Raw genomic sequence first — 243,793 nt, 5'->3', positions numbered from 1 at the left:
CGATTGTCCTAATATTGCCTTAACAATGTCAATTTTCTGATCATTGCCCCTGTGGGATACTTTGTGGTAATGGTGCCCCATAAATGTGACATACGGAAGACAGCAGTTGCATTGAGATGCCTGTGCAGTGCAGAGGAGCTCTGATAATGAAGGCACTTTGCTGCCACCCTCCCCCTCTCTCTCCCTCTGTCTCATTTCAATGGGAGACACCAGCTGCAACCTACCTTGAATGTGGCCCCATAAGCCCCGCCCACACCTTCTCACCCATCCCCGGCGTCTGATTGGCCGGAGGGGGTGTCGATCACCATCGGCAGTCACTTCCGGCGGGCGGGCAGGTTTGGTTGGAGGCGCAAAGGCGGGGCGGGGCTCGGCTTGGTCCCGCCCCCCCGCAAGCCGCGGACATGGCTGTTCATCTCAGTCAGGCGGCGGCGCCTCGAAGGAGCTTCGGTGATGGCGGTTAAAAAAAAATAATGTAAATATCCATCGGCGATCACTTCAATCGACGGGATTTGTTAATTCATGAAGTAAAGTGTTGTGCATTTTAGCCGCTTGCGGTAATTTTCCGGCCGGAAAAAAAATCAAAAGGCGGTGTCGCCATGAAAATTTTACCTCAAAAAGTCTTTTAATTTATTGGGGGGAGGGCTTATAGAGGAGGGGGGAGTATTTCCCTCCCTCTCTTTCTCAGCCGCCGGTGATATTTAATTCAGGATTTTGCCTGTTTTGATTTGTCTGACTTGTGTGGGGGGCTTTAAGGAGTATTCACAGCAAGATCCCACTCACGAATTAACCGCCCCCCGCCGCCCCTTCTTTTTATTTTGCAGATGAAGCGGTGTAAGTCTGATGAACTGCCCCTGGATGAGGAGCTGGGGCTGAAGGCGGGTGCTGATGCTGCACTCAGGCAGCAAGGTGATGCTGCTCCAACAGATGCTGCTTGCCCATCTCTCTCACAGCCTCCATCATCCCGCAATAACAAAACTCCGGACCTGAAGGTACCAAAAAAAAGATAGACCTCCCTCTTTCCTTCTAGTAATGATTATTCCCCCCCCCCCCCTCTGAAAGGACCCTATCTCTTGGGTGGACCTTACTTGTCTCTTGTGTGGTTGCAAATTTTGTTTAGCAACCCTCCTCTGAAGCACCTTGGGGTGATTCATAACGTCAGAGGTGTTAGATGAAGTCCAAAGATGCACCTTGGGGTGCTTTATAATGTCAAAGGTGTGACGTAAAGTCCACAGATGTGCAGGTGTGGGTTACAGTGGCACAGTGGTTAGCACTGCTGCTTCACGGTGCCAGGGACCTGGGTTGGATTCCCAGCCTTGGGTCAGTGTGTGTGTGTGTGGAGTTCACAGCGTCAGGGATCTGGGTTCAATTCCAGCCTCTAGGAGTTGGCACATTCTTCCTCTATCTGTATGGAGTTCCTCCGGGTGCTCCGGTTTCCTCCCACAATCCAAAGATGTGCAGCACCTTGGGGTGTTTTAGACTGTCAGAGGTGCTATACAAAGTCCAAAGATGTGCAGGTCACAGTGGCACACTTGTTAGAGCACTGCTGCTTCACAGCGTCAGGGAACTGGATTCAATTCCAGCCTCTAAGAGTTGGCACATTCTCCCTGTGTCTGCACGGAGTTCCTCTGGGTGCTCAGGTTTCCTCCCACAGTCCAAAATGTGTGGGTTAGGTGGATTGACCATGTTGAATTGCCTCTTAGTGTCAGAGGGTTAGTAGGGTAAATCGGTACAGTTATGGGGATAGGGCCTGAGTGGGATTGTCAGTGCAGACTTGATGGGCCAAGTGGCACCCTTCTGCACTGCAGGGATTCTCATAAGATTTCCCCCTCAGCTGACATTATTGCTTCCTGCTTTCACCAGTCTTCATTTCCTCTTAGAGGAGAGAGGTTTGGGTCAAGGTTGATTGGGCTCTTTGCCTTCATCTGGTTGTCACAAACTGTGATTCTTCTGATTTCAAAATTAACCTTCGTTTCAATAAGATATTGTGAACTGGTCTGTTGTGTTACACCCAAGGGTGGTTCGCAGGCCACTGAAGGACTCTTATCTACTTGCAGTCTGTAGTTTGGATGCTGTGTAATTGAAATGATTATTGGCTGCACTTAATTTCAATGTGCACATTTGGAATGGAAATCTAAGGTTGAGTAATTGTGCAGGGAGGAATTGTTACTCCAGCTAGTGTGTTCGGGTCGCACGTTAAAATCCTGATGAAAGGTATTGAAATTAAATTTCATTTGCGCATTCTGTAAAAAGTGGTGTTCCTTGAATCTGCTGATTTGTGCTCTTAGAGCTGGACAATGATCTATCTGGGTGGGGCAAATCTGCCACTGCCTCTGGCAATGGAGTGCAAAATCAGCCCACTCCTAATCACTAGTCTGTAAATCCTATTGACAAGTGGGTGTGGATGCGTTGGTTGAAGACAATATCGGACTGAACTACGATCTGCTGCACAGTCTTACAGCCTGCATAGACTTGCTGCTTCAATTTGCACGTGAGGACTGACCATCAAAGCTAAGCATTGAATTGAAGTTGTAGCCCAGGCCAAGAGCTTTCGGCGGAGGAAGGTAGAACATCAAATAAATCAAGTCACCATTGGTAATATCTGTTCATTAAAAAAAATTACAGATTCGCTGTCTCTGTGAAGACAGTAAGTGGTTGACAGAGAACTTAAAACCCTAATCTAATCTTGCACTTGAGAGTAAATTGGTCACGTTTCAATTTTATGATTCATGACATTGTCTGAACCTCTCAGTTTTATTACTGTTTTGTAATTCACCAATGGCCATTCACCACAATCCAGTTATTGCCCCCTGGTGCTCCCATTGCTGATTAATAGAAGCATGTACTGCAGTGTATTTTTATAAATAGAGGCTAGTACAGCCCATGACATTGAACAGAATGCTCTTATTTCCATGAGGAAGAAAGATTAATAACTCGGTGATATAGTGGAACGAATAGCCGATCATTTTGAACCATGTTTTTAATTTACTATGAATAATAGATAAAGGTATTGTATTGCTGTGTTCCAAATGCAAAGGAAAGCAAAAATAAAACTTTCAAAGCTGATGTACCTTGAATTAAAAATAATTTCTCCCTTGCAAATTAATATTCTTGGAGGATGTCAGCTGACATGGACAATTGTGAATAGCCGAGAATAAACCAATCAGTGTAAGCTTCACATAGTAATGTGTTTCAGTATTTTTGCTGCTTGTCACCTACTATATTTCCATGTGCTGTGTACTTTGTGTTGAAGAGGGATTATTGATCTGATTCAGCCCTTTTGGTCTCTGTCGAGGTGCCTCTTGTTGGTTTAATTTCTTCCTCACCCTGCCATGCCCCTCAACAGTTTCAAGGTTAAATTGAAAATTTGTAATGCGAGTGATTTGTCACCTCCATCACTGCACCTTCTAATGTTTTATAACAGTGGGATTGGTTCACTTAATCGTCTTTTGTTTGAGAACAAATCTTATGTTTGAAGGAGGTGCAATATGGTCAAAGGAAAGCCTTGTTTAGTCCAATAATATTTCATATGTGGTAAGTTGGTGCCAAAAAAGCATTTTATTCTATACGTGATCAGGTCACAGTTAACTTCATATGCTTTTCTGTCCAAATTTGGGAGATTTTTCTCTCCCCAAACATGTTCGTCTGATATTTCCAGTTAGACATGATCATGGGATTAGAGCAGGAGCAGTCCATATGATCCATCAAGCCTGCCATTCAATATAATCATGGCTGAACTTGTACTTTCCCAGCTGCTCCCATGTTCTTGATTTCCTGTGAGACCAAAGTTATATCTGCTCCAACTTTTAATTATAGTTCATTTTGGAGCATCCACAACCCTCTGATCAAGAATTCTAAACATTGGGAATTCTTTGAAGAAATTTCTCATTATCTCAGTGCTCAATAATCAACCCCTTATCCTGAGATTGTTCCCATGTTTTGGATTTGTCAGCCAGGGAAAACTTCTTTTCAGTGTCTAACTTGCTAAGCCCATTCAGAATCTTGTATGATTCAATGAGAATTCAGACCCTGTTTACTCAGCCTCTCATCACAGGACAAACCTCAGTCTAGGGGAACTGAATTCTGGGGAATAGAGTCTAGTGAACCATAGCTGAATAGCCTCCAGGATAAGTATATCCTTCCTTAAGTATAGAACCAAAAGCTGCACGCACTATTCTGGGTGTACTCTCACCAAAACCTGCCATAGTGAGTCTTTATTATTCCTGTACTCCGATTTTCTTGCAATGAAGACCAACATGCCATTCGCCTCCCGTAATTGCTGGCTGCATATACGCATGCTAATTTTGTGCTCCTGCAATTACACTCAAGATGAGAGGTAGACTATAGATTTCCAGCATTACAATCATGTGAAAAATATGTTGAAGTATTTGGAAGTAAGTCATGTCTCATTGTTCCCTTTCCTCCTCTGCTCTGTGCTTTCCCTTTGGGGAAACAGCCCTCTTTTTTTGTCTCTTTTGGAAATGAATTGTCCAGTTTCTATAACTTATAATTGTAGGCATGAATTTCAGAACTTTGCAGAATATATTTTCAACTATCCTTTCTCTTGCAGCGAAACTAGATGCACATGCATACACACACACATATACATACCCATATAAACCAGGGCAAGTGACTGCACTTCCAAGTGAGTGCCATTTGGCACATCTGGATTATGTGCCTCCTGATTTGTAATGCTGTGAATTTGTTCTGTGGCTGGCTTTGCTTTGTGATGCATTTCTTCTAAATAGCCTTCCTCCCTCCTTTCCTGAATTCATTCATTCTGATCCAGTCTTACTTCAACCCAGACTAGCCTCAGTCATTTTGAGAGGCGTTTTGATTTTCCCCTTGCCTCTGCACCTTGATGCTTAGCTACTTCAAGTTTAATTTGGGGGAGGAAAAATACCCGAAGCTCCCTTCTTTGCCATGTGAAATTAAAAATTACTATTAGATCTCTCAATGGCCTGGTGACTGAAGGTACAAAGTCTGGTGTGCCAGAAGCATAGCTGCACTCGAAGTTGTGGGAATACTGGAATCAGCTTTGGATAAGGTGGAAAGGGGAAGGATAGCAAAATACATGGGCGGCCTGCCGCCTCTTTATCCTAGCTCAGTAGTTATGCTGATATGGTACTGATACATAGCTCAAAGGGTCTTAAGTAAATTTCCTGTCTGTTGATTTACCTCGTGTGTATTAGGAGCTAAGTCAGTGTGTGCATTTGATCTTTGTGCTCCAGACAGGGAGGGGAGAAAATCAGCCAGGAATCTGCCTATTGGAATTTGAATTCACTGTTGAAATGATTGTCCGTAGATATTTGTGGTGAATGTTTCTTGGTTAAAGTACTGATGAATGTGAAACTGCATGTAACTACTGAGCTATTTCTTTGAGGTGTGGTAGATGAAGGAACAGACCCATGAAGCAATAATGACAGTTGAAGTAAATAAAATAAATGATGTGGAGCAGCTTTGGCATTGGCTCTGAAACAATCTGTAGCAAATCTCTCAATTCACTGTGTCCAGTTTATTTCATAGAGTCATTGAGGTTTACAGCATGGAAACAGGGCCTTCAGAGGGTTAGTAGGGTAAATAGGTACACCCTTTTGTTTAAAACTCCTAAGCTAATCCCAATTGCCTGCATTTGGCCCATATCCCTCTATACCAATTGTATCCATGTAACTATCTGAATGCTTTTTAAAAGACAAAATTGTGCCCGCCTGTACTACTGCCACCCCTGACGGCTTGTTCCAGACACTCAGCACCCTCTGTGGAAAAAATTGCCCTTCTGGACATTTTTGTATCTCTCTCCTCTCACCTTAAACCTATGCCCTCTAGTTTTAGACTCCCCTACCTTTGGGAAAAGATATTGACTATTTTAATATCTATATTATTATATACTATTGACTATTAATTCGGATGGCCACCTGTCAAAAATCAGCCTTGCCATTGGGAGACCAAAGCCTGTGGGTAGGGGGGGACCATGTGGTGATCTTAGTGTTGTGCCCCACTGGGCTCCAAAAAGGCTTTGATTATATCTCCAATGCATGAGCCCACACGGATGTTTGCTTCAAGGAGCTCTGAACCGTTGTTGCACAAGTGGGTGGTGCAGGTCTTTTGAACGATTGATGAGATAATTACAAACCCACTCGTAGGAACACTCATCGTGTAGCAACTTATTGGGTAAAGTGCAGCTCTCCATTTTGATTGGATTAAAATATCTGAAAAGGATCAGATTTGGGTTGTATATATTTTAAAATTGTCTTTCCATTGTGCTTGAAATGTAAGATGAAGAGGCTGACAGTTGAGCAAAATCTTCCTGCTTTGTCATTGACTTGTGAAATAGACTCATACTTAGTGCAGTGGACTTTGCCTCAGCAGGAGCTTTCAAAGGTTGAATTTCATCAATCTGTGATTTAGCAAAGGAATTTATGGATTTTATATTGATGGAAAATGATTGAATGAAGCTGGTCAGATAACAGCATCTATCTGTTCCTTAGTTCTCATGCTCAAAGGAATTGAAAGTTTAAGTTATTTTCTTTCAGTGAGATTACAGAACTACCATAGTGATCATTGAATGAATTAGACAGCTGCAGATTATTGGTCTTCAGTCCAGACATGAATTGGATCAAGACAGTCTGTTGGGTCCATAACTCAACTGTTTCATTTCAGTTACCGGCATGTTTGACAGAGCTGCTGTTTGCAAGATGACTAGATTGGTTGAATTGCAGTTCTTGATGGAAGACTGTCATCTTCATTTCAAGTAATGATCTTCATGCCACCTTCTACTTTGAGAGGTAGAGTTGGAGTCCAGGTTATGGTGTACTCTAGTTCTGGAGCTGTGTTGCAACTTTTGAGTTCTCAACACTGGTAAGCTGGTAACACTGTTTGGTACACAATGCATGCACTCGTTCTGTTTTTCCTGTCAAAATGTACCATAGGAAAATTAGGGACTTATCTTTTATAGTTTGCATCGAAATTTTATACTTAACGGATTCAGAAATAGTAAACTGGTTGTATCTTCTGACTTAATTGCAGAGCAAAACTTTGTCAGAAAACACGAGCTGAACAAATCTAGAATTTGGAATTATGTGATTGGAATTGTAATAACAAACACGGCAACTTGTATTTATATGACGTCTTCAATGTAATAAAATGTCTAGTGCGCCACAGAAGAACTTTAAAGCAAAGTATGATGAGCCACATCGAGAGATATTACGTCAGATGGCCAAAAGGCTGGTTGTTGGGGTAGGTTTTAAGGAGTGTCTTAAAGGAGGGAGCAATCAATAGCTATTGGATTGGTATTGCAGAGTTGGGGCACTACTACCAGTGGTTAAGCAATGAAAAGAGAGTTCATGAGCCCCAAATTTGAGAAGTGCCAAGATCTCTGAGAATTCTGAGGCTAGAGAAGATAACCAAGGTAGGGAGGAGCAAAGCCATTGTGGTATTTGGAAACAAGAATGAGAATTTTAAAATCCATGTTGCTTGACTGGGAGCTACTATCAGTCAACAAGCACAGGGGTTGTTAACCTGAGGAGCAGAGCTTTGGATTGCCTCAAGTTTATAAAGGGTGAAATATGGAAGAGCAGCCAGGAATCCATTGTAATGACAAGTCCAGAGTCAACAAAAGTGGACATCAAAGTTTCAGTAGTAGATCAACTGAGGTGATGTTCAAGTTGAGCATTGTTACAGAGGTGGTGATGGTCATTTTGGTGATAGCATGAGTATAGGGTTGCAAGCTGTTCTTGGGTTCAAATGTAATGGGAACGTTGAGACAGACTGGCTTAATCTCAGACTGTTGCCATGGAGAGTGATAGAGTGAATATTTAGAGAACTGAATTTGGAAAATGGTAAGACTGAAGCCATTAATGTTTATTTGAAGGAAGATTCTGCTTATCCGAAGTTGAATGTCAGATAAGCTGCCTGATAACTTGGGAACAGTACTACACTTGAGAGAAGTGGTGGTGAGGCAGAGCTTTGTCTTGTCAGTGTACATGCGAAACTAGTGCACTGTTCCTTCGGATGCCATTGCTGAGGGACAGCATGTAGATGAGAAATATGAGGGGGTTACACCCTTGGGTTTGAGGGTGTGTGGGGTCGGGGTGGGAAGGGCATCGTCGGTAGGAATGTGGGATCGGGAAACAAAGCCTTGTAAGTGAATCTCTGCCAGTGATTCGCGAGGTAAAAATGGAACCAGGTGACAGCAGTCCAATCGGTTGGATGCCAATGGAGACGCATTGGAGAAAGATGGTGTGGTCAAACATCTCTGGCTGCTAACAGGTCAGGAAGGATGAGGAAGGACAGTTTACTTTGGTCACAAGCATTTGTGACTTTGATAAGAGCTGTTTTGGCTCTGTGGCATGAGCAAAAACCTGCTTGGTATGATCTAAGCATGGAGCTCTATCAAGGATGGAAGCGAATTTGGGATCTGACAGCATGTTGAAAAAGTTTGGAGAGGGGGTATTTGCAGGATGGTGGGGTCAGTGATTATTCCTCTCCTCAGAAAAAACAATGATGGTAGATCATCACTTGGTGCATTAGCATGGCCAGTGCACTGAACCAGCGTGTCTTTTGGACTGTGGGAGGAACCGGAGCACCTGGAGGAAACCCACGTAGACATGGGGAGAACGTTGAGACTCTGCACAGAGACCCAAGCCGGAAATTGAACCCAGTTCCCTGGCACTGTGAGGCAGCAGTGCTAACCGCTTTGGCATCATACTACCCCATCTGTAATGGGAGTGATTTTAATTTTAATCCTATTAATTTTCAGCAATTTTATGTAGTGCTCTTCTCCTTCCAAGTTGGCTATTTTAATTGGATTCCTTTACCTATCAAATCAACTTATTTGCCTTCAGTCTGAGTTGCAGAGTACTGCTATATATAAATCATTAGATACTCCAGTTAATTTAGTCATTGATTTGTCTTTATTTCTATTTTATTCTCCTGGGTGAGAGCAATATTGCTGAGTGAGATATTTTTCACATTTAGCAGTAAAAAGCAAAGGTACTGCTTTTTTTTTCTGGCTTTTGTTACATTTGGTGTAACAGGCGGGCCATGCTGGTGTGCAGTAAAATATATCAGGAGAATTGGCTGAAGGCCCCTGTATCATTAGTTTATCTTAGCACAGAGTCAATCATCTTATCATACCGTAAACAATGGATTTGGTTGAGTAACTTTGTTTATATTACACTACAAGTGGTTAAAAGGAATTGAATGATTTGAGCAGGATAAGTTTTTTTGTTCAACTTTTAATAGCTATGCTGCAGAAGTGAACTTGGGTGTTTTTCAGTATCTCTGGTATAATAATTGTTAGAGAAATGGTCATGAACATTTTGAAAGCGCAAGTCACACAGGCAGTGAAGTACCAAACTTGTGATTTTCTGCAAAAGGTAATTTTTCAATGTTTTTTCAATTTTGCCATAAAATCATAGAGATTTACAACATGGAAACAGGCCCTTTGGACCGACTTGTCCATGCTGCACAGTTTTTAGCAGTAAGCTTGTGCCAATTGTCCGTATTTGGCCCATATCCCCCATACCCATCTTACCCATGTAACTGTCTAAATGCTGTTGAAAAGACAAAATTGCACCCACCTCTTCTGGTGCCTCTGGCAGCTTGTTCCAGACAATCGCCATCCTCTGTGGAAAAAATTGCTCCTCTGGAACCTTTTGTATCTCTCTACTTTTAGCTTAAACCAATGCCCTCTAGTTTAATATTCCCCTTCCTTTGGGAAAAGATATTGACTATTCACTGATCTATGCCCCTCATTATTTTATAGACCTCTTATAAGATCACCCCTAAGCCTCCTTGGCTCCAGGGAAAAAAGCCCCAGTCTATCCAGCCTCTCCTTATAACTCAAACCATCAAGTCCCTGTAGCATTCTAGTAAATCTTTTCTGCACTCTCTCGTTTAATAATGTCCTTAAAATAGGATGACCAGAACTGTTCACACTATTCCAAGTATGGCTTTTCTACTGTCTTGTCCCACTTCAAGGTGTCGCAATTCCTATATTCCATGTTCTGACCAATGCCGCCTTCACCACCCTGTCCACCTGTGATACCACTTTCAAGGAACTATGTGTCTGTCTGTACCCTAGATCTTTTTGTTCTATAACTCTCCCCAATGACCTGCCATTAACTGAGGAGGCCCTACCCTGATTTGATCTATCAAAATGCATCATCACATATTTAAACTTAAATCAGACTCCACCTGCTAGTCATTGCCCCACTGGCCCAATTGATCAAGATCCTGTTGCAATCTTGAATAACCTTCCTCAGTGTCCACAATGCCACCAATCTTGGTGTCATCTGCAAACTTACTAACCATGCTCCATAAATTCTCATCCAAATCCTTAATGTAAATAGTAAATTACAGTGGACCCAGTACTGATCCCTGAGGCACACCACTGGTCTCAGGTCTCCAGTTTGAAAAACAACCCTCTACAACTACCCTTGGCTTCAGTGGTCAAGATGTGGAGTGATGGGGTTGGACTGGGGTAAAAACAGAAAGAAGTCTCTCAAACCAGCTTAAATAAACTTTAAGCTGGTGTAATGAGACTTCTCACTGTTGCAGTCGTCAAGCCAATTTTGTATCCATGTGGCTACCTCAGCCTGGATCCTGTGAAATTTAGCTTTGTGCAACAACCTACCATGAAGTACCTTGTCAAAGGCCTTGTTAAGTCCATGTAGACAACGTTAGCTGCACTGCCGTCATCGACCTTGTTGGTTATCCCTTCAAAAATCTCAATCAAATTTGTGGGCTGTGCTTTTCCAGTTATAAAGCCATGCTGAATCAGCCCTTGCCTCTCTAAATGCCTGTGGATCCTCTCTGTCTCAGAATCATTTCTAACAACTTACCTAATACAGATATTAGGCTCACCGGTCTGTAGTTCCCAGGCCTTTTCCCTGAAGTCCTCCTTAAACAAAGGCACAACATTTGCTATCCTTCAGTTTTCAGGCACCTCACCTGTGGCTATCAATGATTCAAATATCTCTGCAAGGGGACCCACAATTACGTCCCGAGCCCCCCCACAATGTCCTGGGGATTTATCTCTCTTGATGTGCTTCACGACTTCCAGCACCACCACCTTTATTACATGTATACTCCTGTAGATGTTTATTTCCCCAAGTGTCCTAACATCCATGCCTTTCTCAACAGTCAAAACCGATAAGAAATATTCATTTAGGATCTCACCATCTCTTGTGGATCCGCACATAGATGACCTTGTTGATCCGTAAGAGGCCCTGCTCACTCCCTAGTTAGTCTCATGCCCTATGTATTTATAAAAGCTCTTTGGACTCTGCCTTATCTGCTAAAGCGCACTCATGTTCCCTTTTTGCCCTCCTGATTTCTCTCAACTCTACTCTGACAACCTTAATACTCTTCAAGGGATCCACTTGATCCTAGCTGCTGATGCATGTTGTTGGCATGTACTGGGATCAAGTATGTATGCTTCCTCCTTATTTTTGACTGGGGCCTTAATATCCTGAGTCATCCAAGGGTCTCTACTTCTACCAGCCTAACCCTTCACTCTAAGAGGAACTTGATTACCCTGAACCCTGGTTTACACACTTTTGAAAACCTCACACTTAGCAGGGTCCTTTTACATGCCAATAGACTCCTTCAATGAACTTTTGAAAGTTCCTGTCCAACACCATCACATTGTCCTTGCCCCAATTTAGAAATTTAACTTTCGGGCCAGACTGACCATTCTCTACAGCTATCTTAAAACTAATGGAATTATGGTCACTGGTTTCGAATTGATCCCTCACTAAAACTTGTTACCCGCCCTTCCTTATTTCCCAAAAGGAGGTCAGGTTTTGTCCCCTCTCTAATCAGGCCATCAGGATGAATGAGAAATTCATCGTGAGTACAGTCAACAAATTTCTGTCCATCCAAAATCCTGATACAATGGCTATCCCAGTCAATGTTGGGAAAGTTTAAGCTCCCGACTGTTATCATCCTATTTTTATTAGAGCTATCTATATTCTCTTTAGATATTTGCTTCTCAGTTTCCCATAGACTGTTGGGAACCTATAGTACAAACCTATCAGTGTGATCTCACCCTTCTTATTTCTCAGTTGTACCCATATAGACCAAGTGGGTGAACCCTTAGATATATTCCCTCAGTACTGCCGTGATGTTTTCCCTAATCAAAAATGCAAGTTCTCTTACCTCCTGTTTGATTTTTTCTACAGCATCTGTACCTTGCCCCTCTCTTAGCCACGTTTCAGTAATAGCTATAATATCCCAGTCCCACGTACGCATCCATGCCCTGAGTTCATCTGCCTTGCCTGTCAGGCCTCTTGCATTGAAATAAATGCAGTTTAATCTAGACCTAATCTGCTGTCTACCCTGCTTTCTCAGACCATCTGCCCTGTCATATTTTGCGTACTCTTACCTGTGTTTCATTTTTCTTCGCCTTACTGGACCAATTCACTGAGTTCTCCACAGTCTCCGTACTGTGGTCCTTTTTGATTTTTGTCTTTGGTTTCTCTGTCTTTCAGTTTTCCCCTTACTACTACTTGTTTGTGTCCCCATTTTAATTCTTCCCTGACTTCTTGCATCGGTTCCCATCTCCTTGCCACATTAATTTAAATCCTCCCCAACAGCACTAGCAAACACTCACCCATGGACATTAGTTCTAGTTCTGCCAGGTGGTCTGATTTGTACTAGTCCCACCAGCCCCAGAACCTGTTCCAATGTCCGAGGAATTTGAATCCCTCCCTCTTGCACCATTCCTCAAGCCATGTATTCATCTTAGCTATCCTGACTTTCCTTCTCTGGCACTAGTAGCAATCCTGAGATTATTACTTTTTCAGATTCTACTTTTTAGTTTAACTCCTAACTCCCTAGATCAGCCTGTAGCACCTTACCCTATGTCGTTGGTGCCTAAAAGCAGCACAACAGCTGGCTGTTCACCTTCCCCGCCAGAATGTCCTGCAGACGCTCTGAGGCATTCTTGACCCTTGCACCAGGGAGGCAAGGTACCACCCTGGAGTCTCTTCTGTGTCTCCAGAAATGCCTGTCTGTCCCCCTGACAATTGAGTTTCTTATCACCATAGCTCTACCACTGTTTTGCTGCCCTCCTGCGCAACAGAGCCAGGCACTGTGCGATAAACCTGGCTGCTGCCACCTTCCCCGGTGGGCTATCTCCCCCAACAGTATTCAAAACGGTATATCTGATTTGCTGGGGAGATGATGACACTGCCTTCTGAGTCTTACTCTGTCTGGTGGTCACCAATTGCCTATTTCCCTCATTACTTCTGTGGTGTGCCCAACTCACTGAACATGCTATCCACGACTTCATCAGCATTGCTGATGCTCCAAACTGAATCCATCTGTAGCCCATGAGTTGTCTAACAGGAGCTGCAGTTGGACAGACCTCTTGCTTGTGAAGGAGCCACGGACACAGGAAGAATCCCTGAATTCCCACGTTGTGCAAGATGAGCATGACGTGGGTCTGGGATCTCCTGTCATGACTTAGGCCTTAAGTTAACTTATAACAATGCCAAGAGCAAAATGAAAGGAAAAATTTCTTGCCAAACACTTACCTGCTGGCTGTGTGATGGCATGGTTCAGTTTCTTTCTACCTCTCACTTGCCTCTCCGCACTTCCCGACAAAGAGGACTCAGCTCAGCTCCAAATTTCCGATAACCTCTCTCCCGCTGAATCTCTGTCCTACTGGCTTGCACAAGCTCAGTCTTTCATGACTGAAAATAAAGTCATGTTGCGTTCTGTTTATGCAACAGTTAAACCCCAATTTAAAATTGGGTTTCAGAAGTGCCATACAGTTAAATTCTCATTGTTTTCAATATTTTGGGGTGGCATAACAAAGAACAACGCAGCACAGGAAACACACCCTTCAGCCTACAATCCCACGCCGCCCATTTTAACACTCAGTAAGTGCCTCATTCCAATCCTCCTCCTACCTATGACTTTTGTCTATATCTCTTGGACTCCACAATAAAGGGGTGCAAATTTAGAGAATTATATGTGCGCCAGATTAAGGGAGATCCAATTTCGGGACAATTTATTAACACCAATCAGCCTAAAAGCACATTTTTGGGGTGTGGGAGGAAACTGGAGCACCCGGAGAAAACCCACGCAAGCACGGGGAGAAGGTGCAAACTCCCACAGATGCCGACCCAAGCCGGCGATCCGACCCGGGTCGCTGTAACTGCAAAGCAAACAATGATAGTCACTGAGCTGTCGTGTTGCCCGTCAGTTCATCCAGTTTAAGCGTACGCAAATGACGTGAAGCACAAGGCAACTCTGGATGCAAAATCCAAGAGCAGCCCTCGCACGACCCACCGCGTGTATGCCCCTTGTTGGCCAACAAGGTGGACCGAATCGCCTGTGGATGTAAAAAAGAGACATCAATAAACATACAACAGCCTCTACAGACATTAATGGAAGATGGCAGAGTGCTGCTTTGTTGCGCCAGGAACCTGGGTTCGATTCCTGGCTTGAATCACTGTGCAGAGTCTGCAAGTTCTCCCCATGTCTGCATGGGTTTCGTCCTACAGTTTGAAAGACGTGCTAATTATGTGCATCGACCATGCTACGTCCTTGCTCAGTATACCCAAAAATGCGCCAGAGTGTGGTGACTAGGGGGTTTCACAGTGACTTCATTCCAGTCTTAATGTAAGCCTACTTGTAACACTACTAAAAAAAAAACTTTAAACTTTAAAACTTAAAGCTTTAAACTTTTTAAGAACTTATTTTTTGTTTTAATTACAGTCAGATCTAGCAGCATCTGTGGGGAGTGAAACAGTTAACGTGTCCGGTCAATGACCGTTGATCAGAACTGAAAATTCTCATTGTTATTCTAAGACCACAAATAGCATGTTCTCTTGGTTTGCTTGTGGTTTAATTCTCTTACTGGCCTCCCCATCTAAAAGTAATCTATGACTGATTTGCTGGGAACATGGTTGAAGGCGCTACACTCATAGCTTAGTTTCCATGGTGTTGCCCCACATCATCGATACCAACTTTAAAGTTGCAGAAGCTAAGTGAATTATCCCACCTATTGTAATCATGCTCAGCACAGACGGAATGGAAGTGAAACCTCACCAAGTGTGAAATTATTTTACTTGAATAGTCTTCATTTGTATATTACTAAATTACTAAACTGGCACACATCCAGTTCCACTATCAATGATCTGAAACAGAAGTTATTCAAAGCAGTCTATTTATTTATGACTAGGCTGCTTGCTGAAAGTCTGAGTTTAATACCAAGCCAAGTTTTACAATAATCAGATAACAGGGCATATTTAGACCTTACCAATATTTATAAATAGATTTTAACTTCTACACAAATTATGAATGAGACATTGACTGTAATCAGATCATATCTGTAGCAATTATGCTTTCACCCCCATGCCAATGTAATGCAGTTGCGAACCTCACATTGTTGGGACACCTGTACAATTTGTAGATACTTGGAAGCATTAGAAAGTTAATATGTTTTAGTGCTTGCCACTGTGAGGAAAAATAAATTCATTGACAACAAATATGGATCTCAGCCAAGCCAGTAGGTCAGACAGTTGGCCTCAGTACACTTAGGCCAGCAAGCGGGTTAGAAAACAAAATAGGCCTGAGTTACTGCTTCTGGTTATTATCTGGTGACTGTTGCTGAAAAATATGAGTGGCCGATAAGTGAGGGCTTGGTTGCTCTGCTCCTTGTTGTTGAACAGTTTGATGCAGTTGTTGTTCTTTGCCTAAACTTGCACTTTGGAGTGAGGGGAGTCATTTAAGCATGACCCTAAAAGGCTGTTATGGAACTGTGCTCCTGTGTGAGGAATCTTCTGGTGAAGGTTTTTAGAAAAAAAGGTGCAGTGTGGCTTTCTAATACAATGTATCTTGATGTAGTGTAGTAGTTTATATGTTCTTTTCAAATTTTATTCCCTTTCCCATATCATGACTTGTTTCCAGGTTTCTACGACCCACACCTTTTTTCTGCAGGGAAGTACCTGTACCTCTGTTCAGCAACTGCTCATTGACAACATAGTCTCCATTGAAGACTGCATTGTGGCAAATTGCGCGCTTGGTGCAAATGTCCCAGCATAACATAGGTTCAGGAGGAGATTGGCAATGGAAAAAATTGTTGACAGCAGAACCTGATGTGTACTATTGTTACTTGAGTATTTTATTTGATTTAATGTTATTTTTATGAACAAAATGTGAGTCAGTTCAGAATGGGCAGAAGTCTGGAAGCAAAACTGTCCTTTGGCCACTGTTGAATGAGAAAACCATATCTCCAAGGGTGGGAACAAGATCTAATATGTTTATTCTCTTTTTTTCAAAGAAAATCCAGCAGCTATCTGAAGGAGGTTCAGGTGGTATGTTTGGACATGGTCTCAAGCAACTTTTCCATCATCGAAAGCGGTCTCGGGAACGCGAACAGAGTATGCAAGATTCATCTCAACTTCACCACCTTCCTCATGGACACTCTGATCACGACTCTGCAGATGAAAAGGAACGATCTCCTGAGATGCACCGTGTGTCCTACGCCATGTCACTTCATGATCTTCCAGCTCGTCCCACGGCCTTCAACAGGGTGTTACAGCAGATTCGGTCGAGGCCATCCATCAAGAGAGGAGCCAGCCTCCACAGCAGCAGCAGGAGGTCAAAAAGTGGACCAAGTGAAACCCAGAAAGGGAGTCCTCATCTCATGCGGAAGGCACCTCAGGACAGTTCGCTGACTGCAATCCTGCAGCAGCATCAATACAGGCCCAGGTCATCTTCCACCACAGACACATCACTTGCTGCTGGAGAGATTAGCATCATCCACCTAACAGGAGATGAGTCAGAAAGAACCACTGATAAGGTACAGTCTTTCTTACTACCTACAATATCAAGCCTTGAGAATTGCTCAAATTGAGTAATATGCTCTAGATGTTGCCAAGGATTAGTTAATTTTACAGATGTTCACTCATCTTTTAGGTGGGGTCAGATGTGAGTCGAGAGTGGGTAATGTGACCACCAAAGACTGCAGTGAAGATGTACAATTGTCGAGATTTTGCAGGAGCTAAAAATGGAATTATCTTAATTTTTTAAAAATAAATTTGTGCTCAGTTATTTGAAGGCTCTCTTCTAATTTCTTGAGAATCTATGACCTGCTTGGTGGCACATGGGTTAGCACTAGTGCCTCGCAGTGTCGGGGACCCAGATTCGATTCCTGGCTTGGGTGACTCTGTGGTTTGCTTGGTCTCCTCGTGTGTGGGTTTCCTCTGATAGTCCAAAGATGTCTAGTTGAGGTGGGTTACCCATGGTAAGTATGTGGTGATATGGGGTTAGGTGGGGAGTTGATCCTGGGTAAGATATACTTTCAGAGAGTTGGTGCAGACGTGATGGGTTGAATGGTCACCTCTCGCGTTGTAGTGATTCTGTGGAACAATTTGCAAAGTTGATGATCACTTTGCTAAATTGGTTAAAGACAAAATGTATGGTGTCTTAATTCTTGCTTGGGGAAAGATTTTTAAAAAATAGATTGGCAGTTTTGATCTAAGTGTAATTTTTTAACTTCATCTTTTGTATTCATGAAGGTGACATGCTGATGAATGCACGTTTTTTTTTACACTTTGGTCACCCAAAGTCATTTTCAAGCACTCACTCGCCAGATACAGCAGAGGTTCATATCGAACTAAGCCTTGTGGACTCTGAGATTTTGTGCTGTAATTGTCTGTTAGTCCCCCAAAATGGATCATTTGATATATCACTTGCCACTTAAAAAAAAAAAGCAGCTTGCATTTATACAGCACCATTAACATGGTAAAACATAACAAGGTAAATCCCTAGAGCATAATCAGACATAAAGTGACACTGCATAAATCAAGCTAACGTTAGGTGACCGGAAGTTTAGTTGAAGAGATGGGTTTTAAGGAGATTATTCAAAGGAAGACAGAATGCAGAGAGGTTTATGGGAGGACATTGCAGAATTTCAAGTCCAGGTGATAGAAGATGCAAGTCCCAAAAATGGGGCCAGGAAAGGTTGCAAAATGCTGCAATTCATAGGATCTGTACAGTGCAGGAGGAGGGATTGGAAGAATGCAGAGTACTCGTGGGGAATAGGCCTGATGGATGTTGCAGGGACAATGGAATGGAGCCCTAAGGTGGTGTTGGACCATTAGCTAATGAGTGAGCACTAGTGTGCTGGGTGAATAGGACAGTGCAAGTTTGGTTACAAGTAGAATACTTTGGATCAAGTCAAGTTTATTAAGGGTGAAATGTGGAAGACAGACGATGAGAGCAATAGAATGATTTGTTTGGACCATCCTGCTTGTTGCTTATTTGCTTTCATTTTCTCTTTTTCAAGCAACTGTTTAATTATCGATACCCTGCTTATTAAGAATTGCGTTGAAACTGTCAAAATCAGTTTTACATCAGGCCTTTTTCATTCTGATGAGGGAGGATTTCAGTCTTAGAATGGTGAAATTGGAATGTTCCACTGATGAAGGGCAGTATACTAATTTTTGGTGGAGTATCACAATTATATGTTACATCCTGTAGTTGCAAAGAACCCACCACGATAAGGTAAACGTATGGAAAATATGGGTGAAATTGGGCATTATAGCCCAGCCAAGTTCATCGAATCAGATTATTTCTACAGGATTCTTCTTCACACCCCCCGCTTCCCCTCCAATTTGAGCATTAAATTGTTTTATAAGCATTGAGGTTGCTGCATGACTTGGAAATTCATCTTGTGGTTTGATTACTGATTGCATGAAGAAAAGCCCCCTGACATCATTTGTAAATTTGTCTTTTTCTTGGCTTTATTGATTTTCTTTTTGAGGCTTTAAAGTTGGAGTTTCTTTAGTTTGTCTTGAGTCACAAGACATTGATATTAGGAACCAGCCTATTCCCGAAAAAGCCTCCAGTATTTGAGCACCTTCTTTGTGTCTTAGTGAACAGAAATAGGCACGGTATGTAAGGCGAGGTCTGACCACAGGACGATGTGATCTCAGACCACTTCGTGTACGTAAGTCTTATGTTTGCATTGCATAGTTTAAATTGTAAAATAGCCTTAATAAATGGACACATAACAGAGGATAGGTTCAGAAATGAAATAACATCATAACACAAAATAAAAACCTGGATTTAATGTCTTCAAATATTTTTATTACAATAAAGGCACTTATGAGATATATCAAACAGGATTTGACTGAGCTCCATGGAGTTATTAGGACAGATGACAAAAGATGACTTAAAGGAGAAGAGGGAGATAGCGAGGTTACAAGAAATTGTCATGTTGGAGAGTTAAACTTGAATGAGCTTTCCTAAAAAGTCATTAGCAGGCACCTTGTTTTTGAAAACTTTATCCAAGTCTCACTGGGAGAAAAAAAATACTATATTAATGACTCTACTTCTGAAACATGAATTTCTGCCAATCTTTAGGAAACAGAAAATGCAGAATAGAATTTGCTGCACTGGGTGATAACCTTGGACGTTGCTGTGGTTCTTTCTCTATTCACAATTTGCTTATCTTATTTTGAAATTGTCTCTGTGGTCCGTGTTGCCGATTGAATTCAAAAACTTTCACTGATACCTTAACTGAGGTTTTTAAAAATCTGAATTCTGTCTTCTCTTGTTCTTCAATTTTTAAGAAGACTTTGTTGCCGTTTTACAAAGAACTTCGATCATGACCATGCAAAAATAGTAAAATTTGAAACACAAATCAACAACCACAGTCTGAACTGCAGAGCCTCAATAACATAGATGTCACCTTGTAGGATTGACAATGCATCTGCCATTTCTTTTGAGCATTATTGAGAGTTTTTGTAGGAACCATGCATTTGGAACAATTCTGTTTCTGTTTCGTCACATTTTTGTGCGCAGCAAAAACCTGCATTTGTGTCAGGATAAAAAGGAGAGTGGTCGGTATAATGCCACGATTTTTCTTGAGTTGAGGCCAAGTGACAGTTGATGCCTCGAGCATTTTGCTGCATCACACTGCACTTTGAACTTCAACCTCTGGGTAAATAAATTTCAGTGTAGACGTTTGGTTGTATTTTGGGCTACTTTGATTAACTGATTTCTTTTGCGCTCAGTGCATTAGGTTATGGTGATTTATTTACCACTAAATTGTTGGTGACTGTCCTGGCCAATAAGTTAAAAGATGCTGTTTGCTTTAGCTTGGTGGCATTGACAAATCCTGATAACCAGCCACTTAGCTAATCAATTAATTTTGTTGGTAGTAAGCATTATAAGTCAAATTGAAATTCTGATTATCGCTAAAATGTTCAAGCCGCCTGAAATATATTGACCATTAGAGAGGTCATAGTTTGGCCATGCAGAGTTATTCAAAGTGGCGCTAGCATTTGAGTGTGGATGACTGAGTCTTATTGGTACGTTGACAAAATCTAGCTGACTGAAAATTTTTCATGTCATGAGGTACATTTTTACTGCTTTGAGTATATTTGATCTGCCTTGAGTGGAGCTGCCTTTCAAAAGGTGTAAGTCATATGGAGATGCCGGGGGTGGACTGAGGTGGGCACATTAAGAAGTCTCTGAGCACCAGGTTAAAGTCCAACAAGTTGGTTTGGTGTCACGAGCTTTCAGAGCACTGCTCCTTCATCAGGTGACCTGATGAAGGAGGAGCACTCTGAAAGCCTTTCTTCTTTGTATCGAAGCTGCCAGCCCTGCTGAATTTTTCTAACATTTTCTGATTTTAATTCAGGTGTGCAGCATCTGCTGTATTTTGCTTTTAAGTTTACTCTAGGGCTGCTTTCAGCTCCATAACATGCTCAAGAGGAGCTAGTGATGCACCTCCGCCCCTGCTGTCCCCCCGCCACCTCCCCATCTGAAAAGCTCAATAGAGAAGCATTTTATTCCGCAAGTGTTGCCTGATTGTGGAGTCACGTTGAATGTTGGACACTTGAGTATTGCAAGCACGGTCTGGGTATGGTCTGTTCTTTAACTGTTGCAAATAACTGAAGGCCCATGCTGGCCTAGAAATTGAAATGCTCTGTAAATAAGGTTTGTTAGGATCAAACCTGTATTTGTACTAACGTACATTTCACACATTGATTGTCATGCTTTTTGAAATCCAAGTGATAACACTGTCCATCCAAGGTGTAATCCCTTATAAATAATGTATGCCCTTCTGTACCATGTACATCATCTGTTTTAAAATACTTTGTCTTGTCAAGTCATGTAGTATTGATAGTGGGATTACTGTTTACCAGTGATGTTAGCTGTCTTTTTATTTGATTAAGACTATGTTTTGTGAGAATTTCAGTTGAGCAGTATTTCAGCTTCTGAACAAACAAAATATGCTGTCATTTTTGTTCTGCAAAAATCCTACATGAAGATAGTAGAATGTTTTGCTGAACTCTGCCCACACCAACTGAAAATGCACTGCTATAGTTGGAGCTGTCCCATGTCCAGATATATTAGAAACAAAAAATAGCAAAATCATAGTTCTGAACATCTTGTCTAAAGAGTGCTGACATTAAATTGCATAAAACTAACTTGTACAAGATAAAAATAACTGAGCTACAGAGGTTCCTCTGATCTCTTGTAAATTGTTTGAAAGTTGATACAAAATTCCTTTCATTTAAAGTATAAAATGTACCACTATTGTCTGGGTAAAATTTGACTGCATTGTATTTCAGTATTTTGCATCTAAATATAACTAAATTTGGTACATAAATTTCTTGCATCAACAGTTTTAATAACCTGTGGACCAGAGGGTGTTGCTTCTGCTCCAGCACGCAACCATTTTGGCATTCAGCTCCCTGATAAGATGTTAATGCTAATTTCTTCTCCCCTTACTCTTATCGTGCTATGTTTTTTCCTCCTCGTGATTTATGCAGGGGTACACTTCCACAACCGTGACATCCCTTTCTGTTCCTTGGCCAGATGGCTATTATTGTCAAGGTAGACAATGACTGTCAGCAGGTCTTTAATAGGGTAAGCTGTCACAGCATAGCCGTTATTCACAGTATAGTGTTATCCAAAAACGATCGCTTGACAGTTAGCTGGAGCATGTCCTGGGACAGTTTTAACTTTGTCTGGTCCAGTGACATTGAAGGCATAAGACAACTGCTGTCCATCTGGCAACCAGCTCAGCACAGGTTGCTGTCAAACTTGATCAGCCTATAGGGTAACTTAATTTGTTTCACCAGTGGCTGCTTACTTCTCTTGGGGGTCAACTAATCCAAAGAAGTCCAAACCATTAGGAATTGCACATAGAAACGTGTGTGCAATGGATTTCAGTGACCTCGTGAATTCTTAATTTGGCTTTGAGGCCAGAACATCAAGAAAGTTTTTATCATCCTCTTAACAGGGAGCTAGATCGGGCTCCTGTTAAATAACTGATTTGAAAGGTGGCACCCCTGACGATGACTTCTCCTGATTAGTTGCACTTAAGCAATCACCTAGAACAATTATAAAGATCTATCTTCAAAGCACCACATTCAGGAAGAGTGGATTGCTGCCTGAAAATAGCAGACAGCACATTTATTCCACTGTACCTTGCCCAGTAAACTGCAATTACAGCCATGGAGGTTTTGTGTTGCTATCATGTAGGGCATCTAATTCAAGCAATTGCATACGGGCTTAGTTACTAGCAGGGAGTGAAGACAGACCAATCAGCTGAAAGATAGAATCCTTCAGTTTTGTGCACTGGCCTTTGCTTCCTGCTGTGGCACATGTGCTAATTGCATGCATCGTGCGTCATACCTAAAGAAGCATAAAGAAAGGGTTACTTTGAAGAAGCTGGACATGTTTGTATGTTTTGAAAATTGCTTGAGAAGATGTAGATTGTGCAGAGTTGTCTGCCTGTGTTCGAAGCTTGTTAAAATGTTGATTTCATTTATGCAAACCCAAATTCAGAAACTTACATTCCCCACTTGTTTGTCTGAATAAAGAATTGAACAGCAGGGTATATTTTAATTGGCCAGTGTCCAGAGATATGCCCTGCTTACTTTCTTCACTTCCGATAAACGCTTTTTGACATTGTACTTTAACTTCTTCCATGCTGTCAAATGTGATTTCCTAATCCATTAGTATTTTCTCAGAGCATTTTTGTTTTCTTTCTTTTCTGTATGTTCCATCCTTGGTTTCATTATGCTTGCTTTGTAAGAATGCAATTCTGGTGATCTTGTACACTACCTCTGCAACCCACTCAGATTCTCCAAGATATATGTTGTAGATTCAAGTCAACTTGCTCTTTATTAAGATCATGCAACTTAACTGTCCTGATTGATGATTCAAAGAATATTAATCATATTTCTGTTCTACCCTTCTCTAGCTTTTTTGTTCAGAAACACAATGTAAAAGCAAAAACACAATAAGAATGGTGCATAAAGCTGAAAGGTGAAGTATATTTTATAGCTTTTTGCACACCCCCACCCCACCCGTCCTAACCCTGGGTTGTTTCTTCAATAATTCCTTTAATATTTTCTTCCGTCTTTTTATCTGAAAGCTAATTCGGAAGGTTGATTACCCTTTGCGTGAAGGAAACGGGGGACAATGTCAATCCTAGCACAGGGTAAGATGGTTTTGGTTGTTGGAGATCGATCATCTCAGTCCTCAGATGTCACTATCGGAGTTTTTCAGGGTCCTGTCCAAGGCCTAACCATCTTTAACTGCTTCATCAAGGACCTTCCCTCCATCATCTACAAGGCACAAGTCAGTAATGTAATGGCATGCTCTCTACTTGTTGGTGGGTGCAGCTTCAACAAGAGAAGTTCATTGCCATCCTGGACAAAACAGTCCATTTGATTGGCACCCCATGTGGCATTGGCCACACCCATTACCACTGACATTGTGTTAGCAGTGTGCATCATCCACCAGATGCACTGCAACAATTCACCAAGGCTCCCTCAGCAGCATTTTGCAAACTCATGAACTCTACCATCTGAAGGACAAGGGCAGCAGATGCATGAGGGACCCACTATGTGCAAGTTCCTCTCCAAGCTACTCCGTGTCCTGCCTTGCCTTTTGTACTGATGTGCTGGATTTCTCCATCATTGTGTATTTGGATATTTGTGAAGCCTCCTCCTCCTGTGTAGTTGTTTAATTACCAACACTATTCATGATTGGGTGTGGCAGGGCTGCAGAGTTGAAATCTAATTTAGCTATGGGATTGCTTAGCTATTCTGCTTTTGCTGTTTGATGTGCAAACTAGTCCTCTCTTTTGCCTGGTGCTGCTTCTGGCATGCCCTCCTGCATCTTTCATGCTGAGGGGAATGTAAAAACAGGAGTAGGCCAGGTATCCTCCCAATCCTGATCTGCTACTGAGGATTATGGCAGAACTGTGACCTCACTCCAGATATACCCATTTGCCCCCAAAGCTCTCTAACACCATTGATATATAGAAATCTATCTATCTTAGATTCAAAATTTACATTTGATCGAGCATCAGCTGCCCCTTGCAAAAGAGCATCCCAAAATTCTCCCACCATCACTAGCAGAAATGTTTCCTCATCTCAAAGGTCTGGCTCTGATCTTGAGACTGTGTCACTTGGACCAAGTTTGTCAAACTTGCAGAAGTAGTTTCTCTATAGGTTCTATCATCGATCCTGAAGAAGGCCTGGTCTTAAAAGTGTTAGGCTGTAAAGCAGCATTGGCAGAGATCTGAAGCATGTTTAATATCCAGCTGTTGTTGTGGCCGTTTGCTTGTTGGGGAGAGAGGAAGAGAGACCATTGAAGCAGAAAAATAACTTAGATATCTTCAGCTCTAATAGTTCAGCAAATTTAATCCATCAACACTGTATAGTTAAGGTATTACAACAGTTACCCATTTTGTTGACGGACAAAATGAGATATAGACAATAGCAATGTAATAAATCTTTTATGGGCTTCACTACAGTACAAGTATCATAGCATGAAAAGAAAACTAACCAATATTTTCTAGCAAGTCTACCCCTCATACAAATATTTCATTCCTTGTGGTATTAACGAATAGGGACCAGATAGCCCACATTTAATCCGAAATGCATGCTGACCAGCTGGGTGAAGCAATTGTAGAATAACATTTAGTCAAGGTTTCTGCTTGTGGTGACTAACCAATGACTACCACTAAAAAGTTCATCTTTGTGCTTAAGTGTTGGTTAAAGACAGCCTTGAGCTTGGCTGTGATGGCTGACAGTCGTAGAATATTGTGAATAGTTTTTGTCCCCTTCATCTAAGGAAAGACAGAGGCATTGGAGGTAGCTCAGAAAAGGTTCACGAGGATGATCCTGGGTATGGAGGGATTTTCATACGAGGAGGTTGAGTAAGTGGGGCCTGTACTCGCTGGAGTTTACAAGAATAAAATGTGACCTTATTGAGAGGTTGAGGCAGGATAGTAGTTCGTATTGCGATCTCATAGCACCAGGGACCCAGGTTCAATTCCTGGCTTGGGTCACTGTCTATGTGGAGTTTGCACTTTGTCCCCATCTCTGCATGGGTTTCCTCCAGGTGCTCTGGTTTCCTCTCTCGTCCAGAGATGTGCAGGTTTGGTGGATGGCCGTGCTAATTTGCCCCTTCGTGTCAGGGGGACCAGCTAGGATATTTGCGTGGGATTATAGCAAAGGGACTGGGTGAGACTATGGTTGGTGCAGACTTGATGGGCCAAATGGCCTCCTTCTGCACTGTAGGAGTCTATGTGTATACAATTCTTGGAGTTTGATAGTTCTGAGGCTGAGAGACTGTTTCCCCTCATGGGCATAATCTCTAAATAAGAGGTTGTGCATTTAGAAGAGAGGTGAGGAACAACTTCTGCTCCGAGGAGAGCAGAATTCTTTATACCAGAGGGATGTAGAGGCTGGATCATTACATCTGTTCAAGGCTGAGATACAGTTTTAATAATTAAGGGTATTGGGTTATGGAGGCCAGGCAGAAAGTGTTAAGCATTATCATGGCTAGGTATTATCTCTAGCAGCATTTCAATTTGGCCAATTTATTAATCTTCCTGGAGCACCCTCCTTTCGTGCCTCACCCAAGCGAACATCAGCGGGTGTCAACAGGAAGAAGAGCGTTGCTTGGCCTCTGGTGCACTCATTGTGGCTAGGTAAATCGGGAGGTTCTGCAGATGCCTCAGAATAGGCATCCTGCCCCTCAGTCTTGGCACAATCAGGACTATTTAGCAGATGTATGTAAAATCATTAGCGTTTTTCCTTCGTGAGTTTATAAATCTATCATTTGTGTATTTGTATTGCTGGCACTCAGTGCCAGTGACTTAAGAACATAAGAAATAGGAGCAGGAGTAGGCCATCCAGCCCTTCGAGCCTGCCCCGCCATTCAATAAGATCATGGCTGATCTGTCGCTGCTCAGTTCCACTTTCCCGCCCTCTCCCCATAACCCTTAATCCCCTCTCCTATCAAAAACCCATCAACCCGCGTCTTAAAAATATTTAGCGAGGCAGCCTCCACCACTTCAACGGGCAGAGAATTCCAGAGATTCACCACCCTTTGAGTGAAGAAGACCTGGGGTTTAATTCCAGCCTTGGGTGACTGTGCAAGCTTCACGGACATTCTGTTTGTGTCTGTGTGCGTTTCCTCCAGATACTGCAGTTTCCCCTCTCAGTCCAAAGGTGAGGTGGATGGGCCATGCTAAGTGTGTATGGTTACACAGATAGGGTGGGTGAATGGGCCTGGCTAAGATACTCTGTCAGAGAGTCAGTACAGACCCAATGGTCTGAATGGCCTCTAACGCACTGTAGGGATTCTGAGTCTTTCTTGCATAAGCTCTTTACAAGGCTAGCCATGAAATATTTATATGAATTAGAACTGAACCTTTAATCCACAGTTGTGCGGTGCAATGCTGATGTCACTTATTTCCAGAAATTCTGCAGTTCATGGAGCTCAGGTCAAGGCTGGTGAAAATGGCAATGAGGTGGAACACCATCCTGTGTAAAACACTTTTGGTATTGTAATTTGATGTGATGTGTAGAGTTAGGTTTCTGCGGAACAGAAACGTGGATTCAAATTTAGCCAGATTAATTGGATGGATATTTTTCACAGCCAGAGAATCACTTGCAATAGATTCTTTTCCAACCCATTAACTCCAGAACTGCCCTTTTTCCACCTTCAGATGATTCTCTGGCTACAACTAGATAGTAGAATTATTTGCATCCCAAGCCAAGCTGTTCCAGTACATCAGCAGTGGCTATACCCAGCAGTGTTGAAAGCTGCTCAGTTATGCCACATACATTAAAAGGACAAAGCCTGGGCAATTAAGCCCCATCAGTTATTTTCGATTCAGTTGAAGTGATGAAGGGTCGTCAACAGTGCTGGAGATACTTAGCATTAACTTGCTGTCAGTTACTTGTTTTGATTTCTGTTATGTGGAGATGCCGGATTGGACTGGGGTAAGCACCATAAGAAATCTGAGAACACCAGGTTAAAGTCCAACAGGTTTATTTGGTAGTATAAGCCGTAAGCTTTCGGAGCACTGTCCCTTCATCAGGTGAGTGAGAGTTCTGTTCACACACAAACTCAATTGACAAGATAATGGTTGGAGTGCAAGCGTTTACAGGTAATCAAGACTTCTGACCTCATTACATCCTTGGTTCAAACATGGATGCATGAGCTGAACTCCAGATGTTAGGGGAGAGTGATGGGCCTTGATAATGCTGTATTGTCTGAGTGTGGCATCAAGGAGCTCCAGCAAAAGGAGGCAGTGTGGATTGGGGTAGGGAAAAGAAATCCTCCACTGGCAGGGAGATGATACCTATCACAAAGCATAATTGTGGAGAAACAATCATCTCAGTCCAGAACATCACTGCAGGAATTCGTCAAGGTAGTATCCGGGCCAAACCATTTTTAACTGCTTCATTGATGACCTGACTTCTATCATAACGCCAAAAGTGGGGATGTTCGCTGACTGTGCAGTGTTCATCAGCGTTTGTGATTCTTCTGCAGCAGCACCGATGCTGCTCAAAATACAGGGTGCTCTATTCCTGAGTATCAACAGCCCTAAGTTTAAATAGGCAAATATTTCACCATTCCGTTTGTCAGGTAAATGTCTACATTGCTGATGCATAACTTTTAAGTTATTTGTTTTCTTGTGAAATGTTGTGCTCTTTAAAAGAAAATTGAGTCAATTAAACCAATTGTTCAACACGATAAGTAGAATAAGTTGAAGGTAATTGCTGCCTGTTTAGTATATTTACAACCTGACCATGGAGGAACGCTGATATTTGTCATGGCATATGGTATTTCAACTCAACAGTGTCCAAGAAACAATGATTACATTATTGAGTGATGAGAGCATATACTCAGTCAGTTTAAAAAAAAGACGTGGTTATGGGTTGCTACCTTATCAGTTTTACTACCAGTAATATATAAAATTTTGAAGATTGTCTTGTGTATCATGTGCTTTAAAAAAAATGAATGATTGTTGCTGGTAAGCTCATGCCTGGGAGCTGGGTTGAATTGCAGGTTGAACTGTGCACAGTTGTAGTTGTTGAAATCTTAAATTTGAAAGGACAGAGAATGCTGTTTGGAAAAGAAGATATGGAATGATTTAAAAGGATCAAAATTGTAGTTTTTCATCAGTGATTTGATGTTCCAAATTAGCATTAGTAATTTATTTGAAGTGTAGGGTTTTGATCATTGGCATCCACAGACTAGGTAAAAATATGCACTTCCATAAAAATACGTTTCTGCATCTCTACACGCACAGCTTGATGTACTGAAGAGTCAAGTTTATTGCCTGTAATAACTTCTCTTTCAGCCTTTGACTAATACATTCAGTTAAGGATGAGAGAAATGTGGGTAGGATTGCAAGGAACAGCTGTGCTCAAATCTTACGGAATTTGAACAATGTCGGCAATTGTAGGGGGAGAAAAGAAATACAAGGGGTTAACCAACTTCAATTACTTGGCTGTATTATTTTTCTGTCTGCTTCCGGGAAAATAAAAGATTTCTTCGATGAGCAATGGAGAAGATGTATCATTAAAAGCACGAACATAACATTAATTCAGATGAGGATCGGCAAGAGCTGCTGTTTGCAGTTATCTGCTTAGTTAAATTAAAAGCTCTGCTTTTCTTGAGAATCAATGCTGCAATTTAGAAGCTTGTATGAGCAGTGCTTTCTGAAGAAGCCTGCTTTATCATGTTTTGTTTGACCAATAATTTTGTTTGAGAACATCTGAAATTCAGTGAACTATTTTGTTCTTTATAAGCATGTAGCCATCATTTATAAGTCGGGTGTGATATGCTTACGAAATTTACTTCTCCTCGGAGTTGGATTTTTTTTACAAGGATGTAGAAAAGTTTATTAATTCAGTTCGACATGCAAAAAAAATGAAGTGAATATTTTAAAAGTCACTGTGATTTCACATCACCGTGGAATGAAAAGCCTGACATGCTCAAAAACTGTAAGCAGATTTTAATGACTTTTGGTTTCAGAGTTAAAAGGAATAAAAGTTTGAATTGAATCCTTTAATTTCTGGGACCTGGATTCAAATCTGGTCAGTACATTCGGATTGCACTACTCGCTTTTCGTGTGTAATGTGTTTCGAATGGTAAACTCAACTGTTTTTTGTATTTGAGCTCCACTATGTTAATTTGGCAGCCTCTTCAGGAAGTTTCTCCTACTACTTCTACTTGCCAAAAAAAAAATTGTAACCCATTGCAGTAGTGTCCAATTCCAAGGTTTGCATTTAAAGCCCAGGAGTATCTGTTGTTCAAGCCAGTGCAGCTAAACCTCACTCTGCTGCTAAACAAATGGTCTCACATTTCAACTTTGAGCTATCTTGGTTTTTATTCTGTTTTAAACCTGTTGAGAGTTTTTTCCAAAAATTAAATAGACAAAATAATGTTGAGAGGTATGATATTAAATCCTCAAAAATCCAGAAACACCATTTAATAAAAATGGACTTAGACCTGTTCTCTGTCTTAATGTTATCCCTTACTTAGCAATAACAGCCCTGTTGTGGTGTAGCAATATGTCATAAAACCACGATACATCTGTCAGTAATTGTAAACAAATGAATCCGAATGGAAGTGACCCAGTTTTGTTGATTTGGTGGATTTAATTTAACTGCAGCTACTTGCGTTTGAAGATCAAAATAAGTTTTGAATGGTTTAATAACCGAAGCAAGGTTAGAATTCTGTACTTGCTGGCATGCTCTTTATTGTTGTTCGCAAACTCAAATTCCATTTCTGCTTTGCCCAGGGAACTGCTTGCTATTATTAGTAGGAATTGTTAAGTCTGGCAAAAAAAAATCCCATCTGGTTTGTACACTGAAGAGTCAAATCCTGGTGCAAAAGTGTTCCTGTAGAGTAGCTACTGGAATGAGGAATCCCTCAAGGGAGAAAGGAACTCTGTCCCCATTGCTTGAAGAACTTACTGGTTTAAGAAATGTCTCTCATTTTTTCACATGCTCTGCGTGCAATCGTTGTGGCTAGATTAGTTTGCCACTACTCTTTAATATTACGGTTAGTGGTCAAAAGCACTGTCTGCCCCACCCAACAATTTTTGTTTAATTTTAACTCTTCTGATGTCTGGAGAATCTATTTTGCTTTCATTTTAGTCTCATTTCACATCCTAGCTGATTTGACTTCTTCATGTCCATTTGTGTTAATGTAATCCACTTGGCCCATGATGTTAACAAGACTTGCTTTGTGAAAAGGCCACCTCTTGTTTCTCCTGCTCTCAAAACAGCAAATTGGAAGCTTCCAAGAATTTTAACATGAATTATGATTTGCATTTAGAAAGGGACTCCCATGGCCATATCCTTGCTGATCTGCACTGAAAAGAAATGATCCCAAATCTTGTACCTTCCTTTACCGGTGGAAGGCACCGCCAGATACTAGCAACTTGACTGTTACAACACCATTAATGTGAAAAAAATTCCAAGGGTATTTACAAATATTAAAAGACCAACCAGGAGTTTGGGCCGAAAAAAATTAAGGATGGTTGCAGGTACCGGTGAAGATTGGGTGTTGAATTGAAATGGAGGCAGTTCAGAGGAGGTTCACTAGATGAATTCTGGGGATTAAGTGTTGATGTATGAAGAGAAATTAAATGGTTTGTGCTTGTACTCGCTGGAGTTTAGAAGGATGAGAGGGGATTGGATGGAGGTATATAAAAGTTTTTAAAGGGGATTCATGAAGTAAACATGGACCAAATGTTTCCTCGTGTGGGGCAACTTAGAACAAGAGGTCGCAGGTATATGTTGAGAAACAGCAGATTTAAAACTGAGATGAAGGGGAACATTCACTCGCAGAGGGTGGTGAACTTTGTGCCCCATAGCGTGGTGGAGTCTGTAACATTGAATGGTTTCAAGGTGGAGGTAGACGTATTCTAATTGAAAAAAGGGAACGATGGATGTGGGAAACAGGTGGGGAGGTTGATTTGAGACCAGGGAAAGATTAGCCATGATCTGATTGAATAGTGGAGCAGGACTGAAGGTGCTTACTTTGGCTCCTAATTTCTATGTTGGCAAGCGTGACCCATGACCTTGCGTCACAGGAGGTCACTGCCAGTGGTTTTTTTTACTTCACTCTGGCAGATGTGCTGCCTGTCATCTTAATGTGCTTCTTTCAGGGCGCTCTGGACGAGGACACCGGTTGTTCCAGCTCTCTGCCAATGGCCACTGCATCTGATGATGCCATAACAACTGAGGAATGCCGAGCCGTGGGCCTGAACATATCCTCCCAGGCAGAGCCTACTGATGTTCTTGGGGCTCGAGGATGACTGTCAAGGTCACCATGGCCACCAGAACAGCAAAGTCAGTGAGCTGCTGCTAATGCTGCTGTTAGTCATAGTGGTGGTGGTAGTGGGGAGGGTTAACACAGCACCCACAGAAATAAGTTGAAGATTCCTTGAACACAAAAGGGATGCATTACAGATGACATTATTTGCACTTGTTATTTTGAAATTTGTATTCTGGGTGACACCTTTGTAGATTCTTTTTCTGTTCATATGAAGTAACGTAAACTTTTTTTTAACTTTAATGGGCTGAGTTAACTGGATAGTTTAAACATAGAGTCATAGAAAATAGTAGTAGGAGTTGGCCATTTTGCCTTTTCTGCTATCCATTTTGACTATGGCTGATCATCAAATTCACTATCCTAATTTGCCTTCCCCATATCTCTTGACCCTTTTAGCCCCAAGAGATCTAATTTCTTCTTGAAATCGCGTAACATTTTGGCGTCAACTATTTTCTGTGGTAGTGAATTCCGCAGATTCACCCCTCTCTGGGTGAAGAAATTCCTCCTCACTTCAGTCTTAAAAGATTTATCCCTTAACCCTGAAATTATAACCCCCTAGTTCTGGATGCCCCCACTGTGGGAACATTCTTTCTGAATTTACTGTCTAACCTTGTTAGAATTTTATAAGTTTTTATGAGATTCCCTGTCACTCTTCTAAACTTCAATGAATGCAATCATAACTGACTTAGTCTCTCCTCATATGACTGACCTGCCATCCCAGAAATCAGCCTGATAAACCTTTGCTGGATTGCCTCTATAGCAAAGATGGCTTTCTTCAGATAAGGACACCAAAATTGCATGCAATACTTGAGGTTTAGCTTCACTAACGCCCTGTATAATTGCAATAAAACCTCCTTATTATACTAAAATCCTTCCTCGACTGCCTGCTATACCTGCGTGGTTACTTTCAACAACTGATGCATGAGGACACCGAGGTCTCGCTGAGTATCCAGCTCTCTCAATTTACACCCGTTCAAATAATAATCTGCCTTCCTATTATAGCTACTGAAGTGGATATTCATTTATCCACATTATACTGCATCTGCCATGCATATGCCCACTCACACAACTTGTTCAAATCATGCTGAAGCATCTGTGCATCCTGCTCACAATTCACCCTCCAAATGTTCTATTCTCTGAAAACTTGGAGATAACACATTCAGTTCCCTCATTGAAATCATTAATATATAATGTGTATACTTAAGGCCAGAGGTAGTGGTAGAGGCGGGTACAATTTTGTCTTTTAAAGTGTTGAGACAGTTACATGAGAAAAAGACCCATTTATGCCAACTCTTTCAAATCTACCCAGCTTTTTACCCAACTCAAGACAATACCAATCATTCCATGTGCTTTAACTTTCGATAGTCTTCTGCTATGTGAGACCTTGTTGAAAGCCTTCTGAAAGTCTAAAAAATACCACATCCATCAGTTCTCCTTGGTCAGCTCTACTAGTTACATCCTCAAAGAATTCCAGTAGATTTGTCAAGCATGATTTCCCCATTATAAATTCATACTAGTGTTGTCTGATTATACCACTTATTTCCAAACGCTGAACCATGAAATCCTTGATAATGGACTCCAGGAAGTACTGACATTAGGCTCACTGATCTATAGTTCCCTGTTTTCTCTTCAGCTACCTTTCTACAATCCGTGTAGGAAACAGACTAGAGTCCAATGAATTTTGGAAAATGACCACCAAAGGATCTCCTATTTCCAGGGCCACTTCCTTAAGTACTTTGGGATGAAGATTTCCTTCAGCTCCTTAGTAAAACTTTATTCTTTCAGAACTTCTGGTACTTTAGATTTACCAAGATGTTACCAGGACTTGATGCTTTGAGTTATAAGGAGATACTGGATAGACTTGGACTTTTGTTTCTGGAGCATAGGAGGCTGAGGGGTGACCTTATAGCGGTCTATAAAATAATGAGGGGCATAGATCAGATAGACAGTCAATATCTTTTCCCAAAGGCGGGGGAGTCTAAAACTAGAGGGCATAGGTTTAAGATGAGAGGGGTGATGTATAAAAAGGTCCAGAGAGAGGCAATTTTTTCACACAAGGGTGGTAAGTATCTGAAAAGAGCTGCCAGAGGTAGGAGTAGAGGCAGGTATAATTTTGTCTTTTAAAATGCATTTAGACAGTTACATGAGTAAGATGGCTATCGAAGGATATGGGCCAAATGCTGGCAATTGGGACTAGCTTCGTCGTTTAAAAAAAAGGGTGGCATGGACAAGTTGGGCTGAAGGGCCTGTTTCTGTGCAGTAAACCTCTATGGCGCTATGACATTATTCCAGCAGCTTCGCTTTTTAATTTTCCATCCCACTACCCTTCTGACTCCCTTGTTCTCTACATCAGATCAAGTTGAAACAAGGTTCTGCCAGCTTCCTTTGAATTATGCTTCATTTTTCCATTTTGGCACTTTTCTGGATTCCGTAGGCCGTCGTTGATGATGATTTTGCTGTTGTCATTTATAGATCTGTTCTTTCTTTCTTGCCCCATTGGTAAAAGGATGGTGCCATTCTCTACGTTAACTGTTGCCCAGATTGCTTTTGAGTAGACTTGACGTCTTTGGGCAATTGATCCAGCACAGAACTGTCTAAGGGATCTGTGGCCTCTGAGCAGGGCAAGAAACAGTGGGACTGTAAAGTTGGTTGAAAAATTGACACTGAGCCATGCAGGGAAGTATATATCAAGTATGAAATGGATTTAAATCATGCACAGAAAGCAAAAAGAAGATTAGGAAATAAAGGCAGCGTCAAGAGAGAAACTGTTTGAAAAATTTTTCATTTTTAAATCTGCAACACTATTTAAATTCTGAAGGAAATGGTGCTCCACACTTAAACTTTCTGGCTCTGACAATTTAATTTTTTATTTGCAAATAATTACTAAAATTCAGTTACACCTGAATGTGACGTGTTTAGCTTTTCCGCTGTATTTTGTGGTAAACAAATAGCTAAGAAATGCTACCTCACACACTCTTCTTTCAGTGCTGAGTCTACTGGCAGGGTATTGTTATGGAGGAACAGGATAACTTGGACAATAACTTCTGGCACTCAGTTTTATCTGTGTGTGTTCCCTGGAAGTCATTGTCTTATTTGTGCCATACTTAACGTTGAGCACTGTTAACCTCATTCTAATTCTTAATGCAATATTTGGGCATATGCATTTCTATCTACCGTGGATCGTGGCACATGTTGAATTTTGAAGCTTTGAAAAATCCTTCCAAAAAATAGTTATCTCGTATGTGGAGTTTAAAATGTAAGCTGTTGTTTTTTGACGTAGAAGGACCAATTTTTCTGATCAGTCGTCATTATGGTCCGCTCTGTGTGTATGTCTTTTAAACCCCTGCACCAAGGCCTCTATTACCTGCTTGATTGCATATGCCGACTTCTAAATGGGTATAATCCAATGCACGCATCTCTCAGCTGAAAAAGTGAGACCAACTCCTCAAATATAGGCTTAATCACGTATTTATAAGCTGAAAGATGGGAGCTTGACTTGTGCTCTGGGATAGGCTTAAATATGCATTTTGGTTCTGAAAAATTGTATGTTCGGTGGATTTGTATGCCATGATGCATGGCGATCAGGAATTGCGACTGAACAAGGTGTACTAAAAACATTCAGGCTGCTGAAGCCATTATAATTTTTCAACTGCAATCCAGTTTGAGATCAGCAAACGCCATCAGTCTTTTGTTGCTCTGCATGGCTTAGCACGATACCAAACATTTATCTGCCCTTTCAAATGGTTTATTGTTTTAATTCAGTTGCTTTAGGGCTGACTGCAGGTGTTCTAATTTTATCATTAAGGTAATGCAGGGAGTTGGTTTAGAGATGGGTGCTTTTCTATTGGAAAAAGAAGCACCAAGTGTTATTCCCTGTTGCCAATTAATGCATCCAGCTTTCTTCCTGCTCTGCTTCCATGATTGTTAATAGGAGCTCGCACGCGAAATGTTATGTTTTACAATTACAATCGTCCTTTTGTATGCTCTTTAGCCAGTGTTGGAAAGCAAGTACTTTGCTAAAAGATCAATCCTCAGAGTTTCACACTGTTTTGGTTTGAGTCATGTGTTCAATCAACCATGGTAGCTGAACACTAAGTGACCAATCTGATCTGTGACTGCCTCAAAAGGATTTTTTTAAACCCAGTCTTTTATTTTTACCCTTTGTTCTGCCAGCACCCCAAAATCAATATAAATACAAACAATGTTTTTTCCCTTTATCAGTAAACTGCCTTTGATTGTAGCTTCTGTTGGAGGGTTAGTAGAAAGACAAGGTTACATGTGATCTTCAACAATACCAGCTTGCGTTTATACAGCTCTGCTTTCTCAACTTTCAAATGGCCAGCATTCCAGGGAAGGACAAAGAAAATGCTTCATCTCCTTGAAGTGCGGCAGCATTGACAAAGATGACTTGGGACTAATTGTTTGAAATCATAACAAATTGTCCATCAAGTTGCATCATACTTTTGAGTCACAATGCCCTCATGATGAGGCAGTGTCAGGGAGAGAAGAAAGCAAATCCTGTACTCAGGATTCCACTGGAATATCCTGTCCTGTGTGCTCAAAGATCTGTGGGTTGAGAATCAGCCAATTTGCTTACATGAAGACCCATGGCAGAAACTTAGAAACCTAAATAGATACCGCCCTTCAATTAAGAGACAGTTATGATGCAGCTCCATTAACGTAATAAAATATCTCCAGGCTCCCTCAATGTGATTAAATGTCCCAAGGCACTTCACAAGGGAGTACTTTGGACAGATAATGGAAAGCTTGGGAAAAGAGGTCAGCTTTAAGGAGCATCTTAAGGGAGATATAGAGCTACAGATGTGGAGAAATTGAGAGGGGGATTTCTAGAGCTTGGATCCAGGCAACTGAATGCATGGGCACCACAATTGAATTTAATTCTCATATGCTGCAAGATGCTTTTGATGGCAGCAGTGTCACAGCGTACGGTGAACATCAAAGTGGAAGTGGATTTTAATGTGTTTCAGTAAATTGTCTTTGACCTTTGGATTATGGTTTGTGCAATTACTTTAAAGCACTTTAAACTTGGTTCTGAGTGAACGTGCACGCGTTGTGAACTGTTTGGCACAAAATTGGCAAGTTGTGTGGGAGTCAAAGTTTAGTTTTCATTTAATTATCAGTCACAAGTAGGCTTACATTAACAGTGCAATGAAGTTACTGTGAAAATTGCCTAGTCACCACTCTCTGCCACCTGTTCGGGTACACTGAAGGGGAATTTAGCAAGGCCTAACCGGCACATCTTTGAGACTGTGGGAGGAAACTGGAATACCTGGAGGAAACCTATGCAGAAGCAGGGAGAATGTGCAGACACTGTACAGACAGTGCCCCAAGCCAGGAATGGAAGCTGGGTCCCTGGCACTGAGGCAGCAGTGCAAACCACTGTGCTGCCCAATATATCTTTATTTCTGAGCCAGTGGGGTGAGGGGTGTGTGTGTGTGTGTGTGTGTGTGTGTGTGTGTGTGTGTGTGTGTGTGTGTGTGTGTGTGTGTGTGTGTGTGTGTGTGTCAGTGGTAGTAGTGGTGCCGCTTGTGGTCTGGCATTGGAGTGTGGCGACTCGGGGGATTTTCACGGTAACTTCATTGCAATGTTAGCATAAGCCTACTTAGAAGTTAGAATCCCTACTGTGCAGAAAGAGGCCATTTGGTCCATCGAGTCTGCACTGACCACAGTCCCACCCAGGCCCTACCCCCATATCCCTACATATTTACCCACTAATCCCTCTAACCTATGTGTCTCAGGACACTAAGAGCAATTTTAGCATGGCCAATCAATCTAACCCGCACATCTTTGGACTGTGGCAGGAAACCCATGCAGGCACGAAGAGAATGTGCAAACTCTACATAGACAGTGACCCAAGCCTGGAATTGAACCCAGGTCCCTGGAGCTGTGAAGCAGCAGTGCTAACCACTGTGCTACCGTGCCGCCCAGTTACTTGTGACACTAAAATAAAGTTAAACTTAAAGTTAAACTACTAAGACAGTTTGCCTGTGCGCAGGGTTGCCAGATTCTACTGATTGCCATCCACGTACTTTAATTGCTACCTGTATGACCAAAATGATATTTATGGCAAGTGAAGTGAGGTGCATGTTGATTGCAGATAGCATTGGATGCGGGGGGTGGGGAGCGTGTGGCCTTCAGCCCAAGTGTAAGTATGTCTTTTGCTTTCACCATTTGAAGTTGATCGCTCTATTAATACATAAATAATTAAGCATTTGTCTAACTTGTTATGAAATATTCAGCATGTATTAAAGGTATTTAAGCTTATTCATGGAGTCATGGTTAGTAGACTAGCCTGATTTTAATCTTGCGCTCTGTTAAGATGGAGGACGTTACTCATGACTTGGTTCTTCTCATCACAGTCCTGTAACAAGGATCCCTCACTTTGAAACTTTGATCTCTAGTTCTATACTCCCCAGTCAATTAAATCATCTTTTTCAGCAACTACCCTGTTGAGCTCCTTTAAAAATGTGCATGTTTCAATGAGATTACATCTCTCTCTATTCAGTAGCTTAGCTTCTTTCCCTAGGGTGATTTTCTCCCTCCCCCCACACCACAAATCAGCCTAGTGAACCTTAGTTGCACTTTTTTCCAAGACAAGTATGTTATGGCTAGCGTAAAATTAACTTTCCTAATTGCACCTCCGTGTTAACTTCCAATGAATCATGTAAAAAGACATCCAATGTTTCCTTGTCTATTTCAGTTCTTAACATACTCTGCTTTTCTATTTTCCCCACCATAATGTTGCATTTCATCACATATTCCAATTGCCATCCTTGCTCAATCTCTTAACCTGTCTCTATCCCTTTGCAGCCTCCATGTACCCTCCTCACAACTTATTTTTTCCCTTATCGTTTTGTGTCATCAGCAAAATTGAATATAGACTTGGTTCTCTCATGTAAGTCGGATATGTAGATTCTGCTTTACAGCCAGTGAAATACTTTTCAAGTGTAATCATTGTTGTAATGTAGAAATGCTACAATATGATGGATGGCTTTCTGGACTGGAGAGGGGGTAAAATCACTAAGGACCTAGTTGTGATTTTATATGCTGAAGGAATAATTACATGGAAATTGGATGAAGATAGGAATGGGCTGAATTGTGGTCACCTTCCGCAATGAATGGTCTGGCCTATAAGCAACCTAATAATCAAAGCCGATGTGTGAAGAGTATTTGGTTATTGAGGTCACTGGTGCATAGAATCAGAGAAGCTTCTCAGTGCAGAAAGCCTGCACAAATAGTCCCATCCAAGCCCTATTTCTGCAATCCCACATTTACCCTGCTAATTTCCCTGAATCTAAGGGGCGATCTAGCATGACCAGTCAATCTGTACATGTTTGTACTATGGGAGAAAATCCACACAAACATGTGGTTAATGTGCAAATTCCACACAGCCACCCAAGACCAGAATTAAACCTGGTGCTGTGAGGCAGCAGTGCTATTTATTTTTTATTAGTGTCACAAGTAAGCTTGTATTAACACTGCCGTGAAGTTAATTTGAAAATCCCTGAGTCACCACACTTCGCTATCTATTCGGGTACACTGAGGGAGAATTTAGCATGGCCAATGCACCCAACGAGCCGGTCTTTCAGATTGCGGGAGGAAACCAGAGCATCCAGAGGAAACCCACGTGGACACAGGGAGAATGTGCAAACTCCACACAGTGACCCAAGCTGGGAATCGAACCTTGGTTAGTGCCACTGTGCCGACACGTCAAGTTGGTTTGCTGCATTACAGTGATGCTCTTTTGGACTGCTAACCACTGTGACACTGTGCTGCCCATTGTAGAATTGTACCTCAAAACATGTCAGTACCTGCAAGAAAGGGTAAAAAAGAACACTCGTTGCAGTGTAATAACCTGTGTTCCCAGGTGTTGAGATCACTTGTGCAAACTCTTAAGCTGCAGTAGAGGTTATGGCCTGGTAATAGAATCCTTGGTATCATTTATCATGCATGTTTGCTGCAATGGAATGAAATGCTATTTTCGACAACATGGATAATGAATTCCTGATTCTGTATTCTTTGTCACTGCATTGCAAGTAACTATTTGGCAATATGTTGGACTTAGTAATTCTTGCATTCATTAGACAATTCTAGTCCCCTAGGATTGCTGATAAACATCTTTGACTGCCAGAATAGCTTGAGCTATTTTTATACATACTGCGTATCCTTTATTTTTTTAAACTCTGTTGCAAGCATCTATTGCATTAACACGATGAATGTGTTGCTCAGCTGTTTTTCCGTAGCCGTGTTTTTCGGAGGTGCCTTTTGTTGGTTTATTGTGTTGCTCTTTATGTTGGATGTCCATTTTGATGGACCGAAGACATAGCATCTATTTTTAATAACGTGCATTGTTCATTCATCTTTCACAGTACAATGCTAGCCTTTTTTTTTGATACTCTTTTGTTTACAATTTTGATGCTCCTGTTTTCGTGCTGTGGTCCCCAGGATGCACCTTTTGTACAGAACAAAATTAATCCAGCTTCAATGGAGTGTTTGTTTAATTGCCAACTTTTTCTCGAAACCATGACCTTAATCTAACTGCAGATTCTATTTTCTCTGGCAAATTGTTGCATGGAAGTATTCCTTGCTCTTGTTTCTGCTCGATTCCTTACTTTCTCTGTGCTTTGCCTCCTTTTGTTTTTAAATGCCTTCGTGTTGCCTCTCCTCCCTTCCCCTCTCCTCCCTCTCCAAAAGTTTGCAGGTTTTTCTGTGTTCCTGTCCCACAGGTCCCAGCAGCCTTCTGCTTGGTTCAAGTTGCCATGAGTTGCAGTATAGTCCAATTTTTCAATATCTTCATTTCGGGTCCATTCCAAGGTGCTGAAGTCAGGGGCTTGTGTTGCGAGGTAGATATCATTGTCATATATGAATTTTTGGGAGGTTTTTTTGGGAAGATCATTTGTGTACAAGTGGAACACGGGTGGAGCCTTGGAGTCCATTGGTTTGTCTTTCCTGTGTACTTTTTGCCTGACCAAGGTGAACTCTGAACCTTTGTTGAACAGTGTTCCGTTGCTTTTACTTGCCTGTGTGGGGAGGGCCTATGACAACTTCAGGAGGAGGCCAGTGTGCCAGCCAGTTTGGTAGGCAGCTGTGAGGTAGTGAAATACAGCACCCGTCGTCAAGATTTTCTGCAAGTAATTTTCAGTATGTGGTTAGGATCTGTACCTATTCCCCTGTGATGCTTGCGCAAACTGGCTTGGTTGACACTAAGGACTTCTTCCCTGATGGGAAATGTGTGCTTAGGATATGGCGTTCAAGGATTTTGTATGGGACTAACAGGATGGCAGTTAGCTGCAACTATAGGGTCTTTTCTGGGTTTTGGAATGATCATGACTTCTGCTGTCCGCTACTCGTTTACAATGGCGTTGGAATTTATGACCACAGTGTAAAACAGGGTCAGCCAGCACAAACTCAGGGCCCCAGGTGTTTCATAAATACTGGTGCAATATTGTTAGATCCTGTTGCCTTGCCACACTAACGCCTGGAGGACCTCCTTTTAGTTTTGCAAACTCAAAAGGGGCAGGACTGATATCTTCTCTGTGTTGGTGATGGTGTTATCTGAGTTCACCCCTTGTCGCTGATGGATTGTCTGAGTTCACCCCAGGTGTTTTAGTCCAGGAGTGCCTGAGCTATGGCTTGGCTGGGAAGAGCTGAGGGGTGGTTTTGAGTGGCTTCTGGTCCTCTCCAAGCTGACGGATTAGGCACTTTGTGCTAGAGTGTGAGAAGTTTAGTTCTGCCGTGAATCCTCCCACTTGTGCTGGGTGCAGTATTTAGAGACTTGATGTGATCTCCTATATCTGGATCCCCTGATACTTCGAATGGCTTTAGAAGACAGCACTCCCCCCATCTAAGCATGGGATATAGCTGGATTGGTAGCCTCGGGGAATTGCTACGCAGGCTGCTTGGTAGATGGCACCAAATGCTTTGTCAGCAGTCATGTTTTGTAGTGGGATTGTTGAGATGCCAAGTTCCAAGTTTTCACTGTATTTTGACCAGCCGGCTTTCTGGAAATTGAATCTTCTTGGGACTGTTGACTACAGACTTATGTTGACCTGTGTAAACGAGCAGAAGACGGTGACTGTGCGGGAAACTATCTAAGACAGCTCTGCAGGGTGGGGAATCCCACTAAGACAAGTGCGAGATACAACATAGAACATTACAGTGCAGTACAGGCCCTTCGGCCCTTGATGTTGCGCTGACCAGTGGAATCAATCTAATGACCCTCGAACCTAAACTATTCCAAAATGTTATCCATATGCCTATCCACTGACCATTTGAATGCCCTTAAAGTTGGCGAGTCCACAACTGCTGCAGGCAGGGCATTCCATGCCCTTACTACCCTCTGAGTAAAGAACCTACCTCTGACATCCATCCGAGAACTACCACCCCTTAATTTAAAGCTATGTCCCCTCATGTTAGCCATCACCATCCGAGGAAAAAGGCTCTCACTGTCCACCCTATCCAATCCTCTGATCATATTGTATGCCTCAATTAGGTCACCTCGTAACCTTCTCTCTAATGAAAATAACCTCCAGTCCCTCAGCCTTTCCTCATAAGACCTTCCCACCATACCAGGCAATAGATGGAATAGTAGCAGCATGCTTTTTCTGTTCTGATGTGGGTTTCCTGCAGACAAATGATATCAATGGAGTGTTGAGCAGCAAGGACTTGGGTGAGACTTTGCTTGGCTGCTGACAGGCCCTGAAAGTTGAATTGAAAGATCTTGGGGGAGTTTTTCATTCTTCCTTGGGACTTGGACTCAGATTCCTTGTGTGGACTCTTCTCTGAAAGCTTCCTTTTGAATTTAATCTGTTGGTAGGATCATGAGCTTCCCCAGGCAAACCTGGGTACTGGCTTGGTGCACAGCATAAACTCTGATCGATTGCTTCCCTTTAGTATCTAGCAAACTCTCCATTTTTCCTTCAATATGTTTGGGCTTCACAGCCTTCTGTGGTATAGTATTCCACCCTGTGTGAAGACATTCGTCTTCAGCTCAGTTCTCGATGGCCTATCCTGTAGCCTGAGACTGTGACCTTGACCTCTCGAACACACAGCCAGAGGAAACATCATCCTTGTACGTTTCACCGTATTCTTGTAAACTCCCAGTTGATCCAAACCCTTCATAAGACAATCCTGCCATCCCAGGAAACAATCTGGTAAACCTTAGCTGCACTCCCTCTATGGCAAGTATATCCTTTCTTTGGGTAAGGAGACGAAAACAGCACATAGCATTCAAGTTGTTGTCTCACCATGACGCTGTACAGCTGCAGAAAGACATCCTTGCGTCTGGTCTTGAGTCCTCTTGCAATGAAAGCCAATTTGCCATTTGCCTTCCTAACTGCTTGCTGTACCTGCACGCTTATTTTCAGTGACTGGTGTACAAGGACACCCAGGTGTCCTGTTAATGCTTTGCCATTCTGTTTTTCCAACCACAGTGGATAATTTCGCACATAGTGATGTTGTAGTCTATAGGCCATGTATTTGCCCACTCAAAGTTGTCTAAATCACCTAGAAGCGTTTTTACATCCTCCTCACCACACTCAATTCCATCTTGCCTTGTATTGTCAACAAACTTGGAAATGTTACATTTGGTCTCTTCATTCAAATCATTTGATATATGTTCTGAATAGCTGGGATCCAAGCACTGATCCCTGTAATATGCCATTAGTCCCTGACTCTTTTTCATGTCTGCTATCAAATTCTCAAACCTCCTCCTCTCCCTCTCTCTCTCTCTCTCTCTCTCTCTCCCTCTCTCTCCCTCTCTCTCCCTCTCTCTCTTTACCCCCCCCCCCCTGAAAATCCAACATCCACATCACTGGTTCTCCTATATCCTACGAGTTAAATCCTGAAAAACCTCCAGTAGGTTTGTCAGACATAAGTTCCCTTCATAAATCTATGTTGACTTTGTCTAATCCCATTGATATTTTGTAAATGTTCCATCACTCCTCTTGTGCTGGCTCCTGGTTCTGCTTGATTAACTTGTGTTTTCCCTGTGAAATCACCCCATTTATGCAGCTTTCCAACTCTTGGTCTCCTGGAGGCTGAAGAAGACAAAGACAGGAAAAGAAAAGAGCATCTCCCACTGCTGGCACTCCCAACCTCAACTGAGGGCCCTTGCAGTGATTCCACTCTGTTCTTTCAGAACAATCTGAAATGTAGTTTTGCCCATCATAACTGATGCACAGGTTTTGGAACCTGGTAGATCGGCACTGTCAGCTGAATCCACTGAATTGTTATCTAATGGGAAGGTTCATGTACCAAATTCATTAGCAGCTGGCCATCAAAATCAAGATATAGTTAAGTTTGATTTTTTTAACTAACTGGTGTATTTCAGTGGAAAACGATTTCCATGAATGTAAAAATGGCCACTAATCCTCATCTTTTCAGAGTCCATCTGTGACTATTGAATTAAAAAAAGCTGAGAAATTCCTTTGTCTTGAACTGAAGCCCCGATTACCCGGACTCAGCACTAGGTAGAGATATCAAGTCTCAGTGCCGATCTGTGCATTTATTACTTGATGTGAATAAAATTTCAGAGTGTAGGATGCTGATAGCTTTGCTAGCACTGGGATGAAATACAATTAATGTACCTTAGCTGCCTGAGGTCAATGATGATTGGGTGGTTGCAGCCAATCGCAGATGGATTGAGGCTGCTTGAACAGGGGTTTGGGAGAATTAATTAGTGTTAATCTACTTTGAAGAAAGGCTTTGTTGCAAGGCAGCTCAGCACATTCAAAATCAGCACATCTGCAGGATGGCAAGTAAATGAATGTGGAAGAATTAAAAAAAATTAGTAACAACTTTAATCAAAATGTTTTGTGACATATTAAAGATTAGAATTAGTCTTTTGTAAAACACTGAGCAAGGAGAGTGTTCTCATTTCTATTGTTCAAATATTCTGAGTTATAAGGTGCCAATTTTTGGAATTCTTTTCAGTTCCCGCTACTAGTTCTATCAGCTCCGGCAATACTTAAGAACGGTACAAGTGGCCGTTTGTTCGGACTGAGCTTAGTGTGTGATTGCCAACAGGCTGGTTGACTTTTTGCGGAGGCATCACAATGCAGTGCAAACATGCCCTTATTTGATGCCATTGAGTCTTTTTTCCAGCTTGATGATTAGAGATGGGAGCCCTCAATGCTGCCCACCCACCCTAGTTCCCATCAACCATAATAGTACTGCTAGAATTTGACTGAAAATCAAACCAAGAAACCTCTGTCATGGTATTTTCATTGAGATGTTTTTATACTTTTTTTTTCAGCTGGGTTCCCAGAGAATTGTAGGAAGTAGGCTGCTACCTCGGGTCCAGAGTACGAAAGATATTTTTATATTAACTGAGCTATTAGAGAAGTATTACAGAGGGTCTTGATGCCTTGCATACATCCACACATGCATACACATTAGAGTCGGAGCTTGCCAGTTGGCCCTTTGAACCTGTTCCACTATTGAAGTAGATTGTGGCTGATCCTGAGTGTAACCTCACCCCCACGTTTGTGCCTAACCCTAACAACTTTTCACCCCTTATCAAGAATCTGTCCACCTCTGCCCTAAAGTATTGAAAGACTGCTTTAACCCTCTTTTGAGGAAGAGTTCATAGCCTTCTGACCATGAGAATTTCATCTTAGTGAACCAATACTTTTAAACAGTTCTAGATCTCCGATAGGAGGAAACGTTCCTGTCCACATCTCCTCCTGTCAATCTGGATCTTAAATGTTTTGATCAGCTCATCTCATAACAGTTTTAAATTCTAGTGCATACAAGCCTAAACTGTCCAACATTTCCTTCTAAGACAGCCTGCCCATTCCTGGTATTAGTCTAGTAAACATTAACCGAATTCTAACGTATTTACATATTTCCTTGAATAAGGCGATGAGTGCTGTACACAATATTCCAGATGTGGTCTCTCCAATTCCCAGTACCCTGATTCAATTCTGGCCTCGGGTCACTGCCTGTGTGGAGTTTGCACATTCTCCTTGTGTCCGGATGGGCTCTTTCTGGTTTTCTCCCACTGTCTAAAGATGTGCGGGTTAGGTGGATTGGCCAGGCTAAATTGCCCCTTCGTATCAGAGGGATGAACAGGTAAATATGTGGGGTTACGGGGATGGGTAGGATTGTTGTCAGTGCAGACTTGATGGGCCTTGTGCAGTGTAGAGATTCTATGATTCTGTAGAATTGATGCATAACCTCTGTGATACGTACACCAGGACTCCCAGATCTCACTGCAATCACTCACCATTGAAAAAATTAACTTTCTTATTCTTCCTGATAAAACAGACAATTTCACATTTGCCCACATTATCCTTCATTTGCTAAATCTTTGGCTGTTCGTTTGACCTATGTATGTACCTTGTTGTCTCCTTGCATACTCTTCACAATTTACGCGGCTACTTATTTTTCTGTTGTCAGCAAGTTAGCAATAATATCTTCAGAGCCTTCATCCAAGTCATTTACATAAATTGTAAAAAGTTGAGGTCCGAGCACAAATCCTGTGGCAAATGACATGTCACATTCTGTCAACCAAAAAAGAGTAAAAAGTCTGACAACATCAGGTTTCAGCCCAACCGATTTATTTGATAGTAAATTCACTAGCTTTCGGGTTAGCCCTTTCGTCAGGTGAATGGAGAGTTCTGGCCTCAGACAGAGCATATAAAGCACAGACGGTTTACAGATTACTGATTAGAATGCGAATCTTTACACCTAACCTGCTGTTCAAGTCTTAAAGTGGCTAACAATGTGTGTGGAAGGAGCACTGATCACAAGTTAAAGAGATGTGTATTGTCTCCAGACAGTACAATGAGTGAGGTTTTGCAAACCCAGGCAAGTCACGGGGGTTACAGATAGTGCGACATGAACCCAAGATCCCTGTTGACACTGTCCTCGTGTGCGGAACTTGGTTGGACTGAAATCTAAGCTAGTGAATTTACTATCAAATAAATCAGTTGGACTGAAACCTGGTGTTTCAGACATTTTTTACTGTGTTTACCCCAGTCCAACGCCGGCATATCCACATCATAACCAAAAAAGACCCATTCGTGCCGGTGCTCCTGTTTCTTGAAAGCTAGCCAATCTTCAATCCCTAACAATATGTTACCCCAAATGCTGAGCTTTTATTTTCTGCACTAATCTTTGATGTAGTGCCTTCTGGAAGTATTAGGTACAGTCCACCCACTGTTTCCCCTTTATCCACAGCACATATGGATAAGAGCTCCAATAAATTGGTTGAACATGATTTCCCTTTCACAAATTCATGTTCGCAGTGCTTGATTATTTTCTTTCCCCTGCTGCAGTCAGAACTACCAGTAATTGGATGAGGTTACGTTTTCGAATGAACAGAAAATGAGAGTTTGAGTTGATTTTCACTCTTCTTGGAATCTAAACAACCTCTGAGTTTGATCTGGTTGAAATAATAAACCGGAAACATACATATTTGAAATGCGGAATGATGAGGACAAGAGTTTATTTTGCTTAAAGGTCCTATTTAAGTGTAAATAGTTTTCATTGTATCATTATGTCAAAACATTGTCTCAATGCTGCTTTGTGGTTTGGATGTTGGCCTTTTACCTCTGGTGCCTGGATTTAAAGCCGGCCAATCCTGCTGTTTGTCTGTACCAACTCTCCATGAAATGAGTTTCAGTCGTCATTGTGTATTGGGCCCCAAAACACACAACTGCTTAATTTAGCACACGTGACCCTTGGCTCAGCAATGACAGGTTCAACTATAAGAAACTATCATGGATACAAGTTCCATTGTAGAGACCTTAGTTCTAGTCCAAGCTAATATTCCAGTAAAGTACTGAGTGAATGCCAAACTGAGACTTCTCCCTCGAGATCCCATGGAATATTTGAAGAGCAAGAGTTTACTCTTGTCCTGGTCAATTTATATCTCTCCATTAACAATGAAACACACTGACTGATCATTATTTCAATGCTGTTTCTGGGAATTTGCTATGCTTAAAATAACAGTGATTACATGTCAGTTGTAATGAACAGTCTGGACAACAATAAAGGTGCTAGGGAAATGCAAATTTTATTTTCTAATTAATACTAAGTTGTCATTCTCACTGAGACTCCAGCATGATTGTTGCAGGAAGTGACAAAATGCCGCAGTAATAGTTGCAGCTATGCTGCTGAGGTGAGGATGTGACATTTTGCTGTAGTTTAATAAAGGGAGCCTTAGTTTGCATCTAAATATGGTCTGCTTGACCTTGGTGTGCTCAGTGTGGATACTCAGTAAAAGTGTCTGATTATCCTGTTGTAATTTGCCTTTAAAATAAAAGAGAATTGGGAAAAATAAGATTCTGAATACATTTTCAGATTGGTTGCAACTGCAAGGTAACATTGTGTGTTGTCACACTCTTTGAACTGAAAATTCTAACTAGCATTTGCTAAAGACCATCACATAAGTATTGATTATTATAAGGAGTTTGAAGATCTTTGATGGCAATAACAAGTATCAAGAAAGTGGGTTTTTACTCCTGCTTTCTTGATAGTCCTTGGAGTGCGCTGAAGATGTCAATGAAAATTCACTGTAGTTTAAACATTTCCATATACTATGCTTGGAAACTTCAGAAGAATTAGACCAAACATTGAGTTTATCCCGTGTCCAGACTGTTGAACTGGCCTCGAAGCAAAAGATCCATGTTTTTGAAAGCTTCAAAATATTTTTATTTTAAGCCATTATCGCTTTTCTGAGATATTTTTGTAGTTGTGTTGTGCATTGCATACTTCGATTTTTGCCTTCATTCTAAACCAAGTCACTGCATGAATGCTCTTTGGAATTCACTAATCATATTGGAAGCAGCATGTGCAAAGGGGATAAGTAGTTCTTTATCTTTTCCTCAAGAAACTTTAAAAAAAGTCCAACTAGAGAACCAAAATGGCTGAGAGATGATGGTTATAATCGCCAGCTCACCCAATATCGCTATCTGCGTATTTCACAGAATAATGCTCAGAATTATATATTGTCTCTTTATCCATGCATACTTTGGTTAATTATGCCCGAGCTGGTATCACAGAGACCAGGGATCAAGCTGGGCATATTGTAGTAATACTATGATGCAGTATAGAATTTTACTTTTTTACCTGCTGAGCCATGAGAAGAATTAGAAACACAATTCAAATATTTTTGATGCCTTGAGCATGGTTTTTGTAAATTCAAATTTACTATTGTCCATTTTAGTGGCATTTTTCTTGCACAGTATATTTGAAAATTGTGCTGAAAGTCTGTTATTTTTGACTGTATCTTCCATGAGGTCCCTTGAACATAAAACATCAGATATTAGTGATTTTGTTTTAAATTTAGATTTGACTAACTTCTGTGGTGCTCTTTACATTGCAATCTCAATTAATTATTTTACCCTTGTTGGTTCACAATATCAGTATTTGTAAGTTTGTGAAAATTGAGTCTAAGCACTTATTAATGTCTGTTATTCCCTCACTTTGAGGTGAAGATTGCCTAAGAGCCATAGAAGTTTATGGCATGGAAACAAGCCCTTCAGCCCAACTTGTCCATGCCGCCCTTTTTCCATAAAACACTTAAGCTAATCCCAATTGCATTTGGTCTGCATCCCTCTATACCCATCGTACCCAAGTAACTATCTAAATGCTTTTTAAAAGATAAAATTGTACCTGCCTCTCTTACTACCTCTGGCAGCTTGTTCCAGACATTCACCACCCTCTGTGTGAAAAAATTGCCCCTCTGGACACTTTTGTATCTCTCCCCTCTCACCTTAAAGCTATGCCCTCTAATTTTAGACTCCCCTACCTTTCGGAAAAGATATTGACTATCTCTCTTGTCTATGCCCCTCATTATTTTATAGACCTCTATAAGGCCACCCCTCAGGTTCCTAACGCTCCAGAGAGAAAAGTCCCAGTCTGTTCAGCCTCTCCTTTTAACTCAATCCATCAAGTGCTAGTAGCATCCTGGTAAATCTTTTCTGCACTTTTTCTAGTTTAATATCCTTTCTACAATAGGGTGACCAGAATTGCACTGTGTTCCAAGTGTGGCCTTACCAATGTCTTGTACAACTTCAACAAGATGTCCCAACTCCTGTGTTCAGTGTTCTGACCGATGAAACCAAGCGTGCTGAATGCCTTCTTCAGTACTCTGTCCACCTGTGACTCCACTTTCAAGGAGCTATGAACATGTATCCCTCGATCTCTTTGTCCTGTAACTCTCCCCAATGCCCTACCATTAACTGACTAAGTCCCGCCCTGGTTCAGTCGACCAAAATGCATCACTTCACATTTGTATAAATTAAACTCCATCTGCCATTTGTCAGCCTGGTGAGATTTAACTTTATGCAACAACCTATTTGCCATACCTTGTCAAGGGCCTTGCTTGCTGAAGTCCATGTAGACAACGTCAACTGCACTGTCTGCATCTATCTTCTTGGTTACCCCTTCAAAAAACTTTTGATAGCTTTGTGATAACTTCTTGATAGCATTGTGGCCCTATCCTTCCATCACAAGAATGCTGGCCCCAGCAATCTCCAGTGCAACTGAGTGCTGTTTCAGACAAGTCCCAATGCCCCAGGAATTGAAAACCTTACCTTCTCCCAAGGAACAGGAGTAGGTAATTTGGCCCCTTGAGCCTGCTGCACCGTTTAATAAGATCATGGCTGATCTGATATAAGCTTACATCTGCAGTCCACTTCCCCCCAATAACTGATCATCACCTTGCTTACCAAGAATCTATTGTCCGCCTTAGAAATATTCACGATTTTGCTGCTGCCACCTTTTCAGGAAGAGTGTTCCAAACAACTCCTGAGGGAAAAGATTTCGACTCATTTCCATTGTAAATGGTGACCCTTTATTTTTAAACTGTCACCCCTCGCTTTAGATTCTCCAACAAGGGGAAACATCCTCTCCACATCCACCTTGTCAAGACCCCTTAGGACCTTAAATTTCAATTATGTTATCTCTCACTTTTTTAAACTCCAGCGGATACAAGACTGGTCTGCCATTCCAGGTGTTAGACCGATAAGCCTTCCCTGAACGCTTCCAGCGCACTTGTCTCCTTCCTTAAATAAGATGACTCTTAAATAAGAGTGCAGAGTACCCCAGATGTGGTCTCACTCGTACTCTGTATAACTGAAGCATAACCTTACTACTTTTGTATTCAGCTCCCCTCACAAGAAATGGTAATAGTCGATTAACTTCCTTAATTACTTCCCCTCCTAAATACTTGCGTTTTGAGACATATGCACTAAGACCCTCAGATCCCTCTATATCAGAGTTCTGCAATCTCTCTCTCGCCTTTGAGACAACTGTTTTATTAGTCCTGTCAGAATGTGTAAATTCGCATTTGACTACATGAAGCTGCACTTGCCAGATCTTTGTTCACTCATTTAACCTATTGATGTCTTTTTTGTAGCCTCCTGATATGCTATTCATAACTAATTGCCTCCCTATCTTGTCTCATCAGTAAATTTGGCAGCCATCCTATCCAATTCTTCATCTAAGTCATTTATATGTACAGTACATGCCTCTGGTTCCCCTTCAAAGCATTTGATTAAATGTAATTGGCCCTTTCATAAAGTCAGGTTGTCTCTGACTGAATATCTGCTATATATTATGTTCAATAACTTCTAATGTTTTTCATATGACCGATGTTCGGCTCACTGGCCTTCAGTTTCCCACCTTCTGTGTTCTCTTCATTTCCGAATGATTGAGCTACTTTTGCTATCTTCCAAGCAAATAGGACCTTCCATAAATTTAGCGAGTTTGGAAGATTAAAACCAATGCATTAATCGTCTGACTGGACACTTAGTTTAAGTCCATCAGGATATGGAACAATTGACAGCCCGCGTCTCCAACACTTCACTCTTCACCACTTTTCTGGTGTTTGTAGTTTTCCAAAGTCCCCTCTCCCTTCCATTTCTTGATTTACAGATGCTTCTGCAATGTTGATGTGTCCTCTATAGTGAAGACTGATGCAAAATACTTGTTCAATTCATCTGCCATTGGATCGTTTTCCGTGAACAATTCTCCAGTCTTAATTTGTATAGGACCAATACTCAATTTGTTAACTCGAATCTTTTAAAAAATATTTATCAAAACACTTTTTATATTTCTGCTAGTTTTTCTCTTTATTTAATATTTTCCTCCTTATTGATTTTTAGTCATCCTTTTGTGGTCCTTATATTCTGTTGAATCTTGTGACCTACCACGCATCTTTGCTTAATTATATGCTTTTTCTTTCAGTGTGATGCCATCTCCAACCTTTCTATTTAACTGCTGATGATGCGCCCGTATCTTGGATTTATTCTTACTTGCACAATACCCCTAGCTACACAGTTACCAAACTAATCTGGCTGACATGTGGCACAAGTGGTAATCTGGCACTACGAATCCTATGACTACCTTCTCAAAGGGCCAGAGCAGCAGATGCATGGGAACGAGGTCACCTGCATATCATCTCCAAAGCGCTCCCCATCCTGACTCGGAACTCTCCAAAGCGCTCCCCATCCTGACTCGGAACTCTCCAAAGCGCTCCCCATCCTGACTCGGAACTCTCCAAAGCGCTCCCCATCCTGACTCGGAACTCTCCAAAGCGCTCCCCATCCTGACTCGGAACTCTCCAAAGCGCTCCCCATCCTGACTCGGAACTCTCCAAAGCGCTCCCCATCCTGACTCGGAACTCTCCAAAGCGCTCCCCATCCTGACTCGGAACTCTCCCAAGCGCTCCCCATCCTGACTCGGAACTCTCCAAAGCGCTCCCCATCCTGACTCGGAACTCTCCAAAGCGCTCCCCATCCTGACTCGGAACTCTCCAAAGCGCTCCCCATCCTGACTCGGAACTCTCCAAAGCGCTCCCCATCCTGACTCGGAACTCTCCAAAGCGCTCCCCATCCTGACTCGGAACTCTCCAAAGCGCTCCTTCACTGTCACTGTGTCCAAAATGTGGGACTCCTTTCTTTACAGAATTGTGGGTATACGTTCTTGAGAAGCACTGCAATGCTTCATGAAGATGGATCACCACCACTTTCTCAAAGACAAATTAGGAAGGCCGATAAATGTTAGTCTAGCCAATGACACCCACGTCCCTTGAACAAGTCAATTTTTAAAAAATCTGAAGTGATAACTAGTTGTGTTCCAGCTCCCTACATACTTGATTATTTAAAAAAAAATCTGAAAGATATCATAATTAATAATGTGAGAAAGATATGTCTTGCAACTTGTAGCTGGCCACATTCCTTCTCAGAGCTCTAGCACTCCATTATGTCCTTAACTTGCCACCTGGGAAAATAAATACAATTCAAAACTCAAACACAAGGTTTTAGAAGGAACTGTATACTGTAAAGTTTTCCTTTGATAACATCAGAGATCATGACTACGTTTGCATCAAGTTTCCTAGAATATCTTATTCTAATCCTCTTGTCAAAGAGAAACACGCAGTCCTGAGCAACAGATTTCATTGAAAATAAATGGGACGAGGCGAGTCCCCAAGACTGTCCTTTTTGCAAGCTTAATACCGTTGCAACATGAGCAATGGTGCTTCATCCACGTGACTACATTTACAATCAATACTGATCTTTCTGTATTTGTTACCTTTTTATGGCTATCCAGGTGATTTATTCATTTAAAAATTAATATTTTGTCAACTAACCAGAAGATGGCACAAGTTAGCACTGTACCTGTAAAACCTGTACCTGTAAAAACAATGCAAAAGTCATCAAAATGTCATTGCTAAAAAAGATGACCATATCTTTTACTTTCTGATGTCAGTTTAGAATCAGAGAATCCCTACAGAGCAGGAGGAGGCCATTCAGCCTGTTGAGCCTGCACTGACCACAATCCCACCCAGGCCCTAGTCGCGTAACTCCACATGTTGATCCTGCTAATCTCCTGACACTAGGGCCAACTTAAATTGGCCAACCTAACTCACATATCTTTGGACTGTGGGAGGAAACCAAAGTACCTGGAGGAAACCCACGCAGACACAGGGAGAATGTGCAAACTGCATACCTGAGGCTGGAATTGAACTCAGGTCTATGGCGCTGTGAGGCAGCAGTGCTAACCACTGTGCCACTCTAGTGCCAATTTAATCAGAACAAATGTCAGAGTGAGAACTGTGCCATTTCCTGTTTTATTGTCATTGTTAGTGTAACTAGAATAAAAAACTATTTGTGTGGGGCATTGCCCAATGTTTGCAGATATTTTAGGAATCATACCCCACCCCATTTTGTCATAAGTTCAAGCCCGTGATAACGGGACTCTGTCAGAGGTTAAGATAAAAGGCTTTCAACAATGACTGGCTAATGGGAAAATGGATATTGGTACTTGACCTCCATGCTGGTAGACTTGCATGTTGCAGAGTGAAACTCAATTGCCTTCCTCAAAATAAAGGTCTTTAGCATGAATGTGTTCGATTGCGAACAATTGAAATTGCACATGTGGCTGGTAGACAGGGAACTGGACGTCTCAGAGCTGAAGCAAACTTTGTTACCAGTTCAATATCTGAGAAGCATCCCATTGCTATTTTTATCAGTTGTTCTTTTTGCTTTTGTATGTAAATTGACCCACAACCAATTCCCAGCATTTATGTAATCTCCAGATTTACCAACTCTGTCTGTGTGGGGAGGGGGAGTGGTGCTGTTATGTGTTAAGTACAACTGAGGTTTGATGATGAGTCCTGAATTGTAATAAATTATTGGCTGCAACTGAGATGGCCAGCGTGTTCTTTGTCACCTAACATGGTGGAAATTACCATACTTCTTGACTAGTAGTTCTCAATGTGGTGTAGTGGTCCACAAGAGCCCTCCAGGTGGTTGGTTCGCTTGTTCAAAACGCACACTACTGATGCATAATTCCACGGCTGGTGGTATAACAGAGAAGGCAAGAATCCTCATTGCCACTAGTTGATGTACCTTTATGCTGCCATCTGGCTCCTACGCATTTGGCACAAGTTGTCCTCCGTGGGGACAGTACCATATGGTTTCAGAAGCAAGATTTGTGTTACTGTTACAAGGCATTATTGTGCGATTGGATTTTCACCACTTTAGGGCTGAAAACAGAGGTGGAACAGACTGAACGTGAAACCCAGCTTGGAATGGGACATCACCACATTGGTGTTTCATCAAAAGTAGTATCATTATTACGATTCATTTAATTTTTCTGTGGTGGTAAGCGGAAGCAGATGGAATTGGTGGCCTGTGGGGACTTCTGCTCCTTGTAAGTGGTCAGCAGACGGACGAGTTTGAGACCCACTGCTCCACTTCCAAACATATATTGGCATCGTTTTCAAGATGAATGAAATACCCCAAAGAAATTCGTTCCATGTCATGCCAAGCAGTAATGGTGCAGAAATTTGAAGTGGGAGCTAAGAGAGCTACCTGAAGAAATAAACGAGTATTTTAGAAGACATGTAGGAACATGGAAGATTGTAGATAAAAGGGTTTCAGAGAGTGGGGGGATGAGATGGCTGAAGGTTGTCATCATTTATCGGCTGGAGGAGAGCATTGTGTCAACTGGTCCTTGCTAACTTTGGTATCGAAAGTTTGCTGGAAGAAAGGAAGACGTTGGGAGACCCTGCATCATGAGCAAGGGATAATCTGGCAAGCCTTCATTTCATGGAGAGGATTGCAAAGAACAGGAAGGATGAAAAGTGTGTCAGATTTTGATTTACCTTTTATCCCAGCACCAAATCCTTGCCAACAGTCTTTAGGAGGCCAGGTATTTCCTGCTGAAAATCAGAGGTTTGCGTGTACTTTGTTTTCTCATTATTGGTGACAGAGCAACCTTTGCAAAGAATGGGAAGTAGGTTGCTTGATCATCTTGTTAGCCATTTGAATTCATGGGTTTTTGAAACTGAAAGGAAATACAAGTGGTCATAGAAATCCTACTGTGCAAAAGGAGGCCATTTGGCCCATTGAGTCTGCAGCAGCAACAATCCCACCCAGACCCTATTCCTGTAACCCTACTTAGTTATCCTGCAAAATTCCTCTGATACTTGGTTCAATTTAGCATGGCCAATTGACCTAACTTGCCACCTTTGGACTGTGGGAGGAAACTGGAGTACTCAGACATGGAGAATGTGCAAACGTCACACAGGCAGTGACCCAAGTCAGGAATTGAACCCAGGTCTCTGGAGCTATGAGGCAGCAGTGCTAACCACTGTGCTACCCCCCTTTGGTTTGTCAACATTATGCCACTGAATTGCAGATTAAATCTGGGGCTTTTGTCATGTATCTCCAAATAGATGCTTGGGGAAGTTTTGTCCATTCAGACTCCCAAGCCTGATTTTCAGCATGAAGTATTAGTTCGAAGAAGTTAACATTGGCACAAAAGTGGTGATCATCCTTGAAGCCATCAGCATGCTTTATATTATTGTGTGTGCTGGTGACACCTAAGAGTTAGCAATATTTATTTAATAATATTTCATCCAAATATCTCCAAGTACTTCAGTCAGTGGATTACTTTGGGTTGCCATTATTGCTATTGTGACAATTTTGCAGCAGCAGACCACATGGAAGGATGCACTTGATGAATGGTATTGAGGTACAAAGGGACAAATTGCCTGGATATAAAAGGTTCTTAAAAATTTGTATTTCAAGTTCAAGCATAAATTGCAAATCGCTGGGACACTGCTTTTGAAGTTTAACGTTTGAATTCTTCAGCTTGCTTTGCCTTTCAATCCTGCTTGCATCAGAAATGGTATGGATGTTTAGTGTTGAAGTAGCAATTTTGTGCTCTGTCATACAGAGGCATTTGGTGCCAAGCTTGACTATAGTTTCTAGATAGAGATGACCCTATCCTTTTAATAATAATGTACTTCTGTGCATGATTGCAAACTAAGTGTTTCCTTTTTATTTGGAATGCTGCAGAGATCATGTCGGCTGGCTTGTGGCAGTCTCTTTCTGGCACAGCTCAGCTTGAGAAGGAGTTGTTGATTAGTGCAAGTGAATCCTGCTTGTTAAAAGGATGTAATGTCAGAACTGTGTGCTTGGAGTAGTAAACCTAACCGGGTCGAACCATCATGTAAGCGTTGTTCAATCAGCCAGTTAAAACAATGTGCTTCTTTGCAGAGGTTTGCGAAGATCTTATCAGTTGAAGTTGGTGGTAAATAAGTATATATCTACTGAAATATCATTTCAATCCAGGCAAACTATCCTCGAATTCAACATTGTTCAAAATATAAAACATTGTGAATCTAAATGTGAAGTTTCTTGATTATCTATTTTGTTTCTGCTATTCCTTGTGCCCAGCTTAACCTTTTTTCCCCCATCTCCACAAAATTTTCTGCTTGCCTCTTAGTTCATGGAACTCTGTTCCATAGATTTTGGCAGCCTTCTGAATCTCTGCCTAGGTGTTTAAGTTTATGTATTAGTATCAGAAGTAGGCTTACATTAACATGGCAATGGAGTTACTGGGAAAATCCCTTTGTGGGTACAAGTGAATGGATGTTGATTGGCTATTCAGCTTTTGGTTAACTACTTCACAGATGAGCCTAATCATCATCTTGGTGCATACATCCAAATTTTCAAGCCAAGTTTGCTGGATGGAAAATGCATATGGTTTTTTTCTCTGCAACTTGATCCGAGTTGGAGAGAAAAACTTTGCCCACTCTCAATGAGATCAGCAATTTCAGCAAGGGTCAGAATCAAATCTGGGTACCTGGCTGCATGTGGCTCAGTTCACCAGCTACAAGTCGTGTTTTCAAGTGGAGTGTATACACATGCCCTGATCAGTTAGGGCCACTGACATCCTGAGAGTCTAAATAAATTTCTTTTAAAATAGAAAATAGCATCAGGTTTATACTTTCTGTTGTTGCTTCCATTTACAGGCCAATGCTGATGCTCAGACTTCTCAAATGCTTGCATCATAACTGTTACTTTGTTGTAATGTCATTTGCTCCCAAGAGAAAGCAATTTTTGGTCATTTCAACATGTCAATTAGCTATACTTAACTATTACAGTTTTAATTAACAAAAGTTAATCTTGCTGAAGAAAAAATTGCAAGTATTTCTAGTGCTTAGCATAAATTATTACATGCTCTGGATACTTGGGAGCAGAGGCATTATTTAAATATTATTGATGGATCAGAATTCAAGTTTTTGTGAAAATTCAAGGTGTTGACTTCTCCAGTCTTTGCATGGATTCTGCAAGTTAAATCTAGAACAGTATAGAATATAGATGAGGATTTTGGTGTCTTGCTGAGAGAAACCCAAAGTTCTGTTGTTCAAAACTGAGATATATTTGAAAAGAGCATCTCTGAGCTGTATAACACTGGCAAAATACTCATTCCTTTGCTTCCCTTGGCCCTCACATTAACAGTTCTTGGGTTGTTTTCTGAGTACGAACCTGACACTTTGGCCCTGATGCAATTGAGAAGAGCGTACATGATGCATGTTTAACTGTACTTGGAAATTGGGAGCTAATTCGTCATGTACATCATGAGAGTACTATTTGCATGTTACAGATGACCTCCATTTGAAACAGGTTGGCTTTCCAACTGCCCATCACTGAACCTAACTTTGACATCCCACCATGGTTTGAGTGCTTATTGATCAGATACCATTTTAAAACTGCTTTTGCCCCCCAAGGCTCAGAGGAAAGGATGTTAAAATCAACTTTTATATTGCTAATGTAAATATTTGGAAAATTTTATGATAGCTTTGGCTTCACAAATCTCCAGCACCCATTTGTTTGTTCTGTTGTTTCAATTCCATCTTGCATTCGGAAGTGTAACAGCTAACCAAGGTGTAAAGGAGATGGTGAGTGTCAATAACAGTAAAATTTGTTAAGTTATCCTTGCATTCCAAAAGCACGTGAGGTATTTGCTGGACTGTTCTTGTAGGAAAAACCATCTTTGCAGTAAGTAGGTTTTTGTCACATGCCTCAAAAGCAATTCAGTACTGAATACATTATGCTGAAATACTGTAATTTGTGTAAGTAAACCTGTCAGCTGCTTTACTCAAAGCAAGATTCCACAAACAGTACAAGGAGTGTTCATTTCAGTTTTGGGGTGTCATGTGAGTGTACCTTTAAGAAAGTCTTTTTAGAAAAAAAACATGCAGTTTACAGCTGTGACAGTCAGGTGATAGTGCTTTCAGTTTCGTTTGTAGCAGTTGGGGGTTTTTCCTTTGGGCTTTTTGTTACGTTTTTGAGTTTTTTTTTAAAGCAGTTTAGCCGCAGGCTAAGAAGCAGTCTGTCTCCCCCTGTTCTTTTGGTTCTGAAACCATTTTCAGTTTGCTGTAGGAGAGGCTTATTGCCATACTGCCTTAAAGAAGCTATCTTTTGGGGAAACGGATTTGACTACAACCTTGCCTGAGTTTCTTCATAAGGAGATTGTCAGCATTCAACACAGGAGGCGGGATACCTGTAATAAGTGGGCATTAACCTATGTGATATTGTGCTTATTTGCAGGGTTTTGTGTATTGGATATTGGCTTTGGTTGGAACACGTTAGAGATATTAAGAGTTGCATATTATTGTGATTTTGTGCTTGTTTGTAATTGTTAAACGTTCCTGCTCCTGGTCTCACTGTACACATCAACAGTATTCTTAATTGAACTTTGTTTTTGATGAAAGCTCCTCATGGGTCAGTTGAATCACACCTGGAGTGAAACCTCTCAGGCTCATCGTAGCCAAATTCAATGTAAAAGGCCAGGTGAGCTTCATAGAACACTTAGAGGTATCCACCCTGACTTGTAACAGGTGTTAGCCATTTGTGGGGGGGAATATTGACCTTGAACCAGGAGAGACCCATAGTCTTGAATAGGATTCTGGGATCTTAAATATCAATGTGAATAGGCAGACAGACTTTGATTAAAAGATCAATTCAGGTGACAACAACTTTGAATGTGAAGCACAGCATTGGATTGCTATTTTAGTTTGTGAGCTTAAACTCCTCTTGTAGGTCTGTTATTGCATAAAAATGCTAAGTGTCCGGAAACCTGAAACAAGCTGTCACAACAGTTAGCAATACGTATATTACAAGGAGCTATCGAAAGTTGAGCTAAGTTACTTGTGATGATTTTAAACAGTAAATGTAAACATTTATTAAGCTAAAGAAAACACAAGTGTACCTTTGCGCAGTTAACATACTTTACAGCCATCTCCTGAAAGCTAATGGAATACATAAAAAGCTGAAACTCCATTTTAATGACAACAGTCATTATGGATTTCTGACGAGAGGAATTCCAGCAACATTATCACACAATATCCTGCTGCTCTTCACACAGACTTCCCCTCCAAGGGTCAAGGGTGGCACAAATTGGAGTTTGCAGATATGATTTCAGCACATACCATTTTGGCCTGGATTCACAGCCATCCCACAAAATCTTTGTCTCTCTTTGTGTTTAGTTCCCTTGTTTTGCAATCCGTCAGAAGTTCCTCCTTCCAGAATTGATCAATATTTTTGTTATTACATTTATAAAGCAAACATTGTATTTAACCCCACACATTCATGATCTTCCAATTGTATGTATTTCTTTTGAAATCGAACAGTCAAATTTAGAATCACTTCTCATCTGCATCATGTAAATTTTTGGTCATACTGCTTGCCTGGACCCCTGTTCGTTATCATTTCAACCACTTGCCTTTGCACCTCTATTGCTATTTTGATTGTTGCAGTCTAACTGTCTACAGTTTAATCAAACCAACCACACCCATATGTTCTTACATAGGTTGTTTCCCAGTATATAACAATAAGCTAATGATATGGCAAAAAAACTCTCAATTTCCTCATATGCCTCAAATTACAATGTTCTGATTCAGAAACAAGATTGTTGCATAGATTGCTGAATCTCTGCTGATGTGTAGTTTATTAAAATCGGAGCATTAAAATTCTCCAAACTGCTTTTGTGAACAGAAGCAAACAGCATCTTTGGAGCAGTCAGTCTCCTCCAAGGGTAATATGTCCTGAAGGTAATCATTACAGTCACAAAAAGAGAGGCTGGAAAAGGTGTTCTGTATCCGGCACCCAAGTCACTGACAGCACTGTCCTGTCTGGAGACAATACACAGCTCTTTAAACTGTGCTTAACACTCTCTCCACTCATGTTGTCTGTACCTTTAAGACTTGATTACCTGTAAAGACTTGCATTCCGATCATTATTTTGTAATTTGAGTTTGTGTCTTCATGTTCTTTGTTTGTGAATAGAACTCCCACTCACCTGATGAAGGGGCAGCAAGTGCTCCGAAAGCTCATGGCTTTTGCTACCAAATAAACTGTTGGACTTTAACCTGGTGTTGTGAGACTTCTTACTGTGTTTACCCCAGTCCAACACCGACATCTCCATGTCAGCACTGACTTGGACAGAGTTGTTACTTGGAATGAGGGGTGTAAGAGAGATTGGATAAGTCGGTGATTGCCTGAAACGAGAGCCTTTGCTTCAAATGAGAATTAGTATTTTATTTGGAGTGGATGGTTCCCTTCTGTGCCATAATTGACCCTGATTCCACTGACTCGTTGTTTGGTGTGATCATTGATGAAGCTATAAATCCATGCTGCTTGTGCAAGGAAAACTGTTCTGATTTTTATCAGTCAACATGAACATCTTCTTGCCTGTTCAGCCCCTATTTTTTCTCAAGAAATGTTGTCCCTCGTTTGACTTGGTGATATGCGATCTATCAAGAATCTGATATGACTCTTCTACATGACAGCAGTACAAACTCATGTATTGGGTCGTGCCACCAAGTATAAATTTTCCTTCAGTTGACAAACACACACGTTCTGGGTAATGTGTATGTTGGCTTCCATTGGTACATAAGGCACAGAATTATATATAAGCACAGGGTAACGATGTTAATAAACTTGTTGAGCCATGCTCACTCAATTGGTATGTGTTAATGTCTTCGGAATGTTTTTGGAATATGGATATTAGAAAAGCAGGCTCACTCTCCGCTCTGCCGATAAAAAAGCTTTACAGCCAAGTTTGACAGTGAATGAGGCATTACTGTGCTTCAAATGAAAATGTATCCCCTTCTCCTTTATGTTGCATCTGTTGTTGAAAAGGTTATTGCAGGGCATTTGTCCCTCCTTTGCTTTAGCCTGCTGAGCTTATTAAGCTTCTGTGTTTTCAGATATGTAGGTTTAACAATAAGCACTCTGTTCTGGGAATTACAGGGTAGTACAGAATGGATTCCTGTTTCTGAACGCAGAAGAGATTGTTTGCACGTCGTCCGATGTTACATAGCGTATGCTGAGGTGGTCTGTGTGCCGATATGCTTTTTAGAAATGTTGGTGAAACGTTATGTGATTGGGGTTCAAAATTCAAAATGGAATTTAAGGCAAGTTCAGCAGCTTATCGGTGCGAAGTGTAACAATGCTTCTGAATTTATATTTTGTCATGTCTGATGTTCTCATTTTCTAATATCTTCTTGCAAATGGTCCTTGCATATTGTGTGAACATAAGGCTGAGTTAGAAACTTGTATCATTACTAGTCAAGTGCTCTGATTGGAAATGTAAATATGGAGGAAATGGGTATTGAAATGTAGGTCATTTTTGATAGAATCCTGCCAAAAGGCTGATGTATTTGTTGGCTTGTATGAAGTGCATTAACCATATGAATTGGATTTAGCAGACATCTGGAATGTCCATAACAATCTCAATTCTACTTAGCGAGGCAGAAATGGAGTCTTTAACTTCCTGCTAAGTTGAAAATGATTTTGAAGGATTAGATTGGGAAATTTGGAATAGTTATTTTCATTGATGTCGAAATCTAACTCCTCGTTCACCCTGAGTTAACAGACTTTAGCAGGTGTAATGCAAAGGGCACTATGTTTGTACTTAGGCAATGAAGGTGAAGTTGCCCAGACTTTAGATCCAGACTATTTACTGGTAGATGACTGGAGGTTGAGGATTTTGGGTGGGGTTGACGTTGTGCTTGATTGTGAGAGGTTTTGCTAATGAACAGCTTGCTGAGACTGCAATGATGATCGGTTGAACTTGCTGGTGCTTAAGGAATTGTGTGGTAGCAAAAACCTATGCAAAGACATAATACTTGCATGGTTGAGTTAGAGAAATATTTGAATTTACTTGACAAAAAATGACATCTGCTATTTAGCCCACTACTGTTTGCTGCCCTGTTACGAGTCACCCAAGTTTCCCTGCTATTTTGATTTGTTGCAACAACATATGGACATATGAAATAGGAATGGAAGTCGGCCATTTGGCCTGTTGAACCTGCTGCATCATTCAATAAGATCATGACTGATTTGCTTGTTTCCAGAGCCACATTCCCATCTACCCCCAATAATCTTTGGATTCCCTTGCCTGAAAAGAACCTACCTACTTCCAACTCAAAAATATTCAATGACTGATGTTCCACTGCCTGTTAAGGCAGAGTGTTGCACAACCTTCTTGGAGAAGACTTTTTTTCTGATCTCTGCCCTAAAAGAGTGACCCCTTTAAAACAATGCTTCTGGGTTCTGAACTTCCCACAAGAAGAAACATCCTTTCCCCATGCAGCTGAGCAAGACCACTTAAGATCTTTGTTCTTCAACCAAGCCATCCCCTCACTCTCCAAAGTCCAGTGGAAAAAAGCCCAGCCTGTCCAACTTATCTTTGTAAAACAAGTATGCTTAAATCGCCTGCTGTTTTCTCCAAGTAAATAGTGAGCAAGACCATGAAATTCACTGGTTTAGCACTGAAGATGTTACAAATGTAGCTCTTGATTTTTTTTTGCCAGTGGTATCTGCTGGATAATGTCTACACATGCATAGACGAACACATACCAATGAATGAATGAATTCTACATCAACCTTAGATGCAATTTGGCTCCCATGATTAAATAGTCTTGTGGTACTCCCTGCCTTAGCTTACTGATGGTGAACAGTCACTTGGCTGAAAGTACATGAGGCCTGTCAGTGAACAGAAGTGTGTGCACAAATTGACAGACTTATACAGCGGAGCAACCTGATCTCTTGTACACTTGTGGTCATCAGAAGTTTGCAGACTTGACCTTGGGTATATTGTGGTTCCTCCCCAGATTCTGGATGCTGCCCATTATCACAATATCATACTTGGTGTCACTCTAAGCATGTAAAAGTATAATGAAAATGCCTGCTTCTGTTACTTGCAGCAGATACCTTCTATTCATTCTTCATGTTTAACACTTATTTCCTCTCCAATGAGACAAAGAAAGGGAATGTTGTGTGGCGCTAGTCAAAATCCAAAGTACATTTGAAAAGTCCAAGAGATTTTTCAGTTGTGTAGTGTACATAGAGGTATCCCTGCCTCTCACTTTCTTTTATTTGTGAAATAATTAAGGAAATCAAATATGTGGATGTTTGGACATGTTTGTGATCTGAAGTGACCTAAGTTAAACTTGTCTTCTGGAATCATGTTTAGCATCTGTTGAGCAAGAGTGTAGCGTCACGTGGCTTGGTTGACGCATCTGTGTTTCGTAGTGTAGAATATGGGTCTCAAAAAAGCAGAAAAGATGTAGAATGTTTCGCACAGACCCTAAATCAGCAGCACAATGTTTATACATATGATAGAACTGATTTGCTAAATGTCTGAACCTATGTTACTTCAATTTGTACGGCAAAGCCTACATTTGGCCACCAGAGGGAGAGTTGTCAATGCCTAGATCATGAATGACCTCTTGTGGTAAACATTGCATTTCATCTCGAAGTTCAAAAATGTCTAAGTGTAAAGTTGCTGTGGTTAAAATAAGATCACAATTTATATTTTAATGTTTGTGCCTTTTGAAAACTTTGTTTCAATCACTCAGGTTTTATAGCTTTTGATTTGGTTTATTATTGTCACATGTATAAGTATACAGTGAAAAGTATTGGTTCTTGCATGCTGTACTGACAAAGCGTACTGTTTATGGAGAAGACAAGGAGAGGGTGCAGAATGTAGTGTTGCAGTCATAGCTAGGGTGCAGAGAAAGATCAACTTAATGCAAGTTAAGTCCATTCAAAAGTCTGATGGCAGCAGGGAAGAAACTGCTCTTGAGTGGTTGGTACCTAACCTCAGACTTTTGTATCGTTTTCCTGATGGAAGAAGGTGGAAGAGAGAATGTCCAGGCGTGAGGGCCTTAATTATGCTGGCTGCTTTTCTGTGGCAGCAGGAAGTGTAGACAGTCAGTGGATGGGAGGCTGGTTTGCGTAATGGATTGGGCTATATTCACAACTTCTGGTTACTTTTTGTGATTCTGTAGCTTCCATAATGACAGATAATATTTGTATTGCATGGTACAGTGCTGGGCCATAGGAACCATCCAAGTTTCAGGTTCCATCCTTGCCTGCACTAACTAGGATAAAAAAAAGAAATTTCATTTATAAAGAATCTTTCTCATCCTTGCAAAGCCTTTCACAGTTATTGAATGGTGTGTGTTCTAATACAGTCAAACAAAATCAATTTGCCCACTCAATCCATGAGCAAAGGTTAAATAAGGAACCATAAATTCATCATAGTTTTAATTAGCCAAGGCAATAAAAAATGTGTTTTTTACCTAAATAGTGATGTGGGATTTTGCGCACACGTTTTAACAGGGAGATGTGACCTCAATTTGATCTCCTCCAAGATAACAGTTCTGACAATCTACCACTCCATTATCGTTGTACTGAGCTGGTAATCTTAATTTATTTGCTCAAGTTCTGAAAGTGAGAGTAATGACCTCAAAGCTGCAGCAATCGAAGGCTATCATTTGTCTCGTTACATCTGGCTTGGGGAGGGGAAAATAGCCAAAGATAAAATTCACACCTTATCATCCATCAACCAATGGATTCACTGAAAGATTTGTACAATCCTTGCAACATTATTTACAAGCTTCAAATGAGTAGCGTTTGATATCGCGTTGTATGAATAGCTTTTTGGCATGTTGTAGAAACACTACTCATGTGACTACCCAAAGTTCATCTGCACTTTATTCTTAGAAAGTTGAGAACTTCATTTGATTTGTTACTACATTCAAAAACTTCAGAGATGGAGTACCAGTAATAATCACAAATTGCTGGTCGAGAAGTGAGGGTAAAACAACATACATTTCAATAAGGAGATAATATAGGCATGTAGTTATGACATGAGTGAGAAATGGCTACTAGCCATCGTTTTAGCAAAAACAGCTTTTAGCAATTTCTTACTTGGTTCAACTGAAGATGAACGTGTTTGGCAATGCCATCCCAACCAATTGTTGCCATCTTAATGATTTCTCTGAATCATCTCTTTAGCCCCTCATGTTGTGAATACGTCTTTGGAAGTGTTAGTTGAATCTGAGTTTACCAGTTGAGTGGTAAAATGGTTGGCCGAAATGCAGTGAGTGTACCTTGATTGTTGAGCGTTTACTTTCTCAGAGACTGAATAATGGGATAAATTTCAGTAAGTTAAGGTATTTTCTGCTGAAATGATGACATGTGGCTCAATTGATGTCATATAATCATATTTGGGGACTTGTCAGCAACAACTCTAATTTAAACCACTAACATGGATTGAAGAACTGGAAGCAAATTTCTTAAATTTGTAGAGCATATAAAAATAAATCCCTCTGCCCCTACGCAATCTCCCCAGTTCTTAGAAGTTTATGACAGTTTGTTCAAGTGAGTCAAAGGAAGATAATGCAGAGAATAACAATGAGGTTGATTTTTCCAAACTCAAATCTCTGAAATGAGGGAAAATTGGAAAACTCCTGCGATCTTCAAAGAGGATTTTGCAGAGATCATCATGGGATATTTGATCATCTGATCGATCATATGATGTTTAATAGCACGGAAAAAAGAAAGTCAGAAACAAACTTTAAAGTAAAGGAGATTTTGGCTCTAATGAGGAAATGGCATTTTAGAACCAAGATCAGGCTGGTCCTTTGCAATGAGGATGTTTCTAAAACACAAGTTCAGTTATAAGAAATTAGATGCAGCAGTGATAGTACTGAATGGCCTTTTTCAATAGCTGAATTAGGATGGTTCAGATAGCCTTTCACAACAGTAAAGATCTTGTGAAGTAATGAAAGAGTTAAGTAAAATTGTGACAATGGGGGCAATATGCTCCAGTCGACATGAAGGAAAATGAGTTGGTTATTGGAGGTCAATGATTAAATCCCAGGACATGGCTACCAGAGGTCCATGAGATAGCTTCCCAGGCCGTGGCCTTTTTTTTTTGCTTCATTGATGATTTCTTCCATCATAAGATCAGAAGGAGGGATGTTTGACAATAAAGCAGCCCTTGGCAGCATGTAGCAAAATCTGGACAGCATCTGATGTCTTGACTAATGCATGGCAAGTAAGATTGTGCCTGGGAATGAAGATCTCCTTCAAAAGCAAGCCGAATCATTCCTGTTAACATTCAGTTACAGCAATTTGTATTATTGGTGCTACAAAAATATCACAAAAGCTTAATAGTAGCCTCACAAGAACAATACAAAAGAAAGTATGATATCAGGCTGCATGATGATTTTAGGTCAGATGACTAAAATCGTTATCAGAGATTCAATTAATTAAGTTAATTAAAACCTATTAAGTTAACATTACTGAATTCCCCATGAGCAACATCCTGCATGTCGATCGTGACCAGAAACTGAACTGGAGCATGGTTAGTTATCAATGGTTCTTGCCTTGAGGTGGTTTTTGAGATTGCTATTGCCTGCATTGCAGGATATCAATAAAGGTCAGAAAGATGCTACTCGGCACTCCAGTTACATAAATATATTGGGCATCATCTGAGGCTACCACCTAACTGGCTGTGGGGCATGGCTGTGTACCATGACCAACCTGTCATGGCCACATGGGGTCTAGATTGTGACGGTTTGACCAAGTGTTGTAGACATTACAATCGCAGCACCTTTTCCTTCAATGCTTATCATTCCACAAGGACACCTCTCACATTGGTTGGGCTGTAAGAGGGCCTCAGCAGGAATTATTCCGAGAGCTCGAGACAACAGTTGCTGCGCTCATGAAAGCAAACCCTGTCTTGGTACGTTTGACAGGCTGAGGAATGCAGCATAGCAATGTGTGACATCGGATACATTTCTCTAGTAGATGTAGTACTGCCCATTTCGTCAGGCCTGTTGGACTGTAGATGTAGGGGATGCGCAGGATGTGCTCAAATTCCCATGTGTGGGAAGTTCTGAAACTCTCTAGACCTGGCGAGTGTTGTTCGTCATTATTCTGTGAGGGATATCTTGTGTGACGAAGTGACTCTGTTAATCTTCATGTCTGTCAGGTGGTCGAGTACAAACTACCCAGAATAAGAGTTGAGGATAAAACAAAGACATACATCATGTTCTTGTGTTGTATGACCCCAAACCAGGATGTCATTGATGATTGATTTTGCAGGGTTGGCTTGCAAAGTGTTGCTCCATGCATGATTGGAAAAGCTTGCTGCCAGTGCCCCATAAGTATCCCATAGGGCATGTGAAGAAAATAGTATTTGCCGACTGCAGACGTGAATGTAGTCCAGACTTCAAGTGGAATTTGCCAGAATCTGCATTTCGCAACCAAGCTGTTGACCTTTCTTTTGGGTGTGTTAGCAACCATCTTCCAAGGGTGCTGAGGGCTGTGCAGTGCCTTGTTTAAGTGCACTGGGCAGGCAAACATCGACCATGCCATATTTGTAACATTGCTGAAACCATTTTGTGGCCATGTCTATGGGAGTAATGATACCCAGTGTAATCGTCTGATACAGTTTGTTGACAACTTTCTGCTTCACAGCCAAAGGTATTCTTTTTGGAGCACAGACTATTAATGACACTGAGTCATCTCGCCTCGTGGTACGTTACAAGTAGCTTACCGATCGTACCACAGTTTAAAAAGTTCCTGAGGTCTGGTGCTGCAGAGCATGTACCTCTAGACCAAGGTGGATGAGCCCCAAAGAGATGCTGTACCAAAGACCTAACAGTGGCCTTGCAGTCTGTGTAACTTGAAGCTGTCCTGTATGCTGATTGTTTATCCATCATCGACCATGAGATCCACCTTGGTATTGGGGTCTGGTGCTAAATGTAGATCTTGTTCCCACAGCGTTTACCAGGACGGTACTTGTCAATGTTTGCCTTAGCCTTGCGTTGATGCAAGCCATCTCACCCTTCTTGATAACAGTGTTGACACTATCACAGGCTCAGTGGTTTGGTTGTTCTGACTTAACTCCAGCTCATGTACCTTGCTCAGGCTCCGAACCCTTGAGGAATGGCTGGCTGCAATGTGGCTGCTGGCATCAGAAAGCTGCTATGATTTAGGTCTGCAGCATTTTGCAGAATTATTCCATTTGCTGTATTTGTTACAGTGTTGACCAAACACACTTCTGTTCTGAAGGTGATGGTCACCACAGCTGAGGCAGAGCCTGCCCCGTACCACAAAAATTTCTGCTTCCTCCTAACTCATGGCTGTTTTTTTTTCCTGACTATTGAACATGAATGTGCTGATGGTTAATTGCAATGTTAAACTCCTTTCCTGAAGGAGCTACTTGCAGACAAGATGGCTATGGGCCCCACAGCCTATGCAATCTCTGATTAACTCATCAGTTTTCTTCTTAAAATATTTAAAGTTGCAGTAGCAATTCATCAAATCGTTGGTTGATAGTGTAGAGTGCACTCCTGTTGTGTGGCTTTCTTCACTGGCAAGCAAATGTTCTCAAACATTTTTAATAGTACCTTCGCTCCTCCTCCTCCTCCTCCTCCTCCTCATCCTCCAGTTGAAGCTTGAAAGATCAAACTTCAGTGTATGCCTGTGCCTTTTTTGATTTTTCCAATAAACTAGTGCAGCAGTCGATGCAGCACTCTTTTTCAAACTTTCCCCGGTCGTCTGCAGTGTTTTAGCTGCAGGCCAATGTGGCCTATTGACATGTCCTGACCCCATGCAGAAGTGCTGAGTTCTGAAGCCTGGCAACCAAGAACTTAATAGTTCATTCAACTCCTGTGAGCAGCTGTTGCATTTTTCCACTCTGCCTGCATTCTGGGGAGAACTTCCACACTTCCAACAACCCCTCCCAACAGTACTGTTACAGTAACTTCAGCACTTGAATGCAGCAGTTCAAGCAAGCTTGCCATTATCTTGCAGGTGCTCAGTGATGGACAATAAATGTGGGTCCTGCCAGTGATGCTCACACTCTGCAAATGAACAAATTTAAAGTCGCAGTGCGCGGTGCACCATATTTTGCTGTGCTTCACCAGAACATAAAGGCAACTTTTAATTCTAAAGCTATTGAATGTTTTAAAATTCACTTCTGATAAAGAAAGAAAAAGCGGAAACCCTATCATTTGTGGTTATCTTGTAACCAATGTTCCTTATCAGCTGCACAGCAATTTGAAAGTTCCAGCACAGGTCAAGTATACGTCAGCCCACTTAGGTTTCTGTGCAGCTGCACAAAAACATTAAAAGGTCATGCCCGCTTGCATTAATTGGTTGCGCACGCCTTTGATTCTTTAGAACTTAATTTTTCTGCTCTTCATTGTTAGTTTGGATCACCTGTCAGTTGCATCTTATTTTAGCTTATCATTTAGCTCGTCTGTAACTGTCCCTAAGATTGACTTTCTGGCTTTACAATACCTAATGCACTGATATTCTGCCTTATTGAACCAACCAATTTCTAACTACTTTTTGATAGCAGCTTGTAGTGACATAAATTTTCAAAGCATAATCATAAGGGGATTTACTAACACCATGCATTGGCACTTGAATATTTCACTTCTGAATAATGTGGTTGAATGTATCCCAAGTTTGAAATCTCTCAGCAGCAGTTTCATTGGTTGAATTTACCACCAGATAATTGTGGCTCTGAGGTCGAGGTTCATTTGCAACTTGCAAACGTCCACCACCCCTACCCCTATTTGACCCTGTTATCTGATTGCCATGCAAGCACAGCAGTCAGGTGTAAGAGGAATTCTGCTGCTTGGCTTAACTAGTTTGCTGCTGCTTGTGGCTGTTTTACCAGGTTTTTGCTCCACAAAAAGTGTATAAAAAGCACTTGGAGCTGCTGTGACTGGCTTTGTGGTAAATATGTATTGGTTTACTGATCAGGAATGGGAACCGAGTATTTTCCTTCCACCGTCCGCACATTTAGCCAGCATGATTCGGCATGAGATGAGCTAGTTTACCCAGGGATTGGATTAGGGACTTCCTTCTGTGTCTCACTGTCTGAGATGTGGAGATGTTTGCATTGGATTGGGGTAAACACAATAAGAAGTCTCTCAACACCAGGTTAAAGTCCAACCAGTTTATTTGATAGTAAACCCACAAGCTTTTGGAAACGCTGTTCCTTTGTCAGGTGTGTGGAAAGTTGTGATCAGAGAAGGGTGTGCCTTTATATGCTCTTCTCTGATCAGAACTTTCCATAGACCTGACAAAGGAACAGCGTTTCCGAAAGCTTGTGGGTTTACTATCAAATAAACTGGTTGGACTTCAACCTGGTGTTGAGACTTCTTACTTTGCTGACTGTCCTAGGACAGTGAATTTATCCATGAAAGCTGGGGAGGAAGCCTTGTTAAACATGTTTTATTAGCTATTCTAAAATATAACATTTTTGCAATTCTTAGTTCAATTTCTAAATTTGTTTGCAATGTTATAAATAATTTATTTACACCCTTGTTTCTCACATTAGTTTAAAAACATCTTCACAGTTCTACTGTATCTGATCTTCAAACAGTGATATCTCTCACATTCCAGTGAAGTGTAAATGGTGGGCGTATGAATTCTTTGTGCTGCTATACTGGTGGCATTTGTTTCCTTGCTAGGATTCCAGCAAAGCAGGTGTTTGATATTCTTGAGCTGTGGGAAAACACCCAGCAGTCCTGTTCCTGGTTTTGGTCATCAAAACTTGAAATCTGTTTGAGAGAGTCACGTGAAAAGAATATTTTGTTTTTTCTAACTGTTGAGTGAAGTGCTGATGGTCTCTGATCTGTTACTTGATGAAAGTGATGAATTAAGGTTCTTGCAGAAGTAAATCTTTCAACCTTGTTACACAGTGTACACATGGATCTGGGTGGAGGACAGAAGAAGGTAAATTAAGTTTATTTCTTTTTGTCACAAGTGTGTTTAGATTAACACTGAAGTTAATGTGAAAATCCCCTAGTCTCCACACGGGCACCCGTTTAAATATTTTGAGGGAGAATTTAGCATGGCCAGTGCACTTAACCAGCACATCTTTTGGACTGTTGGAGAAAACTGGAGCACCTGGAGGAAACCCAAGTAGATATGAGAAGAATGTGCCAACTCGCACAGACAGTAACCCAGGCCGGGAATTGAACCCGGGTCCACGGCATTATGAAACAGCAGTGCTAACCACGGCCATCGTACTGCCCGTTAGTGTGAGGAGGCTGTAGTCAAGTGTAAATACGAGCCCAATTGATTTAAATGGTCTGTTCCTGTCCTGCAGTTTCTATTTAATTTGAAGCAATTTATATATAATGGGATCAGTGAGGTGAATAATAAGGATGGTAATATTCAAGCATTGTTTAGCACTCTCTCTTCTTGGCCCTAATGTGTCTGTTGAGTAACTATTATCTAGTGTTATCAGCTGCATGGTTGAATATAACATGAAGATGACCAGAACTGAAATGGAGCTGAGCTGACTGCCCTACAGCTTCTTTTTATACTTGTACCAATGACATCTCAGCCACTCTTGCCCTTCAGAGGTTCTAGGGTAATCCTTCACAAAGGGAATCCATTTGTATTACTGTTTTTACAGACACAAGCCACAGCTGCTTTGCCACAATTTTCTTTGACTCCCCTGACTGTACCAATGGGTTTTCAATTCACCTTCCCCTATCACCCCAGTCAGCTCATCCAACTGTAAGTGTGATCTTTTCCTGTGCTTTAGAATCCCGATGTGGAGATGCCAGTGTTGGACTGGGGAAAAAAAATGTCAGAAGTCTCAACACCAGGCTAAAATCCAACAAGTTAATTTGATAGTAAGCCTAGTTAGTGTTGAGGGGGTTGAACTATGAGGAGAGGCTGAATAAACTAGGTTTGTACTCGTTAGAGTTTAGAAGAATGAGGGGAGATCTCATTGAGACATATAAGATGATGAATGGGATGGATAGGATAGAGGTGGAGAGGCTCTTCCCGCTCAGAAAGGACAGTAGGACTAGAGGGCACAGCCTCAAGATAAAGGGGGGGTGGTTTAGAACGGAGTTGAGGAGGAACTTCTTCACTCAAAGGGTGGTGAATCTCTGGAATTCTCTGCCCGTTGAAGTGGTGGAGGCTGCCTTGCTCAATATTTTTAAGACGGGGGTCGATAGGTTTTTGATAGGCAAGGGGATTAAGGGTTATGGGGAGAGGGCGGGAAAGTGGAACTGAGCCACGACAGATCAGCCATGATCTTACTGAATGGCGGGGCAGGCTCGAGGGGCTAGATGGCCTACTCCTCCTATTTCTTATGTTCTTAGTGGGTTTACGATCAAATAAATCTGTTGGACTTTAACCTGGTTTTATGAGACCTCTTACTGTCTCTAGAATCCCTACAGTTAACAAAGAGACCGTCCGGCCTGTTGAGTCTGCACTGACTCTCTGAAAGAGCACCCTACCCAGGCATCCTCTTCACCTATCCCCATAACCCCATGTACTTAGCATGGCTAATCAACCTAACCTACACATCTTTGGACAAATGGGTAATTGAGCATGACCAGTGCACCAAACCTGCTCCTCTTTGGACTGTGGGAGGAAACCAGAGCACCCGAAGGATATCCACGCACACAGGGAGAATGTGCAAATTCCCCAGTCACCCAAGACTTTCTTGAACCCAGGTCACGGGCGCTGTCAGGCAGCAGTACTAACCATTAACCTTTATCTCTTAAGCTCAAATTCTCTGGTGCCTTCTGTGCTTGGTTTCTTAAGCTTCACTGTAGGTGAACCCCATTCAAAACTCAGCTACGTTTATCACATCTTCCAGTCACTCATCACTTCTATCTTTGTTGATTTCTATTGGCTCCAAGTGTCCAAGGCATTGAGTTTAAATCATTGTCTGCCATTGTGTTTTACAGTAATAATGCTGCAGTCTTTCAGTCTTGTTTCTATGTCCATTCAATCCTATGACTTTTGCTTCTCTCCACACTGCTATTTGTGTGAGGCCTTAATTTTCCTGACCATATTCTCTCAGCGAGCCTCACTAACTTGCTAATACCCACCTTCCCTTAAATTATCTTCTCAAAACCCATATTTGTAATCGGATTTTTAAACCAACTCCACTTGTATTGCACGGTTTGTATTTTTCCTCTCAAGGTACATTTGATCACTGCACTACTAAACTAGGAAAAGAGGAATTCTACACTTGATTGCCATCCAATGAACTGCCACATTGAAACTTGTTGGCAGATGCTTTAATACTTGTGCAGTATCATCTCCTCCTGACTCCCAAGCCTTGCATAATTATTATACTATCAAGTATAAATCTCTTGGTCTGTGCTTAATTCCGTAGAATTTATCGTACAGAAATAGGCCATTCAGATCAGCTGGTCTATGCCAGTGTCTATATTCCACACACATTTCCTCCCAGTTTAATTTAACTCTTATCAACATGTTGTTCTAATCCTTTCCCCTCCATGTATTTGTGTAGCTTCCATTTAAATGCATATATGTTATATGCCACAGGGAGAACAATTGACTGATGGAGCTTTGTCCAAACCTATCAATATTTTACCAGTGTTCAGCTGTGTGCTGCATTTACAGCCAGCTGTGCTTGTTTAGTATGTCACTGTGTCTATGTCATGACTGAAATATGCTTATTCCCAGGCTGGACTCAGCATCACATTTTGAGACAGGTATTTTTACACACATGTCCTGAAAAAGCTCAGTGAGCTGGCAAAAGAAGCCTGGACATATGTGACAAAGCGTATTTTCATTTGGAAACTCGTACTACACAAAGGCCACCTATGCTTTTACTCTATAAATGGATAGAGTGCTGCCCATAGGCTGCTCTTCCAAACCTCACATCTTGAGAACGTAAATTCCTCATTGTACATTTGGAAGGAGAGGATTTCATTAACAATATGGTTTTCACTCATTTTATATTTTCCTATGCATTCTAATAATGCTTTAAGTGGATTGTATTAACATTTTGTCATCGTTCCTATATCCAACAACAGTTAACAGTTATAGTCGGAGCCTGTAATTTGTTGAAATTAGGGGGTACAATCAGAATCCAAACAATAATTCTCCTTGCGCTCTTGATGTCAAGAAATAATATACATTGGGCTCTTCACATTTGTGGATTAACTATTCAAACCTTGAATTTGTTTTGTTTTCAGTTGGCTGATCTTGCTATTTTCTGGTGTTAATTTGAGTTTTTGTATTAAAAGTTTTTACTTAAACCTAAAGTTATTTGTGTCCTGTGCTGACTTTTGCGCTAAATTAATGTAGCTCAGTGGAGTGTGCCGTTGTAATTAATACATCACCGGCTACCTTCAATTCTCACTTATGAGAACGGAATAACTTGAAGCTTTGGGCTAATAGGTACCCATCTGTACTTTCTAGTAATTTCAGAGCTGCGTAATATTCTGAGACATTTTGCCATGCAGTTTGATTTGAATGCTGCAAACTAATTTTCTTCTTGCTGAATCAAGGTCTAAGTGGTAACATGTTTGCTGTGATTCAAGTGTCAGTTCACCTATGAATATTTGTAGGTGTTAAGTATCCAAGCCAGTCGTGTCAGGACTGCGTAATTTTAGCAGATTGATTGCAACAAATGTGCAGAGTGTTTTGTAAACACTTTTTTGGAGGAGGAGGGAGGGAGGAGGCATGGGAGGAATTGCCTTTGCTTCCCTTTATGGCCTTGCATGATTTTGGAAATTCTTTCTCAATCAATTCTTGTCGCTTTGGCAGACGAAACAAACTTGAAACAGCTGTAGTTAGAGGATGGCTGATCAGCACTGTTTCCTGCCAGCGTAAATATATCTAACTGGTTGCATTCTGGCAGTTTTGGTAATGAAATGTGTGCTGCAGGTTTTTTCTGCTTGAATTTGGAGGCTGACTTCAGCTCGTGGTTTGTGAGTGACAGTCACTTTTGGCCTGAATGGATCACGTTGCAGGTTGTCTGGTTTGTGAATTACCAATAGGGTTTGTACGACAGGGCATTAGAAGCCTCGACTTCAGAGCTCAAGTAGTGCATGCAGCGTGAAACATGGTCTGGAAATCTCGGATTGCAGTGTGGCAAAGTCGGGTTGTACACGAAAGAGAAAGAAAAATAGTGGGGAAAATACCTTTTATTTCCTGAATGTTGAACTACAGATGTTAATTGAATTTTACAGTTCTCGCTCAGCGTAAGCGAAAGGCACAGTTGTAAAGTATCCTTTTGTATTGAGTGTAATGCTGTTCTGCATGTTTTAACAATATGTTGATGAGGATTACATAGCCTACAACAAGATATTGAACTATTGATAAAGTAACACCGACAAAACTCAGCTTCTTCCAAGAATATGCTAAACATTTGGCAGACCCAATGTAACATTTTCACATTTAAATCATTGCTTATGCTCTTTGTATAGTGCCCATGATAAATTGATGTGTTTTTTTAACAGAGTTCAACTGTCTCTATTTGAAGTAGTATTGATATCAAAGATGGATTAAGTATTGTGAAATAGTGAACACGTCACAGTTTATAAAATACATTTTATTCCTACACCAGTGGTCTTTTTAAACTTCGCAACCAATATAACAATACTAATTGTTATTGGATTTGTATAGCATGCTACAGAAATACATGTTGGACTGAGGTGGCCTCGAGGAAGGGATAGGCATTTCATAGCTTTGTGGCCAGCAGCTGATCTGTCATGCTGCCACATCTTGCATTGATAAGCACCCAGTGTCAGTTTACAATGATGCAGCTATGGAAGATCAGTAGCAGCTTTTGTGCTCATTGCAATTTAATTTGCTATTTCATTCTTCAGAGTAGTTACTATAGAGTCAAGGCAACTGTGGAAAATGGAAAAACTGCACACATAGCAAGGGCTGTCAGCTGCCTTCAGGCTGCTGAAGACCTATTGAAGCAAAGAATAATGGAACCGGAAACATGCTGGGTTTTAATGTTTGCAGTTTGTATTTTTTACATACCTACATGTTGGATCATTATACATCACTTCTTTGTGTGTTGTATGTATGATACCCATGCACACTTGCTTTATTCCAGATTGACAATGGGTTGGTCAAAATTTGTATCACAGTCATGATTAGTTGGGAGTTTCCTCACAATGTACTGGCACTTGTTCCTAATATCATTTCATTTTTTCCCCTACAGTCCTTTTCATAAATAAAATGAAGCTGTGTAGAACCACATTGCATTTCTGTGCTCTGAGTATAATTTTTGCAGAGGTATTGCGTTATGGAAATGCTGGTGAATGATCTTAGATTAAGGGAATAAATAGAATGTTACCTTAAACTGTGCATCGTGCACACGTTGCCATTTGTGCGTTTAGTGTGAGAGATGCTACAGTTAAAGACTTGGTCTATGTAATTCATCAAGCATTGCAAGATGATTCTATTTAAACCAGCAGGAACCGGTTTCTATCGGCGCTTGTGCTGCAGCATTTGGGAAGAGCAGCCTCTTTATTTTCCTTAACTACTGCTGACAGAAGGGATTCCTTGTGTTGAGGGCTTTCTACTCGAGCAGTGATGAGGATCACACACCGGATATTTAATTGATCGATTTTGTGCTTTGTGACACGGGATATGCAGATAGATCATTCCTCTGCGGGTGGAAGAATTTTTCTGCTTAATTCATTGCTGGGAACATTTGTGAGTACTACATGTTTTATTGGCATGCATGGGTTTAAACAAAAGGTTTGTAATTTGGCATCTCCATGTAGCAGTGATGCTGATCTGAGCAATGAATATTGACTGTCAGTCTTCAGATAATGATTTAACGTCACACCATTGGAAATTTCCACCACATTGGTTGCTTGAAATAAGATCAGCGGTGAAATATGTTTAATGTCCAGTGCATTCTGTCATCAGGTCAATACCATTAACATGATTCCAGTCCACTAATTATAGCTTTGTATATTTTATAGGGGATTCTGATACTGTAGAACTTTAGGAATAAACTTTCTATTGATATTGCTATATTGTCAGAATTTTTTAAACAGTATCTCTATGTTGGTATATCTCTTACCAGTCTTTTCTCCTGGTCTTGCTGCTTCTAGCCATGCTGCCATGTTCAGTGCATGTAGTTCCTTTGTTTAAAAATAACAAAATATCCGAAGAATTGAAAATTAAATCTGGATGTTCTGCATTTGGAAATTACTTCATCAGTTGAATTCCATCCTTGTTATTATTTCTAATATGTTTTCGCTGCACTTAATGCTATTTGCCCCCTCATTAGAATCTAAAAGAAAATCAAATGTTAGTCCACTGTATGTTGAAGGTGCTGACATTACTGCTTAAAGCTTTTTAAGAGATTTTGACATATGCTTGTTTTTGTGCAAATTGGCTGCTTGGATGGATGGAAGTGTGGGTTACCGATTCTGACTCATATAATCATAGAACTCGACAGTGCAGAAAGAGGCCCTTTGGCCCATCGAGTCTGCACCGACCACAATCCCACCCAGGCCCTACCCCATATCCCTACATATTTAACCCGCTAATCCCTCTAACCTACGCATCCCAGGACACTAAGGGGCAATTTTCGCATGACCAATTAACCTAACCCACACATCTTTGGACTGTGGGAGGAAACTGGAGCACCTGGAGGAAACCCACGCAGACACGATGAGAATGTGCAAACTTCACACAGACAGTGACCCGAGCTGGGAATCAAACCCAGGTCCCTGTAGCTGTGAAGCAGCAGTGTTAACTACTGTGTTATCATGCCTTTGTTAATTCTACTAAAATACTTTTCGCTCATGGTTCTCGATATCACAATTTAAAATTAACCGTTGTCTGCCAGAATGGCATCTCAATACTTTGCAACAGGTCAATGATGTTGTGAACCATTTTAATCAGTGATTCATTGACTAAAATGGTACTCTCACGTGTTTGTCTACATGTTTTTAAAAAATGCCGCAAAAAATGTTATTAATTATCAAATTAATGAATCTACAGTCTTATGCTAGTTGTTATTCTATTGACGTCACAGGCTTATTTCAGTGGAACATGACAGTGTAGTGACTATACAATAATAATCCAGATGTTGCGTTCAATTCTACCATGCCAAAATGGTGCAATTGAATTTATTAAATTGCCTGACATCTGAAAAGGTGTTCAAGTTAGTATAGTATAACCAGAAAGGGTTGATATGCTATCTTAACTTAAAATGTGGGACATCCAGAGCAGGCTTACCCAAGTCCTGGCCCACGGGCCACATGCGGCCCATCAAATTGTTATTGTGTTGACAACTGTCCAACTCCAAAACGTCCCTGACAGAATTCTTACATTTGCTCAGGGATTGTGGATATCCACGAGTGAGCTTGCCAGCATAAATTCCATGGAGAAAGCAGCCTGTGATTGGACAAGTTGTATGTTTTAAGCTGCAGGTTAAATATTTTCATATTGTGGCTCTTGTCTGCAGGAGTCGAGTAGACAGGTGAGCTCAGTGGGGTGCAGGCAGTTCGGGTCTGGCGGACTGCAGAGGGCTGGTGAGTGTGGGCAATCAGGCTGAAGGAGGACACCAGCGTTTGCGGGTGGGGCTTACTCAAGAGCAAGTGGGTAGGGGTAGTGCAGCACTGTCTCAGATCTGGCCTGGCCTTGGCGGATCCCTGGGGAGGGTGTGCTGTGGATGGGGACCTGGGGAGGGTGCCATAAGACATCGGAGCAGAATTAGGCCACTTGGCCCATTGGGTCAGCTCTGCCACTCAATCATGGCTGATATTTTTCTCATCCCCATTCTCCTGTCTTTTCCCCATAACCCCTGATCCCCTTATTAAAGCGTGCAGGCAGGGCACTGGGGGGAGCGCAGCCTGGGCATTTTTATTCGTTAGTCTTTTAAGCTTCAATTGATAATCTATTCTGTTGTGGAGTTGGATCAATACTTTAATCATCCACTAGTTTACTAGTGTTGTGAAGAAAAAGCTATTTTAGCACAGTATTGCAGTGGGTGATGGGCAATAGCTGCTGGCCTTTCGAGTGGTGATCATGTTCCAAGAACAAATGTTTAAAAATGCATGTCTGCACTTCAAGCAAACCTGGATTCTTAACTTCGCTATTCCAATTGAAACCAATAAAAGCATTTTATTTGACAAATGTCCACATATTGCTGACCTCCATGCATTTTGTGTTGCATTTTCTTTGAACCTAACTTAGTTGCTGAAGAATATACTTTCAAAAAGGAAAAAAAATTTGCTGTGCCACCTGTGGCTTAGTTGCTTATACATGTGCCTCAATCAGGTTATGGATTCAAACCTCAATCCTGGACCTGAGCATAGATTATGGCTCCAAGTGCAATCCTGAGGAAGTGCAACACGTTGGTGTGGGACTTTAAACTGAGGTCCTGTCTGACCCCTCAGGTGAATGTCAAAGATTCCATGACATTATGTCAAAAGGAGCAGGGGAGCTAACTCAGTGTCCTGGCTAGCAGGTATTCCTCCATTAACATCATACTTCATTCTATTGGAATTTGCTATGCATGTATAGTCTGTTTACAATTCAAATGTACTTCGATCAGCTTTAAAAGAAAGCCCATAAAAGTGAAAGATTCATTATAAATGCAAAACTTTTTTATAGCGGCTTTCCTGACACAACATCCCAAGGTGCTTCACAGCCACTTAAATACTAATAAAATGTAGTCAGTTCTGTAAGTATTTGTGAGGGGGTGGCATAGTGAAATTCAGATATTTTTTTAAATGATCTAATCCAAAATAGCTATTCGTACAATGTTGACTATGTGTAAAGATCTTTCAATCCTGCACAAGTAAGCTAGGAAAGTGAAAAGAACTTGCACTCTACCCCAATGATACAATTTAATCACAGTCCAAGAAGCATGCTTTGGTCTCAAGTTTCAGTTTGCCATCTCAGACATAGTTGTACCTTACGTGAGAGGTTGTCAATTATGTAGACATTTGCATCTATTTTCTTCCCCAAATGCAATTTATTACTTTGTCGTCCAGAAAGCAAGTGAGCCTGCTATTTCAAGCCTGCCTAGACCATTGTGTTTATTTGTACTTTCTAAGAATAGTAGTTGGTAATTTGGACTCTACTTTTCGGTGGGGAAACATTTTGGATTCTGTTCCCCATCTTTGTCTTGCAAAGATCTTTGATCTGAGAGATCTTTGCACAGCTGCATAAATGTGGTGTGACGCTCGTGTCCCTGCATCAATGTCAAGTATGCCACTGGCCACAGACGTGTTAAAATGTAATGAATAAATAGAATCAGATGAGAAGTGTGGATTCAGATTTGGCGAGGCTGTGACAATGGTGTCATGTGACATGGTTGAACGATGAACACCAAGTTCACACTTGCAAATTAATCCCTTACCAAGCAAGATGCTGTGTGTCCTGAGGGTCACTTGCTCCACTGACACTGAGAATTCCTCTTCCTGTGTGCTACTCAAATTTTATTAAAATTTGAGCCTTTATATTCTTAGAGGCATAGTGATATGCTGTGACGCATCTGCTGATTTATTTTGAAGTGTTCTATTTTAAGTAGCATTAGGTTTTATGAGAAAACCGACAATTCTAGTCATTTATACACATTGAGTCCAACTGAAAAGCAGAATTTGAACCAGTTACAAGATCAGCTTCTCTTGACAAATAAGAACGCTGTTTGTGCATAATTAGTTAAGATCTAAATTATTTAAGTTTTTTGTTTTATGAAATGTATTTTCTAGAAAGAACGAAACTCAAGTTGTCACCAATCAGATTTGCCTCGTCTACTAGGGATCTGCATAATAATGACTTCTCGCTGATTTTTTTTTACTTGAATACGTAAAGCTGCTGTGACAAAGGTGAAATAATGCTTTGTGTGTGAATGTGTTTGAAGTTTGTTGTGTCACTGTATCATCTACAAAACTGACCAAACTGAGGTTACTTAACTCACCACAAACTGAGGATTTAAACCCAAGAACTCACGACAGCATGAAGTTCAGCTGCTTATGTGGTTAAACCCATTGAATTCATTAGATTCTTTTTAAAAACATGTTCAAAATGAAAGCTAGTTGATTAAAATTTTGACCAAGTGTGACATCAAGAAATCCTAGCAAAACTGGAGTCCATGGGAATTGGGGAAAACTCTCTGCCAGTTTAAGTCAAAGGAAGATGGTTGTAGTGGATGGAGGTCAATCATCTCATTTCCAGGGCATCACCTCAGGATAATGTCCTCGGCGGAACGATTTTCAGCTACTTAATCTTCACTTTCCTTTAATCACAATGTCAGAAGTGCAGACGTTCACTGATTACATAACTTTGTGACTTCTCAGATACTGAAGCAGCCCATGTTCAAATACATCAAGACCTGGATAATATCCAGGTTTGGACTGATGAGTGGCAACTAATGTTTGCGTCACAAGTGGCAGACAACGACCATCTCCAAAAAGAGAATCTGATAATTTCCCTATGACATGTAATGAAATCATCATCACTGAATCCCCATTATCAACATCCTAAGGATTACCATTGACCAGGAACTGAACTGGACGAGCCGTATAAATACTTAATCTGCAAAAACACATCACAGCCTAGGAATCCTGCAGCAAATAACTCACCACCTGACTCCCAAAAGCCTATCTGCCATCTATGAGGCACAAGTGAGGGATATGATGAAATATTCCTCACTTGCCTGGATGAGTGCAGTTACAAAAACACTCGAAGCTTGACACCATCCAAGGCAAAGCAGTAATGTTGTTATTCAAACTGTTCCACTAAAGCATTGACCGAACATGTCCTTCATGATAAGGGGACAGAGCTTGTTATTTTTGTTCTGCCAAAATTTTAAGCTTTCATAACATATTAAAGTTTTCTTCTTGCTGCATGTCTCATTAGATTTGGACAATATGTCCATTGAACAAAAGTTATTCATGTGAAAATAGAAGAACTTAATATCTAATTTACTGGCTCAATTCACGATATCCAGAAGGCTCAGATGTACTTACAAAAGAAACTTACATTGCAAAATACTCTGATGTGCTTTCAGAGAGACTTGGTTGAATGTGAAACACACTTGGATGGCATATATTTTGAAAGGCATTATATAAATGCTCATCTTTTTCAAATAGTTAAATAGAAGCACGACCTCGCAAGTCAGGCACCTGGAATGGCACTCACCTCTCATAAGTTTGTCTGTTGAGTTTCTTCTTTATGATGCATGTTCCCACACTGTATTTAAGTGTGGCTGTCTCTCTAACAGGATTCTGGTGATGTCCTCCCAACTCTGGAGTGAAGGACTTCAGATGGTATCCCCTTCATTTTGCTCCATTGTTATGCCACATACAATTTTTGTGGTCATTATAGACAAAAATGCCTAATGCTCCAGTAGTTAAATGGTTTAATATACTTTTGATAAGTATAATTTGTTGCTGGTAATAATGCAGTCATGTTTTACAAAGTGAAGATGAGGTAAAAGTGCCCTGTTTGTTGTGTTAATCAGATGTTTTGTGTTGATTAATCATGGGACAGGACTGAATCAAAGGGCAGGTTTTAGCTCAGAGCTGCAGTGCAGAGGAACGCAATAGCATTTGAGCAGTACCTGAAACATGAAAGAATAACATTTGCATCAGTTGATAAATGTGAGCAAATAAAGCAGAAATGTTTATCATACAGGGAGATGTGGGAAATGCAAAGGAGATGCTTTTGTCTTGATGGCTGAATGCAGATGAGAGTAATAGAAACACGAGAGTAAGTGAGGTTTTGATATCTTAAACTTTGCTCAACTATCTAAAAATGTGCGAAGAGTCAGAATTGTTATTGATTAATTGGAAAATGGACCAGAAGCCATCAAGATTAAAGAAAGAAAATGTATTTATATGGTGTCTTGTATGGAGTCGGGGATATCAAGAGGGCTTCGTAGTCAATGAATAACCTTTTGAAGTTTAGTCACTGTCATTAAGTCTGATGTGGAGGTTGGTATTTGGAGGATAATGTGGTTCTGCATCTCAGTTAAATGTTCCATGAAGATATAGCAGAGAGAGGGTCTGTGGTTCTTCTACATGCTCCATCGTACTATAATACTTTATTTTTAATAGAAAATCAAACTTTTTATATGTAGGACCAGCTCTGAAATTCCCAGTCCCATGCATCACCATGAATTTGTAAGGGGGATTTGTAATTCAACTTGTAATATCTTTCTATTAACAACCATGCTATTGGGATTTGGATCAGTGATAACTAGAATTCCTCAGCTCACTCAATTCTGGCGCTGCAGGAATTTTGGTCCTGTGGTTTCTGCAGGATTGTTGGAGAGTCACCTCTTGGCATATACAATCCACTTGATGCTAACTGGCCTGCTTACTGATCTTAAAAAAAAAAGCTTCTCTTTCCTCCTCTTGTATTTAGCAGTGCTTTGTCTGTATTCCTGCTGCTCTTATTCTTCAGTGATTGAGTGCATCGCTCCTCTCTGCTTAGCTCTTAATCAAAGATGTCCATATTTTGAGGATTCACATACTCTGATTCAACTTTGTGTGACAGAAAGAAGGTTAGATATTTCGTAAAACTAAAAATGAAAACATCTTCATCATTAGTGTATCTTTGAAATAAACATGTGGCCAGGAGACTGAGTGCATGAGAGAAATTACTTCAATAGTATAAGCATTGTATCTTGTACTTCAGCATGGATAGCTGAAGGCTGCCTGAGGCTGAGATGTAGAACCACTTTGTTATACCATAGCCTTTTTAAAGAAGACAGCATCAGCAGCATTTCAATAAGAGGTATGTAGAATATCTTAATGGGGCAAAAATAAATTTATCAGCTCTCAAAGTCCTGTAACCAGATATTTCTCTTCCATGATCCTTTAGACATTAGAAGATGAAGGCTGAACCTCCAAAACCAAAAATGAAAAGGTTTTTTTTTATGGCATTTCCAAATGTTAAAAAAGTTTTGGGCAACAAATAAGAACAAAGCAAAACAATGAACAATCTATTCCAATACTTAAAACTTTTATGAACTAAAACTTTGGAACTCAGGCCTTAGCTAGAGTATTTTTCAGAGTCACAGAATTGTTACAGCGCAGAAGGAGGCCATTTGGCTGATTTGTGTCTGTGCCTGATGCCATTCTCCTGCCTTTTCTCTGCATCCTTGCACATTGTTTCTATTCAGATAATCATCTAATTCCACCTTGAATTCCTGGCTTGAAACTGCTACCACCCATGCTTCCAGACAGTGCATTCCAGACCCAAATCATGCGCTGAGAATTTTTTCTCTCACATCACATTTGTTTCCCTTGTAATTCAGATCTGTGCAGTTTAGTTCTTAATCCTTTCATGAGCGCTAAGTTTCCCCCTTTCTACTCTGCCCACCTCCCTCATAATTTTGAACACCTCTGTTAAATCTCTTCACCATCATCTTTCCAATGAAAACAGTCCCAACCTCTCCAATGTCTACATTCTTGTAAACCTCTCCTGCACACTCGTCACTGTGTTCACTTCCTTCCTATAGTATTGTATTTGGAATCTGGAGTAGAAAAGGATTTACAAGAATGATGACAGAAATGATTGACTTGAGATGTGTGTGGAGAGTGAAGAAGCTGGAATGTTTTTGTTTGAGCAGAGAAGGTTCAGGCGAAATTAGAACTGTTCAAAATTGAGGGCTTCTGAGAGAGTAAGTGAAGAGAAACTGTCTCTCTTGGCAGGTAATTCTGTAACCAGAGGAAACAAATTTGGATATTTGACAAAAGAACTAAATGGGAGATGGGCGTTTCAGTATGTTTACAACATCGGAAATATACAGATAGTCGCATACGCAGCAGTAATTTTTATAAAGGAATTGGATAGATAATTGATAAGACGAGAATTGCGGGGCTCAGAGGAAAAAGCGGAAGAGAGACTTCTTGGTAGCTTTTTCAAAGGAGCAACACAAGTCAGAAGAGCTAAAAGGCCTCCTGTGCTGTTAAATTCTACAATCGATGCAGAATTTTATTTTTGTATCATAAAGTGAGAAAGTCTTGGGAACAGGACCAGCATAGAATTAATAAAATTAATGTCTTAAAGTTAGATGAGAGCAATTTCAATTCCAGTGTCTTAAAAATATACTGCATTAAAATTTTTGTTTCTGCTTAGCCCACTTCACTGCTCAAATCAGTAGTAATGCCTTCAATTTCATGTTAAGTATAAAATTGTGATTTTCCGCTGCTTTAGTTGTAGGTTTGCTATGAATATTATAAAGCTTAATGCTGTGATTGCTATGCCAGATTAAAAAATCTATTCTTCATCAATATTACATTTTTCAAAGTCTTGTCATCAGCTCCCAGTTAAACTGATCTAAGACAGATTGGTTGGTTGAGTTTTAGCTGATGGAAGTGTTTAACACCACTGTTGGAAGGTACTGTGATATGGCACCTGTCATTTTGCTGATACTTGGTATTAGGAGCTGGCAGCTTCTAAGCTATAAATGGAGTGATTGAAAGGTGAAAGGCATTAGGGAACCATCATAGTCTAAATAAAGGTGCTTACAAAGCAACCTTCAGTTGCTAAGGTGGGTTATAAACCAGTACCAAAATAAACTGTTGTGGGTAAATTTAAATTGCTAGATAATATGTAGCTCAGAGAATGCAAGCATTTGGGCAATCGGAAATGAGAACAAAGGTGCAGTCAGCATCTAGAGCCAACATCTCAGATTAATGGCCTGAAGAAAGGCCGTTGGTCTAAACCGTTAACTTGCTTCTCACTCTACAGATGCTGTCAGATCCACTTGAGTATTTTCAGCATTTTCTGTTGTTATTTCTGATTTCCAGCCTCTGGGATATTTTGTTTTTGATTTGTCAGTCAGACTTTATGGAAAAACAACAAGCTGGCATATGGCAAAACTGTTTCACGCTTATTGTTAGCCTGCCTATTCCTTTACAAATGGACTTGTGCATTTTCATCATTCTTATTATTTTTATTTTGGTTTGCTATATTTTTCTTACCCAATCAAATAATGCCTACGTTGATATCCTAATGTAGATGATCCACAATTTAGGTTTGTGCTTGGTGTAATCTGCATTTTACTTTGGCAACACAGGAAATGAGTTAATCTCTGCTTTAATTTACATGCCCCCTCCATTGAAAGCACATCTGCTGGGGGCATGTTAATTTCAGTCCCAATTGCTATCCAGTGTCAATTATGGGAAGCATTCATTTCTGAGTGTTGAGTCAGCCTTGGGCTTGACTGAATGTAACAGTGGCATTGCAGTGAATGATCAGCCATTTAATTGAATGGACCAGGCTTGAAAGACGAAGTGGCCTAAGAAACACATGACTCGTGGTTGCTTGGACAAGGGAGAGATGTGTTGCTCTAGCCTGTGAAGCTACACTGCAGGAATTACTGCCTTCAGGAGGAGAGTGCAAATATGTATGCTGTTTAGCTTTAACACCTGTACTGAAATACTGAAGGAGCGCTTGTGGAGGATGATTATGTTTCAATCTTTTGTCACAAAATTTCTTAAATCTTGTTTTATGAGTGTGAATGGAATTGTTGCAGTTTTTGTTTATATCTGTCTCGTGACAATCCAATAAATGTAGAAGTCGGCAATTGTTAGATTCTCATTAGCAGAATTGTCTTGTTTCCAAGCTGTATTTAAGTAACTCTGCTATTGTTGAGGATCTGTTTTCTAAAGTATGTCTTCAGTTGCTGTATTGTCAGTTTAGAGGTTAATTGTATAAATTTAAGTTTGTGTTTACAGGCTGATGAGAGACACTCAGTGTATAATCGGGGAGGCGACAGCTAGACGGTTAATCCAGAAACTTAGCTCGTGTTCTGGGGATCCGGGTTCAAATCCCACCATGGCAGATGTGGAATTTGAATTCAATAAAAAAAATCTTGAATTAAGAATCTACTGATGACCATGAAACCATTGTTGATTGTTGGAAAAACCCACCTGGTTCACTCATGCTTAATAAGGAAGGAAATCTGCTGCCCTTCATTGGTCTGGCCACAACCATGTGGTTGACTCTCAACAGCCCTCTGGCAACTAAGAATGGGCAATAAATGCTGGCCAGCCAGCAATGCCTATGCCTCACGATTGAATTAAAAAAATGCACATTTCAAGAAACATGCCCTTTTAGTTTCACAGCCCCTACAAGAAAGACATTGGGACCATGAATTGGATTCACTAGTTCCAGTTGAACAGTGTGCAGACGCAGCATTGTGGAATCCTGTGCAAGGCATTAACTTTATGGTGAAATTCCCCATATGTTCAGTTGCCAATATCTTCCACCATGTTGCCTCGGCAATGTGTAAAGCTTCTCCGTTAAATGGGAGTTGCGAAAAGATGGCACTGATCTTTGCATCATTTTCAGGTAATCTTAGTAAACTGTGTATATGCATAAGTACAGTGACAATAGGATTGAGTTCAAGTGATGGCCTCTGCACTTCACTTGCTTGGCAGCACTTGTCTACAAAGTTCACAGAAGAATGGATGCTCAGGCAAGCAGCTGATGTTCATTTGCTCATCAGAGGTTCTGAAGGCAAGACCGTTTGTGAATCAAGTGTGATGATGAGGATTGTGTAGAGTGATATCGTTTCAATGTAGTTCGTAACAATTAAAAAAAAGTTAGCTGAGCTCAGCCTGAGTTAATACAACAAACATATCCAAACAAGAAACATCCATCGGTTTAACCCACGTGCTTCATTAATCAAAGCCTGATCTTTTGATCATTTTGCTACCTGATAATCCATATCCCTCAATGATTTTTATAACATCATAAAATGACCCAGTTTTCTTTTGAATATTGCAATTGAGCCAATATTTAGTGTATGTTGGAATACTGTATTTCCCAAGTCAACTTTGCCTGTGTCTTAATTATACTTCTCCTTTTGCCTTGGGTAGAATTTGTCTGTTTTATTATTGTCTGTGAGCTCAACTTTGCATGAGGTCAGTGTATTTTGTTTACTACAAGTTTATTTGTCCCCATTTGAATTGTTTCAGCAGCAAACTCCTGAGTGCGAAAATAAAGACAGTTATTTATCACAAAGTTGCCCAGAGGTTAAAACCATGACGTGTTTCTCACAAATGTAGATGAAGAAAAAACTAGGTTTATAGTCTAGAATTATTTCAGTTTTTGGCAGCAGACCTATGGTTTCTGGGATTAATTGTTTGGATTAAAGCATCAATTAATCAGTTGGATTAATTGATGCTTTAGCTGGTGTCGAAATCTTGTAAAAGCAGACTGTTCTCTCTAAGTTGCGAGGCTTCTTGTATTTGGATTCCCAGGAGGTCAGTGTCCATTTGAACTCGGAAGCTGAGATGAGCGTTGAAGTTTACTTATTAGTTACAAGTAGACTTAGTAACTTCACTGCAGTATTAATCTATGAAAATTCCCTGGTTACCACACTCTTTACAGCTGTGAGGGTACATTTATGGAGAGTTTAGCATGGCCAATGCATTTAACCAATACATTTTTTGGGGAAACGGGAGCACTTGGAAGAACCCATGGAGAGAACGTGCAGACTCCACACATGCAGCAACCCAAGCTGGGGAATCTAACCTGGCTCCCTGGAGCTGTGAGGCAGCAGTGCTAAACCACTGTGTCACCATGCTGCCCAGTGGTGGTGCTTTGGCAATGCCCCTAGACTGATAATCCAGAGGCCTAGGCTAATGGTCTGGCGACAAGACTTAAATCCCACCATGACTGTTTGTAGAATTTAGATTCAATTAATAAATCTGGAATTGAAAGCTAATCACAGTAACGGGGTGGTACAGTGATAGTACTGCTGCCTTTCAGTGCCACAAACCTGGGTTTGGTTGCAGAATATCAGCATGGAGTTTACACATTTTCTTGGCTGCGTGTGTTTCCTTCAGATGCACAAGTTTCTTTCTAAAGTCCGAAGGTGTGCAGGTTGTGGGGGATTGGCCATATTAAATGTGTGGGGTTACAGGATTGGGCGGGGGTGATAGATCTGGGTAAAATGGTCTTCCTTTTAAGGCATTGAGACCAATTCAGATATTTTCATTTGCTCCCCTGTTGGGATATTCTACAGTTGCGTTCTGTGCTAATAACCTCACCTTAGCTGTGACATGAAATAGCAAATATATTACATGGAAAAGAGATTAATGGAAGGAAACGGTTAAGGCTTTCGTTTGTTACTTGTTTGAGGAGGCTCGATCCGATTTCAGAAAGCAGTTGTCTCCGTTTTGAGCAGGAGCCTGAGTCAGGCTGAGTACAGTAAGTTGTTCAAAAAAAAGCTTAAATCCAAATTTATCAGATGGTACTTATCCCATCATGTGGAAGAAACTAGAAGGGAAATTTGACTATCGTTGAGGGACTTTCTGAATGTTTCTAAGTTTCCAGTAGATTTGAAACAGGCTAATGTGGTGCTCAAATTCAGAAAGGATGACACAACTGACAGCAAATCTAGGCCCATAAATCTATCTTCAGTTCTGTGTAAATAATGGAACTGACTAAATACAGCAATTTTAGGTAAGTTGTACAATGGCATATCAGTAAACAACAATCAAACAGCTTCCGAACGTACTCCTGCCTGACCGTCTTTCTTGCAAGTGACATTTGCATGTCCTATGGTAAAACCTTTTGCTACTGTACTTAAACTTTCCAAAATACATTTTAAAAAGTTCCATGTAAAAAGACTACTAATTAAGCTTAAAACCATTGGAATTCTGGTTGAAACCCGTGAATGCTGAAGAAATTGAGAGAAGGATGTAAAACAAAGAAGAGCAGCCATATCAATGTTGATGGAGGCAGGGTGTCTTGGTGTTGGAATATTACTGTATTTAATTGACAGTAATGACTTTGACTTGGAGGTCTTATAGCTCAGTGGTAGCCATTACATGCCCTTGACATCACCATCCCTCAGGCTTGGATGGGGATAATGCGGCCCAAAAGTAGGCTAAATAAATATGTATTGATGATGGCAAATCACCCAATGACATCTTCATGCAAAGGTGTATATTTATATTCCAATTCCCAGTGCAAACAAAATGCAAAAATATACCATGAAAAAGGGAAAAAATAAGATTATTTACATTCTACCACAGGTATATTGATGGACCTAATTGACAATTAACCAAACACAGTATGGCTTTACAAATATGAACTCCTAACTGCCCCTCGTCCAAAACACACAAGTGCAATAAATGCTTCAAATCACATACATCGTTATGATCGTGTGCAAGCTAACGATCTGGATTTTGATGCACAAAAAGACAGAATAAATCTAAACATGACTATAATGGCATCATAACTTAATAAAGTACTTTGGGAAATACCCACGACCATGGAATTTCCCAAGCACTAATATCTGAGCGTGTGTGACTTCGGGACGGACACAATATCGCTAGCCCTAGTTGCCTTCAGTTGGCTTGGGTCCTCGCACAAGAAACTTGTAAGTAACGGACAGCGCAACGGTGAACAAGACAAACAAGCTAAGTAAAATAAAAAATGTCAATTGTGAGCTTTTAATCCATCCAAAGGCTGGTGACAGGGTTCTCTGTCACAGACTGAATATGGCAACAAGGAGCCCAAGCAAAAGTGAAGTCAGTGGGAATAAGGGGAGCGTGAATCTCCCCGTAGGTTCAAGTCATACCTAACATAGAAGAAGATGCTGGTTGTTGGAGGTCAAACATCTCAGTACCAGGACATCACTGTAGGAATTTCCTCAAAGTAGTATCCTATTCCCAACCATCTTCAGCTGTTTCATCAATGACCTTACTTCCACCTTATGGTCAGAAGTGGGTATCTTTGCTGTTCAGCACCGTTCAGGACTCCTCAGATACTGAAACAGTCGGTGCTCATATTCAGCAAGACGTGGACAACATTCAGCTTGCACTGATAAGTGTCGGTAATGTTCGCTCTACTTTGGTAATGACCATCTTCAAAAGAGAGGATCTGGCCATCTCCCCATAATATTTAGTGGCATTACCATTGCTAAATTCTCCATTCTCAATATCCTAGGGTTGTCACTGACCAGAAACTGAACTGAAACCAGCCATATCAATACTGTGGATATAAGAACAGGGAATTCTGCAGCCTGTAACTCATAGAATCATAAAATCCCTAATGTGCAGAAGGAGGCCATTTGGCCCAACTGTTCTGTACAGATTTTGACATCTTATCCAGGCCTTTTCCCCATAACACCACACATTTACCATCTAACCTGCACATTTTAGGACATGAAGGAGCAACTTACCATGGCCAATCCACCTAAACTGCATGTCTTTGGACTTGCCTCCCAACTCCCCAAAACCTGTACGTCATCTCCAAGGTGTGAATGAATATAGCTCCAATGACACGCGAAACTCAATATCAGCCAGACAAAGCAGCGCCCTTCATTGGCACCCCATCCACCATCTTCAACGCTTCACCGCTAATGCACAGTGGTAGTAGTGTGTACCATCGACATGATGTACTGCAGCAATTCACCATGGCCTCTTTGACAGCACCTTCCAAATCCATGACTATCACCACCTGGAATGGCCGCAGATGCATGGGAACAACACCATCTGCAAGTTCCCCTTCAAACCATACACCATCCTGACTTGACTATATTGCCATTCCTTCAGTATCATTAGGTCAGAATCCTGGAATTCTCTTCCCAACAGCACTGTGGACTGCAAAGGCTCAAAAAGCCAGCTGTCAGGGCAGTAAAGAACAAAGAACAAAAACAGCCTGGGAAACAGGCCCCTTCGGCCCAATGAGCCCGCGCCACCATTTTAACATTACCAGTCCCCCCCTCCATCCATGACCCTTGTCTATTGTTTTATGGCAATCCACATTGAGGGAAACTAATTTATTACTTCCAATCAGCCTAATAGCACATCTTTGGGGTGTGGGAGGAAACCGGAGCACCCGGAGAATGCGCAAACTCCAACAGACACTGGCCCAAATCCATGTGTCTGCACAGCAAACAGTGATAGTCACTGAGCTGTCGTGTTGCCCAGCACCTGGTCCAGTTTAAGCACACACTAACGACATGAAGCACTAGGCCACACTCGAACATTCAAGAGCAGCCCACGTATGACCCATCGTGTGTATGCCCCTCGTTGGACAACAAGGCGGACAGACTTAAAACCTGTTCGGGGTGGGTAATAGATGCTGGTCTAGCTGGTGATGTCCACACCCTTTGAAAGAATTTTAAAAAACTCTCTGCGTTGCCCTGATTCGAATTCCACTTAGTTTTTGATGGCCAAACAGGTTGGTGATCAACTAAAATCCTTCTTATCTGCTTATGGGAGGCAGTAAGAGTGGGAGAGTCTTCTGATCAGGAACTGCAGAAGGTAATGGCAAATCATGATGCGCCAAAACAGGGAAATCCTTTGCCACCAATGTTTCTGAGGGCATGGTACCTAAAGAGAGAGCAATTAAGAGACTTGGACTTTGAAATTTAATGCAAATTGAAAAAAGAAATGTAGCGTGCCCCATGAAGTATTAAATTTCAATGCAGCTGTTTTCTTCTGCTGGGATTTGATATCATTGATGAGCAATGCTGAATGAATCCAAGATGATTTTGTAAATTTGGATATGTTTGGATTTTGGGGGTGAAGATTTAATGCAAAAAAAAATCTAGTGTCAAAGATTTAGTGACATTCTCACATTCCATGAAAGAACAAAAGAAAGGACAGAGTATAATAACTCATTAATTCCATTTTCAGGAGGAATAAAACATGTTTGTTGATGGGTTTTTTTTAGTTTAAATATTTGACAGCAGAATGGAATTTTTCTGTTAGATATTTTAAATCAGAGCAGACAGAAGACATTAAAAAAAGTCCCTTAAGCAGTAAACTAAATATGAATTTAAATGATTGAAATATCTGACCAAAACATAAAATCACTTTTCCCTTTGATTTCAAGTCTACTGAATGCTTCTTTTAAATTCTGCACTGACATACAAACCTCATACCATCCTTATTTTGTAATGTTAAAATATGTGCTGTAGCTATTTCTGTCAGCAGCCTTTGCATCCATCTGCACAGAAGTCTAAGTAGTGCAGCTCCCGAGAGAGATGTTCCATACTGCAGGCTCTTGGTCTGAACCACTAAAGTGAAGCTGAATTTGACAGGGGAGTAGAACACAGGAGGAAGCTCAGAGAAATGTAGATGTTCAACTCAGAGCATTAATCATTACAAAGCACTGCTGCTGTTGCCTTTAATGATGTGCAGGTTTTATAAAACAAATCAAATGCATTAAACATCAACCTTCATATTCATTTGAAGTTACAAGCCAACCCTTGAAGATAATAGATAAATCAAGTTCAAAGCAGCTCCTAGTTCTATTTCATGCTAAGTGATATGACTAAAGAATAGCATAAGATGCTTTCATGGGCAGCAAGAAGAGCAGTACACTGGCTTCCTGAAGTTGATCTGCTTATCTCTGCAAAGAACCCTCCTTAGGAGGTAGAAAAAGGACAAAAACAGGAAGTGAAAAGTGGCTTTTCAGTCAATAAGCCATGCCAGGCGATGAAGTGGTATCACCAACAACAGATCAATTTCACCTGGATGCAGTCAATGTTCTTGCTTTTCACAGCAATACGGTAAAACCAGATTTCATGTGTATATTTTTAAACTTGTAGTTATTGCTATAAATCTTGAAGAAGGAAAGTATATGTTGAGTGGTTGAATGAAACATTGAGAATTCAACTTGATTTTTTATTTTGTGGTCCTCATGGCCATTTTCCCCATGCTAGTTTACACTGCCCGTAGGGTTGTAAAATGGAAAGGTATTTTTGACAAGCAGGCGTACAGAGCTTTACTATTTCCCTGCATGAGCAGTGGACATGAAATGATGGTGCAGGTTCTCTCAGGCTGATCAAGGGCTTAAAACAAAATCCAGGTCTTAAGTGCACATCGAAGGGTGTTGGCATAAACAAGAATCCGGGTAACCCATCAAAAAGAGCCAGGATAATCCATCAAAAAGCTTCTTCACTGAACCTGTTTGCTATCCGTTCCTAGCCCAAGCAGTGTGATTGTGATATTTGTCAAAGAATTATCTTTGAAACACTCTGTACGTGAATTTCAAATTTGTAGGATCTTTTACGTTAGTACGATTGAAAATTCCACATTCCAGTGCTCTGAAAATAATTGCAAAACTGGATTTTTCTTTTTGGCGAAGAGGTGCAGGAAAGCTGCTGACCTGGCATTTAATCCTCTTCTACTTTCACATTTTCTGAAGGCTGTTCTTTTATCTGAAACGTTTTAGTTTTGTGCAGAGGGAAGGGATTGTTCACGTTAGGACTTGTCTTGGAAAATTTCTTCATGGTTGGAAATAGAAGCTCTTGAACAGCAGAGACCGAGAGTAGAAATTACACGGTGATTATCTTTTATTGTGTGTGGATTTTCAAGGCTTCTGTGAATGATGGATGTACTTAAGGAAATGGATAAATATTGTAACTGCTATATAAAATCCAAATATTAATTAAATATTTAATATGTAATCAATATTAAATTAACACTGAATTTAATATTGATTACATATTAAATCAATATTAATTAATATATGGATATTAATAATACTGAATTTAGTATTGAAATTGAATTAGAATGAAGACCATTTATGTTCTGATAATAAGACTGCATCTGAAACATGGTACGTTATTTGCGATATAAACTATATTTCACTTGTCAACGGAATGATGGGGGCTCAAGTATTCTAAAACATGGTGTTCCATCAGAATTATTCTGACAAAAGGTTAAGCTGCTTCTTTTATCTTAGATTTGAGGCCTCTGGTGTGTTTCCAGCACTTATTATTCCTTAGTAAGGTTGCCAGGTTTTCAGCTTCTCTTGTTAATTAGTTCCTAATATTGTATTTACTGTATGTGAAACAGTTATCACTCTGCCTCAATCCTTTAAAAACAGGAACTAATGTACAGTCTACGCAAATGATTAATTGCTGTTTAATGTGTCAGTTATAAAATGTTTTTCTTGGCAATAATTTGTGCTTAACTGTGCAATATGACACTGAAATTTGCAGAAGCCCATGTTTCACTTCTGTGATCAGCTATTCCTGGTCAGAAAATGTTGACTGCCCATCAACTATTCACGAAATTGAAACTGAAACATAATTAACTGAAAAATATCAATAAGGCTTCCATGCATTTTTGCTAAGTGATCTTTTGTTTTTTTTTTAAATGAACTATTACATGTCACCACAAAGCTAGAGTAGCTGAGGAATACAGAAAGGGACCAGATTTAACTCTTGGTGTATTTTGAAGCCACTTTTGGAGGGACACAATTGAACTAATTTGATTGTAGGTTATAACGGGTGAGCACATAATCCATGGTTCCTATCCTAGGGCTGTATCCAGTAAGTCTTGCTACCTATGATGCTTTCTGTAATTGCATAAGTAGTTGATACTTAGGTTTAGGCTCACAGTCAATGGTTGGCCATTTGGGCAAGATATCATGCTGGTGCAAATGCCTACTGCGTTAACGCTCAGCAAGGAATAAATAACTTCAGAAATGGGGAAAAGCTGTTCATTGTTTGTTTATCTATATTACGTTCATTGTATAATTAGAAGCTGTCTTAACGAGCAAAGAGCTGTAATAATTATCCAATGAACGAAGCCAGTAAATAATCTGGGCAGCTGGAGGCATTTAACCAGTCATACCCATCATGCGCTTTCTATTTAGCGGTTTCAGAAATGTATATTTTTTTTCTCTGTCTATTCTTTCCCCTCGGTGTTCACACAATTCTCACATTAAAGGTTCAAGCAGTTCATTTTATGGGAATGTGGAATTTGAAACACAGAGCAGCCTTAACTGTATTGAATGGTTGAGCAGGCTGGAGGGGCCAAATGGCCTACTTCTGCACCTATTTTGTATATTTGTATGTGTTACTGGTGCGTCATGTTGGAGGAAAACCATTTATGCAGTATTTTATGACATTTCTCCAACATTGCAGAGCATTTAATTAACAGTAAATTAGTTTGGAGTGCACTGATTATTAATTGAACAAATGAGGAAACTCTTTTACACAAAGAAAAATCTCTCAAACAACTTATGAATGAATGTCTGTTTTTAGGAGTAGCAGGCGAGCAAAGACAATCCTCCTGTTGCTCTTTCAGTAGTGTTTTGGAATTTTTAAGATCCACTTGAACAGGCAAGCAAAACCTCAGTTTAACACTGGCTAAAAGCAAATTACTGCGGACGCTGGAATCTGAAACCTAATGAGAAAAGACTAGAACATCTCAGCAGGTCTGGCAGCATTTGTAAGGAGAGAAAAGAGCTGTCGTTTCGAGTCCAGATGATCCTTTGTCAAAGCTCCTCCGTTTAACATCTCCATGGAAGTGATACTTTGAACAATTTTATCACTGCCTCGGTACTGCACTGCTGAACAAGCTCAGGTTATAAGTTCAAACTCTAGGCAGGGTTTGAACCCACAAGCTTCTGAACTGGAGGCATGAGTGGGATAATCTGTGTTTAGCACTCTCAAATAATACTCAATGGCAGTAATGAAGCTGTCAGCAATCCAGCTTGAAGTTTGAGCTTGAAGTCCTGGTGTTTCGTCCCTGGAAGGTTAGGGGGTTTTAGTTCAGTTGGGCAATGTGTTCAGTGCAGTCTTGGGTGGCCAAACGGCCTTTCCTGTGCTATAATTTTGTGTTCATTCTCAATCTTTTGGCTCAAAACACACTTCGTAAAAATATTTTTAAAAATTCCGTAACAAACTATACAAAATTTTCTGCAAATAACAAGGCTTTTGTGTTTTGCTTATGTTAGAGTGTGAGGCCTCAATGAAAGAGAAGGGCATGGTCTAGAAGGGATTTAAATGCAAGGATGAAGGTTTTAAATTTAAGACATTGTGAGTCCAGGAATATTTATAGGTAGCAAGACGAATTGGCTTGAGTGTGGGATAAGATACGTTAACAAAGATTTGGGTGAGCTGAAATTTTTCAAGGGTTAAGAATGGGTGGATGACCAGAAGCAAGTCAAAATGGCCCAATTTGGGGCAGGGATGAGGGTTTCAGAGTAGGCGGACGAGCAAAGGGTAAATGCGGATAATGTTACAAAGGTGTAAGTAGCTGCAACTTTGTATGGTGGAGAAAAGTTTGGGTCAGATGCTTAGTCCCAGGATGAATGGGATGCAAAAGTTGCCATCAGTCTGGTTCAGCCTGAGAAAATGGCTCGGGAGGGTGAGGGTGCAGAGTTGATCACTGTGCTGAAGATAATGGCTGATATCTTGATATTTAGCTGAAAAAAGTGAAGCCTGACCCAAAAATGGGTATTAGAAACAAATTTTAAAAAAGTATTACTACTGACTTATTCCAAGGCCTCTGGAAGGGGACGGAGCTGGGTATCATTATTACCTCTGTGAAAGCTTAAAGAGGTCAGTATTGCATATTTTTGTGCACAACCTTTTTAAAAAAAATTAGAAACATAGTGCCTGCTCAACAATATGGTAAATTGCTCTTGCTCACCGTCAACATGCTCGGATCTACCTCTGACCAGCAACTCAGAGTCATCGAGGTTGACAGCATGGAAACAGACCCTTCGGCCCAACTTGTCCATGCTGCCCTTTTTTAATCCCTAAGATAATCCCAATTTCCCACATTTGGCCCATGAAACTCTACTACCACCTTTGGCAGCTTGTTCCAGACACCACCCTCTGTGTGGAAAAAGTTGCTTCTCTGGACACTTTTGTATCTCTCGCCTCTCACCTTAAACCTATGCCCTCTAGTTTTAGACTCCCCTACCTTTGGGAAACAATATTGACTATCTAGCTGATATGTGCCACTGATTATTTTACAGACCTCTATAAGATCACCCCTTAAGCCTTCTGCACTCCAGGGGAAAAATGTTCCAGTCTATCCAGCCTCCCCATATAACTCAAACCATCAAGTCCCAGCAGCATCCTAGTAAATCTCTATTGTACTCTTTCTAGTTTAATAATATCCTTTCTATAATAGGGTGACCAGAACTATGTACGGTATTCCAAATGTGGCCTTACCAATGTCTTGTACAACTTCAAGAACTTGACTGGATGAGAAGAATATTCTTTAGCCACAGCACTTATATCATATTTTGTGAATTCTGCAGGAAATAACTTGCCTTCTGACTCCCCAAAGCCCCTCCAACTACAAGGCACAAATCATGAGTGTCAAGAAATCCTCTGCATTTGCTTGGATGAGCCAATAGTCCAGAAGCTCAACACCATCTTGGGCCAAGGTGTCTACTTGATCAGGACTTTAAACATTTACTGCCTCACAACCAGTACACTGTACTATGTAAAAGATGTTCTGCAGAAGCTGATTAAGCTTCCATCGATAGCACTGTCCAAATCTGCAACCTGTACCATCCAGAAAAACAGGGCAGCAGACACATGGGAACACCACCACCTGCAAACTGCACACAATCCTGACTTGGAGCAATGATGCATGTTCCCCCACTCTTGCTGAGTCAAAATCCTGGTACTCCCTTCCTAGAAATGCTGTAGGTGTACATATGTCAGGCGTACTAAAGCGATTCAAGAAGGTGGCTCACCACGACATGAACAAATGAGAAGAATGCTGTCCTAAAGGTCTTGGACTTGGGTATACCATGGATGTATTCAGCATCATTTAAGCAATTGAATATATTACACTATTAAAGCACCTTCAAGACTCCCAGTTAACTATACTACGGACAATAGGAGAGTATCAGAGATATCGTCTTGTTCACAGAAATTTGCAATGATTGCATCAGCCTCCTCATGGTGCAACATTTCTACGTGAGAACACAGACGAATCCTCAGTATCCTGTCACAATCACAATAAGCAAAAGAAAAACATCCTTTTAAAGCACAGCATCAGTGTAAAGCGATACAGTAACATGAACCTTTTTGAAGCCTTACCTTAGAGCTTGCATTAAAAAAAACTGTCTGTGCTGACAATAAACTTGGTGATGCTTCAAGTTGTATGGGCCATTTGAAGTTTCATTACTTCATTTGCATAAAGTGGCACACGTTATGAAAACAGTTGAAAGTCAGCAAAATAGAAGAGGAAACCACTTCTGATGCAACCACTTTTTGCATTTAACATGAATCATTTATCGAACTTGTGATCTGGATATTAGGAAGTTCAACTAATTTCAGCTGTTTTTGTACAGCGTTCAGTGTGGTTTCCACCTCCTGCATTTTCACATCAATTATTCAATTTCTCCTGTTTATGTACGAGAGAAAAGATCTATACACTGTGGTTAAATAATTAGGTATGAGAAAGAAGCCATTCTGACTTGAAGGGTGGATCTTAGTCTGTAATCAGTGATGCAGCTGTGCTGCATACTCTATTAATGATAGGCATGCTGTGTCTTGAGCCATACTGACCAGTTCACCACCACTCCCCGCTGATCTTAAGAGTATGTACACCACCAACTTTCTCTGATCATGAGGAAAAAGAAATTTCACGGCAAGAAACTGAAGGTACAGTAACTCTTGGTGCTGAATTCTCTGGACGATGTAGGAACTGCCTGAGGATTACAGCAGCCTCTGCTGTTTCAGGAAACACTTGTGCTAAAAGAATGCTCTCTTGGCATCTACGTTTCTACAACATTGCTACTTTTGTTAGTTACATTTCGAAATTTCTGCAAATTTTTAGGGCCTCTTTCAGTGCCTAGAAATTTCAACTGTTAATTTTGCAAAATGTTTTTAAAGCACCCATTAAATCATGTAAGAGAATTTACGTTCAATTGTGGAGATACTGAAGTGAAAATTAATTAGTTGATCTCAATGCAAGCATGTTGTAGTGTTTTTGAATGGAAAACAAAATATGGTACTTGAGCGAAGTGCTGAAGAATTCTTATTTTTCGTCTTTTTTTTGGTCTTTGATATTTCATTCACATTATCAGTTTTAAATTACATAAACTTCCTGGTTGGTAGATTTGTATTCAATTAGTCAATGAAGATATAATTGGTTTTGATTGTGACATCTACAGTAAAACATTGCCTTGCCTGAAGCAGCAACCTGTTGTTGAAATGAAAGCAAATTACTGCAATGCTGGAATCTGAAACCAAAAGAGAAAATGCTGGAAAATCTCAGCAGGTCTGGCAGTATCTGTAAGAAGCGAAAAGTGCTGACGTTTTGAGTCCAGATGACAAGGTGTTTTTATTCTGCCATGTTTCCAGCATATTGGGTTCACTCTGCTGGGATCATAACCAAAGGGAAACTTATCCATGATTTGTAATTTTCACGCTTTGTGATCCAATTTTCTGGATTTGTCCATTCCATTTGTCACTGGTTTCCAGAACTCCTGAGACCTATTGATCAGATTTGTGGTGTCTATGCCCATGATATCAAGGCATGAATCTTTGGACTGTATGAATGTCAAATAGTGAACATTTACTGATGACGAGTCAACAGTAGTGCCACAGCTGTTTGCTCCAGTGCAGACCTGAGTCCACATAAAGACCAATTCTAATTTTGCAGAGACCAGAGAGTGATGCACTTTTCTCATACTTGCACTCCCATCTGTCATGGGCATCAACTATGATTGTTAGTACTGTACTTGCCCCTTTGAGTCACAGGATTGAATGAGTTCAAGTCCATTTCTGAATTCTGAGACTTAAGAAAATCAGGACTAGCACTCAGTGCAGCATTTCTACCGTAATGTACCAGTCAACAGGTGCTGACAGATTAGTCATTGATCTGAGACCCCACTTGTTCCCTCAGGCAGATGTAAAAGATCCCATTGGTTTATTTTGAAGAGAAGCAGGGAGTTGTCCCTGGTGTCCAAGCTAATATTTATCCCTTGGTCAACATCACTGAAACAGATCATTGCTGTTTTGCTAGAGCTTGTTGTGTGCAAATAGGTTGCCATGTTTCCTACGTAATGACATTTTTCATTGGCTGTAAAATGCTTTCAGAGGTCCAGTAGTTGTGAAAGGTACTGTATGAGTTCAAGTTTTATTGTTTTTACCATATTTCATCCAGTCAAATGTTTTGTACAGTTAGCTGCATTTTTGTTATCATTTTTTTCCCATTGGCTTAGACAAAAAAATGTTTTGCTGTCAAGTCAGTTGAGAGGTCAGCAATGATATTTTTTCCCTCATGAAACGAACTGCTGTGCAATTGCTCACATAAAAATATATATTACTCCTGTTATTTTCAAATGAGTAAAGTTGCCAGGGTGTGGTTCAAGTTTTTTTCTCCCTCTTGCTGGTCACTGTTTCTGAAGCATCATTCCATGCCATTGGTAATTTCTGGCACTTTGCCCAAATGATCATTCTGTATTCTCATGGTGAGGCCACAATTGATCACAAGCATTTCAAGAGACTTGTCGTATCCACTGGTGTATTTTCTAAGAGGAGTCACTGGGCAGTGACCATCAGTGGAAATGCTGGGTTCCCCTCACTGTCCAATTGTCCCCATTGCTAATGTATGTGAGATTTGGCAACTGGATGTATTGTTGGTGGAGAACAGAATCCTGGGATATGTAAAGAAGAGGTTAATAAAGTTGAAGTGATGCAAAAATAGCTTTTGAGCTGACTGGCCTTTTCCTGTTCCAAAGTGCTTTTTTTTCTGTTTTATTTTAAGTTTTTGAGGGCTAACATTCTTTTTGAAAATATAATTTAGATTTGTTTTTCTTAAACGAAAAACAAATGCCTGTTTATGACTCAACAATGTTGCGTACATTTCCTAGCCTGATTTTAATAAAAACGCTTGATTTGTACCATCAAAATCAGGTACTTGGTTGTTCAGCTGCTGTTGGGACCTTTGTGTAAACTGGCTGTGCATTCGTCTGCCTTTTAAAGCTTATCTATTGGTTGTGCTGTGATAAGGGAGCCTTGAGGGCACAATAGTAAGTTTCAATATAAATGGAAGTTACTTCTGTCTTTAGACATTGTAACTTAGGCCCTGTTACTTACCTTGAATTTGCCTCATCTGAAAGCCACAGTCGTAATTTTAAGAGCACATGGCTTATTCTTCTCTAAGGGAAAAATACTGGCATTCTTGCTTAGTAGCAATATAAAAGGAACAGCAATATAAAAGGTAGGCTTTTATATAGGCTTAGTAGCAATATAAAAGGATGCTGAGCTTAATTTGCCACTGACTCTATAGCCCACCACTGGATGAGTAGCCCAACACTTTGAAGCTTTCAGATCAGAATTTGAATAGTGCAGGATTATCATGAGGAAATGTTATAAAAACTTTAGCTGTCCAATTTTGCATGCAATCGAATGAGAAGGGGTCTCTAGAGGATATATAAACAGAGACAAGGAGGAAGAGGAACTGTTGATGTCGAGCACTATTTGGAGTTAAACTGTTGACTGCAAGATATAATGATGTGCAAATTGGTAAAAAGTCATGATCAGGACTGATGTTAGGGAACAACTCTTTACACAGAATTAAATAAAATCTAAAGCATAGAAAGGTGCTATTCAGCTCAGCTCGTCAATGTTGGTGTTTATACTTCATAAGAACATAAGAAATAGGAGCAGGAGTAGGCCATCTAGCCCCTCGAGCCTGCCCCACCATTCAATAAGATCATGGCTGATCTGCCGCGTTTCAGTTCCACATTCCCGCCCTCTCCCCATAACCCTTAATCCCCATCAACCCGCGTCTTAAAAATATTTAGCGAGGCAGCCTCCACCACTTCAACGGGCAGAGAATTCTGGAGATTCACCACCCTTTGAGTGAAGAAGTTCCTCCTCAACTCCGTTCTAAACCCCCCCCCCCCCTTATCTTGAGGCTGTGCCCTCTAGTCCTACTGTTCACACAAGTATCCTCCCACCAAACTTTGTCTAACTCCAACAGCATACATTTTGATTCCTTTAACAGTTGCTAATCTAACTTCCTCTTCAGTGCCTCAGTGCTATTCACCTGAACCATTCCATGTGGTAACTACTTCTACATTCTTGCTGTTCTCTGGGCAAAGAAATTTCCCCTGAATTCCATACTTGATTTATCAATGACTGGGGTGTTGGTAGTGGAGGTTGGAAGGGGGGAAGAAGGGAAAAAGAAACGCATGGTTCGACTGTCATGTAATCACAGTTCGTAAGTGAAGTGGCAGCAAAAAAAAATAGACTGGTATGAGCTGTAGGTTTCCTTCACAGGTTGATGTCGCAGCATGCTTGTGCATAACTTGGAAATTCTGCAAGTCCATGAATGCCAAGCTTGGCAAACCATTTGTGAGGGGTTTTTCTAAGGTTTGTTAATCAGGTTGAAACATTTCGGTTTGTGTGAACTATGGGGATAAGAATACAGAGAGAAATGTAGGCCTAAATGCCGGCTTCTTGAGCCTGATCCTCCTCCCATCAATGAGATCATGATTGACCTGTGACCTAATTGCAAAGCCCAATCCTTATACCTTAATAGCTTTAGATGATAAAAGTCTATCAATTTCAGATTTTGAAATGAGCAGAGGCCCAGCATCAGCTGCCATTTGTGGAAGATTTCTAAACTTGTTCTGATCTTTTGCATGTAGCAGCGTTTCCTAACATTGCTGAAAGGCCTGAATTTTCGGCTGTGTCTCAGTTTTAGAACCTCCAATCAGCTGAAATAATTTATCTCTAATCACCCTATCAGTTCATGTCACTATCTTGAAAACTTTGATTGAAGTCTTATTACTGTTGTAATTCCGAAGGAATACAACCGTAGTTTGTATATTCTTTCCTTGCACTTCAAACCTTGGAGTCTGGCTATCATTCTGATCAATCTATATTGCACTCCTCCCAAGGTCAGTTAATTCTTTCTCAGGTATGGTGCCCGGAATTGAACATGATAACAGAAGTAGTCAAAACAGGAGTAGGGTAATTCAGCCTCTCATGCCTGCTCTGTCATTGAATAGGATCATGGATGATTTTGTCTTGGCCTCAACTTCGCTATTCTCCAGAACCCTTCAACTCATTATTAGTTAAAAATCGTTACTTGCTCAAATTTACTCAATGCTCCGGCATTCTCCACACTCTGGAGTAGTGAATTCCATAGATTTACGACCCTTTGAGAGAAGTAGTTTCTCCTCATCTCTGATTTAAATCTGCTACCTCTTAGCCTAAGACTGTGATCTCTTGTTCAAGATTGCCCACAAGAAGCAGCATGTGTTCTGTGCCTACTTTGACAACTCCTTTTTTCATCATGTACATTTCAATTAGTTCTCCTCTTATTTTTCTAAACTCCAAAAAGCATAGGCCTAACCTGTTCAATTTCTTCATAAGACAAACCCTTCATTTCTGGAATCAACCTAGTGAATCTCCTTTGAACTGCTTCTAGTGCTACTACATTCTTCCTTAAATAAGGAGACCAAAACTAGGAGACCATAGTACTCCAGGTGCGGTCTTAGCAATGGCTTGTGTAGTTGCAGCAACACATCCTGACTTTTATACTCCTTATACCTTCAGCTATAAATGCCAAGTTCCATTTGCTTTGCTTATTACCTACTGTACCTGCAGACCAGTTTTGTGTGACTCATGCACAAGGACACCCAGATCCTTTTGCTTCAAAGCACCCTGAAGTCTCTTTCCATTTAGATAAATTGCCTTACCATTTTTTTAAACCAAAATGGATAAGCTCACTTATCCACGTTTTGGCCCACTCACCTAACTTATCTCTGTCCGTTTATAAATTTCATATGTACTTAGGGGAGGATGCTAAATTGGGGGACGGCTAGATACAGCCGGATTAGGCAGGAGCTTAGGGATACAGACTGGGATAGGCTGTTGGAAGACAAGACCACGTTAGGCATGTGGGAGTCTTTTGAGGGAAAACTGCAAAGAGCGCAGGAAAGGCACGTGCCGGTTAGGAGAAAGGATGGGAAAGGTAGGATTAGGGAACCGTGGATTACTAGAGGTATAGAAGACCTGGTTAGGAGGAAACGAGAGGCATATGTCAGGTCTAAGCAGCTGGGAACGGAGAGAGTATTGGAGGAATACAGAGAGAGTAGGAGGGATCTCAAACGGGGAGTTAGGAGAGCAAAGAGGGGGCATGAGATGGCTTTGGCAGGTAGGGTTAAGGAGAATCCAAAGGCGTTTTACTCCTATCTTAAGAACAAAAGGGTGGCTAGGGGTAAAATCGGCCCTCTCAGGGACAGACGTGGGGAATTGTGCTTAGAGGCAGAGGGAATGGGGGAGATCCTGAATGAATACTTTGCGTCGGTATTCACGAAGGAGAGGGGCTTGATGTCTGGTACGGTCATTGAGGGAGCGGTAGACCAATTGAAAGATCTATCGATTACGAGGGAAGAAGTGTTAGGGCTTTTAGATGGCATTAAAACTGATAAATCTCCAGGGCCCGATTGCATTTATCCTAGACTGCTTAGAGAGGCAAGGGATGAGATTGCTGGGCCTCTGACGAAATCTTTGTCTCTTCTTTGGACACAGGTGAGGTCCCAGAGGACTGGAGGATAGCGAACGTGGTACCGTTGTTTAAAAAGCGTAGGAGGGATAGCCCAGGTAACTATAGGCCGGTGAGCTTAACGTCAGTGGTAGGTAAGTTGATGGAGAGGATCCTTAGGGATAGGATTTATGCGCACTTAGAGCGTTGCGATCTGATTAAGGATACGCAGCATGGCTTTGTAAAGGGGAAGTCTTGCCTTACGAATCTGATAGAATTCTTTGAGGAGGTGACAAAAACGGTCGACGAAGGACGGGCCGTTGAAGTCGTCAATATGGATTTCAGTAAGGCGTTTGACAAAGTCCCTCATGGTAGGTTGGTACAGAAGATTAAAGCTCATGGGATATGTGGTCAGGTATCTAGATGCGTAGAGAACTGGCTTGCGAAGAGGAGTCAGAGAGTTGTAGTGGAGGGGTCTTTTTCTAGCTGGTGGTCTGTCACTAGTGGTGTGCCGCAGGGCTCAGTACTGGGACCTCTTCTCTTTGTAGTGTATATAAGTGATTTGGAAGAGGGAGTAGGTGGTGTGATCAGCAGATTTGCTGATCACACCAAGATGGCTGGATTGGCGGGCAGTGAGGAGCAGTGTCGGGCAATACAGCGGGATATTGATAGGCTGGTTGATTGGGCAGATACATGGCAAATGGAGTTTAATCCGGATAAATGTGAGGTGATGCATTTTGGCCGGAATAATGTAGGGGGGAGTTATATGGTAAAGGGTAAGCCCGTAAGGAGTGTAGAATCGCAGCGAGACCTGGGGGTGCAAGTGCACAAGTCTTTGAAGGTGGCAGTGCCAGTGGAGAGTGTGGTGAAGAAAGCCTATGGTATGTTAGCCTTTATAGGAAGGGGTGTAGAATATAAGAGCTGGAGTCTAAAGTTGCAGTTGTACAGAACGTTGGTTAGGCTGCATTTGGAGTACTGCGTCCAGTTCTGGTCGCCTTACTAACGGAAGGACGTGGAGACTCTGGAGAGAGTAGAGAGGAGGTTTACCAGGATGTTGCCTGGTATGGAAGGACTGGGGTATGAGGAAAGATTTCAGAAATTGGGGCTCTTTTCCCTTGAAAGACGCCGACTGAGGGGGGAATCTCATCGAGGTATATAAGATTATGAAGGGTATAGATAGAGTAAACAGAGGTAAGCTATTTCCTATGATAGAGACACGTAGGACAAGGGGCCACGGACTTAAGGTGAGGGGGGAGAGGTACAACACAGATATTAGAGGGAGGTTTTTCACATGGAGGGTAGTGGGGGTTTGGAATGCTGTGCCAAGTAAGGTGGTGGAGGCAAACAGGCTAGAGTCATTTAAGAGTAACTTAGACAGGCACATGACTGGAATGGAGATGGGCGGATATAGGAGATTGTTTTAAATAAGGGTCATTAGCATTGGGGCATCCCTGGTAATGTAAATGGATATGGTATGATAATAATGTTTTTTCTCTTTTCATTCACAGGTTTTAAGTCGGTCCACCTCGTGTCCAACGAGGGGCATACACGCGATGGGTCGTACTGGGGCTGCTCTTGGTTGTTCGAGATTGGCCTAGTGCTTCATGTCGTTAGTGTGCCTAAACTGGACCAGATACTGGGCAAGACGACAGCTCAGTGACTATCGCTGATTGCTGTGCAGACACGTGGATTTGGGCCGGTGTCTGTGGGAGTTTGCGCATTCTCCCTGTGCTTGCGTGGGTTTTCTCTGGGTGCTCCGGTTTCCTCCCACACCCCAAAGATGTGCTGTTAGGCTGATTGGCAGGAATAAGTTGTCCTTAAATCAGATTCCCTCAGTCTGGATGGCCATAAAACATTAGACAGGGGTCGTGGGTGGAGTAGGGGGACTGGTGGTGTTGAGATGGCGGCGCGGGCTCGTTGGGCCAAAGGGCCTGTTTCACGGGCTGATTATTGTTCTTTGTTCTCATTGGAACTTACTTCACACCTATGTTCGTGTTATCTGCAAATTTGGCAATAATACCTTCTATTCCTCAATATAGGTTGTAAATCGTTGGGCCCAAGGACTGAACCCTGTGGCACCCCATTAGGTATACCTTGCCAACCAGAAAAAGACCCATTTATCTTGAGTCTCCACTTTCTATCAGTTAGCGAGTCTTCTGTCCAAGATGTGATCTAAATCTAGGCTACATATTGATGTAGCAGGACCTTGTATTCTAACCCATTCCATTAGTGCTTTAGATTTTTTAACCTCTTTTTAACATTTCAGTCATCCATGTCCTCTTTGGAGCGTCACTGTTTCTAGCTTTTCGTCATTTACCCTGCTCCATCCTTTCGAAGACCACAATGGATAACCTCACACTTACGAACATTGCAATCTATTGTCTGCTTTGTTCACTCAATCTATTAGTATTTCTTCAGTTTTATGTTTCTGTATATACTAGCATTCACTTTTGCCTTTTGTTATCACAGAAGTCACAGGGTCAGTCCTTAATTTGTGCTAGAACAGCAGTGAGGGGATATTGCAGTCGACTTAGTGGGGGTGAAATTGATGTTCGTTAGTGATGTATGACAGTTTCATAGTGAATTGACTTCCTACTCTACACTTTAAACAATAAAAAAAATTGAATATGGTGTAAATGAAAACTCTACCAAATTACTGACAGTCCATTTTGTGCTACTGGCAGAGATCAGTTTCAGCACAATCATTTATGGGGACCAAAAGCAGTCTGGATTCCTGCCCTTGATTGCAGTTCAGTGACCCCTGCTGGAAAATGTTTGTATGGACACTCAACATGCAACAAGCATCAGACTTGCCCCTGATGTTCACTTCCCTGCTGATACTCAGTGTAATAAGCTCACAATTGAATGGCAGTGGTAGCTGGCTAAGCCGCAGGAGCCTGAGGAGTTGTACTCTGCCATGAGTCAGCACTTTCAAGAGAAGACTAGAGGAATTTGTAAGAGGAAAAGAATGTTTATGTTAAAAGTTGCATTAACAAAGTTTACTTTCTCTACATCTTTCAGCTTGAAAAGGGAGATGTGAGTACACTTAGTTTGCCAGCGAACACCAGCCATGGGGGCTCAGACTCCAACATCAGCCTTGATGTGCCTGATGGGACCCCAGATCCTCATAAGACGAAAGCCGCCATAGACCACCTTCACCAGAAGATCTTGAAAATCACAGAGCAAATAAAAATTGAGCAAACTGCACGGGATGATAATGTAGCAGAATATTTGAAGCTGGCTAACAATGCAGATAAACAGCAAGCCTCCCGTATCAAGCAGGTCTTTGAGAAGAAAAATCAGAAATCGGCACAAACAATCGCACAGCTGCACAAGAAGCTAGAACACTACCACAGAAAACTGAAAGGTAACATTGAGAACTAGAATTGTCAGTAATGGTGATATATTCTGCTAAGAGCCATTATGTGGGGGTGGGATAGGTGCAAGGGTTAATCTTGGTAACTGTTCACTTAAAGATGGGCATGTTGTTGATTTTTAAACTAAATAGGAAACTTTGTTATAATTAGTTTGTTTACGTTTTTGCCCTACCAATTCTCTCACTTGCTATTCTGAAAATGTGATTCACATTTACAATATTGTTGTCCCAGTGCTCACTGAAATAGTAATTCTTCATCTGTGGGCCCAAGCAGTAGATGTCAGCAGGCTTTCCCTGATGTCTGGGACAATACTGATTAGCCAAATCATTCCTTTCCCTAAGTTTGCATGCATGGATTTGCCAGAATGAGCCACTGATCAATGTAGAGGACATGACAAGTCTACCATAGCTTGTTTAGTTTGACTTTTAACACAGAAGGATAATTGAGAGAGAAATATTTTTAATTTGGGTGGCAATGGTGGGACATTAATTCAGCAGTTCTGTATCGCAGACTGCCCAGACTGATGACCTCACTATCTTAGTAAGTACCTGGGAAATTGGGTCAAGGAGCAAGTATGAGTAAGAACACTAGCTCCAGTTTGCTCAGCAACTCCCACACTGAATACTGGGTTCTGATTTACTTGCAGTTGTAAATGTTTTTCTGAAGATAATTGATGGTGGAAATGGATCATTCAGACTTTTCTGGCTAATCTCAGTTCAGGATTCTAGGAGGTTTTATCAAGAAAGATCAATCTATTCTGGACCATCTTTGAACCACCTGCATCTGAGTAAAGACATTAGCAAAACACGATTGGTTTTGGAAATTAGAGCTAACAACTCAAAGTGCTGAAACTTGCTATGTGCTGTTCCAGAATTTTCTGTCTGTTACATCTGAATAACACTGCTTTATAATTTTTTTCTTCCTTTTTCATCTTGAATAAAGATGCTAACTCAAACTGGGGTATTTTTGTGTCTTGCTGATTTCCGATGTCTTGCTCAAATGGCAACTCTTCATGTTGGCCTTTGCAGTGAGTATTGGCTATCTGTTTGAACATGGGGGACTGTGAACTGAGTTTAAAGTAGTCCTCGCTCCATGTTTGTACAGGTAGACATTCCTCAAAGGGTCACGTTAGCAAGTCGGAATGGGAACCTGAGCTGATTTAATTGCCATTCACCTCTCGGATACCAAAGCTGTTGCGCCTAATGTACACTGGGCAAGATCACCTAACTCAGCATAGACCAGAAATCCAAGTGAGGGCATTCTGATTTCAAGGGCTTTATTGGACCAGCTGGTTTCTATGAAGGTCCGATTGCCTGTGCGATTATTCTCATCTGTCGGGTACAAACAACTGATGCAGCTGCATGCAATTCTTTGTTTGCAGTCTTTTTATGTGCTGTGCTGAGGACATGGTGACAAGAAAACATATCCTTGCAACCCAGAAGGCTACTTGATACAAGAACTGGTGTTCAGATTAATAGGATGGACCAGTTCTGCTCAAAATCATTTTCAGCCATGTTTTGTTTTCGTCACACTAATTTCTTTCGATTTCTATTTCCACAAAGTTGTGGGTGTTGATAAATTCCCCCACCCAAAATAGAAAATGAAATGGAGAAATGGAAACTGGGGTTAGGAATTTATTGGAATTGGACAGTTTTAAATTTTCTGAAAATTTTCCATTTAGAGTAGATAGAAAAAAAAGTTTCTTTTTGGACTAACAGTCCCAACAATACTACATTTCAAAAAGGTTAGATAGTTAATTGCTTCAGAAATGTAACTCAAAATTAGAGTAATAAATATTTTTGATGTCGTTTGGAAGAACAAATGGTTCCCACCCCTGCTGGAAAAAGAATGAGCAGCATGATAACTACAGAGATCAGTGGAAGAGATTTGAATAGTCTAAATGCAAGAGTCAAATTTCAGATATGTGGCATGATTATTTTTGGAGATCGAGAAGAGCTTATCCTGAAATGTTCCTCTGGGCATAGGTGGAGTCTCTCACCTGGCTAGGTCACTGTCTGTGCAGAGTATGCATGTTCTCCCTGTGTCCACGTAGGTTTTCGCCAGGTGCTCCGGTTTCCTCCCACAGTCTGAAAGATGTGCTGGTTAGGTGCATTGGTCATGCTAAATTCTCCCTCAGTGTACCTGAACAGGCACCAGAATGTGGTGCCACGGGGGTTTTCACAGTAACTTCAATGCAGTATTAATGTAAACCGACTTGTGACGAAGAAATAAACTTAAATTTAAATTGTCTGATCTCTGGAAGGAAAGCATTCAATGGGGCCCATTAACTTTGATTTGCAGAGCTCTGGCTGTACTGATTGAGTTTGACAGAAAAATACTTTTGCCCCTGGCATGTTCACCATTAATATTTAAGGTTTAAGTCATTTGAAATCTAATGGCCACTTAAATTTAAGTAAGTACTGTTGAAGGTGGGAGGCATTAAGTTTGAAAACCTGAAATTCATTTGAACAATTTTGTTGATGAGAAACAAGATGTATGTTATTCATGTAATCTGCAGTCTAAGGTGTATGAACCTTCTGCTCTGGAAACTGAAGGGATAAATCCGACTTTAGTCTCATGGGAGAATGGCACAAGGCACAGAAGATTTGAGTTTTAATCCTCGGTCTATTTTGAGTTAGGGTTCGAGCTGCAGCTGGGGCATCACTATTTGCATCGGAGCTAAGATTGCTAGCATCATTTGAAGGCAGGGGATTCTGTTCCCAGTTGAACGCATTGATCCTTATGGCAGAGACCCTATATGCAATTGTCAGTTGAGAGCAACAAAATAGTTTTACAATCTAATCTTGTACACGAAATGGCCAATTGAACAAGTCGTTAGCTGTATGCTGAGCGCCGCCTGTCAGCCCTCTGTGGAATTGCAACTAGGCATCAGCCACAGAATTAAAATGATTTGGGAGATAAAGAAAAGTTAAAACTAAGTGAACGGATAACTTTTTGGCCTCATATGTGCCAAGTTCCTTTTGTGTTATTTGTCTCATTTAAAATGGAATGCTACCTGTGGTTTTGTTTACTGTGATTCTGGATTACCTTTGATTTGATTTATTATTTCACATGTATTAGTACACAGTGAAAAGTATTGTTTTTTGTGCTAAACAGCCAAAGCATACTGTTCATAGAGAAGGAAAGGAGAGTGTGCAGAATGTAGTGTCATTGTCATAGCTATGGTGTAGAGAAAGATCAAGTTAATGCACGTAGGTCCATTCAAAAGTCTGGCAGCAGGGAAGAATGATTTTCAGCTATGATTCTGATGTCTAATGAGAGAGGCTTGTTGCGGTTGTGGAAAATTACAAAGCTGCGTTAGATGGTACCGATAGATGCAGGCAGTATGAGATTATTGAATGTCAGGGAGCAGGTGTATGTCTCTTCACTTGTAGTAGAATATGTGAGGATCTAAATGAGGACAAGGGAGCATACATGAGTCATTGTGTATTTAAAAAATTGAAAAGGCTAGATTGTACAATCATTGTTTCATTCATAATTTTTTGATGAACTTTTACAGAGATTGAACAAAATGGTCTTTCGAGACAGCCAAAGGATGTTCTACGGGACATGCAGCAAGGTCTGAAGGATGTGGGTGCCAATGTCCGAGCTGGCATCAGTGGATTTGGTGGAGGTGTGGTGGAAGGTGTGAAGGGAGGCCTGTCTGGTCTCTCTCAAGTCACTCACACAGCAGTAGTCTCCAAACCACGGGAGTTTGCCAGTCTGATACGAAACAAGTTTGGCAGTGCTGACAACATCGCTCACTTGAAAGACACGCTGGATGAGTCACATCAGGAAGAGACCACCAGGACTCTGAGCGGGAGTGCTACACTAGTGTCAAGCCCCAAGTATGGAAGTGAGGATGAATGCTCCAGTGCAACATCTGGTTCTGCAGGTGGGAGTAACTCTGGGGCGGGGGCTGGAGGCATGGGGAGCCCTAAATCGAATACACTGGACAGCCATCATAACAATTTCGATACTATCCTGGATGAACTTCGTGAAATTAAGGAAAGCCAATCACATCTGGAGGACGCAATGGAAGACTTGAAAGGGCAGCTACAAAGAGACTATGCCTACATGACGCAGTGTTTGCAAGAAGAACGATACAGGTATCTAGCTTCTTAAAGTTGATGTATTTTGGCTTGACAAACAAGGAAATGGGTGTCTGCTAGTCATGAATTTCAAATGCCCCAGCAAACTTTCTTCTCCTCTCCCCTTTTATTTATCCCAGTTCCCACAGCATGCATGTTGCATTTAGGAGAAAAGTGGTTTACATGTTATGGTAGCCATGTCAACATATTTGATCTCATTCCTAAGACAACAGCATTGGTGCATTCAGGCTTCACTGATAGCTGTGAAATGTGATAGGCCATGATGAATGATTCTGTTTCGCCTCAAAGGTCAGTAAGCACCCTTTCCCAGGGCAATTTTTGTCCAGTTGCAGTTTAGATGATATCTGACTTTCAGCTATTGTGGTTGCTTTACTGTGTTGTCAACGTGTATGTTCACCAATTTGAAGAAAAAGCCCCTTTCGCTCCATGATGAGTGAGTCACAACAGGCTCTTCGGTCAAATTCCTTTAAAGATATACCAGGTCTCTCTGGGGGTACATCTCAGCTGCACATGGTATGCACTAGATTTGAAATAGCACTAAGCTTGAGAGAGGGGAATTATAACTTGGACATCTCTTCCTAATCATTCTCTAGTGATCCCTGCAAAATTGTGCATGTGGGTGGAAGTCAGCTGTCGACAAGATTGAGTGACAATTCCCGCATTGCTCACATAGTCATATAGAGAAGTCATCTCTATTATTATTGGCATCTGACAGTCACCCTGCATAAATGAGAGCCTTCTGGAGGAAGAAGGGAGACAAGTTGGGCTGAAGTTTATTTGGGATTCAGCAGTCTGATGATTTGATGTACGCATATTTAGTCAGGTTAGATTACTAATGTTATAGCGTGGTATAGTAGCACAGTTCCTGAGCTGACAAGTACACCGACATCACCAGCTGGGTTTGTGTGGAAGGAAACCAATTTGAGTATAAACTGGACTTGATCTAAACTGCTGCCACCACCCATAACCTAACAAAGGAATGACACTGGTCCTTCAAAATGTTAAAACGGGGCAAACTGTACAAATGCTCACTATGGCGGCACGGTGACACAGTAGTTCGCACTGCTGCCTCACAGCACCAGGGACCCAAGTTCAATTCCCTGCTTGGATCACAATCTGTGAATTTGCATGTTCTTCCTGTGTCTGTGTGGGTTTCCTCTGGGTGCTCCAGTTTCCATCTACAATCTGAACGACATTTTGGTTATGTGCATTGACCTGAACAGGCACCAGACTGTGGTGACTAGGGGAATTTCATAATACTTCATTGCAGTATTAGTGTAAACTTTACTTGTGACTAATAGATAAACTTTTACTTTGTGTACATATTAGAACTAAATAACTGTGACCTGGACTAATATTAGCTCTGTTCGGTTGAATTTTAACACAGTTTGGCAGAGACCAAGTTCCAGAATCATATTACATGTTACCTGCTGAGAAATAATGTCCAAATTAGTGAGCAGATTTGAAACAAATGTGCTTTGAACAGTTACGTCGTTTCCCCATTAGAAATTAGGGACAAGAGCAGAGGATGAGAAAACAAAACAGTAAACTTGAAACGACAAAGAAGCCTCAACTTCACAGGACCAACTGATGGTCAGCTGAGGGCTGACTGTGGTTGTCCACAGAGCAGGGTGTGTCCATCAGGCTTGGTTGAGAAGCTTGCTATAAAAGGCTTGGATGTGTTGGATTAAGGGTTGCAGAGGGTTCATGAGAAAAGAATGTGAAGAATGCAAAGGGGAGCAGTAATTGATTTAATCACCAGTGTTGTAGTACCTTGGAATGTCTGGTGGTGGTGCTGCCTACCAAAGGCTTCCACAAGTGCCTTGGCTCCACCCAACCATTTCAATGTTGTGCACTTGCTGGCAATGTACGTCAGAAATGCACAATATCTTTGTTTCACATTTGTTTGTAGTGGTGCTCTCATAAAGCAAGTTGTAACCTTTGTGAGGAAAAGTAACACTGATGCAGTCAACCATTTTTGGTTTCAAAGGAGAAGCACATCCACTTAGCTTTGCCTTTTATGAGCTTCTCTTTGTTTAAGCATCTGCCATATTGAAACTTTTCAGCCAAGTATATTGGCACTAATGAAAATTAAGTTAACAATCTAAAAATTCCAGTTAGTATGTTACTAAACTTTACCTGCCATGTCCCTCCACACACTTACTATTATTCCCTCCTACCCTATAGTCATAGAGTCATAAAGGTTTACAGAATGGAAACAGGCCCTTTGGCCCAACTAGCCCATGCCGCTCGTTCTTTTTTTAAAACCCCTAAGCTAATCCCAATTGGCCCATATCCCTCTATACACATCGTACCTATGTGACTATCTAAATGCTTTTAAAAGACAAAATTGCACCCACCTCGATTGGCAGCTTGTTCCAGACACTCACATCTTCTGTGAAAAAAATTGTCCCTCTGGACAATTTTGTATCTCTACCCTCTCGCCTTCAACCTATGCTGTCTAGTTTTCAACTCCCCTACCTATGGGAAAAGATATTGACCATCTGGTTGATCTATGCCTCTCATTATTTTATAGACCTTTATAAGATCAACCCTCAGCCTCCTATGCGCCAGAGAAAAATCCCAGTCAACCCAACCTCTCCTTATAACTCAAACCATCAAGTCTGGGTAGCTTCCTAGTAAATCTTTTCTGCACTCTTTCTAGTTTAGTAATATCCTTTCTATAATAGGGTGATGAGAATTGCACACAGTATTCCAAGTGTGGCCTTACTAACGTCTTGTACAACTTCAAAACATTTCAACTCGTGTATTCGATGTTCTGACCGATGAAACCAAGCATGCCGAATGCCGCCTTCACCACTCTGTCCACCTGTGACCCCACTTTCAAGGAGCTATGAACACATACTCCTAGATGTCTTCTGTAACTCTCCCCAGTGCCCTGCCATTAATTGAGTAAGTCCTGCCCTGGTTCAGTCTAGCAAAATGCATCACCTCGCATTTATCTAAATTAAACTCCATCTGCCAGTTGTCAGCTCACTGGCCCAACTGATCAAGATCCCGTTGTAATTGCAGATAACTTGCTTCACTGTCCACCATGCCACCAACCTTGGTGTCATCTGCAAACTTACTAACCATGCCTCCTATATTCTCATCCAAATCATTAATGTAAATGATTTTTGGTTTCAAAGGGGATTAGATTAGTGCTGAAATATGGATTCAAGGAAGCCTAGATCCAGTCATAGAATCCCTATAGTGCAGAAAGAGGCCATTCGGCCCATCGAGTCTGCACCAACCACAAACACGCCCAGGCCCTATTCCTGTAACTCCATGCATTTACCCTACTGGTCCCCCTGATACTAAAGGTCAATTTAGCATAGCAAATCGACCTCTGCTAACTTCTGCCCTAATCAAAAGTTAGAAAATTGCAGCACACTTGCTCCGGCTGTGGTCAACTAACATCATTTAAATGGAAACAAGATTATGTGGATACTGGAAAATCAAACTTCTGGAAGTGCTGTGCAGGTCTGGCAATCCTGTGGAGAAGAAAAACAGCACTAGCATTTCAGATCAATGATCTTTTATCAGAATTGCAAGATATAAAGAGACAAACGGCAAGCACAAGAGACAGGAAAAAAATGGGTCATGAAGATGAGGTGTAAATGGAACCAATTGATTCTGGGGCTTTTCAGCCCACCTGCATTCTCGTGCTGTGCAAACCATCTTCTCTTTGTTAGATTATTTATGCTTATCCCCCTTCTTCACTATTCTGCTATAATTATTGATGCCTCCAGACCGATCTTCCATCTCTCTAACCCAGCTTCTGTTTCTGTACTTGTCCTTTTCCTTATGCCCACATCAATTTACTCTTGCCGTTCACTCAAACTTCTCTCATCTGTTCTTTTCTGTACCCATTTAGGCTTTCCCCCTCCTGTAAGACATGGGAGCAGAAGTAGGCCATTCAGCTCATCGAGTCTGCCTCATCATTCAGTGAGATCATGACTGTTCTGCTGTGGTAATGCTCAACTCCTGCCTTATCCCCATAATCCTTGATTCCCTTACTGATTTAAAAATCTGTCTATCTCAACCTTGAACATACTTAACACCTGGCCTCTCCAGCTCTCTATAGTGAAGAATTCCACAGACTCATTACCCTTGAGGGAAGAAATTCATCCTCTGTCTTGAATGGGCGACCCCTTTCTTTGAAGTTATGCCTTCTGGTCCTTGACTCTCAAGGGGAAACAACCTCTCAGCTTCTATCCTGTTAAGTCGCTTGATAATCCTATGTCCCAATAAGGTCACCTCTCATTCTTCTAAACTCCAATGAGTACAGGCCAAACCTATCCCCATTTTAAAAAAAATCTTCCAAACCCAGGATCAACCTAGTGAACCTCCTTTGAGCTGCCCCCAAAGTATTCCTTTCCTCAGATAAGGGGACTAAAATTGTTTGTGATACTCCACATGAGGCTTAACTAGTGCCAAGTATAGTTATAGTAAGACTTCCCTATTTTATATTCCATTTCCTTTGAAACAAAGACCAACATTACATTTATCTTTCCAATTATCTGTTGAACTTGCAAGCTGGCATTTTGTGATTTATGCAGGACCCAAAATCCTTCTGTGCTGCTGTTTTCTGCAGTCTTTCTCCATTTAAATAATATTCAACTCTGTTATTCTTCCTACTGTAAGAAGTCCAACAGGTTTATTTGGTAGCAAAAGCCATTAGCTTTCGGAGCACTGCCCCTTCATCAGGTGAGTGGGAGAATAGAACTCCCACTCACCTGATCCGAAAGCTAGTAGCTTTTGCTACCAAATAAACCCGTTGGACTTCAACCTGGTGTTGTGAGACTTCTTACTGTGTTTACCCCAGTCCAATGCCGGCACCTCCACAGCATTCTTCCTATCAACTTGCATAATTTCACTTTTTCTTAAATTATAAGACACTATCTCCAACACCATGGGCTCTTATCTAATTAAGTAATCTTTTATGTGGTACATTATCTAGCACTTTTCAATATACTTGGAAATCCAAGTATGTTGCAAAAGGATACGTTGGCCTTGGAGGGAGCACAGAAGGTTCACCAGGCTGATACGGGATGAGGGGGTTAGTTTATGAGGCGAGATTAAATAGACTGGGCCTGTACTCGTTGGAGTTTAGAAGGCTGAGCGGGGATCTTATGGAGACTTACAAGGTAATGAAGGGGCTAAATAGGGTAGAGGTAGAGAGATCCTTTCCATTTAGAAAGGAAACCAGAACTAGAGTGCACAGCCACAAAATAAGTAGGGGGGCGCAGTTTAGGATAGAGTTGAGGAGGAACTTCTTCTCTGAGGGTAGTGAATCTCTGGAATTCTCTGCCCATTGAAGTGGTGCAGGCTACCTCGTTGAATATGTTTAAGTCATGGGTAGAACTGATCCACTTCAGATCAGCCATGATCTTATTGAATGGTGGGGCAGGCTCAAAGGGCTAGATGGCCTACTCCTGCTCCTATTTCTTATGTTCTTATATTCCATCTGCCAAGTGTTTGCCCACTCACTTAACCTCTCTATATCCCTTTGTTGACCCCATGTCACCCTTGCCATGTTCCTTCCCACCTATTTTTGTGTCATCCGCAAACTTGGCAAACTTCCCTCATCCAAGTCATTTAACACATTGTAAATTGCGGCCTCGGCATTTATCCCTTTGGCACTCCTAGTTAGAGATTGCCACCTGAAAATGCCCATCTTATCCCAACTCTGTCTTCTATCAGTTACCCAATCCTCTATCTGTGCTAAGACACTACCCCCAACACCATGGGCTCTTATCTAATTAAGTATTATAAGAGGGATGTGGAAGCATTGGAAAGGGTGCAGAGGCGGTTGACCAGGATGTTACCTGGTATGGTGGGAAGATCTTATGAGGAAAGGCTGAGGAACTTGAGGTTATTTTCATTAGAGAGAAGAAGGTTAAGAGGTGACCAAATTGAGGCATACAAGATGATCAGAGGGTTAGATAGGGTGAATAGTGAGAGCCTTTTTCCTCAGATGGTGATGGCTAACATGAGGGGACATAGCTTTAAATTAAGGGGCAGTAATTATAGGACGGATGTCAGAGGTAGGTTCTTTACTCAGAGGGTAGTAAGGGCATGGAATGCCCTGCCTGCAGCAGTTGTGGACTTGCCAACTTTAAGAGCGTTCAAATGGTGAGTGGATAGGCATATGGATAACATTGGAATAATTTGGGTTCAAGGGTCATTAGATTGGTTCCGCTGGTCGGTGCAACATCAAGGGCCGAAGGGCCTGTACTGCGCGGTAATGTTCTATAAGTAACCTTTTATGTGGTACATTATCTAGCACATTTCAATACACTTGGAAATCCAAGTATGTTACTTCAACTGATTCCCCTGTATCTATCCTGCTGGTTATCATCTCAAAGAATTCTCAGGTTTGTCAAGATTTCCCCTTATCCTGACTCTGCTTGATTTTATGTTCTGTATTTCTAAATAATTACGTCCAAGCATTTACCCAATTCCATGTTAAGCTAACTGACCTATAGTTGCCTGTTTTGTCTCCCTCCCTTTCTGAATAAGGAGGTTACATTGGCAGTTTTCCAATCCTCTGGAACTTGTCCAAGATTCTTGGAAGATTATTCCTATGCATTCACTATCTCTCTAGCTTCTCAGATTGCATCGGATAATAAAACTATCAGGTCTCGGGGACTTAATGGCCTTTAGCCCCATTAGTTTCTCTCGTACTTTTTCTTTATGATGGTTATTGTATTTATTTCCTCTTCTCTTTCTCTCCCACCACCCCCCACTTTTGCCCCTTAATTATTTAGTGTTTTTTGTCATGTTATTAGTGCCTTCCCTCTGAAGACTGATGCGAAGTACTTATTAAACTCCTTTGCCGTTTTCTGCTTCCCCATTATTATTTCTTCAGTCTCATCCTCTAAGGTATCAGTGTTCATGTCGGTGCCTCTTTTTTTATCCTTTTGCTATCCATTATTATATCTCTTGCTGGTTTACCATCCTAGCTTATTGTCATCCTCTTAATTTTGCTCATCTTTTGTTGGTTTTTAAAACTTTCCCAATCCTCTGGCTTACTGGTAATCTTTGCCACACTTTTTTGTTTCTTTTTTGATTAATGCTATCCTTGACTTGTGTGGTTAACCATGGTTGATTTATCTCCTTCTTGGAGTGTTTGTTCCTCACTGGGTTATATTTGTTCTGAGTCATGAACTATTTTCGTCAAATGTCTGCCATTGCTGATCAGTAGTCCTTTCTGCTAAACTCCTTTCCCAGTCCACTCCAGCCAGCTGCCCTTCCTTTGTACTTTTATTTAAGTTTAGCACAGTTGATTCTGACCCATCCCATTTCTGATGTCTTCCAGTTCTAGTGAAAGATCATTGTTCTGAAATGTTCACTCGTGTTTCTGTCTACATAGATGCTGCTGGCCTGCTGATTTATATTGAGTATTTTCTGTAACTATATTTTAATCCCCTTGCATTTCTTCCATATAATGCACCCATCCATTAATGCAGTACAGTTTCTTGTCTGATGCAGCATCAAACCTGCCCGTCACACTTCATTTCAGACAAATGTGTTATTCAGACAAAATACCTTCCAGCTTATTAGCTTGCTTAAATTCTAAATGTTCATAAAAGACCACAATAAGCAATGTTATGTATGGTTTCATACTCTTAAAAAATGTCTTGGGCATTAACCCAATCAGTTCTTCTGTTACTTTACCCCCAGGCCTCACTCAACCCCTTCTCTATTTTCTAGATTTCCTGTCTTCTCTTTCATCCAAATTTGATGATCCACCTGCCCACCACCCAGACTTCAACCTCTCCTTTGTTCAGTCTGTCACATCCACTCCTGAACCTAATCTTTCCTGCCTGTCACACCCAACTCCAAGCTTCCCACATTCCAGCTCCAAATCCTCTTCTGCCCAGCTTCATTGAGTGCCCAGTAATGGGGAAAACCACGTCAGCTAAAAATTCCCAAAACCAATGTGCTACATACTTTCTCCTTGAGTACCTCACTTGCAATTAAATGGGATGCTGAGATTCGCCAAAGACTGAAAATCAAGCACACTATAGCTCCTATAATTTATTAAATATAATTGGACTGGGGATGAATTTTGCAGCAAATTGGCAATGTGTCAGGCTGAAATCGGTGCGTTTGTCCACAGAAACGGTCAGCTTTTCCTCACCAGATCTTATATTTTGGAAGCATTGTTTATACTGTCATTTTAGTGGATAGTGTCTGGTAGAACCAGTAATTCTGGCTTCACGGAGATTGAGACGCCATTTTTAAAGGGCAGCCCAATCTCAAAGTAAAGTTAAAGGCCTCCCCATGGATATCAGGACCTCCCACTGGCGGACAAGGGGAACACCGAATTCCCAGTTTCAGAGGGACAATCTCCTCCTCTCATCATTTAGTGATCCAGGCATCCCACAGAGGCATTAGGGTGACCTGACCCACTTCCCCACTTTCCCCAAATGGGGCTCCTCAGAGGGCCAGCCCCCAGCAGTGTCAGCGGTTGGCGTTGCTAGATTGGGACGTGCCAAGCCATGCCCCTCGCCACCATCTGTTTCACTGATATCCTTTTGGGAAGGAAATCTGCCATCCTTACCTGGTCTGCCGATGCTGTGGCTCTGGAGTCACAATGTGGTTGACTCTCAACAGCCCCCCAAGAACAACTAGGGATCACCAATAAATGCTGGCCAGCCAGTGATGCCTATGTCCCACGAATGAATAAAAGAAAAAGACAGGTAGCTATACTTACCTTTTGCACCACTGGCATGGCCATCATGACTGGATTTTATTTTCAAACAGCAAATTAATAGAATTAAAAATGCTTCAGTCCTACCCCAGCAGCAAATAATCCGATCACTGTAAAAACTGTCATGGGCAATTTGGGGTATCTGTACCATACATCCATTATATTCTAGCTCTCATACCTCTTCAGGTTGACAACCATTTTTGTTTTAATTCAAGGAGAATATTGGACCTGGGCTGGCCATCCCAGCTGGGCTTGGACCTATTGCACCATTCGGTTTAGATGAAGCTTGATCTGTATCTCAACTCCATTTTGCTGCTTTTTGTGGTATTAACCTGGAGGCTGAAATTAATCTTCTAATCTGCGATTCAATCTAACATCATGTTTCTATTTGCTCATAATTAGACTTTGTAGCATTAAACAGTGAAATGGCCCAGATTAATTCATGGACTGGAGTGGCGTATCTTCCAACGTTAATGGAATTGCATTAATTTTCAAAATGTAGGCAGGGTAACCTGTTCTTGGCAATTAATGAAATTTTAATTACTTTGTGAATAAATACTTCCTGAAATCGGTCTTGAACTCACCTTATCCCAGTTATTTCTTTGGACTTCTTTTCCAGCAGTTTAATGTACTGCTCAAGGTCAACTTTTTTTCTATCCCAGTTCATAATGTAGCTCATCTCTGCTTAATCTCCTTCCAAGGCTGAAGAATCCAATTTTTTGTCGCATTTCCTCAGCCCTCTTGCCACTAAGGATGCCATCTTTACTTGATTTTCAAAGCTAACAGTATCTGCATAGCAATGTCCCTTTTTGAGTTCATTGATTTATGTGGGTGTTGGCTACAGACAGTGCAGGTGACAAATGCATAAACTTGGGAGTTTACACTTGGGTATTGTGCATTGTCTGTACAAGTCCAACATTTGAGTACGCAAGAATCAGGCGCTGAAACCACTGTAAGCTGAATTCCTCTTCCACTCCTTGTATAATTCAGCCAACGTTGAGAGACAGGTAGGTGCAATTCAAGAATGTAAGATCCAAATATTACAGAAACAGAATCTGCTAGCAACGTTCAGTTGGTCTGGAGGCATCTGCAGGGAGAGAAATTGCCTTTTACGTCAGTTAATTTCTGACATGTAAATTGAGGTTCTCTTTCCACAGATGCTGCTTAACTATTGAGTATTTTCAGCATTGTCTGATTTTTATACCAACTTAAGAAAGCTGCCTGTTGCTATCAGCAGGAAGCACTGTTAATTGTTTTAATGGTAGTTTTGTGATTCTCTCTACATAGGTACGAACGCCTGGAGGAGCAGCTGAATGATCTCACGGAGCTTCATCAAAATGAAATGTCTAACTTGAAGCAGGAGCTTGCCAGCATGGAGGAAAAAGTGGCATACCAGTCAGATGAGAGGGCCAGAGATATCCAGGTAAACAGTCCATTAAGTAAACTGATTTGGTTGGTGAACATGCCTGCCCATTTCCAAGGTGTACGTTTCAACTGTGCTTCCAAGGGAATGAGGTACCTTCCTGATGGGAGTGAAGTTCGCACCATTCAATGCATAGTCCTAGACTGCTCTGGTTCCTTCCCACAGTCCAAAGATTAGCAGATTGGGTTGATTGGCCATGCTCAATTGTCCCTTAGTGTCAGGGAGATTATCAGGGTAAATAATGGAATTATGGGGAAAAGGCCTGGGTGGGATTGTTATCGATGCAGGCTTGATGGGCCAAATGGCTTCTTTCTGCACTGTTGGGATTCTAGATTCTTCACAATCTCGCTCAAATAACCAACCGTTCAGTATTTATTGAGTTCACTTTGGGATATGGATGTCACTGCCGGTGCCATTAACTATTGCCCATCTTTAATTGCTCTTGAAATGGTGGTGGTGAACAACCTTGAACTGCTGCAGTCTATCTGCTGTTTATAGTTATACCTACACTGCTGTTGGGGAGCAAGTTCCAGGATTTTGACCCAGCAGCAGAGAAAGAACAGCAATATATTTCCAGGTCAAGATGTTTTATGACTTGTAGGGGGTCTTGTGGATGATGGGCATTTCAATATGCTGGCTGCCCTTATTCTAAGTGATGTCAGCCATTTTTTTTGCAAGGTGATTTCAAAGCATAATGGATGTTATCAAGCTGTTTGATCATTGGAGCATCACATTTGCATCTAATCCCAATGTCACTCATGTATCGAGGTGTGCTGTCTGGTACAAGTCACAGAATAATGATTATAAGCAGAGATGTGACTATTTTTTGCCTTACTGTTGCCTTGGCTGAGATTTAATCTGCACAGATCAGGAGCTGAATCTGGAAATAATTAACACATATCTGGAGGTAAAAAGGTTAAATTATGATGACAGGTTACACAGACTAGGCCTGTATTCCCTTTAGTAAAGAAGATTGAGGAGTGATCTAATTGAGATATTTAAAATGATTTAAGGAGTTGATAAAGTACTTTAGGAAAAACCAGTCCCTTCGGTGGGAGAGCCTAGAACAACGGTGAGTGACCTGAAAATTAGAGCTGGAATGTTCAGTAGTGATACCGGGCAGATTTCTTCACCCAAAGAATAATGGCAATGGAATGCGTCCAAAGCACTACTGAGGCCAGGTCAGTTGAAAATGTCTGAACTCACATTGACATTTTCAATCTATCCAAGCTGGTCATAATCTTGAAACCTCTATCAGCTCCCCCCTCATCCTCCGACACTCCAGTGAAAACAATCCAAGTTTGTCCAACCTTTTGTCATAGCTCGTATCTTCCAAACCAGGCAACATCTTGGTAAATCTCTTCTGCACTCTTTCCAATGCATCAACATCCTTCCAATAGTGTGGTGACCTATTGTGCTGTGGACTCTGAAGATGCAGATTCCCATTCATTCCCTCAGTGGTAAATTCTTGATGGTAGTTATGCCTGTTGCAAAAGAGAAAAGTGCAAGAATAATTGCTCGTCCGTTATGTACTTTGCATTGCAACTTGCAGCTTGTCATTGACAGGGAAATGCAAACAAAGGATGATCTTGATCAGGATGTGGTATGTGTGGCAATTCAGCATGAAAAAATAGGCCAAAAGAAACACGTTCTTGGAGCTGAGGAATGCATGTGGTTTCTAAATGTGGGGGTGTCTGGGAGGTTCATGATGCTCTCCCTATTAATCTTTGCTTTGATACGGTACATCCAAGATAATCTCTCACTATTGAATGTATTGTTCAGAGAAGGATATTACTGATAAGTGCAAGAGTGCCTGAGCAGAGACATTCCTGAACTGTCTGATCCTGTTCTGACTCATTTGCAGCCACTCTGACCACACAACACTCCAGCTGCAATGCCATTTGTTCTGTGATGCTTAACCTTTAAAGGGACTGATGGTCTTTTTGTCTAATCCCACATGTGTAACAGCTGTAAAAGTAATTTTCCCCTTTTTTTTTTGCTTTCCCCACTCTTCGGTATCCGTTTTCATCTCTGCTTAATCCCTAGTTTGGGTTTACTGTCAGTTTCTCCCGAAATACACGCATCACAGTTTTTCATTGCAAATTTCCTATCAGTTAGTGTCTTCATATTTTTGTAGCCTTTGAGAAATGAAATCAAAATAACATTAATCTGAATAAACTGTAAAAATTTGTCACAGTAATCTGCCTGTTTGGCTTCCAGCTACATGAATATTATAAAGCTTTTTTTAAAAAATATTTTCAAGAAATGATTATTATTGGAACTTTCTAAAGTTGGGGATCAAAAGATGATGTTTGTAAGTTAGGGAAGAGAACATCTAATGTTCTTATTAATACTCTTAAAGTTAAGGGACTGTTTAAGTTTTTCCAAGTCATGAAGGTTTTATTTTAGAGTACATGGGAAGAAACTGTTTCTACTTGCAGAAGGAGCAGTTGTCTGTGTAGCGCACAAGAAACAGTACTTTTCACTATATACCAATACGTGTGACAATAAATCAGATAAAAAAAAATTAAAGGACACACTGAACGTAAATTGACAAATGAAACAGAGGGAAGATGGAGATTTTTTTTTTCAGTTGGTGAATTATGATGATCTGGAATGCACTTCCTGATAAGGCAAAGGAAACAAATTTAGTTGCAACTTTCCAGAGAATTGGAATATCTCAGGACTGTGAAGAAGGAGCAGAGCAGTGAGAATATTTACATGGCACTTTTCAAGAGTTTGTGGGTGCTGAATGGGTGCCTGCTGTCCTGTATAAATTGTATGTAAGCATACTGTGTAATGATGCATTCTGTATGATTCTATATAATCATGAATGGAGAGTGTTGGGTGGGTTGATTGGCGTTGTTTTTTTTATTTTGTCTTATTTCCTTGATATAACAGCTCAGTAGAGTTGGGTTGTACTTCTTCAACAACTTAACCAGGGTTAATTGTTGGGTCAAAATGTCTCCAAGGGATGTGAGAAGGATCTGTCAGTGCAGGTGGTCACATGGTTGTCAGCAACGTATTGTCACCCTGGCAGGACTACAGCATATATGTTAATGAGCAAAAACCTGCATACCACACCACCACTTCTCTCTCTCTCTCTCTCTCCCCCCCAGTCTTCATCCACAGTCTCCAAGATAATTTTTTTTGCCGTTTGAGGGATGGTCAGTGCTTAAGATAAAATGCTTTCATTCAGCGTTCTCAAGACAAGTACAGCATAGTTGTGTGCTTGTCCTATCTGCCCTGGTGGTTAGGTTAGATGTACTGATCCAAACAGGTGCCGGAGTGTGGCGACTCAGGGAATTTCACAGTAACTTCATTGCAGTGTTAATGTAAGCCTGACTTGTGACTAATAAATAAACATTTCTTTGGTGATCTACCTTGGGTCCAATTTTAGAATGCCCCGTAGAGCAACCATCATCTCCTGACTGGGCTTGCTCGTCCAGGGTCTGTTACCGACTGACTGTTTTATCAAATAGTCAGCCTGACACTAACCTTGCGTTGGCTTTGAGGACCAATATGTTGTAAGGAATTTTTTGCCTCTCTCATTGGTCCCTCTTTTTTGTTCACTCCTTACAGGAAGCACTGGAATCATGTCTCACCCGGATTACCAAACTGGAGCTTCAGCAGCAACAACAGCAGGTGGTGCAACTGGAGGGGGTGGAGAATGCTAATGCAAGGGCGCTGCTGGGCAAATTCATCAATGTTATCTTGGCACTCATGGCTGTCATACTGGTCTTTGTCTCCACCATAGCCAACTTCATCACTCCTCTCATGAAGACACGGTTCCGGGTGCTCAGCACACTGCTGCTGGTGCTGTTCCTGGTCTCCCTCTGGAAGCAATGGGAAAATATTATGTACTTCTCAGAACAGATCCAGTTACCCAGCTGATCTGGACATTTTTGATAGCTGACAGATCGGCGTGCTTTTATAAAACAAAAACAAGGATTCCTAACCTATTGTTTTTTTCTCCTCTCTCACCCCACCACCTCACTTCGATATCAGTGACATTGTTGATTTGGCGGCTGCGTACAGCAATATGACTCACGATGCGATGAGGCCCGATTAGAAGGAAGAACTGATGGAACTATGTTGCTGTTTTAAAAGATCTTAACTGAACAGTCTGTGAGAAACTTGTTGCATGCCGACTGAAGCAAGCAATGAAAGAAGGCATTTTGAGGAAGACACTTCATAATGAATTGTACCATTTCAGTATTTTTTTTTGTTTTCTTGTTAACTTATAACAAATATTTAAGAGTTTTTGTGGGGGTCAGGGAGAGAATCGATATTATTTGTGTGACTGCTTATATATTTATTTATAACTAATATACATTCGATATAGCACAAATGGTTTGCAAGATCCCCTAAGCTTAATCTCATTGCACATTCCGATTTATGTGAATACAGTTCTTGCAAGAAGTAGGGGTTAATTCTCTCAAGGCACTGGGAGGAGTTGAAGATATTTCTGTTGGACTGCTTGAGCAGGCGGTGAAGGAAATTTTGCTTTGCCCAGTGGGAATATTTACAGTTGAAGAAATGGGTGGAGCATTGGAAGGAAAATTGCAGATGGTTTTAGTGAAGGAAGGTTGCCGCCACACTGGACCATATTTTTAGAAGAACTTTATTTTAATTTTCCCAATCTTGCATCTTTCGCACTGGCTTGATTCGCCTCTGTAGCTGCCAGCATCAGTAAATGAGCAAACTGTTGCGGTCATGTGTTGGCTAGCGACCGCAGGCAGTGAAATGGCGAGAGATGTGTTGGTCACTGAGATAATGCTGGATTGTGTCATACAACCTGTAGTGGGGTTGGAGGGGAAAAGTACTTTGAGTCGTAGTAGGATCCCTTAGTGCAGTAGAAAATAAGAGACGTTACCTGTTCAAAAATTCAGTCAACGAATTTGTTAGGAGTTAAGACCATCATGATATGTGTTACTAAGTCGGTTTTCTATAGTTTTTTTAATGTAGTTAAGCACTTCGGGTTATTCTGCTTTGCTCTTCCCTCCATACTTCGCAATCACTTGACCTGCTAACCAGGCAATGGACACATCTCTGATGGGGAAAGAGTGTTTTGGGTCTACATGTTGGGTTTGGTGTGAAGGTTTTAAAAGCTGTTTAAAATTAGATGAGTTCATTTTCCCCAGCTGATGTGGCAGGGTATGTATCAGCTTTGTGTGGATATGTAATGATTGAAATAAGTTTGCCTCATCAGAATGCAGTAGCTTTTTGTGGTGCATTTCTTGAATTTTTTTTACAATTATAATTTTTATTTATAAGGACTATTTGGTGAAAAAATATTTTTCATCCAGGTGCCAGGTAAACAACACTTGGTAGATCAGAAGGTTAGGTGCACGTTTCCCCTTTTGCTTTCTCCCCTCTTCTTTCACCTGCAGCACCCCTCTCATATTCAGTTCCAAGGAATTATGAGCTAATGGAGAGTTCATTCTTATTGGAAAGAGCAAATTGGATGTTTAACCATCAGCAGATGTGAAGTAAGCAATGTAGTGCAATAGCAGAGAGATTGTGACGATAGCCCAAACTGCTAGCAGAGTTCACAATGTGCTTAAGATGTGAAGGCATGAAATGGTCCCCACACACCAAGCAATTGTATAATCTGCTGAAAAGATGTTTCCTGTAAAGTCAAAATTCCCACCCGTGCCATGGATTCAGATGAGGAAAGCCTTTCAACCTATTTGAACTTGTCTATCCAGACCATGCCAACAATGTGTATGTCCCACTTCTAAACACTATTTTTGCCTTATTTCATTTCCTGCATTAACTATCTGGGGGCAATGTGTGCTTTCATTGTTTCTTATATTTACTGTAGGCTGGAGTAAATTTGCATTTCCAATTCGGTCCAAGCGAATACAGATTATGTTCTGAATTCTGAGGGGTGGAAGTTGTAGCAATAAAAAGTACCGTCAAACAGAAGTATTTCAGATAGAACACAAGAGACTTGGAGTAGAGAGAATACCAGTGAGACATTCCCAAAGAGAACAATATGTTCAATGTTTTTTTTTCCTGTTTTCCTGTTTGTTCTACAAACTTGCTTTGTAGACTTGTCTACAAAAGTACTCCTGTCCTGCCAGTGGTTGCACTGCTATGTCTCCACCAGTGAGTGGGTACAGTTGTAAGGTGGCAGGTTTACAGTTGGCGTGTCTTAGTGCCCAATATTTTTGGAAACATTTAGCACCTTGGAAGTATTGTTAGACTGATGAGTAGTGGTTTGACAAATCTGTGTGCAATTAAATGGGTTCAGAGTTTGTGATGCCTATGCTTAGAAGAAAACTTTCCCATCAGTGGCCTGAAAACAGCTTGCAGTTTTATGGAGTTTTGCTAGGACCATGATTTATAATTGACTTGATGAGTGAATGCATCAAATAGTGAGCCAGATCGACCGGAAGGTTTCAGGTTTGCACTGAAGTTGTAGGCTTGTGCACCTAAGAGTAATTGCTTGAATATAGAGAGAAACTGTACCGCAGGTCTTTGGAAAAGGGAGGGGGAGCCATTAGAAAAGGAGAAACATAATAGATTATACTATGGTTACTCAAGTTAGTTGAGAGTTAAATAATCCAAGTCCAGTTGTACTGCGAAAGCCTAGACACAGGACATGTGGGGCTAATGCAATATCATGCAAGGATGTGGTGTCAGTGGGGCCATTCTAACACATCAATAATAAGTTCGTGTGTATGTAACAGGAAGGGCGATAATGCAAGGTAACATGCTGTTAACGCAATGGAAATTCTCGCCATTTAGGAAGGGATGTGCTTTCCTGTATAGGTGCAGCATGAGGAAAAAGGAGTGTACAGTTTGAAGGTCAGTTTGTAATCTTCAGTTTAACAGAATTTTATATAAAGCACTTTTGGTTAACTCTTATTTTCTTAAGTATTTTTTCCTCTGTTTCGAAAACTTGAACCATAGCCTTTGTAGCAAACTTCCTTGGATAGTCAGAATTATAAATCTAGAGCTTTATAAAGATTGATGACGGAGCATTACTGTCCTGATCTATTTGATACAGGAATTTAATATTTTAAAAGTCAAAAATCTGTGTGTGCTTCCTATTTTAGTTTTCCAATATAAATTCAAGTCCAAATTTATAACAAACTTGCTTTGTAGACTGGTCTGCAAAGATACTCCTGTCCTACCAGTGATGGCACTGCTCTGTCTCTACCGGTGAATGGGTACAATTGTAAGGTGGCAGTTTTACATTGATGTTTCTATTGATGAAATGGATGTAGGAATTTGAAGTGGAAATGCAAGATGAATTTAAAAATGAGGATTGAATTAGGTTTGCATACCTGGTACACTTATCCCCACCTTCTACTCTGGTTTCACTGATTTTGACCCTGTATAATATCTATGTGTTCGATAAGCTATTCAAAATAATGGAATTTGGACAATTTCAGAAGAGGTAATTGAATGTGTACAGTGCTGACCACTGTTCCACTTGATCCAGTGATATCAGTGATTACTAATTCCTATAGGTCTTAGCAATCAGTTCCTAGCCCAAATACTTAGGGGCGGCACAGTGGTTAGGGACCCAGGTTCGATTTCAGGCTTGGGCCACTATCTGTGTTGAGTTTGCACATTTTCCCCATGTCTGCGTGGGTTTCCTCCGAGTGCTCTAGTTTCCTCCCATAGTTCGAAGATGTGCGGGATAGGTTGATTAGGTTGATTGGCCATGCTAAATTGACAGCATTGTACACAGATATTCAATTACCTCTTCTGAAATTGTCCAAATTCTAGGAATCCTTAGAACATTATTTTGAATAGCTTGTCAAACACACAGGGTGATTAGCAGGGTAAACATATGCTGTTACAGGGATAGGGCCCTGGATGGAATTATTGTCGGTGCATGCTGGATGAGCCGAATGGTCTTTTGCTGCACTGTTGGGATTCTTTGATCCTACCTATGACTTGCTGGATTTTGTTAGTTCGAATTGTATAACATGTCTTTTTTCCTACTGGTTCCAATATTTCTTTATCTGTAGCCCGCCACATGGCATCCTTTATGATTGCACTTGCATCAGTCAGTGAATTGTGTGGGTGATAACTGAATTTGAGATGCTGAAAGTCTAAAACAGGAATAGCAAGAATCAGAGCAGGCCAGGCAACATCTGTGATGGGAATGGAAAAAGTAAAAGATGAGCAGGCATATTAATACAATCAGAAAAAGGCAAAGGAAAAACAAAACATGCAGGAAAATCTAAGAATTCATGATTGGGATGGTGAAACATTTGTTTTATCATTTAGTCATGATTTCTGTGTGGGCACTTGTATGTCCTTCCCTTTCTCTGAATGCATTTCCATGCCAGTATGCTGCTTGCATTTCAGTTTAGAAGATCTACATCCCAAATATGAACTTGGCTGTTCCTTCCATAAATACTGATTAGCTGCTGTGTATTTTAGGCATTTTTTGATTTTGATTCAGCTCGTTGTATGATTTGGATTTCGTTCTCGATTCCTGGTTAAGCCTCAGGCAGACGGATTTGTGTTTTTTTTTAAAACAGGCAGCAATGAATCTGGTGAATTCCACCACCACCACCACCACCCCCCCCCCCACACACACACACACACACACACACACACACACACACACACACCATGATTTGCTGCCTGGGTGCATTTGTTTTGCACAAAAAAGGCCAGTTCCTGAACATCTACATTAAAGCAAGTCATTAACCACAACAAATTTGTTTGCCTGAGTTATGGCCATGTCAGTATCTGACAGGAGTGCAAGAGACATAAAAAAGCATGTTGCAAACCATACAAATTTAACAAGCTGTCATTTGGATCTTATTTTCACAACTTTCGATTTATCACTTTGACACAAACATAATTTCACAGATATTGAGTCATACGACAGTGAAGTTGATTGAACACTAAATAAAGACCAAATGAAGTTTTCATACAGGGATTATCCAATATTGGGAAAACTGCTCTCCACGGTAAAATCAAAGAATATTTATTGCATAATTTGACCATTTCATTGCAAGTAATTGGATTCATTCCTCGTGTGTCAGCTAAACAGTTGAATTGATATTTTCCTTTTCCAATTTAACAGTATTGTACTTTGAAGATTTACTGCCACTTCCCAGTCGGAGCTCTCCCTGGGGATTTTGCAGTGCTTGCAGCATCGAGCACTTTATGTGGGCACAATAGACCTTTACAGTGAGGCAGTCAAAAGGCACATTTATCTTCATGCTTAAGTACAAGAGGTATCAGATCCTGTTCTGGAGTGTTATCATGCTGTGCTGAACTGTATTACTTTAGGTGCACGTGACATTGCTGTGAGAAATAGGGGCTGACAGAATGAGTTCACAGGGCCTTGTGTTTCCCCCATTTGCTTTACTAAAACAGGCAGTCTTAATTTGGTGGCAGATTTGTGGACCCACAGTTTTGGGAAGGGGGTCCATGGTGCTGTTGGTTCCCTGACGGTCACATTACTTGTATCCAAGATCGTCACTGACAGCAGAAGTGCAGCGTGTTTGCCATTGGCTATATTGTTGTATATTAAAATAAACTAATATATGTAATATACATATATATACATGTATGTATAGAGTAAGCCATGAAGAGCAATAAGGTGTGGGAAGCATTTAAATATCCAATTTATCCAATTAGTGCAAAGACCTGAAACACTCCAGTGATGTTTGAGTGTTTGAAGAACATTCAAAGAACTGACAAGGATGCCTCCCTATTTAACGTATTTTCCAAGTCTTACTTGACTACTACATGATGCCTACTATCATGTGGTGTGAACTAGTTGTTTCCCTTTTCCTCCCAACATGGCGAACTGCTACTGCAAAAGTCCTTGTAAGTGGCATTAAAGGGCAAGTTCAGTTTGGTTGCTGGGGTGAGAATGGATGTCCCATTTTCTATTTAAAAATGGGTTTATTTTGTGGGGAAGTATGACAGGCTAGTTCTCAATCCCCACCAAGGTGCTGTACACTGAGATTGGACTGTGCCTGATAAATTGTTTGGTCTAATTAAATAGAGATACTGTCAAATATATCTATCATGAGGAGCAAGATCTGTTCAACACCTCTGTAGCCAAAAAAGTTAATGTCCAAAGTTTTAAAAATCTTCAATCCATGTGTTTTGGTCACCATCTCCCTCCTCAATTTACCTTCTGCTGTAAGTGCTTAACTTGTGTTTTCAAACTCTTACATTGGTTTACCAAATGGGGGAAGGCAACAGTATGAAAATTGATTCCATGCAGAGTATGTATTTTTATTTTGAAAATAGTATCCTGTCTGCATAGATTTCTACAATGTGGCCCTTTCCATTCCGGTTCATAAAACTGGGCACTGTTGCTCTAAAGTGCTTTGAATCAGCAGATTGCGACTGTAATTTATCGTTTCACCTCCTCCACGCTACGTGAAATATTTTCCTGGTTTTGGATTCTTGAGGGCTTAAAGATGCAAAAGAAGTTAGAGCTAGTGGGCATTCAAAAGAACACAGCAATTGAGTCAAGCATGCAACATGATCCGATAGCCTGTGCCAGGCTAGCTGTAATGTTGTTTCAGTAATCATCTCTGGTTATGTTCTCTTCTTTAATAGAAAACATGTGTAAAACACTCCTTTAATAGCACATACTGTATGGAGCCCAAAGACAACCTTATTGATTCGAGAGACTGACCTATTGTGATACAGTAGAGAATGTAAAATCCCCTGCATTACAGATTCTCAGCTCATCTGCACCATAAGTCCTCCAATTGCTGTTAAGAATGTAAACTACTGCAATCCTTTTTTACATGCAAGGTCCAAAGTTTCTTTTATCAAGTTATTTAAAGAGATACCTGAAGTTAAGTTATGATATGTTTTTATTATTGACTGAATTATTTAAGTTGCTATTGTTGCAGACACTCCAATAACATGCCTTCCTGATTCCGATGCCCTTTTCTCTCTATACGTGGACATCAGGTCAGTTGTATTGCTGCACCAACTCCTGGGGAATAACTTTGTACAATTCATGGGCTGTTCCTGTAGCAGTCCTAGGCAGTGTGAATGTTTGTTATTTGCAGTTTCATTATTTCAAAATTGTTCATGTTTTAATTTTTCTTTATTTTTGCCTTCATGTTGCAATATATTTATTATCCGAGAGCAATTAGCTTTTACAAATTTCTTCCACAAGTACTATAATGAAGGGCATCTATTTGCAGTTGGAAAATATATTTATTGCTTTTTTTTAAAAAAGAAAAAAGCATTCCTGTCCTGCAAGATCTGATTGAAAGAAAGTTGTGCTTGTATTTAAATGTGCACTTCTGTTCCAGGATGCCTACAAGATGGGAATGGCCATTTGCTTCATTGGAAGTCCATTCCACATTCTTGTGTGAAGAAAATGTTTCTGTTCTCAGCCCTGAAATTACCCTATAATTGTTGAACCTGTCACTAATTGGTTGTGTCCAACCTATGATGTATTAGACTATGTTAAGATATCGGGAAATTAACAACCCCCTACCTCAGCATTTCAAAGTCTGTTTCCCCAATGAATCAGATTGGTTAATGCACTTCCATTCCAGTGCGTTCACTAACAGGCTACTTGCCTGTGCTTTTAAGAGTTGAGCATTACTTGGGATTGCATTTGGGGCACCGTACTTGGGGAGGGACAATTAGGTTAAGTTCCCACTTCTAAACTGCTCTTCATTGCCGATGGGAAGTGTACATGTGTGTGGCTGTCGGGCACAAGTGTGACTGTAATAGCGAATGGAAGGGGGACTGCTGACTCCCTTGGCACTATCACAAAAGGAGTCTGTAATTAGAAACAATGTTAGGGGAGGGTTGGGATGGCTGGTGAGGGAGAAAAAAAAACCTCACTCTGGCAAGTTCTGCTAATATTTGGATTCCACTGGGAACTTGGCAAGCTACGTAGTTGGTTTGTTCAAATCTCAAATATCAATGTCTGTTTCTTTGGCCCTTGAGGTGCTTAATTAACTGTGTGGCCAAACTCCTTTGCCATGCAGAGCGCACCACCATGCCAAAGAACTTGATACTGCATCTGTGTCGTTGAAATGTTTATTCAGGTTGACAAAGAATCATGGAAGGAGTTATAAATTATTTGGGTGGGGCAGGGGGGAATAAATTATTTGGCAACGTTACCAGATTAACATTGTCCTGTATAAAAGGCAAGGATGAGAAGTTACGTGCTTACTTTTAGCCACTAAACCCTTGGGGAACTTCACCTGCCAGTGTTCCTCGTTATCTGCGTGTGCTCAGCATAAAGATCTGAGTGCAAGAGCTTTGAAGGATACACTTTATATCGGAATCTCCCGTCATCCCTTCATGGTGTTTTATTTTCTAGACGAATAAATGTTCGAGATAAATGTACACTTCTGCATACAACTGAAACAAAAATCTGAAATAAAATTGTCGAAAAAATAAACCGATTTTTCAATAAATTTATTCAACAGTTTTAAGTTTTTTTGATTCCTACAGGATGCTGCAGGCCCTTTGGTTTACTTGGCTGCAGTTTGACTCATCAATCCTGATGTCCCCTTGATTCTATCATTTCATTGGTCCCAGTCTGTTCAAGAGGTTCTTGAGATGGAAATCCTAAAATGATCATTTGGTGATGTGGGCTTTTTGTCCATTCTTTTCACTGACTGCTGATAAACTTTATTGATCATCCACTCGGCGTTACTTTGTGTGAAGTAAACAGATGTGCTGATCCATTATTAACCGTTTAAATTCACCCCCAACCCCCTCCCACGACCACACATGCATGTTCTCCAGAATGGTCACTGGATAGCGACAGCAGTTTGCATTGATATGATGCCTTTAACATATTAAACTGTTCCAAGATGTTTCGTGGAAACACTACCAAAGATGAGCACTGACCACCATAGTGGGGGTCAGATCTCAAGCAATGATGAGTCAGAGTACCGGACTGAGATAGAGAATCTGGTGAATTGGTGCGGCAGCAATGATCTCTCCCTTGACATCAACATAATGAAAGAGATTTTCATTGACTTCAGGAAGTGTAAAGGAGAACATGCCTCTGTCTACATCAGTGGGGACGAAGTAGAAAACGTCAAGAACTTCCAAGTTTTTAGATGTCCAGACCACCACCAACCTGTCTTTTTTTAACCCCTATACTGACGCTATAACTAAGAAAACCCACCAGCACCTTTACTTTCTCAGAAGGCTAAGGAAATTTGGCATGTCGGCTATGACTCTCACCAACTTTTACAGATGCACCATAGAAAGCATTCTTTCTGATTGTATCACAGCTTGGTATGTCTTCTGCTGTGACTGCAAGGAACCACAAAAGATCGCGAATGTTGCCAGTGCATCATGCAAACCATCCTTCCATTCATTGACTCTGTCTTCATTTCCTCGTGCCTTAGAAAAGCAGCCAGCATAATTAAGGACTCCACGCACCCTGTCATTCTCACTTTGACCTTCTTCCTTTGGGAAAAAGATAGAAAAGTCTGAAGTCGTATACCAACCGACTCAAGAACACCTACTGTGCAGCTGACAGACTTTTGAATGGACTTCCCTTGCATTAAGTTGATCTTTCTCTGGATCCTAGCCAAAACTAACACTGCATTCTGCACTCTCTTTGCTTCTCTATGAACGGTATGTTTTGTTTGTATAACATGCAAGAGACAATTTTCTTCACTATGTTAATACATCTGACAATAATAAATCAAATCAAAATGTGAGATATTAGGACAGGTGACCAAAAGCTTGGTCAGTGGTAAGTTTTGAGGTGTTTTAAAGGGAGGCAGAGGTTTAGAGATGAAATTCCAGACCTTCGGGCTGAGGCATGCCCACTAATGAAGCAAAAAGATCAGGGATGCACAAGAGCCGCAATCAACATAGAAATCTGTGACGTTTGTAGGCTGGAGAAGGTTGCAGACATGTATGATTGGGGTTGTGCATCCTTTGACGCATTTGAAAACGAGGATGAAGTTCTTAACATCAGAAGGGAGAAGCCTGGCTGTTTTGTGCACATCACCTCTTCCCAAGCTCAGTGGCAATGAAACTCCTTCCTGTTGCTATTTCGGAAATAGGGGATTTGACCAATCCCTCTTCAGCCAGTAGAAATCAGACTGTGTTAATGACGGTGTCTGCCGAGCAAGCCAGGAATACGCCCAGGCTACAGGAAGTCACAGATACTTTGGGGGATATGGAACAAGTGCAGGCCTTTGCTTTAGCTGTGCTGTGCAGAGGCCACATTTTGCAAACAGTCCAGGGTGGGTCTTCTCCATTTCCCACAGTTTCCAAGGGTCACAGCTGCAGAATTTTATTTTCGCAAATCAAGTTTCCATGACACACAACATTTTGATTGCAGCTGTACTGCAGACTGCTTAGAGCATAATTTATAATTTGTTCTAAAGGATTTTAGCCAAGAATTTACTGGATCTAGCTACCAGCTGTTAGTACTCCTAACACAGTAACCAAGAAACAGTGACATCAGTACTAATAGTCCTTAAGTAGAGACTCCTAACACAGTAACTGCGATATGGTGCCACAGATATTAATAGACCTTCGGTATCTTGCACACAACCATTTTTATGTTGCAGCGCATATGGTTCAGATTAGGTGCTGAAATGGAGTGCTTCAGATTTCTAGGTGTTCAGATGATCTACAATCTGGTCCCTCTGTGCTGACGCTATAGTTAAGAAAGCCCACCAACGCCCCTATTTTCTCTGAAGGTTAAGGAAATTTGGTGTGTCCTCTACAACATTCTCCAATCTTTTTACAGATGCACTATAGAAAGCATCCTATCTGGATGTGGCGTGGCTTGGTATAGCTCCTGCTCTGACCAAAACTGCAGGAAACTAAAGAGTTGGGAACATAGCCCAGTCCACCGCACAAACCAGCCTCCCATCCATTGACTCCATCTACACTTCCCGCTGTTTCAGGAAAGCAGCCAACATAATCAAGGACCCTGCGCACCCTAGATTTACTCTCTCCTTTTTGCATCAGGGAAAAGATACAGAAGTCTGAAAACACATACCAACCAACTGAAGTACAGCATCTTCTCTGCTGTTATCATACTTTAGAATGGTCCTATCATATCTTAAGCTGATCTTTCTCTTCACCCTATCTGTAACCGCAACACTATATTCTGTACCCTTTCCTGCTCCTGCCCCTGCCCAGCCCCCTCCCCCGCTTCCCCCCCAGTACATTATGAGCGGTATGTTTTGTCCATGTAGCATGCAAGAAGCAATACTTTTCCCTATATCCTAGTACGTGTGTCAAGTAAATGAAATATTGGAATTCCCTTGTCATAGCAGAAGAATTATAGATCCTAGTTTGTTTTGGGTCTGTAATTCTACTACTAAGGTGAATAGGCATTGCGGGAACCTTAATTAAACAAATGGCAATGTAGCATGGTGACCAAACGTTGTGGAAGGCATTCAAGATAATCTACTTCAGATTCTGTGGAAGTAGACACTTCAAATTATTGTTGGAAATGCTAGTTCTCAATTTTAAGTATCTTGGTTCTTTGCCTCATATCTCAACTTCCTCTAGCCTTAGGTCTCCTTTCACAGCAATCTGAATCTCTAATTCTCATCTAATTTTAAGGTTGGGTTTGTTTGTTCTCAGGTTCCAATGTCAGAGGCAATAATTTATTTAAATCTTTAACGTTTTAAACACCTCAATCAAAACATTTGTCAATCTCCGATCCTCTAGCATAGGACAAGCAAAGTAAAAACAAAATAGAAATGTGGAATGCCCATAGCATGCGCAAATCTAATTTTGGGATTCAAGTAAAATATTTACCATTTCATGGGGAGATGTTTTTTGCAAAGGCACAGCAGGAGGTTATTTGGTCCATTGCATGTGTGCCAGTGGAAAAATTACATCCTGTCTAATCCCACTTTCCAATTTCTCTGTTGCCAAAACATTCATAATTCTTCCAGTCTTCCCTCACAATGGAATCCCTTATTCCAAGGAACATCCTTGTAAACCTCCCCTCTATTTTATCTCGGCCTTTAGATCTATCCTGCAGTGCAGAGTCCAGCATTGCCCGAATACTACAGTTAAAGCTTAAGCGGTGGTTTATAAAATTCCAGCATAATCTCAGCAAAGAAAATCAATCCCTCAAATCCTATACAGTAATTCCCTATGATTCCATTTTCCCCTCTTCCTTTTCCTTCATCCATCCTTTCCATTTTTCTTTTCCTTCCCCCTCTACAATCACGTTAGCATTCCTGTGGTTTGATTTTGATTTGATTCATTATTGTCACGTGTCAACAAAGGACCAAAGGTGAGTCAGAGAACTAATAAATTACCCCAGCGATAGCACAAATTTTGTCTGTCTATTGATAGGCAATGGATTTCCCGAAGATTCTGTTTCTTTGGTTTAGCACAGTGGTTAGCATTGCTGCCTCACGGTGCCAGGGACCTGGGTTCAATTCCAGCTTTGGTCACTGTGTGAAGTTTGCATGTTCTCCCCATGCCTGTGTGGGTTTCCTGCTGGTGCTCTGGTTTCCTCCCACAATCCAAAAACATGTGTGTTAGGTTGATTGGCCATGGTAAAATTACTCCTTAGTGTTGGGGGATGTCAGGGGCGTTAGTAGAGTACATACCATAGAAAGTATTCTTTCTGGTTGTATCACAGCTTGGTAAGGCTCCTGCTCTGCCCAAGACCACAAGGAACTACAAAAGGTTTGAATGTTGCCCAATCCATGACGCAAACCAGTCTCCTATCTATTGACTCTATCTGCACTTTCCGCTGCCTCGGCAAAGCAGCCAGATAATTAAGGACCCCAAGCACCCTGGACATGCTCTCTTCCACCTTCCTCCAAGAAAAAGATACAAAAATCTAAGGTTACGCACCAACCGACTCAAGAACAGCTTCTTCTGTGCTGCTGTCAGACTTTTGAATGGGACTTACCTTGCATTACGCTGATCTTTCTCTATACCCTAGCTACAACTGTAACACTACATTCTGCACTCATTTCCTTCTGTATGAATGGCATATTTTGTCTGTACAGCATGCAAGGAACAATACTTTTCACTGCATGTTAATACATGTGACAATAATAAATCAAATCAAATATGTGTGTTATGGGGATAGAGCCTGGATAGGATTGTTGTTGGTGCAAACTTGATGGGCTGAATTACCTCCTTCTGCACTGTAGGTATTCTATGATTCTGGATACTTTCAGAAAGATGTGAAGAATTTTGGAGAGTAGAGAGGTGGGATTTACTCAAAACAACTCCAAGGATGAGGAATTATGATTACATGGATAAATTTGAGACACTATTTTGGCTAAAATCGTGAAGTTTTGGCATCCTGCACTTGGCTGAAGTCATGAGGTTACACTGAGGCTTCACTTGAAGCAACTTTTTAAGGCAGCATCTAGGCCTTTTGGCTAAGATGCAAATAAGATCAAGCCATAGAGAAGGTGCAATGCCTGCTCCAAACAGCTTGGATCATGTAGATCAAACCTAGGACAGGAAGTGAGATGTCTGTCTTGTCAGCTTGGATCTAGAAGTCTCACTTATGGAGACTTTAAACTGGACTTTGATTGGATTGAATTGGATTTGAAAAGAAATTTGAGAGTACTGTACTCCTGCAGATCAAAGTAAGTTGACATGAGTTTTTCACGATTGAAGGGTTTTGATACAGCCCAGAGGGCAAAATTTTTTCCATGGGAGATTTAGCAATCAGAAAGCACAGATTTAAGATAATTGACAAATGAACCAGGAGAGAGATAGACTTTCTTTGAATGTAGCAAGTTATGATCCTGAATTCACTGCATGAAATGGTGATGTAAATAGTCTCACATGAGGTTAAAGTCCAACACATTTATTTGGTAACACGAGCTTTCGGAGTGTTACTCCTTCATCAAGTACTTGCTGTGCCTACTCCAGTCCAATGCTGGCAACTCCACAACATGAAATGGTGATGACAGCAGATTCAGCAGTACCCTTCAAAAAGATAAACTGGACTTATCTATGGAGAAATGGAAATTTGAAGGGGCCTGGAGGGCCCTAATTGAATAGCTCTTTCAAAGAATCAGCACAGGCACAATGAATCAAATGGCCTCCTTTTTTTACTATATAAAAACTGAGACCCAGAACTTTCAATCTGGGCTGGCACCCTGTCAGACAAAAAGTTACCCCCTCCTTATCTACCTATGATTTCTTGGGCTCGTCTTCTGTTGGAGGATCCTTCAAAACTCTTATCAGTGCAGCAACCTCTGCAGGAAGCAGTGGAGTGCATCACACAAGAAGCCGCACTGTTTATTTTATGGCGCTAGCTGCTATATTCTGGTAAGAGTTTAAATGTTCCCCGAAGCCACTTTGAGAAGTAATCAAAAGACAAAATGCTGGAAAATCTTAGCAGGTCTGGTAGCATCAGTAAGAAGTGAAAAGAGATGATGTTTCAAGTCCAGATGACCCTTTGTCAAAGCTCTGCAGGTAAGTAAGTCAGAACCACCCAAAGTCTTCAATTCCAGCTCAGTTAGAGACATAATCAGAGGGTTCTGGATGGAGGAGAATTGCCCATCTGATGTAAAAAAAAACCTCCAGGGCAATTCCCATTCAGTCAGTACATCAAAACTTCTGAGGAATCTGGTAGCACGACTTGGTAGTAACTCTGAGCTGGAGAACCTAACTTCTGATCCTAAAATGGAAGTTCCTTAGCACAACTATGGATTAATCAGATAGGTGATGCTGACAATAACTCCACTCAATTTGATTCCCTCAGCCAGAGCAACAACTGGGGAACTGAAGTTGGTCTTACCCTGAGGCATGGACAGGGAATATAAACCAAGAGGTCTAATCTGAGCTGCTGTTTAGTGGTCCTTAGATAACATTAAACTGAACCTTCACACCCAACTCATAAGAGACAATTAATCAAATAATAAATAGCACAAATAAACACAATTTCCCAGGCTAATATTTTCTGTGGTCCACCAGTGAAAATGTTTTTTAATTATTTGTTCATGGGATATCGCTGTTAAGCCCAACATATATTGCCCATTCCCATTTGCTCTTGAGATAGAGGTGCTGAGCCACAGTCTTGAATCGTTGCAGTCCTTTGGGTGTGGTTGCACCAAAAATCATGTTCAGGAGGGAGTTTTAAAGTTTGTTTATTAGTGTCACAAGTAGGCTTACAATTAACATTGCAATGAAGTTACTGTCCTAGCAGCCACACTGTTTGGGTACACTGAGGGAGTTTTTAGCATGCTTAATCCACCAAACCAGCATGCCTTTCAGACTGTTGGAGGAAACCCACGCAGGTATGCGGAGAATGTGCAAACTCCACATAGACAGTGACCCAAGCTGGGAATTGACCTCAGATCCCTGGTGCTCTGAGGCAGCAGTGCTAACCACTGTGCTGCCTGTGCCAAGATTTTGAGCCATTGCTGCTGGAGGAATGGTGATATAGTTTGATTTGACTTATTATTATCACATGTATTCGCATGCAGTGAAAAATATTGTTTCTTGTGTGCTATACAGAGCATACTGTATGTAGACGAATAGGGGAGAAGGAAAGGATAGGGTACAGAATATAATGTTCTAAATACAGATAGGGTGAAGAGAAAGATCAGTTTAATATATGATAGGGCATTCAAAAGTCTGATGACAACAGGGAAGAAGCTGTTCTTGAGTCGGTTGGTACGTGTTTTCAGACCTTGTATCTTTTTCTCGGTGGAAGAGGGAATGTCCTAGGTGCGTGGGGTCTTTAATTATGCTGGCTGCTTTTCTGAGGCAGCAGGAAATATAGACAGAGTCAATGAATGGGAGGCTGGTTTGCGTGATGGACTGGGCTATGTTCATGACCCTTCATAATTTCTTGCAGTCTTGAACAGCGCAAGAGCCATATTAAGCTGTAATACAGCTGGAAAGGTTGCTTTCTATGGTGCATCTGTAAAAATTGGTGAGAGTTGTACTGGCCATGCCAAATTTCCTTGGCCTTCTGAGAAAGTAGAGGCATTAATGGGTTCTGTTAACTATAGAGTTGGCATGGGGGGACAAAAGCAGCTTGTTGGTGATCTGAATACCTAGAAACTTGAAGTTCTTGACCATTTCCACTTCATCACCATTGATGTAGACAGGGGCACGTTCTCTGCTATGCATCCTGAAGTCGATGACTATTTCTTTAGTTTTACTGACATTGAGGGAGAGATTATTGTCGTCACACCAGTTCACTAGATACTCTATCTCTTTCCTGTACTCCATTTCATCATTGTTTGAGATCTGACCAACTAGTGGTGTTATCAACAAACTTGAAAGTGGAGTTGGAGTGGAATCTGGCCACACAGTCATAAGTGTGTAGTTTCAAGTTTATTTATTAGTGTCACAGGTTGGCTTACATTAACACAGCAAGATATTACTGTGAAAATCCCCTAGTCGCCACACTTCAGCATCTGTTCAGGTTCACTGAGGGAGAATTTAGCATAGCTAATGCATCTAACCACGTCTTTCAGATTGTGGGAGGAAACTGGAGCACGTGGAGGAAACCCACGGGGTGAACATGCAGACTCTGCACAGATAGTGACCCAAGCCAGGAGTCAAACCCGAGTCCCTGGCACTGTAAGGCAGCAGTGCTAACCACAGTACCACCGTAAGGACACAGCCTTGCAGGACACCGGTGTTGAGGATGATTGTGGAGGTGATGTTGTTACCTGTCCTTATTAATTGCAATCTGTGGGTTAGGAAGTCTAAGATCCAGCTGCAGAGGGAGCTGAGGCTTAGGCCATGGAGTTTGGGGATGAGTTTTGTTGTGGTAATAGTGTTGAAGGCTGAGCTATAGTCCATAATTAGGAGTCTGCATAAATGTCCTTGTTATCCAGGTCTATGCCATTGAACTATATCTGTAGTGCCGTGTCTAGATGCTGTGTGGCTTGGAACTTGTAGTGATGCTGTTCCCGTGCAGTTGCTGCCCTTGTCTTGCTAATGGGTTTAAGCCACATGTTTGGAATCTGCTGTTGAAGTAATTCTGGTAAGTTGATGCAGCTGTTCTAGTATATGGCATACGCTATTGCAACTATAGGGTGGTGAGCGTGCACTGTACGTGGTACTGCATATTCTCAAAAATCACCTATGGAAGCCATGCATTCTTGTAAATTATCTCCCTTTATGTAGCTGTGAATTTTAACCCTTTATGGTTGAAGCCTTAGAGCTGTGATTGAAATGAATAATTGTAAGTGTTTGAGTAATCTCAGTGATTGTGCAACAATAATGCAAAATCATCAAGCTATAACTATCCAAATCACAGACATTTCAAACTATTTCGGTGATGCAATTTTTCCAAGTAAGGTTCTCCTGGAACATAGGGCAAGTTACCCAACATCAATATTCTGACACGGAATGTGTGGTCTGGCCTTCAACACTATGTGCTCCATGCTGCAAGAATTTTAAACAAAGTTTTTGTCCGATGATTTTCCTTTCTTTACCGTGTTACGGGAATGTGCTGTCAACCATGGGTCAGTGGGTGGCATTCCTGCCTGAGCTGGAAAGATTGAGAGTTCAAACCCCATCCAAGTTTGAGCACGGAAACCCAGGCTGAGTGTCTCCATGCTGTACTGAGGGAGGACTGCTCTGTTGGCCAGTGCTACCCTTCAGATGGGACATTAGACCTACATTGATGGATGTGCTCAAGATCATATCCGTGGCACCACTAGCGGAAGGGCAGAGGCGATTTGTCTTCGTGAGGTCTTGCTCAATATCTATCCCTTAACCAATATGTAAAATGGATTGCAAAATGCTGGAACTCTGAATAACAACAGAACTCCGAATGAAAGGTCATAGACCTGCTTGTTTCTCCTGGTGCTCCCTTTGCAAACACGGTCTGACCTGAGAGTGCATTTACTGTTTCCATCACCTGAAACAAACGATTGAGTCATTGCCTCCCATGAACAGTAATGAGACAATGGTCGAGTGGCATTACCCCTAGACCATTATTCTAGAAACTCAGCTCGTGTGCTGGGGATCCGGGTTTGAATCCCGCCACGGCAGCTGGTGGAGTTTGAATTCAATAAAAAATATGTAATTAAGAATCTACTGATGTCCGTGAAATCATTATTGAAGTTGGAAAAACCCATCTGGTTCACTGATGTCCATTGGGGAAGGAAATCTGTCATCCTTTTTTGGTCTGGCCTATATGTGACTCCAGATCCACAGCACTTAACTGCCCTCCAAGGGCAACTAGGGATGGGCAATAAATGCTGGCCAGCCAGCGATGCGCACGTCCCACAAATAAATTTTTAAAAACGGCCCCTGATTTTACCGGCACTCCCGTCCTGAAATCAGGACAGGCAAGGCTCGCAGGATGGCATTCTCCATTAGTCTTGGGTGTGTGCGCCAGTAAAATTCCAGCCCATTTGTGCAAATTGGCTGCCTGATTTCCCACAACAGTAGCTTTATTTTGTTGATTGTAAAGTACTTTGGAATGCTTTGAGTTTGTGAAAGGTGCTATATAAATGCTGGTTTATTCTTTCTTGCTGCTCAATCGTCCTGTTGCAGAAAACAGTTCAACTCCATCAATCAAAGAAACTATCCTCAGCTCTGTATCGAAACAAAGTGTTAAGGTTAACTTGCATTTGCATGGAGTCTTCTGCAACCCCAGTGTGTCCTACCTACAAGACGCAAGACAGGCGTGTAATGGAATAGACCCTACACATCCTGGATGGGTGAAGTTCCATCAACAACACTCAACCGCCATGCCAAACAAAACATTTCCTTGACCAGAATCCCTCCACCACCGTTGCAGCATGGCTTGTAATGGTGTCAGAGTCATAGAGCAATACAGCAGGGAAACAGGCCCTTTGGCCCAACCGCTCCATGCTGACCATGGTACCCTCCCAGCTGGTCCCAATTGCCCACGTTTGGTGCATGTCCCTCTAATCCTTTCCCATCCATCTACTTATCCAAATGCTTTCTCAATGTTGCCATTGAACTGTCTCAACCATTTTTTCTGGCAGCTCATTCCATACACACACCACCCTCTGCGTGAAGAAATTGCCCCCCCAGGCCCCTTTGAAATCTTTCTCCTCTCACCTATATATATAAAATCATATAACTCAGCTCAGTGCCTTTTCTTACATATCCTCCTTCCCTCCCATCTCCCATTTCATTGTCACTCGCACCTCTTTGAACTCCACTGTTCCAAGATATTAAAATTGTCTATTTTTGACTATAATGGCTACCTCCCACTTTGGGTCAAACAAGGTTTACTAAGTTCCCCTCATTGCTGATGAGACATTTCGAAGTTATAAGAATCTTTTTTTCTCCTTCCCCCTCATGCATGGTACGGTGGCACAGTGGTTAGCACTGCTGTCTCATAGAGTCATAGAGGTTTACAGCATGGAAACAGGCACTTTGGCCCAACTTGTCCATGCCACCCTTTTTTTTAAACCCCTAAGCTAGTCCCAATCACTCGCATTTGGCCCATATCCCTCTATACCCACCTCACCCATGTGACAGTCCAAATGCTTTTAAAAAGACAAAATTGTACCCACCTCTACTATTGCCTCTGACAGCTTGTTCCAGACACTCGGCACCCTCTGTGTGGAAAAAATTGCCCCTCTGGACACTTTTGTATCTCTGCCCTCTCACCTTAAACCTATGCCCTCTAGTTTTAGACTCCCCTACTTCTGGGAAAAGATTTATGTATATCTGCAAATCGACAATAAGTTCTCTGCACTGGGGAAATCAATCCCAGCGTCTGTTTGCACACCCTGACCCATTTTTAATTAATGCCTTCTGCAACTTTTCCCAAGCCTTAACATCCTTCTATGAGACTGATTTCCAAACTTGTCCACGATATTTCTGCAGCTGACTTAACTGTGACCGTGACTCTAAGCCTGCATAGCTCTCCAATACCACTAGGAGTCACTGTCTGCAGACTTTAAAAAGCACACTTGTGTCCACAGAAGGTACAATTTAACTCAAACTCAGGAATGTTTATTCTCTCTGTAAAATTAACGGCCTAGTAATAAAGTTGCTTCGAGACTGTTACTTTGAAGTCGTGCATTCTTGTCATTCTGCGAGTGGGTTAATTATAGAAGAAAACCTCCTGCTTTTCGTTAACAAGCGGAATTTTGTGACCCTAATTGTTGAAAATGTTTCAAGACCAAGTCATAATCGTTTGTTAGGAACAGTTCCCGAACGGAAAGTCGCATTGCGTGTATGACATTGGCAATCCTGGACAGAAACTTCTCAAAGGAATGTTGAATGGAACTCAGCCTCGAACCTGGACTATGAGCTGTAGTAAAGAGGATCATCGGGAGGAAACTATTCCACCCCTGCTTCATGTTGCTTCATACTTTTACCCAACAAAAATCTATCAATCTTGAACTCCAATTGCCCCCAGCATCCAAGCCTTTTGGATAGAAAGAGCTCCACGTTTTCTCTACCCTGTGGGTGAGGGAGTGCTCCGTGATTTCCTTCCTAAATTTTTGATTTAGTATTGTCACGTGTATTAGTACACAGTGAAAAGTATATTTTCTTGCACGCTAATAGAGCCAAAGTATGTCCTCAGCCCCCTTACTCTACTTCTTATCCTCTTATGACTTTGTGACCAAATTCTGCTCCAACTTGATTTTCAAATTTTGCCGATGACACCACCGGAGTCGGTTGGATCTCGAGCAATGATAAAACGGAATACAGGAAAGAGATAGAGAATCGGGTGAACTGGTGTGACGACAGTAATCTCTCCCTCAATGTCAGTAAAACAAAAGAGATAGTCATCAACTTCAGGAAGTGCAGCGGAGAACATTTCCCTGTCTACATCAGTGAGGATGAAGTGGAAATGGTCAATAGCTTCAGGTTTCTAGGTGTCCAGATCATTAACAACCCGTCCTGGTCCCTCGATGCGGACACTATAATTAAGAAAGCCCACCTATGCCTCTAATTTCTCAGGAGGCAAAGGAAATTTGGCATGTCCACTACGACTCTCTCCAATTTTTATAGATGCACCATAGAAAGCATCCTTTCTGGATGTGTCACAGCTTGGTATGGGCTCCTGCTCTGCCCAAGACCACAAGAAACTACAACGGGGTGAGATCTAATTTTAAGGTTATGTTCTTAAACTATTTCCTTTGGTGGAGGATTTATCTCAATCTACCCCGTTGGGGTGTTTCAATCAGATCAATCCCCTGTACTCAGTGAAATACAAATCAGAGTATATTTAAGAAATTGCTGAAGATTTTGAAAAGGTAACAGAGAGGGTTATGAGGGCAATGCCGTTGATGTGGCATACATAGACTTCTGAAAGGCATTTGAGATGGAACCACAAAACAGACTTGTGCACAAAGTTATAACTGGTGGAATAAGAGTGCAGCATGATATTAATGAGTAACAGAAAACAATGGTTAAGAGGGGATGTGAGAAAAACCTTTTTCACCCAGAGCATGGTGAGAATCTGGACTTCACTGCCTGTAAGAGTGCTGGAGGCAGAGACCCTCATACCATTTAAGAATTATTTAGGTGTGGACTTGCAATGCCAAGGTACACAAGGCTATGGAACATTTGGGTTCTATAGCCTAGTGTGTCTTGGCATTGCAGAGTGCTGGAAAATGGGATTAGAATACTTGGATGATTTGTTTTTGGTAATGACTCAATGGGCTGAAGGGCCGTTCTCTGTGCTGTAGCTATTTATAACTCTCTGATAATGGATGCTTTTCAGACTGGAGGAAGGTCTGCAGCGGAGTTGCACAAGGGTCAATGTTGGGACCTGTGCTTTTCCTGATATATGTTAATAATCCCAACCTTGGTGTACAGGGCACAAATTCAAAGTTTGCAGATGATATGAAATTTGGAAGCATCATGAACTGTGAGGAGGTTGGGAAAGAATTCCAAAAGGGCATTGACAAGGTGATAAAACGCGCAGCCATGTGGCAGATGCAGTTTAGTGCAGACAAAGGTGAAGTGATGAATTTTGGTATAAATAACATGGAGAGACAAACAGGAGCAAAGGGATATGATTAGATGTGTGCATAAATCATTGGAAACGGACAGGGTGACATTGGCTAATCAAGCATAAATTATTATGCGATTAAGGTATGGAATGATGTAGTGGAGGCAGGTTCAATCGAAACATTCAAAAGAGAATCATAGAATCTATGCAATGCAGAAGGAGGTCATTTGGCCCATTGACTCTGCACCGAATACAATCCCACCCAAACTCTATTCCCACAACTCCTCATATTTACCCTGCTAATCAACCTGACACTAAGGTCAATTTAGCATGGCCAATTAACCTATCCCTCACATGTTTGGACTGTGGGAGAAAACCAGAGGAGACCCACACAGACATGGGGAGAACATGCATACTCCACACAATGATCCAAGGCCAGAATTGAACCCAGGTTCATGCTAACCACTGACTGTTATCTGAAAAAGAAGAATGTGCAAAGTAACGGGGAGGGGGCAGGGGAGTGGCGCTAATAAATTGCTCATTCAGAGAGCCAGTGCAGACACAATGGACTGAATGGCCTCCTGCTTCATTGTAACAATTCTATGATTCTGAATCTCACCCTGAGTGCTAAATCTGATTTATAAATTTGGGCCACAGTGGCTCATTCAACATATTTTCTTGTCACTCGCTGAAGAGCATGTACGCAAGAGTACAAGGAACCCTCTGCATGCATCACGTAAAGGATCAGGCAACCAGCTTGCCAGTGAGGTGGTTTGTACTGACCTCTGCTATTATAAACTGCATGTAGTGTGCAGTGTTATTCAGAGGTATTGTGCTGAGTTGCTGGATTTGAAATGGCATCTTCCTGCATTCTAAGGGGCAGAGGATTCAGTCACCTGTCCACAGAGACGTTGCAACAGGTATGAGGGCTGCAGTTCCAGCTTCTGGGTCTATGACAGGACAGGTAGCTGGAGCAATTTTGCAGAGAGGGGAATCTCTGCTTGGTGCCCTTTGCCAAGTTATAGATGGATTCCTCCATGCTCCTTAACAGTGACTGCAGGAAGTCTCACACCACCAGCTTAGCGGCCTACCACAGCTGGTGTTGTGAGACCTCTTACTGCGCCCCCACCCCAGTCCAACGCCGGCAACTCCACATCTTAGCAGTGACCACCAGCTGTCTGGTGGGCCTGCCACTATACCCAGTATTCAATGTGCTCCCTCATCAGCATTCTCCTGTGTACTCATTGAAGTCCTCATCTCAATCCTTTGTCACAGATCTCACCCCCTTGGGAACTGGTACACAAACAAGACCATAGAACACAAGAATTAGGAGTAGAACAAAGAACAGTATAACAGAGGAACAGGCCCTTTGGCCTACCCAACCTATGCTGACACAGGTGCTTCCCTAATCTAATATTTTCTTGCATCTACATAGTCCATATCCCTCTATTCCCTGCCTTTTCGTGTATCTCTCCAGATGTCGCTTGAACGTTGTTCTAGAATCTGCTTCTTCCACCACTTCTTCCATCACTTGAGCAGCGCGTTCCAGGCATTCACCACCCCTCTGTGTGGAAAAACTTGCCCCTTACATTTTTTTAAAACTTCCCCCCTCTCACTTTCTACCAATGCCCTTGACTAATGGACCCTTCGACCCTGGGAAAAAGACTCTTGACTATCCACTCTATCCAAGCCTGTCATAATCTTGTAAACCCCTATCAGGTCCCCTGTCATCCTCAGGTACTCTAATGAAAACAATCCAAGTTAGCTCAGCCTTTCTTCAGAGTCCATATCCTCCAAACTACCTTGGTGAATCTCCTCTGTGTACTGTTCCTGCGCCTGCCACACTGTCTGTTTTAACCGTTTATACGGTGAACGAAGAATTGCGAGTTGACCTCTTACTAATGCAACAATGTTTATTTACACACAATTAATAATCACCCACCCAACCAACAATAAGATATCTTATAGAATCTCGAAGTTCAAGTCCAGTAATAGACCTTGACTGAACTTTTGCATGACTGACAAGTACCCAGGCAGATATTGGCCTTTATCTGTGTGCTGGTCTCTATAGTCCTCTCAGGATTTCGACCATTTTTGCACAATATGCAGCCTTTCCAATGACATGGCAAAGTTAAAATCAAAGGCCAACAAGATATTATGGCTGTTGAAGAGGTGAATGGTGAAGTGAAGTACTCCTCAAACTTACCACAGCCCAATGGTCTTAGCAACCTAATGGTAAAACCACTGGAGTCATGGCTACAAATGATGCTGAAATGGGATCCAAAACTGCGAGGTGGCATTCAAAAATTAATGTTCTAAAGCTCCAGCGGTCTACAGTGACTGTATAAGGTTGTGACTCAAATAGCTCTGGAGCCAGGTATTGCAATGTCCCTACAAAAGATGTGCAAAGACTTCCTTTGGTCTGGTCTGATACTCTGGCTCTGGTTTTCCTTCCTTCTTGGGTGTGGTGGCTCTCCTCATGCCGGTGGTGGTCACTGTTGTTGTTGTTCGTTGGGGAAGAGAGAGGGAGAGATTCTCCCGTTACACAGCACCCTGAACTGCCTCCAATGCAATTATATCCTTCATTAAATAAGGAGACCAAACTTGCACACACTATTCGAGATGCAGCCTCACCAATGTCCTGAATAACTGAAGCATAACATCCTTACTTACTTGGGGAAACTCTAACTACTGATAGATACAGATAATGTAGGTACAGATAGTCATCAACTTCAGGGGAAGTGTAGTGGAGAACATGCCCCCATCTACATCAATGGGGATGAAATAGAACGTAGAACATAGAGCATTACAGCGCAGTACAGGCCCTTCGGCCCTCAATGTTGCGCTGACCTGTGAAACCAATCTAAAGCCCATCTAACCGACACTATTCCAATATCATGTTTATCCAATGACCATTTAAATGCCTTTAATGTTGGCAAGTCCACTACTGTTGCAGCCAGGGCATTCCACGCCCTTAATACTCTCTGAGTAAAGAACCTATCACTGACATCTGTCCTATATCTATCACCCTTCAATTTATGCTGGTCATCTCCATCCGAGGAAAAAGGCTCTCATTGTCAATCTATCTAATCCTCTGATCATCTTATATGCCTCTATTAAGTCACCTCTTAACCTTTTTCTCTCTAACAAAAACAGCCTCAAGTCCCTCAGCCTATCCTCATAAGACCTTCCCACCTTACCAGGCAACATCCTGGTAAATCTCCTCTGCACCCTCTCCAACGCTTCCACATCCTTTCTATAATGCGGCAACCAGAACGTGCGGCCGCACCAGAGTTTTGTGCAGCTGCAACATGACCTCATGGCTCCGAAATCCAATCCCTCTCCCAATAAAAGCTAACATACCATATGCCTTCTTAACAATCCTATCAACCTGGGTGCCAACTTTCAGGGATCTATGCACATGGATCAAGGATGGTCAAGAGCTTCACATTTTTAAGTGTCCAGATCACCAACAACCTGTATTGGCCCCCCCATGCTGACACTATAGTTATGAAAGCCCACCACCTCTACTTTCTCGGAAGACTAAGGAAATTTGACATGTCAACTATGACTCGCAATAACTTTAACATTTGCACAATAGAAAGCATTCTTTCTGATCGTATCACATTTTGGTATGGCTCCTGCTTTGCACAAGACCGCAAGAAAAAGGTCATGAATGCAGCCCAATCCATCACGCAAACCAGCCTCCTGTCCATAAACTCTGTATACACTTCCAGCTGTCTTGGAAAATTAAGGACCCCACGCACCCCGGACATTCTCTCTTCCATCTTCTTCCATTGGGAAAAAGATGCAAAAGTCTGAGGTTGTGTACCAACCGACTTAAGAACAGCTTCTTCCCTGCTGCTATCAGACTTTTGAATGGACCTACCTTGCACTAAGCTGATTTTTCTCTACACCCTAACTATGACTGTAACATTAAAAACTAAGGTTTATATATTAGTCACAGCAAGGCTTACATTAACACTGCGATGAAGTTACTGTGAAATTCCCCCAGTGGCCACACTCTGGCACTTGTTTGGGTCAATGCACCTAACCAGCATGTCTTTCAGATTGTGGGAAGAAGCCAGAGGACCCAGAGGAAACCCACGCAGACACGGGGAGAACATGCAGACACTGCCACACAGGCAGTGGCCCAAGCTGGGAATCGAACCTGGGTCCCTGGCACTGTGAGGCAGCAGTGCTAACCACTGTGCCACCCTATATTCTGCATTCTTTCCTTCTCTATGAATGGTATGCTTTGTCTGTATAGCATGAAAGAAACAATACTTTTCACTGTCTCCCAATATACGTGACACTCATAAATCAAATCAAATTAGATAATGTACTGCAGTTATTCAGCTTTGAGCTTTGAAATTCCCTCCCTAAACTTTGACCTGCTGGCCCTAGGTGCTTTGCGACACATCCACTCCGCACTACCTCCCCCCCCCCCCCCCCCCAACCCCCAACCCCAGTGCCCGCGGAAGTGCTTCAGTTGTACAGAGCTTTGGTCCGAACCCATCTGTGATATTGCCTTCAGTTTTAGAAAGATGTATAGACCTAGAAAGATGTACAGATTCACCAAAATTATGCCAGGGCATCGAGGGTTAAATGATGCAGATATTTTGCACTAACTTTGCTTGTATTCCATTGAGTTTAGACTATTGAATGAGGGTGATCTAATCAAGGTATTTAAATGAGTATTGAATTTGATAAATTAGATACAGGAATTTGCTCTGGTGGGGATACTTGGAACAAGTCAGCACAATCTTAAAACTGGAATTAGGTCAGCTCAGACTGAAAACATAAGAATTATTTCACATGAAGAGTTCTTTCACGGGGGTGGCATGGGGGTGGCACAGTGGCCAGCACTGCTGCATCGCAGTGCTGGGGATTCCAGGGTTCGATTCCCGGCTTGGGTCACTGTCTCTGTGGAGTTTGCACGTTCTCCCCGTGTCTGCGTGGGTTTCCTCCAAATGCTCCGGTTTCCTCCCACAGTCTGAAAATTGTTAGGTGCATTGACCCGAACAGGTGCAGAGTGTGGTGACTAGGGGAATTTCACAGTAACTTCATTGCAGTGTTAATGTAAGCCTTCCTTGTGACTAATAAATAAACTTTAACTTGAAGCGTAATGAAAATTTGAAATTCTCTCCCTCAAAATGCAGTGGAAACGGGAGATTAATTGAGATTTCCAAGACTGAGATTTTGATGGGTAAGGGTATTAAATGGTGAAAAACAAAAACAAAGCAATAGTTTGGCCAGAAACTGAACTGAACTAACCATAATAATGCCATGACAAAAGAGCAGGTCAGAGGCTGGGAATCCTACAGCGAGTAACTCACCTCCTGTCTCCCCAAAGCCTGTCCACCATCTACAAGGCTACAGATCTAATGGAAGGATCTGACAGGCTGAGGAGACAATTAGCCCCCCCTTATTCCTATGCAGTGCGTTCAAGAGACAGAATGGCCCCTTCCTGCTCCTAGTGTTTTTATTGCTTTTGGGGAAACCCTACTACTCACAGGATGCCAATAACTCACTGAAGTCATTCAAATACATTAGCTTTAAGCTCTGGAACTCCCTCCTCATTTCCTAAACATTGGCCTGTTGCACTTTGCAACACACCCTCTTTGCACTACCGAGACTGAAACCCCCGGTGTCTGTTGGGGGTTCAGTATCTGAGGAGTCACAAATGGTGCTGAACATTGTGCAATCATCGGCGAGCATCCCCATTTCTGACCTTACGATGGAGCGAAGGTCATTGATGTAGGTGCTGAAGATTGTTGGGCCTAGGACTAGACTCTCCTGCAGAGATGTCCTGGGTTGACGTCCAACAACCATAACCATCTTCCTTCAGATACCACTCTAACTAGCACAGAGAATTCCATCTGATTCCCGTTGGCTCCAGTTTTGCTAGGACTCCTTGATGCCACACTTTGTCATATGCGGCCTCAGTGTCAGGGACAGTCACTCACACCTCACCTCTGGCATTCAGCTCTTTTTGTCCATGTTTGAACTAAGCCCCCCTCTACCATTACCACCCCTGGCTTGGTGGTAATGGTAGAGGGGGGTGTGGGTATACCGGGCCATGTGGTTACAGACTGTGAGTATAATTTTGCTGCTGACGGCCCACAGTATCTCATTGTCGCCCAGTCTTGAGTTGCTATATCTCTCCTATTTTGCATGGTGCTGGTGCCACATGACATGATGGAGAGTTTCCTCAGTGTGCAGGCAGGAATTCACCTCCACAAGGACTGTGCGATGACCACTCCTCCCAATACTGTCTTGCACAGATGCATCTGCAGCAGGCTGGTTGGGGAGGATGAGGATGAGGTCATGTATTTTCCCTCCCCCTTTGTGTTGGTTCCCTCACACCTGCTGCAGTCCCAGTCTAGCAGCGGTGTCCTTTAGCATCCAACCAACACAGTCTGTACTGGTGCTCCCAAGACACTCTTGGTGATGGGACATTGAAGTTCCCCACATAAGTAAATTCTACGCCCTTGCCACCCTCAGTGCTTCCTCCAGGTGGTGTTCAACATGGAGGATTCATCAGCTGCCAGGGGGTGGAGGGTGTGCAGAGGGTGGGGGGAGGGGGATGATTGCCATACATGGTAATCAATAGACGGTTTCCTTGCTCATGTTTGACCTGATACCATGAGACTTCACGGGGTCAGGAGTCGATGTTGAGGGCTCCCAGGGCAACTCCCTCCCAGCTATGTACCACTGAGCCACCATGTCTGCTGGGTTCTTCATGTTTGGTACAGGGCATGACCAGGTTTAGTGATGACGGTGGCTGGCCTGCAATCATAATCACCAAACCATATCTTACAGACAATGTGAAGGTTGCTGAGTCTATGGGACAGCTCTCCTAATTTTGTCATTCGCCAAAAATAAGGAGGACTTTCCTCAGCCATTGATTTTTTGGTGGCTCGGTCGAATTTGGGTGATCCGTCCAGTTTCATTCCTTTGAGGTTTGGGTTGGCGTAAGTGAATGGCTGGGCTATTTCAGAGGGTAGTCATGTGGGCCTGGAGTCACATATAAGTCAGACTCGGTAAGTACAGTAAATTAGTGAACTAGCTGGGTTTTCATGAAGATGGTTTCGTGGTCATCCTTCTAATTCCGTCTGCCATGGTGGGATTTGGGTTTCCAGCATATTACCCCAGGGTCTGTCTGGTGACAATCCTGTACACCACCTCCCCACATTAGCTGTGAAGCATCTTCAGATGGCCTGAGATTCTGAAAGGCACTAAATGCAAATTCGTCCTTTAATTTAGAAGTGTTCACCATTCACTGTGTACAATGAATGGTGAACATCGATATCACCAAGCTGACTTCAACAGTACATCACAGTGATTGGTGTTCAGACATGGTTAGCACTGGGTGGCATGGTGGCACAGTGGTTAGCACTGTTGCCTCACAGCGCCAGGGACCCGGGTTCAATACCAGCCTTGAGTCACTGTCTGTGTGGAATTTGCACATTCTCCTTGTGTCTGCATGGGTTTCCTCTGGGTGCTCCGGTTTCCTTGCACAATCCAAAGATGTGCAGGTTAGGTGGATTGGCCATGCTAATTGCCCCTTAGTGTCCAAAGATGTGTAAATTAGGGGGGATTGGCCATGCCAAGTTGCTCCTTAGTGTCCAAAGATGTGTAAATTAGGGGGATTGGCTCTGCTAAATTGTCCTTTAGTGTCCAAAGATATGTAAGTTAGGGGGAATTAGTAGGGATGGGGTGGGCCTAGTTGTCTGCCGAAGAGATGGTGTAGACCCGATGGACCAAATGGCCTCTTTTTGTATTGTGAAGGAATCCTAGAGTAGCTAAATAAGGCACGGTTTCTGGGTTTTGTGATGCCCTCCGGGGTTGAATAGCCTGCCAATGGCCAACATCCAGATTTTCAGGTGGAAAATGGCCAGTTGGTTGCGTCAAGTGGCAGCCATCACTGCCAAGGGAGGTGCAGCCCAGTATCATTCAGAGCCAATGGGAGAATAAAAGATCTAGTTGGGAATAAAAGTATCTGAAGATTGTGAATGAGGGACCTTTGATGGGTTGGGGGTATCGAGTTGATGCAGATGAAGGGAGTTGAGTACAGATCAGGCATAACCCGACTGAATGGTGGGGTAGGCTTGAGGAGCTGAATGGCCAATATTGCGAAGGTGGAATGTGGGTGAGATGTTTGTCTTTGGAAAATAAGGCTCATCTGAAAGATTTTTCCAATTGTGTATAAATAGTTCCAACAGTCAGAGAGTTGGTGGAAAAGAATTTTAAATATTCAAATAAACAATAAGCTGTAAAGGCCAATGTGGATTCCGCTACCTGATTTTGGAACAGAGAGGAAGTGATGCACTCGGGAAGAAAGTATTTTTGAAGGGCAAAAACACCGACATTTTTCAATAAAGAATTGGCCACATTGCTGAATTCCCCTGCAATTAATGCTCAGCAGGAAGCCAGAACAGCCAACGGGACAGACTGTCCTAGATAATGTGAGAGGCTGTATTGCAATAATTCATTGCCATGTTCTGGAAGCTAAATATGGCCATGCTTAAAATATACATGCTCAGGGCATCCTGCAGAGAAACAGTGTGTATTAATGGATTGTGACAGGTTTATCAGCCCCATCTCTTCCAAAGGAGATGGTGTGTGAGCGTCCGGCTTTCAAAGCACATTCTTGCTCAGGCAAAAAACGGCAACTTGCCTTCATAAAGTGTTTGTAACACAGTAGAACATCCCTAGGCGCCTGGGTCTATACTCGATGGAGCTTAGAAGGATGGGGGAGGGGGTGGGGGGGAGTCTCATTGAAACTCACAGAAGAGTGAGAGGCCTGAGAGGTAGGGTGGATGTGGCGAGGATGTGAGAGAGACGAGAACGTGAGGGCACAACCTCAGAGTGAAGGGGTGCTCCTTTAAAACGGAGATGAGGAGGAATTTCTTCAGCCAGAGAGTGGTGAATCTGTGGAACTCTTTGCCGCAGAAGAAGGTCATTGAGTGTCTTTAAGACATGAGATAGATAGGTTCTTGATCAATAAGGGGATCAAGGGTTACGGGGAAAAGGCTGGAGAGTGGGGATAAGAATCATATCAGCCATGATCAAATGGTGGAGTAGACTCGATGGGCTGAATGGCCTAATTCTGCTCCTATATCTTATGGTCTTAACAGGACTATTATTGAATACAGTTTGACTGCAATGCAATGAGCAGGATATTAATGCAGGTGACTGCTCACAGATGTAGCTGAAAATCAAGATCAAGCCCTTCTGCTCCAAGGAGATTTCTATCCTTCTGACCTCACCTTAAGACACCCGTGTTACAGTGTGTCGGCATACCGCCCCAGTCAAAATCCCCACCTGCCACTGACGGCAGAATTGGGGCAGCAAGGTGGCATAGTGGTTTGCACAGCGTCAGGGGTCTGGGTTCGATTCCCCACTCGGGCCACTGTCTGTGCAGAGTTTGCACATTCTCCTCGTGTCTGCGTGGGTTTCCTCCGGGTGTTCCAGTTCTCCCCCACATTCCAAAGATGTGCGGGCTATGTGGATTGGGCATGCTAAATTGCCCCTTAGTGTCAGGGGGATTAGCTAGCATAAATGCATGGTGTTATAGGGATAGGGCCTGGGTCAGTACAGGATCAGTGGGCCAAATGGCCTCATTCTGCACTGTAGGGATTCTATGATTCTAAGTAGCTGTTGAGAAGCATCTCAAGAGGTGATGGTGGTGTAGTGGTATTGCCACTCATCCAGTAATCCAGAGGGCCAGGATATTGCTCTGGCAACATGGGTTCAAATCCCACCCTGGTGGCTGGTGAAATTTAGATTCAATTAATAAAATCCCTGGAATTAAAAGCCTGGACAAATTATTAAAAGCAATGGGCTCATGAATGCCCCTCAGGGAAGGAAATCTTCTGTCCTTACCTGGTCTGGTCTGCATGTGATCCCCAGACCCGCAGCAATGTAGTTGGCTTTTGACTGTTCTCAGTTCAAGGGCAATTGGGCATGGACAAGAAATGCTGAGCTAGCTGGTGATGCCCACATCCCATGAAAGAAATTTTAAAGGAGGACTGGGGATGCAGGGAGGTTTCGGGAGGGAATTGGGAGTTGGGAATGCAAGTAGCAGGAGGTCTGATCATCCACGATGGAGTGATGGAAAACAGGAGTCAGGACTGGAGGAAGACTGAGATCTGGGAGGGCTGCAAGGCTGGGGGAGGTTACAGAGATAGGGAAGAGTGAGGCAACATAAAGAAACAAACAGGAATCATGGCATCGCCAGATAGGGACTAGGGTAGGTCAGCGAGCACCATCAGAGCTGATGATTGAGTGGGGAGAATAGGTTGTCCTCTCCGGTAGTTAAATTGGGATTGCTTGATGCTGAGCCAGATATTGGGAAAATATCCTATCCCTGACCAAAACAGTTACCAACTATTGCACCTTCTTAGATCATAGAATCCCTATAGTGCAGAAGGGGACCATTCAGCCCATCGAGTCTGCACTGACACAATCCCAGCCAGGCCATAACCCCATGCATTTACCCTAGCTAGCCCCCCTGACACTAAGGGGCAATTTAGCATGGTCAATCCAGCTGATCCGCACATCTTTGGATTGTGGGAGAAAACAGGAGCATCCGTTGGAAACCCACACAGACGTAAGAACATAAGAAATAGGCGCAGGAGTAGGCCATCTAGCCCTTCGAGCCTGCCCCGCCATTCAATAAGATCATGGCTGATCTGAAATGAATCAGTTCCATTTTCCTGCTTTCTCCCCAAAACCCTTAATTCCCCTGTCTATCAGAAATCTATCTACCCGTGACTTAAATATATTCAGACACGGGGAGAACGTGCAAACTTCACGCAGACAGTGACCCAAGGCTGGGAACTGAACCCGGGTGCCTGGTGCTGTGAGGCAGCAGTGCTAACCACTGTGCCACCGTGCTGCCACCTGCCACCCACTCACTAACAAGTAACCATTTCTCTCCTGGTATTGGCTAATAATTGGCAACGTGAGTTTATCACAATGCACCCATGAAACACGGAGGAAATATTTTGGTGCAATCACAAATTAACACTGACACATGAAAATTTTCCAATGGAATGCCTAAGTATGAAACATAGTTCACCAGAAGCTTCTGTGGAAATCTATTCCAGTAAGAGATAGTAATGAATCAGAGCAGTGATGTACTGACCAAGAGAATCACTGCCTCCACTTCATTATGAAGTGCATGTATTTATTTGGGATAAAATTCGTTTCATATTTTTAATGACGGATCTCTTCAAGTGTTAACGGGACTCAAATAAACATCTATTTCAATTGCAAATCAATGTACAAGATTTGCATTTATATAGCACCTCAGGACATTCCAAAGTGCTTTCCATCCAGCTTTGAGGTATAACTAATGTTATCATGTAGGAGCAGGCAGTTTTTTGCACAGTGAGATCCCACAGACAGGAATATTGTATCTCCCAGCCCATTTACTGGCAATGCTTGAAGGATAAATACTGAGTTAGTGCTGCATCATCATATGCACTATCTTTCAGAGGCTCCACCCCTTCTTTCAGGTGGCTCACCAACGTCCTTTAGGGAAGGAAATCTGCCATCCTTACCTGATCTGGCCTATATGACACTCCATACCCTTGGTAACGTGGTTGACTCTTAAATGTCTTCAGGGATGGGCAATGAATGCTGGCTCAGCCAGCGACGCCCACATTCCGTGAACAAATATAAAAAAAAACCCCATTAAAATACCAAAGCAGTATCCACATGGGAGGTAAAACGTTCTCTCTGATAACCCAGCCAACAACACCCTGAAACCCAGTATCTAAAATAAACAATGCAGTCACCTATTTTACTGTTGTCTGCGGGAGTTTCTCTCTCTGCCCTGTGAGGATTCCTTGTTGTCTGAAGATTGTGGATCATGCCATAAGATCACTAGCGGGCAACATGAAAAGGCAGTCTCCCAGAACTACCGCAACCATTTTGGAGATGAATGGGCCCTTTGGTGTTCCGCACTCTGGGAGTCAGGACTGATGATTGCTGCAGTGATTGCCAAGACGCAAGCTGAGAATGAAGCCAATTCATCCTAGAATCCCTACAGTGTAGAAAGAGGCCGTTCAGCCCATTGAGTCTGCATTGCCTCTCCAAGAGAGCATCTTACCTAAGCCAACCCGCCTGCCTTATCCCTGTAACCCCACACGTTTACCATGGTTAATCCCCAAACCTACACATTTTGGGACACTAAGGGGCAATTTAGCATGGCCAATCCACCTAACCAAAGCATTTTTCGACACTAAGGGGCAATTTAGCATAGCCAATCCACCAAACCTGCACATCTTTGTTCATCCTCCAGAGTAATCACTGAACACTCACATGTTTCAATGCCTCAATCAATCTGTGGCTGTTCTGGATTGTAATCCTATAATTCATGGGAGTCACTGGCTGGCCAGCATTTATTGCCCATCTCTGGTTGCCCTTGAGAAGATGGTGATGAGCTGCCTGTTTCAGTCGCTACAGTCCATGTGCTGTGGGATGACCCACAATGCTGTTAGGGAGGGAATGTTGGGGTCAGTGATAATTGATTAGAATCGATTAGAATCCTGGTGATATACCTGCCGTACCTTGTGTTACAGGCTCGGAACTCTGGGAGTAACTCCACTCCTCCTCTTCAAAATAGCAGCAGTGGGATCTTTTACATTCACCGGGGAGGCTCTTGGTCAAATGCATCATCTGAAAGATGGCACCTCTGACAGTACAGCACTCCCTCAGTACTGGCACCCAGAATGTCAGCTTATGTCAGGGCCGGCACAGTGGCACAGTGGTTAGCACTGCTGCCTCACAGCGCCAGGGACCCGAGTTCAATTCCCATCTTGGGTCACTGTCTGTGTGGAACTTGTACATTCTCCCTGTGTCTGTGTGGGTTTCCTCCACGCGCTCCGGTTTCTGCCCACAGTCTGAAAGATGTGCGGGTTAGGTTGATTGGCCATGCTAAAATTGCCCCTTAGTGTCAGGGGGACTAGCTAGGGTAAATGCACGGGGTTACGGGGATAGGGCCTGGGTGGGACTGTGGTTGGTGCAGATTTGATGGGCCGAATGGCCTCCTTCTGCACTGCAGGGATTCTATGATTCTAAGAAAAATGTTACATTTCTGATGACTATGTGACTACCTTAGTCTTCATACCAAAAAGCTCAGTGGAGTATGTTATCCAGCCAGTAAATCTATACCAATTAACTCAATGCAAATTTTTCCACGAATATTTGTCTTGATGATGTTCCCTGTGAGTGATGGGTAACCTTAGAATCATTCAGAGAGTTTGCAACATGGAAACAGACCTTTGGCTCAATTTGTTCATGCCGCCCTTTTTTTTAAACCACTAAATTAGTCCCAATTGCTCACGTTTGGTCCATATCCCTCTATACCCATCTTACCCATGTAACTGTCTAAATACTTTTGAAAAGACAAAATTGTACCTGCCTCTACTACTACCTCTGGCAGCTTGTTCCAGACACTCATCACCCCCTGTGTGAAAACATTGCCCCTCTGGACCCTCTTGTAACTCTCCCCTCTCATGTTAAACCTACGCCCTCTAGTTTTAGACCCCCCTATCTTAGGGAAAAAATGTTGACAACCTTATCTATGCCCCTCATTATTTCATAGACCTCTTTAAAATCATCCCTAAGCCTCTTACACTCTAGGTCCCAGTCTATCCAATCTCTCCTTATAACTCAAACCATCAAGTGCCGGTGGCATCATAGTAAATCTTTCTGCTGTTTCCCTTCCTTCTGGTTCAGATGAAAACAGTTTGCAAAGTAACTCCTCAAATATTCACTGCCTGCCTCAGAAAATCTTTACCAGCCTTTAGTGGGAGGAGCCTTCCAGGAAACTGTTTATCAGTGTCTGTCCAATGCACTATTCTTGACACTTCCTCTTGTTAGAATTGCATTCGCTCTCTGTGAGGTTAACAAATCTTCCAAAGGCATGTAGCACGAGCCAAGTCTTCCTTAAAGGGTAAAACATGCTTTGTGTGTGAGAGGGAAAGAGACGAGAGAAATGAATGAGCCAGATGACTTTTTATGATGGTGAAGGTGAATACTATAATGAAACAGTTAAACATCACAAAGCTGCTTCAAGCTCCCAGCACAAACCCACCCCGCCAGATCATAATATTCATGCGTTTTTTTACAACCCTTCATCTCTGAAGCACGGCGCAGTGTGGGGCGGCATGGTGGCACAGTGGTTAGCACTGCTGCCTCACAGCGCCAGGGACCTGAGCTCAATTCCCGGCTTGGGTCACTGCCTCTGTGGAGGCTGCACATTCTCCCCGTATCTGTGTGGGTTTCCTCCCACGGTCTGAAAGATCAAGTGGATTGGCCATGCTAAATTGCCCCTTAGTGTCAGGGCAACTAGCTAGGGTAAATGCTTGGAGTTGTGGGGATAGGGCCTGGATGAGTGGTCAGTGCAGACTCGATGGGCTGAATGGCCTCCCTCTGCACTGTAGGGATTCTGTGATGCTAAGCAAAATGTTGCAATGATTCACTAATACAGACGATTGAAGGTGAGAAATCTGCCCTATCCCTGGCATTGCTGAGACTGGTTACTGACGCTGGGGGTCTGTTCTTTCCTCCACTTGTCCCCAGTCTCCATCTTTAAGGGCAGACAGTAAGCAATGGAAGACTATCCCACTTGAAATAGCGTTGTATCAATCATTCTGCCAAATAAGGATCCCTCCGTTCAATTATGCAGAATGTGACTTGTGGGGTGACTGTCTCATTTCCACTCACGTTATCAGCCAGTGGCGTGAGTCATCAACTCATCAGCAGAATAGCAAAGCTGTGTAACTGCGTGTGATTGGTTACTGAGTCTCTTTCCTGTGGGATTGAGACATGAACGCGGGTCCTACTTTCTGTTTTTCAATGCTCGACTCAAACTCCTTTGTAAAAAGACTGCCCTGAGCGGAAGCTCATTTTATATCCACTGCCCAGCTCTTAATTCCTGACCCAGGAATTCTTATACGGAGGTTTCCTGCCAACCTGGTGGGATTGTATTTGCCTAATCGTTGGATTACAGACAGGAAATGGGTTTACATTCAATGTGTGAGTCCAAGGAGGACTATGTTGCACTCCTCTCACAGCAGAGTCAGCCATGACTCATAGAGTTTCTACAATGCAGAAGGAGGCCATTCAGCCCATCGAATCTGCACCATCAACAATCCCAACCTATCCCTGTAATCCATATATTTACCCTGCTAATCCCCCTGACACTAGGTTCAATTTAGCATGGCCAATCAACTTAACCTGCACGTCTTTGGACTGTGGAGGAAACTGGAGCACCCGGAGGAAACCCAGGCAGACACGGGGAGGAGTTACAGACTCCGCACAGACAGTGAGCCAAGCTGGGAATCGAACCCAGGCCTCTGGCGCTGTGTGGCAGCAGCGCTAACCACTGTGCCACCATGCCGACCATCTAACCAAATAGAGATCCTTTGAAACAGAGACTCCCCCCACACATATGGGGGAGCCCCCCCCCAACTATAGACATCCCCAAAGAGAGCCCCACCACCACAGGGGAGGCGATAGCCTAGTAAGATTATCACTAAACTAATCCAGAAACTCAACTAATGTTCTGGGGATCTGGGTTTGAATTCCACTACGGCAGATGGTGGAATTTGAATTCAATAAAAAAAATCTGGAATTAAGAATCCACTGATGACCATGAAACCATTGTCGACTGTTAGAAAAATCCACCTGGTTCATTGATGTTCTTTAGGGAAGGAAATCTGCCGTCCTTACCCAGTCTGGCCTACATGTGACTCCAGAGCCACAGCAATGAGGCTGACTCTCAACTGCCCTCTGATGTGGCCTTGCAAACCATTTGGTTAAAGGGAAATTAGGGATGGGTAATAAATGCTGGCCCAGCCAACGATGCCAACACCCCATGAACAAATTTAAAAAAAAAGCACTTCCCACAGTACCAGGATATTGCCAGGGTACTACCCAAGATGTCTCTCTTGCCCCTGGAAGCTGTAGTTATGTACCCCCAATTCTCTTTGCCACCTTCACATTGCTCCAGACCTGTTGTAAACCTCGCCAATGAACAAAGAACAGTACCCCACAGGAACAGGCCCTTCAGCCCACCAACTCTGTAGCGACACAGGTGCCTCTCTTACCTAATATTTTCTTGCCTCTACATTGTCCATATCCCTTTATTCCCTGCATATTCATCCATCTCTCCAGATGTCTCTTGAACGTTGTTATAAAATCTGCTTCCACCACCTCCTCCGGCAACGCGTTCCAGGCATTCACCACCCTCTGTGTGAAAAACTTGCTCCTTACATCTCTTTCAAACTTCCCCCTCTGACAATCCTCCTCACTATCTGCTACACCCCCAATTTTTCCATCATCTGCAAATTTACAAATCAGACCACCTACATTTTCCCCCCACATACAGTACACACTGTTTAGAAAGTTTGCTGGAGCAATAGAATGGCTGGAAAGAAATCAGCCAGAGATCCAAGAAACATTCCCGGGAATTATTTGTGCGTGAGTGTTGGGTGTGGGGAATACTGGGGCTGTAGGTCACTGGAGGTCTTGTCATGCTGTGTGTAGACTTCCTATTTCTGAGCCGGAAGATCCAGGTTCAATTCCCACCACCAGGAACTAATGGGCAAGGAAGGTTTATTCATATCACAGTCAAACAGGTTGAATATCTCCCTGCAAATCCTTCTAATATACGCCAATGTTCAGTGTGGGAGACATTCCTGGTCAGCTATGTGTTGGAAAGAAGTTAGAGTCTCTACCATCACTTTAGAATATTGTGTATAGTTCTTGTTGCCACACTACCAGAAGGATGTGGAAGATTTGGAGAGATTACAGAAGTGGTTTACCAGGATATTGCCTGGTTTGGAGGGTATTAGTTATGAGAAGAGATTGGATAAACTCGGTTTGTTCTCACTAGAACGATGGAGGTTGAGGGGTGAACTGATTGAGGTCGACAAGATTATGAGTGACATGGACGCAGTGGATAGTCAGATGGACACAGTGAAAAGTCAAGTACTAGGGGACACAGGTTTAAGGTGGGTGGGGAAAAGTTTAGAGGAGATGTGCGAGGCAAGGTTTTCAACATAGAGGTTGGTGAACGTCTGGAACGTGCTGCCGGGAAATGGCGGGAGCAGGTTTGATAGGGGCATTTAAGGGACAACTAAACAAATACATGAATAGGATGGGAATGAAAGGATACGGACTCCGTTAGTGCGTATGGTTTTATTTTAGATAGGCATCATGATTGATGCAGGCTTGGAGGGCCGAACGGCCTGTTCCTGTGCTGCACTGTTCTTTGTTCTTTGTCCTTTGTATCCATAGCTCCAACATTTATGTAGGAGACCATGTTGCCACAGTGCCTGGTCTCTCTGAGTGCTCTGTAACCCACCTCCGGGTATGGTGGCTGCTTGACTCTCTGCCTTCAGGTGGGAGCTGGACTGTTTCCTGACTGGAGCAGAGATGGCATCGTAAGGTTGGTGTCTTTATAGACAAACCTGGCTCATGTGATCTCATGGATCAGTTGCGATCACCAGAGGGGGTTGTCGAGGAACCAGGGTTTTCTTACTGTTTTTTCCATTTCCAAAGTTGTGATTGGGGGGCTGGGGTTGGAGGTGAGTTGGGGAATGGGTGGAATCTATCCAGTCCTGATGCTCATGTTGCCATAGTAAGGGCCAGTGATCTAATCTCACCCCTCAATTTGGTCTTTAATTAATCACCTCATTTGACATGGTTCCTGAGCCCAGGAACAGAAATAGGCTACTCGGTTCCTTGAGCCTGTACTGTCATTCAATAAGATCGAGCCATAGAGTCATAGGGGTTTACAGCATGGAAACAGGCCCTTCAGCCCAACTTGTCCATGCTGCCCCTTTTTTTTACCATTAAGCTAATTCCAGTTGCCCATTCTTGGCCCATATCCCTTTATACCCATATTGCCCACGTAACTGTCTAAATGCTTTTTAAAAGACAAAATTGTACCTGGCTCTACTACCACCTCTGGCAGCTTGTTCCAGACACTCACCACCCTCTGTGTGAAAAAAACTGTCCCTCTGGATCCTTTTGTATCTCTCCCCTCTCACCTTAAACCTGTACCCTCTAGTTTTAGACTCCCCTACCTTTGGGAAAAGATGTTGACTATCTACCTTACCTAGGCCCCTCATTATTTTATAGACCTCTATAAGGTCACCTCTCAGCCTCCTATGCTCCAGAGAAAAGAATCCCAGTCTATCCAACCTCTCCTTATAACTTAAACCATCAAGTCCAGGTAGCATCCTAGTAAACCATTTCTGCACCCTTTTTAGTTTAATAATATCCTTTCTATAATCAGGTGACCAGAACTGTACACAGTATTCCAAGATCATAGCTGAATTTTTACCTCAACTCTGCACAAGAAGGACCACTGGACACATTTTGTCTGCCCCTCCCAATTAATGTGAAACCTTGAACATCATTCTTTCATCGCCAAAGGGAAAAGTCCTTGGCCAATTCAGGAAAAATTCCCAAGGAAACTTCCTTCCCACAACTTGCATTTTTATGGCTCTTTTCACAATGTTGAGATGTTCTGAAACTCTTTGCAGCTAATGAAATACATTTGCATTGTGGTCAATATTGCAATGTAGAAAATGCGGCAAACCAATTTGCGCACAGCAAGCTCCCACAAACAGCAATGTGATAATGACTAGATAGCTGGCTCCTGTGGCATTGATTAGGGAATAAATATTGGTCAGGACCCCAGAGATAAATCTCCTCAACCCAATGTCAAGCAAACTTTCACATCCACCTGAGAAGCTGGGTGGAGTCTCAGTCTAAACTCTCATTCTAACGGCAACATCTCCAACAAAGCAGCATTCTCTCAGCGCTTCAATGGCAGTGTTAGCTTTCACATTTTGATTTGATTTGATTTGATTTATTGTTGTCACATGTATTAACATACAGTGAAAAGTATTGTTTCTCGCGCGCTAAACAGACGAAGCATACAGAGAAGGAATCGAGAGAGTCCAGATTGTAGTATTACAGTCATAGCTAGGGTGTAGAGAAAGATTAACTTAATGTGAGGTAAGTCCATTCAAAAATCTGGTGGCAGCAACAAAGAAGGAAGAAGTGGAAGGGAGAATGTCCGGGATACGTGGGGTCTTTAATTATGCTGGCTGCTTTGCCAAGGCTGCAGGAAGTATAGACGGAGTCAATGGATGGGAGGCTGGTTTGCGTGATGGATTGGGCTACATCCATGACCCTTTGTAGTTCCTTCGGTCTTGAGCAGAGCAGGAGACATACCAAACTGTGATACAACCAGAAAGAATGTTTTCTATGGTGCGTCTGTAAAAGTTGGTGAGAGTCATGGCTGACATGCCAAATTTCCTTAGTGTCCTGAGAAAGTAGCTGCATTCTTAACTATAGTGTTGGCGTGAGGGTCCAGGACAGGTTGTTGGTGATCTGGATACCTAAAAACTTGAAGCCCTCGACCCTTTCTATTTCATCACCATTGATGTAGATAGGGGCGTATCTGTGCTCAAATCTTACATCGGAATTTGAAGGTGCAACCTTGCGACTCCAAAATAAGTGTTCCACTGAGCCACAGCTAACCCATCCTCCAAAACCATCGTCACTAACTCACTCCTACTCTCAGCAATTGGCAATGTCCTTGTCTTTCTTTCCTTACCCATAGACAGACTTTAATGTGATTGTGTGAAATTTCTATCTATAGAGACTCTATTTCATAGAATCCTTATTGTGAAGAAGGAGGCCATTTGGCCCATCAAGCCAGCACCCACAACAATCCGACCCAAGCCCTATCCCCGTAACCCCATATATTTACCCTGTTGATCCCCTTGATATTAAGGGGCAATTTAGCATGGCCAATCCACCTCACCCACACATCCTTGGAGTGTGGGAGGAAGCCAGAGCACCTGGAGAGAACCACACCGACATGGAAAGTGCAAAGTCCATACTAACAGAGACCTGAGGCTGGAATTGAACCCGGGTCCCTGGCGCTGTGAAGCAGCAGCGCTAACCACTGTGCCACCGTGCTGCCCCAGCTCATTCAGTGGCAGCATTCTCCCTGTTTGAGTTCAATGGGTTAATACCTGTCCTGAAACAGCAACGGGAAGAACTTCAGATGGATATGTTGGGCTCTGGACCGTGCGCATTCCACAACTTTATCCCCGGACCTTGGAATCTTTAGTTAATGACACACAAGGCAGAGGGTGAGGGAGATTCCGTGTGCTCCAGAGTTGCGGTTTTCAGGCTACATAATAGACCAGGTGCAGCAGTAACCTCTCCCTAATCTCCTGCAGCAGCACACAGTCCGCTTCACCCCCGACTTCAGAGCATTCTCTTCAGCGCACAGGCATCCCAGATCCATTTAGCACAATCTGCAAATTGGGTTCACTTGTGGCCAAGGACACACCTGCTGGGAATGGTGCACTGCCCCAGACTCCATGAGGTCGTGGGGAGGTCCCTAATCACCTGAGCGCACAGCAAGACTCCATTTCGTCAGCCTGACCTCGGCTGAACCCAGGCCTCCGAGTGGAAGGGATACTGATACCATCGCCCAGGCCTCTGCTAGTCAGTAATTACCAACCATTTTCTGTTGTAAAGTGGATAATGTCAAAATAGCTCATTTCCTGTTGCAGCTAATGATAGCTTTTCACAAAGTAAACACTGTGTGATTATAATATCATTGCCTTGGGCTCCAGTAAAATATTTCCAGAAACTATATTTTAGTTAGGAATGTGCTGTTAAGCTCCAGCTTAGAAGCATTCCAATACTGTTAAACTGCACTAAAATGGTGATAGATTCTTTTCTCTTGGGTTGCCAGCTGTGATTAAATATATTCCTGGAAATTACATGACTGGCCTCCACGCTGTAGCTATTAATCAGCCGACTCCTGACCATCCTTCTGACACACTTGCGTCCTGCACCAATCGGGAAGCAAAAAGATTCATTACCAAAGGGACGTCATTGACTGTCCACCAAAGAGGCAGTTTCAAATCCTCACAGCTCCCCCTCCAACTTTGCAGCATGTTCAACGATTTTATATCCGGCAAAGAGAACTGTTCAAGGAGAATTAAAAGAAACTCCCGATGGTTTTTCTCCAGGCTGGCACACAGCAGTTTCCAGGATCTTCAGCTGCTGGACATTCCAGGCTGATCCCCTCAATCTGAGAAATCACCCCCCTCAATCCATGAAATCACCCACTCAATTCAAAAAATCACCCCCTCAATTTGAGAAATCATCCCCTCAATTTGAGAAATCACCCCCTCAATCCATGAAATCACCCCCTCAATCCATGAAATCACCCACTCAATTCAAGAAATCACCCCCTGAATTTGAGAAATCACTCCCTCAATTTGAGAAATCACCCCCCTCAATCCATGAAATCACCCCCTCAATCTATGAAATCACCCACTCAATTCAAGAAATCACCCCCTCAATTTGAGAAATCACTCCCCCAATCTGAGAAATCACTCCCTCAATCTGAGAAATCACTCCCTCAATCCATGAAATCACACTCTCAATCCATGAAATCACAGCGTCAATCTGAGATATCATCATCTCAACCTGAGAAATCACTTCCTCAATCCATGAAATTGCTCCCTCAATTTGGGAAATCACCACCTCAATCTTAGAAATCAATCCCTCAATCTGAGAAACACCACCTTAACCTGAGAAGTCATCCTCTCAAACTGAGGAATTATTTCCTCAATCTGAGCAGTCTCTCCCTCAATTCAAGAAATCATTCACTGAATCCAAAATATTACCCCCTGAATCTGAGAAATCACTCCCTGAATCTGAGAAATCACCCTCTGAATCTGAGAAATCACCCCTCAATGTGGAAAATCACCTCCTCAATCTCAGAAATTACTCCCTCAATCTGAAAACCACCCCTCAATTCGAGAAATCACCATCTCAATCTGAGAAATCACCCCCTCAATTTGAGAAATCACCCCCCAATCTGAGAAATCACTCCCTCAATTTGAGAAATCACACTCTCAATATGAGAAATCACCCTTCAATCTGAGAAATCACCCCATCAATCTGAGAAATCACCCCTCCTGTCTGAAAAATCACTCCCTTAAACTGAAATATCACCTCCTCAATCTGAAATCATTCAACTGGAAAATCACTCACTCCACAATCAAGATGGCACCAGAGCGAGGTGAACTCTTGTGATCAGACCCCCAGCATACTTTCTAATTCCATCTTTTATTCTTGTCCTGTGCCCTTAAAACTTAACTCTAACTCCTCCAAACTTTCTATATTCTGCACCCTCTCCTTTCCTGCTCCCCTATGTACTCTATGAATTGTCGGCATTGTCTGTATGGTGCACAAGAAACAATACTTTTCACTGCATGTTAATACATGTGACAGTAATAAATCAAAATCAAATCAATCCTCGTCAGTGTGCTGGTAATGAGAGGGCAGAAAGTCACGGTGATTAAGTGATGGCGACGTCTTTTTCCTCAGGTGGGACTTGCTGACAATCTGTCTTGAGAAAATGTTGTACTATCAGAGAATTAAAGATATTTACATTAGGGTGGTGAGTGTCTGGAATGAGCTGTAAGAGGCAGGAGTAGAGGCGGGTACAATTTTGTCTTTTAAAAAGCATCTTGACAGTTACATGAATAAGATGGGTATGGAAGGATATGGGCCAAATGCGGGCAATTGGGACTAGCTTAGTGGCTAAAAAAGGGACAAGTTGGGCTGAAGGACCTGTTTCCATGCTGTAAATCTCTGTGACTCTAGTGAAGGCCATTTGGCCAATTGTGTCTCCCTGGAAAGAAGGATCCAGCTTAATCCTACTTTGCATCTCTTGGGTCCGTAGTCTTCTGGGTTACAGGACACCGGTTGCATGTCCAGGTACTTTTTAAAATGTGATGTGGGTTTTTGCCCTGACCAACCTTTCAGAAAGTAAGTTCCAGACCCTCACCACCCTCTGGGTGAAAAAGATTCCCTTTAACATCTCCCCAATCTTTATATCAATTGCTTTAAATCTGTATGCCATGTTTATTGACCTCTCTGCTGATCGAGACAGGTCCTTCCTTTCCACTTTATTAAGCCCTTATTCATAATTTAATACACCTCAATTAAATCTCCCCTTAGCTCCCTCTGGTCTTGTAGCTCAGTGGGTAGTGTCTCTGCCTCTGAGCCAGAAGCTCCAGATTCGAGTCCCTACCCCAGGACGTGCCGGCTGAGGAAGGTGTGTTCATAACGCGGCCAGATAGGTTGAGTGCCAACCTGTAAACCCTTCCAAATATGCCAATGGCTGTCAGTAAGAACAGGAGAGACTCCTGGTGAGCCATGCTTGATGTGGAATGACGCCCCTCAAGCTACAAAGCTCCCGCGACAGACTAGTGACCTGTTCGAGGTATTATTGTCAATGGAGAAGGACGAAAGTCTGTCTTAGTGTGTCACTGGGTGCGGGAAAAGAATTGGAATTGGAATTCGCTTCCTCTCTTCCAATGAAAGCAACATCCAGTCCATCCAATCACTCTTCATAATTAAACCTTTCAAGTCTTGGCATCATTCTCTTTAATCTCCTTTGCACTCTCTCCACCGAGATCACTCCCTTCCTGTAATACAGTGACCAGAACTGTTTGCAGTGTTCTCACTGCACATCTTTGACTTTTTTTAACATTTATTCAGGAGCTGGTGCCGTCACTGGCTAGGCCGGCATTCATTGCCCCTCTCTAATTGCCCTTGATTTGATTTGATTTATTATTGTCACACAGCACAGTGGTTAGCACTCACAGCGTCAGGGGCCCGGGTTCGATCCCTGGCTTGGGTCATTGTCTGTGTGGAGTCTGCATGTTTTTTCCCGGGTCTGAGTGGGTTTCCTCCGGATGCTCCGGTTTCCTCCCTCACTCTGAAAGATGTGCCAGTTAGATGCATTGCCCATGTTAAATTTTCCCAGGGTAGAAATGTCAATTTCTGGGGGGGCACTGGTTCAAGGCGAAAGGTGGAAAGTTTAAAGGAGATGTAAGAGGCATGTTTTTATACAGAGTGTGGTACGTGCCTGGTACTTGCTGCCAGAGAGGTGGGGGAAGCAGGTTAGTAACAATGTTTAAGAAGCATCTTGATAGATACATGAATAGACAGTGAATAGAGGGATATGGACGGTGTAGAGGCAAAAGGTCTTTAATTTAGAAAAACATCATGTGTTGGCACAGGCTTAGTGGGCCGAAGGGCCTGTACTGTTCTTTGTTCTTTGCTCATTAAAAGCATGATGGGCGAACGGGGTTTTTCCACATTGTTTCATTTCAAAGATTTAACAGTCTATGACAAGGTCTCTTTTCTCCCCTGAAGCTCTAACATTGAATGGAGTTACCATCAACAATTGCAGAAGATTCCAGAAGCTTCAGGCAGAATGAACAGCTCATTGGGAGATGGTTTAGGCGCACGGCCTGCGATTTTCCAATCACCAGCGCAATGCGTGTATAGTAGCTGGTCCCAGCGTGCAAGCACCTGGAGCCTCAGGAGTCCCTAACCAGTATCGACTAATATTCTTCAATGGCTTCGGAACCAGGCGCCATTCACCCATCACCCCCTGCTGGGCTCCATCAGTTTAAAAATCCCAGTCTTCTTTTCCAATCCCTTATCTGTCTCGCTCCTCCCTATATCCATGATCACTTTCTGCTCTGAAACTCTGAGAGATCGCCACACTTCTCCAATTCCGGTTTCTTGTGCATATCTGAGTTTAATCTCTCCGCCATTGACAGCTGTGCCTTTGACTGCCTTGGCTCCGGAATTCCATCCCTGAATCTCCCCATTTCCCCTCCTTTAAAACCCTCCTTAAACTCTACTTCTGACCAAGCTTTCATTCCCTTTGTTCTAACTACCAGAAGGATGTGGCAGCTTTGGAGAGGGTACAGAAAATATTTAGCAGGATGTTGCCGGGTATGGAGGGCATTAGCTATGAGGAGAGGCTGGAGAAACTTGGTTTGTTCCCACTGGAACAACGGAAGTTGAGGGGCGACCTGATAGAAGTCTACAGAATTATGAAGGGCATGGGCAGAAGCTTTCTCCCAGGGTGGAAGAATCAATTACCAGGGGGTATAGGTTTCAGGTACGAGGCGCAAGGTTTAAAGGAGATGTACAAGGCAAACTTTTTTACACAGAGGGTGGTGGATGCCTGGAACTTGTTGCCAGGAGAGGTAGTGGAAGCGGATATGATAGTGACTTTTAAGGGGTGTCTTGACAAATATATCTATAGGATGGGAATAAAGGGATATGGTCCCCGGAAGTGTAGAGGGTTTTAGTTCAGGTGGGCAGCACGGTCGGTGCAGGTTCACTAATGTTGTTTAGAGAAGGAAATCTGCTGTCCTTACTCGGTCTGGCCTACATGTGACTCCAGGGCTACAGCAATGTTGTTGACTCTCAACTGCTCTCAGGCAACTAGGGATGGGCAATAAATGCTGGCCAACCAGCGACGCCCGTGTCCCATGGATGAATAATTAATAGTGGGCTGATGGGCCGGTCCCTGTGCCGTAATTTCCCTTGCTCTTTGTTCGAACAACTCATATTGGGTCTGCCTTCCAAACTGGGATCTGAGACTACTCCTGTGAAGCACTTTGGGATGTTTTGCCGACGTTAAAAGTGCTATATAAATGCAAGTTGTTGTTATTTGTGGGCAAGGGAAAGGGGGGGGTGGTGGTGGGGGAAGGTGGGGGGGGGGGGTGCATTAAGCTTAGAGCAGCATAAAAGAAGAGTTAGCAGCTGTGATTCTAGTCCCGGGAAAGGTACTCAGCCGCACAAGACATCAAATATTGAAGGAGATGCTTCGCCTCAGTAATGTTGTGAAGGAAATTTCTTTATTCTGCTAATAATGCTGAGATGGTGAATATTTATACAGAAATGTTACTGTCTGACGTGCCAGCCAACAGCAATAGAATGACTCCAACCAGCCTAACTTGCCCAGAAGTGGCAGCCGTGAGTTTTAATCATAATCCCAAAACGGGATCCGATTTCGGGAATATCAGCCCAGAGAGAGAGAGAGAGAGAGAGAGAGACAAGCTGAGCGAAATGATGACGTTGAGTCACAGCCAGTCTTTTCCCACCTTGAGGAATCTCTCAGCCCCGTGCCGCGAGCCTTTATCTGCAGGCACGGAGACACTGTCAGCCCCGGCCTCATTTGGTCCCTTTGAAAGGAATTTGATCATAATTTTCTGGTATTTTAGCCTTTATAGTCTCACCCTTGACCTCTCCTTCCCTTTCCCCTTTCTTTGCTGCGTTCTTCCCATGTGTATTAATTACAAGAATTGCCTCCAGGCAGCCTTTGTGCCAGTTAGACATGGCCTGATGAGTGTGGGAATGTGGACAATTGCCTTTCTCATTCACCTTTAAAGCAGGTAGGAGCTGTTTGTCTCAGAGAGGCTTTACATTGCTATAATGCAGTGGACTGGAGAGGTGTACGGCTCCCATCATCAACTGTACCCTTCAGTACTCTACACATCTAAAACTCTACAGCCCACCCCAAGGAACTACCAAAGGCTGTGAATGTGGCCCGGTCCATCAGACAGACCAGTCTCCCATCCATTGACTCTGTTTACACTTCTCGCTGCCTCGGTAAAACAGCCAGCGTAATTAAACCCCACAGACCCTGGACATTCTCCCTTTCACCTTCTTCTGTCGGGAAAGAAATACAAAAGGTCACGGACCAACCGACTCAAGAACAGCTTCTTCCCTGCTGCCGTCAGACTTTTGAATGGACCTACCTTGCATTTAGTTGATCTTTCTCTACACCCTAGCTATGACTGTAACACTACATTCTGCACTCTCTCCTTTCCTTCTCTACGAATGGTATGCTTTGTATAATGCGCAAGAAACAATACTTTTTACTGTACGTTAATACAAGTGACAGTAATAAATCAAATCAAACCAAATCACCACTAAATTTGCTCTCCTATAATAAAAAGCAAGGCTCTGAAAATGCTGGAAAATCTCTGCAGGTCTGGCAGCGACTATGGAGAGAGAAAAACAGAATTAACATTATGAGTTGAACTTCTTCCAAATTGGAGTTCCCTTTTCCCTTGTCTGGTCAATGAGGTGCTGTCCTTTGACTGAAAAGAGATCCTATATCCCTCTCAGGTGGATATACAAGAACTCCTGTCCATTCTTTTGCAGATGAGAGCACAGTTTTCCCTGCTGACCTGGTTGATCTTTATCCCTCACACAACACTTAAGTGGATGGTGCAGTTTGATTTGATTTATTATTGTCACACGTACTGGGATACAGTGAGAAGTATTGCTTCTAGCGCACTATACAGACAAAACATACAGTTCAGAGAATACACAGGGGGGAAAGAAACGAGAGAGTGCAGAACGTAGTGTTACGATCAGAGCTAGGGTGTAGAGAAAGGGGTGTAGCTTAATGCAAAGTAAGTCCATTCAAAAGTCTGACAGCAGCAGGGAAGAAGCTGTCCTTGAGTTGGTTGGTACATGACCTCAGATGGTGGCACAGTGGTCAGCACTGCTGCCTCACAGCACCAGCGACCCTAGTTCAATTCCTAGCTTGGGTCGGTGTTTGTGTGGAGTTTGCACATTCTCCCTGTGTCTGCATGGGTTTCCACTGGGTGCTCCGGTTTCCTCCTACAGTCCGAAAGACATACTGGTTAGGTGCATTGGCCATGCTAAATTCTCCCACAGTGTACCCGAACAGGCACTGGAGTGTGGCAACTCGGGGATTTTCACAGTGATTTCATTGCAGTGTTAATATAAAACTACTTGTGACGCTAATAAATAAACTTTAAACTTTAAATCAGATCATCTCCTACTGATCATGATGTTGTATCTGGGATCTTGCTATGCACAAGTTGTCTCCTGTGTTTCCCACAGTCACCCATCTTCACTGGCTACAAAATATTCCGGGACATTCTGAGGTCAAGGGGTGGGTTCCCCGGCATTGGGATGGGCGAGCCGCGCAAAAATGCCGTAGACACCTGCGGGACTGGAAGTGGGGGGGGGGAATCAGGATATCGAATTTGATGATCTGCCATGACCATCATGAGTGTCAGAGCAGGCTCGAAGGGCCGAATGGCCTACTCCTGCTTCTAGTTTCTATGCTGCCGGCAACCAATGGCGAGCTACCTCAGCCACGGGAAAACACGCCACGGGGGGGGTTTGGGGAATTGGGGGTGGGGGAGAGGGTGGCCGCAGAAAACCCCCACCCTATATAAACGCAAAGGGTGCTAAGGCGGGTGAGGAGGGAGGCAGGTGAACCCGGACAATAGCGACCTGAGCTCGTTAATTTTATTTAAATTATCTTTTGCATTTATTTGAATAACATATTCAGCCGTGTGCCCTTTCTAGCCATGAAGCTGATCGCGTCGGATGCCGGTAAGTTCGCGAGAGGCGAGAAATAGGGCGTGAACCTAACTTGTTGTCTCTCTCGCCATCTTAGCAGCCTGTCTGCCTGTAGGATGTAACGGTAAGATCGCCCCTGTCGTCTTTCAAATAAGAGAATTTAAGTAGAGTTTCCCATTCTGGTGATTAGAGCATTTAATATCCAAGTGTATGTGTATATATATATTTTGTATCCAGAGATGTGTGGGTTAGGTTGATTGGCCATGCTAAATTAACCCCAGTGTCAGGGTGTCAATGTGTGAGCTTACAGGAATAAGGGCTGGGTGGGATTGTGGTCGGTACAGGATCGATGGGCCAAGTGGCCTCCTTCTGCACTGTAGGGATCCTCTGAATATTATTTGAAGAAGAACAGAGAGGCATTGTTATCCTGGCTGTTATTCAGCCTTGAAGCAACAACAGCGAAACAGATTAACTGATCAATCTTTTGATTAAATAAGATCAGAACATCCAAGAAATGCTGTAAACAGATCAGGCAGCAGCTGTGGAGCTGGAGTTAGTGCTTTGAAGGCCCTTCACCAGAATGGAAGGAAAAAGAGAGATTTAACAGATTTTAAGCAAATATCGAGATGGGGGAAAGGGGGAGGAAGGATTAGATCAAAAAGGAAAGCCTGCGATTGGGCAGAAGGTGTTCAGAATTGAGATGTTTTGAATAAATAAGATGAATAAAGAGAAACCATTTCCACAGGAGGGCCAATGAATAGGGAAGACAGATTGAGGGTCATTGGCCAAAGAACTGTGGTTGCGGGGACGTGGATAATGAGAATTATTTGTTTGACACGATGAGCTAAGATCGTGACTGCATTGTCCGAAAAGGTGGAGAAGGTTAACTTAATCATAAAATTCAAAATAAATACTCGGAAATGAAAACATTATTGGGTTATGGGAAGAGAGAAGGGGAATGGAGCAAAGCAGAAAATGCTGGAAAATCTCAGCAGGTCTGACAGTATCTGTGGAGAGGGAATCATAGAATCCCTGCAGTGCAGAAGGAGGCCATTCGGCCCATTGAGTCTGCACCAAAAACAATCCCATCTGTGTAACCCCACGTAATCCCCCCCAGTACTAAGGGGAAATCACATCCGGACCGTTTCCCTGTAACCCCAAGTATTTACCCCTCTAATCCCTCTAACCCTACATATCTTGGGGCACTAAGGGGCAATTTAGCATGGCCAATCCACCCAACCTGCACATCTTTGGAGTGTGGGAGGAAACTGGAGCACCCGGAGGAAACCCACACAGACATGGGGAGAACGTACAAACTCCTCACAGACAATCACCCGAGGTTGGAATTGAACCCGGGTCCCTGGCACTGTGAGGCACCAGTGCTAACCACTGTGCCACCATGCTGCCCTGTAGAACAGAACCAATGTTTTGAGTCGGGCGTCGGAGGGGAATGTGATTAATTGGCTAGCTCTTTCAAAGAGCCAGCACAGGAACGATGGGTCAAATGGACTCCTGCTGATACTTTATAATTCTGCTCAGAATGACTAAATGCCTAAAGGGATGGTGGTGCAAAACAAAAGAAGATTCAAATGCAACAAAAGAAGGGTATAGAAGAGGTGTGAATGGCAGCAAAAGATTCATCACCAACAGTTGCTGTTGGGAGCAATGGATCTGATCCGAAATTGTTAAAATGGGTTGAGTGTAGAAGGCTGTAAAGTGCCTAATGGAAGGATAAAGTGTTGTTCTTCAAGGTCACATAGAGCTTCCCATTATTGATTTCGGAGCCTTGCTGCTTCATTTCCCTTCAGAACCGTCACCCCAAAGAAAGGTATTTCATCGAGTGAAACTCAGGTATTTTGAAAATGTGATTAAGAACCTTCTATTAATAACTGCTTTTCACCCGTCAGCTGGATTCCTGCCGCACGTTGACAGTCCGGGATTTTGGACCCATATAACTGGCAGTCCGATAACACCGGGTTGCCTGAGTTTGACGCTATCTGCGGAATCTTTCCAAAACAGTTTTCAGCCTGACATGAGGACTTGGCAGGAAGACGGTAAACACCACACTTGAGTGGGTGCACGTACTCCAAGTACCTGCTCCCACTTGTACTTCCCAAGAGAAACGTGAATCAACCCACGAGTGGGGTCAGATGTCACGTATAGCCTCCGACGCTCACACATGGCGGGGAGCGGGAGGGTGGGGGGTGGGGGGTGGGGGGTGGGTGATGGGTGGGGGTGGGGGGGGGGATGCGGTTGGGGAGAAGAGAGGCAGCTGTGAGATTCCAATCTGTCACACTCGGATAAACGTGGCTACACCTCATTCCGAACCCGGCGCTTGGGATAAACATTCCTTTCAGTCCTAAAGCCGTGAAATTGCATTGGCAACGGGCTCAGTACCGACAGGAATAAGTCAAAACATCTCGCTACTGCGCCCTTGACTGACACACCTGGAGATGGATTAAGCAGATTACACGGAGCCGGCTTATAAAAATCAACACTGAAAACAGACAGGAAGAGGGCCATTCTGCAGCACCTTTGGCAAGCTACTCACAGGTCAAAGAGCATTAAACCTCATGACATGTTGTCATCGTTGTAGAGTAGGAAACTTGGCAGCCATTTTGTGCCCAGCAAACTCTCCAGCACAGCATTGAGATATAGCCAGATTACTTGTATTCGGCTAAGGGATCACTATTGACCCAACTTTGGAGCATCTCCTACCCAGGCTCAGCCATGGTTATTCCAAAATCCTGGAGCTCTCTCCCCAACAGCACTGTGAGTGTACCTACACCACGTTAAAGTTTATTTATTAATGTCACAAGCAGACTTACATTAATACTGCAATGAAGTTACTGTGAAAATCCCCTAGTTGCCACATTCCGCCACCGCCTGTTCGGGTACACTGAGGGAGAAGTTAGCATGGCTAATGCACCCAACCAGCACATGTTTCGGATTGTGGGAGGAAACCGGAGCAGCCGGAGGAAACCCGCCCAGACACGGGGAGAAGGTGCAGACAGTGCACAGACAGCGACCCAGGGCAGGATTGAACCAGGCTCTCTGGCGCTGTGAGGCAACAGTGCTAACCACCGTGCCACCGTGCCACCATGAACTGCAGCGGTTTAAGAAGGCAACTCATCACCACCTTCTCAAGGGCGATTAGGGATGGACAATAAATGTTGTTCCAGCCAGTGGCACCCTCATCCTGCGAAAGGATAAATAAGTAAAAATTGCCTGTTGCACAGGACAAGAAAGTGCTGGAGACACACATATAAGAAAGTGTTGGGGTTACGAGGATAGGGCTTGGGTGGGATTGTTCTTGGTGTAGGCTCGAGGGGCTGAATGGTCTCCTTCTGCACTGTCGGGATTCTATGATTACAAAAGGATTATCTGGTCGCTATCACACTGCTGTTTGTAGAAGCTTGCTGTGTGTAAGTTGACTGCCATATTTCAAAGAACAGAGAACAGTACAGCAAAGAAAACTTCAATCAGGTCACCCCTCAGCCCCCGAGGTTCAAGTGAAACCAAACCAAGTTTGTCCACTCTCTCCTCATAACTAATACCCTCCAAACCAGGCGACATCCTGGTAAACCTTTTGTGTCCCTCTCCAAAGGGTACATCCTTCTGGTAGTTTGGTGACCAGAACGGTACGCAATATTCCAGATGTGGCCTGACTGAAGTTCTATACGGCTGCAACGTGACTTGCCAACTTTTATACCAAGTGCCCACGCTTGGGCAAACACGGGGAAAAATGTGCAGACTCTACGCAGACAGTCACCCAAGCCAGGAATTGAACCTGGGTCCCTGGTGCTGTGAGGCAGCAGTGCCATCATGCCGCCTTATCTTTCGTAGCCATTTATTGCCTTGTTGGTGTCAGGTTCTTGCAGTTGATGTCACGTGATTGAATGGCCCACTGGTGACCGAGGTTGCAGTTTTCATGGCTCATTTAACAGCATCCTTGAAGCAGAACTTTGTGTACCCTGACGGTTCCTTGGCACTGGCTACCTCCAGTTAGCCTCAGACTTACCAATGGCCAAGTTTCAGATAACACTGCTGGGAGATATTCTGGCCGGATGTTTACTGCCCATCTTGCTACAGGAATTGGAGCAGGCGAAGGACAGAAGATGGGAAGGTCCATTGACTTTGGAGGGTTTTGGGATCCTGCCCTCTATTTCTGATGTCCAACGCAATGAGCTTTATCGCAAGGGTGGCTAACCTGTGGTTCGCTCAACACAAACCTTGAAACCGTTTGTCAACGTTCTTCAGAAAGATGCCTGGCATCAGTGAACAAGTAGACAGTAGCTATCAGCTACTGATAAGCAAACATTGTTCCAATGCTTGGGGAAGAGGGTGACTATAATGGTTCACACTCACAGAGTTTGTTAGGACCACAAAGGGTATTTATTAACAAGGAAAAACCGTACAGAGACTGGCAGCCCCTTGGCTGCACTAGAACAGCTCACTGGCTGCCCCAGTCCCTACATATCTTCTAGGTGCCTTCTGCCTAAGAGAGGACTCCACCTGTTGGGGTGATTACCCACTGCCTGTCCCAGTTGGTTCCTCCAGCCAGGTGACCCTTTTTGCTGTGTTACCCTGGAAAGGGCAATCTCTGCCGTGACATGGTGATAATCTCACTGGCCTAGTAATCCAGAGGCCCCAGACTAATGATCAGGGAACGCAGGTCAAATCCCACCGGAGCAACTGGTCCAATTTAAATTCAATTAATAAAACTGAAATTGAAAGCTTGTCTCAATAATGGTGACCCTGAAACTACAATTGATTACTGTAAAAACCCATCTGGTTCACTAATGTCCTTTAGGGAAGGAAATCTGTCGTCCTTATCCGGTCTGGCCTACATGTGACTCCAGAGCCAGACATGTGAGTCCAGTGCTCCGAAAGTTTGTGATTCCAGATAAACCTATTGGGCTTTAACCTGGTGTGGTGAGACTTCCTACTGTGGCCACCCCAGTCCAACACTGGCATCTCCACATCTAGCCTCACAGCACCAGGGAGCTGGGTTCAATTCCAGCCTTGGGTCACTGTCTGTGTGGAGTTTGCACATTCTCCCTGTGTCTGCATGGGTTTCCTCTGGATGCTCCAGTTTCTTCCCACAGCCCAAAGATCATTGAATCATAATGCAGAAGGAGGCCATTTGGCCCACTGAGTCTGCACCAAGCACAATCCCACCCAGGTCCTATTCCGTAACCCACCCTACAAATCCCCCTGACACTAAGGAGCAATTTAACATGGCCAATCAACCTAACCTAGACATCTTTGGGTGGGTTGGGTGGATTGGCCATGCTAAATTGCCCCTTAGTGTCAGGGGGACAAGCAGAGTAAATGCGTGGGGTTATGGGGATAGGGCCTGGTGCAAGCTCGATGGGCCAAATAGCCTCTAACTGCACTGTAGGGATTCTATTTTCTATATTTCCCACATTATAAGTACTCCACTGGCTGTGAAGATCCCTGAGGCATCCTGAAGTTGTGAAATATGTGACAATAAATGCAATTCTTCCAGCTAAAGTTTTAATTTGGACACACAAATCACCCGCTTTGCCAAACGATTCCTTTTGGAAGGGATGATGAGGATTGGGATCTGTTGGCCACTGAAGCACAACGTGACCTGGCAGCTTTGGGTCAGCCCTTCATCAGTGAATAGAACTCTTTCTTTTGTGAAATAAACAGAGAAGGTGCTGGAATATCTCAGAGAAACCGAGTTAGCGTTTCAGGTCGAGGTGACCTTTTATCAGAATGTTTCACTCTGATGAATCATTTGGACAGAAACAGCTTCGACCTTTTCCTCCACAGGTGCTGCCAGACTTGCTGAGTATTTTCTACACTTGCTGCTTTCCGGGGCCTGCGGTATTTCACTTTGTAACCCCTTTCCGTCCTGATTGTATTAATGGATGATTCATCCGGCCTGACAGGCAATTAGAACCGATCAAAATGCTCGAGCCACCTCCCTCCCCACAACCACACCCACGTCAACTCGTGCACAATGTGTGTCATGAGAGCCTGGGGAAAAGGGGGGATGGAGTTTTCTGGTTCAATCGATGTATTCAACCACCTGCACACGTACATTCACACGCACAGGATATATATACACACTGACACACACAAAATACACACACACACACACACACATCCATTCACACACACAGGATATATATACACACTGACACACACAAAATACACACACACACACACACACATCCATTCACACACACAGGATATATATACACACTGACACACACAAAATACACACACACATACATTCACACGCACAGGATATATATACACACTGACACACACAAAATACACACACACACACATACATTCACACGCACAGGATATATATACACACTGACACACACAAAATACACACACACACACACACACACACACACACACACACATACATTCACACGCACAGGATATATATATACACACCGACACACACAAAATACACACACACACACACATACATTCACACGCACAGGGTATATATACACACTGACACACACAAAATACACACACACACATACATTCACACACACAGGATATATATACACACTGACACACACAAAATACACACACACACATACATCCACACGCACAGGATATATATACACACTGACACACACAAAATACACACACACACATACATTCACACGCACAGGATATATATACACACTGACACACACAAAATACACACACACATACATTTGCACGCACAGAATATGTACGTACCGACACATGCAAAATACACACACACAGACACACATACATTCACCACAGGATATATACACACCAACACACAGAAAATACACACACACAGACACACATACATTCACCACAGGATATATACACACCAACACACAAAAAATACACACACACAGACACACACATTCACACACACAGGATATATACACACTGACACACACAAACACAAATGCATTCACACACTCACGCATGCACCCAAGCATATACACACATATCCACACACACAAACAGACATACAGATCCACACATACACATGCACACACACACGCATACGTGCAAATACATACACACATTTTTTTCATATTCATTCATGGGACATGGGCGTCACTGGCTCACCAGCATTTATTGCCCATTCCTAGTTAGCCTTGAACTGAGTGACTTGTTAGGCCATTTCAGAGGGCAGCTAAGGGTCAACTACATTGCTGTGGGTCTGGAGTCACATGTAGGCCAGACTGAGTAAGGATGGCAGATTTCCTTCCCTAAGGGGCTTTATTGAACGAGTTGGGTTTTTCCAACAATCGACAATGGTTTCGTGGTCATCAGTAGATTCTTAATTCCAGATTTTTTGAAAAATTCAGCTCAGATTCCACCATCTGCTACAGCAGGATTCAAACCCCAGTCCCCTGGAGCATTAACTGAGTTTCTAGATTGATAGTCTAGTGATAATACCACGAGGCTATTACCTCCCCTGAGCTAAGTCTGTCAGCAAGACCAACATCTATCCAATTTAGTGACTTTGTGCACACACTCACACCTGCACACGCACACACATATGCCAGCAAATTTTGTGTGAATTTTTTAATGTTGATCAATATTCTAATGGTTATGCAATTTGGATGAGCTTGGAAATTTGGTGATAAACGTTTCCTAAGAACAACTCACTTCCCATTGTTGAAAAAATGATGGAACTCACTAATTAGAATGTCTGGGTCTCAGGGACAAGATAAATAAATATCTACACTCTAAAAAGATGTACAAATCTTTACATGGGCCTGAAAGAATGTAACAGTGTCAATCTGAACTCAGACACAATGTCAAATCCCAGCAGAAACTCAAACTATTCCCCAGGTTACTGAGGATTGTTTTACCAGGGTGTAGATATTCAGTTTTACTCCACCCTTATTCATCTCTACACATCCAAATCACCCTTCATTTCAAACCACTTGTACCATAGTGTGAGAGCAGAGAATGGACAACACAGAATGTTTTGATTTTTGTTTGTTGGCCTTATTGCAAGTTTGAACAGGGATTGGTATTCATTATGTATTGTGAACAAGTTGGGTTAGGCTCTAGAACTCACTATTTTTATGGCTGAACTGGTTCTATTGATCCATGTCTCAAATCTGCCCACACCCAACTCAAACAGGAGGGCAGTGTTCACAGACTCTAAAACACTGCCAAATGTGTATACATATACACCATCCCCCTCTATCAATAGATAGGACCCCCACCCCCTACCTACAGACAGATAGGTTCACACACAGTCTCCCTGTCACACAACACACACAAACACACATTCTTGTGCACATCCACATTAGACAGCACACACATGCACAAGTGCACACATGTGCGTACTCACACACACACATTCCTGCACAAGTACATGTACACACATGCACACACATACATGTGCATACTTACATACACACATGCATATAAGTTCACATTCACATACATACACACACATACACATAAATGCATGTACACACACATGCGTGCACACACACACATACTTGCACGCATACACCTAAACATACACACAAACACACACACATACTGACACAGATACATGCGCTAATACACACACACAAACACACACACACATACTGACACAGATACACGCGCACACACACCCACACACACAAACACACACACACCCACACATACAAACACACACATAAACACATACACACACACACACACACACACACACAAACTGACACACACAATACTACTCCCTTAACATAGTTTCATGTTGCTGCTCCAGATGGATACAAGTTTCTGGCACACCAGGTCCAAGTGAGACTTTAAGCATAAACTGTTATGGATAAACCCAGTGGTTTAATAAAAGCTTCTCTCTGAAACAATCCTCTGCAATTCACTGTGGAACTTTCCCAAAGGTATCACCTCTGACTTCAGCCTATGAGGAATGTGAGTAATCCTCTGAAGGCTTGTCTTGAAGAATTAGCTTTTTCCCCGAGTCTTAAGACAGACACAGAAGGAGAAAATTTCCATTTCCATTCAGAAGCTCCATCGAGGGTGATTAAGAATTGGTCTGGGGACTTTTTTTTAACTTTATTTAAAAAGTTTATTGCTCTTTTATTGCTCATCCCTAACTGTCCTCTATTTCAGAGTCAACTACATTGCAGTGGATCTGGAGGCCAGACCGGGTAAGGGTGGCAGATTTCCTTCCTTGAAGGATCTTAGTGAACCAGATGAATTTTAAGCATTAGACTCATTTTCTGTTGAATTCAGGTGTCACCATCTGCTGTGGTGAGATTCGAACTCAGTTCCCCAGATATTGCCCTGGGTTTCTGAATTACTAGTCCAATGGCAATACCATCACCTTCCCTAAGAGGCAGAGTGACCTCAAGATCAGACTGGGTACAGAGGGCAGGTTATTCCCTCCTAAAGGGCATGAGTGAACCAATTGGATTTTTATGCCCACCATTGGCCAGTGATGGAATCTTCTGAGCCCGCCATTGAAAATGGGGTTTCCCATTCAATCCGCCAGGAGCCCCCCATGGCGGGGGTGCACTGTCAGTAGGATCGGGAGATCCTGTCGACATGAGTGGCTGGAAAATTCCAGCCAATGTTTCGGGTCATTCCAGAATCTGCAGTATTTTGCTCTTGTTTAATCCTGGATTCACTGAATCCCTGCAGTGCTGAAGGAGGCCATTTGGCCCATCAAGTCTGCACCAATCACAATCCCATCCAGGTCCTATCCCCATTATCCCATGCCTTTACCCTAGTTAGTCCCCCGACACTGTGGGGCAATTTAGCACAACCAATGTACCTAACCCACACATCTTTAGACTGTGGGAAGAAACCGGAGCACCCGGAGGAAACCCTCACAGATATGGGGAGAATGTGCAAACTCCATACACAGTGACTCAAGTTGGGAATCGAACTCGAGGCCCTGGCGCTGTGAGGCAGCAATGCGAACCGCTGTGCCACTTGTGCTCAATGGTCACTTTTTACCGATACCTGTTTTCTATTTCATGATTTTTGAAATTGATTTCAGCCTCTCAGATTGCTGTGGTTGAATTTTGATTTATTTCCTTAAGATGATAAAACAAAATAGAGAGATTGAAAATCAAAACTGAGAGCAGAAAATGTTGGTGAAACCCTGCCGGCCATTCAGTTACTGTAAAGATGGCAAAAACCAGTTATGGCTCTTCTGGTGGGTATCCTTTGTCAGAAGTGTCCTGCTTAAGAACAGTACCTTCTTCAGATACAGAAACTTTGAACAGTGCAGGAAGGAGAGACATGTTGCTGAAACTTTTCATCTTACACTCATCAGGACCATCACAAGAATACCGAATTCCAAACAGGGAACAACAGGTTCCCCGAGCATGCAGGTAAGTCAAACAATGTGCAAGGCTTGAATGTATTTGATGGGATTTTACAGCCTCGCCCATCCCAAAACCAAAAAATCTCTTCCGAGGTCAACAAGCTTCCTTCATCTGCCCCAATTCCCATGACGAATGGGGCAGTAAAATTCCAGCCGTTAAGTTAGCCTGGAGAGAATGAGTCCCAGTGTATGAATATATGACATTCCTCGCAAGTGTAAAAAAAAATGCTAGAGCTTGGCTGATTGCCTTGAATGCTCGTTAGCGTGACTATTAGTGCACAAGAACTTTTTATGTTATGCTGATGCTCAGGGAGCTATTCTTTCTTCATTGCCACCGCTATGGCAAAATCAGAGTCGACTTGCCGACCGATCCTCACCCTTTTCTCGTGTAGTGAAAATTGTTGTGGTTGTTTGAAATTTGGCACTCCTGTGTTTGTCCTGATAAGTGCGAGGTGAAAAGTTTTAGCGACGTGCCTTCTTTTTCAACAATACTGAGCAATACCCAAGCTCTGTGCTTGCGTGTGTGCTCACACAGGTTGAAGAAGAAAAGGCTCTCAGTCAGCTGCTGCATTTGGTTCCACTCTGCCTGGTCAGCATGGAAATGATTCAGTAATTCCCCCGTCAATCACACTTGGCCAGGGGTGGGGGAGACACTGCCATAAGTGACTAGGGTTGATTTTAAGCAAAGCCTACACAATGTTCAGCTATCACCCACTCACTGCATTCTTCCGAATAAATCACCCTGCTCTTACCAGGAGGTGCTGCTGTAGTTTTAGTTATTAGTTCTGTTTGCTGTAGTTCACAGAGACTCTGATGATGTTATGATCTTGTTAGGGGCCACTAATTTCTTGTTTAAAGTAGACAGATTTTGAAACTCTAGCTACCCTCTCGGAGAATATAGCCACAAGATGCCGCCCTTTTAAACAAACAAATTAAACATTACTACACAATGTCAGTAAAGTAAAACAATCAATAATATCTATCTTACATTCTAACATTTGGAATTAAAAGGAGGTAAATATGAATTAGCATGAAAACTGTGGTCAAACACGTCACATTGAATGGCAAGTGCAACTAAGATAGACTTCCACGGAGTTCTTTGTAACTCACCCAGATGTCAGTGACCACAGTGAGTCACAATAATTGTTAAAACTCCCTCCCAAGAGGCTTCAACTCTTCACTTTGAAACATCTAGCCTCTGAATTATCTGTAGTGTATATTTGTAGAACCCGTACAGTATAGAAGGAGGCCATTTGGCCCATTCAGGTATGCACTGACCCTCCAAGAGAGTGTCTTACCCAAGCCCTTTCCCTGTAACTCCATGTATTTACCACACTAATCCCCCTAACTTACACATCTTGGGACAGTGAGCAACAATTTATAACGGCCAATCCACCTACCCAGCACAGCTTTGGACCGCGGGAGGACACCAGAGCAACCTCACAGGGAGAATGTGCAAACTCCACACAGTCACTCGAGGCTGGAATTGAACTTGGGTCCCTAGTGCTGTGAAGCAGGAGTGCTAAACACTGTACTACTGTGCCACCCACAAATTTGCTCAGTAGCCACCCCAACTCAATGTCTGCCCTCCTCCCAATGGCCAATCTATTCCCCTGAGAATGTTTTCTACGGGGATCACAAACTGCACTCGCACCTTTAATTGTTGGCACAATTCCAACTCTTTTGCAGACCAGTAGTTTCACTAACCTGGCACTTCGCCTGGGTTTCTCCAAATTCCAGTCTCCTGGATGTACCAAGCTATAAATGGCCCCCAGGGCCTGAGCTGCCAGGGACCAGCTAACAGCAACATTTTTTTGGTGCAGAGCCTTTTCCCCTGCTGCAGGACACTTGGATAAATCAAAACCAGAGAACTGACTTGAGCCCTACTCATCTCCATGGACAATGTAGCCTTTTAGGGTTCATTGAATGCTTCTCATCAACTTTTACAGACGTACCATAGAAAGCACTCTTTCTGGTTGTAGCACAGCTTGGTATGGCTCCTGCTCTGCTCAAGACCTGCAAGAAACTGCAAAAGGTCGTGAATGTAGCCCAATCCATCACGCAAACCAACCTCCCATCCATTGACTCTGTCTACACTTTCCCACTGCCTCGGCAAAGCAGCCAGCATAATTAAGGACCCCACACACCCCGGACATTCTGGCGGAAAAAAGAAATCATAGAAATCATAGAAACCCTACAGTACAGAAAGAGGCCATTTGGCTCATTGAGTCTGCACCGACCACAATCCCACCCAGGCCCTACCCCCATATCCCTCCATATTTTATCCACTAATCCCTCTAATTTACACATCTCAGGATACTAAGGGGCAATTTTAAGCATGGCCAATCAACCTAACCCGCACATCTTTGGACTGTGGGACGAAACCGGACCACCCAGAGGAAGCCCACGCAGACACCAGGAGAACGTGCAAACTCCAAGATACAAAAGTCTGAGATTACGTACCAACCGACTCAAGGACAACTTCTTCCCTGCTGCCATCAAACTTTTGAATGGACTTACCTTGATCTTTCTCTGCACCCTAGCTATGACTGTAACACTACATTCTGCACTCACTTGTTTCTTTCTTTATGAACAGTATGCTTTGTCTGTATAGTGTGCAAGAAACAATACTTTTCACTGTATGCTAATACATGTGAGAATAATAAATCAAATCTAAATTAACTTAGCTCTAACTCAAAAAATGATTTGGACTGCACGCCTTTCATAGAATAACAGAATCCCTACAGTGCAGAAGGAGGCCATTCAGTCCATTGAGTCTGCACCGACTATAATCCCACCCAGGTCCTATCTCTGTAAATCCACATATTTACCTTACCTAGTTCCCCTGACACTAAGGGGCAATTTAGCATGGTCAATCCAACTAACCTGCACATCTTTGGACTGTAGGAGGAAACCGGAGCACCCAGAGGAAACTTATTCAGAGACAGGGATAACATGTGAACTCCACACAGACGGTGACCCAAACCAAGATTCGAATCGGGGTCCCCGGTGCTATGAAGCAGCAGTACTAACCACTCTGCCGCTGTGCTACCTCCTGCAAGTAGGGCAGACATCACGGCAGGAATTCTCTGGCCGTTCACACCGCACCATCGCTGCAAAGAGGATGGAGAATTTGGCGCTTAGCCAAATCTCCGTTCATGGTTGCGGGACCAGAGAACCCCGTTGACGTGAACATTCATCCATCAACACTGTCCTCTTCTGCCAACTAAATTCCAGACTTGACACCCACCTATCTCAGCATTGCCAAGATGCTTCCTGCAATGGCTTCTCCTCCCTCTGTTCCTTAGACTTTTAATGTTCTTTGTACACCCCTCATCCGTCTGTACACCCTTGACTGGCTGCTGTCCCATGGAATGTCGCAAATGCAATTTCTTGTGGTCTTCCATAAATATTATAGCTCTCCAAGAAAATGAATGGTGAGATGGGATCTGACATGAACTGATAAGGTGTGTTCTTTCACATCTTGTCGAGCAATCATTTTGATTAGACTTACTGAATTTACATAGCACAACTTAAATATCAGATATGGGTTGGAGAATTTCAACCCATATCTCCAGTTCTCTAGTTCAGTAAGCCACCCAGATTTTTATGGCACTATTTCTTCTATTCTGACTCCGTAAAGAAAACCATGGTTAACCTTCTGAATTTGAATAACTAGAATTACAGAGAATTTACAGCACAGAAACAGGCCATTAGGCCCATTTAGTCTAAGCCAGTATTTAAGTTGTGCTATGTAAATTCAGTGAATCTAACAAGAATGATTGCTCTACAAGATGTGAAGGAACACATCTTATCAACTCATGTCAGATCCCATCTCATCATTCATTTTCTTGGAGAGCTATAATATATATATGGAAGATACAAGAAGATGCTTTTGCTATATCCCATGAGATAACCAGCAATCTTGCCAGTCAAGGGTGTAGAAATGGATGTGGGATGTACAAAGAACATCAAAGTCTAAGGAGCAAAGGGAAGAGACGCAATTGAAAGAGGCATCTTGGCGATGCTGAGATAGGTGGGTGTTAAATCTGGAAGTTAGTTGGCAGAAGAGAACAGTGTTGTTGGATGAATGTTCAGCTGTGTGATTCATTATAGGGAGTCTGAGATAAACAAGGAGCGGTATAACATGCCACACTTACACTCACTCTCCCTCTCTAAGCCTTCACATATTAAGAAGCCTCATAACACCAGGTTAAAGTCCAACAGGCTCTCGGAGCACTGCCCTTTCATCAGGCTACCAAATAAGCCTGTTAGACTTTAACCTGGTGTTGTGAGACTTCTTAATGTGCCCACCCCAGTCCAACGGCAGCATCTCCACATCATGACCTTCACATATTGCCAATGCGTACACTTCAGTGCAGTAGTGAGAGAATGCTACACTGTCAGAGGTGCCAAGTTCCAGATGAGCCTTTAAACTAAGACCTTGATTGCCCTCTCGGGTGGATAGATAGAGAAAATCCACTAATTCGAAGACCAAAATCTATCCCTCACCCAACACTGCTGAAAACAGATGATGTGAACAACATCAAATGTCGATCTGTGGGACACTGCCAGCTGGTTCTCAATCCTTCTGCCAATGGGAGGAGTTTATGTCTTTGCCATCTGTCTGCCCTGTTTCCCCACAGCAGTGACTAAGTTCAAAAAGTACTAATGTTTGGCGCTTTGGGATGTCCTGTGGTTGCGAAAGGCGTGGCAGAAACATCAATCAGAGAATGCAGAGAATGAAATGTGTTACTTGATTTGTGTATAAATTGGTATCCATAGCATCTTGAACTTTCCCTGAGCTCTTGGATAGAGGGTTCTTGCCAACTGCGATCAGTCACAAATAATGATTATTTATAATTACATAACACAAAGCCTGGGGTTGTTCCAGATATTGGGTTTCAAATACAATTGCAGCAGTATTTGATCAGTTTAGTATTCCGTTCCTGATGGCTGCAACATGGTGATTACAGTCCACCCGGTCCTGTCCCTGTCTTAACTTTGGTTAAATAATCACCCGTTGAGATACCTTTTGTCTGCGAGCTCCGTGCTATGATCGGGACCCACACTTCGAGGAAGCGATCACTGGCTGACGTGACCATTGTCTCTACGAATTCATTACAGGTGATCGCCAAGTCATTAAGTGAAGGAATTAAAGGTAGGCTGTGCGGTACAGCCCCTTCTGTTAATACACTAATGAATTGCCCAATAGATTCCCTTTGGTTGTTTCACATTTTTCCTCCCTCTGCACAAAACCCACCCCCAGCCCCCCAAAACCACCACCTCCGTTCCCCCCCCCCACCCACCCACCCCCATCCCCTCCCCACCTCCCACTGCTGCCGCCACTCCCCAAAAATGTCTCCTTTCTCCAGAGCAGTTGATCAGTGATCATGCCCTACGTTCCTGCGGCCCCCAATACCACATAGCCATTCTTCAAGCACAGTCTCAGAGCATTCTGCATCAGGAGAGGACACTTTAGATGTTAAAAGCAGTTAAAGAGTCATTGAATAGAATCCCTACAGTGCAGAGGGAGGCCATCCAGCCCATCGAGCCTGCACCGACCACAATCCCACCCAGGCCCTATCCCCAGAACCCCACTTTATTTACCCTAGCTAGCCCCCCTGACACAAAGGGGCAATTTGGCTTGGCCAATCCACCTAACCCACAGACTGTGGGAGGAAACTGGAGCACCCGGAGGAAACCTGCGCAGGCACGGGAAGAACGTGTAGACTCCGCAGAGACAGTGACCCGAGGCCGGAATTGAACCCGGTTCCCTGGCGCTGTGAGACGGCGGTGCTAACCACTGTGCCACCCGTGCCCAAGCGGATTTACTGGACTGAGTCCTGCAAATGTATCTGATTGGGATCAGCTGTAATGAAGGAGAGGTGTCACGAGGGAAAGTTGGGCAAGATTGGGCCTACATCCATTGGAGTTTAAAGGATTGTGATCTTATTGAAACTCTGCTAGTCTGGCACCTTCAGTGGGGGGGTTGGAGGGGGGTGGGGGCACATGACCCGGCCGGACCCTATGGAGAGGCAGCTTGGGAAGCCAAGCCGATCTGGAGCGAGGGCGCGCGTCCTGGGTTGGGGGACCACCTGAGTTGGAGGCAGGGTGGAGACAAGAGTGGGCTGTATGTTGTAGTTCTGTCAGACCCTTGTTTAGATATATATAAATATTGCAGATAAACCGTTTACAACTGGAAGCCACAATGAGTCACTTCCGAAGTTATGACAGAAATATATTAGATCCTGAGGGGGACGTGACAGGATGGATGCTGAAAGGATGTTTCCCCTTGTGGAGAGACTGGAACGATGGGGACACAGTTTAAAAATAAGGAGCCTCCCGTTTCAGATTGAGATGAGAAGAATTTATTTCCCCCAGAGTCCTGCCAGTGTGTTCAAGTCTCTTCTCCAGAGAAGGTAGGGTAGGATAATTCTTTTCCCAAAGGTGGGGGAGTCCAAAACTAGAGGGCACAGGATTAAGGTGAAAGGGGAGAGATACCAAAATGTCCAGGGGGGGCAATTTTTTCACACAAAGGGTGGTGAGTGTCTGGAACAAGCTGCCAGAGGTAGTAGTAGAAGCGGGTACAATTTTGTCTTTTAACAGGCATTTAGACAGTAAGATGGGTATGATGGGTATTGAGGGTTATGGGCCAAATGCGGGCAATTGGGACAAGCTGAGTGGTTGAAAAAAAAAGGGTGCCATGGACAATTTGGGCCGAAGGGCCTGTTTCCATGCTGTAAACCTCTATGACTCTAATTGAATATGTGTAAGGCAGAGTTAGAAAGACTTCACTAACAAGGGTGTCGGGGTGGGCAGGAACGTGGTGTTGAGGCCACAATCAGATCAGCCATCATCTTATTGGATAGCAGCAGACTGGAGGGGCAGAATGGCCACTTCTTGCTCCAAATCCATATGTTGGCGTAAGGAGATATTTTCCTTTATTGGCTGAATTATTAAATAAAAGGTTAAGGAAGCTATGCTGGAGCTTTGTGAAACGTTAGTTAGATCACAGCTGGAGTAGTGTTTGGTTCTGGTCAGTGCAATGCAGGAAGGATGTGACCACACTGGAGGGGATGCAGAGGAAATCTAAGAGGATGTTGCCGAGATTGGAGAGTTTTAGCTACGAGGACCGACTGGATAGACTGGGTGTATTTTCTTTAGAGTAGAGGAGGTGGGGGACATTTATATGCTGTGGGGGAATGGGGGGGTGCTGGGATTGAGTGGACAGAAAGGTTCTATTCCTATCAGCTGCGGGTCCAATAAACAATTGTCAGATTTAGAGTGATTGTTCATAGGGTCACAGGGCAACTGGGTCATTTTTTTTCATGGCTGGGGAATCTGAGGCTCCCTGTCTGAAAGTGTGGTGGAGACAAAAACATTTGACATTTAACAAATACATCAACTTAACCTGCAGGGTCACAGGTCAGGAGCTGGAGAATGGGAATAGACTGGATAGCTGGTTTCTCGTTTAGCACCTGACCCTGATGGACTGAATGGCCTCTCCCGAGAAGTACGTTTGATGTGTTTCTAGGTTTCTTCAATGTTTTAGAGTCACCGGCGAACCTGGGATTGAATCAATTGAGTGGCCTAAAATACCACGGAATTTTGGGCTTGAGAGAGTTACCTGGGTCACTACAGGAAGTCTCCTGGATCTTTCCCGACTGTTTAAATCCTCCCATTGTCCCTGGGATTTCTGGGGAGGGGAAATCACAGATTTTCAGATGCAGGTTATCTCCCTTCTCGTAACTGCAACGTTTTGAGTGTTTATTTAAATAATTTGTCCTCATTGAGAATAGTTCCTGTGACTTTGAATGCCTTGTTCAGAATATTAATTCCAAGTCACATAAAAAATTAAAAGGTATCTCTGATTTTAGCTCCTTAATCGCATTGTGCCTGAATGGTGGTTCAGTGAGGCAATACTTTCAATGTTACGACTCCAAGAATGTGCTAAGGGCCAGTTTTTAGTGATGTTGACAGAGTGTTAGGTATTGTCCAGTAGAGCAAAAAAGATTTCTTCTGTTCTTACAAATAGCACCATGGAATTCTCAATGTTCATTCAAGATGGCAGATGGGCCTTTAGACTGCGTTTATGATTTTCTTTCCTCTTCCTAAAGTCACAGAGACTCGCTACTTCCCCTCCCTACTTGAGGTCTGAACATAGAAGCAAGGGAAGGACATTTAGTCCTGGGGCCAGTTCCCAATCCAATGAGAACATGGATGATCTGCAACTGAACACCAGGGGTGGGATTTTCCAGCCACGTGAGCCCACATCCAACTTTTCCAAACTTTTACAGATGCACCATCAAAAACATTCTCTCTGGTTGTATCACAGCTTGGAATGGCTCCTGCTCTGCCCAAGACCGCAAGAAACTACAACAGAACATGAGTGAAGCCCAGTCTGTCACTCAAACCAACCTCTCATCCATTGACTCTGTCTACACTTCCTGCTGCCTTGGAAAAGCCAGCATATTTAAGGACCCTACGCACTCCGGACATTCTCTCTTCTACCTTCTTCCATTGGGAAAAGATAAGCCTGAGCTCACATACCAATTGACTCAAGAACATCTTCTTCCCTGTTGCTGTCAGACTTTTGAATGGACTTACCTTGCATTAAGTTGATCTTTCTCTACACCCTAGCTATGACTATAACATTGCTAACCACAGTGTCACCATGCTGCCCCACTTTGAATGGTTAAAGCATTTCTTCTCTGTCCTGTATTGTAGCCTTGTATATATGAAGGCCAGTGTTCCAGGAGCCTTTTGGATTACTTTCAGTGTTTGTCCGTGACATTTTAATGACCTGTATAACTGAACAGGATTCTCACATCTCGCAGGATCTCCAGGATTCCTAACTTTTCACTATATAGAAAGTACCTGTTTTATTCTTTTGTCATAATTTTGTCCATTGGCCTATGGACTGCAGCAGCTCAAGAAGGCAGCTCACCACCACCTTCTCAGGGCAATTAGGGATGGACAATAAATGCCGGCCTAGACATACCCCATGTATGAAGTGGAGTTGTCGGTGTTAGACTGGGGATGGGCACAGTAAGAAGTCTCATAACACCAGGTTAAAGTCCAACAGGTTTATTTGGTAGCATGAGCTTTCAGAGCACTGCTCCTTCATCAGGTGAGTGCAGGTGTGGTCCCCACATCCCATTTGTTTGTGAAACAAATCCTGCACTCGCCTGATGAAGGAGCGGTGCTCTGAAAGCTCGTGCTACCTGTTGGACTTTAACCTGGTGTTGTGAAACTACTTACTGTCCCATGAATAAACAAAGGAAAAAAAGTCTGCCAATATCTCTGACCCCTTTGTAATTTTATGCTTCCATCACTGTATATTTTGTGACACTAACAATCAGCATATACTGGATATGGAACCTTCTAATGCCTCAGGCTGAGGGCACAGTGCCCAGCCTCTACCACACCATTGGGGCAGCTATTTCCCCATCTTTGAGCGATTCCCCAGTGACCAAGCATCAGTGAGATACATGCTGACAGACCCTCAGGTGAAGGAGGATGGACAGACCGTGACAGAGGAGAGTGAGTGGGAGAGAAAGAGAGGGAACAGAGGCAAGAGTGAGAGCAGCGAGGGGAGACAGGAGAAAAAGATAGGGAAAGGAGTGGGACAGTTGAGGAAGAAAAATGATAGTAAGTGGGGAGGGATGCAGTGAGACAGAGGCAAAAAAGAGAAGAGGATACAGAAAGAGACAAACAGAAAAGATAGAAAGATTGGGGTGGCACGGTAGCACAGTGGTTAGCACCGCTGCTTCACATCTCCAGGGACCTGGGCTCGATTCCCGGCTTGGGTCACTGTCTGTGTGGAATTTGCACGTTCTCCTCGTGTCTGCGTGGGTTTCCTCCGGGTGCTCCGGTTTCCTCCCACAGTCCAAAGATGTGTGGGTTAGGTTGATTGGCCTTGGTAAAAAATTGCCCCTTAGTGTCCTGAGATGCGTAGGTTAGCAGAAATAGCAGGTAAACGTGTAGGGATATGGGGGTAGGGCCTGGATGGGATTGTGGTCGGTACAGACTCGATGGGCCAAATGGCCTCTTTCTGCACTGTAGAGATTCTATGATTTGGAAGAGAAAGAGAGAGGATGAAGAGAGCAGAGGATGTTTTCTGAGTTGATTTTTGTCTCACATCTCTAAAATAAATATAATTCAAAAAGTAGAACGTAACAGTCAGGAAATTATCTTTCAGCGTTACTCAAAATCCTTTGCATTTCTTTTTTCTTTTCACATGTTTCTATAAAGAACTGTTTAAGTCTTTAATTGCTCTGTCACATTCCCAGACAGTGGGAGCGCCTATTGACAGCAATGTCTGTATGAGTGACCTCAGCCGTATTCCTGTAATCAGAAAACAGAAGAAGAAATCCTAATGAGCCTGCTAGGAGATGGAGGGGTAGAGGGAAGGTTTACAGAACCACTCAACTGTGCACAACGCTGTCTATGGGGCCCACATAATCTCTGTTTATGGCACCGTGTACAATCCTTTCCCATTCAAGTGGGTTATTTGCCTGCAATACAATGGAGAAGATGCCTTAAATTCCACAAAGCTTCCTGAGCGATGTGGTGTTTTGGAAGCAATCCGTTGACAACATTGTGGTAATTGCCACGCTCTGGACTGCCCCGTCACTTGAGATCAAGTTCCTGGGCTTTATTTCGAGGTGTTCTTCTCAGGTGAGCGTGACGTCACAGCTCATGCGATACCCCTTTGTATAGTGCTGGAATAGATGACTCAGCCAGTGTAAACAGAGTTACCGGTCCCCATGGAGACATCAACTGCTGGGGCTATCCTCGACTATCGCGTGCGAGAGTCTGCCTCGCTCCTTGGAGAACAATTATCCTGACCTTGTCGTCTTTGCCACTGACGGTGAGTGCCCGGGACCCAGGTGGAGATCCATCTCCTGCTTTAGCTCGCCAGGCGTTTTGTTGGCCCTGGGATGTTTTCCCCCTCCGTGTTAAAGATGCTCCATAAATACAAAGAAAGAGTTTTCAGGATGTTCAAAAATGCTTTACAGCCAATGAGGTCTAGAAGTCAATAAAGTAGTCAAGAAGGCAAATGGCATGCTTGCCTTCATTGGTCAGTATGAAAAAAAGACAAGTCATGTTGTGGCTCTTTAGAACTGTATATTAGTCACAAGTAGGCTTACATTAACAGTGCAATGAAGCTACTGTGAAAATCCCCTTGTTGCCACACTCCGGCGCCTGTTCGGGTAGTCAGGCCACATTTGGAATATTGCGTACAGTTCCGGTCACCAAACTACCAAAAGGATGTACCCTTTGGAGAGGGACAGAAAAGGTTTACCAGGATGTTGCTTGGTTTGGAGAGTGTTAGTTATGAGGAGAGAGGAGACAAACTTGGTTTGGTTTCACTTGAACATTGAAGGCTGAGCAGTGACCCGATCAAAGTTTTCTTTGCTGTACTGTTTTTCCATTCTTTGAAATATGGCAGACAACTTATCCACAGCAAACTTCTACAAACAGCAGTGTGATAGCGACCAGTTAATCATTATTGTAATCGTTGAATCATGGAATCCCTACAGTAGAAAAGGAGGCCATTCAGCCCATCGATTTTGCACCAACAACAATCCCACCCAGACACTATCCCTATAATCCCACATATTTATCCTACTAATCTCTCTGACAGTACGGGGCAATTTAGCACGGCCAATCAACCTAACCTGTACATCTTTGGAGTGTGGGAGGAAACTGGAGCACCCAGCGGAAACCCACGCAGACACGGGGAGAACGTGCAAACTCCTTACAGACAGTGACCCGAGCCTGGAATCGAACTCAGGTTCCTGGCACTGTGAGGCAGTAGTGCTAACCACTGTGCCGCCATGTTGATTGAGAGATCAGTAATTGGAGAGGAAACCAGAAATAATTCCCCTGCCTTTCTTCACTATCATGCCTTGAGACTTTTGACATCCCTCTGAGGGGGCAAATAGGGCCTGGGTTCAACACTGCATCCAAAAGCATGTACCTCCAACAGAGCAGCACTCCCTCAGTGCGACACTGGAGCAATTTTTGTACTCAGCCCTTGACACCCTAATCCAACGACCTCTTATTCAGAGGCAGAAGTGCTATCCACTGAGCCACGGCTGACAAGAATTGCTGGTGTTGGACTGAATTCAAAACTAGGACTTGTAAATCAAAGCACAAAGTTCAAATTACTTGAATCCTGCCTCTTAGTAATCCATCTTCTTTTTAAACAGACATAACTGCCTCTCACTCATGTTGTTTTTAAAAAGGACATTGTAATCATTCTTTTTGTCGCCTGCCCATTGGCACAATTCTTTCCATTGCTTTCTAATAAACCATCCATTTTTGTGTCAAAATTACTTGCTGCCTTACTCTCAACATCCTGAATGGATTGTCATAGAGGTTTACAGCATGGAAACAGGCCCTTCGGCCCAACTTGTCCATGCCGCCTCTATTTTTAACCACTAAGCTGCTCCCCGTTGCTTGCGTTTGGCCCATATCCCTCTATACCCATCTGATCTTGGATTGTGCTGGTTACATTGCTTCATGAGCTTAGGATTGCACTTTCAGGCATTGAGGCACCAAAGGTCTGAAATTTCCTTCTCCAACTAGATTAGACATTAAACTATTAATCCAGAAACTTAGCGAATGTCCTGGGACCAGGGTTCGAATCCCACCACGGCAAAAGGTGGAATTTGAATTCAACAAAAATGTTGATTGTAAAAACCCTTCTACTTCACTAATGTCCTTTAGGGGAGGAAATGGTGAGGGGGATAGATAGAATGGACGTGCAGAGACTATTTCCTTGGTTGGATGTAGCTGTTACCAGGGGGCATAACTATAAGGTTCACGGTGGGAGATGTAGGAGGGATGTCCGAGGTAGATTCTTTACTCAGAGAGTGGTTGGGGTGTGGAATGGACTGCCTGCTGTGATAGTGGAGTCGGACACTTTAGGAACTTTCAAGCAGTTATTGGATAGGCGCATGGAACACACCAGAATGATAGGGAGTGGGATAGCCTGATCTTGGGTTTGGACATAGCTCGGCACAACATCGAGGGCCGAAGGGAATGATAAAATTAGCAACGCAGGAGAAATGAGAATTTGAAGAGCGCAGATTCCTCGGAGAGTTTCGGGGTGGAGGCAGTGACAGGAAGAGGGAGGGATTTGAACATAAGAATGGGAATTTTAAAATCGGGACACTGCTGGACTGGGAGAAGATGGGAAGGGCACTCAGTTTGTTAAGATAAGGGCAGCGCACCAGGATATCTATATGGGAGCTTTTTAAGTTGTTTGCACTGTTGATGTGCAGTGCAAATTAAAATCAACTGATAGTGGTTTTAAACCAAATCTCTGTTCTGAAAGTACACTCTGTTATGTGTAGGATTTAACAGGTTCACAGTACATTAGGACAGCTGATATCTTTACACCCTGACCTTGAGGTACCCACAGGTTGAATTGACGAGATCTGACATGAAAAATAACATTTTCCATAGCCCTAACCATCTCTATGCCAACTTATTTGAACTGAGGGGATGTTGGCACAATAGGAGCTGACTGGGTGGTTGGTCCAATTTGGGCTGATTGGCGGTGGGGGCAGGGAGGGGGGTACATATGGCAGGATACATTTGCGACACACAAATGCCAGGCAATGACCATCACCAATAGGAGACATTCTAACCACTCCTCTCCTCCCATCCTTGACATTCAGTGATGTAACCATCACTGAATCCCCCCATTGTCAACATCCTTGGGGTTACCATTGACCAGAAACTCAACTGGACTCCCCACATAAACACAGTGACTACAAGAGCAGGTCAGAGGCTAGGAATACTGTGGAGAGTAACTCAGCTCCTGACTCCCCAGAGCCTGTCCACCTTCTACAAGGCACAAATCAGGAATGTGATGGAATACTCCTCGCTTGCCTGGATGGTTGCAGCTCCAACAACATTCAAGAAGCTTGACACCATCCAGGACAAAGCAGCCCACTTGATTGGCACCACATCCACAGACATTCAAATCCCTCCACCACCGATGCTCAGTAGCAGCAGTGTGTACTATCTGCACTGCGGCAATCCACCAAAGATCCTTAGACAGCACCTTCCAAACCCACGGCCACTTCCATCTAGAAGGACAAGGGCAACAGACACATGGGAACACCACCACCCGCAAGTTCCCCTCCAAGCCCGCTCACTGTCCTGATTTGGAAATATATCGCCATTCCTTTGCAGTCAAAATCTGGAATTACTTCCTTCACGGCGTTATGGCTTAACCCACACAACACGGAGTGCAGCAATTCAAGAAGGCAACTGGCCTCCACCTTCTCAAGGGCAACTAGGGATGGGCAATAAATGCTGGCCAGCCAGCAAAGCCCATGCCCCATGAATGAACAAAATATATAAAAAAAGAGGATTTAATGAGCTTTCAGACAGTGAGAGACACTAGAATACAAAAAAAACTTGCTCTTTAATAGCATTTATCTACAGCATAGAGATGTATAGTCTTACAGCGCAGAACAAGCACTTTAGCCCATCAAATCTGCACCGACAAAACTAATAACATTTTCCTGCACTTGTCCAAAATTCATGAATGTTATGACGTCTCAAGTGCTCATCAAAATACTTTTTAAAGGTTGCAAGGTTTCCGGCCTTCACTTCCTTCCCAGCAACACATTCCAGATTCCCATGCCCTCTGAGTGAAAGAATGTTTTCTCAAATCCCCTCTGAATCTCCTGCCCCTAACTCTGCCCCCTCGTGATTGACACCTCAACCAAGGAGAACTGCCGTTCCCCACTCACCCTGTTCATACCCTTCAAAGTCTCAAAGTGGGATGTCTACAAGTCAGTGAAGTACTGTTTGAAACGCAGTCGCTGCTGTAACGTAGGAAATGCAGCAGCCAATTTACACACAGTAAGATCCCGTGAGCTGCAAGGTGATGGTGATCAGATACGGGTAATCTGCATTGTTGCGATGTTGATTGAAGAATAACTAACGGCCAGGGATAATTCCCTGGGAATTCTTCAAAAGAGCAACAGGGGAACTTTTAGACACCTCTTCCTCCCGGCCCCAAAGCAGACAAAGGGGGCATCAGCTGACATGGCACCCAGCACCTTCAACAGCACAGCACTCCCGCAGTACTGCACAGGAGTGTCAGCCTTGATTTCATGCTTCAGTCCTGGAGAGGGACTTGAACCCTGAGTCTTGTGAGTCGGGGGAACAGAGTGCTACCAAGCGGGCCATGGCTGGCACTGAAATATTAGAGGCTTAATTTTCACTCTCTGGGGCTGAGCGTGACAGGATTTAAGTCCTGTACCTTTCATCATGTAGCGGCTGAGAGCTGGAATCCTCCAATCTGGAATAAGTTGAGTGGTGGGCGCGGAAGCAGGAGGGATTCCCACGATAGGGTAGATGGCTCATTGCGTATGGTCTTGCGCTGTTCATCCCATTACTTATTTATGCATGAGGAGCTAACTGAATCTCATGGTGGGGAGGGGGTTGGGTAGAAAGTCTCTGTTTCCTTCTTCATTCATTCATTGGACATGGGTGTCGCTGGCTGGCCAGCATTTATTGCCCATTCCGACTTGCCCTTGGAGGGCAGTTGAGAGTCAACCACATTGCTGTGGCTCTGGGGTCACATGTAGGCCAGACCAGGTAAGGACGGCAGATTTCCTTCCCTAAAGAACATGAGTGAACCAGATGGCTTTTTCTGACAATTGGCTCCATGGTCATCAGTAGATTCTTAATTTGAGATATATTTTACTGAATTCAAATTTCACCAGTTACTGTGGCGGGATTTGAATCCAGGTCTCCAGAACTTTAGCTGAGTCTCAGGATTAATAGTCTAGTGATAATACCACTAGGTCATCGCCTCTGCTTTTACCTCTTGGGGTCTAAGGGCTGGGTGTCGTATCCCAAAGGCACCCAGACTGATGTTCATCACTGTAACCCAGGAGCTCCCTATTCTGCATCAACCAGAACAGAATGTCGCAGAGAAGATAACAACGCTTGGTCCCACTCTTTGCAAAACCCCACCACAGAGTCCTCTCCAGGCCATCCAGAAAGTGAACACTCTCAATTAAATATATTCAGGATGGATTTTCACAAACATTGATGAAGGCCTTTCCTCTCCGAATGCTTTGAATTGATTTGGGGAGATGATGGCATCGTGTTAATGTCACTGGACTAATAATCCAAAGGCCCCAGGCTAATACTTTGGGGACATGGATGCTCAGTCGGAAAGTCAGTGCAGACTTCATGTATTGAATGGACTCCTTCCGTACTGTAGGGATTCTATGGTTCTATGAGCTCAAACCTCACCAGGGCAGCTGGTGGAATGAAAAACTGAATTTAAAATCTGGAAATAAAAGCTAATCTCAGTCATGGTGACTGTGGAAATGTTGCTGATTGCTGTAAAAACCCATCTGGTTCACTCATGTCCTTCAGGGAAGGAAATCTGCCGTCCTTACCTGGTCTGGCCTACATGTGACTCCAGAACCACAGCAATGTGGTTGAATCTTAAGTGCTCTCTGAAATGACCCAGCGAGCCACTCATTTCAAGCGCAATTAGGGATGATTTAATCTGATTTATTATCGTCACGTGTATTAGTATACAGTGAAAAGTATTGTTTCTTGCGCGCTATACAGACAAGACGAGGAGATGCCGGTGTTGGACTGGGGTGGACAAATTAAAAAATCTCACAACACCAGATTAAAGTCGAACAGGTTTATTTGGTAGCCCGAGCTTTCGGAGCACTGCTCCTTCCTCAGGTGTTCACCTGATGAAGGAACCTGCTGAAGGAGCAGTGCTCTGAATGCTCGTGATACCAAATAAATCTGTTGGACTTTAAATAGAAGTTGTGAGACTCCCTACTATACACACAAAGCATACTGTTCCTACAGGAGGAAAGGAAAAAGTGCAGAATGTGGTGTTACAGTCATAGTTAGATTGGAGAGAAAGATCAACTGAGTGCGAGCTAGGTCCGAGATAGGATGGGCAATAGATGCTGGTCTGGTCAGTGGCACCCACATCCCATTCAAAATATAAATTTCCATGTTAATTTTCTCCCCTTCCTCAACTTGCTCGTGTGAACATTGGGAGTGGGCTAATTGATCATGGGAAGACTTGTAGTGGAGGCAGGCCATGCATTCACTAGCTGCCCGCACAGTTCCAAGCGGGGTTGCTTTGGGGGCCAAGAAGAATACTCTTCTCCAAGCCAGTGTTGCTGAGACTGTCAAAGCTGCCTGACAGAAAATGGGGACAGGATTTGGTGCCTTCTTTGCTCACCACACCTGTAGATGCTCATAATAGGACATCTGTTAATCTTAACTGAATCTTTTAAATGGGGTAGGGTTGGAGATGATTTTTTGATTTGATTTATTATTGTGACATGTATTGCCATACAGTGAAAAGTATTGTCTCTTGCGCGCTATACAGGCAAAGCATACCATTCATGGAGTATATAGGGGAGGAGGAAAGGAGAGAGTGCAGAATGTAGTGTTACTGTCATAACTAGGGTGTAGGGAAAGATTAGCTTAACATACGGTAGGTCCATTAAAAAGCCTGACAGCAGTAGGGAAGAAGCTGTTCTTCAGTCGGTTCGTACGTGTCCTCAGACTTTTGTATCTTTTTCCCGATGGAAGAAGGTGGAAGAGAGAATGTCTGGGGCATGTGAAGTCCTTAATTATGTTGGCTGCTTTTCTGAGGCAATGGGAAGTGTAGACAGAGTCAATGGATAGGAGGCTGTTTTGCGTAATGGACTGGGCTTTGTTCACGACCTTTCCTAGTTTCTTGCTGTCTTGGACACAGCAGGAGTCCATACCCAGCTGTGATGCAACCAGAAAGAATGCTTTCTATGGTGCATCTGTACAAGTTGGTCAGAGTTGTAGCTGACATGCGAAATTTCCACATCTGTCAGTCTTAGTTGAATCTTTTAAGTGGGCACGATTTGATTTGACTTGATTTAATTTATTATTGGCACACACATATTGGGATATAGTGAGAAGTATTATTTTTTGCGCACTATACAGACAAAACATACCATTCATAGAGTACATAGGTGAGAAGGATCGGAGAGGGTGCAGAATGTAGCGTTACAGTCATAGCTAGGGTGTCGAGAAAGATCAACTTAATGCAAAGTAAGTCCATTCGAAAGCCTGACAGCAGCAGGGAAGAAGCTGTTCTTGAGTCGGTTGGTACTTAATTTCAGACTTTTGTATTGTTTTCCCGAAGGAAGAAGGCGGAAGAGAGAACGTCGGGGTTATGTGGGGTCCTTGATGATGCTGGCTGCTGTTCTGAGGCAGTGGGAAGTATAGACGGTGTCAATGGGTGGGAGGCTGGTTTGCGTGATGGACTGGGCTACATTCACGACCCTTTGTAGTTTCTTGCAGTCTTGGGAAGAGCAGGAGACATACCAAGCTGTGACACAACCAGAAAGGATTGGGGGGGTTGGGGGGGGGGGCGGGGGAGGGGGGTTGGGGTGGATCTTTGGTGATAATAATTTAATCATGGATATCCCCCTCCCCCCTCCCAACCCTGACAACGGCAGACAGGGGCAGTGCATCACCTCCAGGTTAATGAGGTGTTAAATCAAATCAAAAGGCAAAAATATTTTGGATTCTCGCCCATCTCCTGGCAGGAGCTTTGCGTGTGTTTGTATAAAGCACCTGCATAGCCAGCAAGAACCACACAAAAGCGACTTCTGAAAAACAGACACATTCCTAAGGCCTTGGGTGGCTCAGCATTCAGTGTTCTGAGGGATCTTTGACATTCCTCAATGTTTCTGAAGTCTCATTGAACGGTTGCCACGGTTAGTCACAGCTCTGACTTTGGGCTGGTGTTGGAGCAGGAGCTGAGGACAGCTGGCAAAGCGATGTCTGACCTCATGCTCACAGCATCCCCTGCCTGTCTGAACCACTGTCCCAGTAATTACTCGCTCAGAGCCAGGTTTCTGGTTGCGAGTGATCTTGGCTTCCTTTCATCTGTTTTCACTCTCTCTCTCTCTCTCACTCTTTTGATTCAATTTGATTTGTTATTGTCACATGTATTAACATAGACTGAAAAGTATTGTTTCTTGCGTGCTGCACAGACAAAGCATACTGGTCATTGAGAAGGAAACAAGAGAGTGCAGAATGTAGTGTTACAGTCATAGCTAGGGTGTAGAGAAAGATCAACTTAAAGCGAGGTAAGTCCAATCAAAAGTCTGACGGCAGCATGGAAGAAGCTGCTCTTGAGTTGGTTGGTACGTGACCTCAGAATTTTGTATCTTCTTCCCGAAGGAAGAAGGTGGAAGAGAGAATGTCCGGGGTGTGTGGGGTCCTTAATTATGCTGGCTGCTTTGCTGAGGCAGCGGGAAGTGTAGACAGAGTCAACGGATGGGAGGCTGGTTTGCGTGATGGATTGGGCTACACTCACGACCTTTTGTAGTTCCTTGCAGTCTTGGGCAGAGCAGGAGCCCATACCAAGCTGTAATACAACCAGAAAGAATGCTTTCTATGGTGCATCTGTAAAAGTTGGTGAGAGTCATAGCTGACATGCCAAATTTCCTTAGTCTTCTGAGAAGGTGGAGGCGTTGGTGGGCTTTCTTAACTATAGTGTCGGCATGGGGGGATCAGGATAGGTTGAGGACAACTCACTCTCACTGTCTCCGGCTGGCTTCTGTGGGGCATAGGTCCCACAAGGGAAAAGATATCACAAAGCACTTCCATCACCTCAAGACATTCCAAAGCCTTTTACAGCTAATGAAGGGTGGCATGGTGGCACACTGCTTCCTCATAGTGCCAGAGACCCAGGTTCAACTCAGGCCACGGGTCACTGTCTCTGTGGAGTTTGCACATTCTCCTCATGTCTGCATGGGTTTCCTCCACGTGCTCCAGTTTCCTCCCATATTCCAAAGGTGTAGGTTGATTGGACGTGATAAATTAATCTTGATGCTGGGGGATTAGCAGGATAAATATGAGGGGTTACATGAACAGGGCCTGGGTGGGATTGTGGTCAGTGCAGACTTGATGGGCTGAATGGCCTCCTTCTGTACTGTAAATTCTATGATTCTATTCAAAGATATATGGGTTAGATTGATTGACCCTTAGTGTCAGGGGGATTAGCAGAGTAAATATGTGGGGTTATGGGGATACAGCCTGGCTGGGATTATTGTTGGCCTTCTTCTGCAATGTAGGGGTTTGATTCTATTTAAGGGTGGTCACCGCTATGATATGAAGCAGAACAAGGCAGCTCATTTTGCACACAGCAAAATCCCACACACAACAATGGGATGCACAGAACAATGAGAGACAGGGACTAACCGCCCCACACACCTGAGATTGTACATCAGAACAAATAAACTTGTAGCCCATACCTTCCTCGGAGAGATAAAAATAAAAAAAAAGCTAATCTTTGGGGTCAGAGTTTCTCTCTGATCTTCTTAATCGTTGAAACTTGTTCAGGGAGATGTGTGTGAATCCAAAATATTTTTACCTTTGATCTAACATCTCATTAACCTGGAGATGATGCGTTGCCCCTCTCTATAGTTCTCTAATGTGCAGGAGGGACTGCAATTACCTCCATCAAGGCTCTCCCCACGCGACCCCCCCATTTAAAAATTCAAATAAGTCCTACAACTGCCTTAGTGAGTAATTACAAGTCTGGTGAGCAGAGTCTAGTCAGTGGCACAGTGGTTAGCACTGCTGCCTTACAGTGCCAGGGACCTATGTCCGATTCCGGCCTCGGGTCACTGTCTGTGTGGAGTTTGCACATTCTCCCTGTGTCTGCGTGGGTTTCCTTTGGGTGCTCTGGTTTCCTCCCACAGGCCAAAAACGTGCAGGTTAGGTGGATTGGCCATGCTAAATTTGTGGGGTTATGGGATAGGGCAGGGATAAAATGCTGAATCAATGCAGTCTCAATGGGCTGAATGGCCTCCATCTGTGATGAAGGGGAGCCCTGATTCATGTCGGGCCAAGTCTACTTTTTTATACAAGGCAATTTGCACTCCAGCCAGAAGTTTCAGTGAGAATCGTAGAGGGATTACTTGCCCAGGATACCAAGAGAGTTCTGCTGCTCAGATAGACAGGGCACTGGTTTAGCACAGTGATGATGCAGCATTATGCTGATACCAATCTGGAGTTTATACTGAGGTTTCTCAAGCCTTGAAGCCAAACTGTTAGTGTTCTCATCAGGCGAGGTATAAAGTGGGGTTCTGGATTCACTCTCACCCAGCCCAGTTTGCCCTCTGTCACATCAGCCAAAAAAAATGACTCAACTCCCTCATAAATTCCCCATACCCTTCAATCTCCCACTCAGTCTAATGCTTCCGTCTGCTCACATTCCATCATTCTTTAAAATCCCACCCTGGGGAGGCGGTGGCCTCGTGGTATTGTCGCTAGATTATTTAGCCGGAAGCTCAGTTAATTCTCTGGAGACTTGGGTTCGACTCCCGCCACGACAGATGGTGGAATTTGAATTCCATTAAAAAAATCTGGAATTAAGAATCTACTGATGAACGTGAAACCATTGCCGGAAAAGCTGACCTGGTTCTCTAATGCCCTTTAGGGAAGGCAATCTGCCTTCCTTATCCGGTCTGGCCTACATGTGACTCCAGAGCCACAGCAATGTGGTTGACTCTCAACTGCCCTCCAAGGGCAAATAGGGATGGGTAATAAATAATAATTCACAAATGAATTAAAAAAAAAGTCCAATCTCACTCTCCTCCTCCCTCCCCACAACTTCTGATACTCCTTAAAGGGAGAAAAAAGATTTGCATCTTTCACAACCACCTGACATCTCAAAGCAGCCAATGAGGTTCTTTTCACGTGTAGAAATGTGGCAACCAGTTTACTCATAGCAAACTCCCACAAACAGCAATGTGATACTGACCAGGTCATCTGTCTGAGTCATAGAGTCATTACAGTGCAGAATAGACCCATCGGGTCTGCACTAACTATAACTACCACAGCGCTAATCCCATTTTCCAGCACTTGTCCCATATCCCTGAGTATTCTGATATTCTTTTGTGATGTTGATTGAGGGATAAATATCGGCCAGAACACCAGGGATAACCACCTGGTTCTTCTTCAAAGGTAGTGCCCTAGGACTGGGCAGATTATCACATCAGGTCAGTCATAATCTCATTAAATGGCAGAGCAGACTCAATGGGCTGAATGGCCTACTTCTGCTCCTATGTCCTATGGTCCTATGGGATCTTTCACATCCACCCATGCAGGAAAATGGGGCTTTGGTTTAAAGTCTCAACTAAAAGACAGCACTTCCAACAGTGAAGCACTCCCCCAGCACTGCACTGGTGTGTCATTGACAGTAAGAGCAGGAGTAGGCCATTCGGCCCTTCGAGTCTGCTCTGCCCTTCATTTTGATCATGGCTGATCTTTGAATTCAATTTCCTGATTTCCCCCCTTCCCCCCATATGCTTTGATCTCTTTAGCCCCAAGAGCTACATCTAATTCCTTCTTTAAATCAGACAACATTTTGGCCTCAACTACTTTCTGTGGGAGTGAATTCTACACATTCGCCACCCCTCTGGGTGAAGAAATTTCTCCTCACCTCACTTCTAAAACGTTTACCCCTTATCCTCAAACTATGATCCCTAGTTCTAGATTCCTCCGCCATTGGGAACATTCTTTCTAAAGCTATCCTGTCTAACCCTGTTGGAATTTTATAAGTTTCTCTGAGATCCCCTTTCACTCTTCTAAATGTCAGTAAATATAATCCTAATTGACTAGGTCTCTCCTGATATGACAGACCTGCCATCCCAGGAATCAGCCTGGTAAACCTTTGCAAAGCCATTCTTCCTCAGATAAGGAAACCAAAACTGCACATAATATTGAGGTGTGGCCTCACCAGTGCCCTATACAATTGCAGCAGAATATACCTACCTCTACACTCAAATCGTCTCACTATGAAGGCCAACATGCCACTTGCCTCCTTTACTGCCTGCTGTACCTGCACGCTTACTTTCAGCAACTGATGCACAAGGACACCAAGTTCTCGCTGAGTATCCACCTCTCTCAATTTACATCATTCAAGTAATAATCTGTCTTCCTATTATTGCTACCAAAGTGGATAACCTCACATTTATCCACATTATACTGCACCCGCCATGCAGATGCCCACGCACTCAGACTGTCCAAATCACACTGAAGCATCTCTATATCCTCCTCACAGCTCACCCTCCCACCCAACTTTGTATTATTTGCAAATTTGGAGATAAGAAATTTAGTTCCCTCTTCCAAATCATTAATATATAATTTGAACAGTTGGGGGCCTCAAGGCTTGGTGTGGGACCTGAAACCAAAACCTTGTGACTGATAAATGAGCATGCTTCCATAGAAGAATAGAATAGAATATTACAATGCAGAAGGAGGCCATTCGGCCCATCGAGTTTGCACAAACCACAATCCCATCCAGGCCCTGTCCTCATAACCTCATGCATTTACTCTAGCCAGTCCCCCTCACACTAAGGGGCAATTTAGCATGGCCAATCCACCCATCCTGCACATCAACTTGGAGTGCTGTGCGCAATTCTGGTCGCCTCATTACAAGAAAGATGTGGAAGCTATTGAGAGGGTGCAGAGGAGATGTACAAGAATGTTGTCTGGATTGGGTGGCATGCCTTATGAGGATAGGTTGCGGGAGCTCGGTCTTTTCTCCTTAGAGAGATGAAGGATGAGAGGTGACTGATAGAGGTTTATAAGATGTTGTGAGGTATAGATGGGGTGGATTCTCAGAGGCTATTTCCCAGGGCTGAAATGGTCGCTACGAGGGGACACAGGTTTAAGGTGCTGGGGAGTCTGTACAGAGGAGATGTCAGTGGTAAGATTTTCACTCAGAGGGTGTTGGGTGAGTGGAATCGGCTGCCGTCGGTGATGGTAGAGGCGAACTCATTGGGGTCTTTTAAGAGACTTCTGGATGAGTACATGGGATTTAATGGGACTGAGGGGGCTATAGATGGGCCTAGTAGATAGTGATATGATCAGCGCAACAAGGCCGAAGGGCCTTTTGTGCTGTAGTGTTCTATGTGCTATACTCTATGTTCTATGTTCTATTGATTCCTGGCTTGGGTCACTGTCTGTGTGGAGTTTGCACATTCTCCCCGTGTCTGCATGGGGTTCTTCCGGGTGTTCCGCTTTCCTCCCACAGTCCAAAGATGCGCAGGTTAGGTGGATTGGCCGTGCTAAATTTCCCCTTAGTGTCAGGGGGACTAGCTAGGGTAAATGCATGGGGTTAGGGGAATAGGGTCTGAGTGGGATTGTAGTCGGTGCGGACTCGATGGGCTGAATGGCCTCCTTCTGCACTGTAAAGATTCTATGATTATATTCTATTTTATCTTTGGACTGAGGCACAGCAAATAGCAAATGTCTTTTAAAAGAATGTGCACTTTTTAAAACAATGACAGAAAATTCATCAGTCCAATCACAAGCTACGTAAAGAAAATGTTCCACTTGTGTTTTTATTGAATTTCCCCTCACCATCTCACTGACCAGTGGAAATAATCCAGTGATATTTACCTTATCATAATCCTTTGAGCCTGGGCCTCAGCAGAAGAGGAAATGTCACGCTGACTCTAGGAGTTACCCCTCAGTTCTATCAACAGCTACATCCCAGGAAAATGTTGAGGGAAAATTGGAAAGATGGAACAACATCACCTACTTAATTACCATGACAACTGCCTCACTCTCTCCCCGAACCTCAAGGGTAATGTATTGCAGCTGTACAAATTCCTTGTTAGACTGCACTGTGTACTGTACCTTAGCCGGGATATATTGGTCTTGGAACGAGTACAGTGCAGATTCACCAGAGTGTTGTCAGGGCTCCAAGGCCTAGATTGTGAGGCAAGATTACATTAATTGAGCTTGTCTTTCCTGGAATGTTAGCAGCCGATTTGACTGTGGGATTTTAGGAATTTGAAAGGCATCGATAGAATAGATAGGGAGATGTTTTCCCTGATGGGGGAGAGCGGGGAGGAATCTAAGACAAGGGGACATAACCTTAAAATCAAACCCAGCCCATTCAAGAGTGAAGCCCACAAAACACCTTTTCATGAAAAACAACCGTATGGACTTGAAACATTATTTCTGTTTCACTCTCCTCAGATGCTGCCAGACCTGCTGGATTTTACGGATGGCACAGTGGTCAGCACTGCTGCCTCACACCGTCAGGGACCCGGGTTCAAATTCTGGCTTTGGGTGCCTGTGTGGAGATTGCACATTCTCCCCATGACTATGTGGGTTTCCACTGGGCGCTCCAGTTTCTTTCAAAGATGTGCGGGTTAGGTGGATGGCCATGTTAAATTGCCCCTTAGTGTCTCAAGGTATGTGGTGTTAAGGGTTGGGGTGGGAGAGAGGGCCCAGTGTAAGACACTCTGTCAGAGAGTCAGTGCAGACTTGATGGGCCAAATGGCCTCCTTCTGCACTATCGGGATTCTATGATTTCCAGCATATTCTGTGTTTATTTCATATTTCCAGCATCTGGATTATTTTGCATTTATTTAAGGGTATTACGGGATTTGACTTAGGGCCGCCAACCCTCCAGGATTGGCCTGGAGCCTCCGGGAATTGGAGAACAGTCTCTCAGACGTGGCTACATGCAACCACGGAGAAAATAAAACCATCGGGACAATAAAAATATTGTTTTTTTGTTATTTTCCTTGCACTTTTCTCTTTACGAGATATAAAAATATTAAAAAGGGGGGAAAAAGGTTGGTTTGCCAACTGTCAGATACCATCCGATTGGGTAAGTAGACTTTTGGCTTTCCGGTTGGTGTGGGAAGGCAGTGCATCTGGAGCATGGAGGCAAGTCATGTGACAAAACTTCCAGGAATACAAAGAACAAAGAAAATTCCAGCACAGGAACAGGCCCTTCGGCCCTCCAAGCCTGTGCCGACCATGCTGCCCGACCGAACTAAAACCCCCAACCCTTCTGGGGACCACATCCTTCTGTTTCCATCCTATTCATGTATTTGTCCAGATGCCCCTTAAAACTCACTATTGTATCTAAATATATTTAATCACAGTCGGCAACCCAAAAGTGGAACCGTTAAGTTTAAGTTTAAGATTATTTATGAGTGTCACAAGTCGGCTTACATTAACACTGCAATGAAGTTACTGTGAAAATCTCCCAATTGGCACACTCTGGCACCTTTTCGGGTATACCGAGGGAGAATTTAGCATGGCCAATGCGTCTAATCGGCACGTCTTTCGTACTGTGGGAGAGAACTGAAGCACCCGGAGGAAAGCCACGCAGGCACGGGGAGAATGATAAGAAGCCTCGCAACACCAGGTTAAAGTCCAACAGGTTTACCAAATGAGCCTGTTGGAATTTAACCTGTTGCTGTGGGACTTCTTACTGTGCCCACCCCAGTCCAATGCCGGTATCTCCATATCACGGGGAGAATGTACAAACACCGCACAGATAGTGACCCAATCTAGGAATCGAACCTGGGTCCCTGGCGTTGTGAGGCAGCAGTGCTAATCACTTTGCCACGCAATTAATGTTGTTTATTAATAGAAGAGTATAACCAGCATGCTACTGTACTCCATCTCTTACCATTCCACCTATCCCATCTCAGAACACCCATCATCATTTATTTATTATGCATAATGAGGGCAGCCAGGTATATTGCAGTAACTTTGTGATAAATCCGTTACTGGTTCTAAGGTTATCCTTTAAGTCCCTGGTTGGGACTGGCCCCTCAGTGTATTGGGACTGTTTGCGATTTGTGATATGATGAGTGTATAGCTTGTAGAAGCCAGCAGGGCAGGACGGGGGTATCGTCACTGAAGGGGACAGAGGTGGCTGGCGACAGAAGGTGTGATTGTTGAGGAGTTGTGACAGGCAGATTGAGGCGATTGCCTTCCTGTGTCGGGAGACAGACGCTGGCTCTCCTGGGAATAGCGGGCGACATTTCCTTCTGCATCAGGATGAAGCAAAGTAGAAAATGGGCCTTTGTGTTCCCTTAACTCTCGTGGAACAAAATATCTGAGGCCTATCGGTGATCACACTTTTCTTATCTTAATGATTTGACCGTCCTCGGATTCAACGTCTGGCTCCAAACTTTATTTCCTTCAGGAAACAACGAGAATACTTAAAAAAAAATTTATTGGAGAAAGCTGAGGGCAGAGGTCAAAGTGCAGGGTCAGGGGGAGTGAAGGAGAGATAGAAAGTCCTGATTAAATGAAATGAAGCTTATATTTTGAAAGCAGGTAGGTTGTAGGCTCGAGATGGTTTGGGATTTCTGTGGTGTAGATTCCCTCTTTCTGGTTCTTGTTTTAGGAGGCTGCAGAGTACCGTACAGCCCCTTGAAAACTCCCACATATCAAAGGTTCATTTTTTAACTTTTTAAGGGATGTAAGTATTGCTGCCTTTGATTCTTATCTCTAATTGCCATTGAGAAGATGGCAGCAGTGAGCCATTTTCTTGAACCACTCCATAGAATCATACAGGTTTCTCGCATGGAAACAGACCCTTTGGCCCACCTTGTCCATGCCACCCATTTGTAAAATCACTAAGCTAGTCCCAATTGCCTGTGTATGGCCCATATCCCTCTATACCTATCTTACCCATCTTAACTGTCTAAATGCTTTTTAAAAGACAAAATTGTACCCACCTCTACTACTTCCTCTGGCAGCTTGTTCCAGACACTCACCACCCTCTGTGTGAAAAAAATTGTCCCTCTGAACCTTTGTGTATCTCTCCTGTCTCACCTTAAACTCAAGCCCTCTGGTTTTAGACTCCTATACCTTTGGGGAAAGTTGTTGACTATCTCGCTGATCTATGCCCCTCATTATTTCATAGACCTCTATAAAATCACCCCTAAACCTCCTTTGTTCCAGGGAAAAAGGTCCCAGTCTATCCAGCCTCTTCTTCTAACTCAAACCATCAACTCCCAGGGTATACCAGTAAATCTTTTCTGCACTCTTTCTAGTTTAATAATTTCCTTTCTATAACAGGGTGACCAGAACTGTGCACATACTGTGCTCCATGCGATGCAGGTAAACCCGCAGATGTGCTTTGGTACAAATGAGTGTCTCCAGCAATCTCAGAGGGCAGTTAAGAATTAGTCACATTGCTGTGGGCCTGGAGTCACATGTAGGCCAGGTTTCCTCCTCTGCAGCACATCCATGAACCAGTTGGGTTTCACAACAACCTGGTAGTTTCATCGTCGCCTTAATGAACTTTCTATTTGAGTTTATTAATGAATTGAATTAGATTCCCCACCTGTCCTGGAGGGATTTGAACTCTGGAACTTTGTCAAGGCCTCTGGATTATTAGTCCAGTAACAATACCATTACCCTACAGCTCCTTCGCAAAGTGCTGCCACTGAATGCATTTTCAGATAAAGTTATGGCACACATTTCATTCACAATTTTCCCCAAATGTCCCCTCAGACCTCCTCTTGCAGATCAAACAGCCTTCAGGTTCACAGGGGGCGGAGGGGCGGTGGTTCTACCATCTGGAACCAAATCCCACGGCAGAGAAAGGATAGGATGTGTTTCCCACTGCAGAGGCTGACAGGAAATCTCGGAGTTTCCCGTGGTTCCAGTGTCATTATTTCTGTGTCCTGGGGTTTTCCAACATTCCATGTGTGGAACGGACTGGATGGTGCACGGCGAGGAGGGATGGAGAGAGTGTGGCAGGGAGGGATGAAGGGAGTGCAGTGGGGTGGGATGGAGAGAGTACGGTGGGGTGGATGGATGGAGGGAGTGCAGCGGGGTGGGATGGAGGGATTCTGGTGGCGAGGGATGGAGAGAGTGCGGCAGGATAGAATGGAGGGAGAGCAGCAGGACGGGACGGAGAGAGTGTGGTAGGGTGACTGGATGGAGGGAGTGCAGTGGGTGTGATAGAGGGATTGTAGTGGAGTGAATGGAGGGAGTGCGGTGGGGTGGCTGGAGGGTGGCAGGGTGGGACGGAGGGAGTGTGGCAGGGGTGGCAGAGGGTGGCAGGGCAGGATAAGTGCCACCACACTCCATCCATCCACCACACTCAGACAACCACTGCCGCCAATGTTGGGAAAGCACCTAGAAGTCGTAGACCACAGAAAAGAAAGACATTTTGACCACAACTGGTTGTACAGGTGAACAAATGATTGTCACAATTCTCACATCTGTAAGTCCAATCACTATCACTGCTGCTGTCTGCATTCAGAGTAAGATGGTTTTGAACACAAGCATCAATAGTTAATGAAGAAAATGTGAGGAAATTCTAGGATAGTGTAATCATGTACATATCACAGATGTACAAATTACCGCAACCTCGTCCTTCACATGTTTGCCTTCCATCCAGATTACGTAAGTCTCTGGTACAAAATATGCAGGAAACTCAATCCTGCACGGTCTTGTCTGAAGTGGCTTTTCAAGTGCTGTAATAGAGAACATCCTCGCATCTACAGAATTCAAACTACTGATTCCAATATACCAGCCAGTACCCTCAGCCAACTCAAAAAAACACACGCTGCAAAATAACATTAAATGCAGCAAGACCTGGATAATAACCAGGCTTGGGCTGACAAGTGGTAAGTAACATTCATGCCACACAAGTGCCAGGCAGTGGCGGTCTCTAACAAGAGAGAATCTATCTCCCATTGGCATTACCATTGCTGTATCTCATGCTGCCAACAATCTCTTTAACCTGTGATTATCCCTCTCTCCACTCGCACTGTCTGTAGCTGTAAAGACTTGACTATCTGCAAAGACTCACATTCCAACTATTACCTTGCAATCGTGTCTCTGTCTATATATGCCGTGTTTGTGAACCCATCTCTCCACTCGCCAGATGAAGGAACAGTGCTCTGAAAACTCCTGATTCCAAATAAACTTGGATTTTATCCTGGTGTTGTAATTCTTCTTACTGTGAACATCCTAGGGGTTACCATTGGCCAGAATCTGAGTTCGACTAGTCATGTAAACACTTTGGCTGCAAGAGCAGGTTAAAGGCTGGGAATCCTACTGTAAGTAACTCATCCCCTGTCTCCCCAAAGACTGTCCAACATCTACAAGGTATATGTCGGGAGTGTGACGGAATACTCTCCACTTGCCTGGTTGAGTGCGGCTCCAACAACACTCAAGAAGCTCAACACCATCTAGGACAAAGCAGCTCACACAATTGGCACCCCATCCACAAACCTTAATTCTATCCACTACCGATGCTTAGTAGCAGCCATGTGTACCATCTACAGAAATTCCCCAAGATTCATTAGACAGCACCTTCCAAACCCACGACCATTACCATCTCGAAGGATAAGAGCAGCAGATACCTGGGAACACACCATCCCTCCAAGCCACTCACCATCCTGACTTGGAAACATATCGCTGATCTTTCACTGTCACTGGGTCACTGAAACTCCCTCCTTAACAGCACTACCTACACCAGACGGACTGCCGGTGTTCCGGAAGGCAGCTCACCACCACCTTCTTAAGGCAATTAGGGATGGGCACCAAATGTTGGCCTAGCCAGCTGTGCCCACATCCCATAAATTTTTAAAAATCAAGTTGACCCTTGGACCCTGGTGACTTATGGGACCTGTGTCCTCAGCACCTTGCTCTACGTGTACAAAACACCAATGACTAAGAGCTGCCAAGAAAAGAAACTCAACGATTTCCACCTTCACATTGTGTCTATATCCCGGCGGTGGTCAAATGTCACAATGTAGCAATCCTCTCAAAGACAGAGCTCCCAGGTTTGTCAGTAAACTGAGGCAACTTCGTTGGCTTGGACACATCCAGGGCATGGAAAATAGTCAACATGGTAGAATGTTCTGTGCTGTGAGGTAGCCAGGACTAGATGGGCAGAAGGAAGCCTAAGTTTCCACTTCAAGGATGCTTGCTGGCGAGACACAAAGACCCGAAACATTAATCATTGCACCTGGGAGTCATCACCTCACAACAGAGGAAAATGGCGGCATCTCTTATGGGCTGGCATGCATCACCACAGCAACCAACCGTTTGGCAACAGGCACTAACACCAAAACAGTAGCCCACAACGACACTCAGTAGCTTCATGTCTGGCACTTGTGTCAGGACCTGCCTCTCAACAATTGGCCTCTTCAGCCATCAGTCCCCTCCCCTGCAAGCCCCCTCCTCAGTAATCCCAATGGATTATTTGCAGGGAGTTCATTATCTCGTGTGTTTGGAAGCGGGCAACAGTTAGGACAAAGAACAAAGAAAAGTACAGGACGGGAACAGGCCCTTTGGCCCTCCAAGCCCGTGCCAATCATGATGCCCTAACTAAAAAAAACTTTCTGCCTTTTCTACAAATCCCTCTATTCCCTCCCTATTCAAATACCGAACCAGAGGCCTCCTAAATGTTGCTAATGTGCCTGCTTCCACCACCTCCTCTGGCAGCGTCCTAGGCACCCACCACACTCTGCTTGAGAAACTTAGCCCACACATCTCTCTTAAATTATCCCCCTTCACCTTGAACCTGTGCCTCCTTGTAATTAACACTTCCACCCTGGGAAAAAGCCTCTGACTATCCACCCTGTCTCTGCCTCTTATAATTTTGTAGACCTCTCCACATCCTCTATCTTTCCAGTGAAAATAATCCTTGTTTATTTAACCTCTCCTCCTAGACAACACTCTCGAGACCAGACAACATCCTGGTGAACCTACTTTGCACTCTCTCCAAAGCTTTCACGTCCTGTGGGTTCTCTCACCTTGCCCGCCTGCTGCTGCTGCCAGCGAGAAAAGCCAATTTGGCACTAAGCCAAATCTTCATTAAGAGAAGTGGGTCTAGATAAGCCCAGGTGCGGGCAAGGTCGGAGAGCTCGGGCCAATGTGTAGACTCTTGTTTCTGCTCCCCTAATCATCTCCGACTGTGTTCACATATTCTCTCTGTGAGTGGGGCGGAAATCTAGCCCCCTCCCTCGCAGGGCTGTATGAATGAGGCCGTGGTCTCTGCCTGTAGGTTTTAGTAGGATTGCTAAATGGGTGGCATGGCGATTAGCACTGCTGCCTCACAGCGCCTGGGACTCGGGTTCAATTCCAGCCTCGGGTCACTCTCTGTGTGGAGTTTGCACATTCTCCCCGTGTCTGCGTGGGTTTCCTCCGACTGCTCCAGTTTCCTCCCACGCTCCAAAAATGTGCAGGTTAGGCGGATTGGTCATGCTAAATTGCTCCTTAGTGTCCCAAGATATGTAGGTTAGGGGGATTAGCGAGGTAAATACTTGGGGTTAGGAGGAACAGGTCTGGGTGGGATTACCCCTTAGTGTCAGGCTGATTATGTGCGGTTATAAGGATAGGGCCTGGGTGAGATTGTTGTCAGTGCAGACTCAATGGGCCGAATGGCCTTCTTCTGCACTATAGGAATTCTATGATTCTCTAATTGTAAATGGCCATGACCACAAAGGAGAACAAAGAAAATTACAGCACAGGAACAGGCCCTTTGGCCCTCCAAGCCTGCATCGACCATGCTGCCCGACTGAACTAAAACCCCCTACCCTTCCGGGGACCGTATCCCTCTATTCCCAGTGATTCATGTATTCGTCAAGAATCCCCTTAAAAGTCACTATTGTATCCGCTTCCACCAGCTCCTCCAGCAACGAGTTCCAGGCACCCACCACTCTCTGTGTGTGAAAAACTTGCCTCGTACATCTCCTTTAAACCTTGCCCCTCGCACCTTAAACCCGTGCCCTCTAGTAATCGACTCCTCCACCCTGGGGAAAAGCTTCTGACTATCCACTCTGTCAGCTGCGGTGGTGGAAGCGGGCACATTAGCAACATTTAAGAGGCATGTGGATGGGTGCATGGATAGGGAGGGGGGTGGAATAGAGAGATTTGGACTGAGTGAGGGCAGAAAGAGCTGCCTGTATGGTGTTTGATATTCATTTTCTCCTGGACTGCTTGCGACAGTTAATCATTAATCCACAGACATTTCAGGACAATAAAGGGAGCGCTGACAACCCTAGATATGGACAACTGTAGCCCAGGAACTAAATAATGTGGAGCACCTGGAAGCAAAATGCTGCCTATCTATCTGTGAATGCCTGTAACTGGACCCTTTACAGCGTGCCATTCCAGACATAACAAGGTGCCCTGTATCAGACTGAAATACTGCATTACTAATAAATATAATCCAGTTTGTGAACTCCAGATTCTTTGGTTTTCTGATCAAAGGGGGAAAGGCATTGGCATGCGTGTGTCTCAAACTGATAAAAGCCAATTCAGACAGAGGGGGTGGGACAGAACCGAAATACCACATGTCTGTTTCTGTAACGAGAACGGATTAAGTTGATCAAAGGTATTCAGCTTCCACTCAAAGCCTTGTATTCTTGTAATGTGCTTGACCCCGGGAAGGTCCTGGATGATGGGCAGGAGGGGTTGGGAAGGAATGCTCAGGTTGTTCCCCTTTCGTGATCCAGAGTGAAAGCAGCTTTTGTCTGGCATTTTATCCCATCACATTCAAAAGGCCGTTCGCTGCGTCCTCGCCGCTCTCATCACCGGTTCGATGACTATGAGGTTGTCTTTGTCACTTGCGGTTCAGCGTGGAAACTCTCACCCCGCAGGTAGACGGGCGTGACTACGAGTCCCACTCCGGGCAGTTCCTCAAGAATAAGATAGGTCGGCACTCCTGAGGGAATGCTGCATTAGAATCATAGAATCCCACCAGTGCAGAAAGAGGCCATTCAGCCCATCGAGTCTGCACTGACCACAATCCCATCCAGTCCCTATTCCTGTAACCCCACATATTTACCCTGCTAGTCCCCCTGACAATAAGGGGCAATTTAGCTTGGCCAATCAACCTAATCTGTACATCTTTGGATTGTGGGAGGAAACTGGAGTACCCGAAGGAAGCCCACACAGACATGGGGAGAATGTGCAAACTCCACACAGACAGTGACCCGAGGCTGGAATTGAACCCGGGACCCTGGTGCTGTGAGGCAGCAGTGCTAACCACTGTGCCACCGTGCCATTAGTTACCTAGCTTTTCCTTCCCTCACAACGCTGAGGGTGTACCTACACCATCGGGACTGCCACGGTTCAAGAAAGCAGCTCATCACCACTTTCTCAAGGAGCAAGTAGGGATGGGCACCAAATACTCTAAATGAATTTAAAAATAGCTACGTCTAGGGCAAGAGATCCCATGCTACTATTTTGTAGAAGAGCAGGGGACTCTGCTTTTTTCTTGGTCAATAAACACCTATAAGGATCTTAAAGTTTTCAATCAAGTCGCTTCTCACTTTCCTTAATTCTGGTAGAGACAAGCCCAGCCTGTTCATTGCCAGGAATTGAACCCAGGCCCCTAGCACTGTGAGGCAACAATGCTTACCCCTGTGCCACCGTGCCACCCCTTTGACTGAGGAGGTAGAGAGAAACCATTTCCTCTAGTGGGGACAATCCAGAGCAAGGACACACATAATCTTAAAATTCAGGAGGAGGGAAGCATTTCTTCAGACTGAACGTCGCAGGAATTTGGAGCTCTTATTTCTGCACGTTGATGGAGAAATTAGAATTTTTAAAACTGAGCTTGATAGATTTTTGTTAGGTCGACCAAAGTATTAATGGATGTGGAGCTAAAATCAGCAAATGGAGTCAAGACATTGATCAATCAGGACCTTAACTCTGAGCAGAAAACAGCCTGTACTTTTACTCATTCATGAGATGTGCAGGAATGGGAGTTCACTCAAGAAAGTGCAGGGCAGCGCTATGGTTAGCACAGCTGCCTCACAATGCCAGGGACCCAAGTTCAATTCCAGTCTCGGGTCACTGTCTGTGTGGAGTTTGCACATTCTCCCCGTGTCTGTGTGGGTTTTCTTCAGGTGTTCCAGTTTCCTCCCACACTCCAAAGATGCGCAGTTTGGATGGATTAGCCATGGTAAATGTGTAGGTTTACGGGGATAGGTTGGGGAAACAGGACCTGGGTAAGGTATTCTGTCAGAGAATCAGTGCTGCTCTGACCATAAGACATAGGAGCAGAATTAGGCCACTCGGCCCATCGAGTCTGCTCCACCATACAATCATTCTCCTGCCTTTTCCCCATAACTCCTGATCCCCTTATTAATCAAGAGCCCATTTATCTCTGTCTTAAAGACACTCAATGACTTGGCCTCCACAGCCTTCTGTGGCAAAGAGTTCCTCAAATGCACCACCCTCTGGCTGAAGAAATTCCTCCTCATCTCTGTTCTAAAGGATCATCCCTTTAGCCTGATGTTGTGCCCGATGGGCCGAAGGGCCTCTTCTGTACTATAGGGATTCTGTGATTCTATCATGTGGCTTTGCTGACTAAACCTGCATTCATTGCCCATCCCTAATTATTCTCAAACAGGAAGTGGGGAGCCGCCTTCATGAATGCAACTGAATGCTTTGCCCTATTTCAGAGTGTTGTGGATCTGGCATCACATGTAGGCCAGACCAGGTAAGGACAGCAGATTCCATTCCCTAAAAAGGAGCCAGATGGGTTTTTATGAAAATCCAATAATTTCATGGTCACCATTGCAGGATTTTTATTGTTTAACCAATCGAATTTAAATTCCTTAGCTACGGTTGTGAAATTTGAACTCATGTTCTCCAGATCATAGCCCAATAACGTAATCACCTTGATATTGCTTCCTATGCTTCTGTAACCTAACCCCTTCATGGGTGGCACAGTGGTTAGCACTGCTGCCTCACAGTGCCAGGACCTGGGTTCAATTCTAGCCTTGGGTCACTGTCTGTGTGGAGTTTGCACATTCTTCCTGTGTCTGCACAGGTTTTTCTCCAAGTGCTCCAGTTTCCTTGCACGGTCCAAAGATGTGTAGGTTAGGCGGATTGGCCATTTTAAATATCTCTTAATATCCTAAGATGCCTAGGTTAGGGGGAGTAGCTGGATAAATGCGTAGGGTTACGGTTACGGTAACAGGGAGCTGTTTGAGAGTTGCAGACCTGATGGGCTGAGTGGCCTCCTTCTGCACTGTAGGGATTCTACAATTCTATGAATTGACATAACGACGTAATGTGTGTCAGTCTGGGGTAATGTTGGACAAACTCAACAGGTATGGCAGCATCTTTGGAGAGAAAAAGCATTAATGTTGGGGTCTAAATGACCCACTGCAAAGAATTATGTAGTTGGAAATGAGGAGGGGGGGATGGAGGAGGTGGGGCAGAAGAGAAGAACAGGATTTGGCCAGTGCCAATGAGAGATTGTCAAAGGTCTTGGACATAAAATAAGGGTCCACTAAGGGATAAACAGTGTTAATAATGGTAAAAGGTGAGATAGCAGGATGTATTGATGGGAGCGACTGAACAGCCAAGGACAGGTGGCCAGGCAGGGTTGGGTGAGTTGCACTGGGGCAGATCAAGGAGCTGGAAAATAAGTAAGCTACAAACTATGAAAGGGGCAGTGCACAGTCTAAGGTTGTTGAACTCAATGTTGAGTCCAGAAAGCTGTAATGTGCTAAATCTGAAGATGAGGTGTTCTCCCTCCAGTTTGCATTGAGCTTCATTGGAGCAGTGCCACAGGCTGGACTGTGGGATTGAGAGCAAGATGTTGTGTTGAAATGTCAAGCGACTGAAAGATTGTGGTCATGTTGTGGATGGAGTGAAGGTGTTCCGCAAAGTAGTCACCATGAATCTGGGATCTTGGCAGTTATTTTGTTGCGCGAATGATTAGCAGATAGTTTCTAATGCACATTGTTTGAGCTAAAGTGGAACTTCAGAAAACTTCATAGTCGGGGGTGGGGCCAATAAGTCCCTTGGTCCATGGTGTGGCCCCAGTGATCTGGACAAGCATAAAAATGACCATGATAAATCGGAGAGCTCTAGAGGTGCCATTGCTACATTCTAGAGTCACTCAGAGAGCCGTGACACATTTTACAATGGATCTTCCCTGTGCTGTGTATGGAATAGTCATCTCCAGTGGACAAACTTGCTTATCCCTCTTGCATTGCACAGTGTGACAATATATTTACAGCACAGAAACAGGCCATTTGGCCCAACTTGTCCATGCTGGTCTTTATTCTCATCATGAGTTTCCTCCCTTCGGCAAACCCATCGGCAAATCCTTCCATTCCTTTCTCCCTCGTGTGCTTATCCAGCTTCCCCTTAAATAAATGCATTTTTGCAATTCACCTCGAATACTCCCAATAGATATCAAGTTCCACATTCTCACTGCTCTCTGAATGAAGGAGTTTCTCCTGAATTCCCTCCTGGATTCATTAGCGACCATCTTAAATGTACAGCCCCTAGTTCTGGCCTCACCATTGTTACGGGTTGTATAGTTTTCTATGGGGTAGCATCCACCAATTAATTCCCCCAGTACAAAGATTCACATAACAAGAGCACTTTTGTAATTTGGGTTTAGAAATCAGGCATGTCTCAAGCCATTTTCTATCCATTGTGCTAAGCATTAGCGGTCCGTGTTTTCAGCTGCCTAACCCTCAACTCTGACATCCCCACCCCCGCCCCCCCCCCCAAATCTCTCAGTCTCTCCACCGCTGCATTCTTCTTCAAGATACGCTATCAAACCTACCCCATCGACCATTTGGTCCCAATATCTCCCTTTCAGGCTTAGTATCAACTCTTTTTGTTCGATCCTGCTCCTGAGAGTTACCTTGGGATGTTTTACTTTGTTACAGATGTTGTATAAATGCAAGTTGTTGTTAACATCTCACTGCGTCAAATTGAAAAAAAAGGGTCTAAAATCAATTCCAGCAAATTGCTGGATGCAGATGAGGAATATCGGGCTGAGGGAGAACTAAATTCCTCGTGTTTCTTGAGCAACAAGGTTTTTGTTCTTTTGCAGATAAGGGAGTGCTGGGAATGGCTGTTCCCTTTCCTCTACCCAATGTCACTCCCAGATTAAATAGTCTCGGATTTGACACAGTGGCTACAGGCTCTGTTCCCACAATTGTGTTGAAACCACACTGTGTGACACTAGTCAACAAAGGCACTAATCAGTTCTGAAGAAACATTACTCAAACCATTCAATTGATTTAAAATAATCTGCTCATGTGTTCGTTGAGAAAGGAAGAAATTGCAATTTTATAGCCCCTTTCAGCACCTCAGGACATCCCAAAGTGCATTCCAGCCAATTAAATGCACTGCAGTTACTTTTTGTAAATACTTTCTGAAGTGCTGTAGTGTAATTACTAACTGGATCAACTCACAGCAGTTCGAGGCTGCTTTCTGTACTAAAATTTCGAATTCCCCAACAAGGCAGATTAAGTGACAGAAAACGTAGAATCCTACAGTGCAGAACGAGGCCATTCAGCCCATCGGGTCTGCAGCGGCCGCAATCCCACCAGGCCTACCCCCTTAACCCCATGCATTTACCCCAGCTAGTCCCCCTGATACTAAGGGGCAATTTAGCATGGCCAATCCACTTAATCCACACATTTGTGGACTGTGGAAGGAAACCAGAGCACCTGGAGGAAACCCACGCAGATACAGGGAGAACATGCAAACTCCACATAGACAGTGGCCCAAGCCAGGGACCGAACCAAGGTCCCCAGTGCTGTAAGGCAGCAGTGCTAACCACTGTGCCATTGTGCCACCATGACGCCCACTCAAATATCACAGCAAAGTGGGAATCAGGCAAAATTAATTTGTCAGATAATTCCAAAGAATTAACTCTGATCGTCACTTGGCAGTCCAGAGCTTGAGTATTGCTGAAAAGAAGACCATTTTCCGAAGCTTTCTGGCTTGCATCCTTCAGGACAATTGCAAGAGTACAAATGCCAGGGGAGACAACAACTTTATGAGAAGAGAGTGCTGGTTGGTTGGCGAGTGAACTCTGATTGGTGGAGGCATTGCCATGGAGATGGCACCAGTGAATGGTCACTGAGAGTTAACCGCCAAGCACGTTTTAAAAATTTAGAATTGGTCGAGGCATTGCCCTGAAGAATGAGGCAGCGAATGGCTATCACTTTCTTTGTTTAGCTAAAACAAACACAATTCTTTCCATCTGCAAAGAGTAGATCCCTGTGTGTTGATATATGTAGCTTCCAGTACACGCAAATGTGTCAGTGGAAATCTGAAACTCGCTCTCCCAAAAGATAGTTTCTGATGAAGGGTTGTTAGATACGTGTATCAAGCAATGGTGAGGGGTGGGTGAATAAAACATACAGGCCATTCGGCCCGTTGACCCCTCTCCGTCATTCAATAAAATCATGGCTGATCTGTTTATGTTCCGAATTCCACAATTCCCTTTTACCCATGATAACCAGGAATCTCACTACCTGTGCCTTAAAAATATTCAATAACCCCGCCTCCACCTGCCGACAGAGACAAAGGGATGACTTTTCCCATTCCCCCCACCGTGGGAATTGGAACGGGATGAGGAGTGGATCCTGGAAAGGTCCGTTAACCTTGGTGGGATTTTTTGGTTTCGGAGCGAGCAGGGTTGGAAAGCCCCGCCCAGAGAGTTCCAAAGTCACGCAACCCTCTGAGACAAAAGAAGCAATTCTTCCCATCTCCGCCCTGAAAGGGTGATCTATAATTTAAAAACAGTCGCCTTAGTTCTGGAGTCACCCATAAAAGGAAGTATCCTTTCCACATTCACCTTGTCAAGGCCGTTCAGGATCTTATAGACTTCAATCAAATCATTTCTCACTCTTAAAACTTCACTGGAAACAAACCCAGCCTGTCTAATCTATCCTCATAAAACAATCCACTCATTCCAGATACCAATCGAGTAAAACTCCTTTGAACCTCTTCCAACACATTTACTCCCTTCCTTACATGTGGTTGGCTCTCAGTTGACCTCCAAATGCAATTAGGGATGGGCAAAAAATGCTGCCAGCGACACCCATGTCCCATGAATAAATAGAGTAAAAAATAAGGACACTAAAACTACACACAATATCAGAGATGTGGTCTCACCAATGCCCTGGATAACTAAAACACAACATCCTTAATTTTATGTTCAATGTAATGATTTGATGTTTTTTTATTTAATGTCACAAGTAGGCTTACATTAACACTGCAATAAAGTTGCTGTGAAAATCTCCTAGTCACCACACTCCCGGCACCTGTTCGGGTACACTGAGGGAGAGTTTTGCACGGCCAATGCCCTAATCAGCACGTCTTTCGGACTGTGGGAGGAAACCCACGCAGACACGGGGAGAACATGCGAACTCTACACAGACAGTGATGCAAGCTGGGAATCAAACTTAGGTCCTTGGTGCTGTGAGGCAGCAGTGCAAACCACTATGCCACTGTGCCACTCACAGAGGTCCATGATAGGGACCTCTTGGTATATGAACTCCCAGATTAAGACAGTAATGGCTTGTCCAATCAGGAAGCTGCCTGTGTATATATTGTGGAGTGTCAGTGTTACTGGCACTCAGGGTTTATACTCTGTAAAAGGAAGTGCCTGTCTGAGTGTTGCTGACTGTGTAAATAAATCCAAATTTGGTGAAGGGACACTGGCTTTGGAGGAGTTATTTCATTCAATTCATCTCATAATAAACAATAGCATTTCATTAGACTTCTTAATTACTTGCTGTACCTGCATACTAGCTTTTTGTTGATCATGCACTAGAACACCCAGATCCCTCTGCACTTCAGAATTCTGCAGCTGTTCTCCATTGAAGGAATACACTGCTTTTCTATTTCTTCCTGCCAAGACTGGTTATAGTGTAGACTAGCATGATCTAATTGAATGTTGGAGCAGTCCTGAGAAGAGCTAAAGAGCCTACGCCTGCTCTAATGAAAGGGATGGATAGGGTAGAGGTAGAGAGATTCTTCCCGCTCAGAAAGGACAGCAAGACTAGAGGGCACAGCCTCAAGAAAAGGGGGGGGGTGCAGTTTAGATCGGAGTTGAGGAGGAACTTCTTCACTCAAAGGGTGGTGAATGTCTGGAATTCTCTGCCCATTGAAGTGGTGGAGGCTACCTCATTAAATATATTTAAGTCACGGGTAGATAGGTTTTTGACAGACAAGGGAATTAAGGGTTATGGGGAGAAAGCGGGAAAGTGGAACTGATCCACTTCAGATCAGCCATGATCTTATTGAATGGCGGAGTAGGATCGAGGGGCTAGATGGCCTACTCCTGCTCCTATTTCTTATGTTCTTAATGTTCCTGCGTAATGTTTGAACTCTGTATATGAAAGATGCAGAGTTAGAGAGAAATAGAGAAACAGGCGTTCATCCTAACTGCCTTGTGCCAGTGTTTATAGTCCACATAAGCCCTGACTCAAGAACAGCTTCTTCCCTGCTGCCATCAGACTTTTGAATGAACCTATCTCACTCTAAGCTAATCTTTCTCTACACTTCAGCTGTGACTGTAACACTACATTCTGCACTCTCTCCTTCCCTTCCTTATGAACGGTTTGCTTTGTCTGTATAGCGCGCAAGAAACAATATTTTTCACTGTGTACTAATACATGTGACAATAATAAATCAAACCAAATCAAATCATCTCAACAAAACCAAAAGCCTGTTATTGTCATTAGATGTGGAGGTGCTGGCATTGGACTGGGGTAAAAACAGTAAGAAGTCTCACAACACCAGGTTAAAGCCCAACAGGTTTATTTGATAGTAAATGCCACAAGCTTTCGGAACACAGTGCTCCTTCGTCAGGTGAGTGGAGAGTGGTGAACTCTCAGGAGAGTAGTGAACTCTCCACTCTCCTGACGAAGGAACAGCATGTTCCGAAAGCTAGTGGCGTTTACTATCAAATAACTTTGGACTTTAACCTGGTGTTGTGAGACTTCTTACTGTCACTAGATGCATCGGCCATGCTAAGTCCTCCCTCAGTGTACCCAAACAGGCGCCGGAGTGTGGCGACTAGGGGAATTTCATAGTAACTTCATTGCAGTGTTAACGTAAACCTACCTGTGACACTAACATATAAACTTAAAACTTAAACTTAATTGTCACTGAAATCCTCCATAGCCCAAGGCAATGTGCAGCCTTACGGAGATGGATTTCGCTACTTCCTCCTCACTGAATCTACAAGCCAGGAGGGAAACCCAGTCACAGAGCAGTCAGACAGTGATGCCATTCCAGACTGCTGCTGTTAATCTTCAGATCTCTGGGAAAGATGTGTCTGTGAGTCATCACCTGACATCAGGAATGGGTTTACCCTGCAGGCAGTCTGACACCTCTTTGTGGTTCGACAAGGAGAGTGGGGTCTGATTGGAATAAATAGCAGCAGAATGGCTGTGTGGAGTGAGAGAAGGGCGATGGAGCCAGATTCAACCCCTGGTTTTCAAAAGAGAATTGGATAAACACCTGTGCGGGGTGGGGGGGTGGGGTGCGGTAATGATAGAGTTATGGGGCATGGCAATGGGATGAGGTTGTTCTTTCAGAGAACCAGTATGAATTTGATAGGCTGAATGGCCTTCTTCTGTGCTGCGGTAATTCTATAATTCTATTTTATCATAGAATCCCTACAGTGCAGAAGGAGGCCATTCGGCCCATTGTGTCTGCACCGACCATAATCCCACCCAGACTCTATTCCCATAACCCCAAACATTTACCCTGCTAATCCCCCTGACATTAAGGGTCAATTTAGTCTAGCCAATCAACCTAACTCACACATCTTTGGACGGTGGGTGGAAACTGAAGCGCCTGGATGAAACCCACGCAGACACGGGGAGAACGTGCAAACTCCACACAGATAGTGACCCAAGTTGGGAATCGATCCCTGGTCCCTGGCGCTGTGCAGCAGCAGTACTAACCATTGTATAAAACATTGGCATAAAGTAGGTTGGTCTGAAATCCCATTTCTATGCTGTAAAATTCAATGCAATTTTATATCCATAGCCGAACAAACACAGAAGTAAAATTACCCTGAAACAAGTGGGTGTTGGCCTTGGTAACGTTCGGAGGGAACAGCAGATGGGGGCCGATTCTCTCTTTATCTCTTTCACAATCTTTAACAAGGGCCACCCAATGAGATTGCACAATTTATTGACAGGGGAGGGGGAGGATACGAGTAATGGGGGTTGGGTTACAATCTGCCCTCAACAATGGGTCGATTGTCAGCGAGAGACAAAAGCAACCTTACACTCAGGCTCAGCGCATGGCCTTAACAATTAAATATTTATGGGAAGCGATGCCCTTTCTCTCGCTGACTCTCAGCCAGGGCAAAGTGACTGCGAGAGGCAGTGGCAGCTTGATTGGAATATAAAGTGAGCACCTGCTCCATTCTCTTTCCACACCAGTGCATTCACAGTTAGGCTGGGGGTCTGTCAGCCATTAACTCGCCTTAATCCCACTTCGATCCTGCGGTTGAATGGCCCCACAGCAAAAACAGCTGTAGCCTGAATCTAGCACCCCCTGATCCCCACTTCCCTCACTAATTTCACCTAATTTTACAGAAAAACAGGCCATTCAGCCTAGTTCTATATAAGCCTTCTCCCAATACTATTTATTTAATCGGTATATTGGCTGCCTCACAGTGCCAGGGACCCAGGTTCAATTCCTGGCTTGGGTCACTGTCTGTGTGGAGTTTGCACATTCTCCCCGTGTCTGTGTGGGTTTCTTCTGGGTGGTCCGGTTTTCCCCCAAACAATCCAAAAGAACTATGCTGGTTAGGTACATTGACCATGCTAAATTCTCCCTCAGTGTATCCGAACGGACACCGGATTGTGGTGACTAGGGGATTTTCACAGTAACTTCATTACAGTGTCAATGCAAGCCTACTTGTGACACTAATAAATGAACTGTACCTTTTAATAAATAAACTTTAACTTTAATCCGATCAGCTCATTATTTGGTGGTATTTGTAGCTCAGAGGGTGGAGGGGGGTGTGCGGTCAGTTAGCTCAGATGTCAGGAGTGTAACACAGAATGGCGCTGACAGCATAGGTTCAATCTGTGTACAAGCTATAGTAATTTATGGAAACCCTGCCCTCTCGCTTTCCCCCATGCTTGCAGAGTGGCTCCCTTCAGCTACAAGGAGGCAAATGTGTCCCTCTAGTTTCCTGCGCTCCTTTTGGGGCAATGGCTAGCTCAGCTCAGTGGGTAGAACTAAAGTTAAAGTTTTAAAAGTTTATTTACTGGTGCCATAAGTCGGTTCACATTAACACCCCAATGAAGTTACTGTGAAAATCTCCTAGTCGCCACACTCTGACGCCTGTTTAGGTACACTGATGGAGAATTTAGCATGGCCCTAACCAGTGTGGCTTCCGGACTGTGGGAGGAAACCGGGGCACCCGGCGGAAACCCACGCAGACACGGGGAGAATGTGCAAACTCCACATAGACAGTGACCCAAGCTCGAAATCGAAGCCACAAGCTCAGGGTTTTAAGCCGCACTCCAGCAATGGTGGACTGAAGAAGGGGCGTTCCTGATGCTCTTTAACAAGTTGATGCTAATCTTTCCAATACTTTTCCAATGTCCTCCAAAGGGAAATGGTTTGTGTGCACAGAAATGAAACACATCCTTGTCGTGTTTATTCAACTCCCCTGAAATGCAACTGTACTATTCACCTCAACTACTACTCAAGTTCCATGTTTTAACCACTCTCTCTTCATTTCCCTGTGCATCCCAGACATTCCACCTTCTTCCGTCAGGAAAAAAACAAAGTCTGAGGTCACGTACCAATCGACCCAAGAACGGCTTCTTCCCTGCTGCTGTCAGACTTTTGAATGGACTTACCTTGCACTAAGTTGATCTTTCTCTGCACCCTAGCTATGACTGTAACACTACATTCTGCATTCTCTCCTTTCCTTCTCTATGAACGGTTTGCTTTGTCTGCATAGCACGCAAGAAACAATATTTTTCACTATATGTTAATACATGCAACAATAATAAATCAAATTAAATCAAATCAAATCATTATGTTAAGGCCTTTAGTTATGAACTCGCCCACTAGTGGAAGCATTTTCTGCACATTTATATTATCAATATTTCCCGTCATTTTAAAGGCCTCTATCAGGCCAACCCCTCATTGGTTCACGCTGGGATAGCCCCCTCCACCCTCTGAGCTACAAATACCACCACAAGCTCTTGAGGCCTCATGCTGCATTGCTCCATTGTCCGTGAACCTGGGCAGTGAGTGTCAGCAAATTCCCTGTGGGAGTCAGTCTTGCCTCAGGGGCACTCACGCCCTCTGGGTCAAAAGGCCACAGGGTTAAATCCCACTCCAAGGACCTGAGAATGCAACTGAGACTGACACTCCAGAGCAGTGCTGCAGGAGTGCTACACTGTCAGAGTTGTTGTGTCTCAGATAGGTGTTAAAGTAAGGTCCCTTCTGCTGTCTCAGGTGATTGCTAAAGATCCCATGGCAGTAATTGGAAGGAGAGCAGGTGAGTTCTCCCTGGCCAATGGTACCTGGCAGGTACCATCAGGAATACAGATTATCTGATGATTGTCACATTGCTGTATGTGGGATCTTGCTGTGTGAAAATTGACTGTTGATTTCCTACATTATGAAAGTGACTACACTTCAAAAAGTACTTCAATGGCTAAAACCACTTGAAAAGGAATAGCCTAAGGCCAATGTCCTTCTTATCGCATCAGCGTGTGATCCTACTCTAAACCTATATTCTGGTGTATGTGTTTATGTGTGCATGTGTGTGCTTGTGCGTGTGTTGTGTGTGTTGCGTTGCGTGTGTGTGCATGTGTGTGCGTATGTATTGTGCATGTGTGTGCATGTGTGCGTTGTGTGTGCTGTGTGTCCGTGTGTGTGCGTGTGCTATGTGTGTGTGCGTGTGTGTGTGTTTGTGTGTATGTGGACATGAGTGTGCATGTGTTTGTGTGCCTGTGTGTGCGTGCGTGTGTGCATGTGTGCATTTGTGTGTGTGTTGTGTGTGTGTGTGCCTGTGTGCGTTGTGTGTGTGCGTGTGTGTGTGTGGTATGCGTGTGTATACATGTGTGTGTGTGTTGTGTGTGTATGTGTGTGCATGTGTGTTTGTGCATGTGTGTGTATGTGCATGTGTGTGTATGTGCATGTGTGTGTATGTGTGTGCATGTGTGTTTGTGCATGTGTGTGTATGTGCATGTGTGTGTGTGCATGTGTGCACATGTGTGTGTATGTGTGTGTGTAGGGGAGTGCGGGAGGGTAGCGGGGGGTATGGAAGGTGTGGTGCAGCAGGGGCAACCTGGGTTCCTGGACAGTGGACAGGAGCAGAGAAGCTACCTGATATTGACCTTTTTTAGCAGAGTGGTACTGGGTCCAATTGATTCGTGTTCCGTGTTGAGACTGGGTAATTCAACTAAAATAAAGATCATGTCTGGGATCTTACTGATCTTTACATCTTGATTGTCACCAACCAGGTACAGTTTCCACCCATAACTGGCGACATCAATGAACTTCTCCTTAGCTTAATCACGAAGGCGCCACCCCCCCCCCCCCAGGAGATTTGCAGCATGATGTTTACTATTCTACTTAAAGTGTCTAATTTCTGTTTAAGATCTTTCATGTCACATACCAGCCTTATAGCTAATATCCCTTCCCACCCTCAGGCTATAATACTGCAATTTCAGTCACTCAATGCACGCAAAGACTGTAATTTCCTGTTGAGAATCAGAGAATAAATGCTGAATAAAACACAATTTTTAAAATTCTTTTATAGGGCGTGGGTGTCACTGGCTGGGCCAACATTTCTTCCCCATCCCTACCTGCCCTTGGAGGGCAGTTGAGAGTCAACCACATTGCTGTGGCTCTGGAGTCACATGTAGGCCACACTGGGCAAGGATGGCAGATTGCCTTCCCTAAAGGGCATTACTGAACCAGATGGGTTTTTCCAACAATTGACAATGGTTTCATGGTCATCAGTAGGTTCTTAATTCCAGATTTTTGAAAAAAATTGAATTCAAATTCCATCATCTGCCATGGCAGGATTTGAATTCAGGTCCCCAGAACATTAGCTAGGTTTCTGGACAAGAGTCAAGTGATAATACCACTAAAGCCATCGCCTCCCCAGTGCCAGTGCCTGAAAAGATCCATCAGTGCATGTATGACCAAACTCATCAATACATGCATGATTAGCATCCATTCCTACAAAATGAAAAAATGCAGACATTATTTGAGGAGTTAAATTGACAGCCCATGATCCATAATGTGGGAATTTATCAAAATTAAAAAGAATACGAGGGGAAATGGGATAAATGAGAAAAGAGTAGTTGGATCACATTTAAATGTGTCTTACAAAGCCTACAGGCTGTAAGATTGAGAGAGGTGGCCCATCTCACATTGAGAAAGTCCAAAGGAAGGGTTAATTACACCAGGTTATGATAGTGGGAGTATACACAGAGGACGAGTATGAAAGGAAGCAGAATTGGATTGAGAGAGATGGCATAAGCATAATGGGCAGAATGATCTCCTTCCCTGTTGGATCAGTAAATTGGTTTTAAGGATGGCTTCCATAGTGTTACATGGGCCAAGGAAGCTTCACAAATTCTCTCCAAATGCTGCTGGTACTTACAAGATGTGGAGATGCCAGCGTTGGACTGGGGTAAACACAGTAAGAAGTCTCACAACACCAGGTTAAAGTCCAACAGGTTTATTTGTAACAAACACCAATAGCTAGTGGCGTTTGCTACAAATAAACCTGTTGGACTTTAACCTGGTGTTGTGAGACTTCTTACAGTACTAACAAGCCCAGTGGTCGTTGGTATCATTATGGTCACTTGATCTCTATTAGAATATTTATGTGTTTTAGTTGCAAAATTTTCATTCAATTTGTAAATATGCAGATTTGACTTATTCAAATGGGTTATGAATCCTTAAAACCTTAAGATGTGAGAGAATCAAAGGAAGGAAACAAGATCCATCTTAAGCTCATGAAACGAGACTTAATTATTTCTATATCTTGTAGAGACACCCAGATTATGAAATGGAGCCAAATAGTCCAAAAATCATCAAGGTTATAAGGAGCAGAAAAGAAGGTGAAATAAATTAAGAAGTAGATCTTAGGTAAAACCAAACTTGAGTGTTAAAAACACATGGGAAGAAGCTTTTGATTTATTATTGTCACATGTATTAGTATACAGTGAAAAGTATTGTTTCTTGCGCGCTATACAGAGAAAGCATACCATTCATAGAGAAGGAAACGAGAGAGTGCAGAATGTAGTGTTACAGTCATAGCTAGGGTAGAGAGAAAGATCAACTTAATGCGAGGTAAGTCCATTCAAAAGTCTGACAGCAGCAGGGAAGAAGCTGTTCTTGAATGAGTTGGTACGTGACCTCAGACTTTTGTATCATTTTCTCAATGAAGAAGGTGGAAGAGAGAACGTCTGGGGTGTGTGGGGTCCTTAATAATGTTGGCTGCTTTGCTGAGGCAGCCGGAAGTGTAGGCAGAGTCAATGAATAGAAGGCTGGTTTGCGTGATGGATTGGGCTACATTCACAATCTTTTGCAATATCTTGTGGTCTTGGGCAGAATGGAATCAAGCTGTGATACAACCAGAAAGAATGTTTTCTATGGTGCATCTGTAAAAGTTGGTGAGAGTCACAGCGGACATGCCAAATTTCCTTCATCTCCTGAGAAAGTAGAGATGTTGGGAGGCTTTCTTAACTATAAGTGTCGGCATGGGAGGGACTAGGACAGGTTATTGGTGATCTGGACACCTAAAAACTTGTGGGCAAAGAAATGGCCACAGTCCACTTGACAAAGGGTCATCTGGACTCGAAACGTCAGTTCTTTTCTCTCCTTACATATGCTTCCAGACCTGTTGAATTTTCCAGCATTTTCTCTGTTGGCGTCAGATTCCAGCATCCGAAGAAATTTGGTTTTATTGAATTTAAATTCCACCAGCTGCCGTGGGGGGATTTGAACCCATGTCCCCAGACCATTAGCTGGGGAACCTGGGTAACTGCTCCATTGGTATCTCCCTAAGCCAGGTAGGATAGGATGGCATGGTAGCACAGTGGTTAGCACTGCTGTCTCACAACGCCAGGGATCCAGGTTCAATCCAGCCTCAGGCCACTGTCTGTGTGGAGTTCACACATTCTCCTCGGGTCTGTGTAAGTTTCCTCCGGGTGCTCTGGCTTCCTCCCACAGTCCAAAAGTGTGCAGGTTGGATGGATTGGCCATGCTAAATTACCCCTTAGTATCAGGGAACCAGCAGGGTAAATAAGTGGGGTAAAGGGGATAGGGCCTGGGTGGGATTGTGGTCAATGCAGACTGGATGGGCCAAATGGCCTCCTTCTACACTGTAGAGATTCTATGATTTTACAACAATAGATGATGGTTGTCATGGTTACTGTCACTGAGTCTGGTTTTCAATTCCAGATTTTCTTAAACGAATTTTAAATTCCACCAGCAGCAGGTTAAAGTCTAACGGGTTTATTTGGTAGCGTGAACTTTCAGCTGCCCCTTCTTCAGGTGATGCACAAGATGAAGGAGCACTACTCCAAAAGCTCGTGCTGCCAAATAAACCTATTGGACTTTAACCTAGTGTTGTGAGACCACTTACTGTGCCTACTCCAAAGTTGTGCAGGTTAGGTGCATTGGCCAAGTTAAAATGCCCCTTAGTGTCCCAGGATGTGCTCTTGAATGTTGCTTCGAGAGTTGCCTAGTGCTTCACGTCGTTAGTGTACACTTAAACTGGACCAACTGACGGGCAACACGACAGCTCAGTGACTATCACTGTTTGCTGTGCAGATACAGGGGCCCGGGTTGGACCTCCGACTTGGGTCAGTGTCTGTGGGAGTTTGCACATTCTCCCCGTGCTTGCGTGTGTTTTCTCCGGGTGCTCCGGTTTCCTCCCACACCCCAAAAACGTGCTTTTAGGCTGATTGGTGTTAACAAATTTTCCCTAAATTAGACCTCCCTTATTGTGGAGTCCAAGAGGCGTAGACAAAAGTTGTAGGTAGAAGAAGGATGGGAATGAGGCACTCACTAAATGTTAAAATGGGCGGGGTGGGCTTGTAGGGCTGAAGGGCCTGTTTCCCGTGCTGTGTTGTTCTTTGTTATGGAGATAAATACATGGGTTACGGGGATAGTGCCTGGGTAAGCTGTTCTGTCGGTCTGTTGATGCAGGCCCAATGGGCCGAATAGCTTCCGTCTGCACTGTGGGGAATTCAATGATTCATAGTTGCCATGGTGGGATTTGAACCCGTGACCCCAGACCATTAGCCAGAGTCTCTAATCCAGTGACATCGTCTTCCCCAGTCATCACCTTCCAGGATGCAAAGTTAACCTCAGCAACTTGTAGTCATCCATTTGTATGATTAGCCTGACATGCACCTCTGACTATGTGGTGTACTGGTGGCAGGTCCACTCACTCAGTCCTCGATGCTGCTACCCTTTGGTTTATACGGCCGGCTTATGAGCTTATCCTCAAGGTTTTAATGCATGTGTTTTATCTGAAGCAACAGGTCTCTTGTTCAGTCTCCTTTCTGATCAACTGTTGTGTAAAGAAGCAGTGAGATTATCTGGATTTGGAGATGGTGATCTGAGCTCAATATAAAACTTCAGGGTTTTAGATAAAGGCACAGAGTAAAGTACCAAGATTCCATCTCCGAGGAGGAATCGTTTTGTGTGCTAATGCACTGAGATTTCAAAATCTTCCTCGCTCTGCTGTGTGATTGTGACCCCAGCCCTCCCTTCAGTTCCTACACTGTTCAAGTTAATCTATAAATTGGGTTCAGTAACAAGTACTTTGTGATTGTTCATTCAGTTATGCAGAAAAAGCCTCAACAATTTGCCTTAGCACCAGTCACAGAACAGCATATCGCTATCACTCCTTTTCCTTTCTGTTTCACACTCCAGTGAGTAATAGAATCAATTTGTACTAAATTGTGTCTAGTTTTGAGCAAGTGAAAATTCATTCACAGGGGATGCCATTGAAATCTCCAAAGTCTGTTGAGCTAATGTTTCGCATGAAGGTTGGAAGTTGTATGTAGACCTTGGACCTTACATCCCAAAGATTGCCAAAACCACTTCATAGTCAAAGAGTTGCCATTGTTGATTTGAAGGCAGATATGCAGTGACCAATTTGTTTACAGTAAGTTCTTACAAGCTCCAATATCTCCCAATCCAGCAATGCCCTCAATGTTAACTATTGAAGCGTTCCCAAAGACTGGCGACCAAGGACTCAGAACAAACAGTAGATTATTCACCAGTCTGGGCAGCTATTACATGCTTGTATTTTTCCCGTGCTCCAAGGAGAACTCCCAAACTTTTGTCTTGTGACCTCTTAAGTAACCTATTAAGTAACTGTGCCATCACGTTATCACCTGATCACTCAGCCTACACTAACACTCCATCATTGCTTTCAAATCCCTCCCTGGCTTCTATTCATGTCATCTCCTTAAGGCTTATAATCACAGAAATTGGAGCAAGAGGAGGCCCTTTAGCCCTTCCAGTAATCTTCACGTCTCTCCAATTTTGACTTCACTATTGCCCCGTTTCCATTACTCTGTCATTGGCGGCCGTACCTTCTGCTGCCTGGGCCCTAACCTTTGCAATTTCCTCTGTGAACTTCTCTACATCTCTCTTATTGGTTAAAATGCTCCTTAAAAGTTGGAAACTTGTGAAAGGCACAATAAAATGCAAATCTTTCCTCGTCAGAGAAAAGGTGACGTCGCCGGAATGGGGAGAAAGAAAAGAACCTCTTCTGTCATAAAGTTGGTGGATGATATTCAGCACTGAGCTGGTTAAAGTCAAACTGAGTCATAGTCCATTGTATGTAGCTTACCAAGCATAACAGGGTGGCATGGTGCCACAGTGGTTAGCACTGCTCACAGCGCCAGGGACCCGGGCTCCATTCCGACCTCGGGTCACTGGCTGTATGGAGTTTGTATATTCTAAACGCGTCTGTGTGGGTTTCCTCTGGGTGCTCTGGTTTCCTCCTAAACTCCAAAGGTATGCGGGTTAGGTTGATTGGCTGTGTTAAAATTGACCCTAGTGTCAAGGGATTAACAGGGTAAATATGTGGGATTACAGGGATAGGGCCTGGGTGGGATTGTGGTCGGTGTAGACTCAATGGGCCGAATGGCCTCCTTCTGCACTGTAGCGATTCTGTGATAACAGGGTGGTCTAAAACATAACCTGCTCAGCGGCAGGCAGAGGGAAGGTGGAAAAGATTGCGTAGGCACACGTCAGCTGTGATTCCAAGATTACATTGTGCCACCCACTCTGGTAATTCAAAAGACACATTCATCAAGTTGACTTGTTTGTTTTTTTGAAAGGTTTCACCTGAATCCATGACGTGACCTACAGGAATCAGCTTGGCAATGAGCCTTCAGGGCAATGTGTCTTCAATGTGCGAGGCCTGTTTTTTCAATGTATGGTACCTTTTAAGTTTGTTTTATTCGCAATCGTGCAAATGCTTTATTTATCACAACTGTTGCCCCGCCTGGTCTGTGGCGGACTGCAGCACTGCCTCGCGTACACCCAGCTACATGGCAACATTGCTTCCATTCCCCCAGTCAAACAGTCACAACAGTGATGGTAATGTGTACATGCAGCAGAAAGAAACCAATTGAATTCTTACAGAGGCCTTCGCAACCTCAGAACACCTTATAGCCAATGACAGGCTTGTGAAACACGAGGGATCTGGGTTCGAATCCCACTACAGCAGATGGTGGAATTTGAATTCAATAAAAAAAACCTGGAATTATCATAGGATCCCTACAATGGAGAAAGAGGCCATTCAGCCCATCGAATCTGCACCGACCATAATCCCTCCCTGGCCCTATCCCCATAACCCCATGCATTGACTAGTCCCCTGACACTAAGAGGCAATTTAGCATGGCCAATTCACCTAACCCGCACATCTTTGGGCTGTGGGAGGAAACCAGAGCACCCGGGGGAAACACACACAGAGACAGGGAGAATGTGCAAACTCCGCACAGATAGTGGTCCAAGCTGGGGAAATTGAACCCGGGTTCCTGGCACCGTGAGCCAGCAGTGTTAACCACTGTGCCACAGTGAATCTACTGATGACCATGAAACCATTGTCAATTGTCAGAAAAACTCATATGGTTCACTAATATCCTTTAGAGAAGGAAGTCTGCCGTCCTCACTGAGTCTGACCTACATGACTCCAGAGCCAGGGCGACGTGGTTGACTCTCAACTGTGCTCAGGCAACTAGGGATGGGCAATAAATGCTGGCCGAACCAGTGATGCCCACGTCCCATGAACGAATAAAAAGTGTAGCCTTCGTTGTAATGCAAGGGAAGGTGGCAACTAATTTGTGCACAGCAAGCTCCCACAACAAAATTTGCCATGTAATCTATTTCAGTGATTTTTGTTGAGACGTCAGTATTGGCCGTGATGTTGGAGATAATTCCCAGGGTTTTCTTTGAGCAGAGACATGGAATCTTATATGGAAACTTGTAAAGATGCACAGGTTTCATTATCGAACACAAAAAGGATTTATTAATAAGAATTGTTCAGCAGCCTCATGGATGTATTTCACTCCCTACATGTCTACTGTCTAAGAGGACTCCGTGCTGCCTCACAGTGCTAGGAACCTGGGTTTGATTCTCGGCTTGGGACTCTGTCTGTGTGGAGTTTGCACATTCTCCCCATGTCTGCATGGGTTTCCTCTGGGCGCTCCGTTTTCCTCCCACAGTCCAAAAGACGTGCTGGTTAGGTGCATTGGCCATGCTAAATTCTCTCTCAGTGTACCCAAACAGGCACTAGAGTGTGGTGATCAGCGGATTTTCATAAAACTTTGTTGCAGTGTTAAGATAAGTCTGCTTGTGATTAATAAGTAAACTTTAACTTTTTAACTTTAACTCCATCTGGGGTGATTCCCTACTCTGAGCCCCAATTGGTCACCCAAACCAGGATGGCACAGTGGTTAGCAGAGCTGCCTCACAGTGCCAGGGACCTGTGTTTGATTCCCGGCCTTGGGTCACTGTCTGTGTGGGGTTTGCACATTCTCCCTATGTCTGCGTGGGTTTCCCCCGGGTGCTCCAGTTTCATTCCACAGTCCGAAAGACTTACTGGTTAGGTGCATTGGCCATGCTAAATTCTCCCTCAGTGTCCCCGAACAGGCACCGGAGTGTGGTGACTAGGGGATTTTCACAGTAACTTCATTGCAGTGTTAATGTAAGCCTTTCTCGTGACTCTAATAAATAAACTCAAGCTATTAGAGGCTGCGAATAGCCAGCAAGAACCCTCCCCTGAGAAAGCAGAGCCAGGTTCTGACTCAAAGAATCCACACAGACAGAATCCCAGCCTTATTTTGTTGGCATGTGGATGTAATTTTTTTTTAGCAAAACTACGGATCTTTTAGGGGTCAAACAGTAATAAAGGTAGCAGCCCTCACTAACTACAAATGACACCCTGGTATCTTCCCTCCAGGCTTGAAGCTTGTGAGAAGTAAGAGAATGAATGAGGAAAGGAAATAAACACAATGTACAGAGGGAGAGTCATAGATCACTGCAATATTGATACAATAAATGGGGATATCTGATACCTCACGTGAGACTGCAGTTCCTCATAACAAAGTGATGTCTAAGCACCATCAGCTCTTGCATGTATTACCAGCAGCAGCAGAATCCAGGAAAGTACCCGGTTTCACTGCATCCTGTGATCAGCTGAACTCTACCTGTTTATTAACCTCAGGCTTTTGAGCAACAGTGAGAAAATTAGGCTTCCTGATGTGCGGGGGTTTTGGGGACAAGGTGGGGAAGTGGGGCTGGGGAAGACACTCTGTCGGAGCAGGCTTGAATGGCCTCCTTCTTCACCGTGGGGATTCTGTGATTCTTTGCCTGAATACTGCACCATACTGCTGCTGCCAGGCTTTTGAATGGGCCTACCTCGCACTGAGTTGACCTATCTCTGTGCCCTAACTACGACTGTAACACCACATTCTGCACTCTCTCCTTTCCTTCTCTATGAACGGCGTGTTTTGTCTGTATAGCCCGCAAGTAACAACACTTTTAACTGCGCACGAATACACGTGACAATAATAAATCAAATCAAATCAAATCAGAAAGTGTTTATGCAATTATCTTTTCGAGGGAGAACAGCTTAACTGGAAAGGTGGCAGATCTTCAAGCTGTTGGTGGATTTGTGAATTTATGACCCCCCACTCTTTGTCTATTCCAACACTCAGACTGTGCCTGGCACAGTAATGAAAACAAGATCCCAGTCAGTCTGTCAAGTGCATTCTAAGAATCCTGGGACTGGCTCCATCCATTTTCCTTTTTCTATTTCAGAACTGTCCATCATGAAAAATTGAAGATATTTATTGCACTCGGCAATGAAACAAGAAGAGCGCTGTGTTTTGACAGATTGAAAGTCCCGCAGTTCAAAACAGAACTTTCAGGCTGATGCCAAAACCGCACCAAATATTGAAAATACCAGAATGCAAATAGATGTGGGTCTGTGGGCAAGCACTGACAGGAGGAATTTAACAAACAGAAATTCACAGCCACGACATGAGGTGGAAGAAGGCAGGAACACGATCATAAGACATGGGAGCATGAGTAGGCCTTTGGCCTCTCAAATCTACCCTGTCATTCGATAAGATCATATCTCATAGAGTCATAGAGGTTTACAGCATGAAAACAGGCCATTCGGCCCGACTTGTCTATGCCGCCCTTAAGATCTGATCTGATCTGACCTGATTGGGGGCTTGCCTCCATTTTCCTACCTGTCCCGGAAAGCTCGACTCCCTTATCTATTTAACTTGGAATAGGATCAATGGCCCAGCCGTTACTGCTATCTTGAGAATAGAATTCCAGTGGCCCATTGAGAGGAGATGTTCCAAATCCCCTCTTCCTGTGACCTCAGGTCCAGCTCCAAAGGCCGAGGAGGATGGTACTGCCACTCAGCACGATCCCAAAGGCAGGCCGGGGTCCTGGAAGCCTCAGACCTCCAGAGGACATCACAGTGAACAGGGCGTGGCAGACTGTAGGCTGCCTCCATCTCTGCTGTGGATGTTGGTGATGCACCAAGATAGAGCGGCAGAGGTAGAAAGGTTAAGAAGCTCTGGTTTCACATGGTGGACACGCGTGTCAAGAACTTGTACATAGCGCTCACATCTGTGAATGAACTCTCACTAATTGCACCCTTGCTGTGGCTCCTTGTTCTGATGAGCTGTGTTCCTGTATTCCCAATCGGAAAACTATCCTCCTCTCGCTCC

At 43.0% G+C, this 243,793-nt stretch overlaps 1 protein-coding gene across 2 annotated transcripts; it reads left to right on the top strand.

The window, feature by feature from the left end:
* Window positions 1-412: 412 nt before the first annotated feature.
* On the top strand, window positions 413-131,956 carry tmcc2 (transmembrane and coiled-coil domain family 2). Of its 2 annotated transcripts, XM_080209747.1 has the most exons (7): window positions 413-472; window positions 822-989; window positions 16,295-16,816; window positions 108,796-109,141; window positions 112,672-113,260; window positions 123,273-123,408; window positions 126,991-131,956. In XM_080209747.1, exons 2-7 carry the CDS (start codon window positions 822-824, stop codon window positions 127,300-127,302), a joined length of 2,073 nt encoding a protein of 690 aa, XP_080065873.1. In that variant the 5' UTR covers window positions 413-472; the 3' UTR covers window positions 127,303-131,956. The 2 variants fall into 2 exon arrangements, with proteins under 2 accessions (XP_080065873.1, XP_080065874.1); XM_080209748.1 differs by lacking the exons at window positions 413-472; window positions 822-989; window positions 16,295-16,816 and adding exons at window positions 75,427-75,813; window positions 77,098-77,260 and having other exon boundaries at window positions 126,991-131,955.
* The last annotated feature ends 111,837 nt before the right edge of the window (window positions 131,957-243,793 follow it).

Source organism: Carcharhinus amblyrhynchos, chromosome 22, assembly GCF_965287045.1.
Source record: "Carcharhinus amblyrhynchos chromosome 22, sCarAmb.v2.hapA, whole genome shotgun sequence".
Classification (NCBI taxonomy): domain Eukaryota; kingdom Metazoa; phylum Chordata; class Chondrichthyes; order Carcharhiniformes; family Carcharhinidae; genus Carcharhinus; species Carcharhinus amblyrhynchos.
Note: the sequence above shows the minus strand (reverse complement) of the source record. Positions and strands in the feature narration are given on the sequence as shown.

Bases quoted from the DNA above. Each gene is read 5' to 3' on its own strand.
- tmcc2 (XM_080209747.1), top strand. From the start codon at position 822: ATGAAGCGGTGTAAGTCTGATGAACTGCCCCTGGATGAGGAGCTGGGG. The intron at 113,261-123,272 runs GTATCTAGCTTC...CTCTCTACATAG, and splicing joins TTGCAAGAAGAACGATACAG to GTACGAACGCCTGGAGGAGC. The intron at 123,409-126,990 runs GTAAACAGTCCA...CACTCCTTACAG, and splicing joins AGAGGGCCAGAGATATCCAG to GAAGCACTGGAATCATGTCT.